This window comes from Thermobia domestica, chromosome 18, assembly GCF_964235325.1.
Source record: "Thermobia domestica chromosome 18, izTheDome1.hap1.1, whole genome shotgun sequence".
NCBI lineage: Eukaryota > Metazoa > Arthropoda > Insecta > Zygentoma > Lepismatidae > Thermobia > Thermobia domestica.
The window spans coordinates 180700854-180962496 of record NC_137471.1 but is presented as its reverse complement, the minus strand read 5'-3'; the positions used below and the strand labels follow the sequence as shown (position 1 = coordinate 180962496).

The following is a 261643-nucleotide window of genomic DNA, read 5'->3' as shown; positions in this document are numbered from 1 at the left end:
TGCATGCGGGCGTGGAGTAAGCAAGGGGGGGGGGTTACTGAGATAGGGTAACCAGACGTCCCGGTTTTCAGTGAAAAATAACTGTCCCAAAAAGGCTTTCGGGACGCCTGTTTGTCCTGGTCTTCGCTCTTGAGGTTAAAAAAAAGTCAACCTGTAAGAACTAGCGTATCTCATCTAAAAACAGAAGTTTTGTGTAGGCAATTAATTTTACTAAAGAAACAACATGGAGTTTGAAAATCACATCTATTCTTTCATCCTATGGGTTGTTTAGCATCCAGAGGGGAAAACAAGGATTTAAAAAAAAATTTCAAAATGGAGCATGTCATGATATCACTTTCAATGGAAAAGAAAGTTTTTTCTCGGTGATGGGCTTTAACTGCTAGTTATTTTATGCTTCAATCGGCAGCGCAGGAGTGCTACATTGCTGGAACTTTAATAAACAATGGATATACTGCTCTTAGTCGCTGAATGTTAACCACATTTAACTATTTCGTCCTGTCTCTCGTCTTCTGAGGCACAATATTTTACAATCAAGCGTTTTATCCAATCCAGTGGATATACTATACGTAACTTTGCAAGTGAAATGAACTGAATTTCTTAGCCAGTGTATTGTGAAATCAACGTTCTTGTTTCACATTGCTAATGTCTGGTGTATAAAGTGTTTCCACCATGCCTAAGCGCAAGTGTTCTTTTCGACAGAAATATTCAGTGGAGTGGTCATTTATAAAATGAGGAAGAAATGACCGTGAAGTGGAGTGAAAAATGTATAAGTGTTACGTTAATATAGTATTTTTCTTGCAAAATGATTAATTTGTATTTCTTTTAGAGTAGTGTTTCCGACTCAAGTTACGACGTAACAAAGTAAAAAGTATCTCTTCAATCATAAACGGGAGAGTGTGCCGTAATTGGCTCAAAATTTAGGACCTGTTAAACACAACAAATCTGAATTCGGAATAATGTATGCCAGGCAACTCTTCTTACGTTACCTTTTCACATTCTTCTATCAATCTGTTGTGGGGCTTCATTTGTGTTAACTTTGTACAGAATAAACTGGAAGATTGTGAGTGTTTACCTTGAAAGGCAGGTAATTAATTGATTCTGACCAAATGACTAGGAACCCTGGCCCTATATATAGGCTGAGATTGGTGTCCTGGTTTTTCGCTTACAAAATCTGGCAACCCTATACTGAAACATGTAAAAATAGCTCAAAATGACCGATATTAGTTTCAAATCTATAGTTTTCACGGTCGCTGGAATGAATGGTGATACTCCTACAGGCGTTGACTTCCAAGTACAGCCCCCATGCGACGAATGGGTATATTCAACTAGTTAGTAATATAGAGATTTACGAACATACAATATATCACATTACAAATAGGGTACCACATTGTACAAATATTTAATATAATATTCGAAATTACATTATAATACGCAACCATAGCACAATATTATAGCCACAGCATATTATGAAGAAGAAATTAAATATTCATAGTATACCAGTAACAAAAAAAAAAAAAAAAAATAGGATTAAGATAAAGCGAAGCAAAGCAAAAATATACATACATGAAAAAATCTTTCAAGGCAACATAAATTTAATATTTCAAAACAAATTACAAAATTTCTAAATTTAGTAATTTTAGGCGCTATTTACAATTACAAGTATTATAATTTTTGTTTTTAAAATTCTCCCTTAAATTCACCATAAATACTTTAATCTTCATTGCAAAATTGATTTCATGTCGGAATCGAGTTTTGATCGTACACTGAATTTGTTTCTTACAGTAGAATAGTTGCCGATTCCGTAACGCATTCATTTTAACATTGAAGTTTAATAGTTGTAAACACTCACTGCATTCCAGAAGACCATTTACAATTTTATATAAAAATAAATGATCTGTTAACTATCTCCTTAATTTAATTGTATCACAAGTAAATTAAATCTGAGGATGCAATAGGGTGTATAATTATTGTAAACTGAATTTAGAACCATGCAGCAGATTACATTCTGTGTCTTCAAGGGCCGCGTTGGCTCAGTGGTAGAGTGTTCACCTCTGGTGCTTGGGGTCCCGGGTTCGAACCCAGCCCCCGCCAAGTGGACTTTGTGGTGGACAAACACCGTGTGCGTGGGTTTTCTCGGGGTTCTCCCGTTTCCTCCCACTTTCTTCATTCCATCATTTCATTCATTTCTCATCATCACTGTCTCCTTTAGCCTAACCGGCATAACCATGGGACGTTAAACTCAAAGATTTCATTTTTTCTGTGTCTTCAATGCAGTTCCTTTCCCATAGTATGAAATATACTGATTTTTTTTGCTTAAATGATGAGGCGCCTGCTTAGCGAATGCTTTTTTTTTTTTCACAAGGATTTATGTAGAAATAAAGTAACATAATGAAGACGAATTGAACCGTGAGCATACAGCATTGCCTCTTTAACGTAAGTTTAATATTATTTTTGTATTTTCTTTGAACATAGGTTACTTCTTCATTAACGTTTTCAATTAAGACACGAGAAGTTTAGTTAACAAATGGGCAACACTTGAAAATATACCATTAATGTGAAAATAGGAACCTAATGTTAAATTAGCACAGGAGATGTTTAGGTAAGAAATGGGACAATTTAAGTATTTACCATTAACTTGAAATACGAATCCAATATTAAATTAAGACAGGAGAAACTTAGATAAGAAACAGGACAACACTTGTGAATCTAGTTTTGATTTTACATAAATAAGATTTTTATTTGAAAGCTTAATATAACAGGTAGAAAGGCACAAGTTAATCTAAATATGAAATACTTTGCATAGTACATACGGAGAATTCTAATTAAGATTGAGGTAACATGTAGAAAACGAATATTAAATTTTGATAGCGAAAAACATTACATAAGGATTCACAAAGTAGATACGAATACAATGATTAATTCGCAAAGGGGAAGTTTTCATAAGAATTGGGACAAGATTTGAGAATGTGTCATTCACTTGAAATAGGAATTTAATGTTAAATAAACTCGGTCGAAAAAGTGTAAAACGCTTTTTCAGGCCAGCTACCTTGAATGAGGTTTTCCTGGGTTTTGCTTATTCACACCAGGTAGTACCTAACTCATGGGTCCCAAGCCACTGCCTTCCTTCCAAAATCCTTTCTTCCTTTCCTTTCCCCGGATCATGTGGTCGCCCAGGGACGACATCCCTCAAATGTGACGGGCTAAATGGCCATAGATGCCGACAGTGGCGAATCCAGGGATGGCGATCGGTGCGATTGCCTTCCCCAGAAGAGGAAACTTTCTTGTTTTATATAAATAAAACCCATCCCAGAGTTTGCGACAACCCACAGTCCCCCCCGCCCCCAGAAGTCGGTCCTGATCCTCCCCTGGATGCCGAAAGCCTAGAAATCTAAATCGTAAACTCTAAATCAATGTTAAATAAGACATTTTGGACCTTATGCAGAGTCGTTCTGACGCGTCATTAGTGCTATACTAAAGAGTTTGACTAACATATGTTTCCTGCAGCAGTCAGACCTTTAGTACGCCAATCACATGTCAAAACGACTCTGCATAAGGCGGTTTAAGTTTTAATGATTATTGATAGACATCCAAGATTAAATTTACACAGGGTGATGATCACTGAGCCATCGTCCAGTGGCGTTTTGTTAGTGTTACCGCGTTTACCGGCGGTAAACAAATAATCGGAGCAAAATTTATTGTTTTAATTTTGGCTTACTCCAAGCACAAATAAAAATGTCCCGTGGCTTTGACTACATGTTTTCACTGCGCTTCATTACGAGATTGATACACCAGCACCTCCTAGCTCATACAAGAATCCGTTGAGTTTACCGGAGGGAGGAGCGAGCAACAACGTTGACATACATCCGACTAAGCAGCATGAGAAGCAACACCCAGACGCATGGGGCTGCGCCTGGGATCCGTGGCGAAGTTTGCCGCCGAAACTTGCGAGAAACTAAGGTTTCAGCTACAATCCTTGCGGAGGGGGAATCTGTTTTAGTGGTTGTCACATCATGTCATGACAGGGGTGTAGCCAGCAGGTTTGTATAGGGGGGGCCCGTCGTTTTTGAGGGGGGGCCAGCTACAATGTACAAAGCCAAAAAATGTATTCCTGCTAGTCTGCAAAACTAAAAACACTATTTTAGCTTATTATTATTATTATTATCCATAAATTATATTCAAGATAGTTTTTATTATGCTTAATCCAGAACTACTGCCCGGGACCAAACGCTATACTTTTGTGCATAACTATAAAGGTAACCAAGAAAGTTCTGTCACTTTTCGTGGAGGTCTGTGTTCGATTGGACCTCACATCGTGAGTTGAATGCGAGTGGAGATAAGGCGAAAGTCAGTTGTTGTTGTAGGTATATCCAACATACTACCTGGTTGTGGCAATTCAAACACAGCGTGAACTTGCATAAAGACAGAGGGAATATGGGACTTCCACAGAGCGCCATAGGAGCATGTATGCTGAACGAGTTCAAATGAAGGTCAAACACCACTGTAGCGGGACAGAAGGCCTTTGGTGAGGGTGTCGTGATGACGCAGACATTGCAGCAATGGTTTAACAAGTTTCAGGACGATGACGAAACACCCGAAAACACCACGTGCCAGAAGACCAACGCATGTACAAAGAGGAACTGGGACTACAATTCAGTGTGTGGAGAAACCATTCGGCAGCACATCCATCAACTTGTGAAGCACTACAAGTTGGGTCGATGGGTCTCTCATATTTTGACTCCGGGTCAGAAGGCAACGCGGCAGTCGCCTGTGTTTATTTACTGTTTCGGAGCCATTTCTGGACAGGGCGTTAACATGTGATAAAAAGTGTGTCCTATACGAAGCTCCACGGCGTCGTCATCATTGGTTAGTGTCCCATGAACCGATTTCAAAACAACCGAAACCAGCACTGTACCAGAAGAAGATCTTTCTGTGTGTTTGGTGCATCGTGCATCGGGAACTGCTACCAGCTGGTCAGAGTATCAATGCAACTGTGCAATGTCAGCAGTTGATTGTGCTCAACAAACACTCAAAACTCTGGAGCCATCACTTCTGAATTGCAAATGGGTCCTCGTTTACGGGACAACGCTAAGCCCCACGTGGCTAGGATGACTCAGGACACCATTTTTCGCCTTGGATGGGAAACAATATTGCAACCACTATATTCCCAGCGTATTGCACCGTCCGATTATCATCTGTTCCATTCTTTGGACAATCACATTAGAGGACGCCATTTCAAATCCCTAGTAAAAGTCCAAAATGCACCTCATACTTTCTTCGTTTCACGGCCCACCACGTTCTACCGCGATGGATTCCATGGCCTTCCAGAACGTTTTCAGAAGGTCGTCGATGCTGATGGGGACTATTTTTCATCTTCCAGGTTAGGTGACATATCGATGTTCGAAGGCGGTGGGTGAAAAAGCAACAACACGTTTCTTGGTTACCTTTATATTTAAATTTAAGACATTGTATACAGAACCTATCTACACAAGATTGATTTTCTTTGAAATTTCACTTAATTTCTTTACGGTTTCCTGACAAATATACTTATTTATTATTCGTGACTAAAAAAACATAATTATTTTATTACACTGACGAGGAAACGGTCTTAAGTGTAAACAACCGATTTGGCTGGGGTCCGGATATGTGTTACGGGAGACCAAAGTAGCAGACACGTATTTTGGCGTTTGGGCCCATACGCAGAAATTTCCGAAATTCGGGACCCAAAGTGGCTCTACATGCTATAACTAGGAAGCGAATGACGTTACTTGTGCACAACCGATTTGGCTGGGGTCCGGATATGTATTACAGGAGACCAAGGTAGGAGGCACGTATTTTGGCGTTTGGGCCCATACGCAGAAATTTCTGAAATACGGGGCCCTAAAGTGGCCCTACATGCTATAACTAGGAAGCGAATGACGTTACTTGTACACAACCGATTTGGCTGTGGTCCAGATATGTGTTTCGGAAGACCAAAGTAGGAGACACGTATTTTGGCGTTTGGGCCCATACATGAAATTTCCAAAATACGGGGCCCCAAAGTGGCCCTACATGCTATAACTAGGAAGCGAATGACGTTACTTGTACACAACCGATTTGGCTGGGGTCCGGATATGTGTTACGGAAGACCAAAGTAGGAGACACGTATTTTGGCTTTTCGGCCCATACGCAGAAATTTCCGAAATACGGGACCCCAAAGTGGCCCTACATGCTATAACTAGGAAGTGAATGACGTTACTTGTACACAACCGATTTGGCTGGGGTCTGGATGTGTGTTACGGGAGACCAAGGTAGGAGACACGTAATTTGGCGTTTGGGCCCATATGCAGAAATTTCCGAAATACGGGGCCCCAAAGTGGCCCTACATGCCATAACTAGGAAGCGAATGACGTTACTGGTACAGAATGTTGCCTTGGGTTGGAATGTTATAATATATCCAAAAGTATGAGACTTGTGTTTGTTGTTAGGTCCCACAAAAAGAAATGTCGAATGTACAGGGTCCGATATTGCTAGATTTTCAATAAGGCCATGAAGTTGGCATATGTGGTACCCATGCAATTCTCAACAGATGTTCAGCTGGCACGAGCCGTCGAGGGGGATCTGCTGACCACGAGGGTGTCAACGGAGCGAAAGAATGTTTGCGTTTTTCGCTTGTATTTCTAACTTCATGGCCTTATTGAAAATCTAGCAATATCGGACCCTGTACATTCGACATTCCTTTTTGTGGGACCTAACAAGAAACACAAGTCCCATACCTTTGGATATATTATAACATATTCCAACCCAAGCCAACATTCTGTACCAGTAACGTCATTCGCTTCCTAGTTATGGAATGTAGGGCCGCTTTGCGGCCCCGTATTTCGGAAATTTCTGCGTATGGGCCCAAACGCCAAAATGCGTGTCTCCTACTTTGGTCTCCCGTAACACATATCCCGACCCCAGCCAAATCGGTTGTTTACATTTAAGACCGTTTCATCGTGAGTAGAAATAAAAGAGAGAGCGAACGAAACCCAAATTGAATAAAAGCATTGTTTCTCACCAAATTTTCCATCCTTTCTGTCTTTTAAAACACTTGTTAAAGCATATAAAAATACACTGTACTTACAAATCAGTTTAGTACTTTGTTTTATGCCTGTATTTATAGTACCTTGTTAAAACGTTTGTCTTCAAACTGTCAAATATAAATCGCAGTAAATTGTGTAATCTGCTGTCACAAAAAAGTATCCTATTTTTCGATCGGTATAAGGAAGAGATACTATACTATTTTTCGATCGGTATGGAAAAACAATATTTCTCCATACTATTTTACCATAAATTATTAATTGTCCATAAACTTTGTTATTTTTAAATGAATGAAGCGAGATAATTTTACTATTATGTTTTAAAAGTTGGTCATTTGGGGGGGCCAGGAAACCATTTGGGGGGGCCCGGCCCCGATGGGCCCCCCCTTGGCTACACCCCTGTGTCATGAACACATTTGTACTCAATAGCAGACAGCAGAAACCTGCTCTTTCACTCCTCTACACAAAGTAAATAATTATACGAATATTTAGCACATTTTATTGTATGAATTGAAATTTTTCTGTACGTATTTTCAATACTGCAAAATTCAAAACTAACACTTAAAATAAATAAAATAAAGCAATAAGAAAAGCACGACAACCAAATTGTTTTTCATACTAGAAGTCACTCGTGTTTTGTTTGTGGCCTCCTTAGACATTGGCCTCTTCTAAAAAAAGAACAGGTGGGAGCGGAACGCTCAAGGTGTGAAACGAAAACTACAGTAAAGTAACATTTGTGATTGTAAGCTTCAGTGTTGGTTGCGCGGTGAGGTAGTGAGCGTTTTTTTTTTTTTTTAATCTTTGGTTTGTTTTCACTGTGTGAAAGCAGTAATGTTGAATTTAAGTAGGCCTGTTTGTCCTGAAGATAAGTGTGGATCTTCGTAGTACATCGTAGATTGTAATTGTGATTCACAATAACCTCGGTAAGAGCATTCCTTCTCCTCCTTAAAAGGAATCAAGACTTATTGTCGGTCCACAAGGGCAGGAAAGAGTCAACTCTTCAGCTCTGATTTCCATCGAAAAACAAATGCTGTGTGAAATGAGACAAAACGTACGCTTCGAATTTTATGATGTTGTTATTCATAACTTTACAATAGGAGACCCGGGTTCGATTCCTGGCGGGAGCTCATGTGGATCGGATCCGAGGTAAGTTGTAGGTCCACGTCTCATATAGCCTCGCTGTTGAAAGGGAGACTAAACTCAAAATCAAATAAAATCGAACGAACTTTACGTAAAAGACCAGGAGATTGGAGTTTGAATTCAAATAATTACAAACGATTACAGGAAAGTGAGAGAAAACTGACTTCACAGTTTATGATAATTTATTAACTATTTTATTGTGTCTATCAGTAAAAACACAGTTTTCCATTTTATTCATTTATTCTTGTGTTTAATGTCCAACGACTATGCACCAAGGTTAAAGGAGATGGTGAAGCTGTTGATAAACTAAATGATGGAATGAAGAAAGAGAGGAAACGAGAAAATCCTGAAAAAAAAATATACACACAGTGCTGGTACAGCATAAATACCACTTAGAGGGGCGGGATCGAACCATGAACTCAAACACCAGAAGAGAGCGTTCTACCACTTAGCCACCATGGCCCTTTATCTATTTGTGACTGGACCTAACATAAACTAAGTTATAATTAGCATATATATTGCGAATACAGTTGTTGTGTAAGTACCCAGTTAAGATGCTCAGAAATATAGAGAAACATGATCTTGTACAGTTAAGATATCATCCTATATAACCTACGGTAAACAATAAATTTTCAGGATACGCCACTGATAGTATAGCCAGGGACGTGTAGTGCATATTACCGCTGTTACCGGCGGTAACGGTAAAAATATTACAGTTTTTCGTTGTTTTCATATATCTTCAAATTTCATTATCGACATGGGAAGATGTTTACATTTTCCTTTTTCTTTTCTTTCTTTCTTTCTTTTTTTTTTAAAAAAAAAAGTTTGGATGGCCTATGCTTCATTTACATTGTGAACGAATGCAACATGCCAACACCAAATAGGAGCATACTGTTGTTGATACCGCAGATTTCAGAGGTAACGCGAACCCCGATAGCGTTCGTTCACTCCAGAAGCACCTTTTAGCGTGCCAGCCAGAAGCATCCTGCGAGCTCGTATTTGGATTTTTGAAATAGTCCTTATGTTACCGTTCGGCTGAGTGGAACAGGAAAAAATAGGAACGTTCCCTGTCAAAACAAGGAGAATCTAGAATATCATCAACATGTATATTCTACTCACCACGCGCTTAGGAGTCTATTCGCTCTCCTCTCGCTGTAGAGGATCGAACGGGCGGTAACTCTACTATACTGTTTCGTTTGCTTCCCCATTCTAAGGATAGAAACTGGAATGCAATTTCAGTATTCATAAGGTTATTTCATTGTCTTAACAGCATACAATTTCGGACAAATATAAGTAGCAGGTTTTTCATAGTAATAGCGTTTAACACGTGTTACTGTGAGACTGATGTTCCAGTGCATTATTTATATGCTAATCTATCATTTTTACACGACGTTTGTATGCTAATACGTTATCTTTAAATTTGAATAATACAGCAACAGTGAACAAGAAGAATATATTCCTAGGATATTCTAACAAAAATTTAATATAGGTTTACTTTGGTTCAAAATAAAGTTTCTCATTGAATGTTAATTTGAGCTTACGGGCATTATTTTTTTTAAATGAGATTTTATTTCTGTTTAAACGGTATATATAAATTTAGATGGTTATCTCATGCCTGAAGGAGCAAAGATATTGTCAGTCCCTGAAGTGTCATTAAATATATAGAAATGCGTATCGATGAAACACGCTGTGCTATATGGGAACCGTTTCAAGAGCAAGGGGGAATAGTAATAATTAGAGCGAAGCAGAGATGTTACCCGCGCTCCTTCCAATTGGAGTAATTATTATTATTTAGGATTTATGCTAATTAAGTTGAAAATATTTTATTTTTAATTTAGTATGGAAAACTTTCGATGTAACAAATTTCCAACTCTAGCCGCTAGCCTATTAGTTGAATTTGCACTTTGATGCAGTTTGATGTGTTGTAAAAGAACTGTGCAATCGTCTTCATCGTGCCGCAGTTTGACTGACTAATTTTCAATACGGAAAACTTGTTGCTCAAACATACGATGAAACTCCAGTTATGGTTGGTGAGATAGGGAACTGCAGCCTCTTGTTAATTACATTTTCATTCTTATGCCCATAGACTTAATTTAGTTTTAGAAAAGTCCGTTGATTATACAAAAGGGCACAAGCGTAAATAGCGCCCCCGCATCCCTCGTGGCGGAGGGGGGGACGCACGAGCTCCAGGATCGCAAAATATATCGAAACTAGGGGCGCATAACTAGGTTGCGGGGGCACTGGAGCTTCAAGTTACGCTACTGGAAAAGGGTATAAGTTTTTTTTTTTTTAAATTGTGTTGGGACTTGCTTCTTCTTCCTCGAAGTATTCAAAAAGAACAAATGCTCTGGATTATTTAGTCAACAAAAGTATACCAACAGTCTGAAACACAGGGTATGGAACTATAGAAGTAGGGTAAATGATGTGTTGTATGTCTCTAAAGATGAACTGTTAGGAGTCTTTAAATCCATGATGGATAAAACGGACGAATAGGATTCTCAAACCAGAGTTAGTGTAGCAAAATTCTATCAAACATTTCAAAGTTTTGACTTCAATTTTTTACTTGAACTGTTTTCTGTTATAGCATCAAGATAAGAAATCTTGTCCAATATCTTACAAAAGAAAGTTCATGATGTAGGTTACTGCAGAAAGAAAACAGTTGAGTTTGAAGAATGTCTAAGATCATTGAGAGACAGTTTCAATAATATTTAGTAAATAATAATAATAATAATAATAAAAGAACCTGAAGAGTCACATTGTTCAAAAAGGTCAAGAGTAAATGAAGTGGGATTTGACCCCTTTGCTAATGCCTATAGTTTGAAATGGTTGATACTCTGAAAGAAAAAGTGAGTACTAGATTTTCTGTTATTGAGAAACAAGAGTTACTTATAGTATCAGCAACCGGTAACAATCGTCAAAGTGTCACGCCACGTCACTGTAGTATACAATGTAATGCTGATTTAGTGTTCATTAAACAAGTTACTAGTGAAGAACAATTAACAGCAGCAGCCAATCGAGCTAGCGATTTAAATCAAGAACAGCAGCACTATTATTAGATTTATTATTTCTATATAAAGAAGTTTTTACTAATTATCCCGGCAAATGTGTGGGATTTCAGTCTGAAATGGAAATTGACACCACTAAACTTCTTATTAGAAAACAGTATCAAATAGCTTATAAATTGTTATCATTTGTACGAGGTGAGATAAAAAATTAATTACAACTTTTTATAACAGGGTGTCTACTGATACCGGAAATACTGAAATTATACTGGAATCTAATTTTTATACCGGCAATACTTGAAATATACTGAAATTTTCATCTACATATTGGAAAAATTATAAAATATACAAGTATTATCATTTATAATCTACCCTGGATTTTCGCAGGGTAATAACAATCTTGCATTATAACTAGAATAGAATAACCCTTTGGGGATCCCGGCTTTTGTGGTATTTTTTAGACTTTCAGTCAAGCAGCTACTGCATCGTCACTATTTATTCTAGGATCATGGTTCATACCTCATTCTCTTCAGAATGGAACCGCCTTTCAAATGGTGTCACTTGTATGCTCATATCATATACCAGGAGAGGGAAAATGATATCAAAGAGAAAATTTCGGAGGGATTTTTTTTCACACTTTGGGCCCGTCTGGAACGGCCCTGTGTGAACGTAGTGATCTAAAAAAATCTGATAAATAGTACTTGGTATACTGAATGTGTGTGCCAAATTTCAAGTTTTTATCTTGAATACTAAGGGCGGGAGAAATTTTATCAAGAATTCCCACAATGCCCCAAATTACCGCAAAACACCATGATCTCAGGTAAAAAAAATCCTGAGACATCTCTATTTACCCTAGGACTATAATTCGCCAATCATTCTCTTCAGAACAGAACTGCCTTTCAGGCGGTACCATTCACATGTCTCCATCATGTATCTAAGGCGGGAAATTCCCGAAAGAAGGGAATTTTTGGTCTAAAAATCCCTTTTTTCAAATTTTAGCCTCTCTGGACCCTCCTGTTTTAACGCAGAAATCTAAAAAAAAAAATGTTAAATACTACTTGGTGGACTGAATGTTTGTGCAGAATTTCAATCTTCTAGGTGCAAAAATAAGCCCGCCAAAAATATATATACCGACAATGTCCCATATTCCCCTATACAGAAGGATATTTTGTAAAAATTCCCTGAGACATCCCTAATTACCGTAGGGTCATGTTTCGCCCATCATTGTCTTCAGAATAAAACTGTATTTTAGACGGTATGACTCACGTGTCTCCATCAAGTATTTAAGGCGGGAAAATCCCGAAAAAAGGGATTTTTTGGGTAAAAATATCCCCTTTTTTCAACGCTTTGCCCCTCTGGATCCCCCCTGTTTAAACTCAGAAATCTGAAAAAATCTGGTAAATACTACTCGGTGGACTGAATGTTTGTGCAAAATTTCAATCTTCTACGTGCAAAAATAAGCCCGGCAAAAAATAATGAACATAGACTTAATAAATGAAAGTATATATATTTTAGAATTATGACGTCATCACCTCCTATGTCTGGACGCAGGAAGGTGTGAAACCATACGTAACGTGTTCTACAATGCCTCGACTTGAAAAAAAAAACCGGACGAGAAAGCTCAAATAGGAGAGTTATAACTCAATGTACCATGAAACATCCGTATGGTACAAATTGTACCATAGGCTGCCGAAAGGGATAATATACAATTATTTATACAAGTTATAAGTTAATACTACATTTAGATAATACAAATAATGCTGTTGGTTTGCGAGCCTGCGAGCAGAGTGTCTACGGGCCATGAAAGTCATGAATTGGGGTTGTCGGTCAAAGGATCATGAAAGTACTGAAGTTGAGTTACAGGTCATGAAAAAAGTGACTTTACAGGACATGATCATGACATGACTAGGATCATAATTTTATAGGACAACAATACTTATATGTGTGTACAGTACTGAAATAATAAATTGTGATTTTCCCCAACGATCCGGTGTTAAGGCGTGGCGCCATTCCCCTTTCTCTACTAATATTCTTTCCAGTTTCTTTTTTCAATACTTCACATGTAATAACTGTAGATGCATTATATTACATGAAATAATTCAAGTACAGTATATAGGGCTGCAAACTAGTCAGTAAAAGTATTCCCAATGAGAAAATAAAAACAGTCAATCCTAATGACTGCGAGACGTCAAAATTACATATACAATTTTAACAGTTTTAAACCACTTCATTACATTTTCCTCGCCTTCACCGACATTTCACTGGGTTTATATACTTATCTCTCTGGGACCCATAACCAATGTTATAATTTGTGTAATGACACGCAAGAATTAAACCACAGAACCTTTATTGATAACCATAATTTTGTGCAAGTCAGGTGCAAATACAATATCGATCACGGAATACAAAATTCTTCTATTCACAACACTCTTGCCATAACGTGTATTTTGAAAAACCCAACTTACACTACCAACATTTTATTCACAATGAACATTACTTTTGTGAAAACTAACCTGTTTGATTATTGTTGAATTCTTGTTTTAGTAATTTTTAAGCTCCATATCTGACAATACTAGACTTTTGTTGAGATTGCGCTGTTGCAATAACATTAATCTTATTGCTATCTCGGCCTAATTCTAGTGTTGTCAATTTGTGGGAAAACTCACGAAGACTAGGAAATTCGAGTATGCTAAGATTACAACAAAATTTAGTTTTGAAGAGTTTTTTCTTGAGAGTTTGAAGTGGTGGTTTGTCTACTTATTACAAATCTAGCGATCTTTATGTTGCAAGCATCCTTTAATAATATTCTATTAGTTCGAAACGGTTGTTTATTTGATCAACGCAAAGGACCTCTAGTTTTCAAGTATACATGATCAGCAGTGGCGACGCCAGATTTAGTTTCTTGGGCGAGAAATAATGGAAAGCGGAGAGGTAATTAAATTTTAGAGGTACAACTATTTTTGTATACCATAGAGGATAGTTGTATTTTATCTGAAACAACATTCTAGGGACAGTGTCAAGAGAGGTCAGGCTTAGCTACCAGGGAACACTCCCTCTAAAATGAAGTGAAATCTTTAAGTTTTTCGTCCCACTGTTATGCCGGTTAGGCTAAAGGAGACGGTGATGAGAGATGAGTGAAATGGTGGAATGAAGGGAGTGAGAGGAAACGGGAGAACTCCGAGAAAACCCACGAACACGGTGTAATGTTCCCTCTAGCTGTTGAGTTGATTTTGAGTTTAACGTCCCGTTCAGCAGCGAGGCTATATGAGACGTGGACTTACTGACTAACGTGGAATACGAACCACATGAAGTCCCGCCGGGAGTCGAACTCGGGTCTTTCACGCCAAAGGTGCGTACTCTAACTGCTTAACCACGGAGGAGCTCTTGACCCCTCTGGCGTCGTCACTGTTACACTTTTACAATACCGCTTGTGTTGCTTATAATAATATATTGTTGCTAATAACTTTCGAATTTTTGAACATCATTTAACGCGAGTACTTCATGGCTAATTGTACGAGGTAGACTGACTATAAAATCCACGCTAAATTGGGAAATTAAAATGTTGAATAAAAAGTCCTGATTTTACTTTGGAACTGGACTTCCGCAGTGAATACTAGAGAGCCCGTTGTTCACTGAGCAGTGTTAGGTGCGTAGGCCACATTTTTACATTAAACCGCACTTTTGCGATTTTGGCACTTTGCACAGATTTTATTTTCAGTATACAATTGTACCGAATATATTATATCTGCTATTATTAGCTATTTATCTTCGAAAATTGCAGTCATTTTATCTTTTGTTTAGAGAAATATGTTTACATAAAGAATTTAGCAAATGAGTTACAGAAATAAGAAATAACAGTAAAAAGCATACTGTAAACGTTGTAAAGTTAAGTTCAGAACACACAAAACCGACTTAAGTAAACATGTGTCCTTAGAAATCAGAGGTGTCGCCCTACAGTTCATTTCAATTCTACTGTTTCTGACGTAGTATGGGGCATAGAAGAAGGATATCTATAAGAGGTTTCAGCTGGATTTGTAAGGTAAAATTAGATCACGTGACTAGAGGGGAAACAGGGAGGGTAGTTAGACTACAGCACCACCTATAATAGCAGTTCGCCAGCTTTAACTACTGAAAACATGAATAAATCAATTCATTCATTGCACGTGGATTTGAACAAAGAGCGCGAGCAGTGGCTAGTATACATATAGCAAGCGTCTTTGTTCAAGTGAAAACCTGTAACGGTGTTGAGGTGACGAATTAAGTATAGGTGTGTGAATGTATTTCTTTTGTGTGCCGCTTCTCGATGCAGAAAACAGTCATTTAGAAATCCTTTTCTGGTGCTGCTATACTAGAAAATTCAGCGTCTTCGAGGTTTCTTTGCTGTAATTTGTTTCTTTTGTTGTTCAATTAAAGAACAAAGCTTAGGAACTTTAAGGTCAGGTTGATGCTATGAAGGATTTTTTATTATTATTATTATTATTATTATTATTATTGATTTTATATTGATATTGATTTTATATTTTATATAGTGTATAGATATTTTGTTATGCTAATGGGACACAGTGGTTCAAAGGAACGATAAGTTACTGGTTCAATCCCGGCCTATGTTCCAAGAACCACAAGAATTTGAAGATTTCATTTCTTGTGTTTGCTAAAGACGAGGCCAATTTTATTTGAGCTTACTGTGCTGATAGGGAAAACTGGATTACGCTGCGTAGATGACTGTAATATGTATATGGTACATTGTAAAATTATTTAAAACTGGGTAGACAACCGAAAATTATTTGAGTTCCCAAATGCTGTATGTATAACCGCTCATTATATGCTTGATAGTAGCCACATTCAAACTAATAATAAACTTTTATAAACAAGATTAAAATTCATTTTATGTCCCAATATAACATATACATTCGCTACTATTAGCTAGCATCAAACGGCATGGTATCGTACCGGTGTACTGCCAGAAGCAGATGACGATCCAATTAGTTATGACTTCAACCATCAGAATCCATGGTATCAACTTTCGTTGCATTCTGGGATGTATTTGAATTTTCATTAGATAAATAGGGAGTGGTGTACAGGGTGATAAGTACTATGAAGTTTACCCTTACACAGGACAGCAAACAGTCCGTAACATCGGTTCCTGTCCATCTGTCCATTCCAACCCATATATCAGAGGCAGGGGCGGACTAAGGCTCTTAAGGCCCTGGAGCCGACTATTACAAGGGAGCCCTATGTTACGAATAATTCCAACTCATACATTTTCTTTGCTGCCTTCCATAGCCCCATAGAATTATCGAAACACCGAGAACTGTGTTGTAATATTTTAATGTGCTCCAAGTTTACAATAATTAGTTTAATTACATTCATTATTAACACTTTAATGCTTATCTACTGCAGTTTAACACACAAATGCCAAATACCAGCCAAATGGTCAACAGTCCCTGTGAAAGCACTAAAAGGGTAAAAGAAGAAAAATCATAGACAAATAGATAAATATGTACAAGGCTACATTGTTAAAAAAAAGGTTTCTTCCTACATTTTTGCTCTGCAAAGGATTCTGTCACTAAACGATAACTCTCTGGCCAGACAGGATTCAATAGATAACAGGGCATTAGCTTCTGCTGCGTAATGTTAGACTTCACTGGACGTTTTAACCGTTTAAGTTTAGTAAAGGATCTTTCGCCAGTACCATTTGTAACAAATTTGATTTTCTTATAGATGCATGCCGTTATAAATAAACCCACGCGATTAGGAAAAACAGCTTTAGATCAGTTTATAATTATGAAAAATCAATCAATAAATGTATCACGTGTTTACAATCCTGGTTTTTCAGATCATGACGCTATATACGAACAATTACCATTGATAGATAAATTAGTTTAAAATAAAAACTATACAGCCTTAAAGAGATCCTTTTCAGAGACGAATATTCAATATGTGTGTTATTTAATAAGTCAAGAAATATGAGAGGAGATATATATAGTTCCATGGATGAAAAGTTTAAAGCTTTTATGGACACATTTTTATATTATTTTAATATTGCTTTTCTCTTAAAAAGTCGCTCTATTTCGAAACGCATTGATAAAAGTTGGATTACAAATGGAATTAGAAAACCCAGTACCAATTTGATAAGATTTAATAAGATTTTTAAATCTGGTAACTTTAAATCTGATGATTTAAATAAATATATTCAACTGTGTAGGAAAACCTGTAAGAAGGTCATAAGGGCAGCAAAATTAATGCGAAACAATAACTTGATTTTAAATGCCCGAAATAAGACTAAAGCAATGTGGCAAATAATCAATAAAACTCTTGGTACAAGCAGGCCTAAGAGTGTAGAATATCTTAAACTAAATGATAAAATTATAAACAATCCACAGCAAATTGCAGATATATTTTTACGATCATTTTGTGAATTCAGCTGATATAATACTGATCACCCAAAGGAATAATACTGATCACCCAAAGGAATAATACTGATCACTCAAAAATAATGCAGAAACTCCCAAGTCAAGGAGAAATAAACACAAAGTCTATGTTCTCATATCCAGTTTTTGTAGATGAGATAATAGGAATAATTAAATCCTTATCAAACAGCAGTTCTTCAGGTATGGATAAAGTCCCTTCCATTGTAATTAAAAAATGTGCGAAACATATCACACATCAACTTTGTTATCTTATAAATTTCTCGTTAGAAAACGGTATATTTCCCACACTACTTAAAAATGTTAAGATTCTTCTAACTTTTAAAAAGGGTGATGAAGATGTCATGACAAATTATCGACCTATTTCAGTGTTATCGATATTTTCAAAAATATTTGAGTCAGTCATGGCAAAACGTCTTAGCAAATTTTTAATAAATCATAATATTATCTCGACTTTTCAGCACGGATTTCAGAAGAATAAAGGTATTGATACCGCTTTATTTGATTTTCTTACAGATGTCCTGAAATCACTCGATAATAAGAATTATGTTATAGGTTTGTTCATCGATCTGTCAAAGGCATTTGACAAAATTGATCATAATATTATGCTAAATAAATTGTCTCAATATGGCATACGTGGCGTAGCAAACCAGTGGTTTTCATTCTACCTAACAAATAGATGCCAAACTGTTCAAATAACAAAAGTTGAATCAAATCGATCCTGCATTTTCTTCTCAAAAGAAACAAAAATTGCCAGAGGTATCCCTCAGCGCTCTATTTCAGGCCCTACTCTATTCATAATTTACATAAATGATCAGATAAAAACTTTACACCCCGCAAAATGCATGTTATATGCTGATGATATAAATATAGTTATTACTGAACAAGACCCAAATTTAGTATTGGTAAAGACAGAAAAGGTTATAAGCAAAATAGTTACTTGGTTGAATGCAAATAACCTTCTCCTAAATACAGATAAAACAGTCGCAATAAATTTTCGTTTTCCAGGGAATAATCTATCATTCCCTTCGCTAAGCATTAATGGAAAACAAATTGAGTATTCTAATGCAACAAAATTACTTGGTGTTTACATCGATGATGATTTGTCTTGGCAAACCCATGTTAAAACATTAAATAAAAAATTGACTACTTTGTGTTTTGCGTTCTTTAGGTTACGTGATACAGTTTCACGAAATAGCTTATTAGCGATATACTATGCAAAGGTTCAATCACTCCTCAGTTTTGTAATTATTTTTGGGGGATCAGCCGCATGCAGTCAAGAAACATTTCGGATACAAAAGAAAGTACTACGAATAATATTCAGACTAAATAAAAGAACATCATGTAAACAAATATTTAGATAAAAAAAATAACCCTTCCAAGCCTATACATATATAACTCTATACATTTCGTGAAACAAAACGAACAGATGTTTGTACGAACAAGATATATTCATGCATACAATACGCGGCAATTAACGACATTTACGTAGTACAACAAAATTACTCCAAGTACCAAAAAAAAAGGTTTATTTAAATTGTACGAGACTTTATAATATGTTATCATCACATTATAAAGAGGTAAATTTTAATACTCAAAACAAAATTCGTACTCTGTTACTTTCTAAAGCATATTATTCAGTTCACGAATTTGCAAATGACAACGATATATGAATATGATGTAATGATGTAACAAATTTAACGTGTTTGTTATAATTTTGTACTTCAAATGGTGTACTAAGCTGTAATTACAATTTGCATTTATATACTTGACAACTGCAGAACTTATAGGAGATACTCTCCATATAAGCCAAACAGGCAAAATAAATAGTTAGATATGGTTACTTCTGGCGCATTTCCCCTCCACCCCCTAACTGCCAAAAAATTATGAAGCCGCCACTGACCATTACACTTTAACACAAAAGGATAGCATAAAGCGAGGTTGAGTCGGGCGCACTGCGCATAGGCTTTTATGGCATTTAAAATCATAAAAACTTACATCTAAAATATTACAATGGAATCCTACACAACATATATTTATTGCATCTTAATCTCTAGTTTATAAGCTTTCATTTGACACTTGAATCATGAAAATCCGTTGATAATTAGCTTTAAAAACTTAATGAGAAGGAATACAAACAACTCTGGAACAGGTGATCTGTCACTGATTCATTTTGAACGATTCCAGTACTAACATTGGAACACCACAACACGAGATCATAAGAAATATGTTTAAAAAATCAGAGTTTATTTCAGCAAAACTGCCGTCGCAGAAATCCTAGGATCCATCTGAGAGGTCAGCGCTGATGTTGTTGTTGTTGTTTTCCCCCCAGATAGATCCTAGGATTTTTTGTTCAATTTCTATGTGCCTTTCTTCTTTCTTTCCTTCCTTCCTTTGAGGTCTGTAAGCGAACTTGTGGCTTTCCACCCAGCCTCAGTATAGCTACCTATCTGAATACGAGTCAAAACATTCACCCACACAGCTCACAATCTTATTGCATCCATCCCGTCCCATCCCTGGCGCCAGGTTCCCCTTCCCTCCCTTCCCTTTTTGCTGTCCCAAGTAACAGAGACGCCCAGCCATATCCCACACATGAGTCAGAGGTGAGGACACTGTAGCCATCTGTAATGAAAGACAGCAGTATAGCTCAGTTCACTTTACAGTTCCTTGAGAAATTACAAATTTATACCCCGGCCGTAGATATAAATTTGCAATTCCATGGCGAGGATTCGAACCTACGTTATCAGTTTACGAACCACAAGCTTTATGGAACTCCGCGCTAACCAACTGAGCTACGGGTTAACGCTGTATATAGGAGAGAAAGTCAGTCCTTATATATGAACAAATACTTCTACAAGCAACGCCATCTATTAGCAAAGTGATAAACTACACGATATACAGCACTATCTACTGAGTAAGTGAGTAACTTCTTAAAATGCCTACCAAGCTAGCAAATATAGCTAAAACATCAATGTTCAAAAAAAGAAAAAAATGTCAGTGTTGCCAACTCACTTGCCCAATATTATAGTGTTTACCCAAAATATTTTTAATAGGGTAGTTTTACGTCCCCATAGTTATAATGTGCTAACTCATCAAATAAAAAGTTGGCAAATTTCAGAAAAAAATTATGAGTTAGTATACACTGCAAAAAATAAAATTCATAAATTTGAAAAATAAAAAATACTAGCATAATCTACATAAAATTCTAAGACTTTTTAAAGAATAACATTTTCCCGAAAACTCAAAAATAAACCCGTAAAAAATTCCCGAAATTTTGAATTGGCTATAACCGTCAAATATTAACCGATTTTCAAAATTCAAACGGCAATCAATAGAGAAATAAATTTAAATTTTTTGAATGTATTGTAGGTTGCATAACTTTAAGGATATTATTTAAAAACTCAAATAAATCTCTTATTTATGTACGGATATTTAAAATTCGAATGACATTCAAAAGTACTGCTTCTCCTTATGCATTGTGTATGTTTAAAAGATCTCAGTTTTATGGCTTTATAACCATAAAACACTTAGAACATACTTAGAATTACAAGTTCGGATACTGATAATGGAATCTTCTGTTAACCTCGTTCTCTATAGGAAACAATGACTTCTTAAACTCTGTCCACTGATCGTAATTCAAGCTGAATAGACAGCCGTTAATATCAAAAACTACTTGAACTTCGGTTTGCACATTTTTCACAATTACATTGAAATTATTAGTAAGAATAAACTTCTTTTGGGGATCCATTCTAATCACTCCATTTTTTACTTCTGACGACATATTTTTGTTCATTTTTGTTATTTTTTTTGGATTCGCAAAACCGATCCTCATTTGAAATTTACAACTTAAAGACAGACAAATATAAGCCAAGGGAGGAGGCTACTTCGTTGGTTATAACAACTTTACACGAAACGCATCCAAGATCATATAGACAAAGAAGATAAGAAAAAATTTCAGAAGATAAGGGCGGCAATTCACCGCCCTTACCAAAAACACATCCAGATACAATCTTCATCTACATACAGAACTCAACAGTTGGATAGTTATCTTTTAAACCAGTGTATTTGATTTTTATTCCATCTTTAACGATCTCATCAATCATTTTATCTGTTAAGTGTTTTGTAAATCTAGGTGGAAGAAATACCTTAAACTCCTCACACTCAACTAAAATGCTCTTTCCATACTTAGTTTTAATCTTTTCCATTTTCACAATCTTATATTCTGTATTTAATTCTAATTCTCTTAATCCAATAACCTGTTTTTGTTCAAGACTTCCAAGCTTGTTTAAAAAATCAACGTGTTTTGCCATCGTATTTATTATATAGAAAATCAATGAACACTCTTCAATTTTTATCTTCACCAAAAATATTTAATCATTTTTGTCAATTTCGTTTATGGAAAACTTCCATAAACATTACAAACATACATTTAAATAGGCCAGATTCGTTGATGAAGCAAAAAACAGAGTCAGTGTCGCTGTCGTCTTTCTTATTCAACTTGCAAACTAGCTCTGAGAGGTCTTCTAATGTCATGTAAGTTTTGATGTGGTTACCTTGTGTTGTGATGCCCGGTTGCTCCTTAAGACGGTTAAACAAATTGATAGAGTTAGGATCATACATCTGCAAAACAACTCTCATCTTCTGGTATCTTTCTTTAAGGTCGGCAAGGCGCTGGTCTAAGTTGCACTGTTGGAATCTTAACGCATAGTAATCAAAGCTGTCATCTGTAACGTTCTTTTCTAGTAGTACAAACATATTCCTCTTAGACTCGTCTTTGGTCTGAGGTACTACGTTTGGCTTTAATTCTTCTATGGTCTTTTTCTTGTCTTGAACTGTTTCTGCTAACGCGACTATGGTTTTAACTTGCTTATCGAGCTGTTTCTCTTTTTGAGCAATTGTTTTGTCCTTTTCCGAAATCTGCTTCTCTTTAAGTGTTAGTTGATTCTGGAAGCCGGTGATTATTTCGAAGAGCTCGTTGGGCGGTGTTAGTTCGTACTTACCTGTTTGTCTAATCTTTGGTAACACTTCCTCGAACACCCAATCTTGAAACGGTTCTGCTTTAGGCTTTTTTGATATTAGTAAGAATGAGTAGAGACCGGGCTCGCTGATGAAAACGGTTTGAGGATGCAAGTGTATCTTTTCGATACCCCTTAAAGTCGAATACTGTTTTTGATATTTTTCTCTTACATGGTCGCCTATGGCTTGATTGGTGTTCTCATACTCTAAAATTTTAGCAACGTCCTTACCTTTGAAACATATTGCTCCGCCATCATCGATCACAGTTAGAAGCTCTTGGTCTTGAAATTTAAACACGCTCATGATAACTGGTTGTCGTATGGTTGTTTAAGGCTCAAGTGGTTCATTTTCGTTAGTGTGTTGAAGTTTGATTAAGCGCTTGATAGACTAAGTCTATAAAGCAAGGTTAGGGGTTAAGGACAGTGAAAATTACTATCTAAAACTCTTCTACCACTTTCTCATTCTTGGGATCATATGTAAAGTTCTTTCGTCCAATTAAAATCGCATAACATATAGTATCAGCAGCCACAGCTTCTGCAAAGTCTACTAAAATCTTTATGTTTGTTCTCTCATTTACCGATACATTCTTCCTTTTACTACAATTAATGACATACATTGGTCTGTTATCTATAAACTCTTTAGGGTCATAGTACATTTCGGTATTGCCACATGTTATTCTCTTAAATGCAGTATAATCTTCGTACATCTTAAAATAATCTTTGTTAGCAATATCTAAGTTTCTTGATTCTTTTGGAAATACCTCATTCCTCCCATTCTTAAGATGGATATTCTTTACCTTACAATGATCAAACTTACTTGCATCCGCAGTTTGTTTGCCACTTCTATCAGTTTGGAACATTACAACTACGAAATCAGGCATATCAAATTGTCTAGAATTAAATTGAGTAGTAACATCAAACTCCAAGAAAGAACCTGCAACAGTCTTTTGAACACATTGATAAGTATGGAATGAAAACATGATTTTTGGTTCTTTAAGAATATTCATCTTTAACTTGTTTTCATAATTAGATTCGTATTCAACAATAGGCATTCTTATCTCCATACTTTTTATTGTTATTTTTCCATCATGAGGAGCTGCTCCTGATCCAGCCCATTTGTACAAAACATCGTTATTGTTGTTAGCTTTTGTAAATGTTATTCTCAATCCACCTTTCCACATAACCTTTTTATAATCACTTAAGAAGCCTGGAATTAATCTTAATGGATACAAAACGCTAAAGTCCTTTCTTAGACCAAGCTTATCATCAGTTTCAAATCCTGCCTGTTTTAAATATTCAACTTCTGGCTTGGAAATCTTTAATGTTCCGACAGCTGTAGATGTTATTCCTGGTAGTTCAATCTTATCTATAACAACTCCATGCTTTCTAACCTCAATTTGAGAAAAGAAGAATGGGAAGAAGTTATCTACAAGTTTTATAGTATCATTTGCACCAAATGTTCCTCCAACTGATGCAACAACAACTTCAAAAGTCATGTGACAATCTGCTTTGTGTGGATGTATGAACCTATCGCCCACATTGAAATCGAACTCAATATCTTTGTTAGCCTCATTCAAATTATTAAATGTTCTTGTGTTAGCTTTAAAACTCTGTAACTCGTAACTCTCAACACTATCCATTTATTATAAAGAAAATCTTGAAACAATGCTTTATGGTAAACATCATCAAGTTTTGGGACCTTCACATGTGATGGGCCTGAAAGTCTTGTAAACGTTTCAACTGTTTCCTTCGCATCTTGTAATCTTTAGAATTAATAGAAAACACGAGACTTCATACGTCGCTTCTTTGAAGTGGTCTATATCTAGACCGCTTATCTTTTTATTGTAAAATTTTACTAATTCTTTAGAGTTCTTAGTTTGATTAAAAACAACACTTATGGGGCGTATCCATAAAAGACTCATACATAATAACAATTAAAAACTTATAATCCCCATCCCAACTTAACCTTAGCATTCATAGCAGTACCAAACCCAAAAGCAGCTAATCGTTCACCTATTGGCGCATCACTACTAAATGCTCTTTTCCATGGTTTAGTTTCTAGTTCCTTATCTGCAATATGTCTTGACTCTGTATCTTTATTGTCTCTGTAGTATATATCGTGTTCTTTACAAGCCTCATCTAATGGGTTAATACCTTCATCACCTCTTTCTAACCTTTCTTGAAGCTTCGTAAAAGGCCCGCAAAATCTGAAGCCTGGTATATGTAACTCCGGTATTCCCTTCATGTTTAAAATCGTATTCATTAGTCCTTTTCCAAGCTTCTCATCATTCCAGAATCGTGGTGGTAACGTATTTAAGATCTTAATCAAATAACCTATACCTTTTGGATCATTAGGAACAAATTGTGAAAGCTTATTATTAATCATACTCACTATACCTACTTTCTCATTGTAAAAGTTATGATTACCAGCCCTTTCTTCTCCATCTATAACTATTAACCGATCAATTAACTTTCTCACATCATCCATCCATATATATTCTTTAGGTAATTCGCTGTATATTTTTATTCCTTCCCCAGACTTCGGTGTTTTCTTTCTTGGTGGTGTTGGAGGTAAAGATGATTTAATATAATTATCCCAAATAGGCTTGATAATATTAATGTACTTAGAACCTCTACTAGATGCTACCTTTTTATCTCGATTATATTTTTGGAAGGCAGCATCTGACTCTATTATTTCCTTGTACTGTTCAAAATCATCATCATCATAATCTTCAATGGTTTTATTAGTATTCGTCGTTAACAATTCCCATAGACCTTCTGTCCCTTTATAAGTTTTACCATTAATTATCAAATCATCGCCATTCACTTTAACTTCCAAATTTCCTATCTTATTTATTATTTTTCCATCTTCTTCTACAGTTCTTATTCCAAACAGTATCATTTCTTTTACTATAATATTTCGTTGCAATCTTATCAAATGACTGCGCTGTTGTTAAAGGTTCTACTCCTTCCACTTTGTCTTTAATTTGTTTTCTCATTTGTTTTATTTCTCCCGTTATAGGCGTATCACTACTACTTGGAGAACTATCATAAGTTATATTTTTACGTGTTTCTAGTAGACTGGGATCTATTGAAGCCGTCCTATGTGCAACTGGAACAAGTTCAGTTATTAGATTTTTATTTTGTTCTACTTCTTTGATCTCACTTCCCAAGTTTTGAATAGCATCAATTATACAGGTTGCTCTTGTGTTTTAAATTTATCATATATACCTGCTCTTTCTTTCTTCCAAGATTTGAAGCCATTTATCAAGAACTCCTTTAACTTGATATTCTTATTAATTTCTTTCTCATCCATTTATTATATAGCAAACGAACAAACGTCAATAAACGTCAAAGAACGTCAATAAACGTGAAAAAACGTCAATAAACGTCAAAGAACGTCAAACGTTAAAACGTCAAACATCAAAAAACGTCAAACGTTTAAGAAGTGTTTTATCTTGTTCCTATACTTACCATTGTTTACCTTCCTTGTCATATCAATTACTATAAAACCATAATCTTCTTGCCAACATTTTGAACACATCTCTTTAAATTTATCATAAGACATATCTCCTCCAACAAACTCATTATACACATGTTTAAGATTAGTATCATCTTGTCTGAATATGCATAGGAAGTTAACGTTATCTCTTATAAGCTGTTTAGGTACTTTTGAATATGTTTGTGCAAGATAGAAACAGTCTAAATGTCTATGCCTACCTCTTGTAAAGTAATTTCTAACAGTATCTTGATTCTCCAAAATGTAATCGTCAAACACAACAACAGAGTATTTTTCACATTCATCAATAGGTACAATAGAATCATTACCGCTTAAGAACGTTGCTATTTGCTTCTTAAACTTTAGTTCTGCCTTTTCAAATCGATCTTTTAACTGCTCATACTTTGGCTGATTCATGCTTTTAGAATATATGTAGAAGTAATTATTGTTTAACCAACCTGGCTGTAATAAGAAGTTAAATAACAAAAAAGTTTTACCACACGCCGACGGACCCACGATAAGACAACGAATATCATCAGGTATAAGTTCTCCATTTCTTTTCTTAGCTGTTGTTTCTTTTATCATCTCTTTTACATCCCAATGAATAGTTTTCTTACTCATTTATTATAGAGAAAATCATCTCTTTTATGATCTTAAATCTTTAAGTTGTTCTCTGATCTTAAGCAACGTATCCTTTATATATTCGCTATCCATTTCACCATTTAATGTTATTATCATCTCTAACTGTTCTTTAAATGAGTTAATACAAGTCACAATGGTTTTATATTCGTCTTTTCTTTTGCTGATGTTTAACTTAGAAGACAAACTTGTTATTATAGCACTTGCAGTTGCAAGAGACGTTGTTATTATTGAGTAAATTGTTACAGGTATAAAAATGTTAATAAACCCAGTTGTTGCAGAAAGAATAACCGAGAACGTGATCAAAGTGTAGTATGCATATTTAACAATTCGTAGTTTTCTCTTTTTCTTCTTTAAACTGTATTCTAACTTTTGAATGACATCTTCTATTAACTTGATTACTTTCTCTCTTGGAATATCTCTAGGTAAATCAAACTCATTCATTTATTATATAATAAATGGCTAAGGTATTTAAGCTAACGAGTGATACTTCTGTTTTAAAGAAGAAACTCCATTACGAATTAGACAACAGGAGCAACTATTTAAGTGTAGGACTAGTTGGGTTTTACAATACATATCTAACTCCAAACATAACAACAGAAGAAAACAGTTTCTCATATGGTGATAGACAAGTTTTTATACCAGAAGGGCAATACAGCTTAAACAGTCTTAATGAATATTTAAAATCTCAATCCATCAACATAACATTATCAGAAGATCATTTAAGAAATAGAGTTAAAATTGAAACTGATAGTAATGATGTTACAATTGGGAGTATAGGCACTGTCCTCGGGTTTAATGTTTTTGAAGTTTTAGAAAAGAACAAAACACATATTGGAAGTAAGTTGCCAAAGTTTCATCCGTTTGATACTATAAATGTTCACTGTAATATAGCAGATGGCATGTTTGTTAAAGATACAGAATACACACATAGAGAAACAGGAATTTTAGCATCATTTAAAACAGATGCTGAGTTCAAACATAGTATTATTTACGAGCCTACTTATCCATTATTTTTCCCTATATCCAAAGACAAGGTTGATAATTTTGAGATAAGGATAACACATGAGAATGATTCCTTAATTGATTTTGGTGGAGCAACAACAACTGTACTTTTACAAACCAAGATTTTCTCTTAAATAAATAGGAAGATGTGTTCTATTAAAGGTTGTATGTTTAGTGTTCCTTACAGTGAACTAAAGGATTTAAATATTGATCATGTATTAACAAAGAAGCAACTTAACGATAAAGCCAAGAAAATTAAAGAAGGTAAAGGAATGGATTTAACTTTAACTACTGCGCAAATGAAAAAGATTAAGAAAGAGCATATGGGCGGTTTTATCTTTACAATTCCAGCCATTCTTGCAGCTTTAGGAGCAGTTGGCTCATTAGCAGGTGGTGCAGCAGCGATTACTAAAACTGTACTGGACGCTAAGAAGAATAAACAAGAACTTGAAGAACAAAAAAGACACAATATGGCTATGGAAGAAAAGCAAGGGGCAGGTAAACCAAAGAAATCAAAAAACTAAAACCATTGACCAACTTCGATATAGAGAGGTTGGCTAAAGAATTAAAGATAAAACGATTTAGAGGTGTATTTATGAGTGATGAACTTCCACAAAAACCTTATGTAAATGAGTGTGGTGTAGTTAACCTTGATAAATCAGAAAACATTGGTACTCATTGGATATGCTATTGGAAAGATAACAACATAAAGTACGTGTTCGATTCTTATGGTGGTGTTCCTCCTAAACAACTGGTACAATATCTTGGTACCGAAAACTTATTCTACAATGACGAACGAATACGACTTTAATTCAGTTATATGTGGTCATCTTTGTGTTAAGGTTTTAAATCTTCTAAATCAAGGGCATTCTTTTAGTGACTTTATGTATATGATTAAAAATGATTAAGTGCTTTTATGGTTTGTATCCATAAAAGTTTTTCTTTAAGATAAATATGGAAGCTATACACAATAGATTTTTAGATTATTTTGAGAAGCATGTGGATGAACTAGATGCACTAGATAGATATAATTTTTATCAGTATTTTCAGGATGTTAGCGAGATAGACTTAAAAGATAGAAACAACGTATATAATGTTATTGCTTTATGGAAAATGCTAATACCAAAATTTTTGTACACGGAAGAAGAGTTGGAAAAGTTACGTCCAATAATTACCTTAAAGGACTTGTTGTCGAATTATAGCTCTAGACCATTAGAATGCAGTAATTGTGGTAGTAAGTCATTAGCAAAAGGTATGAGTAGATACATTTGTGATGATTATTCTGTAGTGAGTGGTTGGGTTTACAGTACTTGTGAAGAAATGAAAGCTGCTTGCGTAAGAAAACCATGGTTTGATACTATAAAAAGATTTAAGTTACAGTTATCTCGTTTGCAAGCTTTACAGGATAGAATTATTCCCGAAGAGGTACTCAAGGTGTTAAATGATGAACTTAGAGATATACCAAGAGATTTAATATCAACAAAAGATGTTTTAGAAGTACTAAAGAAAAACAAATACACAAAATATTATGATGATGTCTATTTAATACACTATCACCTTACCGATCAAAAACCATTAAAATTACAACATATGGAGGAAACACTTATAAATGAGTTCGAAAACTTACACGAGGTCTTTAGGGAGCTGTATCCGGAAAGAGCATTGTTTATTAACCTAAAATGTGTATTGTACTATCTGTTGAAAAAGCATGATGTTCATGTTGATATTGATTTTAAACACTCACCTAGACAAATAGAGATGTTAAAGAAATATTTTGAAAAATTAGGATGGGCAGAAAAATTTTTCAGAAGTCAGGGGGCATTGAATCAATCCCCGCGTTAGAGATGTTAAAGAAATGTTTTGAAATATTAGAATGGGCATTTTCTGTATAATAAATGAGTATGGATATATTTTGTAATGTTAAAGATAGAAAAGGTGATGTTGATATTAGTGAAGAAAAATTAAAATTGTTGGAGAATTTAAATTATGTTGTTAGCGTAAGTCAACTTAGGTCAATAGAAGCTCAATTAGAGAACGATAGAAAACGATTTGAAAATGCATTAGAAACGTTACAAGATACATACATAAAGAAAGAAGATATTGAAAAGGTTAGGATGGATACAACTAAACTGATTATGCAAAAAGAAACCATGCCTCTACTATATCGATTAAGAGCTAAAAACGTTAGGGAGCCAATCTTTAGAATATTTAATCTCTCTAACGGTTACAAATTTCTCTATAATGGGAAAATAATGCACATGGACTTAAGTTTGGATAAATACTTTCTAGATATATATTTGGGTGATACTTTGATTAAAGAGATACCTTTTGACTTTAAGAAGAACGATATAATTACGATTAAACCAAATAAAAATTCTGCTATGGAAGAAGGACAATTATTGTTTGTTGCAATGTACATAGAAAGAGAGCTTTCCTAAAGACGTTTGCTATATAATAAATATGGATATCTTTGGTAATGTTAAAATGAGAACAGAGTTAGATAATACAGTTGTGAGAAAAGATATTGCTATGTTAAAAGAAGAGCTTAACTTCATCAAACGGAGTTATGTTATAGAGCTTCCAAGTCGATTGATATAAGAAAATGTTGAAACTCCGTTCTTTTAGTACATAATCTATCTACCGCATACAAATTTCTTTATAAAGGTAGGATAATGCATATAGAATCATCTTACAATACGTATTTTATAGATATATATTTAAATGGTTCTCTAGTTGAAACTTTTCCATTACACTTTAATATAAATGATCTATTAGCAGTTAGACCATCTAAAGATTCTGATCTGAAACATGGTAAATTACTATTGCTTCTTATGCATGTAGAAAGAGAAGACGAAGATAGTGATGATGATGGTGAGAATGTTGATAGCATAATATTAAACAACGATAGTTATTGATTTTCTATATAATAAACAGGATGTTTTGTGTTAAGTGTAAGAAATCGACAGATACGAAGAAAGATACCATTAGAATTGAACAAAAAAGAATGGAAGATATTTAAAGAAAGGTATTTGTTCTGTATGTGGTGTTACTAAAACTCAATTCGTTAAAAAGCCTGATTGACTAGAAGAAGGTAAAGGTGTTAGAGAAGACATTATAGAAGAAATTCACAAACCATCTAGAAAAAACTTTGACAGATTAAGTGTAGTTATAAAAGGTATCGATGATCTTTGGCAGGCTGATCTTGTAGAAATGGATAGTGGGGTATTAAAAGGTGTTTCCAAATTAAATAAAGGTTATAAGTATCTGCTAACGATTATAGATGTGTTCTCGAAATATGCGTTTGCTGTTCCTGTTAAAGATAAAAGTAGTAATAATGTTACAGAAGCATTCGAATCCATATTAAGAACGAGAAAGCCTAGCAACTTACAAACAGATCAAGGTAAAGAGTTTTACAATAAAGAGTTTAAGAAGTTGATGGGGGAAAATAAGATTAATCACTACTCAACCTATAGTGGTAAGAAAGCTTCTGTTGTTGAGAGATTTAATCGAACACTTAAACAGAACATGTGGAAAAGGTTCACAACACAAGGGAATTACAAATGGATAGAGCTATTACCAACACTAGTTAAAGGGTATAATCATCAAATTCATAGAACAATTGGTTTAAAGCCTATAGAAGTTAATAAGAAGAATGAGCAAACAATATTGGAGAAAGTGTATCAAAAAGAATATAAGCGTGTTAAGCCCAAATACAAATTAGGTGATCATGTTCGTATAAGTAAGTCGAAAGGGTTATTTGAGAAGGGATATACACCTAATTGGTCGACAGAAGTATTTGTTATTAGTGAAGTTATTCTATCTAATCCACCTACCTATAGAATTAAAGATTTAGAAGAAGAGGATGTGCAAGGTAGATTTTACGAACCAGAAGTATTAAAGACGAAACACAAAGATGAATACTTGGTAGAAAAGATGTTGAGAAAGAAAGGTGATAAAGTATATGTCAAATGGCTAGGGTTTGATGATTCGCATAATAGTTGGATAGATAAGAGTAATGTAGTGTAAATATAGATGTTTGTCTTTTATGGAATAATAGCCATAAAAGGATAGTTTGAATGAGATAGGGGTATCGAAAAGCTGCCCCTCAGAGCATATATTTCCAGGGCCGGAATTCCGGCTGTGGAAATTATCAAAAAATAAGCGACTCCTCATATGTATACGAGGGGTCGCTCCAAGACAAAGTTACATACAAACAAATATGAGTCCTCGAAACGGGGACCCACGTTAATCCACAACAACATACAATCTTCATCAACGAGTCTGGTCTGTATTCCTTAGTGTAGTGTAAATATAAATGTTTGTCTTTTATGGAATAATAGCCATAAAAGGATAGTTTAAATGAGATAGGGGTAACGAAACGATACCCCCCATAACATATATTTCCAGCGTTCGAATACGAGCCGATTAAATTATCAAAAAATAAGCGACTCCTCACATACGAGGGGTCGCTCCAAGACAAAGTTAATAACAAACTAAGTGGACCGAATTCGGGCTACTTTGAAAATTCATCTTACACAGTAATGAAACGTTACTCTCATAACATATATTTCCAGGGTCGGTATTCCGGCTGTGGAAATTATCAAAAATAAGCAACACAACAAACTTCGAAGTTCCCGGGATTCCGGCCACTTCAGAAACTCATCTTACGCAGTAAAACTAGCTGGATAACGAAATAAACAATCTAAAGAGTTAATTTCTTATATAAAGCCATCGCACTGAATACACGCGTTTAACGAAGAAACACAAACAAACTCCCGAACGGAAGATTTTCCGGTTGCAAAATATACCATCATGACACAAAACAAAACATCAGAAGACAAGCTCATTTCAGAAAAGATAAGCGGTCTAGATATAGACCACTTCGAAATTCCTCCGAAGCTAGGAACTTCAGAAACTCATCTTAGACAGTAAAAACTAGCTGGTAACGAAAATGAAGTTGAAAATAAAAATTTTCTATATAATAAATATGGGTACTATGGATAGTCCTCTTAGTTTAAATGATATTTGCTATGAACAGATCAAAGATAACTATTGGTATGGTATCTTTGGTGATTTCAAGTTGATTATAGATAAGAGTACAGGATACTTCAATGCTACTAAGTTGTGTCAAAGTGGTGGTAAGAGGTTTGACAACTGGCTGTAAAATAAAGATTCTAAAGAATTATTGGAATACTACAATGAAAAATTAGCTTCCTATAATTGTAGGAGGCTAAATTTAACGTATTATATAGAACCAAAAGGCACAAACGAGAAAGATTTATTAATTTCTGGCACATATGTATACAAAAGAATTTTCCTAGCTATTGCTTTTTGGACATCACATGACTTTTATGAAAAATGTTCTGTAATCATCGAAGACTATTTCGTTTTTAATTTTAAACAGATTCAAGAAGACCAAGAAGAGTTACAATCAAGAGTAGAAGAGATAGAACAACAAATGGTGCAATTACGATTGTACAATCAAGAACTAGAAAGCAAAGTTGGTTATCTTAAAACAGTTGCAGCACCATATACAGAAGATCCAGGAAAGATACATAGGCTATTCATTATCAAGAAAAACCTTACTAAAGAACAACTTGAAAATATACTCCTTTACTATGACGAAGAAGAACGAGATCAAAAAGAAAGAATGGAACGATATAAGTATTGGGTTGGAAGAGTACAAACATGCAATTACGAAAGTAGGATTAAACAACTCAAACTTAAGTATCCAAGTATGAGTATTCTGCTTAACGTCGACGATCCAAACTCTGTCAACTTATACAACAGAGCTAAAGAAAGATATGATGATAGAATAACTTGTCACGGTTCGCATATGAACACAGATTTAAGTGATATAGATCTTGTTGACAGGTTTATTCAGTTAAGAGACATTTAAGTATAAAAAATACGAGAAACTAAATATACCATTGCTTTTATGGGTTAACCCAATCCACAAAATATTTATATGCATATATAAACTCTATAGATAGATCTTGATAAGTTGAAATGTTAGTCCAATGAACTCTACCTTCGAACTCTGCAATAAATTCTTCTGTTAAATTTTGAGACATTGAAATCATTTCCCAATCTACTTTGTCAGCGTAATCTCTTATAAGGTTTTCTGATAATTGTTTAGTTCCAGATATGTATCACCAATTAACTCTATCTGCATGTTCTCGTATAAAGGCTTCAGAGAGTTCGTTTTTGTAAGATATAGCATCAAAATCAACTTTATCTATAAACTCATTAATAAATTCTTCAGATAGCTTTTGATTATACGATACTTCTTTCCAATCAACTCTATCTGCAAATTCTCTTATAAAGTCTTCTGATAAGTCTTGACTTCCTGAAATAATCTCCCAATCAACTTTATCAGCTAGTTCTCTTATAAACTCTTTCGATAACTTTTTCCATAAACATATTTCACTCAAATTAACTTTCTGGAGATATTTACGTATGAAGTCTTTTGTAATGTGATCATAGTTATATTCCCCCTCATAATCATCATAGCCTATAGATAGCCATTGTTCATCAGTCAGTGAATCTAATATTTCATCAGACAAGTTCATAACGTTCGCATAGAGAATGTTTTGTGTAAGAAATGAGTTGTTTTCTTTAGTGGCTTTCTTGAACAAATGATCTAACATACCTAAGGATACGCTAAAATTTATTTTGTCTTCATCATTATAACCACCAATATCTAAATATTTACATACACAATCAAATATAGGTTTGTAAGATAATATTTCCTTAGCACTAGTCATATTCACCTATTCGTTTTTATTCTTAGATTTTTTAAAATTATTTCATTTTTGTTGGTATATTTTTGGTAGCACCGATCGGAGCTCCCTATCTGTTAAGTATTTTCTCGCATCTAAAGGTATCATAGTTCACATTGCAGCTTGGATTTCAAACGAGTTTACCTTCAAGGTTTCTAAGATCGTCAACAACTACATAGTAGTGATGATTATGATGATGATAATGAGTAAGTTTACAAAAATGATTTAATTTTAATATGTGTATATGTGACTTTGATGGGGTATTCTCATCAAAGCCGTGTTCTAATACAACGCGTAATATGTAGACAATGGCAGGAGTGTACAATGTTGAGCGTTGTATTAGGGCAAATGAAAATGAACTGAAATAACCCGGTGAAGATAAAAATTGAAGAGTAATAAAGATTTTCTATATAATAAATAAGATGAGTAATTATAGTAAATTTACTGTAGTAGAGTTAAGACGACAATGTAAAGAGAGGGGAATCAGAAGTTATTCCCGATTAAGAAAAGCAGAACTGATAGACCTTCTTAAACAATATGACGATGAACAAAGCAGGAGACAGATTAGAAATATATTCCCCTTTAAACAAGAAGTATTTGAAGAACCAAGAATCGAAGTTGAATCAGTACCAATCGATGTAAAACGTCAGAACATTGCATTAAAATCAAGATTAGAAACATGGAGATTTACAGCAGATTACAAACCACAAGATCCACTTGAACAATAAGTTACTGCAACATCTAAAGCAATATCAAACAGATTACAAATTAGCTTAAGTAAACATAGTTCATTAAAAGCTAATCTTTATATAAGTTGTACATATAAGAAAGGTGAAGAAACTCAAAACTTCTATTTTAACACTGAAAACCAAGAAATATATCGATCAAGTAATTTAAAAGAAGAAATAACTAAGATGAAACAAAGATTAAGAACAAGAATGGATGAGTTCCAAGCTAAAGGTTCTGGTTGGGCTCTTATAAACATTAACTTTTTACAACTAGCAATCGTCAAATATACACAATATAGAGGATCAACATACATAGAATTACCTAAACAAATTCAAAACAAAAAGGCAGTAATCAATGTAAAGAATGAAGATGAAAAATGTTTCTTATATTCAATTTGTTCTGCATTATACCCAGTTAATAAAGATCCACAACGACCTTCCAAGTACAAGCAAGCTGTCAAATACTTACAAGAAAAATTAAAAAAATTCCATTTTCCTGTAAAACTATGCGTTATTCCAAGAGCTGAAAAATTACTTAATATTTCTATAAATGTTTATGCATATGATAAAGACTATTCAATCTATATACTACATCACACACAAAACAAGCAAGAAAATCATGTCAATTTATTATATATAAAAGAACAAAATGAAGACCAAGTTAAAACACACTATTGTTGGATTAAGGATTTAAGCAGACTTGTATGTACACAATTAACTAAAAAGAGAGCTCGAAAATATTTATGTGACAGATGTTTGTTATACTTTTACTCTCAAAACGCTTTAAATAAACATGAGCAAGATTGTTCGTTAAATGAGCCAGTAAAAATAATAATGCCTGAAGAAGGTAAATGTGTTGAATTTAAAAAGTACCAATACATAATGAAAATGCCATTTGTGATTTATGCTGATTTTGAATGTTTGCTACATAAAGTTATGGGTTGTGAAGAATGTTATCCAGATAACGAGCCATATACAAAAAAATATCAACAACATAAGCCATCTGGATTTTGTTATTATGTAGTAAAGAGAGATGGAAGTAAAACCAATCCTGTTGTGTATAGAGGTAAAGATGCAGCTAAGAAGTTCATAAGAATGTTAAAGAAAGAAGCCAAACAAATATCAAACATATATAGTCAAAATAATGAACTACCATTAACACGTAAACAGATAAAAGAGTTCAACCAATCCGAATCCTGTTCTTACTGTAAAGTAAAATATACACCAGAAAACCACAAAGTTAAACATCACGATCATATAACAGGAGAGTTTGTAGCACCTCTATGTAATAACTGCAATTTAAAAGTTAAAGTACCAAAGTTTGTACCACTGATCATACATAACTTGACAGGATATGACTCTCACTTGTTTATAAAAGAGCTTGGATGTAATAAAGAAGAAATAGATGTAATACCCAATAACGAGGAAAGATACATATCATTCAGTAAAAAGGTTGGAACTACTAAATTGAAATTTGTAGATTCATTTAGATTTATGGCTTCTAGTTTAGACTTGTTAGCAGATGTGTTTGAGAACTTTAGAGAAACATGTCTTAAAGCTTATGATCTTGATCCAGCTTGGTATATGACAGCACCAGGTTTAGCTTGGGATGCAATGTTAAAGATGACAAATATAAAATTAGAGTTACTAACTGATTAAATTCACTATCGAAACCTAAAACAATGTCTTTCACTTGGATTAAAACTTAACAAGATACATCGAGTAATAGAGTTCGAACAATCAGATTGGTTAAAGAAATATATTGATTTAAACACACAGATGAGAACTAAAGCAACAAATGATTTTGAAAAAGACTTTTATAAGCTCATGAATAATTTAGTACTTGGGAAGACTATTGAAAATATTAGAAAGAGAGTTAATATCAAACTTGTAAGTGATGAGAAAAAATACGAGAAGCTTGTAGCAAAACCAAATTATAAGAGTACTACAGTTTTTACGGAAAATTTAGTAGCAGTTCACATGAACAAGGTTAAAGTGCAATTTAACAAACCGATTTATGTTGGTATGTCAATTCTAGATTTGTCAAAATATTTAATGTACGATTTCCATTATAATGTGATGAAACCAAAATATCAAGACAAAGTAGAAGTATGTTATACAGATACTGATAGTTATATATACCATATCCAAACAGAAGATGTGTACGAGAACATGAAAAATTATATTGATTACTTCGACACGAGTGATTACTCTAAAGATAACAGATATAAGATACCACAGGTCAATAAAAAAATACTTGGTAAGATGAAAGATGAACTTAAAGGAACAATCATAGAAGAATTTGTTGGTTTAAGATCAAATATGTATTCAATCAGGTTCGAAAAAGATAAATGTTGTAAGAAAGCAAAAGGAGTTAAGGAAAATGTTGTAAGTAAAGAACTGTCATTTAACGATTATAAAGACTGCTTGTTCAACCAAAAAGAATATTATAAGAAGATGAATTTGATTAGAAGTTATAAGCACGATTTGTACAGTATAGAAGTAAATAAGCTAGCTTTAAGTTGTGTGGATGATAAGAGATGTGTTTTAAAGAATGGGATAGATACTCTACCATGGGGGCACTATAAGATAGAAGAGAAATAGTTTTAGAGTGTAAGTTTTTAGTTGTAAGTTTTTAGATGTAAGTTTTTATGATTTAAATGTCATAAAAGCATATGCGATCTCACTTTAACATTGTAGTTATGGGGATACTTTGTGCCGTGTAACTTTGTATAATTAGTTGGTTCCTTCTGCGGTAGTTAAAATTTCTATGTCTAAATAATCTGGTCACAAAAAATGGTCCAAATTGCGCCAGAAGTAACCACCCCTAACTACTAAAATAAATAAATAAATAAATAAGAGTTTGTATATACAATAAAAAACAACGAAATTCTTTGCAAAAATCCGAGTCCAGGTCACCATTGTACTTTACAATAAAATCACTGATAGCTCGGGTTATATTCTCTTCGTTCATGGAGTTAATTTCTTTTAAGAAACCCGAAAGTCTCGTAAAGATTTTTGTACTGAGCTGTTCTTCGCTCTAGCTCTGAAGTGAGTTTATATATGATCGGAAACAATGTTTGCACACGAAATTTATCACTCCCCAATAACACCTCTTTTTCTGTGCCACTTTCGTGAAATTGTTCCTTTCTACAGATACTTCTTTTCATATCACGACTGTACTTCTGCACTCCACTCTCTGATTTCACATTTGTTTCCATTTCAGCAAACTTTTTCCTAAGGGGAGGAACGTAGCTGATCAAGGATTCAAGTACATTGACCGCAGTTCCTAGCTGCATGTTTTCACTTTGGAGATATTCACTAGTTTTATCCATTCTGCTTAAAATAACATTTCACAATGTTGACATGAAAAGGTTTCAATAGTAGTCAACTTCTGCAAAATGCTTTTCGCATCCTGAATTGTTTGAGTGTTTTCCATTGGATCTTCTGTGATGGATGCTAGCAAAATATTTCCTAACAAAACGTGCTGCAGTGCTCTTAGCAGACCTCCCTGTTCGAGACAAAATTTTGAAAGTTTCCAGCGCTTTTTTTGTTTCGTTAGTTCGTTCCTCTAGCAAATGACATCGGTGTGTTAACGAGCTAAAGAAATTTTATATCTGCTGCAGAAGACTGAAATAATTGACTGCAATTTTGCATGACTCAAAATCAACTTTTCCAACAAGATTTAACTCTACGGATTAGTGAGCAGCTATCTGATGAAAACAATACTAACAATAGTAACAAAAAACAATGGTAAAAAAACAGACAGAATTTTCAAGGAAAGGGGATTAATTTTTATAGAAAAAATAGAGGAAATCAGAATCAGAATCAAAGATTGAGTTTTAGAAATTTTAAATGTCAGACGAGGAACTAATTTTATCCTAGAAGAAATTTTCATAATTGTCAGTTTCAAACACCTATGTATCGAAACATTTATCGATTTCCGAATCAGGCACAAACACATCCCTTTTACTTTTTTTCGTGGTCATGGTTTTCACACAGAATATGCGTATTTTTTTGTGTAAACAGTCTTTAAATGCTTAGGGGTTTATGCAGAGTCGTTCTGACGCGCGATTAGTGTCATACTAAAGGGTTTGAGTAACATGTTTCCTGCAGTAGTCAGAACATTAGTATGACGCTAATGATACTTCAAAACGACTCTACAAAAGGCCGTAAAGACTCTTCATCCCGGCGAAATTAAAATATCGCTAATTTTACAGTAATTATGTGATATCTTCAAATAGATAAAAGATAATTGAAATATGGAATAAGAGCGCCCTAGACCATATTATTTTGCGTGAGGTACCGTTATCACAAGTCATTTGGGGCTTTCCGTTTTCAGCTGTTTAGAAACGCAAAAATAAATGCCGATTTTCAAAATGGCTCGAAATCGAAAGCGGATAAGTGAGTCGTGATAACGGTTTCCGATGTAAAATAATATTGTCTAGGGCGCTCTTTTTCCACATTTTGATTATCTTTTATCTATTTGAAGATATCACATAATTTCTGTAAAATTAGCGGTATTTTAATTTCGCTGGGATGAAGACTCTTAATGTCTGTCCATGTGGGAAGTGCATTTACAGATAACACAAAATAATATAGGTATTAGGAAATAATGGTCATGTTGGAAAATCCTCCATTACTGCACGAAATAATATGCTCTTAATGCCATTATTGATTGAAGATAAGAATGCTGATGCAGTATTAGGCTCTGCTTCACGGATAATAATAATTATGGAGGATCTAGTTTCACCTAAGGCTAAGATATTGAATATCGCCACACAAATAAAAGGAATTGCCCAGAATTCTCTTTTGATAAACAAGATAGCAATTGTACCATTCAAAATTCATGGGAGAACATTTTATCATGCTTTTCACGTGTTAAGTATTTTTTCCCAAGACATGTTGTTAGGAAATGAGTTTTTAGTATCTCAAAGATCCCAAATTGATTTGAATAGGAACGTTTTATTGTTAAGGAGATTTGAAAAAGCAACAACCTAGATTTGTTCTAAGTAATGACAGAGATATTTCAAAGAAATTGTCACCACAAGCTTATAATTTGGTTTGTAATAGAGGCACAACATAGCTCACTCCCTCACAAAATAAGTATCGTGAAGATGCTGCTGTAAGAAGACTTAACTCTCGGGATACGGCGAGCGCAAAAAAAAAAAAAAAAAGCATGGGTCTGAAGCCTATAATATAATAAGTTGATTGCTATATTAAAGAGAGGGATTTTTCTTGGCTCCCCCTGAGCCTGGGCTCCATTCGCTCCGTCCTTAATCCACTTCTGATCTGAGATATCCCCAATTCCATATATATGCATGTATGTGATTAGTAAAAGCAGTGGCGGCCAGTGAATTGTGTTTCGGATGTTGCAGTACGAACGATAAGAGACAGAAGATATAAGGTTGACTCATTGACTAATCAGCATAACCTTAGATGGAAATGCTATGTGACATGTTAAATTAAATAAAATTATGTTTTTAAAAAATAAAAAATGCAGAACATTTTCTCCGATTAATCACCTTAATTAATTAGTAAGTTCATTCTCCTCTCTTTGATTGAAGCAAATATGTCTAATACATGCTGGTTGAACTCTGGTATTCTTATTGACAGGTCTTTTTTGATGAAAAGTATAACCAATGGTGATAACCTTTCTTGGGACATTCAATTCCTTGAAAGTGTCGATTCTTTCTCATGTGGAAAAAAACTTTTCGTCTTTTGCTGACACCATAGGTACAGTTAATATTAATTTCAGAAGCTTTTTAGATTCACTAAATATTTTTCTAGATTATTGCGAATGATTCATTCTAGCAAACTCAGTCCCTGACAGTGATTCGAATTCCTCTTCAGTGTAGACTGAAGAGAGTTCGTAGCAGAGATTAATGTTATAAAAAATGTACATTGAACACGCTTTATTCACAATTTATTTAGGAAAATTAAAAAAAAAAATGTGGAAATGTATCTATTACATTACTGCCATAAGATGTCCTGTAAATTTAAACCGTTTTTTTTGAACACTCTCCTGAATTGCACTTTGCTTGTTTTGTCTAAGCCTTAATTGTAAGTTTTTCCTCAGCTGAAAGATGGTCAATGTTTTTTGTAAGTTATTTACAGAAGTCATGGTATACAATTCATTTAGAATTTGTAGGTTATTTACAGAATTAAAGCACACACAATAAAATTAAACCTAATAATTAAAAACCATAACAACTGATACAAAAGAGGTACTGGTATATGAATTCCGAATGTCACATATTCATACATCAACACACACACATGTGTGTAAAAGAAAAAAGCTACATTCCAAATCATCCGTCTTGGTTGTTACGCAATGCACGATGAACACAATATACTTCCACATGAAGCGAAACAATGCTTACCAATGTGATATGTTCTGGAAAGGAAACCTCGAAACCCGCCAGATGAAGTATCAGTATGTAAGAGAACCCAAAAATCAAAGAGCATCAAAACAAACAGCACTGCCAGTTCTACACTTAGAAATGTTAACTTGGAGGGGTCCAAAGTATTTGAGGGAGGTCCAATACGTCTATGTAATATCGAACCTGTCTTATACTGCACTCGAAAAGACGATAAGTAGGCTAATTCTTACTTACTGTCACCTATATTTTTAGAAAAAAATGATAGAACGATTATTTTTATAAGAAAAGAAAGAGTACATGATGAGGCGTAAAATAAAATATTCAGCCTACGTCAATCGTTTCTCTGTTAAACAAGCATAGTTCGTTAAGAAAGTCTACAAATGTTAGTCAAGTTTCGAAATTTTTGGAAGATCCGTACCCGGTGCCCCCCACGGCTACGCCCCTGAGCATTGCTAACTAGACCCAAATTAAATGTGGTGTTCTGCATCATACAGTTTTATATGGATATTATCAGGAGTATAAAATATACTTATTTTAGAAAAGAAGTATGTGTATACTAAAATACTATCCACAGAGGGGAGGGGGGAGCGATTCTACATACTGACTTATTAATACTTGATTCACAAATTACTGTAGAAGCTTTCATTATCAATTTAAACCAAGAATTATCGGGTCTACTTTCATTTGTTTTCTCCTCTACTATATATTTTCTTTCTTATTTTGTAATTTTGCAATCACTTTTTTAATTGTCATTATATTGATTTACTTCAGTATGGTCCGGTAATTTATAAATATGAATGCATAAAAACTAATTCCATTTGTTAATTGCTAGTGAAAGAAAATTCAGAAATCTTATTTAGCACGAAAAACCTTCTCGTTCGCTGGAAGCGTTCTGTGTTGCAGAAGCACTGCAACGACCAGTCCCTTTAACTTCTGAGATAGGTGAAAGGAGACTTAACATTTGCTCCAATTGCCGCGCTGAAGGAATCTGGTCGTTGTATGCTGGCTGCAACATAATATAAATTAGAGACTCTGTGACGGATTATTTTTCGCTTTTTAAAACGGATTAACGGAACGGACAGTTACAGAAGTAAAAAAATATGTTATTTAAAGTGTATATATGTGAGTATTAAAAAGTATTTTTTCTGTTCTTTACTACTATTGATAATATATATTTTTTTAAATACTTTGGTCGTTGCGCAACGCTGCAACCCTAACATTAACCGCCACTGAGTAAAAGTGAATAGCTACTTAATAATTCATTTTTATGTTTGTGCTATATATTGTTCAAAGCCACTGATTAAATCTTCACATATGGCAACCCTATAACCATATTATTCCCTGACTATACTTGCCGCGACCTTATCCTGATAGCCGAGATACGCAGCTTCAATTCAGGCGATTCCGCGCACATTGCATAGTTCCTCCCGTTACACAAGTAAAACATTACTTAAGAGATCAATTCAAAGAGCTAATTGAGTTCAAGTATATAAAAATGTCAATACAGAAACAATATTTAAAATAAATGATACTACATTTATTACTAAAGGGTTATGAAAATGACGTCACGACTCAGAATCGGAAAGAGAGAAGGAAAGAAAGGAGTGAAAAGCCGGCAGCTAAGATGCGAGTCTCTTGAAAGTGTTGCAAGATTATAAACTTGAAAAATCTTATAACAAAAGCAGAGGACCAGTAAAATTACTTAATTGGTCAATGTTAGAAACCGTCCACACTGGATAGGAAATGGCTTAATATTTTTATATGATAGAGTAACTACCCCGTAAGAAACTTCATTGCCTGCTGATAAATGAAACCAAAGAAATAACGGAACTCACATGTAACTTCTGCAATTTTTGTGCAGAGAGTAACACTGCTCTGCCAAATATCGTCTTCGCGCGTGCGTTAGAGTGGGTACGTGGGTGTACTGAAACTGAAACCATGAAGAGTGTTAAGCGCGAAGTTGAAAATATGAATGAATCCGAATTATCATCTTCTCACTATTATCGCAAACACGAGGAAGGGAAACCTCTTTAAAGTCAAGCAAAGTAAATTGTCAACAATTTGTACGCTCGACTAAGAGAAAAATATGCAGACAAAAGTATTGAAGAAATTGTTAATATCATTGTTGCCGGTTCGCTGTGGTTTACTCAATGCCAATGTAAAAAATCGTATTTTTAATTTAGTGTGTGGGAGGGTGGCTGCTTGTATGTTTCTGTTTATGATTGACCTTTTCCAGGTAGATATATGAGAATAACTTCATTTCTTATCCTTTCTTACCTTAATCAATTGAAATGAATAAGCAAAATAGTTTTCATGCTCTCGGGTTTTAATTGTGAGGATTGCAAATACATGACGTGCGAATTTCCAATACATTTATTACTATTGTCGTGTCTTCATGAATTATTAAAACAAATAGACCAAGAAACATATTTTTCGTAAGCGGCAGGAAAAGGACGAGAAATCATCGCTCCGGGCATATCAGCTGAAACTCAGAACAGCGCCAGTTGAAACCCTGGCGATTGAGAGCCAAACCAAAACACACGCACACACATACAAAGACTTCCCTGTGAAAAGGTTCGCGCGCCGACATGTATTAATGCGCTTGTGATGCGGCTCTCAAGTTAACATTGCGTTTAGTATAGTAATGGGCAGTGGGAATATTACCGGTGGGAAGGAATTTAAAAATGGGAATATTCCCGGGTTTTTTCCCTGGCCTATAAATTCCCGGGAAGGAATTTATTTCCATTTCTTTACTTTATCTTCCAAATTATAAGAACAATATGACCAATTACTTTATTTTAATATATTATGATTTAATTCTAGGTTTTAAAGAATTTGGAGGTTAAAAAATTTAAAACTCTTTGACTGTACATTATATAACTAACAATATATTTTTGTTCCATTTTCATTTGTACTAAAAAGTAAGGTAATTGTTTAGAATTGGGGGGCCAAAACTAGCAAAAATTAGGATGATTTACGGAAGAAATGAATTTATAGTGATGTCCAAGTAGTCAAGAAAGTATCAAACACATGTTTTTAGGGCAGTAGTGAATTTATACAAAACGGAAAGGTAAGTCCCAGATAGCAAAAATGGCTTGCAACAAACCTGCAGCAGATTTGCAATTCAAGTCTGGCAAACTTGCAGCAGACTTGTGATGCAAGTCTGCAAGTTTGATGCAAGTTTAATGCAAACTTCCTAGTTGACGCTCTTCGAACTTGCAGCACGCCTGCAGTGCAAGTGTATGGTAATGTTGCAAAGCAAGTTTCTGCAAGGGGTTTACTTGCACAGCAAGCCTGCTGCAAGTTTCCACTTGCACTGCAAGTGCACAGCAAGTTAGTGCAGATTTGACGCAAGTCTTTGCAAGGATACCACTTGCACTGCAAGTCTACAGCAAGTTTGTAGTAAGTCTTCTGCGAGTATATACTTGCATTGCAAGTCTACAGCAGTTCTTCAGCAAGTGAATGTAGTAAGTCTTCTGCAGGTATATACTTGCATTGCATTACATGCCTTTTACAAACCGAACATTTACTGTATACGAACAATCACACAGTATATTTTTCTCAACAACTTTGTCAAACAATACACGTTTAAAATATAAATTATCTCTACATACTGGATACTTACGTAATTATCTTAATTATCCACTTGTTTTAATGCTTCACACACTTCGCACCTACTACAAATGGCGGCCTGGCGGGTAGATTTCTAAGATTTGACTTTTGTGCCACCTGTTGGTAGAAACTAGAACTGACACACTTGCTACAAAGTTGCAGCAAACCTCCGAGATAAGTAAAATCTAGCAAGTGAAAATCAAATTGCGACATTTGCGGTAACTCTTTCAAAACGCCTGCAGCAGGTGTACAGTGCACGGAAAGTCTAGTAAATTAAAATCAAATGTAGTGAAAGACTTGTTGCAAACCAACATGCTATTAGGGGTGGAAGTGATTTATGTGAGAAAAGAAAATGAATTGTTGGTAACGAAGATAGAAAACAACGTGCCATGCGGGGCTCTAACCCACCTTCATTCGGTAACGCTCGCTCTGCAACGCTGTCTGAATTTAATGTTGGTAAGGTAATTTAACGTATGAAACCATAAAGCAAACGCATCGGAATAGGATATCGCAAAAAAGTAGGTGCAAATCTGGCCCGCAATGCTAAAGAACAGCCAAAATTAGCAAAGTACTAATTTACAAATGATGAAAAGGAACCATTTTGTAAAGTAATTTAGAATTATGTAGAAATAGAGATGAAGTACTATTAATAAACCCTGTTCCACCATTAGTAATAGACGTCGGTCTGTCTCCTCACTCTGACTCCAATTTCTGAAAAAGTACTCGGACTTCTTTTACACATGAATTAACGTATGGAATTTCCAGAAATAGGTAGAATGAAAGGTCGTGTATGGCAATGTTAAGTGCTAAAATATAAGGATAAGTATGTAAGTATCTTGCAAATTTTGTGAACATAAATATGTATGCGCAAATGTTGATAAATTGGTAGGACATGTATCTTCTAGCATTTACCCAATCTATTAGTTTATAATATTTATAAATTTAATGTGTTTATAATATCAGCAATAGAGTCAAGTTGACTAAATCCACTTACATATAAATTTAAACTGTTACTATATAATTTTTTCACACATATTTAATTGATAGAACATATTATAAATAAACATACATTTATTCGTACTTTCTAAATATAATAAAATGTTAATAAAGTAACATGGTACCGTTCAGAATATACACTCTAAAGAATCCTCTGTGGACAACAGTAATAACATGCTGTGATATAAAAATTAATTCAACTTTGAAATCATAATATAGTAATAGAATGCAATTTTCTTTTTGATTGAACATAAATTCCCGGATAAATTCCCATTTTGGGAATCTTCCCGGGAATATTCTCAGGGAATATTCCCGAAAAATATCTTCCCGGGAATTTACCCATCACTATCCCTGACTAGAGCAGCCAGTGTTGCCAATTTAGCTACTTTGTCGCTTGAACTAACGACTTTTGGAAGAGTCTAACGACAAAATTTTTTATTTAGCGCCTAGCGACAAACGTAGCGACATTTAGGAATTCAAATATTTTGTTCTATATTTATATTAAAGTTTCCAAAGTTTTGCTGTTTGTAATACTAATAATTACTTTTACACACTCGGTTGCACTACTGCTATGAGCGACTTACTTCGTTGTATTCATCGCTGCTATGAGGATTATGCCCTTCTTCACTGAGGTTCGGAAATCCAGGAATTTCCCGTATCTAGTTGCGTAAGAGCTGATAACCTCTTGCATTGCACAGTGCGTACAGTGACAGTGACGCTGGAGAACATTATGCTTTTCTGGTTCAGTGTAGTGCGTGTGATTTATATATATTAATTCAACTGCGGTTGTTCTTAATATAAATTTTACAGAAATTTCGTGGGGTGAGTTGGGTGAGGTGTTCCAATACGAAAGCAACATGATTCCCTTCCCCAAAATAATCATACTCTATTAGAGGGAATGGGGAAAAGTGAGCCAAAATTTTAAGTATTTGCAAACTTTTAATGCTATATTTATTACTTTTATATTCTTCAAAGCACATAGTGTAGTGTTTTTGTAAAGATGGTAATTTTTGAAAAGAAAAAAAAAATACTCGAGTCTTCCATTGTACATGAAAAATATTTAAATTATTTTAATTCCTTTGTAAAATTATATAGTGACTTTTCTAGCGACTTGGCAAGAGGCGTTTAGCGACTTCTAGCAACTTTAGAGTTTTAAACGCGACATTTCACACTGGCAAGTTGGCAACAGTGAGAGCAGCCATTTCCACATTTGTTTTTGAATGGTTCCGTTCGTTAGGATAGTACTAACTAAGAAAGTTTTGGTTTACTACGCCAATCTGCTTGTCATAATCAAATCAGTTTAGTACTTCATGTTAATACATATATTAGGAAGCTGCTAAACAGAAGTTATGAAAATGATTCTGAAGATATTAGAAATCAAGTAAAATCTACTTAAATTCAATCTTACAGATAGTGTGTTCTGTAACGCAGAATTCATAGCAATGATACATACATTTTTTTCTATGTTAATTCCCCAACGTTTTCAGCATCTGTATAAGTATATTCATTGAGCATTAATCTGTCTTCCTTTGTGGATTAAACTGTATTTACCCGTTACTATTGCTATTACTGACTCCTTTCGGGTGAACTGTACAATACACTCTCCAGCTGCGCATCGGTAAGTAGGATCACTTTTGAAAGATGTAGTTGAGTAGGATAGAGCAGAATAGAGTAAAGTGGGGATAGGTAGGTTCGGGTTAACTTACGGAACTTTGGATCCATTTTATTGAAATTAAAAGAGTGTAATTTGTCATCCATGCGTAAGAATACCTACCGGTGCCAGCAATGTAAAATTTCAATTTTGTTTCCCTTTTAAAGTATAGGCCTAATTACAACATTTCTCTCATTTTCGTATAAATCTAATTTTGAGCAGTGTATTTTCAGAATACCGATTACGGAAGTAGAGCTGGTCCATGCTATTTTACACCGCGAGAAACAAGTGGTGATGGGCATATTCCCGGGAAAATGTTTTTCGCGGATATTCCCGGTAAGGTTTCCCAAAAATGGGAATATTCCACGAATTTATGTACAGACACAAGAAAATTGGCGAAAGTTCTAGAACATAGGTCCCCCTTCCCATTTAGCTGTAATGAAGACACAAAACAACTCCCTAACGCTCGCTCGGCAATACCATGTGAATTAAATATTAAAGTTTGGTATAGAAAAGAACCAACCTAGCTATAAACCTATATGGGGAAACCTGTGTTCTAGAACCTTCCCGAAAATTGCATTCCATTACTACATTATGATTTTAAAGTTAAATTCGTTTCTATTCATCAAAGTATATTTATTAATATAGTCTCTAGAGAATTCTTTAAAATGTATATTCTGAACGGTATTATGTTATTTTATTATATGTAGAGAATACTCACAAATGTATGTTAACTGACAATATGTTTCATGCGAGTAAATATGTTGAAAAAAAGAAAGAAAACATTTGACACAGAAAGTCAGATACTTTTACACCTCTGAACAGTTCTACACCCCTGAACAGTTTAAATTTATGTGTATGTTGATATTCTAAATGTCTAAACTTGATCCTATTACTAATGTTATAAACATATCAAATTTTTAAACGTTATAAGTAAATTAGGTTGGGTAGCTGCCAGAAAACACACGTCTCACAATTTTATCAACATTTGAGCATTTCTATTTACCTCCACAATAATTGCAAGGTAGAGACTTCTCTTTATAAGTTTACACGTAACATTCCCACACATGACTTTTCTTCCTACCCTTTCTCGAAATATGCGTTAATTCATATGCAAAAGAAGTCCTAGTACCTGTGAAGAGATTTGAGTCAGAAAGATCTCACAGAACAACGTCTATTACTAACTGTGGTTTGGGGTCTATTAATAGGGGCACAGACAATATCAAGGTAATATCTGGAGAGGCGGAAAAAATTCAAGGAACAGTATCTTGTGCGTAGCTGTGGTATGTACCTGGGAACCCCCTAATTAAATTGTATATTTGTTTTTTCCTTCAATTGTCATGTATTCTGAAGTTTTATCTGTAATTCTTCAATTTATTTACTTAATATTTCGTTTACTTTAAAGAATTGAAAATCTAGTTAAACACGTAAGATTGTCCCCGTAAGAGTGCATATATGCTTTAATTTCTTACCATATTCATATGAAAATTTGTGTTTTAATTGTCTTTGTGAAACGTCAGTTACACTTGTCAAAATATCCAATATATACACTTTCATTTAGTTTGTGTACCAATGAGGATGAAAAGTCTTTCACATTGTTCCCAGTATACAATAATCTCTCGAGTTTGCTGAGTTTACATTAAAACCAAGCAGCCAATGGAATTTTTAGTTTGCCCCTCATGAGCCAGTAACCCTTCATTTTTTTACATCAAAAATTTGAACTTTCACTTTCTACAAAATGAAGTGAAATTTTGTGATTTGCTGCAGTTTTGTAAATGTGGCTGATGACGTCAAACATTAGTGATTCTAGATTGTGCTTGAACAATTATAAATATACACACAAACGGTGGTGTCTCAAAGAATACTATTCGCTGGAGCTCTGTGAAGAGAAAAACTACCAAAACTTTCAAAAATAACGAACAAATCACCGAAACTTAGGTAAAATGACAAAAGAATAATCTAAAATAAGTAAGGTGTAAACTTCCTAAATTCCCTATCAACGAATTTCCTAATACTAGCTATTACTATCCACTTACAATTCTATTATTATTTAGTGACAATGAACAACAAACATTAAAAATAGACTGTATTCAACCTACCTCTTTATCAGTCGTAACAGCTCCTTTGCATGTGTTTGTTTTCCTCTTCACATACTTCAGCGGATAGTACGACACACAGTATTTCGACACACTTCAACTGCAGCAGTTAAAATCAACATCTTTGAGAGGTAATACAGTGTCTTTCCAAATATGGTTTAATTTTCCCCTCTAACAATGGAGGTACGTCTTGCACTGACCATAAAACGTGTCAGGAAATGTTCACTCATGCCCTTATACAGAAGACTCCATTCTCCGGATTAGCTTTCTGTATTCCAGTTAAAAATTGGATTTTCTGAAGATTTCAGGAGTTTTAGCCCCTTCTCTCCCCCTGTATATGACAATGGCATGGAAGGAAACACGTAAAATTCCAAAATTTTAGCTCTGAGGATCAAAATAAGTTCCTCCTCCTGAGAATTCATATCGCTATATTTGTTTTTCTTTTGGAGGTGACTATTTCTTTAAAAATAACATTTTGAACGAGTGTTTGTCCATGCTATTTTCAACTACAAGTTTTACACCTCACGTATTATAAATACTTGACGTTCAGAATCGCAGACGATAACCAATATTGGCACTTACAACTAGTGATGGGTAAATTCCCGGAAAGATATTTTTCGGGAAGATTTCCAAAATGGGAATTTATCCGGGATTTCTTCAATCAGAAAGAACATTGCATTCTATTACTATATTATGATTTCAAAGTTGAATTAATTTTATATCACAGCATATGATTACTGTTGTCCACAGAGCATTCTTTAAAATGTATATTCTGAACGGTACTATATTACTTTATTAACACGTTATTATATTTAGAGAGTACACATAAATGTATATTTATTTATATTTTTGTTCTACCAATTAAATATGTGTGAAAAACATATATAGTAACAGTTTAAATTTATATATAAGTGGATTTGCTCAACTTGACTCTATTACTGATATTATAAACACATTAAATTTATAAATGTTATAAACCAATTAGATTGGGTAAATGCTAGAAGATACATGTCCTACCAATTTATCAACATTTGCGCATACATATTTATGTTCACAAAATTTGCAAGATACTTACTTATCTTTATATTTTAGCACGTAACATTGCCATACACGATCTTTTATTCTACCTATTTCTCGAAATTACATACGTTAATTCACATGTAAAAGAAGTCCGAGTACCTCTTCAGAAATTCGAGTCAGAGTGAGGAGACAGACCGATGTCTATTACTAATGGTGCTTCAGGGTTTATTATTAGCACTTCATCTCTACTTCTACATAATTCTAAATTACTTTACAAAATGGTTCCTTTTCATCATTTGTAAATTAGTACTTTGCTAATTTTGGCTGTTCTTTAGCATTGGGGGCCAGCTTTTGCACGTACTTTTTGCGATATTCTATTTCGATGCGGTTGTTTTATGGTTTCATATGTTAAAATACGTTACCAACATTAAATTCAGGCGTTACCGAATGAAGGTGGGTTAGAGCCCCTCATGGCACGTTGTTTTCTATCTTCGTTACCAACAATTTACTTACTTTTCTCACATAAATCACATCCAGTTACCTTTCCGTTTTGTATAAATCTCCTACTGCCATAAAAAAAAAAGTGTGTTCGATAGTTTGTTGACTACTTGAACATTACTATCAACTCATTTCTTCCATAGAGCTCCTCCGTGGTTAAACGGTTAGCGTACGCGCCTTTGGCGTGTGAGATCGGGGTTCGATTCCCGGCGGGAGCTCATGTGGTTCGGATTCCACGTTAATCAGTACGTCCACGTCTCATATAGCCTCGCTGCTGAACGGGACGTTAAACTCAAAATCACCTCATCATCTCATTTCTTCCATAAATCATCCTACTTTTTGCTAGTTTTGGCCCCCCAATTGTAAACAATTACCTTACTTTTTAGTGCAAATGGAAATGGAACTTAAAAAAAAAACATATTATAAGTTACATGTAATACCGTCAAATAATTTTAAATTTTTTAACCTCCAAATTTTTTAAAATCTAGAAATAAACCATAATATATAAAAATAATTAGTCATATGGTTCTTATAATTTGGAAGATAAAGTAAAGAAATGGAAATAAATTCCTTCCCGGGAATTTATAGGCCAGGGAAAAAACCCGAGAATATTACCATTTTTTAAATTATCTCCCACCGGGAATCTTCCCACTGCCCATCAGTACTTACAACCATAGAAACTCCCTGGTAATGCAGCCATACTCTCATTCAAAAATATCTTTCTTGTCATTCTGAAAGAAAAAATAAAAATACAAAAATCTTTCATTTTCATTAAAAAATACTTAAAACAGCATTTGCAGTAGGTTAATTTTTTGAAATCATCTTGTAAAGCACCCCCGGTATTCGCACTTAGGCCTGGAAAGTATTCTATACCCCCAAGATAACCAGGTTCTGAATGTGAATTAATGCATCCCTATTGATTTCCAACACACCACTATTCATAATCTAATACCAGCCATCCTTCATTTAATAATTACTTAATTTTGATTAACACTAACTTGTCCAAGTAGGGTTGCTTATAACACGGAAATTGAAATATCTTAAAAAGTTTATACGAAGAGTGTATTTGTTTCTGTCGGGAAAGGTCATTTTTGTCTCTATCTCGCCAAAAAAAAAAAAAAAATTCTCTTGTTCGTCTCATGGGCAACCGAAGTAAGGCCTTAATTTTTTTATACTGGAAGGGGGGGGGGATGTACCCGTATCGTTCTCGATTTTGAAGTCTCACGAAGTATACACCACTTTCCATAAGAATCTAATATTTTTTCAGAATATATCGTTGATTACACAGTGTGTCCGTAAATTTGCGCAAACCAAAGCTTGATGGCGTATATCTTTTGAACCAATTACGATAAAGACCTGAGACTTGAAATAAATGAAACGGGTTCTATGTAGATATTTTCGAAATCATGACTGATGTTAGAATTTGTAACGTTTTTTGTAGTAATGAAAAAAAATGTCGAAAGTGTAAAATAAAAAAAATGTACAAAATAAAATCTATACTGAGTTGTAGAAAGCATTTCCTGCGGGTGAATCGCTATGTATATGTGCAGTATGCGTCAACATTTATCCATTGGTGCGAAAATGTGACAAAATTGATGCAGTGTTGGTATGTAAAAAGTTTATTTAATGCAAGTCCGTAAAATTAGTGTATTTTGACAGAAACACGGTCCCTGTCGTTGTATTACGGCAACAGGTGTAGGTTAATTAATGATAAGCAGTGATAATTTGGGGTTAGTTCATAATTTGAGGTTTCACTCAAAAATTTGCCTCAGAAAAATTACTTACTTTCTGTTGGCTACCTGGTATCCACTTGCAAAGAGAAGGGCACTATACAGCAAATTCTCGAAGTGGCTGCCGCTTTCTTGTAAACACAAATTTACACGCTTCAATATGTTTCTTGACATCTTTTTATGAGTGTTCCTGGTGATTGAATTTCTGTTTTAATGTTCGTCTTCAGATCCTTATTAGCCTTGGGGTAACTCTTTGTACACTACATATTTTAGGTAACCCGATAAGAAAAAGTCTGATGATACGTTCGGAGAACGAGAGGGCCACAAATTTTGGAGATCGTGTGGTCACCAAAAAATTCTAACATTTGCTGTAAAGCGCCCATCTCTTTCTACAAGGATTCCAGGATTAGCAGTTGTAGTAATTATTTTATCGCCAATTTTTGCATAAAAACTTAGGCTATCAGTTATGCGAAAATTTTCATTGCTTATCATTAATTAACCTAAGACATATATCTTGCAATAATTTTACAACAGTGTTCGCAGGGTCGCGTTTTTGCGAAAAAAAAAATTACGGACTTTTTATACATAGCCTTTTTACATGGTCACACTGCATCAACTTTGTCACGTTTTCGCACCAATATATAAATGTTGATGCATACTGCACATATACACGGATTCACCCACTGCATATTAGTTTTCTGTAACTCAATATTGATTTTCTTCATTTTGTACATTTATTTTACACATTTGGTAATTTCTTTCGGTACTACACGAAAACGTTACAAATTCCAACATCTGCCATGATATCGAAAATAACTAGATAGAACATGCTTACATTTGTTTCAAGTCGCAGGTCTTTATCGTTCTTGGTTCAAAAGATACACACAATCAAACTTTGGTTTGCGCAACTTTACGGACACACCGTAGTTTTATATTTGGAGGTAATAAACCACATCACATTAGAGTGCTAAATTCACCGCTTATTCTTGACTGGTTTTAATCCTAAGCACAATGGAATCCGAAAAAGAGTGAACGAAAACATGTAAAGTGTTTTCTTTTAGAGCCGGAGAAGATTAAACTGGCGACGCTGTTAACTTTGACAGCTGTTATTACAGCTGTTCTGGAATGTTTCGAAAGTAGTTTGGTTTGGCAATTTATCATGAATAGAGTCACGCCGGAGCAACATTTGCAAATTGTGCAAATTTATTTTGAACTCATGGTGTAATTAGACAAATTCATCGGGCATTACGTGCATTTTTCGGTCTTCATTATCGTACATTAGAACGACTAATTCGAGGCATTATGGATCGCTTATGAATACTTTCACACTAAACTATAATACGCATCCAGTGGAATCATTAATTTATATCCCTTTGAAATTATGCTGGTCAGAACGGTTCAGTCAATGGTTAGCCGTACAGAGATATGACTAAGGTGAGTCGGTTAGTGGCAGGAGGGGGGCAACTGCTCTCCCCAAGAGTTTGAGAAATACATATACTTTAATCGAGTGTTTACTAATATACTAGTAAAAAACATGAAATTCTCATATTTATGATGCTCTAACTCCTGTCAAATCAAGACTTAAATGACGCTCGTGATATGACTAACTTTTTCGTGCGTCAATTGACAGACATTAATGTTGCAGACATGTGGTTTCAGCACGACGGTGCCACATGCCACTCAGCGCGCGGCACAACTATTTTAGTGAAAGAAACATTTGAAGAACGAGTAATTTCACGAAGTGGACCTGTTTACTGGCCACATCGTTCTTGCGATTTCAGGCCATTAGTTTATTTTCTCTGGGAATATGTAAAGTGGGATGTCTACGACGAGAAACAAGAAACAATTGAGCACTTGGAAGCAAACATTCGACGCCTTATTGCCGGAAAACAACCTGTTTTATTGCGAAGAGTGTGAAAATTAGACTTCAAGATTACGCAATGTACGCAGCAGCTGCGGTGGCCACATGCCCGAAATCATATTCAAATATTAATGCCATAAAATGATCTATCAAATAAAGTCAATTTAATGGAAAAATATGAACCAGTTTAAAATAATAATTATATACCAATTTATGTGCGTATTTCGATTTTAGATTAGTCAAATTATTTAATGTATGACCCCGATTATAGTGTGATGAAACCAAAACAGCGAGACAAAATAGAAATATGCTATTTAAATTCTGATAAGTATATTTATGATATTTAAACGAAATATATGTTTAAACATACGAAAAGTTTTACATATCACTTCAAAAGATATGATTACCCTACAAATGATAGATGCAAAATACCCGAAATAATGAGAAAACGAACTTTGAACATAAACTTCATTAGAAAAATGTAAGAAAGAAAAAAAGAGCTGTTAAGAAGGATTTTGTATATAAAAAGGTCACTTTTAATGAATGCAATGGCTGTTTATGCAATTAAGACGAATATCATAAGAGAAATCAAATTAAAAGGTTAAGGACGAGTTATATATTATAGAAGTAAATAAAGTATAAACAAAGTTGCGTTGATGATACGAGATGTGATTTTAAAAATTTTTAAACACCTGGTCATGTAATCATCATAAAATACAAGGATAAATGTAACCAAGAAATTTCTGTCGCTTTTTCTCCCATCACCTTTGAACGTCGATACGTCACATAAGTCATAGCTGGAAGACCGAAAGTAATTCTCATCAGCCTAGACGATCTTCTGCCAACGTTCTGAAACTCCATGGAGAGGTTATAAAGTGCATTTTGCACTTCTATTAGCGATTTGACCTGACTTACTGTAAGGTTTTTGTCCAAGGAATTGAACAGGTGATAGTGAGACGGTACAATGTCCGGGAAGTATGACGGATGCAACAGTGTTTCCCATCGAAAGCATAGAATGATGTCCCGGGTCCTTCTAGCCACGTGGGACTTAGCGTTGTCCTGTAAGAGGAGGACCCTTTCGCGGTTCAGAAGTACTGGCTCCGGTGTTTTGAGTTTTGAACATGGCTCAACTGCTAACAGTACACATTTGCATTGTTGCTCTGACCAGCTAATAGCAGTTCCCGATGCACGATCCTGCGAGCAGTCCACCAAACACACAGGAGGACTTTCTTCTGGTGCAGTGCAGGTTTCGGCTATTTTGGAACTGGTTCATGGAATGCTACGCAATGAGAACGGCACAGTGGAAATTCTTACCGGTTTGACTTCTCATCACATGTCAACACCCTGTCCATAAATGGCTCCTTTCTCAGACGATACAGCAAAGAATCACACGTGTTTGCTCTCATTGACTTCTGGCTGGAGTCAAATCATGTGAGATCATCGACCCAACTTGTAGTGCTTCCCAAGTTGATGGAGGTGCTGCCGAATTGTTTCTCCACTCACACTGAATTGTAGACCCTGTTCCTCACATGTGTAGCCAATGTTCTCCTCAATTGCTTCCTGGAAATCTTCACTTTTTTCATATATTGGTCTTCTGGCGTCTTCGAGTACTTCGTCACCGTCCCTAAATTTGTTGAACCACCGCGGCACTGTCCGCGTAGTCATGGCACCCTCACTAGAGACCTGCCATATCTTCCGCCCCGCTGCAGCGGCGTTTGACTTCAGTTTGAACTCGTACAGCATACATGCCCTTATGACGCTCTTTGATTTTGCTCACATTATCGCCTAAAATTGAATTTTTGTTTTTACGTGTAAATTTTATCGCTTGTAATATCGTGCTTTTGGGCTTTGTTAAACCATAAACGTGCCATTAGTTTTTCATGTTCTTTACTGGAGAAGCACATCGGGTAAAAACACAGGATAGTGTGATCAGTGGAGTTTTTCCAGCAACATGCAAACTGAATGACCTACATTTGGCAAGTTATTCAGAAATGATGCGGTGCTACAACTAGTTGCGAGATGGCATAGATAAAAATAGTCTTCTTCAATGGGTAGTTGATATTGTTACGCTTTTCGGTGAAAAGGCTATTGAAGTCTAGATAAGATCCATACTTATAGTCTATTCGGATTATAAATGGATAGATCTACAACAATGGATCAAATTGACTACTACAAGTATCGATCAGTGGAGAAGTCACTTAAGCATGCAGACGTAAAAAAGAAGGTAACTCGCTAAGAGTTTGTACGGAAATACGGAATGTTTTCGACGTTGTAGCTTGTAGAGACATGGATGAAAAAAGACATGTAAAACATACTTTTCACACTACAGCGTGTCTTTACTCAGCAATGGCCCTTACACTAGCTATCTCTACAGTTATGTTTATACCAATTTATACAAACATGTAATGGAACGTTTGTTGTTTAACAACACATAAGATAATTGTATCGTATGATGTAAAGTTTCCCGTTCACACCTAGCAAATGCCGCTTTCTAATTGACACAGAGCAGAGAAAAAAATACCCCATCCGAGAAGTTCCATCCAAAAACACCACTCTAGCTCGTTCCACAATTTCCTCCATTTCTGAACTTTTACCTAAGGTGCACTACGCGATGTCATCTAAAACTATGACACATCTATGTATTTAAGAAAACATAAAATGATAGAAAACATTGGCTATTTATATACGATAAATATGAGCTAATTTAGAAGAAACATAGCACTTGAATAGTACCTGTCCAAAGCTTATTTAGACAGTTTTACACTAAATATACATGTACATGTACATACACCAATAATAAGCGTTTAACGATACCTCAGGACATTTTTTTGAAATCAAGGTGTTGTCCAAAATTCGTTAGATTTTCTGTGTGAAGTTAGCGCCAAAAATGGCACCTTTTCTATATTTCCAATTATCAAAGATCAAAAGAAGTCCAGCCCACCCTAACGCGCGTGTTCTAAACTCAGAAATCCTAAATAATAAGCGCAGAAGTGTAAACTACAGAAGATGAGGTTTTAGAACTTCTGCCGATATTTCTAGGACTTAAGAACGTTATCCGACTTGCGTAGCGTTGCTGCAGAAAATAATGCTAATCTTAAAATCCGACCATGCAAATCTCGTTTGAGGAACATTAAAGCAAGAAAGTTATTTATTACAATTTAAAATTCGCCAGATTTTAGATTAAGATAATATAACTATGCCATTATAAATAAACTGATAAACTTCATGATTGCATATGGTAGTGAAATAAAGATCTTGTAATTATAATTCACGAAATTGTTAATTGATAGGCATATGAGTTGTTGATTCTATTAACTAGCCAAGACATGTTGAACTTTCATGTAGGTTTTCATATGTATCGTATTGAATCATCCAAACTGGATTTTGCAAAACAATATGTGTATTATTCTACACGAATCAAGAAAGGTGTTGTTAGGTGAGCTTAGAACCAATTGAAAGATCACGAAAGCAAGAGGGAAAGGGGAGAATGTACGTGAACGAATATGTGATGTTGAACGTTTCGTATTTCAATGTTGATGAGGTGTTGCAGATAAGAATATATCTTTATTTGTTTGTATGTATAAATTTGTTTCATGACACCACAATTTGCTGCACTCTTGCACAACAACCCAATTCAGTCATTATTAGAATGCAAAATTAAAAAGAAATATTCTTTTTGAATGCTGTTGAAAATTGTTATAGATATGTTAACTAGACTGGTGTACAATAATTTAGGATGTGATGCATAAAGTGACAGAATATTGCGTATTCGATGGAAACGATTGAGTCATGCATAATGCTTCTAGAGGTCTCTCGCAGTTTCACAGCGATCTTGACCTTGCATAGCGTGACGTAGCGGCGAATATTTCTACTATGGTACACCAAGCATTGAATATAAGGAACAAGAATGTACGTCTTGTGCTTATGTTACAATAGCATAAACCTACACAACATTTGGGTGAGTTCGCGCAAGACGAATCGTCGGGTAATTGGGAGTTCGAAGAGTGACGTGTTTGGTTTAGTAGTTTTATATTGCGCTCAGCGTGTTTCACATCCATGAGAACCGCTCCGGATCTGAAGCAATGTTGTGAAGGACAGTTGGTGATCCCACAGTCAACTATAGCAGCGGACAACCGTTCCGTTGTGGAATAAGCAAGAAGTTACTGACGTTAAACAGCGGTGTGATAGCAACCATTTTTAACAGGAGTGTGTTCCACGGTGGCAATCAGTTGTATTCTGTTGAGTAATGGTTATGGACACACTTGTTTGGCAAGAAGTGGGCAAACGCAATAAACTCAGGAACATTGTCGAACATGATCATTTGGGTTTCCATGTTTCTGTATAACAAGGTATAATGTTGCTTGGACATCCCGATCTCCTGTTGTTAGAACACGGTACGCTCACCGGTTAAATTTTGTGACATTTGTCATTATTTATATGCGTCCTTTAAGAATAGTCGGCCCCAACTTCTTCATTATGGATGATAATGCGGGACCACATCGGATAGTATAGGTGGCTGAGCTTTTGGAGCGAGAGAATATTCGGCGAATTGTCTTGCTTGTCTTCCCCTACTTGGCTTCTATCGAGCATATTTGAGGTACTAAAAGGAGAGGTCTTCAAGTATCGAGATGGAAGAAGGTCTGTGTAGCAGATAACCGCAGTGTTGGGGAAATAATGGTATTCTATGTTGCAACTCATTAATAATCCCGTGAACAACATGGGAGTATGTTGCAGAGCATGCATCACCGTGTGCGATTCTCACACATTCTTTTAAATACTACTTAATTTTTTGTAGTCTCAGGGCAAACATAATGAGCTACAATGTATTTTGTGTAAGGTACAGCCTCTGTATAAATGTGTCATATGTTTATTCTAATCGCATGTTTCTTTATGCTGTTCCCTTTATCATAATGTTGCATTACTTTCTAGTTAGAATTTAAATTTTTTGCCATTAATGCCACTTTCGATGGCACACTATGAAATGCTTACTTTCATCCTTATGCTTTGCACACCAGTTTATAAAACAAAAGAAAGTGAAGATTTTTAAGGGAATCGTATAATTTTGGTATAAACTAATGTCCATGCTTTACTGTAAGTAAACTGTTTATTTCAAGCAGTTTTTTAGTGTCGTATTATTTGCTTCAGTAACAAGATTTTAGTATCTCAGTTAGCAGCGACACTTATACCTTGGTATTGTAATTTTGTAAGTTATCAAAAGTTTTTTTGTTAGCTAAAGTAATTTAGATTTTATGTTTTAAGTCTTACTTGTTTGAATAGAACGGTGTATAATTAGGAATAACACTCTTGATGTATTTTCAGAATTAATGATTTTCTTATCAAAACGAGAGCACTAAGATTTCAAGCCTACAACGTAAACACTTGCTACTTAAAATGGATTTCAGTTATCTTAACATTCCTTCAGTTAAAGCTGAAATGAAAGCAGAAAATGAATCCTTTGAATATTGCCATTATGAACTATATTATAAGAACACTAATGACACTGAAGATAAAGATCCTCTTCAACCATGTTCTATGAAATATTTGGAAAGTAGGGAAGAAGATGATCATGAAACGAAGGTAGATAATAACATTAAACTGTCCACGGCAAGTGAAACTTTGGTTCCTAGTGTTACGTCTGATTTTCTCGAAAATGGTCAACTTTCTCACAATGAGAAATTTTTCGGTCGAAATACTTGTGATTTTATACGAAGTGCTGAGTGCTCAAGCAATAACATGTCAGGTATTATTGGAAATCAGACAGACAAGAGCGATGAAGAAAATAGTTCCCGAGGAATAGATGCGAATTCTCAGGAATTCAGGTACTGTTACATTATTTTTTCATTTAAATTCATTTTGTATATAAATTGTTTCCAGACACTTTGAATACAGAAGGTTGTCCACCATAAATATAGTCAAATTTGAATCACTTACGAGGCTAGTAAATCACCTTTCTTCACTACCAATTGTGGCCGATGTGATAGTTAAGATCTCAAACGAGCGCCCAACAGCATAGTTCCTAGAGTAGTGAACTACTGCGTAAAGGGAAAGGGAATATCTAGCCATACCGCTCTGGCAACATTCCGGAAACACGGCAAGGTATTTGGATGGTCTGAAGGCCTATTTTAGTTGTCCGGGTGATTTGATAGGGAATACTTAAATGGGATCAGTCGAATCCCTTTCTCTTCATCTCTTGGTTACCTAGAACGCATAGAATGATCAAATGGTATGAAGAGAATTTTCATGTCGTTCCTTTGGTATTAAGGTGCATTGGCTTTGGTTTTGGAATTCAGTTCGATGAGTTGCAGCATTCCTCGACTGTAATAACCCGCCGTGAGCAGAAATTCTTTGAAAAACTTCTTTTTATATACTGTAACACAAAGTCAAATCTACATTTAGTGTGTGTTTGATGGTAGTAACTGGTCAAACTCTATAACTTCGAGTATATAGAGCCAACTCTCGTACAGTGTACGCATCTGCTTCCCACCTTTCCTGTGCACTGTATGTTTCATATAGTTCTCTGACGTTTGTACACGTTTGTGCTTGATGTGGCAATTTGTGAAGCGATGTCCGCGTGTTTTGTGACGCTTTCCAGTAAGAGGTTCTTCCTGATGATGTTGAAAACTGTGCTTTTTGAAATATGGTCAAATGTTTCTTCTTGGTTGATTGACTTTTGTCACCTCTCTTCGAATGACTTGCAGTATATTGAGGTTTGAATGAACTGAAACAGTGTTCTTTTACAATATCCAGGCAACCTCGTACCGCAAAGACATATTTGGCATATTGCCTGATAGATCTGCACCAGCTCTGCTGATACTTCATATTTCTGTGTGGATCATTTTATTATTGCTGACTGGCTATGATGGTAGGCGGCGGGAAATCCACTAATAAACTTCACGGTAAAGTTTTCATTATACCTTCGTCATTCAACGGATTGTAACCAGCCATATATCTGTGCATAACAGGAATTTAATATTTGTTTTTTAACGGCGAAGAAGAGCCGAGTTCTTATGTCGTTGGCAATCTTCTGTACTTTGTTTTCTTTTGCTTTTGAACTTGAGTAATGAAACCGCACACAATTAGATATACAAGCGAAGGATACATCCGAATTGTTTGCAAGAAATAGGACTAATTGGCACTGAAATAAGAGTTGAAATGTATTGGTATCTTATTATTTACTTCTTATAGCAACCCTCGGATGTTAGAATTGACCCGACATATTGCTACGAAATGTTAGAAAGTGAGTTTTCTTGTAAGTAGGTGCTCATTACTAGAGGGGTCGCTTAGCAATACTACGAGTAAAATTTGGAAAGGCACTATTATATCAGAAGTATTTAAAGAAATGCCCTGAATCACTACTACAATAGGCAAAATGTTTTGTTGAAAGTAAATTAGATAATAAATTTGTTATTATATAGGAGTAGAAATTTAATTGTCAAATATACAGTTACCTGTCCGTTTTATTGTTTCCTATATTATAAATCAACGTGAATGAAATTCTAAAGATAATCTTTGCACGGCGTAATGAAGCCGTTCATATTCTCTTAAGTTTACGATTTTGTTGAGGATTTCTGTGCATTTTATTATTGTTGCTCACGAATAGAGATGCAAAGATGAAGAAAACTGCGTTTAGGATAATATTTACAATATTTTTTCCACGTTTTCTTTTCACTGAAATCTTTTCAAGTTTTTAATCATTTTTATTTTATTGAAGTAAAATATAAAATTATCTTGGTCCTTGTTTTTCTAATTATATCAAGGGAAAGATTATCACAATAAGTCGAAGAGAAACAGCATTAAAAGTGAAACATCAAAGATGATATATGTTTGAAAGGAAGGAAAAAGAGCTAATAGCTTTTCTCGTTCCAACAAACTGTTTGCATATATATATATATATATATATATATATATATATATATATATATATTGTAAAACTTTGTGTAATTTCGTCTCATATAAGGAAGAGGTAGAGCTGTTAATAAGAAGAGTGTCCGGAATCGAATCCCACTACCAGTTTTATTATAAAATCCACTATAAGAGTATTTGTACAAAAATACTATACAATCTGATCTCTATTTCAAAAGGTAAGTAAAAGGTAGTGTTTGACCGAGTGGTCGTAGACAGGATCTCCAATAGAGCCCCGTAGCAGGCTAAGAGGAGTGGAGTTAAGGAACCAATGCTCCGTAGCAAGCAGAGGCAGGTTAAGTTGCCAACAGAGCCCCGTAGCAGGCTAAGCGACTGAGGTTGGGATTCCCAGACAGAGCCCCGTAGCAGGCTAAGCCAGGAGATGGGATAGGCGTAGTCCCGTAGCAGACTAAAGGCCTGGGGTTAGGTTACTCCAAGAGTCCCGTAGCAGACTAAAGGAGGGTCAGCAGAGAACTGGTCCTGAACTGGATTCTTCTATTCAATTTATAGCGCCCCTTGGGTGGCGGTGGCGCTGCTGCTTCAATTTCGTCTTCTGCTCCGTGGGAGGGACTAAACGTCGTCTGCAGGTGATAGCAGGTCTCCCTGGTGGTTCCTCTTGATGAAGCACGTGGTGGTGTTTATAAACACTTGATGCGTGTATTTGTTTGTAAACAACTTCACATGGGATATTACACCCCCCTGGCTTGTTTAAAAATTAGCCGAAGTGTTATTTTTGTTTATGCGATAGTTGGCAACACTGAGGAATCACTCACAAAAAAAATCACTAAGCACTAAACACTTCTGGCACTGAAATAAATGAAAATCACTTTTCGGAGCAGTAATGTGCTAGAGGAATAGAGCAACAAACAGGTGGTCCCTATATACAGGCAGTATCCGTACATGGTACATGATACTTCATTTCCCTCGAGATAGGGCTGTTTTTGGTTTGACGTCAATAAATATATACTAATTCACTTATTGTAAGTGGAGTTGGAGTCTGTCTTAGTGGTTGCTCTTTAGTTGTATTATCGGTATTAAATGTTTCCAGTGGAATAGGAGATGAAATTTCTATGTGGGTCGTTCGAGATTTGTTTGGTAACGAGCGAAGACTACGATATAATATGTATAAAATATTAAGACTTAGGAATACTAAAAAAGTTGCAATTAATACGGTTGCATAAAGATGCTGCATACTCGAAGGAGAAAAAAAAATTATTACGATTGATAATCAGTGGAGATCTTGTACAATGTAAAATGTCTATGAGGCATTGTTATTAATAATGCGTTTATAAATAAAATGTAAGAATATGCCAAGACCAATCAATAATATGATAATAAGAGTGGCTATAGCAATTATAGTCCACGGGAATGCAGTGGAAAGATGTAGTTGCGGCATCTTATCCCACAAAGAATTTTGTTCGTTCTGTAGTAAGGAGTACATCGAAGTTATGGTGCGTTGTAAATTTTGAAGGTTATGAGTAATATTCAAATTTTAATTTTTTGCAAATTTCTATATATTAACGTGAAGTTAGCTGAAGTCCTAGTAGGAAGATTCAAAGTATCGGTAATTATGCGTGGAAATTCATCATACTTAAAAAAGTAAGTTGATGAGCGATTAACTGCATCAGTGGCTAACATGTGGTTTCTTTGGAGTGCTATTTTAACAGATTTACGCGTAGTAAGATGAAGTCCCATGGGCGTATATAGATAAAATTCCTCTGTTCGTGACAAAGTAGGTTTCAGATGGCAGCTGTCGGTTGTATTTCGAAAAACTAAATTAAATAGACAGCCTGTTTGTTGAGAGCGAGGTTGTGCCTGTAATTTACATATAGAGAACATATTATGTGATTGGCATAGTGATAAGTCTAACTCAGATTCCTTGGTCCGTCCAAATTGCATATTCAGGTGTCTGAATACGTATATGAACTGTCTTAGTTAGAAACCATTGTTATAAATTTTATATAAAATGTGATAATCATTAGTGTGGACAATTGGTGTTTGTATTATAATGTGCTAAATTGGCAGATTGTGGGTCAAATGAGATCAAAAATGCCTTTGAACATTGATAAAATAATCCAAGATCTCTTTCCATTAATGTTCCTTTTAAGTTTATATTCCTTCTAATCATTTCTTTAGCTAAAGCAGGTTTTATGAAAACGTCGTTAACTTTATTTTGAAGAATGCTTTGTATTATAGTATCAAAGTGTTGTTCTACATTTTGAAAATTAAGAAGGGCGATCAGGTAGCGTTCATTTATAGCCGTTGTACATATCAATTTCAAAATACTATGATGAGTTTCGCTTATCAATTTTTCTACAGCTACTGAAAAGTTCGTCACCAAATGTGAGTTCAAACTTACTTTTCTTAATTTCCTGTATTTGAAAATTTAGATATTCATTCTGTGCATGCATTTGATTAATAGCTGATTTTAATTTATTAACCTCATATAGACTATATCCACTAAGTCCAAAATTTGTGAGTCCAACTAATAGGTTGAAGATCATTCGTCTCGGTCTTTGGAACACCCTGTTTTAAAATCGCAGGGTATGATATCTTTAATTTTATTAATAAATTGACGCTCTTTATCGTGCATAAGTGATACTATTTGTTCATATCCAGTACAAGAATCATTCGGAAGGTGTACTGCCGAAAAGTCTAAATGGAGCCTATAAGGTAGGAATTCTATATTGTCGTAACTGATTATGGGCTTGAACTTAGCTATAGAATTCCCATCTTGTGCGAATACAAGTTCATTGCCACTTACGCCGTCTATAAGCAGTACTAGGAAGTGCTAAATGAAAAGGATCAGCATTCTGCTACTGAATATGCGTACTTCCTACAAAAGAAAAAAAATGCTAAGTAGTAAATTTAATATCAAATAGCAGTCAAGTAATAATTATTATTCAGTTGAACAGCATGCATATTACTAGCAAGGTGCTTCAGGAGATCAACGTAGTTTTGAAAGAGAAGGGTGTTTTAGGGAAGGATAGGAGGAAGGTGATTAAAGCATATCGATATTTACATCGTGTAAAAGAGGAAAAGTTGTAGAGACAGGTGCGGGGGATAGCCGAAGCATATTCGGAAGTCCTCCAAAGGAACGGGGAGGTCGTTGTCCGATTTGAGAAGTGGGTGAACGAAAAGGGGAAAAGGAAACTTAAGTTCAACGTTTATTAGGTGAGTATTATGCATGCTTATTAATTATATTGTATTGCATTTTTTTCCACATTTAATAGTTACTTTAATTTAGAATTAGAAAGTTAATAATACTTTATGAAAAATACTAGCAGTAAACATATGTGTTTCAAAAAATAATCCAATTTTAAATGTCAATGACGACAATAGTGATGGTCCTGAATTCCTGATCATCCTGTATAATGTAGAAGTGGTCATAACTTTTGGAACATGCTGTACAATATGTATGTTGCATAATGTCGGTGACAATATGTATTTCACAGAGGAAAAGAAAAAAATATCGATGAAAATGTAGAATTATGTTAGCTGTCCTTGTAAAAGATCAGTTGCCATTTAAATGCGGAAATGCAAATCTCAGCATTCTTTCAGTCTGCCGTAAAATAAATGAATCAGCTTTTTGTAAAGTTAAGAGGAAATGAATGTTTCTGACGTTATAAAGAGTGTTTTTATCTGCTGAAGTCGTGTCTCTGTTTTTCTTTCTCCCTAGTACTGCATTTTTTTTCGCTCGTGTAGAAAATAAAAAGAAGTTATTTATTCTTGTTCTATATAATCTCTGTCTTCATAGAATGGTTTAATTCGTTCTATTGAGATTTCTGGTATTTTCTGCCGAAAAGAATTTGGAAATTCTATCTTATAAAGGTTAGGATTCAGTCTATCCAGGATTTGAACGGGTCCCACGTAGGAAGCAGAAAAGCTCTCCGGTACTCCTATTTGCCGATTAGGAAAGTAGACCAGTACTTTTTGTCCCTTTTCAAATTGAGTTTGTTTGTCTGCTGTCGAAATACTTTTTCTGCTTATTATAGCTAGCGATCAAGTTGTTCTGTACACTCTCGCGTATTTTATTCAAATGTTCCTTGTTGACACATAATGTTTGAGTTGACGCTAACGCAATATCAGAGATGGTCTTAGATTCATATCCGTACATGAGGAAAAATGCAGAATATTTACTTCCGGCTTGCACAAATGTATTAATAGCGAATGTAATATATGGTATCAGCTTCGGCCAAAGATTTTGGTTTTCTTGCACGAAAAATTTAAGTGCGTTTTGTATTGTCTTGTGGAATGTTTCCACTATGCCTAGGTTTTTATGGTCGTATGCAGGGCAAAATTTAAATTCAAAGTTATAGCATTTTGCCAAGTTTTACAGCCTCTTAGCGCTATGTACTGAATGTCTATCCAGATAAATATGAAAAAGGTCCAAATTTGAGTATGATGTCATATATAATAAAATTGTTCAATTTCTTCCGCTGTTATGTTGTCCACCACCTTGGTCACACAATATCTTGTGGACATTTCTATGGCCACTAATATGTGATTAAATTGTCCATTTCCCACTGTTATTTTCCCATAGAATCGTATTGCCAAGCTGTTGCGATCGGCTTAGGTGGGTGATGGAGTAATTGACCCGCTGGTTTAACTGGTAATTTCTCGAGTTTCTGACAGAAAATGCATGTCTTAATTCTGTTGGCAATGTACTCTTTCATGTTAGGAAAGTAGTATTTCCTAACCGCAGAATGATATGTTTTGGAATATCCAAAGTTTGGTGCCATGGGGTTATTGTGTAAGGCGTCAAACCACTTAATAAAGATTTCGGCACAGAAAGTAAGTATAGCAGTCCTAATTGGGGATGCTTCTGTGTTCTGTATAATATCCCGTCTTTTAGAGAAAAATATTTTGCGGCCCGAAAAGTAGATAACTTATTAGGTTCCTTATTTTCCAAAACAGTGATAATGTCAGAGAATGAAGGATCTTTCCTTTGTTCTTCTGCTAAATTTGGTAGGATTATAGGTTGTTCAATTTGGAGAATAGTGTCTAAAGAATGGGATGCAAATACTTTAGCATCTTCCCTGTCCGAGAAATTGTCAATTTCTTGTTTTTCTCCCTGTTTAATCTCCTCTTTATCTTCTAAACGACTAAAGATGTCCGCTGGGTGTAATTGACTTTTAATGTGTTATATTTCGAAATTGTAGTCTGCTAAGAATATTCGGTAGCGACTAAATTTTCCAACTTTGTCCGCCTGTGTTTGAGAGATGTCAAGCATTTGGCGTCTATAAATAATTTAAATCTTCTATTTAGCAGGAAGTATCTAAATTTTCTCAAAACATAAATTAAGGCGTACAGCTCTTTTTGCCAAGTGGATGCTTTCCTTTCACTTAGTGTAAAACGTCTACTAGTATAGGCAACAAGACGTTCTTGTTTCGTTTTATGGTTATAACATGCTAATAAGTCTCCTGCAAAGATAGAGGAAGCGTCAGTATACACGCGTATTTCCAGTGAGGGATCGAACTGAAACAAAGATGACGCGTGTATGTCCGTCTTAAGTTTCTCAAATAATTCGTCATTCTGAGAGGTCCATTTAAATTTTGAATTCTTGTCCAAAAGGCACTGAAATGGTTCTATTTTTTCCGAGAAATTTTTGATATGTGCTCTTAAATAAGAACATAATCCTAAAAAAATTTTCAGAGTTCTTTTAGTAGTTGGTTTCTTAAAATTTCGAATCTTGTTAGCGATTTTGGGTGAAATCCTGATTTCTTTCCCACTTAACTGTGAAGCCTAAAACGTCCAATTCTGTGTATAATAAGTGGGTCTTCTTTGGACTGGCACGAAAATCATGCTTTCTTAATCTTTTAAAAAGTAATTCTAAATCCGATAACTGTTGTTTCCAATTTTCGCTTCCTATGACCAAATCATCAACAAAGGCAGTTATACGGGGTGGTAGGCCCTCTAAAAGCATGCGTACAGCTATACTGAGTCCGGGGGGGGGGGGGGAATAGAGTGACCCATGGTACACCTCTGGAATTTATATGCCTTTCTAGTATGGTTGACCTCAAAAGTCATGTATTTTTGGCTTTCGGGATGCAACAATAGCTGAAAATACGAGGATTTTATGTTAATGGTGGATATACAGGCTTTTCCTCTTAAAACGTGTAGAATATCCTCCGTATTTTGAAACGGAATACTTAAGTAATGTAAGAACTTATTGCAAGCTTGGAGGTTCAAAACTAGCCGGAATTCCGAAGTCCCGGGCTTTTCCACAATGAGCAATGGCGATGAAAACGAACTATCGCTAGTTTCCTTGATAATATTAGCGTCTAAGAGTTGCTTAATTTGTAAGTCAATTTGAGGTCTTACTGCTAATGGAACCGGAGGAGATCTTTGATGAAAGGATGCTCCCTTTGTCTATCCTTATTTTATGTATATAACCTCGGAAATATCCAATATCTGTTGGTGTGTAGGAAAAAACATCTCTGTATTTAAAGACTAAATCTTGTACGGCTTTCTTTTTTTCTTCTGATAAATCCGGGTTTATGTCAAACAAATTAATATCAAAAAATGTTTTTGTTTCTTCTAATCGATCCTGAATTTCTTTTTCTGATCTATAAAAAGTTTCGTCGGCATGGTCACTATCCTGACAATTACCCTGTAAATCTATTTCTTGAAGGTTCTCTTCCACGTATGCTTCAGGTGTGTTCTTTGCTAGTTTGTAGGATTCGATATTAATAGAGTGAGGTTATTTTTAGGTACATTGGTAGGCAATGTTTGCAGACCATGCCTGTCTAATAAATTCTCTAATGGAGAAAAGAAAAAATGTTCGCGTTTTTTCTGCTGATTTTTAATACTAATAGGTAAAACGAAATGTGTCCTGGCAGGTATAGTGATTTTTCTGGTTGTGAAAACATCTGCCGACTTGCATTGCCAAATCGTATTCATATCACTAGCCGATAGTTTTTCCTGAGTATTAATCTCCTTTGGATACTGTGGAGGTCTAGGTTTTTTATACACTGACAGTGTATGATTTTGCAAATCGATCTTTGCTTGCAATCGGTTTAAAATATCCTCGCCAAATACAGGTAGAAAGTCTCAATGTTGTAAGATTGTGAAGTAATGTGAGAATTTCGTTGAGCCCAATCTGAATTTAATTAAAGCTATGTACCGCAGATTTATAATAGAATTCTCAATTCCTCTGAAATTCGTGTTAAAAGGGATTAATTTTGTATTAGGAGGAATGGCTAATCTAGGCCAGAGAGACAACGAACTTCTTGTATCAATAATTACAGGATATTTTTCTCTATTGACCGATACATTAACTAATAATTTATGGTCTTAATTTAACACTTTAACATTTTCTCTTCTTTCCGACAAAAGAGCCACTGCACATAGCGATGTGTTTCCTATCATCTGATGTTCATTTTGATCTGTTTTCGGCTCCCAGAACATTTTCGGCGCAGTTTAAAATAGGCAGAATAAAATTGGTAATTTTACATGAAAAATGAGTAAGGGCATATGTGAGAATACTGTATTAGATATTAAGTTCCGATGGCTGGGTATTTCTGCACACTGCAGTACAGCTGTATTCCATCACTACATGTATAGTCTTAGTAGTCTGCAACTATAACAATTGGGATGAGAGTTACAATGAGTGCGGGCATGTAAAAGAGTATTGTATTCTCAGCCGGGAAATATTTTTCACAGCGTAAAGAAACTATATTTAATGATTACATGTGCAGCATTACAAATGCTGTAGGAATTCGTATCCCACATTAAGATAGTTTTAAATAGGAAATACTAATTCACTCTAACGTACTCTATCCAGGGTGGAAAAAAATCATGATTTTTTTAAAAAAAATCATTTTTGTTGATTTTTTTGATTTAAATGGATTTTTTGATTTAAATCAAATCTTCCTCGTATAATGCAAGTCGCGAACTGAAGAAAAAGCATTAGGAATTAGTATTAAATGCTAATTATGCCATTTAAGTGAAAGTATTGGGGTTGAATTTTGAATTATCCTCAATCGTTAACCTATATCAATCCCAAACAATGTTTCTTAACCCTTTTAAATTATGTCTCTTTTTAAACGTAATTATAGACTTTCAGTCAAGCAGCTACAGCATCATCCTTATTTATCCTAGGATCATGGTGCATACATCACTCTCTTTAGAATAGGACAGCTTTTAAAACGGTAACATTCATATTTCCCTATCATGTCCCTGAAGCGGGAAATTTTGAGAGTAATCGGCATTTTTTTTTTACTTTTTTTTAAAAAAATTTGATCCCCTCTGGATTCCCCTATGTTAACGCACAGATCTCAAAATCAACTGGAAAATACTAAGGTGTGTACTAAATGTGTACAAAATTTCAAGCTTCTATCTTGAGCAGTAAGGCTGAGGAAGTTGTTTAACAATGAGTTAAGAACATTCCCACGATGATCCGGTTGTAATATAAAAATTTCCTCAGACATCCCTATTTATTCTAGGATCGTGGTTTGTACATTATTCTCTTCAGAATAAAACAAATTTTCTAACGGGTCCCTTCAAATGTCTCCATCATGTATCTGGGGCGGGTAAATCACGAAAAAAGGAATTTTCTGTTAATTTTTTTTTTGAAAAAGTACCTCTGTGTACCTCTCCCCCTGTTTTAAGGCAGAGATCTGAAAAATACTGAGGGGTGCACTGGGTAAATGTTCAAAATTTTAATCTTGTAGGTGCAAAAGTAAGCCCGCGAAAAATAATATTCCCCAAATACCCCAGATTCCCGTATAAAACAGGATCTCAGATAATAGTTTCCTAAGACATCCCTATTTATCCTAGGAGCATAGTACGATCATCATTTTCTTCAGAATAGAACAGCCTTTAAAACGGTACCATTCATATGTCTCCATCTGAGGCGGGAAAATCACGAAAAAAGCTATGTTTTTGTTAAAAATATTCTTTTTTTTAAACATTTTTTCCTCTCTGGACCCTGTTGTTTCCACACAGAGATCTGAACACATCTGAAAATTTTTAAGGGGTGCACTGAACGAGTGTGCAAAATTTAAGTCTTCTGAATGCAATATATAACCCGCCAATAAAAATAATAATACGCATAACAAAAATATCACCTTTTTAAATTTATGACGTCATCATACACTATGCCTCAACGCAGAAAGGCGCGAAAGCATATGTAACCTGTTCTAGAATGCCTCCAGTCTTGACGAAGTAAAGAGAACAAAGTAAAAACCTTATTGGTACTTTTTAAATCGAATAATGAATGTTCTACCCTATCACCTAAAAATATAATATAATTTAAATATAATAATTTAATTATATAATTAAAAGGTTAAGCATTAAGGAAAAAGTACAGCAACGTTTATCAAAATGAAACTTTTTTTCTCACAAAAGTTACTTATATTTGGCAGGGGCTTATTTTTAAAAACTCAGAACTAGCTTGCGGTATGAAATACATAAATTTCTCCTAAAGTTGTAAAGCAAAAAACGAAAATGGAGAGGGGATAGGACCTCTCTAAATACACCCTATTATCTAGGAACAAACAGACACGCACAAAAAGAATTTTTGTGGATAGTGATTTCCCCGTTGGAATAGTTAAAGTACTTAAAACTCAAACCGAATGTTACGAAAAGAAGAAAGCAGGATTGCTCCGTTACCTGTTCAAAACGGGATTTTCCCTAATCATCCTCTGCAAGACATTTGTTTTCATATTATACTGTACATTTGAGTCTCATTGTATTATGATTATTAATTTCCATAATCGAAATAACAAGAGAGAAACGAGATTTTACTTATTTTCATTTTAAATTAATTTATTTCCGAATTCGAATTAAATCAACGATTTTTATTAAAATAATCAAGTGATTTTAAATCAATCCACCCTGTCTCTATCGTAATCTAGAGAAACGTTTGGAAGAAAAGATTAATAGACTAGTACTGTTTTCTGAATAAAAGACATTTTATGTCACATCCATTTGCATTGATGTTGTTAATCTGCACAAAATTACCTGGGATATGTCAGAGAAATTCACAGTATCCGGAAAGTCACGGAAGTGGGAACGTTGAAGCAGAAACACAAGAGTGAGGACAATGGTACTACCACCGAAAGAAGCCCTGCCTTAGTGAATATATTATAGATATAAACCATCTAGAGGGGCTTGACATTTGTCCTCAGGAATGCGAGAAGCTTATGGTGATATTTTTTCTCCATGAAACGTGGATAATCATGAAATGTATGCAATTGCGGTTTAGTTTGTGCATAAGTTTGAATGTGAAGTGATAGGCTGGGTAGGAATGTATCATTCTGATACATGAACGACACAGCATTAACACGAAGTGCAGACATGCCATGACTGTGATAACCACGTGTCTTAAAAGAACACGCGTTTTCTGGCGTTATGGCGTAATATAAGCAATTACTAAAACATTCTTCACTCAGACAGTGTGTCTAAAAGTCGCGCAATCCCACATTTGGAGCATAAGAACGGTTGAGCCATATCTTCAAATCAATGAATGTGCTGAAGTCTTCTTATATAATTTTAAATATGTACTAGAGATAGAGACTTGAAATTCGTCCTAACGTGTACTAGCAACAAACAAAACTATGAAACTATTTTCAAGAAACGTGAAAAATGGGCTGGGGCCGAGGAAGTTTCTCGCAAGACTCACCTAAAACCCTGCAGGTGCTCTGGAGGCTGCCTTCAGTAAAAGAGGCACCGTGCAAAACACCTTTCTCCTTCATATTGATCGCTTAGAAGGACAGACTTAATTAAGTTGTTCTTTGTAAATTCAAAAATACTTTTATTTAAATTTTGTTATAAAATTGGTCAAGGGGAAACACCCGGACCGTTATTGATTCTGCCACAAAAACATTACAATAAATATAAAATATTGATGTAACGAACAGACATTATATGTATAAAATCTTAGTTTTAAATAATACATAGAGAAGTCACATGTGCAATATATTCTAATTAGAAATCGTTAGAACTTTCCAGCACAAATATTCTTCGTTATAGGTCATATTATGCCTGGCATGTAATGGATTATTATTATTATTATTATTATTATTATTATTATTATTATTATTATTATTATTATTATTATTATTATTATTATTATTATTTTGTTTGCTCGTCGAGGTGCTGTATTCTCTAGACGTCAACTTGGTATTTCCTTTGAAAGTTTGCTTTTCAATAAAAAAACATGATGATTCTATTTTTGTTTTTGCTTTGAAAAAGTTTTATTCCAGTTTAAAGTTAGTTTTGCTTAAAGAAACACATATTTGATAGGTTCCGAATATTTTCGTTTCACTCCACCAGCTCATTTAGCGTACATGCTATAATATTATGCAAAATTAAAGCATCGATTTATGTGAACTGGTTGTTACAAGTATTCACGGTTATGGTAAATCTGATGTAGATGCAAATGTAAAAGAAACACTTTTTCGTTTTAAACTTAGTTTTCTGGGTCATCACGTAAACAGTAGCCTATTAGTAAATTGGAACTAATAATACTATAAGTTGAGTTTGATGTAGGGGGATAAGATTGCAGATGAAATCGTCGATCACCAAGTCCATATCATAATACGTTCTTGGCATAGTTTATTTCCTCTAAAAATTAAACAGAAGATGTAACTGATTTTAAATCATACAAATTTCTTTCCAATTACGAAGTGAATGATATACAAAAATTTATTAAAATGCCCGACTAGACTACTAACCAACTACAGTGTAATGTCTGACAATCTATCTAGAGAATGGAAAAATTTTTGTTTAACTAAGGAATGTACTTGGTAGCATAATAGCTAACGCATCGGCATAATAACCGTTAACTTGGATCATGTCTGTATCTGGCTGTGCAATTTTAGTCTTTTCACTGAATTCGTTACTAAAAGGGAATACGTCAAGCAAAAAAAAAAAAAAAAAAAACTTAATTTGTCCTTTAATATAATTTAGATGGTTTGTAATTTTAATCTGACCGCTTCTTGCTATATTAATGTGTGATGCTTCCAGTATGGTGTGCATGCCCACTTTAGAATGGAACTTTTATTTTAATGAGTAACAAAATGGTAAAAACATAAACATTATATTTCCAGTAAGCGGCAGATATCTTCGACCTTTTCCAATGAAATCAACAATTTCAAAATCATTCATCCATTTCTCTCTGAAGGTATATATTTGGAAGTACAAGGTAAGAAACGATCTTGGTCATACCCAAAAATATCGGTGTTCCCACATGAGTTTAAATCCGCTACAACGACAATACAGTCTTTACATACTACTTTAGTTATTGAGAATAAAGCAGATGTGGTTTAATACCTTTTTGCACTATTACCATATCCATTATTTCAACGCAATCATTATCTTTATTAATGTCAAAATCCTGTTTCTATTCTGGTCAACGTTTAACTAAACCACTTCACTGTTCAGGACATTATTGAGTTTGAACCTCTTCGACCATCGCGTTTTGTAGACATATATTTAGTTTCTCGTCGACCTCTGCCCATTCTCATATGTCTTCAAAGTCTACGTTGATATCTGGAATATTCTACTTCCTTAAGAGAAGTGTACAATTTCATCAGATCTTGTCAATTTCCGTGGCCTTTTGCCAATTATATCTGTCCTCGACTGTATCGTCAGCAAGCGTAGATACTTGTTAGTGTCTCCTCGCTATTGTTAAATAATCTAAGAATCTAACTGTGATGACAAATATAGGGCCTAGAGCATAGCTGTTCCTATCTTAATGCAATGTACTGAAGAAAATATATATATACTATAAAAATTTTTTTACGAATACGAACAATATATATATATATATATATATATATATATGCCGAAACGAATGGAAGTCGTAAAATTTTAATTTTTCAAATCTGTGTCGTAAATTAAAGCCGAATATCCATGGAATGGCCATCAAAAAATTCTAACTGTAAGCATATATTAATAGTGAGGAGTTTCCGCACTAATTTGACCAATACTTTTCTTCTTGTAACAATACTTATACAGGGATTTAGCAATAAATTAAAAATATACATATTCTATGGCTTTTCTACAAAGGTTGTAAGATAGAAGATATATTCACTAGTAGGTAGCTGTTTTCCATTTACTATCTTATTTATAGAATACCTGAACAAATAATCCATTTACATTTCGTAGTAGGGGTGTGTTAATGAATTATTCGAAATTTGAATAGTAGTTGGATACGAGGAACAAGTTGAAATGTCTGTATATGAATATGCGCAAATAGCAACAAGCGGATGAGCCTTTTGTAAGTAGTATATATGATTTCTAGGAAGTTTTATATATCGATTTTATGGAGAATTCTCAATTGGTAATTTTGAGAAAAGTCACTTTGCAGATTGGATTTTGTCGACGTAAATTCATAAAAAAAACCTTGCTATCTCCGTTTCGCAAGATTTAATCGAAAATGATATCTTGGAAGTGGTATTTTAACTCATACAGCTGAGAAGTTTCATAGCTGTCAGAAGCGTGAGAAACGATTCGACCGAAAAGTTCATTTAAGAATTCAAATATTGAATCATAAAACAGATGTATCTTTCAGGTGCGAAGAATGTGAAATGGATTTCTCTCAAATTGGAGAGTTCAAAACACACACATTAACTCATAAAAGCAGCAGGAAACATGTTTGTCCACAGTGTGGAAAAGGGTTCAGTCGGAGAAGAAGTATGAAGGCTCACATGTTAATCCATTCAATTGTCAAACCTTATAATTGTGCCAATTGTGACAAGGGATTTACTTTAAAGTCAAGTCTTGAAGAACACGTATTTACACATACAGGAGAAAATCTTCATGCATGCGATGAATGTGGAAAAGTTTTCGCGGGGAAATCAAATTTAAAAAGGCACATGGTAATACATACGGGCGTAAAACCGTATATTTGTCCGCAGTGTGGCAGCGGGTTCACTCAAGAAAGTAGTCGAAGAATGCACCAATTAAAGCACACAGGTGTAAAACCTCATACATGCAATGAATGTAAAAGGCGTTTCTGGAGCAAAAATAAATTGAAAATCCACATGTTGATACATACTGGTGAAAAACCTTATATCTGTGGGGACTGTGGAAGGGGATTCAGACTTAAATCAGCTCTACGTAGTCATGTGTTAACACATGTAGGAGAGGAACCTTATAGCTGTGAGGATTGTGAAATGAGATTCATTAAAATTTCTTCTTTGAAAAGACACACGTTGAGGCACAGGGGTTAAAGGTTGCATCCTTGTCCGGAATGTGGAGAACAATTAACTGATAAGCTAGCTTTAAAGCGACACATGATAGCACATAAAAAATTACATACCTGTTCATTGTGTGGAAAGGGGTTTATTGTAAAATCACTTTTAGCAAGGCACCTATTTACACACACAGGTGAAAAATCTCACGGCTGCAATGAATGTGGCATAAGATTGTCGGGTAGATCTTCATTAAGAGCACACATGCTTATACATTTAGGTGTCAAACCTCATACGTGTGCGGAATGTGGTAAAAGTTTCAGTAAAGCTTCAGATTTAATGAAACATAGATTTTTTCATACAGGAGAAAAACCTCATGGTTGCCGTGAATGTGGAAAATGTTTTTCGGATATTTCACTTTTAAATAAGCATACGTTAATACATACAGGTGTTAAACCTTATAGCTGTGACTATTGCGAAAAGAGATTTAGTAATAAGTCAGGTATAAGAAGGCACGTATTGATACACACAGGTGAGAGAAAATATACTAGCCGTCAATGTGGAAAGAGTTTTACCGACAATTCATCGTTGAGAACACACATAACAACACATTCAAGTGTGAAACCTTATAAATGTGGAGATTGCGATATGAGCTTCAGCAGAAAGTCAAGTTTGAGACACCACATTTTGGGACACACAGGGGAAAAATCTCATGTATGTCCACAATGTGGAAAAGGATTCAGTACATATAGTTTTTTAAGAAACCACAGTTTTACTCATATAGGTGAGAAACCTCATACTTGCCATTATTGTGGAAAGAGTTTTTCATTACGATCATCATTAAGAAAACACATGTTAATACACGGAAGTGAGAAACGTCATACATGCCTTAAGTGTGGAAAGCGTTTCTTCTTATCGTCGTCATTGAAAAATCATATGTTGATTCATTCAAGTGTTAAATGTTATAATTGTGCAGACTGTGGTTTGAGCTTCAATCAGAAAAGTGGATTAAGACAGCACATGTTAAAACATACGTGTGAGAAACCTCACATCTGTCCGCATTGTCAAAAGGAGTTTATTCTCAAATCATCCCTAAACAGACATTTGTTAACTCATACAGGTGAGAAGTCCCATGTGTGTCCCGAATGTAGTAAGAGGTTTTCTGAAAAGGGAAATCTAAAAAGGCACTTGTTATCGCATACTAGCAGGAAGTCCGAGAATTATTCGTAATGCTGTAAGGGTTTTTTAAGGACGTGAATAATTCATATGTGAACAAAAATAAAAAAAGTACTGCTTTGTGAATTATGATATATATTGTGGAAAAAAATGATAATGTTTTACGGTATAACTTATTAACGCATGCATGTAAGAAACATTTATAAACTGGAATACAAAATATAATTCAGTAGGGAATCGAGCTAACCTCGCACTTGTTCACATGGTAGGTTAAAATCTTGATTTTTAACGCTAACGTTGAAAACGGTTCTCATAAAATACAGTTTAGCGTCCTAAAATAATATGTTACGCTGCCGTAGATTTTAAAATTTTATTAAATTGTTATTCACATTTCATAGTATAAATCGTTATTTTCAAATACTATCCACATCTTCTGAGACTTATTTTGTGTGCAATTCTGTTCGCATTTTTTATTTTGTAGGGTGTCCAGCATTTCTTCTTTTAGCAATTTGAGGGTATTGTTAGCAAAACCTGAAAAACATAATTTGATCGAAGAGAACAATTTTTGGTTTTCTGTGTTAAATATATGATTACCTGAAGTTAATTTTTATTACAATGGTAAATTTATTGCTATTATTGTAGTTTCAGTTAATTGTCTGTTAATATGTCTGATAATTTTTATGAGAAGCTTATATTCGAGTTTTACGTCTCTAGCTTGAAGAACGGGTTTATTATATGCTAAATTACTCGCATAAATTATAATCTTCCTCCATTTAGAATATGCGTTTTATTTAAAACAACATAATAAAAAATAAGTTCGAGGTAGGTTATAAATAGATAAAAGAGAAGAAAACATTTTAAATTGCCACTCGGTCGTTTTGTTGTAATATGATTAACAAAAATAATATATTCATTTCTTCCAATAGACTACAAGAAAGAATTTTACATATAATACGGCAAGCGGTGTTTCATCGAGTTTGCTTAATTTCTGGAGGAATAGTTAAGGAATTATTGATCTAGGAAGACGACCACATTTATCATTTGCATGTTTCTCCTATATCATCAACATTTGAGGGAATTCTAGAGTTTTGAGTGAGGGAATTTTCCTACTAAAATATATGAATAAAACACTAAGCAAGTAAGATAAATGTGTACGATAACACCTTAGGTGAAACAGCTATGAATTCATATTGAAGTTATCCTCCCAAGTTGACCAAGCAAAACCATAAGCATAATTTTTGTTATGTACACTGAATCACAAAAATATATCCCCTCTAAGTGCTCTAATTCCATTACTTGGTTTCAGGTCATTTGCAGTTGTGAGAACGCCTGGACAGATACCATCCAACTTACAAGTAACTTTTCTCGATGCTGACAGCAGTTGGTAACACTCAGTCAGGTCTCTCTGCAAGTAAAATTGTTAGTATATGACGCACGAAACATTTCTCCATTCTGAGATCAATCTCTCTGGTTCAGAGCGTGTTGCCCAATGAACATTATATGTTAATCTCAATAATACTGTGTATGTAACATATTATATCATTATTGTGGCAGTACCCGAATTTTATTAGAATTTTATGTATAAGAATTTCATTTTAATGATCAGTTTTATTTATTTTATGGATATTGGGTTTTTATGAAATATTAGAAATCATGAGGTGAAGGTAAACAACTATTAAAAATCGAGGTTAACGCAAGCTGGTAGAATTATATCATTTAATTGTCAGCAAGATCTAGTAAACAAAAATTCACAATGGATAGTCTGCGAATGCGGGAAGAAAATGTATGTAATGCGTTAACTCCGACATTAATGACATTCTGAAAATCATGAAGCGTAATTGTAATATGTTTGTGAACATTTCACACATTCACGGATATGAGGAAATTGCCTAGAATCGAGAAATCGGAGCATGTCGAGTGTTGCAGTTTTTGAGTCTTGACATGAGGAAAGGATTTGTTTTCCGAATGAAAGGAGGTCACACGTGCCTGGCAGCAGACGACGCCGCAGAATTCCAGAACTGAAGATTTGAACAAAACCGAGAGACAGGTGTTGGGGACAGAAAACGGAGACGGACAGAGACAGAGGATAGAGAGACAGATAGATAGATGGAGAACGAGTTGTTCGATAGAAGTCATTGCGATCTTGATGGAAGCTTCAGCTCTTAGAGAAGCTCCAGTCTTCTGTTAAAAAGTTCTACGATTTATCAAAGTAGTTTTAATTTTCGTTATTCACCCTATGAATTTAGTCACGACATCGAAGGAAGACTAACAGCCATCTTTAATTTATCCAGAGCATTGAGAGTGAGACCGGATTCAATGCTAAGCAGCAATTGAAAAGCGACGCCTGTCCATTGAAGTATCAACCTGGCGATACTGGAATCAACACTTCAACACCGAGGTCATCAGAGAACATCGTTTGAAGAAAACTGAAAGGTATGTGTTTCTCCTATTCAGGATTCAATCGCTCAATGCCCGATACGCGATACTCGTCTGGCAAAGTTTCCAAGTATCCGTTCTAAATTTACAACATTCACACTTATTACATTTTATTGAATAAGAAATACGGTTGTTATCTTATCATTGAAATCGATGTGTTATCATTCAAACTCAATCCCCAATTGTTATGTGTTGAACTATAAACCTCTCGCATATGAATCAGTGAACTTGCCCACTCATTCTAGATGGTGAGTGGAAGGCGCTCAGCTCAATTCAATTTTGCATCCCCAAATTTAGGCGCGAATTGAGCGGGTTGTCATGGTAGGAGATGCTGTGGGTTTCGATCGTAGTGTATAGAATTAACTAAGTCCCTCCCTTCCCACCCTGTCATGGTGGCGATTGCTGGTTTTGGTAATAATCCTAGGTTATTATACCATTTTGTAACGATCTCAGTCGAACGCGAGAAAAGCATGTGGAGTGATAAAATAAGTAAAACTAATTCCCACCCAGCCCACCCATGCTAAAATTATGTTTACTGAATATTTTATTACGGTGTAATAATAGTGATTGTGATAATAAGAAATCCCACCCGGCTACCCTAACAAGTGTTATGGGAAAATAAGTGTTAACAAGTACGAGTACAGTCCCAAGTTCGATCCCTGGCGGAAGTATAGTTATGTGGAACAAGCAATAATATTTTAATTTTGCGATATTTTAATCTTTTAGAGGTTATAAACCTTAGTAATTAATTTCTGGTGAGGATATTATAGGATTTATGGTAGTAGGGAATATTTATTATTATTGGAATTTAGTTATAATAGTAATAAAACACAGAAACATTGAGGACAATAAAAATCACAAACACTATTCGCGCGTTCTTCTGTTGCCATAAGTAAAACAATAAAATATGATGAACATGCAAATTTTGGTCCTCCATCTACTTTGTGTTATCAATTCCAGAGTTGGAGTGGGTCTGTGGGCCAAGTGGATCGAGTTTTCTAAGTGGATCAGTGGGTCGTAGGCCACCCAATCTGACCCACCGACCTACTCTGCTCACTGCATTGTAGACAGCATCTTCTGAACATCATATTTTTTCACTCTTGACTCTAGTTATAGAAACTTAAACACGTGTCTGGTTGGTGGCAGCTTGCGATTATCCAAATCTGGTGTATTATAGTAGTAAAAGAAAAAAATTGTCACTTTGTTGGATTTGAAGAAGCAGTTGAGATTAAATTTATATGATGGCAGTCAAGGTGGAACAAAGCGAGCTTCTAACCCGTTCCTACTACTACTACTACTACCCCTACTACTACTTATACTGTGGATTCGTATAGCAGAACTGCACACGTAACCTAATCTCTTTTTCGAGTATTATTTTCATCTTATTTTAATGAAAAAAGTGTTTTGAAAATTAAAAAAACAAAATATAAAAATAGAAAAAAATCCTTTGCCCGGGTTTGAACCCATACCAAAAGTAATTATAATTACTAACCCATTGCGCTACTAGGCTCAGCCACGAAGTCCGCAAGTAACAGACACTTGATTTTTGCTATATGTATGCTACGTGGCGAGAAACGTATAACTCCAACTAATCAGAACGACGTATTTAGCTCCTATGAGTAGGGTCGAGCGTGATGTTTCTGAACACTGCTCAATTCGTCTACGTTTTATTTCAAGGCATCCATTTCGCTTTTTCATTTGTTTGTTTACTTACCTGAGATGAGTATCTCTATGTGAAAAAAGAACTTGAGTCATTTTTGGATATTGATATTTGTAATTGTAATAATAGCAATAGGACGTATACTAATACTTGGCTTTCGAGACGCACACCTTGTGAGTTTTAGAGGAGCTAACTAGTGGAATAATACATTTTTGAATCACTGTAATGTATAAATGATTATATGAGAAAATTCAATGTAACTTTTTGTCCCTAGTCATCACAGCCGAATTACAGTCAAATAAAGCGACTTTTGGTATATAATTACGACTTAATTCAAACAGGGATGTTGTCATATTTCTTTCATTATAATTATATTCTAAGGGACAATGGGGGTCCGAATTTTTGCGAAAGAATTGAATATCTCACAAACCCTTAAACTTACGCAGCTGAAATTCAGTATATTAACTCTTTACTGAAAATGAACTGAACGTCTCCTAGCATTTTTTAAAAACTTCTCCGTTATGGGGAGGGGCGGACATTCTATATATGGTAAATTGGTAGTGGGATACTTTGTAACAATAATCGAAAATGATCGATATTAGTTGAGAAACAAATTGAGAAACAAAAATTACTGTGCGTAGCATCACATATCCATATATGCTTACTATGCGCTTTCTACTATAATAAGTGCTGAAGCTTGTTTATTATATAGAGCGCCTAGAACACAGGGCAAAATTTGTAATGTAAACTTCTGTACGTTGGTCTACTTACCTTGATTAAAATTTTATCCGTTTTGTCACTTAATAGTACCGATAATTCAACAAGGGAATAATTAGACCATGATAATTTAATTGAAATTCATCGTAATTTTGCCCATGACAAACACTATCATTTTATATCGTAAAGGTCAGATACACCGTTATTGTAACAGCAGTGCTTGTGCGATTGGCTGTAGAAATTCAAGCTCCGATTAGTTAGAATTTCACAACCTGGTTTTATCACTCTTTAGTCGGCAGAGAAGAGGCCATGGATCATGTGTCAAAGTTGATGACGATGTGTTTTTTGGGTAAGTGGTTCATGGTGGGTGGTGGGTCAGTGGGTCGTGTGTCAAGTTTTCATTGACCCACGTCATCTCTGGTCAAATCTAAAAAAAAACAAAGAGCAATATTAATACACAAAACGCTCAACATAACTATTGCATGATCCGAATAACTACTATAACCACAGATCATCATTTGTCACATTTTACCGAAATACGACATGACTTTTCCGACAACCTGATACTTTAAATGTTAATACGCAAAGTTCATTGATCTAATCACTTACTCACTTACTCTCTTATGATCATCAAAACTTATAGGCCACTTGTAGTAGATATTGAAAGGTGAAATGTAGTATCCAGGCTTCGTGTAGCGTGCAAGTAAACAAATAAAAAGGAAGAGGATGATATTTCCCTTCCCCAAACCCCTTCAATGGAGTGTGTTGATTATTTAACAAAAAGACTTGGAATGAAATCAGAAAATTCATAAAATATAAAATATGTAGCCAAATCTCGATTTTGCATTAATAATAATAATAATAATAATAATAATAATAATAATAATAATAATAATAATAATAATAATAAAGGAATAACAGAACTACAATATGAATTACGTAAATAATACCTCCCAATAAAGAAAAAAACAATAATTGGCAAGTCGGGATTCAAACCCGGGCCTCTGTAATGGCAGTTCTCTACTATTACACTTTGCTATTAATTCCTCATACAAACAAGAAAATAAACTAGAAGTTATGTTAGACAAACATAGCACACATTATTTCTACACGCGTTGATATAGTTCAAAGAATGTGAAATTAATTCCTACCGTCCTTTGTTTTTTGGAAACCAGAAGGTAAAAAGACTTGTACTGCAAATCGGGACAATCGCTGAAAAAGATGACCGTAGCCTTAACTTGAAGAACGTTTCGTGATATGTTTCTCATTGAGGAACGTCTCTGTAACTTGTTTTTGCGTTAAAGAATGAAATCTCGAGTAAGCCATTGTGACACTCATAAGGAACGTCTCCATATAAGAGCATTAGCATTTTGTATAGTCTTACATGCAACGATTATAACTAGCTAATAGTTTAGATGAAAGATGAAGTGACGCGGTAGGTAAGTGGTTAGGGTATTCAGCTTCTATTCAACGGAGCCGGGTTCGAATTCTGGCCAGGTGAAAACTTTTTCAAATGTTTCAATTTCAATACATACTCAGTGTGACAAGCAAGATCTTGTCTCCTCCAGAAAGAAAAAAGATCTTGGAATGAGGAGAATTGGAGAAGGTTTCACAATGGAGGCAATCACTTACAAACTTATTTCCAGCAGTTGTCCTAGATTTGATATTTTAAGCTACTTTCAATCATTTAGTGATACATGCGTGGTTAGTATTTTTATTTCTCTAAACATACAGTGTATAAATAAATAATACATTACATACACAAATATATAGAGATTAATATATGGTGTTCTTTGGAAAACACGAACAGAACCATAGAGATTCATCTTAGAATGGAGAAGTGTTTCGTTAGTCACCTACTTTGCAATTTTACCTCAGTGCTAGCAACTGCTGACAGTGCCGGGAAAAGTTACGTGTAAGTTGGGTTGCATCTTTCTAGGCGTTCTCACAACTGCCAATAACCTGGACCCCAAGTAATGGATTTGGAGCAGTTAGGGGGAGGTACTTTTGTGGTTCAGTGTACCAACTTCTCACAGTGGGTAATTTTTGGCATCAGTTTCAAGAGAAATAGGATACTCAAGAGCGAGTATCTAACTTACATTTTTCATAACAAATTTAAACTTCAAACACTGAGATTAGTTATGTAATCATATTCTTATAATCCTTGTTACAACAGGGTTTCAACTTGAATATAACCGTGATGGCATGGTCACTGTTATTATTGATGTATACTTTTTGAGTTACATTACTGTATTCACATGTTCAATTCTTGACTATTCCATATGGAAATAGTACATCTTGAATATTAAAAAAGAATTACATGTTTATTCCCCCTTTTCCGTTGTGAAAAAGAGAAAATAAGGTGGTTTTTAACACATTATAAAGAAAATTTAACACTATAATGTTTAAGTCCAGCAGTATCACTCATATGCTGTGCGATATTTTTACTTTATTTATTAATAGTTCTAGAATTACACTCTCATAAAATTTGAAATTGCTCATTACAGAAACTTTTTATTTTCTGTAGTTTTCATCTGTTTATATTGTCAGTCCTTGTAGTTATCTTTCAGTGTAGTACTTAGAGACATGCATTCACACATATAAAAACGAAAAGAGAAGAGAATGATACTCACTAGGATCAGCTTAGCAGACTTTTATCAGCTTATCTTTTATCTGATTACACTTCGTGGTTTTAGCCCAGTAATGGATCAAATTGCCAGGTTACTCAAGTCACTACTTTTTCATAGGAGACTTAGGTGTTGGTCTCATTTTTCAGACTCGGTGATAAGAAGCAGCCGAAGTATCAGCTCTGTAGCATTACTGCAGAATTTATATTGAATTAGTGATGTCCTATACTCGACATCAAATATTCACTCGTTCACTCTCAATGTGCCATTTCCTAATTAAGTTTCCATATTCTGGTTATTTCAAAGATAATTTCATGGTTATTAGTGTTTGCATAGTTAAAAGCAATGCAGCGCTTTTGCACACGGAGTATAGAAAAAATTAACAAAGGACTGTTTGGCCTTCTGGTACTTCATACATTTTACAAAAGTTTTGGATGCTCGTTCAGTTATATTTTAACAATTATTAAAAATATATGTATGTTTCTTTTCTCTGATTCTCATGCATAAATATATTCGGATTCTCCTTATAATTGTCTTTCAGTGCAATGCTTCAAACATACATGCACACACAAGAGTGAAAGGAAAAAAAAATATTGATATAATAAGAAGGTAGAGAGAGATGATAAAGTTTGTTATAAATGCATTAGTAGTCTCAAACATACTCTCCATGTTTAGACAATGTTTCCTTTTTTCCATTTCATTAACTTGTTGATCACGGTCCTGACTGCTTCCGAGTCACAGCTAATGAAATTCCTTCAGTCAAATTGCGAGCTGAAGAATTAATAATTATTTTATGTGCTGTTGTTTTGGCACAATTCCAGTCTATGTTTTATTTCTTTTCTGAGTTTAGGTTGCCTAGAAATTAGAATCAGAACTCCAACCGCCGATCACGAAACAACATTTTTATCACTAGACATCAAACATTCTTTGTGCAGCAGTTGTGACTTGATCTAACATTTGTGCTGCTGGGAACCTTGCTTAGAGGCCTAGTCCAAACCTACGCATCACTATACCCTCTAAAGTCTAATAATGATTTCTTTGGTCCATCTTTTGAAGTTCTGTGAAGAAGGGTTTAGGATCACTTCTTACACTTTAAGAATTACCAAAACTAAAAAGAATGGTATGGTAGTACACGTACAAGGTATGTACTGTGTGAAAGAAGAAATTGCATATTTTTAACTGGATAATATCGCCTACCCCTTGCTGGTATTTGTGGCATAAAACTAAAATACCATACAGATTACCCAACAACATTTCGCATGAAGATTCCTGTTTTCTGATCAACTGAAACTGTATTTCTGGACACAGTAACGAAAAGGTAGTTGATTTTTCATATATTGTACAAAAACACATACTGAACACAATAGAAATGAAACAAGAAAAAGATCAGGTGTAATGTTCTTTGCCTTCCTCAAACAAATTACTCAATGTATTATTCACTGGATTGAAATTAGAGATAGCATTAAAATTTCAGCAAAAGAAAAATTGTGACACGCGGAAATACGTAGGAACAAACCATGGCTCGACCAGGAATGCATAAAACTAGCAGAGAAGAGAAAACAGGCAAAATTACGCTGGCTACCAAACCCCAATGAAATAACTACACAAAATTTCGCAGATATCAGGCAGGAAACTTCCAAAACTTTTAGAACAAAGAAAGGCAATTTTCTGAAAGCTAAAATTAAGGAACTTGAAGATAATAGTAAAAATAAAAACATCCGGGACATGTATAAGAAAATCAACGAATTTAAGAAAGGGTGTCAACCTCGTGCTTATATATTAAAGAAATCGGACGGTACAGTTCTCACTGACACGGATAGCATCCCAAATAGATGAAAAGATTTCTTTGACGATTTGCTTAACACACAACCAAAAATTAGTGTGCGTGGAGGAAAGGAGATACACACCGCAGAACCGAATATTCCAGAACCCAACCGAATAGAAGTAGAAACCGCTATTAAGAAATTAAAGAAACACAAATATCCGGGTGTAGATGAAATTCCGGCTGAGTTAATTTTAGCTGGAGGCGAAAAATTGTGGAACAAGATACACAAACTCATTCTCCTTATCTGGAACAAGGAAGAATTACCACAACAGTGGAAAGAATCAATCATTGTTCCAATTCACAAGAAAGGCGACAAAATGATTGTAATAATTATCGAGGGATTTCTCTTCTGTCAACATCCTATAAAATCCCTTCAAATATTTTATTAGCAAGACTGACCCCATACGCAGATGAAATTATTGGAGATTATCAGTGCGGATTCAGAAGAAATCGATCAACTATCGACCAAATATTTACCATTCGCCAAATACTCGAAAAGAAGTGGAAATACAATACCCCGGTACATCAACTATTTATTGATTTTAGAAAGGTGTACGACCCGGTTAGGAGAGAAACATTATACAACGTTCTTACAGAACTTGGAATACCGAGAAAGCTAATTTGATTAATTAAGATATGTTTAAATGAATCCCAAAGTAAAGTCCGGGTAGGAACATTTCTGTCCACGAGATTTCACGTCGAAAATGGCCTGAAGCAAGGAGATGCGTTGTCGCCATTATTATTTAACTTCGTTCTGGAGTATGCTATAAGGAAGATCAAAGATAGCAACCAGGGCCTAGAGTTGAACGGTATTCCCCAGGTTATGGCATATGCTGATGATGTAAATTTAAAAGGGGATGATAGGAGGACAATAGAAAGAAATGCAGAGATCTTATTAAACGCTTGCAGGGACATGGGTTCAGAAGTAAATGCAGAGAAAACTAAATACATGGAAGTGCGCCGGGACCGGAATACAGCAAATTATGGATGAGTTAATATATGAAATAATACTTTTGATAAAGTGGATAGTTTCAAATATCTAGGATCAATATTAACAGACGAAAATCATATTCACGGAGAAATTAAATGTCGACTAAAAAAAGGAAATTCTTTTTACTATTCGGTTCAAAATCTCTTGTCGTCGCGAATTCTGTTGAGGAATTTGAAGCTTAAAATATATAAAACGATAATCATACCTGTTGTTCTGTATGGCTGCGAAACATGGTCACTTACTCTGAGGGAAGAACATAGACCGAAAGGATTTGAGAACAAGATCCTGAGACGAATATTCGGACCCGAGGAACGGGAATGGGGAATGGTGGAAACTTTATAACGAGGAACTACATAATTTATATGGTTCACCCAACATAGTTAGGGTCGTCAAGTCTAGCAGGCTCAGGTGGGCGGGTTATGTAGCTAGAATGCAAAAAAGTAGAAACACTCTCAAAGTCTTGACTGGAAGACCAATCGGAAAACGACCATTAGGAAGACCTAGGTGCAGATGGGAGGACAATATTAAGATGGATCTCGCAGAGATTGGAATACAAAGTAGAAACTGGATGCAGTTAGCTAAGGATGGAAGTCAGTGGAGAGCTTTAGTGAACCCGGCATTGAACCTCCGGGTTCCATAGGCCATAGAGTTAGTTAGTTAATTAGTTATTATTCACATTCTAAGCAGCGTTTTCTTGTTGTAGTAGGTAACGTGGACTGATGATCATATGGTCCTCAGATCAATTCCCGATGAAGCCATATGTTTTATTTCCTCTACTGTCGAAGTCACTGGCCACCAGCAGCGTCAGTGGAACGGGATGTAGATCTTATTACCAAGGTGTAGTTGCGTCATCACTCCATTTTCATTAATAAAGGAGTAGTATATGAATGTTCACACTAAGCAATTAGATCACAATTCGAGTCTTTGGAATCAACTATACATATTTTGCAAAGAAATCTATTCTAGCAGAAGAGCTCAAGGCAAGCGTCTAGAATGCGCTCAATTGCCTATGAATACTCCTCAATCATATTGGGACTTATCCATCTGGACCGGCGAAAAGGACCACATTCCGTTCCGACCAACATAAATGCACAATATTATACTGAACATGTAAGAACACGGTATCAGCTGGTGCATTTGGTTTGAACTTAGCACCTTGGCGGAGTATCAGTTACTTTTGGTGTTATATGACAACTACAGAACCTGGCGAGCCTGTGCATGTTTCTGGGAGGATGACCAGTGGTGGAATCTATATATAATTACTAAAGAACACGCTACTTCGATTCCTTTAAAGACATTTCCCGGAAGAAGATAAATTAATTTCTATGCACTACAATAGTGCTGTTCATTCATAAAGACAAATGATGGAGTGGCTCGATGATCACGCTGAACCAACTGCATAGATTGGATTCAAAACCTCCTGACCTTAACAGCATAGAATATATTTGGGCTTCCATAAATCAATAGTGAAAAATACGTAAACAGGATTGGGACAAGGAGCTTCTTCAGACTCGTATCGTGGATCTCTGTAATCATTTCGCACTGCATCTGGCAATATGTTCCAATTGGGTAGCCAACATGAAACGTCTGTCTGATATTATTGACGCAAATAGTGAGTACACCGATTTTTAGGGTCTCCATACGAAACACATGCCCGTGTTTTTGGATAGTCGTTTGGGTCACAGTGATTAAATAGTAGAGGGCTGATCTCTGACTCCAAAGGTCACGTCATGTGAGTTTGTGATGAAAAATATCGTGCCCGTAGGTTTTATCGGAAATCTCCCCTTTATTTTTACATTACATAGCTTACCAATTCATTCATAACTTATTTTAATCATCTTTCATTGCCTCTTCTACCCAAGCCGGCACAAATGTGAAGAGCTTAAAGTAAAGTTTCATTTAATTTCTTTGCTAACTGTAGTCGTAGGCTATGTGTAAATCTTATTTCTTTTTTAATTTTTCTTCTTTAACCGAACATTTTGTTTCCTTCAAAACTCTCAGGCAAATGAAATTTTTTGTTATGGTTATCACTATTATTTCGACTAGAAATTCTGGTAAGTATTTAGTTATGTCTTTTGCTTACATAGAAAGTATTTTTATGTGTTCCCTATTCATGTGTTCGATCCCAGCCTCCGCCAATTGAACTTTGTGGTGGACAAACACCGTGATCGTGGGTTTTCTCGGGGTTCTCCCGTTTCCCCCCACTTTCTTCATTCCACCATTTCACTCATCTCTTATCATCACCGTCTCCTTTAGCCTAACCGGCATAACCGTGGGACGTAAAACTTAAAGATTTCATTTCATTTTCCTATTCAGGGGTTATTATGATATTTCAATAATTAGGTAACTATTAGCTGAATATCTTAAACAGAAAAAAATATACTTAATTCCATAATTTTGTTTTGATCTCTGTCTAAACGTGAGAGAAGACTTACCTCTCATGCTCATGCAGAGTAAAAAATGAGCCCAATTTTCTTGCCTTACAACATAACATAGCTGTACTAGCTCCTTTCATTTATTCTCGCATTTCTATACAGAGATAACACACGATTCCACTATTGTATTGTTTCTTTAAAAGCAAATGACGTAATTGCCCTTAACTTTAGTTCAGTCATAGCTACACATTTGATGGGCATTGAAAGAGTTACCTATTCTACTTGTGATTAAGGAATAGAAAAAGTCCGGCATGAGCGAGAATCGATCCGCGCGCCACAAGATATTAACACTACCTTGCAATCCAATATTCCACAAGAGACGATAGTTAGAAGTGGAAAATTGAATGATTTGTTACTAGACACACATGCACATTACTCCAGACACGGTGGTCCGATCTCTCTCTGTCTTATGTGAGAATTTAGGGGAAAAGGAGGTACAGTGAAACACTGGGGTATAGTGAGACAAATTGTTTTTTTTGAAAAAATTATAGGAAGAAGGTTGCAACAATAAGCTACAAATAATGTGCACAGCATTCGTTCCTTGTTATGTTAGTTGCGTCGTAGATGCTGAAGACAGTTTGTGAGCAACTACGTTTCATCAGTTTTCAGGTAAGAAAAGTAAATTACTTGTTTTCATACACAGCATATAAAATGTAGTATTTTGGTGAACTAAACTTTAAACCATAACATTATTTTACATTGGAGAATAATTTTTTTATTGCCCACGTTACTTCGAAAATCTTCCTTTCCGTAAGCATTGGATTAAGAAAAATAACCTCAGGTTGCTGTAAGGGTACAATGAAACAAATTGAAGAGGGGGTACAGTGAGACATGTCTCACTGTACCCCAATTAATGCAGTTCATTCTTACCTAGTTAATTGGCGTTTTCTTTCTAATAACGAAACTTTCGCTTCTATTTTGGAATCTATATTTACTCTAAAAGTAAATAAAACTTACATCTCTAATTTGTAGTTAAATTGCCATTACGTAATTTAGGTCCTACATCGTTTAGTTCGATAAGAAAATACATCCCCGAATATTTTACTTTTATTTCTTTATTATACTTGCTGGCTGCAGTATTTGTTGCTTGGGTCACCGAAAATATATGTCATCCAAAAAAAAAAAAAAGTCGATCTAAATAAAAAGGAAATAAAATGTTACGTTCACTTACAATAAAATGAATGTTTTAGAAAAATTAACGCATTAACGCTATAAAATAATTTTATTGTAATTATTTTTCGTGTTGCATTTCAGAATGCCTCGACATCAGCGAAGAAAAACAAACATTGGTTCCTTTACGAAAAAGCAAAAGTCGGAAGCTGTTAACCTTGTATTGAATGATAATATCAGCATTCGTCAAGCAGCAGCAAAGGAACAGCTTTCCAGACATTCTTAAGGTAACTTACATTTATACATTTGTTTCCTTAATTATCTGTATTCTGGGATTAATGCAGGTGGATTGCAATAAGTTAAAAATATTTCTATGTTATGGTTTTCCACTAGTCTGCTAGAGCCACAAAGGATAGGTAGATATTTAAAATTTCAAATAGTCACCATTTTATAGACTTTTCGTTGAATTATGTTGATATTCAAACTCAAGTAAGCTATTGTAGATATCAAGTTTATATCAAGTTTGGTTTCGATTGGTTCATAATTGTACACATTATTTATTTTGAAATTTGTTGACGGATCGTTCTGATTTTCACATTCAACCAACACATTGTATTGCAAATAGCCACTTTTGGTCGAAATTTCATTCCGATTCGTACATAATCGCAGAAGTCATTACTTTTAGTGAGGCAGAACAGCAGATAATTTTAATAACAAATGAAGTTTTAAATTATGAAACTCAACTTTAGTGGCATATGTATATCAAAAAGCTTATTCTAATGGAAAACGTATTTTTCGTATAATTACAGGTATGCCCAAAAGAAGCGTCAACATCCTACATCAGAGATTGTAATGTGACCTCACTCCGACGTGTGAGGGTTGTTCACAGATGAGGAACAACGTGTTCTATAGCGCGTCTTACTCTTAGATTGCAGTACAGAGTAAATGGAGCGCGCTGTTGCCACATTTCTTCCGCCGTATGTTTTTTTTCTGAAGAAACAACAAGAAAGACGGAAAGACTGCCTGGCTCAGTGAATAAAGCCTTTAGGAGGAAGGAAAGTCTGTTTTGTACAACCTTGAATAAAGAGTTTAGAAAAAAGACTCATAAAATGTTTCGTTTGTACTGTAAGGGTCAGAAACATAATCATTACACAAAAAAATTATTGAAAGCAACTGGAAGCTTTCGCAATGTGAGTGTGGAGGAGAATGGAGAGAACGAAAAACGAATAAGAGAGTATTAGAAATGGTGGGGTCAAAAGAACAATTTTAGATATAATTAAGAAAAGGAAGAAAAACTGATTGGGACATTGGCTAAGAGTGAACTGTATCATGATGGACGTGCCAGATGGTATGGTGGCAGGAAAAAGAGGGAGGGGCAAAGGAAACTACAATTACTGGACGATGTCAAAATAGGAAAAGCACACGTCAAGACGAAGAGTTTAACGTAAGACCGTGATCACGGAAGCTTCTCAGTGGCAGCAAGTGACCTGCCAGAAATGGCAGAACACCTATGATGATGATGAAGAAGAAGAAGAAGATGATGATGATGGTAAAATGTAATGGTGAACAGACACTGAACCTCCCTGGTTTCTATACTCACTTCTGACACCTCAGACACACAATGTCAGTCTGGAAACAGAAGAAGGATGAAAAGAAACCCTATTATATATGTTCTTAATAAACGCACAAGTTGTCTTTTTAATCACGTATAGTGACAGCCAAGAAGGTACAGATCGTTGGACGAGGAAACAAAACCAATAGAATTATCAAACCCTCCGAAAATTCATTTTGTTTCTTTCATGCTTACTAAAGAAACATCGGGGAAAAGAACAAAGAGCCTTTTCATTCTGCTTTGCGAGCTCATCAAGTTATTTGTTGTTAATGTTTTTCTCATCTTCATCTGCGTATTCAAGGTAAATAAGAGAAGTGGAATTACCAACTTTTATTGTCAAAATTGTCAGCATTCGAAACAACATTAGGACCACGTGCGAACTGTAAATAATCCAATTACAAAAAGCAAATAACTTTTTATCACCAGGGCTGAGGAGTTTTATTATTAACAGATATTATTAACTGGTCTGCTTTTTCCCCTTGCATAGATATTGATCTTCTGAAGAAACAGTTTGTTTTGTTTGAGTACCAACTGCATTTTTGTGATTTATATTATTGTTAACTGAACTACTATCTTGATTCAAGTGTTTACTGTACTTACTATTGATCCGCGGTTGAAATTTGTCTTTCTTGGAAAACAGAAAATACGAACTATACGCTACCGATGTCTCAATGTGAGTCTCAATGTTTCTCGTAGGTGTAGTTCAGGATTCGATTTTGCGATCATGCTTCCGTTAAGCAGTAGATTCTTGCTCGCATAGCATAAAGTGTGAATATTCATCGGTATAGCACAACACTTTACATCAATAACTTTAAAACAAACATTATAAGGAAAATAGCATTGACAAGATTTGTGGCTGCCTTTCTTCTGGACAGATGCGCGCGCTTCGGAAAGTTGACTCATGACACTAAACGTCATAAAACCTAAATAAAGAAAGATATCGCCCTGCAATTTGTTTTAAAAATAACTTCAATTCTTTCTCACCAATTTTTCTTGCTTTGCACCCCCATCTAAGCTAAAAAATAAAAAAAGTTTCTCACTACTCAACTTTTTAGATATTGCAATTCAATAGTATATGCACTTTCTTTTATATTTTATTTTAAAATTCAAGAAGCTTTTTTGAATGCCAACTTTTCCAACATTGGCACCATATATGTTGTTAATAGCTGTATAAGTTTCAACGTTGTATTTCTTATGGTTCCGAACTTATGACGTGATATGTTTAACACGACGTTACAATTTACCATTAGCAAGATATCACTACTTCAATTTATTTCAATACTTAGGGGCCGCGATGGCTCAGTGGTAGAGCGTTCACCTCTGGTGCATGAGGTCCCGGGTTCGATCCCAGCCCCCGCCAAGTGAGCCTTGTGGTGGACAAACACCGTGTGCATGGGTTCTCCCGTTTCCTCCCACTTTCTTCATTCCACCATTTCATTCGTTACTCATGATCACCGTCTCCTTTAGCCTAGCCGGCATAACCGTGGGACGTAAAACTGAAAGATTTCATTTTTCATTTATTTCAATACTTGAAAATTCTTCTTGATATGAGAAAAATACATTATTTGATAGAGAATACAATGTTCTACAAAAATCTATCCATATCTAGTAAATAAAACTATGTCTAAAATTCAAGCTACGTTTGGCAACGATGGACATAAGGCAAAGCATTGCTATTTACTCCTGCACTGCAATCTAAGGGTGAGACGCTCTATAGTTGATTACATTGTTATCTGGTCGAAAATGGACTTTCAACGATTCAATATAGATCGTTGATATTTCAAATGGCTGTTAGAAGTAATGTAAAAGTACCTTCCATCTGGACTGAACGAAAGAAGGCAGAAAGAGATTGGTTACAGGGATTTGTCAAACGGCACAAGAATTTAAGTCTGCGATCACCTGAAGGTTGTAGCTTATCGCGAGCGTCATCTTTTAATCAAGAAACTGTTGGTACTTTTTTTTATAATTTAGAAGAGATCTATAAAAGTCATCTTAATTTCTCCGATGGCACTAGGATATTCAACCTCGATGAAACAGCAACAAGTATTGTTCCGAAACACCAAAAAATGATAACCGAGAAAGGCATCAAACAGGTTAACCTAGTGGAAAGTTCAGAGAAAGGAACATCGGTTACAACTTGCTGTAAGTGCGAGTGGAAAAAGTCTGCCTCCGGTAATGGTATTTCCAAGAGTTCATTTTCAAGAACATATGATTCATGGTTCTCCTACAGGAACACTTGGTTTAGTAAGCGAAAAGTGGTTGGATGAACACTGAACGGTTTGTGCAGGTGATTGAACACGTTGTTAAACATTCCGGTAGTTCTCCCGAAAACCCTCTTCTTCTAATTATGACAATCATGAAAGCCATTTATCAGTTGAAGCCCTAGATATAGCAAAACGATCTGGGGTTACTATTTTCACAATCCCTCCTCACACTTCTGACCGTCTCCAGCCTTTAGACATCGGTGTTTTCAAACCTTTTCATTCCTATTATATTGATGCTGTCGAGAGCTGGATGATGTGTCATCCAGGCAATACTCTGAAAATCTATCAAGGTGCATCATGTGTTAGAAGTACTTTCAAGAGAGCTATGTCTATCTCAAACATTACCTCTGCATTTCCACAGGCATGTTTTCACTAACGAAGATTTTCTTCCTAGTTAAGTAATGAATTCATCACGTTCAGCTTCTACTGAAAGAGCAAATATAATATTACTAACAGAAGATGATCCACACAGAAACTCAAGAGAAGACACTGTAGAAACGGTCTCTAAGTTATCCTCTGGAAAATCGGGTAATCCATCTAAAATTGTAAGACCTCAAGAATTTCTTGAGTATCCAAGACAACAATCAGAATTGAAAACAGTGGATAGCTCAAAATGAAAAAAAAAAGAAAGTATCATAGAAACTGACACACCGAAGAAGCAAATCCTGGAGCTTAGGAGAAGCAAAAGTGGGAACAAAATAATTTCTGATAAACCCAACAGGCGTCTATTTGATGTGCCCACTGAACAAGCAGATGATGATGATGTGGATTTACTTTAGCCTGACGAAGATATAGCAATTTATCGATCCAGACTGTTTTCCATATATTGACCATATTAGTGATAATAGTTTCGTGCTTGTCGAATTTAGTGGAAGAAAGAGAGTTTATTATGTTGGAAAAGTCCTACAAAGTACCGAAGAAAAGACTTACGAAGTTTCTTTCTTAAGAAAAAGTGAAAAGATAGCTGGTAAGTTTGTTTTTGCAAGTGTCCCTGACATAGCGAGTGTAATTGAAGAAGCACTTCCTGAGTCCAGCATGCATACGCAAACAAAAAGACAACAGTCGTACTTAAATTTTAATGTGGACTTCAGTTTGTTAGATGTACGATAGATTAAAGTGTCATTGGTGATATTCACTACATGTGAGGTGTCTCATTGTTTCCCAGGGTTGGGGCAGTGTGGGACAAAACATTTTGCCAGGCTTTTGTGACACTCACTCACTTACATATACTTGTATCGAACCATATGTAGTTTTAATGTATACTAGAAATTCCCAAAAAAGTTCAAACTCTTTTTCTTTTTGGAAAATCTGTGAATAAATATTAAGCAGGTTACAACGATTTAAATTTTTTGTCTCATTGTACCCCATTTTCCCTTACACAGCTGATTAAATCTTAGAAATTTACTAATTATTTAGTGAATAAATTATTATAAACTTTAATGCTTCATACAAGTTCATAAAGGATTAAATGAATTGACACAAATTACAAACGTTTTTCGAAATTTAAACTCTTATCGTCGCAGTTACAGGAACTACTGAATTCAAGATGTCACCTCATCTTCCTACCTTGAAAAATCCATTTCTTGTTTTCAGAAAATAATAGTTCTATTTGAACGCGTAAGCTCATAAACGTAACAATATTATTACGTTCATGTGTAAACGTTAGAAGCATCTGACATGCATTTTTTCTATTTCTATCAATAGCTTCGGCTATAGGATATTTTCTATCCTCCTTTCGTCACTTTTATACCGTCTTAGAATTTTATGAACATGCTTAACCTAGAAACTTATAGTTGTATGAATCAATAGCAAGCTATTTATTTTATTATTACATGACTAGTTGTTATTATTTATGTATTATTATAATCAAATATCTTCAATACATGTGTACTAAATACTAAACGAAGATAATATGTGCTAAAAAACTAGAGATTCTCGCTCTATGAATAAAACCATGCAGATGAATAGATAAGTTGTCGTTCCTAGGTATATCTATGTATAACTATGTATCATGTTGTAAGACTAATATGATTTATAAGAAACTATTGTAGCATTTTAGTATATAGAGCTTAATAGGATTTCACATTTCTATACCGCATGTACACATGTGGTCTCCTGAGCGCAAAATAATTAAATAAATACATAAATAAACAGAAGACTGTTTTCGTCGGAAACCCAACTTGTGACAGCAGTGGTTCTCAAACTTTCCGATAACATGGATCGGCTGTTCATTCGGAAAGTGATCTGCGGAACCCCTTGAAATGTTATCTGAAATTTCACATCGTATTAAAAATATACTAAATAGAATGACCACTGACAAGAAAAAGATCAAGAAAAATAATGCAATAAGTAATTTGATGTAAAGATACATGGTTGTTTTCCTAGTGAACGAAATTTCAATTCAAAATACATTAACTTTCAAGACTGAAAATCAGTCGTTTGCCTTTTAAGAAAATTCACTTGATTAACAATGTTCTCAAATATGGAGTCACTTATGTGAAGAATGATTTTTTTCATAATTGTATTGAAATCTGGAATAAGTTTTGTAAGCATCAATCTTAGGTCCGATTCTACATTAAGACGATTTCGCTTTAAAGTTTTAATGCTACAAAGAGAAGAAAAGGTTTGCTGACATAAGTAAGTGGTAGGGAAACGCATCAGATGTTGGAGTGCCTTTCTAGACAACTCTTCATACTCACACCGCACACGCTATCGAAAGCTACAAAGTTAATTTTCTTTGAAAACATTTTTACATGAAGTATCGCAAGATAGTTCCAATAGCTGTTCTTGTTGTGTGTTAGAGATTCATACTTTGTGTGTCATGAATTTCTACATTAGTGGAAGTATTTTCAATTCAACCATTATCAGGTTATGGGAAGGGAAATATTCTCGAGAACTTGCAGCTTATACTTTAAAGCAGGGATGCAAATAACAAGTCGCCTAGTCGCCCGGGGTGAGTGGTCCATCGGTGCGGGCGAGTACTTAATATTATATCAAAGGTAAGTAAATGATTTCTATTGTGAGATGTGGGCTAGTAGTTTTTTTTTCTTGAGCGAGTAAAATTTTGTTGCGTATTTGCATTCCTGCTTTAAAGTATCCTAAAACTGTTTTGAGGATTTCAGCAGTTTTTCACCTGAAGAATTAATGAAACCCTTGAGAACTGGACATGATGAATAGTTACCGGTACTGTTTTATACTCGTAATCTTAAAAAATATTTCTTACATAACAGCTGTGAGTCCCATTTTCTTACAACGCATTTCAATTTCTAGGTGTCGCAGATCCCCGGGGTGCGCAGACCCCACTTTGAGAACTACTAGTGTAGAGCGTTGACGACGACAACACACTGGGACACTATTTATGAAAGACCGAAAAACACTATTCATTACCCCACTGTCCACTGTTTGAACTGCAAAAAAATGAAAATATTTCTGTGAAAGTGAAATGTGCCTGTCAAAGTGAAATGTGTTCTTACACAAATTGCATTTCTCATATGACTGGATAACTAAAAATAACTTCTATTGTGGTAAAAAAATATTGCTTTAGGGCAAATCGATATGAGGAACCCATGATCTCCAATTCACGCTCTTTTCTACTACAACATGGAGGCTTTGCTTAGAATGGCAATGATATATTGAGTGACTTCTTCGAGAGAGGCAAAGGACTTTACATCGAATATTTTTCACTGTTTCGTTTCTATTGTGTTGACTCTGTTTTCCGTACAATGCATAAAAAAATCCTTTTCCGCTACGGTGTTCTGGAATACCGTTTTAACTTATCAGAAAATATGAAACTGCAAGCAAAGTGATATGGGGCAATGTGTGGTATTTTATTTTCATACCATTAATAGCAGTAAGGCGTATATAATACAATTCCAAAAAAAAGAAGCTATATTTACCTCTTTGACGCCGCGTTTACACGTAGTAAACTCTATCTAAAAAAAATGAGCCCAATGATTATGGCTGTTGTGAGTCCAACCTCAGGCATCTTCGGGAACAGTAAACCAAATATATCAGATCTAAAAAAGAATGAGCCCAATGATTATGGCTGTTGTGAGTCCAACCTCAGGCATCTTTGGGAACAGTAAACCAAATATATCAGATCTAAAAAAGAATGAGCCCAATGATTATGGCTGTTGTGAGTCCAACCTCAGGCATCTTTGGGAACAGTAAACCAAATATATCAGATCTAAAAAAAATGAGCCCAATGATTATGGCTGTTGTGAGTCCAACCTCAGGCATCTTCGGGAACAGTAAACCAAATATATCAGATCTAAAAAAGAATGAGCCCAATGATTATGGCTTTTGTGAGTCCAACCTCAGGCATCTTTGGGAACAGTAAACCAAATATACCTGATCTAAAAAAGAATGAGCCCAATGATTATGGCTGTTGTGAGTCCAACCTCAGGCATCTTTGGGAACAGTAAACCAAATATATCAGATCTAAAAAAGAATGAGCCCAATGATTATGGCTGTTGTGAGTCCAACCTCAGGCATCTTTAAGAACAGTAAACCAAATATATCAGATCTAAAAAAAGAATGAGCCCAATGATTATGGCTGTTGTGAGTCCAACCTCAGGCATCTTTGGGAACAGTAAACCAAATATATCAGGTTGGATCCCCCATACCAGTATTTGCAGTCAGGAAAAATGTGCAGATATGTTTAATTTCTTATTTTAAGTATAATAAAACATACTGAAATGATATTATTTGTATAAGATAGTAACATTGTTTGAAATACTTAATGATACAGTATTTTGATAGTTTGAAACTATATCAGTACGTGCTGGTTTTGTCACCAAAGTTTACATACATAAAATAATCTTTCCAGTGAAATGAAAGAAAATAGATTTAGTTCTCGTATTTATAGTAGAAGGAAGCATAATATGCAACAGATATGAATGCTATTAAGTTATGTTTGTTCAGGAGCCCGTCACAGGGGTTCATGTTACCTCAGTAGTATAGCGCGGGCAGGGGCGGATCCAGGGGCGATCGCGCTATCACCCCCAGAAGAGGAAATTTTATTTTATATATAAATAAAACCCATTCCAGACTTTGGAGCTCTTAAAAAGTAGCTCTAAATAGCAGTATTACAACACACAGGCCCTCAGAACTCCGTCCTGGGCCCGCCCCTGAGCGTGGGACTTCTCATCGTAAGGTAGTGAGTTCCATTCTCGTTTGACTCAAAATTTTGATACGTAAAGCTATTTTTCTCGATGCATGGATATTTATATCAAATAACTACATTAAAATAAACGTGGTATATATATATATATATATATATATATATATATATATATATATATATATATATATATATATATATATATATATGTTTGTGTGTATGTGTGTGTGTGTGTATTATATTGCGCTCTCCCTGCTGGTCTAGTGATTATACCCATTTCTCTTTATAACGTTTTTCTATCTGCAAAATGTTTCGGTGGAAACACTTACCTTGTTCATTGCTTATAGCAGCTAATTTTTCAAAGAAATAACTCAAATGGAAATGCAGACATTAAATGAATTTCAAATTACATATTTCACCCTTGTGCCTCGCAGTTTTTCAAGATGATTCTGTACCAGTATTTCATAATTTTCTTGTCTTACAAGTAAACCTATCGATGTAGAAATCTAGTTTCTCGACATTGATTCATTGCTTAGACGCGCCTCTTCGGTTTCGGCACCTGAAGATTTTAACCGAAACGGGCTATCCTCATTGCAATCTTCTCTTCCTTCTTTATTTCATCATTTCTTTTCTTTTCTTTTTTTTTTGAGCGGGGACAAGGACAAGAACTAGGACGAAGGTTGGGTTACGAAAACACAACACATTGAACAATAAAAAAAACAATCAAACAAAACAAAATAAAACTTAAAGAAAGAAAAAAACAGCAAATCCTAACTACTAACTACTATTCTCTAATGATTATTTAAGTCTTCTTTATCTAATCAAACTAATCTACTCTTGTTTCTAACTCAAGTCGAACTTAACATTGATCCTATCATAAATGTCATCATTCATTGCTTTTAGTCTATATTTAGCTCATCCATGTAGTATTCCCTTCTTCTTCTTTGTTTCATTTCGTTCAGGTTTTCCCTGTATGATTTGGTTTTTCACCTTTGTATATAATTTGATTCTATCCTGTATGTTTTTTTTATTAATTTACCATATTCTCCTACAAAATCACTAAACACACACTTCACTTATTACTATTAAGCACTATCCACACTGGTATTTATAATATTACACTTATACACTATCACACTCCTGTGTGTGAAACACAGTTTAACGTCTAATTCCACTACACACACTACACTGGTTCCGTTCCTTTCGTGCATTCTTTGTTAAATCTTGTCTATCTCATGTGAGATGATTTTGTTTTTGATATGTTCCTCGGTTGTTTTACGTATGTCCAAGGCCTCCAATACAACGGTTTGAGGTCCAGGACCCACTCGGAGCACTTAGTGCAGGCCCTGGTCAGTTATGTCCCACCACCGTGTGCACCGGAACCGAAAGCGACGCGTACGCAACAAGATCGCGGACGATCACTGTTTTCTTTTTTTACCCGAGTTCATTTGTCTCGTTTCTTAATTCTATGAGATATTAATGTGCTGAATGTTAGAATGCACGATGACCCACCACCGAAACACAAAATTCACTCCGGCCCGATGCATCCGGAGTTCCAATCCGGTCTGTCCGGGGATCTGTCGAGCTCACTTTCACTCCCGCGCTTCCTTCCGGGGCATGCGGAATACCAGCAATCTTGGAGGAGACCTCCGGTCCGAAAGAAACGCCCCATGTACACGTTCACATATTCAATCTAATTCATGTATCTGTTAATTTCTTATTGGTTTCTGTTTGCTAAATTCCTTTCTTCATATTGTTTTTTGCTCCGTTCGGAAAATTCAGCCTTAATTCTATTCAGCACTTTAAAGTCTTCCTCTTCAGTAATAATATCCTCTAATCTTCATGTTCTTATATTGTTTCTCTCGTTCATTCGGTCTTCTAGTAGGGGATACCACATTACATAGTGTTCCGGAGTTCCAAACTCACCACAACCACAGTTCCCTTCTTCTTCTAAGCCAAGCCTTTGAAAATATTGGCCATATGGCCCATGTCCCGCGAGGAAGTGGACAAGGCCTGCAGATGGTTCAAAATGGTTCCATTTTAGTCTTTCACGTATGTTTGAGATTAATTTATGTGTTCTTTTTGACTTCTCTGAGTTATTCCAGTCTTGTTGACACTTTTCTAATACGTATTACTTGCTCTATGTCTTGTATGTTATCTATTTCTTTGCTTATTAGGTCCTGTACCCTACTTTTGTTTCCTTTTTTAAATCAATACATTGCCTCCTGTTGGACTATTAATAAATGCACAGGTTTTAACCCCAACAATACAGCTAGTGCATTGTGGGGAGTAGTACCAAATGCCCCGCTTATTCTGATCATTATATTTCTTTGAGGTCTTTCTATTTTCAGTTTTAGTGCATTGTTTTCTAACAACCTGTGAGCCCAAACGCTGGCAGCATAATTCATAGCTGCCCCTAAAATTGAGGCGTGGTATATTTTTATTATTTTTCGTGGAAGCTTATATTTATTACTTGCTATATTTGTTAGTTTATTGGTAACTTTCTGTCCTTATCACTAATGTAATTTATGTGATGTCCAAAATTTAGTTTATCATCTACCTGAATGCTAAAATATTTGAATTCGCTTACTGTTTTTATTTTTTCTTCTCCAATTTTGATGATTGGGTCCCTTGCCAGTTTAGTTCCGAAAATCATATATTTGGTTTTTTTCTTGGATAATTTTAGTTTACTTTTTGAACTCCAATCTTGCAATATTCTTATTATTTCTTTTGAATTTTCTTCTATTTCCCTTCTTGTGTTTGATGATGTTATTACTGCTAGGTCACCTGCAAAGGCTATTACTCTATCTACGCATTTATTTTTGTTTAATGCTTCCAAGCATGGCTGGAATTCAATGTCCCACATCAATGGGCCTAGAATAGATCCCTGTGGGCATCCTTTTTGTGTATTAATGCTTATATCTCTATTCTCTTCTTTTATTATTATTTTTCTGTCTTCAAAATAATCTTTTACTGTGTTCACTAGGTATTCTGGTATTTTTAGCTCTTTTAGTCTTCGTACCAGCGAGGGGAACCACAGATTGTCGAAAGTCCCTTCTATATCTACAAACAAGGTTAATACGTAGTTTTTTGCGCTCCTGCGATCCAAAATGTTCTTCACAAAAGCATTTAGAGCGTCGTCGGTTGATTTGCCCCTCCTAAAGCCGTATTGCAAGTTATCTCCTTCAATATTCCTATATTTGTGTAATCTGGAAGCTATTGTTTTTTCATAAATTTTGGAAATATTCCGGAGGAGGCATATTGGTCTGTAGGATCTTACATCAGTTTGGTCTCTATCTTCACTTTTCATTAATATTATTAATTTTGATTCCTTCCAAGGAATCGGAATTTTCCTCTTCCTTAGTAGAGTATTGCATAATTTAGTTAGATAAGGTATCCATATTTCTTTTTTCTTTTTATAAATTTCATTTTTTATTCCGTCTAGTCCAGGGGCTTTTCCTGATTTCAATTTCTTTATTATTTGTTCGATTTCCTCATTTGTTACTAGGTCTATTTGGCCTGCATGTTCTTTTCTGATAATTTGCTTATAGTCTTCTCAGTTTTCGTTGTTGATCTGTTTCTTCATTTACGTCATCTCTTGGAAAGAATTTATTTGACAGTTTAAGCATAGTTTCTTCTCTTGTTTTCGTATATGAATTATCATTATTCTTTAGTGTAGTTAGCGTTATGTTGTTAATTTTCTGCATGATTAGTTTGTAGGGAAAAAATGAAATCTTTAGTTTTACGTCCCACGGTTATGCCGATTAGGCTAAAGGAGACGGTGATGATGAGAGATGAATGAAATGGTGGAATGAAGGAAGTGGAAGGAAACGGGAGAACCCCGAGAAAACCCACGAGCACGGTGTTGTAGTTTGTAGGGAAGCCCCCATTGATCCAGTTCTATATTTTTTTTTTAGAAATTGTTCCCAACTGTTCTTTTTAGCAGCTAATAGTTCCTCTGTATATTTATGTTTCGCTAGCCTATAATTTTCTATTCTTCTTTCTTTAAGTATAGGAATTATTGTAGATTGGTAGCTTTTTCTTTTTGCTTTTGCTATCTTCTTTAGTATTTCTAGTTTTGGGGACTGAAAGTCATTATATTTTTTGTTTGTCTTGTCTTCTGAAATTGATTCCTCTATAGATTTCTTTGTTTTATTTTCTATATCTGTTACCAATTTATCTAGGTCGTCGTAGTCATCAATTTGTGGTAAGCACAGTTTTTTCTCGAAGAGTTCCCAATCTATTTTTCGTATGTTATAATTCTCACCTTTTGTTCCAAGGGTAGTATCTTCTATGTTAAATGTTATTACTTCATGATTGCTTGTTGTTACATTGTCTTGAACTGTCCAGTTCACTATTTGTTCCTCTAATTGAATAGTACTTATAGTAACATCAATGAAGGACTTCCCTCTCGGGCCTGCGAATGTTGGTCTGTTACCTTTATTTATAACCCTTAAACCATTTTGTAGAACTCAATCTTCCAGGATTTCACCTTTGTCATCTGTTATCGGTGAGCCCCACATACTTGATTTTGCGTTTGCATCTACTGTAATAATAAAATTAGTCCTTTGATTTTTGCCAAATTATTGTTTGTATTTTCTGTATGAAATCCTGTATATTTAAACTGTATTGAAAGTAAGAATTTATCAGCCAAAAGGATTTGTTACCGAAGGTTACCTCCGTGCATACTGTCCATTCGTCACAATATTGCGCAATTTTAGTACTTCAATATTTTTATTCATGATTACCGTTATTGCTTTCGGATCGTTTCCTTCCTTTATTATTCTTGCTCTCGGCGGAAATGCTGTTAATTTGCGCTTGACAGTGTATGGTTCCTGTATGTTTACTATGTCTATTTCATTGATTTAACAAATCTTCTTAATTTCATTGTGGCAATTTTTTATCTTTGGGCGTTGTTTTGCACTATTTTTAAATTTGTAAATTTATTATGCATATTTAGTATGGACCAATGCCTCCTTGCCGGACTTGCTGAAGTCGAAATATATTCGCTCATATATTTAACGAGTTGTTTGTACACATTTTTCAAATTTCAATAAATTCCCCGTCGTTCAAATGCTTCGTCGATTAAATCTACTAATTCCCATCCGTTCGCCGGTAAGTCATAAGTTCGTAATTCCATCCTGTCTACTTCCTCCAGAACGGGATATGTTATAGATCTACCCTTCTCATGAAGATCCCTTGTTATTTGCCTAAACGCCACTGTTAGTGTTTGCTTATCCTCCAACTTGGCAAGCTTATATTGTCTTTCCATTTTTTCATAAAGTGGCATTGGTTCTTTAAATATTGGAGATATTTCTGAAATATCTATGGATGTTGTAATTGTTGAGTCTTGGATTTTCTCTTCTTTGGTGGAAATAAGTATTTCTCTTCGCCATGTGTGAACGAATTTTCCAATTTGGGTATTTCCAATTTTTCTTCCGAGGTATGTTTCTTCTTTTGGTTTTATCTTCCGATTCTCCAATAATCTTGTAAATTTGCTCTGTATTTGTTTCATTGTATCTGGATCTTCTGTTTGTATAAAAATGAAATGAAATCTTTGAGTTTTACGTCCCACGGTTATGCCGGTTAGGCTAAAGGAGACGGTGATGATGAGAGATGAATGAAATGGTGGAATGAAGAAAGTGGGAGAACCCCGAGAAAACCCACGCACACGGTGTTTGTCCACCACAAAGTTCACTTGGCGGGAGCAGGGTTTGAACCCGAGACCCCAAGCACCAGAGGTAAACGCTGTACCACTGAGCCACCGCGGCCCCTGGATCTTCTGTTTGTACATATTTGTTCTTTGTTGTTATATTCTCTTTTCTCTCCCTTTCTAAGAATGCTTCCAGTCTTATTCTGTCTCTTTTAACTTTGCTCGGGGGTTTGTTTTTCTTATTTTTATCTTTTTGTTGGATATCTTTGCCCATAGTTTATTTTACTAATTATCCTCTCTCGGGCTACTCTATAGGATACACATTCCTCCGTATTTGGGGTTTGACATGTTACGTGTCTCAGTTTGCAAGGAACGTAAATGTTTTTATCTTTTTCATCACACTCTTCACTTTTGTGTCTCAGTGCACCGCAGTATCTGCATCTTGTTTTGTTTGTTATCACAGTATTTTGTGATGTGCCCGAACTCTTGACAGATGTAACACTTCAGCACCACTAGGAAATCTTTAACCTTGTGTGATTCGTAATCGATATAAACCTTGTCCTTATTTGTTAAGTACTTTCTAATATTAGGTGTAACTTCAATTACCAGGTGGCACCTCTTTTGGTTCTTTTTCCCTGCACGAAATCTAGCCTTAATTTGCTCTTTTACTTCCGGTAAGTTGTCTTCCAAGTTCTGTTTGATCATTGTTTCCAGAATTTCTTCATCTTTCAGATCGGATGGAACACCATATATGATCATTAGTGGATTCCTTTTTCTGTTTTCTTCAAAGTTGAAGTTACTTTTAATTTCTTCTTTCGATTTTATTCTATTTATATCTTCCTTGGTGGCTGTTTCCAGTACGACAATGTCCTTCGTGGTTCTCATTCCAGTTATTTTTAATTTTTCTTTCCTTGGATCAATGACTTTGACCAGTCATTGTGCCGTTTGTTTGGTGGTTTCTCCCTGTTTTGGTCTAAAGATTAGTGCCGGTTTTGTCTTAGCCGATACCTCCGTAATTTTTTTCTCCTCTGTAATCTCTTTTCCCTGTCTCACTACTTCTGACCATGATATAGACGCTTCATCTGTTTCCATTTTGTCTGATTTTAGGTTGTCGATTTTTTTTTTGCTATTTCCCTTAGTTCCTCGTTTAGATTTGTTTCTCCCATTTTTCTTTTAGGACAAAAATTTCTCTTAATGAGTTCATTTCCCTGCTCTTCACCATGAAACCTTGTTCCTTTACCTCTTCTTTCAGTTTTTTATTTTCCTTTTCCAGTTGGTTTCCTTTGTCTTCTGATTTCCTCAGCTGTGACGTTTTTTCTTTAAGTTCGCTCTCTATTTTTTGTATTTGTATGTCCCTTTCCTGTCTTATTTCTTGTTTGTCCTTCCTCAGTTCTTCTATTTCCTTTCTCTGGTCTTTTATGATCTCCTGAAGGTTCTCGATTCTGTGTTTATCCCCGTCTTGAACCCTTGTGTCCGCTCATAATTTCCATTTCAATTATTAATTTTTCCTTCTGGAGATCCTCGTATCTACTCTGGAGTTCCTAATTTATTTTCTCCATTTGTTGGAGTTTCCCTTCTAAAAGTGTTCTATCTTTAACCCATACGACCATTCTTTTCTTTAGTTTGTCAAGATGACCCTTCCCTACGTTTTTCCAATCTAGAAAGCTATCTAAGTAGCTGAGTTTGCTTTCATATTGATCAATTGTGTCGAAGCTGTAGGATGTCATAGTTGTGTGTTTCTTTTGTAGGTTGTGTCTCTGGTGATACTTCCTCTCTTGTTCTTTTACACGCCTCCTCTTCTTCCATTCTTGTAGGTGTCGCTTGAGCGTTGGAATGACTAACTGGTGAGTCTTCTCTTGTTTGTTTTTGTTTTCTCAACGATGGTGGTGTCCTTTGCATAGTGCCCCTTAAAAAGTATGGACAACCCACAGCACACTAACGTATGGAGGGTTGTCTATACTACACTCGCGTTGATGCTTCTCCAACTTAAGATGACTGTTGAGAATCTTCAAGTTCTTGGGGTTACGCCTTATTAGTTATGTAACCTGTCATGTCAGGCTGCCACGAGGGTTATGTAACAACCACAAATGACAAAATTAAAAATCACTCACCTCAACCATTATAGTCCAACAGATGATACGACAGCAACACAGGAAATGATGATTCATAAGTTTTTACTTTTTAAAGAGTTCTTCTCTTTAAAATAATATGTGTATTGGTTTATAATGGTGATTTATACAAAATATTATTATTGTTTTTTGCTTGTTATTTTTGAACCACTTGACCAAATTTTATCCTGATTTCATTGTTGTGTTCACTAAAAATTCACACACACAAGGAACGCACACACTCCTCACGAAACACACTACTTCACACGAAACTGGGCTCCTTTTCAGGAGCACAACGAATACACTTCTCCACGTTTTTAAAGCCCGTACTCAAGTCCCAGTTTCTTGACAAAACTTGGCAAGGAAGTGTGGAATATCAAGAAACAAGCGTAAGCAAAATTGAAAGTGCTTCAGTCCATAAAGACGGCCGCAGTGGCCAAAAACCTGATTGAACAGAATAAGCCATAACAATGTATTTCAAGTTAGAAAATTTCACTTTATTTGTAAAGCAGGTAAAGGGATAAATAAAAAAAACATTAACCTACATCGGGTGGAAGTACACATCTATTTGAGGGTATGTACCATGACCGTAATCTTGAAGTCAGTTATCTTGTATCTCGCTCGACTCTTTTAAATAGGAAGGGGTTCATGTAATGTATCAAATTGGGCTAGAATTTTACGAGAAATACAATGGTAAAGTCTATGTTTCCATAAGTTTATATTTGTAAGACATAATGAAATGCACATTGATATGAATTTGTTGGTTCAAAGATTTCTTAACAGCTGTATCTGTTTGAAAAGAATTGAAGTCAGGAAAACCTAAGGTACGCTAGTGAAAACATCGAGGTAGCTACTTGTGAAAGGTACGATGTGGCACACGAAAAACGGGCCCGGCACGGTACGAGCATATACAAAAATATATACAAAGCACAAAGTTTTGGTTAATGAAATGCATTTACTGTACTTACTTACTTTATTTATTGAAGTGATCTTGTCTTTTTCAGTAGATGTTGAGAATGACCGCCTTGTGTTTCAATGCATTTTTGTGCGCATACTAACATGTTAGTATACACTTTACCCAACTCTGCCGCATTAATTGCCAAAATCTCGTTACGAATATTTTCCTTCAAGTCCTCTAATGTTTTTGAATTATTTGCATTCACTTTTACCTTTAGATTACCCAACAGATAAAAGTCACAAGTAATGTGCGGAAAACGGGGAGGCTCCAATCCTTTGCTGACAGTAATTTCTTCTGCGAATCTTTCATGAATTCGTAATAGTGACTCGCGTGATGTGTGACAGGTCGCCTCATCTTGTTGAAAGAAGGCACAGTACTGGGTCCAACATTCCATTATGAACCATTTCGAGTAACCGCGTGCAGTAATTCACACGTTTTTGCTTATCTTCCTCCTCCAGTTCTTGGAAACATGCCACTTTGTACGGTTTCATCCGTAGATCTTTTAAGGCACGTTGACAAGACCTACGCGAAATGTTCGCTTGTTGCGACAATTTCCGTGTCGACTTCATTTCATTTCATTTCATTTTATTTATCTTCCATTCTGTACAAACTTGGAAATAATTTTCCGATAGTACATGGGATTCGTCATGGTTAATTGATGCAGTACATATATATTAGACACATTTGTTAAACATAATTCATACTTTTATACATTACAGTAATTTGAAATATCATTATACCAATACTACAGCATACCTTATACATAAATGAACCTATCTTGTTACTTTGCTACTACTATTTACATTGTGACTATTTAATTGATTATATTCATCTGTTGTATAGAAGCAATGTGACAATAGATATTCTTTTAATTTTCTTTTGAATGTAACATTAGACTTGATTACCTTTAATTTGTTTGGTAACTTATTGTATAGCATAATAACAGCATATTTTACTCCCTTTTCGTACATTGCTGTTCTATGGTTTGGTGGATGAAAATGAGTCTTATTTCTTGTGATGTATCCATGCACGTCACCGTTTGTTGTGTACTCATTTATGTTGGATCTTACAAATTCTATTAAGCAATATATATACAAACACGGTAAAGGGAGTATAGCTAGTTCTTTAAAATATTTCCTACAGGACTCTCGGGGTCCTACACCAGCTAGGATTCGTACAACTCTTTTTTGAAGAACAAAAATATATCTACTTTTTACAGTATTTCCCCAAAATATTAATCCATATCTTAATATAGATTCAAATGAGCAGTAATATAATATTTTTGCTGCATTTCGGTTTATAGTATTTTTGATGGTTTGTACGGCAAAACATATTTTTCTTAATCTATTCGCAATTGTTTCTATATGATAATCCCATTTTAAATCTGCTGATATATGTACACCTAAAAATTTTACAGAACTAACTTGTTTTATTTCGTTTTCTCCTATTTTTATACTTCCTTTCTCTAGATTGTTGTTTGTTAATTTAAAACTTATTGACAAGGTTTTTTCTAAATTTACTATTAACTTATTATGATCAAACCAGTTCGTTAGCTGCTTTACGGTGTTTTCTATGTTAGTATTTAATCGTTGTTAATTTTCGCCTGTTATTGCTACACTTGTGTCATCCGCGAATAATGTGGCTTTTGCAAAGTTTAAATTATCCGGGAGATCGTTTATATATATCAAAAACAGTAATGGCCCAAGAATTGATCCTTGTGGTACGGCGCATTTTATTTTATTCATTGTAGATGTGAAAGTAGTTAATTTTGAATTTCTCCCATATACTCTAGTTATTTCTACCACCTGCATTCTATCTGTCAAATATGAACGAAACCAGTTTCTTATTACTCCTCTTATTCCACATTTCTCTATTTTATATAAAAGTTCTCTATGAGGCACTAAGTCAAAAGCTTTTGTAAAGTCTAAAAACAATCCTATGCACTTATTTCTTTTATCTAGTAGTTCGCTTACCTAATTCAGATATTGATAAATAGCGGTTTCCGTTGATTTTCCTTGAATAAATCCATGTTGATCTTTTGAAATTGTTCCAGTACTTTGTAAATACAGTGTAACCTGTTTGTTCATTGCTAATTCTAATATTTTCGCAAATGTTGTAATAAGAGAAATTGGTCTATAGTTACTGATATCCATTTTATCTCCCTTTTTATAAATTGTTTTGACTTTGGTAACTTTTAATTTATCAGGAAATACTCCTGTTTGGAAAGAAAGGTTTATTAAATAGCATAAAGCTTCAGCTAGAGAACTGTTTACAACTTTTTTGATAAGCGCAAGAGGTACTTCATCAATGCCTGCTGACCATTTATTTTTCATTTGATTGATAATTTTTATTACGTCGGTCACATTTACAGGATATATATACATTGAATTTAGATTATTTCTTATGTTAACTTTCCCAAATTGGTTGCCATTTTTGTGTTTGTCATATATTCTACTTAAATTTGTGTAATAAGAATTGAATGTGTTTGAAATCATTTGTGGGTTCTTCTTTGGACTCTGGATCATTCATGCTTGAATATCCGCAATCACAGCAGGTGCACGAAAAGACGGAGCTAGATTTTTTTTTGGTTCCGCGCTGCACCTGTAGTACGCCACTTCTTCACCAAATCCTATATACTGCTCTTTGCCAGTACAGAAATGTCAGAAAACTTCCTTGCAAAAATATTCTGCCTTTCCTTAAACGAATTGGTAGACACGTACGCCTCCACTATTGTATAACATATCGTTGTTGCGCTTCTTTCTTGTAGGGAATACGTCTCGCTGAGATTTATCTCATACGTCTTAACAAAGTCTTCACGGCCTTCGTACTGAAAACTGACAACACACTACACAAACGTTGTCGCAACAATAGACGATAATGCGGAATCTGGCTGTCTGTGGCGAACCGGTGTTTCGTGCGCCACCCGGTATATCAACTTGAAATCGTTATCGACTGCAAACAAAATGAAATTGTCATGAGACAATCATAAACCTTAAGAAACTGATGGAAGATGAATGACATATATTCCATTGGATTATTCAAGTTAGGAGAAAAAACTTCATAAGCAGCCACCTATCCAGTATGCACTAGTACACTTCCGGTTTTCCTGACTTGATTAAAAAAGAACACATCCACGGAATTTTTCGTATGAGAGGACTATGTTTGTCCTTTGGTTTTGTGCTTTTAATGTAGCTATAATAAGAGAAAGGATATGCAAAAAAAAAAAAAAAAAGTCGCACTGAGGCTTATTTATTTAATACCATTTCAGTATTCAAGGGAGTATCACATGCCATAAACAGTAAGAACGCCAGAAACTTTTACTTACGTTAGTGGAGTGTTCAAAATAAAAGAGGGTGTGTACCCAGAATAATTATATACATTTTTACACAAACTCAAAGAAAAGAATACTGTTACGCCCAGCGGTGTGTGTAAGGAAATTTGGGGACTATTAGGGGTGTTGGGAGCGTGCAGAATACTCCGTAGATATATTGTATATTTTTACAACAGAAGTTGTAAGCGTAAAAGAAAAATTAAGAAACTGCTACAGCATTAAATTCAGAAAATATTTGCTTATGCCCGGAAACTTAATACAAACTACTCATTTACTTGCTAGGGAGAGACCATAGTCTCCCTTGTGTACTCCATGGATGCACCTGTATTGCCATATGTTGTTGTATGTACTTGACAACCGAGAGTAACAGACCCATTTTAATGGTCTCATAGCCACTTGGCCGGGGGCCCCGCAAACATTGGGGGCCTCACGATCACAATGGTATGTATTAATTAGACACATTAGGAGCAAATTATAGTCATAGGGACCACAACTCACCTGTTTGCTCTGGGGTCTAATAACTGTTCAAATGGTACTGTTTAGTAGTTTAGACTGGACAATAGAGTAGACGGCACAAGCGCGGGGCCCGATTGGGAGAAATCGGTCCATCGGCTTAAGGCCGGCCCTGCATCGGAATAGAATATCGCAAAACAGTAGGTGCAAAAGCTGACCCCCACTAAAAGCTAAACAATAGCCAAAAGCAACAAAGTACTAATTTACAAATGATGAAATGGAACTATTTTGTAAGTAATGTAGAATTACGTAGAAATAGAGACGAAGTACTATTAATAAACCATGAACCACCGTTAGTAATAGACATCGTCCTTTCTCCTGTCTCTGACTCGAATTTCTGAAGAGGTACTCGGTCTTCTCTTACATGTGAATTAACGCATGAAATTTCTAGAAATGGGCAGGAAGAAAGGTCGTGTGTGGCAATACTACATACAAAATTATAAAGATAGGAAAGTATCTTGCAAATATTGTGAACATACATATTTATGAGCAAATGTTGACATAATGGTGGGACATGTGTCTTCTGGCAGTTACCCAACCTAATTTGTTTATAACATTATAAATGTAATATGTTTATATCAGTAGTAGAGTCAAGTTTAGAAAATCTTGTAAATTTACACTTTTTAGCAGTTTAAAAGTATGTGGACTTACTATGCCATTTTTGAAACATATTTACTTTCATAGAACATATTGTAAATAAATATCCATTTATGCGTATTCTCTAAATATAATAAAATATTAATAAAATAACATAACATCGTTCATAATATACATTTTAAAGACTCCTCTGGGGACAACAGTAATAATATACTGTGAGATAAAAACGAATTTAACTTTGATATCATAATATAGTAATAGAATGCAATTTTATTTCTCATTGTACATAAATTCCCGGAAAATTCCCATTTTTGGGAATCTTCCCAGGGAATATTCCCGAAAAATATCTTCCCGGGAATTTACCCATCACTAAGGAAACCACACGATCAGATGAACGGTCTATTACGCATATGATCCATGAACAGAAAATTCGGTACTTACCCAATTCTAAACAAGTTTAAGGAACAGTCATTGCATGATAGAATTCGGAATTTTGCCGATTTTGCAGATCCGAAGCGCCTGATAGCTAGTAACAGATTATTAAGTATGTGTTCAATGAATGAAAAAAATGTCCGAAATATCAATACAATGTATATGAAAGTTAAAACTTAAAAGTTTGAAAAATGTGCGGAAAAACCTGAAACCAAGCTCTTGATGTGCAGCTTTTAAGATTATCTTATAAATGTATTTCTCTCATGTTCTATTTTATTTTGTTTCAAAAAGAGGGTGTGTGATATTTAGAAGTAAAAATACTAGGCCTAAATAGCCTACAATTTTGCTAGTAATTTGTGTATATTTTTTAAAAAAATAAAAGTACTTATTTTTGTGTATAAGAAGTTAAAAAAAAAATTATTACATCTATTGGTTAATCCTTAGGAACTAATAATGTAAATATGTTAAGAATTTAAAAAAAAAGAACTTTTCGAAATTCATGGTTTGTTTTAGGTTTTATAACCTATTACCTACATCAACCACTAATTAAATGAGTTTTTGTGCTGTAGAGAAGCGAAACAAGATCTACCTTTTCATTTTACAGCAAAATTTTGAAAAAAGTCCTAAATTTCCCAAGCTAAAAAGCGAAGCAGAAAAAACCGAGTTTTTTTTTCAAAAAAGCCGTTTTTTCCGAGCCCTTGCATCTCTACTTGCAGGTGATTACGACACGTTTGTTTTCCAAACAGAAGAACGAAACTAGGACAGTGATAAACAATTCTTTTTAGAGGAGGGCTAACAAAAAATTTAAAAGATCTTAGGTGGGCCAATATAATTTTTGAAAATAAGAACGGCACATTTGATATCATCCTTGAAATAATAAACCCTAATGATTGAAGTATTTTATAATGTGGTTCAAATTGGAATGCAGTGATTCCCAGAAGTGAATCTAAATGCTCATCTGCCGGTCTGTCTTTAATACAACTCTCTCGAAGAAACCCAATTTTTCTCATTCTTCAGATTAATCTCATGTTGTGGCTTAGATAGACCCTTTTAGGTTGCTACATTTGGCCCGTGCGCCGTTATTTGTCCATCACCAAATGAGTTTTACTGTATCGAGTTGCAGTGTGCGCTTTGTATTGCGTGGTTCTGTGACTGATAAATTAAAGTGACTAAAGGTGTGATGTATATGCGTTTTATTTCTCCTTAGAAGTGCGTGTAAAAAAAATAATTGAAACTGATGAACTTCAGGAGGAGGTGAAGTATGTCGTAGGAAACAGTGTGTATGTGCGAATATTCCGTCATTTAACGCTTTTATTCTTTCTATGGATTATGTCGCAAATAGAAGAAGAAGAAAACAGAACTTTTAGTCTTCAATATAAGAAATTCCTGTTTTACCGACAGAAGCAAATTTGTTCTTCATTTTTCTGTCATAATCAGGTAGGCTATGTACTACATGTTACATAAACAAACTGCCGAGCAGAAGTTACTAAAACTATTCTTTAAATGTTACAAATCCACCGAAATACCTTTCATAATAATAAAACGTAAGTTTAAATGGTAATAGTATACATGAGAACCCCCTGATCTGCGCTTCTTGTGTGTTCTGTCACCACTTCTACATGAAATACCATAAATTTTCTACGTAGTGCAATAGTAAGAAGTATCCATGTGCATAAGACATGCGATATGCGTTAAATTCCTCCCCCCCATACACACATAGTCATAGATAAGGTACAAGGGCACTACACATGCAGATATAAAGTACAAGTACGTTCTTTTTTTCAGTCGATAAGTAAATAAAAGTCTCTTTGTTATCCCCTTTGTAAGTTCGTACATATTCAATGAATAATCCCTAAAAGTATGAGCGTCCTTCGGGAACTGATGCAGCTTCATGTATACTATATGCGTTAAAATTTTATTTGTGTTAATATTTCTCTGACATATTCTGCATCTACACACGCACACACACACACACACACACTCACACACACATATATATATATACATATATATATATATATATATATATATATATATATATATATATATATATATACCGGTATATATATATATATATATTCCTTGAACATTTGTCTCTCTTGCTTTGTGAATTAAACTGATTTTACTCCTTCTATTATTGCTATGACTAACTATTTGCAGTTTCATCTTCCCTTGAAAATAAAATTACCACAATATTCTCATCAGGGAAAAAATTTTATTTTGATAAGTTTATTTGTGGATACCAACTATGGAAGTTTAGGTGCTACTTCCATCCTGTTTATACCACGGAGAGAAACATCGAATGCAAGAGTGTGGAACAGTTAAATATCGCAGTTGAAAAAAAAAAAAAAAAAGAACTGCTAGTTAAAATTATTTAAAGCAGTTTGAAGGCCACTGTCTAACAGTAAAGTTTAGGTTTAATTTGTAGGCTTGTGTGATGTACGATTTAGTTCGTCTTTGTGAGCAGCGAGATATTAGGATAATTTACAAGTGTTTTACAATAAATGAAGTAGTCAGGTTTGATGCATTTCGAAACGGTATTTATTGAGGCTTTACAAGAAGTCAAGTATATTACTATACAAAAGTAGGAGAAAACCCGAATTAGGTTCCCAGGTAGCAGGGGTCATATAATTTCAACATTTTCAAATACTGTTTAATGTGTGTCTCTAAATTATACAGAACGTTAAAAGTATCTGCTTACCGAAAAGTGTCATTTGGTACGCTTCATGGCTATCGAAATATGTGGAAATAAATCGCAACACGATAGAGATGTGTTGTTTGCGTACATGGTGGTAGTCCTGATCATGGAACAATAGCCAGCCCAAGTCCAAAAGATGGCTGTGTCTCTCAAATGTTCAGAATGTTAAATGTATCTGTTTATCGAAAAATGTAATTCGGTACGCCTCACTGTTACCGAAATCGCAACACCATAGAGAAGTGTTGTTTGCGTACATGGTAGTATAGTCCTGATCATGGAAACATAGGCTCTTCGTAAGAGGACTAAGTCGGAAAGACAAATGTAGACCCTTACAGATTCTCTTTACGTCTGGCTCATTTTCCTTGGATTTCTGTTGCAGATAGGCGAGGAAATTAAACGATAATTATACTGAACGCATAATGTAATTTTGTTTCCTTTACGAGTAGTTCAAAAATATCCCCCACACCGGAAAATAGTCACTTTTAAGTCGTAAATTTAATATAGTATTTATATTTTCAACTTAGAACTATTCAAAAAACCGAGATAGAAATAGAAGCAACATCAGAAATAAAATAGACTGCACTCAATTATTTTGTTTTCACGTAATTTGCTCTTTGTTCCGCTGCCAATTGAAGTTTCCATAAAGGTTGACCTTTTCTGATTAGCGTCATCAAAGCCAAACTAATGAAAACTTTATGAAAAATGTCTCATGAATATTTGAAACATTTGTGATCTTGCCTGGTAACATGTAATTCAGCCTCTTGAAAGACGCACGGAGGAATTTATTTCGGAGTGGATCGAATTTATTCCGGTGGGACCAAATTCAATACGAGGAAGAATTGTATTAACATTTCTAAAAATGCTCTTATAATTAGGCAAAATTTGGAAAAATGTCGTGATTTCGGGCACCTTGTACTCAAGGATCTATTCCGTGCGTATGTACCTCTCGAGTGATTGTCTTTTATGTAACAAGAGAAACACCGCGGGACCTACAGCAAAATTTCTTTAATGGCCGCATATATCTCATTAAACCTCCATTTCTATCATATGTTGCTACTTTTAGAAAAAGGCGTGAGTGGACCTTGTTGAGTGTTTCGGAATGAAAAATGGGACGAAATCCTTATTAATGTTTTTCTGGAAACTTTAGAATAAAATTATTTTTATATATTTTAATTTGGATTTTATTTGCGACCCATACTGAAAGTTCAATGTAAGTTCCATGGGATTTTCCGGGCATTTAATTGTTTCAAACATGTATTTTTTATATTTTATGAATTTCGTGGTGTTAATAATTTTCGATCCTGCACTCACATATTAAGAGAACGACAGTTTAATATTTGATGAACTCTTAATCCTTCCTTTTCTTTCATAAACTAATACGCAATGTTTGCAGAATCTGAATAGCTCCGTTTCAACATAGGTGTGCATACATATAAAATAAAGAAAGAAAACATGAGCCGTAGTTTAACGGGCTGCAAGCTTTGCTCACAGTCTATCTGCTTTAGTGTCAACAGAACGATATTAAGTGAAAAGAAATAGTCCACTGTTGAAATGCAGGAAATTAAGAAATTAAAACTTGTAAGTCGAAAGTAGAATCCACTTTAAAGAGTAAGTATTTTTTTTTCTGGAGTGAAATTATGAAATATGAGAAAATATACTCATAATTAGTTTATGATTCACACAGGTCAGAAAAGAAAACATTTTGCAATGACGTAATTTACGCCAAAACACATGCTTTATGCCAAAAAATCGCCTACTTTGCAGACAAGCAAATGCTGAGCAGTGTCTCTTGGTTTAAATGTTGAGCCAAGGATAATCATAAAACGCATGAAAAATAGTGCATTTTGTTGCTGACGGGCGAAAAATGTGCTAAATCGTAGTTTTATCACAGGTGTGAGAAGTAGGTACTGTAATTTCTTTTAACAAATTGATTATTTTACATTCTAGTTTTAAACTTTACAATTCTATTTTCTTAATAGGTACTTTCCTTTTTACAATCTTTGGTCTGAAAAAGTATTATGAAGATTGGGATCTATAATGGAAGAAAATCATTTTGTTCTATAAAAGTAATGATGGGGAAGAATAAAACTTTAAACGAATGAATTCTACTATAATTTAAAATTTACGTATAGATTTATAAGATTGTCTCCGACACTATATAAGAGTCTTAGTGAACGTATATCATTTTTTGACAATCCCAATGTTAAGGCGTTGTCCTATGTACACCTCCCAAATGTTCAGAATTTAGTGTCAAGGTACACTTGTCCTGTATATGAGCATGGACACCTGTATTATATCATCATATCATATGTTAAACTCTCATTAAAGAACATAAATTAGGTCATTAAGTGACCACGTGACAACACTAATACTTGACATTTTTTACCCATTAAAAGAATAAACAGGACCACACAAATGTACAGTGATAAATCCTAGAGAACATTTACCAAATCTTATATTTTAATAATTCCCAAATATGAAGAGTGGTCCTTTCCCAAAAAATAGAAGACATCAACAAATAAAAAGATGAAATCCTATACTCACAGTGTATACAGATAAGTTAGTAACTGTACATATTAATAAGGTTATCTAGTAAGTCAATTTGTGTGGATGTATAGGTTTTAAATTTCTTAAAATATTTAATGTACGACTTGCATTATAACGTGATAAAATCAAAACACCAAAACAAAAGAGAAATATGCTTTAAAATACTGATAGTTATTTTATCTTATTTAAACGATTGATATATAGGAACATATGAAAAGCTTGATTTACTACTTCAATGGGAATGATTACCGGACAGATAATATATACGACATACCCGAAATAAGGAACAAAATACTTGTAAATTGAAGGATGGAGCTAAGGAGAGAATTATAAAAGAATGAGTTGGGTTAAGTAAAATTGCACTTAAAGCACCACGAATTGATCTAAAAGATAAAGACTTCAAATACAAATCCGATTAAGAAAAATCAAAAGGCGAAGAAGCTAATAAGAAGAATGTTGTACATAAAGAACTTCTTCTAATGAACATAATTACTATATATGTAATAGAGGAGAATATTATAAGATAAATTGAAATTGAAGGTTTAGTCACGAGTTATGTAGTAAATAAACTGACATTAAGTTATGTATATAACAGACTGTTTTTAAAAATGGCATAAACACGTTTTCATGGGATGATTATATGTAAATATAGCATATGTGTAGTTTTAGTGTTAGTTTCCGATGTAACTTCTGTATAATTTTGTCATAAAGCTTCGTGGGGTGTTTAGTATAAGTATCCCTGTTATATGATCTGGAATAATAACATCATCTGCTCAAAGTAAGGAAACTAGGAATTTCATATAGAAAAAATTTAATTGAGAAGTATGTACAATTTTCAGAATTAAAATAATCTGATTTCATAGTTATATATTTTACGTAGTTTTCTTTGAAATGTACTTACTCGTATACGTGAAATGCTTAAAAAAGTGAGTGCCTCAGATCTCATAAATCATCTGTGCTCACTTTAGTTTTAACAAAATCCTTGCTTCTCTAGAGTACGTAAATTATCATCTCCGCCAAGTCTCAAAAAACTTAAAAATCCTTGTAGTGATCTTACCTTTCTGTCAACAAATACATTTAAAAATGGATTGTTATGCATAACTTAAAATTGTGTTAGCATTATGTTCAATTTCACTATTTTCAAAGACAATGCTTTCCCACACATTAAATTAAATTGAATGAAATTTTTGCTTATACTTAAAAATTTTATCCCTTGTGATATCGTAATTTTGTGTGGTTTAAACGATAAACGTGGAATTATTTTTATTCTTGTTTGCTGAAATCCACGAGATATGGTGAAAAGCAGTGTTTTGAGGGCATTTGTGAGTTGAAAGTATTACAATTTGCAAGTTATGCTGATGTCATGCGCCCTTACCGCTGATTGAGACTTGACATATGTAAAAAATCTTCGATTCTGTTTTTAATCAGTCTTCTTAAGATGATGAGAGAAACAGAAAAGGCTCATTCCATGTCAAATGAACCCTATATCAGATTTTATGGTTGCCCTTACATCACGGATTTTCTTCATATTTTGTCTGTGAGTAGATACCTATAAGAAATGACCACAGGAATATTTACAGATTTTTATCTCCTAAACGGACCTCAGGAAAAATGAATGAAAATCTGGCATTTTCCGAGACTTCTGCCGCGGAAAAATCGACATGTAATGTTAAAAATTCTGTAACTCTCTTATTTTTCGGCCAATTGAAGTGTTTCTGGTGTCAAATTAACGCTAATAGTCTCCACTGTGCAGAACTACTGTTGAATCAGAAAAAGTGGTTGATAGAAAACAGATACAATCTTTGAAACACAATTTGTATGATTTATATGTGATTTTTGTAAAAAAATCATATTTGCTAAGTCACTGAAAACACAACCGCCACATTTTTACCTCAGATTCACCTAAATATGTATGTTCAATAGTGCAAAAATGAAAAGGGTATTTTTTGTGGTTTGTCAGTAAGAAATTATAATGCAGGGACACGACTTATGGCACGTTATTAACATTTAACATTAACGTGTTATTAACTATAGAAATGTTGCATTTTGTTGGAATGTTTACTACATTGGTTACATTTGGCTTGGTTGAGATGAACGCATAATGTGCAAAAATTAATATATTAGAAACATTATTTTATGAATATGGATGGATATCATAAATATTGAAGGAAGTCAATTGCAATGACATTCTCGCTCACTCACTCCCCATCACACATACCCACATTACTATTACTAGCGGGTCTAATGACCAGGTGCCTCACGTGAATTTCGAAAATTGCGCCGTATAGAGTGTATGGCCGCCATTTTGAAACTGTACATTGGATCACTTGATTGGTAGATACACTAAATTTTATATGTTTTTGCTTCTATTCTCAAAATTTCAAGTCAAAATACTGAAAATTACGCCCTGGAGTGTAGATGGCCGCCATTTTGAAAATTGACATTGCTCCACTTTAATGGTACCCACAGTAAATTGTATGTCGCATGCTTCTATTCATAAAATTTCAAGTCAAAAACCCGAAAACCGCCCTATAGCGTGGATGGCCACCATTTTGAAAATCTGGCTGCCATTTTAAAGTTTTTCTTTTGTTCACTACCAAAATCTATAAAGCAAATTTCGAGTGTCTCACGGTCCTTACCTCAAAATTTCGTGTTAAAAGACTGGAAATTGCGCCGTAAAGAGTGGGCGGCCGCCATTTTGAAATTTTACTTTTGATCACCGCCAAAATGTATACAGCAAGTTTAGGGTATCTCGTAATCCTATCCTAAAAATTTCGTATTAAAATACCGAAAATTGCGCCCTGTAGCGTGGTACAGACAGACTGGAAAATCCAAATGCAGATCGAGTCCAAGTAGGAGCCTCACTGACGTTCGGCAATTAGTTCAGGAGACTTGTCCAGTATGAAACTTATAAAAGCTGTGTCTGGTGAAGAATGAGTCACCTAAGAAGCATATGTTCTGTGCTGGATCTAACGGGTTTGGACGTGTTTGAGCCTGTTCAAACAGCCACTTGCTTGTGTCAAAGTGGCAGCTCTTGCTCAGTTGGCCTTCAGAGCTTGTGGTATATACATGTTGTACTGTTGAAAAGGTGTTACTAAGTGACTGTTATTTGGTATTTTGAAGTTACTTTAACAATGTTACAAATGGAACCAGGTGACCAGTGTTCGGTTTGCAGGCAGTATGAGGAATGTGAGGAAGTTCCAGACAGGAAAGTAACTTCCGTGTGTGATATGAAAGCAAGCTATGTGCAACTTAGAGCCAAATGATCAGACTTAGAGCCAAATGCTCTGACTTGAAATTTATTTGTGATTTCCATTTAAAGCAGTATTTATCTCTTTATGAAGACAGGCAGAGAACATGCATTGATTCTTTTCAAAAGCACAAGAAAAGGGTAGTGAAAAGTTTAAAATCTGTTTCGCTGGCATTTTCCAGGAGATTTGCAGATATTGTACTAATTCCTGGCACAAAATTGTGTATATCTCGCAGGAAAGCAGTGACAGCAAGCAACAGCAAATCGGACAGTGAAATCAACTTTGATTCTGATGACGCTTACGAACCAGATGAATCTGTCTTAGAAAAACTTAATCAAGCATGTGAATTACTTAACTCTTCACCACTGAAAGCTACCAAAAGAAAAGTGGACACAAGAGGCACATACTTAACACATAAGGCTAGTCGTCTTGCTGCCAGTTTCACAGGGTTAGCAGCAAACGCTTTTGGTACTGAATGGTCCCAGGCCTGTAAGAATGAGGTGAACGAAGACAAAAAATGCAAGGATTGTGAAAGTCTGATGGTTAGACTTCACGCAAAGTTTTCTGCCAGCAGTGTTGATGAAAAAGTCCAAATATTAACTCTTGTCCCTGAATCGTGGAGTATCCAAGACATAGTGTCTTATTTCAATGCCATTGTATATTTAGCAAAAAAAGCAAGGAAAATATTACAAAATGAGGGGATTCTAGGCAAACCTAGTCAAAGAAAGGACATACTCTCTCACATAATGTAGTAAAGAACATTGAACTTCACTACTATGATGATGATATTAATCGGATATCATCAAACACTAGATATGTCATATCTGTACCAATGGAGAGGGGGAACAGGGTATTGAAAGTTAAACGATTGATCCTCCACAACCTCAAAGATGTGTTTCTTGCCTTCAAAGAAAAACATCCCCATGATAAGGTTGGATTTTCTAAAATCTGCGAACTCGACCTAAAGAATGTGTCACGGTCACCAGTCGGGGAATAGATTCCATTTGTGTCTGCACCTACCATCAAAATGTGAAATTAATGCTGCAGAGTATTCACATTCCTGTGCCCTACCAGGAATTATTGAGGAAAATAGTGTGTAATATAGAATCAGAAGAGTGCATACATCACCGTTGCCCCAACTGTCCAGGTACAACTCCCCTTCATGACTATTTAATGCAACTGGAGGTATTAGAAAAAAGAGATGATGTTACTTTCAAGCAGTGGCTCCAAACAGATCGTTCTCTGCTTGAAACATTAGTTAAATCTGTTGATGAATTCATCGATACTCTAGTTAATAAACTGGACACTTTGACAAAACATCATTTCATTGCCAAGTCTCAGAGTGCTTACCTGAAAGAAGTGAAAACCAAATTAGCAATTAATGAATGTCTTATATTGGTAGATTTCAGTGAACATTACACCTGCATTGTGCAAGATGCTACTCAAGGCTTCCATTTGCACAATATCCAAGTTACAATACACCCTGTTGTTGTTTACACGAAGAAAGATACGGATCTTACATCATTGTGAATGTGTTTCATTAGTAACTGTCTAAAACAAGATATCTGCACGTTTTTTACATTTCAAAAGAAATTCATACAGTACATATTAACTGAAAATTCGAACCTCACACATGCAATTTACTTCAGGGACGGAGCCGGGGCACAGTACAAAAACTATAAAAACTTTATTAACCTTTGTCACCATCATCAAGACTATGGCTCAACGGCTGAGTGGAATTTTTTTGCCACAAGCCATGGGAAAAATGCATGTGATGGAATAGGTGGTACCATTAAGGGACTTGTTACTAGAGCAAGTCTCCAGAAAACTACAGATGGTAACATTTGAGGTGCAGAAGATGTGTACAAATTTGCTGCCGAAAATGTAAAAGGAATAACATCATTCTATGTTGATGAAGAAGAAATAGAAGAAAGCACACAGTTTTTTTTTTTAAAAAAAAAAACGTTTTGAAACTGCCAACACAGTACCAGGAACAAGAGAAAACCATTTCTTCCAGCCTCTGCATGGATCAACCCTCTTTGCGAAGAAAACATCATCATCAAAGACATCATTTCAAGCTGTGCTTGGATGTAAGGAAAGGTATACTTTCATCAGTGTCACAAGAGAAGTTTTACGCTGTTCAGTATGACAGGAAGTGGTGGATAGGAAAAGTCATTGAAATCTCCTACTTTGAGAGGGATGCAGAAGTTCAATTTATGCACCCGTCTGGACTTTCGAATACATTTTTTTTTTTTTGGCGAGAAACAGAAGACTATTGTTGGGTGCCATTTGAAAATATTATCAAAGATGTTCCAGTGCCAAGCTTGAAATCACTTTCAGGAAGAAACTACTTCATTGCAGACAGTGTTCAAACATCAGTTGCTGAGGCCATTCATGCTTCAACGTACCAGCTGATGCAAAAGAAGGGGACGTTTTAAACTTTTATTTATTCAGTTATTTATTTGTAGTAGTATTTGCCTGCATATGTGTAGCTAATATGTTGTAACTCCTACATTTTACCCAAATATTATTTGTATATCTCTGTGAACATAAAAAACCAACAGTGTGCCAGTGAATTGATGTACAATATTCAACGCATGTTAATAACCTGCCATATGTCGTGTCCCTGCATTATAATTTCTTACTGACGAACACAGAACACACCCTTTTCATTTTTGCAGTATTGAACATACATATTTAGGTGAATCTGAGGTAAAAATGTGGCGGTTGTGTTTTCAGTGATTTACAGATATGTTTTTTTTTTTTTTTTTTTTTTACAAAAATCACATATAAATCATACAAATTGGGTTTCTGTTGTTTGTATGTTGTTTGTTGTTTGTAAGAGTTTGTACCTGTTTTCTATGAACCACTTTTTCTGATTCAACAGTAGCTCTGGACAGTAGGGACTATTAGCTTTAATTTGACACTAGAAACACTTCAATTGGCCGAAAAATAACAGAGTTACAGAATTTTTAAAATTACATGTCGATTTTTCCGCAGCAGAAGTCTCGGAAAATGCAAGATTTTCATCTATTTTTTATGAGGTCCGTTTAGGATATAAAAATCAGCAAATATTCCTGTGGTCATTTCTCATGGGTATCTACCCAAAGAAAAAATATGAAGAAAATCCATGACATAAGGGCAAATGGTATTGGTTCATTTGATATGGAATGAGCCTAAATGAAATCTGGAAAACTGCATCCACATTCGTAGTCTATTCGGACTAATAATGTAAAAATCTACTAGAAGCAGGAATCAAATTGACTACTACAAGTGTCTATCAATGCATAAGTTACTTAAATATATAGACGTAAAACAGAAAACAATTCTCTGAGAATTCGTCCGAAATACGGGAACCCCTATCTTCAACACTGCATCTTGTCGAGACATGGATGTGCGAACATGCTTTTCACACTACTATATGTCTTTACACGGCAATGACCTTTGCATTAACTATTCAGCAAATTGTCCTAGCAGCAATGTATAAAGAAGATGAGGACACGTTTATTGTTTGACAAATTAGAAAAAGATTGTATCACCCAATATAAAGTTTTACTTTCACGTTGAGCAAATGTTCCAATCTAATTATGTCGGAGTAAAAAAAAAGTACCTGACCGTTCCTTATTTCCTTCACTCCTGCATTTTTAAATAAGGTACATTACACGTGACATCCAAAAATAAAATAATACGTACCCAACAAAGCAAAAGCTATAAGCCATTTCAAACAACGTAAGGAACGTAGTTTGAAGGAGACAAAAAAAAATAAAAAATAAAAAATAAATAAATAAATAAAAAAAATACTGCCGGAAAGAGAAATCAAACTTTCAATGTTTGGCTTTTTATACGCTCTAAAGTCAAGTAATTTAGTTGGAACATAGCACATAAATAATACTTGCTCAGTGCTTATTTAGGCAGTTTTAGTACTAAACATGTTTATGCATATACATACATCATTAAAAATAAAATTTATTATTGTTAAATTTTTTTGAGAAATTAGTTTTTTGGCCAAACATGGTGACATTTTGTTCAGGTCAACGAGCTGTCCTAAAAACTTCGATCTTTTTATGTTAACTTCCAAAACCGACACCTTTTCTGCAGTTCCCATTATTAAAGAGAGAAAAAGATACAGCCGACCCTATCACAGAAGTTTTAAACGGTGAAAACCTTATATACTAAACGCACAAGCATAAACTAAAGAAACGAGGATTTAGGACTTTTGCCGATATGTTTAGGAATTACGAACATTACCCGTCTCATACAGCATTGTTGCAGAAAAGGGAGCAAAATTCAAAATTTAACCATGCAAATCTCGTTTGAACAACCAATATAGCAGATTTTTTTAATGACATTTAATATGCCTGAAATTTCACATTGATATATGACTATAAAATCATAAATAAAATGTTCAACCTCATGATTAGTTATGGTAGTGAAATAAGTAACTTGTAATTGTAACACACGTAATTGTTAATTACTTAGCATATGAGGTTTTGATTCTTTTAAATAACTAAGATATATAAAACTTTCATTTAGTTTTTCATTTAGATGCTATTAGAAAGTCCAACACAGAATTTGCAAAGCAACTCTGGAATTTGTTGTGCATGAATCAAGAAATATGTTGTAAATTATGCTTGGTACTGTTCAATTCAAAGATTCACGATGGTGAAACGGAAAGTGAAGCATGTACACCTTATCTCATAAAGGTTGCCCGCACTGTTTAATTCTCTTTTGAGGCAAAAAGTTTCTAAGTGCAAGTTCGGTACCTTCGGAAAAAAGTAAACCAGGTTCAGACTTTCAAGCCAACCTTTGCAATAGGAAAAAAATTTTGCAGATGTGTTTTTCTTGTTCTAAATATAATGAGACTTCTTACCAAGTGTCTTAATAAAGCAACATTGATTGAAATATTTAATGATAGAATATTTCGGAACCTTGCATTACTGTCAGCACATGCTTCTTTGTCATTTAGCTCCATTCGTAAAAGAACATTTAGATGCGTAAAGGAATCTTTCCATATGTAAAAGTATGCTCAAAGTTAAGACACAGACCATCATTCTCACCTGAGTACTAAGATAAAAGTCAAAGTAGAACAAAAACAGCGTTTGCAGTACATATGAATATTATTGTCTTCAGAGCCCTTTTCTATTCATCGTTAGAAGAATGATACGAAGCGTACTTGTGTTAGCTAAGTGGTAAACAGTTGGATTTGAAATTGTATTGAGTTCGATTCCCTTCTGGGTCAATGTTTTTTTTAATGAATTTTAGATAATCTGCAATGCATGAAAAACTATATAAAATAATTTGATTAAAATACATCATTTATATACAGGGGTATGACAAAAATCTAAAACGTTTGCAAAAGTGTAAGAATCATACCTAGTATGGTGTGGGGCCAGCTCGTCCAAAACAGCTTGGATTTGACGTGGAATGGACGTATACAGCTCCTGAATCGCGTGGAATTTTATACCATTGTTCCTCCAAAACATGCTCCAGTTCCTTAAAGGATGTTGGTGGAGGGTAGTGAGTCCGAACACGCCTTTCTAATTCAACCGCAATGCCTCAATGATGTACAGATCTGGTAATTGTGGTACTCAGGGGAGGCGTGATAGCTCTTGGTCATGCTTCTCAAGCCATGACTTCACCGTTTTTCAGCGTGACAGGGTGCCAAATCATGTTGGTAGATGCCGTCACCATCAGGGAACAATAGTTGGGCCATGGATAGAACCTGGTCTCCCACAATGGCCTCATACGCCTTAGCATTCATCATTCCATGCAGAGCTATGTTGGGATCTGCTCATAATAATAAAACAAAGCTTCGCAGTGCATTTTACATTCACTTAGAGCACACTCGTAGCTAAGCGTTTAGCATAAGAGCCTTTGGCGTGGGATTTTCGGGTTCGATTCCCGGTGGGAGGTCATGTGGTTCGGATCCCGCAGTAGGTCCACGTCTTACATAGGATTGGTGCTGAAAGGGGCGTTAAATTGAAATCAAATCAAATCAAATCAAATTTACATTGAATTATTTTACTTTCTTGTTTTTTTGAAACTTCACCTGTACAGAACTACATTGAATTATTATAGGTTATTTTCAAATTTACACTGTTCTACGCTTCGTCGTAGCTTATTTCGTCCTTTCCTGCTCTGACAACATTCGGGGAATCGCTGGTCATTTCTGGGTTTAAGATCTTCCGAATCGTTCGCAGACTCCTCACTTTATCTTTCGTGTTCACTCAATTGTACATTTTTTTTTGTGTGTGTGTGATCTTCCTCAGACAAAGCTTCCACGAGATCATCTCGGCTGATTTATCCGAATAGTCCATTCCTAACATTTCCCTCCGATCTTTTAAGCTGTTCATTTCCAATTTCCTCGTTTTTAATACTTGTATCAGTTTGTTAACTCTGTCAACCTCTCTTCCGTCCATTAAAATAATATTTATGTTTATAAAGCTTAAAACATCTCCAAACCAAAGGTCACATGCAGGGCGAAACACTGAGAAAAAACATTACACGGTTAGTCGCGCGCGGTGGAAATCACCGCAGTCACTAAACAATCAGTAGTAGTTAAACTAACAGAGTGATTGAGCAGGAATATTCGGGAAGGTGTGGGGGAAGATTAGCTGGACGTTGGAGTCTGTCTGACAAACAGGGTGGACACACAATAAAAAATAATTTCCCTGCGGTGCTTCTGACCGCGGCGCGACTACTCGAAGGTTAATCAGTTTGGCATATTGCATATGGTTTTATACGTGTAAAGTCAGTTTGACAATTCATTCTTTAAACAGCTTTTCGTATTTATTAATATTCTTTTATGAAAAATGATTTTAATATTGTTATTACATTTCTCACACCATTTTAAGATTTTTTTCGTGAGTCGTTGTCCAAGTCGTTACCTACACTGGCGTGTCGTGCAAGTAACCAATCACATGTTAGGTACTAGCTTTTACCTATTGCTTCCTGCTCACAGCTCAAAGCATTGGTAACTATGGATAGACGCACAGCAGTAATTACTTTATGGAGTTGGAAAGCTATTCTGCAACTGTAGCAAGCAGGTGAGTAGGTATTCCGGCTTTTACAAGAAGGCGATGGATTCGGCATTATGGTGCTACAGGTCAGAATGGTAATGTACGATCTCCTGGTCGTCTTCATGCGTCTACCAAATCGGAAGATGCAAGATTAGTAAACGAAGCCCTGTTAGACTCACTAATGACGTCTATACAGCTAAGGAAAGCTTCTCACTTTCCTGGTAGTAAGCAGCCAGCTCTGCGAAGGCTTCGTCATGCTGGATTAAGTGGCTGTGTTGCTGCCTTGAAGGAACAACTCTCAGACGAACACAAAATTTACCGTCTCGCGTTTGCAGATGCAAATGTGGGTCGCAACTGGGAGAACATATTCTTCTCAGATAAATACATATTCACAACATCAAATGAGGGACGCCGTTTTGTGTATAGTCCGAGTGGCACCCTATACGACCCTGCATATGTGGCTGCTTGCAATCGCAGTGACCGTGTATCTATTTTATGTGTTGGTTGGATTTCCAGTCGCGGAGCAGATCAGCTTCACTGAATTGAGAGACATCTAGACACTGCTAAGTACTTAGACATTATGAATAATATCATGGTGCCATCTGTGCGAGTATTTCAGCCTGATGGTGTAATTCAGTTCCAGCAAGACCAGTCGCCAATACATACTTCTCGAGTGGTTTAGGAATGGTTTGCAGGGCAATCTCAGATTGATTAAATGACTGATTTAATTGACTGCAGCAGATTTCAATCCCATGGAAAGTATGAGGGCAGAGGTGAAGCGTGCTGGAAGGAACAGCTGGCCTGAGGCAGATCCACCAAGAACTCGGGATGGCCTGTGGTATCTTATTTCCGAGACATGGCTGGAGGTAGCGAAGGAAGATAAATTTGTCACCCATTTAATAGATTCCATGCCCAAAAGAATGGAGCATGTAATAAACTCAAAAGGATTTTGGACATAATATTAATGTCCCCACCTTAACTCACGAAAACAACACTTTTCAAGGCTACCGAAACGTTTCTGAAAATATATCTAGGAATAAACCACTCCTTGTATCTGATTTTAGTGCAATTCTACTAACAAAAAAATCGGTGCACACTTTGAAATCAGTACCTCATCATTGGCAAGCCCGTGCTCTACCAGTGAGCTAACATGAACATACAAATGCCATGTGAAAAACACGACTTTCGATATCCGGTGTTCGATGATAATGATGAGTTTATATGTTGCAAATGTATTCAACTTGAGATATTCTGCAACATTCACACACACACATTCACACATACACAAAGCGAGAGGGAGAGATGAATATAGAAAAGCATATCATCGTATTGGAATAAAATTATGTAACGACTTTCCCCTCTAAAGAGAATTTCTGTTTCTTCTCGTTACGTTAAGGGGATCGCGAAAAGTTGTGTGTCTTTAACTAGAATCCGACTTTGGGTGCTCCGTTTGTACATTTTCTATATCCGTAGAAATATACTGCATTTCAAGAATGGAAATTACATGATGTAATGAGAATATTGAGAGTAACCTCTTTATGAGAAATAGCACGAAATAAATAAACTACATAAATTATTTATCACTATTAAATTATTTTCTTAATTTGTATTCAACATTCTCATTATCAATACTGACGAACTTTGAACACGTATCGCAGTTGTTATATTTTAAACAGTATATGTACATATGTTCTGCAATGATATATATATATATATATATATATATATATATATATATATATATATATATATATATTATGTAACTAATGTAATTTAATGTAATTATTTTATAAAAAATTTCATGCATTGCGGAAAATTGAATTTCGTAAAAAAGGATTGACCCATGTGGGAATCGAACTTATAACCGTAAGATTTGATATCCAACGGCTTACCACTGAGTTAACACAAGCACTCTTCGTAATATGCTTCAAGCGATGTATAACGAACGGGCTCTCAAGACAATGACAGTCATATGCACTTCAAGCGCTCTTTTTGTTCTACTTTGACTTTTAGCACTCAGGTGAGAATTATGTTCTATGTGAGAATTTTTTCACATATGGCAAGATTCCTTTACATATGGAGAGCCAAATGACAAACAAGAATGTGCTGTCATAACACAGAGTTTCATAATATAGTATCATTAAGTTTTCAATCAATATTACTTTTTTTCTACACTTGGTAACAAAACTTATCATATGTAAAAGAAGAAAAATATATATCTGCATAATGTTTCCCGTTTGCAAAGGTTGGCTTGGAGATAAGAACTTGGTTTACGACTTTGAAAGTTTTTGCCTCAAGACAGCAGTAAACAGTGCGGCCAAGCTTTAGGAGACAAGTTGTACGTAATAAATATGAGATATCGAACTTTTATTAGCTCAATGTTGATCACATGTAGTGAATAAGAATATATATATATATATATATATATATATATATATATATATAATATTAATTTGTATGCAATGTTTTGTTTCATTACATCACAAGTTACTTCACTGTTCTGCATCAACCAAATTCAATCATTATCAGAATCAAATTAACAAAAACTCTCTTTGTGAATGCCTTTTGCAATTGGTTTAGATATGGAACAGTTCGGACGAGATAGACAAAGTAGCAGAATATTGCGTATTCGATGGAAAATATTGAAAGTCATACAGCATAATTCCAGAGGTCTCTCATTTTTAACACAGACCTTGATCTTATATGGTTGGCGTAGCGACGAACGAATCTACTATCCGTCACGAAGCAATTGAATGAAAGAGATAACACTGCATCAGTAAGGCAGTGTGATGGTGGATTGTGCTCATGTGACAAAACATAACTCACCGACAGAAGATGAATAGTCCGTAAATTGAGAGGATAAGATGTGTTGTCTGTGGTTGAGAAGTTTAATATTACCGTGAGCTCGTTTTACGTGCTGTGGCCCCGCGTAGCGTAGTCGCTAACGCTCTCGCCTTCGGTGCGAGCGGTCCCGGGTTCAATTCCCGGTGGGGTCACTCAGTCGCAAAGGTGTAACAGTTTTCTCAGGCCAGCCACCCTGAATGAGGTTTTCCTCATTCGCACCAGGCAAATGCCGGGGTGGTACCTAACTTATAGGTCCCAGGCCGCTTGCTTCCTTCCCCAATCCTTTCTTCCTTCCCTTTCCCCGGATTGTGTGCTCGCAAAGGGAAGTCATCCCTCACATCGTGAAGGGCTAAATGGCCTTAGATGACGAAAGACCCAAAATTCCAAATCCTAAATCGTTTTACGTACATGAGCAGCACTAGGAACCACAGGCAATGGCGTGAAGCACACTTGGTGGTCGACCGCAGCCTACTGTAGCAGCGGACCACCGCTTCTTTGTGAATCAAGCAAGAAGTTATTGACATGAAACAGAGGTGTGATAGTGCACATCTGGACAGGAGTGTAAGACTCTTCGCAGTATCAATAGGTTGCATTCTGTTGAGTTCTAATTATAAATGTATATGTGAAAAGGAGAAGGAAGACCCTTTAAACCCAGCATTATTATCGAGTATAATCTTTCGGGTTCCAGTGCAGTTGTGTTTCGAAGTATAATATTGCTTGGATACGTCGACCTCTCGTTGCTTAAAACGATACACTTGCAGGGCAACTTGACTGTGAAACTTCTCTTTTTCCATGTGCGTTCTTTCAGAAGTTCGTTCGGCTCCAACTTCTTCATTATTGCTCATAATGCGCAACCGCATCGAATATTGCAAATGGCCATGCTCTTGGAATAAGAGAATTTTCGGCGAATGGACTAACCCGTCTTCCCCTACTTGGCTCCTGCCGAAAATATTTGGAATGATGTGAGGAGACGCCTTGCAAACGTCGAGATGCACCATAGTCTATCCAGCAGTTGACAACAGTGTTGATGAAGTAATAGAACTCTGTACAACTACAATCCGTTAACAATTTTACGAGCAGCATGGGAGCACATTGCATCACTGCGTAGCATTATCACACACTCTATTAAAGACTTCTTAACTCGTTTTGTAATTTGAAGGCAAGTATGAGTCGCAGTGCACTTAGTGTATGTTATAACTTCTACATGTGCCATATTTTTATTCTAATCACATATTCCTTTATGTTTTATCATACTGTTACATTACTTTCTACAATTCAAATTTTACCATTGTATGCTACAGGGGAGTCACACAGCATGCAATACTTAGTTTCATACTTAAGGTTCGCACAACAGTTTATACAGTAAAATAAATTAACGATTATTAATTGTATCATATATTTCTATTTCAAGCGAGTGTACGTACTTCATTACAAGTAAACTACTTCTTTCTAGCAGCCTTTTCTAGTGTGTTATTATTTATTTCAGTAATATGTTTGTAGTGTGCCTTTTAGCACCGATATTTGTAACTTGATTTTGTAATATTCTAAATTATCAAAATATTTTTAAATATCTAAATTTTGTTTTCTAAGACTTATTTCTTTGAATAGAGCAGTATATGATTATGAAAATTATTTTTTTGTTTATTTTCAGAACTATTTATTTTCTTATCAAAACGTGAGTACTGAAGATTTTAACCCTAGAACTCAAGATCTCAATATTTCTTCAATTAAGTTGAAATGATAGCAGAAAATGAATCTATTGAACATTACAATTATAAATTGTATGATAAGAACACTAATAATTTTGAAGAAGAATATCTTCTTCAGGCAAGTTCTATGGATTTGGAAAGTATAGAAGAAGAAAATATCGAAATAAAAGATGATATTAAAGTGTCTACGTTAAGTGAAACTTTGATTCCGAATGATACGTCTGATTTTCTTGAAAATGACCAACTTTCTCATAGCGTAACATATTTGGATCCAAATTCAAGTGATTTGGTACGATGTGCTGAGCCCTCAAACAATTACATAACGGGCATTATTGGAGATCAGACAGGAAGTAACTATCAAGAATGTAATTCCCGAGAGATAGATTACAATGCTCAGGAATCCAGGTACAGTTACATATCCATTTGTTTTAACTCACTTTGTACATAAATATTTATTTCCAGACACTTGCAGTGCAGAAGGTTGTCCACGATAAATATTGTCGAGTTTGAGTAATGTACTAGGCTATTAAATCATTTTACTCCACTACTAATTGTGGCCTATGTGATAGCTAAGAAATCGCCCAGAGCCATAATTTCACCGTAGGAATCACCTCATTTAATGGGGTCGGGAATATCTCGCCATACCGATTTTGCAACTTTTCTCAAAGTGCAAGATACAGGGGTGGCGCCGAAGAAGTACCTATTTAAAATATCAGGTTATTTTGTAGGAAGGGCGAGAACGTGTCCCTTCGAATCCCATCTTTTTGTTTCTACTTACGTAGAACGTATAATGTGATAGAGCGGTATATTTCGCGGCTTTGTTTATGTAGATTTATACATTAGTGTTCAAGTCATCGTATTGTTAAAGATTGCATATGTACTATAGAGGTTCCATGACTTTCTCTATAATGTAAATTGCGTTAACTTGGGGCTTGAGAGGAATTTTGATATATGGCAGCATTCTTCGATTCTAATATCCCACTATCACCATAAGCCAGGCGGAAAACTTTTCTTTATACCGCAACACAAAATCAGAACGCCATTTATTTTGTTTGATAACAGTATATGCATATAACTCCTTGGACCTCATCTATGTAAATCCCAACTCTCATGCAATGTACACATTCGTTTCCGCTTCCCTTGTCCGTGGTATGTTTGATACAGTTCTCTGGTGCTTGTGGACCTGTTCTGGATGTGCCAGTCTGTGAGGCGGTATCCGCACGCTTGTTGACGCCTTCCAATACGTGTTTTTTCTGATGATTTTGGAAACTGCGCACTTTGGGATATGATATCGCATGGCCAAACGTATGTTTAACGTGGGATTGTCCGTTATCACTGCTGTCCTATCGGTGTGCAGTATATTGGGTTTTTTAACGGACTGAAGTGGTGTTTCTCACAATTTCAAATCGACCATGTACCCCATGGACGTCGTAGGCAAGTCGTCATTTAGATAAATATACACCAGCTTTACTTATACTTAATTCATTTTGTGTGCACCGCATTATTATTGCTGAACAATAATATTAATTGCATAAGTAAACTTCGTTTATAAAGTTTTTACTTTTATCTTCATTGCTTTACGGATCGTAACCAGCCACGTGTCTGTGCATATCAGCAGTTTAGTATTCATTTTGCGGCTTGTAAAAGTGTAGTCTTTTGTTGTTGGCAATCTTCTTTACTTTTTCTCTCTTGCGTTTGAGCTTCGGTAATGGAATCGCAAATAACTGAGTAAGAAAGTTGGAACGCATCAGTAAGTTGTGATTAATTTCTTATTACAGTGGCTCTCGATTGTTAGGATTCACTTGGCACACTACTAAAAAATGCCAGGAAGTGAATTTTCTTGTTATGAGTAAAATTTTGAAAGTCACTGTTATATCAGTAGTATTTAAAGAATTGCTTTGAATCACTACTCAGTAGGCAAATGTTTTGTATTGAAATAAAATTCGAAAATAAATTTGATATTACACTTGAGTAGAAATTAATTTGTCAACTATACAGGGACCTGTCCATTTTTTCTCTTTGACTGTAAAGCAATGTGAATGGAGTACTAAATATAAGCTCAGTATGACGTATTAAGCCGTTAATATTAACCTGAGTTTATGAGTTTGTTTAGGGTTGCATTCCGGTTATGTTGCTCACGAGTAGAGACTGCAAGGGTCGAATAAAACTTCATTTGTAGTAACAATAACGTAATTCTTTTTCACGTTTTTTTATTGAAATATTTTGACGACTTTATTCATTTTTATTTTCTTCAAGATAGAGAAATGCCTTGCTCTTTACTTTTCTCATTATATGTGTAGAAAAATGATCAGACGACTTTGAAGAGAACAAACATTAACAGTGAACGTCAGAGAAGTTATATACAGGAATGGAAGTAAAAAGAGCCACTTGGTTTTCTTTTCTGAACAACTGTTTTCAGAACTATTAGAATACTATTCATCGTTACATTTTTTCTTCGGGTAAAGATTAAATAGTTGAAGCTGTAAATGTTATGATAAATTGTATATTTAGAATCCATAGAAAGAAATTTTCACTTCCTATTCATGAATAAAGTAAAACAGTTACGTATTAAATGTAAAATATTTCATATAGGAGGAAATGTAAAACACGAAGTTGGTGAAATTAATGTTAAAATTATGTGGGGGAAAAGCAAACAGAGCTATGTACAGAATTCTTGCTTCAAACTTACTGACCCAAAATAGTCAGAAAGGAAACATTTTGTGAACTTTCATATTATGTTAAACTAACTTCATAGACAAAATGCATATTTGTGGCTTTAATTCCATAAGCTTATATTAGGCTATGATGTACTTTACAATAAACTTTATTCAAATTGGTAATTATATGGTAAAATGAGTAACTGTATTTGGAAAGGACTAGAATCGATATTAGTTTCCGGTGATGGAGTATTTCTGCGCACTTAAGTACAGCTATTCCATTATTACGTGGATAGTGTTACTAGTTTGAAACCATTACAGTTAAGATAAAAGAGCCCAAATGAATGAGCGCATATCAAATACTACTGTATCAGATATTGTTCTCAGCCGTGGAGTTTTTCTGCGTAGCATAAAGTAGTTATATTAAAAAGTTAGAAGTAGAGCATTACAAATGTTGCAGGAATTGGTATCCCATATAAAGAAAATTGTGAATAGATAATGCGAAGCCTAATCTATTCTAACGTACTCTACGAAAACCTGAATGAATGTTTGAGAGAAAAAAACGTACAAGCTGATACTTGTTTCCGAATAAAAGATATTTTATGCCACATCCAAAAGGTATGGTAAGGTATGGCAGTATTAACCTGCACCAAATTATTTTGGCTTGTGCCACAGAAATACTGGTCATTCGGAAAGTCACACAACAGGAAACATTGGTGCAAAAACAAGTGCGAACTAAATGAAACTGCCACAGAGGGCAGCCGTTTCTTTGTAAACATATTTAGGATATGTTTCAAGAAGAAGTTCGTAATTCATTCTCTCCAATGCTAGAAACATACGAAGGTGATGCATTATTTACTAAACGTGGATAATTATGAATTAGAGACAGTAGTAGCATAGTTCTTAGGAATATTGGAATTTTAAAGGGAAGACTTGGTAAAAACGGATAGTCCAAATACATAAACAACACAATCTGGACACTAAATTTTAATATCCTATATGATAATCGCATGTCGCAAAAGCAAACATTTCTTTTCTGGCCTTATGGCGTAATATGGCAACATTGACTGTTCTAGACCGTATCATCAGATGTACATAACCACCATCCATCTCACAAAGAGACGGTTACAAGCAAACAAGAAATTTGCATATCATTCAGGAAAACGTGGCCAGTGGTTCATACACTACTCTGTACGGGTAAGATTTGCAAGTTCTGTTTTTATTTGTAGCAGCTAATTTGTATGATTGTTTGTTATCATCTACATGTATTGACTCTGTGGTACCGTCAATGTTGCCTTGTTACGCAATAATATTGGGCTAAGCAGTTAGCGTACGCGCCATTCCCGTGGGAGATCCTGGTTCGATTCCAGGCTAGAGCTCATGTTGTCCATGTTCCATGTTAATCAGTAAGTCCCATCTCATATAGCCTCGCTTCTGAAAGAGATGTTAAACTTAAAATGAACTTAAGTCAATATTAGCGCTTGTTGCGACTGTGTATCTTTCAAAAAATTATGCATTCTTACCCAACCTGTATATTGGCGTTATTATTCTTCGACAAACAAGCACACAACTGTCTTTAACTCATAATTTTTAACATTTCATGAAGACTTTCATCACTTTGTTTGTTCCTTTATGCGTAAGAAAACTATTATATCCCCACCTCGTATTTCATATTTAAAACTATGTATACGCAGAGAGACTATAGATGGGTAACAGGTCCGTTTCAGTCGAACTTATAGTTCAAAAGTTTTTATGAAGTAAGTGTGAGGTTGCGCAATTTTTAGACACACTGTATGAATAGAGAATTTCTTACATATTTGTTTAAAGTAGAAAAGAAGAAATTTTTCTTTAATGAACGGCCTGTTTTAAAAGTGCACGTAGATTTCAATACAGTGTCAGAAACTAGAGACGTTCTTTTTTTTTACTCATTTTTTCGTAAAGAGACTCAAGAAATTTTTCGTTCTTTAATCTGCTACATATAACGAAATGCTGTTCTTGACGAAGAACATCGTAATAAGGATAAAAGTGAATATTTCCGTCACTTGAACACAAATCCTGATTTTCATGAAGTATATCTTTGTAAGAGAAAAAAAATTCTTGCACTTCTTTAAAATGTATTTGCTAGCATAAGCTACAGTTTAATTTATAGAGGTATTTCGACACATCGCGGACCTAGTTTGCATAGTGATTCCTTATAATAAACATGCTCCCTTCCTACGCTATAACTAGGCAATTTTTTCCGAAAAACACGAGGACAAGACAATCTACAACGAAATTTCGGAAAAAGCGATGAAAAAAAGTAATATACATTACTTATAATCTTATGAGTAGATTCGGTGGATCTCTAATTGATATGCTGAAGGGTTAGTGGAAGGCTAACCCCGAATAGGTGGGAACATTCCTTGTGTTATGTACTAAAGTTCTACATGCCTAATATGAATATGCCATTTAAATGTGACGTGTCAAACTCGCTGAAGTCACTCAAATTTGAAGAAAAGGCAGAAATTTAGTTTTGAAACACCCTGAAAATTGGACATGCCGAACATCATTCAAATTTATTTGTTACATGTGCATTAAATTTCACATATCAATGTTTAAGGAAATTTTATATTTCCAAAATGTACCAAATTTAAAGGACGTAAGCTGATTTTTTTCCACATGCCTAAATTAAAGCGACTTTAACACGTTAAATTTAGGTAAGGTGAAACATTTGGAAATTAGTTTATGCAAGAAATAAACTGTAGTAAGTAATATATGAAGGAAGGTAGTCAATATCAATAATGGGTAGTAAGGCTGGTTGAATGGTGTGTCTATAAATTCGCTTGTAATTGTTTAAATCAATTTGCCATGGTAATTTAAATCATTTTGGAACGATTGCCTTATTCACGCTAGAAATCCACCCTTCTGTTCCGTTATATGCAATATATATCCTGATCTATGTTGCATAGATAGCTTTAGCATTTTGCGTAAGATACGTCCTAAATTTCGCAAAAGGCTGTAATTTTTGTATTAAAGCATTTTAATTTCAAAAACTAACTTTGACAAAATTTGACTAGAATTTCAGGGGTCACATTTGATATACGATATGTAATGCTAATAATAGACGAATGCTAGAATGTAATTGCTATAGAGTTGAAGAGAACATAATTGGGAGTTAGCCTTGTTCCCGCTGCTCCAACCTCTTCACATATAGGGTAGAAAAGAATTAAAGATAAAGAGAATACTTATTGTTTTTTTATTCATCGTGTTGATACTCAGAAAGAGAAATGTAAATTATTATGCACAAGCATTTATCACGTGAGGACAAAGTGGTTTAAGTGATAACATAATTGAACATACACTTTATAAATTTAATATATTAGTATATAATATAATCATCTTAACATTGTTTAAATAATTCGTGAAGAAATTACATGTGCAACACTTTTTAGTTCTTTGTGTAGACGTCTTCAGCTCATAAATATTTTCCATTATGTAGTATACTCAACCACATCAAATAGTGGATTTTTTTATTGGTTGGTCGTTGATGACGCTAAATTTTCTATCCATCCGTTCGGTATCTCGGTTGAAAATTGGCTTTATAATGAAGAAGTATGCAGACAGTTATGTCAAGTTAAAGTTAGTTACGTGTACGCATATTTTCAGAGGCTTTGTATATTTCCGTTTAATTCCACCACATATATGCTTGTTTAGCTTATATGTCATAACGGCACGCACGACCTAACTATCGCGCTGTGCAAACCGCTTATTACAGGTATTCACGTTTATGGCAAATCTGATGTAGTGCACTAAAACGTTATAAAATCAAAATAATTTAGTTTCATTGGATGTCAGTTAAGTAGTCGTTAAGCAGTAGACCGGAAATAGGAGACATATCACTTTAGATTGAAATGAAGGAATAAGATTGTAAATGAAGTCTTCGATCACCGAATTCATATCATAGCAGTTTCTGGATACAATTTACTTTCTCTCTAAGAAAAATCTAACAGAAGTTTAAGCGATACTTTTTCACACAAATTACTTTTATTTGCTAGCCAATGATAAAGAAAAAATAGTAAGGTCCGTGACTGGACACTGAGATGCACAGGGACACCTCTGATGATTTAATTCAAATTCAGCACTGCAACTGGGGTGAGGGTTATAAAAATATGATCGAAAATGACCGATATCAGTATCGAATTCATGGCTATTAGTGTTGCTGAGATGATCAGTGACATTTACAGTTCTGTTTACATCTAAATTCTGCTCCTCATATTAGGGAGTGGGAAAGAAAAGTATATAAAACTGGTCAAAAATTTCCCATATCGGTATCAAATCCATAGTTCTCGGAGTCGGTGACGGGAACAGTGATACTTTCGATGCCGTTTACTTCCAAATTCAGTCCCGCCATTTAAAGTACGGAGACATACATGCAAAAATGATGAAAAATGACTAATATTGATGTCGAATCCACATTTTTCGGAGTCGCTGAGATGAACAGTGATCTTTTCGATGCCGTTTTATCAGTGCCACTAAAGGAATGAAGACAAAATATTTCACGGTTGCAAACAAATGAGATACGGAGTTGTGCGTTTAAATTTTCATTTTAATCCAGGCTAGTGGGTAATTAATACTAGTACAGTATAAGAATTTCTCTCTCTCTCTCTCTCTATATATATATATATATATATATATATATATATGCAATAATACTATAACTTATGCACCTCTTACAACCTTAATGCTCCAAACCTGTACCGTTTTCTATACCCAGTATGAGTAAAATGGGTGCGACATAATACTGATTTAGAGCATAATTTGTTAATGCGCAATTTCTATATGAGTTTATCTATTTTCCTTTTGCGCCTCCTAAGAGACTTATTGTAACCATTCAACGACAAATTACTCATATACGAAAAACAATAAGATTTTTCTAAAGTAAGATATAAGGTATGATACGGGAAACATTCACGGATTTTTTCTTACTACTTCTTTTATTCAATACGTAAAGTTCTACTTCTTTTAGATATACCTATATATGCTCATTAATGATTTCTTTTCAAGATCGAATAGGAAATGGATCAGAGTAACATGTTGAAATGTTCTTATTTCAATATCCATACACTGCGCCAAGTGGTTGAGTCTTTTATATGTAGTTGCTACGAATGCCTGTATGTTTTGTATTTAAGTTTCAGGGAGACTTCCCAAATGATCATCTGGAATACAGCCACGTTACTCAATGGAACTATTTGCCATAAATTAGAAGAAGTATCTAGTTGCCATTCGGGTGGCAAAATATTAGATCAAGAAAGAAGTTTAAGGAATGATATTGTAGCCAACATAGATAAAAAATCTAAAATATGCCAGGAATGTGGAAAGGCATTCTCTAAAGTCGGAGATTTAAAAAGACACTTGTTAATACATAGTGGTGAGAAACCTTTTATTTGCCCGCAATGTGGAAAAGGTTTTAATGTGAAAAAGAATCTAAGGCAGCATGTATTAATACATTCAGCAGTAAGACCTCACAATTGCTATGACTGTGGAAAAGGTTTTTTGTTTAAGTCTATTTTAAAGAAGCATATTTTAACTCATACCGGTGAGAAACCGTACACATGCACTGAATGTGGAAAGTGTTTTTCGCAAAAATCAGCATTAACAAGACATATGTTAACACATACAGGAAACAAACCTCATTCTTGTCCACAGTGTAATAGTAGCTTCACAAGCAAATGTAGCCTGGAATTACACATGTTAAAACATTCAGGAGGAAAACCACATACATGTGATGAATGCGGAAAATGTTTCCGACATAAGTTAAGTTTAAAAATGCACGTGTTAAAACATACTGGTGAAAAACCTTATAACTGTACTCAATGTACCAAAGTGTTCAGTCGAAAAAGATGTCTGACAGTACATATTTCAACGCATTCAGGTGTAAAAGCTCATAGTTGCAATGAATGTGGAAAGTGCTTTTCACAAATATCTAACTTAAGAAAGCACAAGTTAATACATACAGTTGAGAAACCTCATAAATGCAATATCTGTGGAAAGTCTTTTACTGAAAAGTCAAACTTGACAAGACACAAACTAATACATACGGGTGCAAAGCCTCATGTATGTGATGAATGTGGAAAACAATTTTCGGAGAGATCATCACTAAAAAATCACATTCTAATACATTCCGGTGTTAAACCCTATGCCTGTGCGGATTGTGGAATGAGCTTCAGGGTAAAGTCAGAATTGAAAGAACATTCCTTAAGGCACACAGGCACTAAACCTCATACTTGTGAGGAGTGTGGAAAAAATTTCAGTTTACTTGGTTCCTTCAGAAGCCACTTATTAAGACATGGGCGTGAGAAATCTCAGATATGTGTAGAATGTGGGAAGGCGTTTTTGAAACAGTATGATCTAAAAATGCATTTGCTAACACATACAAGTGAAAGACCTCATGTCTGTACGGAATGTGGTAAGGGCTTTGCTTTAAAGGGAAATCTAAGAAAACACTTGCTAATACATACAGGTGAGAAACCGCATATTTGCCGTGTGTGTGGAAAGGGGTTTACTCAAAAAGGACATTTAAAAAAGCACTTGCTGAAGCATACTGGTGACAAACCTCAAGTCACTGGGTAATGTAAAATAGGTCTGCTCCGAAGTGGAGTTTAGGAAATGCACATTTTAGCGCAAATGTTGTGTAGAGGATCCACTGTGAAAACATGTATGGTATTTTCTGGAGAATCGTTAAAATAGACATAGTGAGTGCTGATATTTTAATCCATTATGTTTCCCAATAACGCTGTAGGGCTTATACAGAAGGTTGATCCGCGTATGTGTGTCCACTTTTATACCCGTACCTCTGACCACAGAAGCGACCGGACAAAGTGGTTAAGCCCGTGTGCTATACCTGGAGGTCTATTCTATCGTCTGCCGATCAAAACTGTATCGTGTGCATCATGGCTCCAAAGGTGAACCGTTTTTGGAAGGGCTACGTAATTGGACTTGTCCACGCCAAATATTCGGTTTCTAAAATTCAAAAGCAGTGCAAAGATAATGGTTGTGCATTGGGTTCGAAGACTATCAAGAACATAATCAACCAGTAAAAAAATGAAGACATACCAGTTAAGCATTCACCCACTAAGTGGTCGAGGAAGCGACGTGTACCACAGTGACTCCACAAGTAGCTCAGAAGTTGAAGCGAATGGCCTTACAAGAAAATCCCCCTGCGCAACGTGTGATGGCAGCTCGACTCCACATACCACAGTCAACTGTTATCCGCGCCCTGTGTGGGAAATTAAACCTCCGGAGGGTCTTTAAAAGTCATGGACATTGCCTAAGTGCGGCCCATCGCCGTGAGAGAAAGACCAACAGAAGGCGCCTCTATGAACGCCATCTATCTGGAGAAAAGTGGAAGTTTGTGGCCACATTGGATGAAGCATGGGTGTATCTATCAGATTGTGGCAAAATTCGCTCGGTAACTTACACTTCGCGAGATGCAAAAAGCCGTCCTACGTTCATCCGTCATTACAAAGCAACTTTCTCGAAAGGATTTATGGTTGTCGCCCGTTACTCTTATGAGGGCAAGTTAACAATTCGTCAGGTCCCTAAAAACTGTAAAATCATTTCTACTTTCTTTCAGCAACATATAATGAACGCAATTTATACAGGAGATCTGCCTCCTTTGTATGGGCATGCCATAAAACAAGTGTTTGTGCATATGGACAAAGCCTCCTCACATACATCTCGTTCTAACCAGAACTTTCTGAAATAGATGGAGACAGACACCGGTATGCATGCAATTCCAATTCATGATATACCTCTGAAATCAACAGATGCCAGTCCCATGGATTTCTGCGGGTTTGGTCTACTGAAAATGGCATTTCCTTCTCGTCGTGTCACTACTCTCGGGGGCATGTGGGGAAGAAGATTCCACTTCCTGTACTTCATCGTAGTCTTCTACAGTGCAAGTTACGGTGCAGTGCTATTGCCAGAACACATGGCCATCACATTGAGGTAGCGCCATTTCAAAATTGGACACATATATTCGGATCGACCTTCTGTATTCTTGCTTTCTGCAGTATTTCAGGTGTAAAAAGTTTATCCATGTCAAAACGTTTCCTGTAACTTATGTAGTATGCTGCAGATCCTATATTTTTGTTCCTTAGGAGTCATCGGTTTTGAAAAACAAGATCCGGAAGACTAAACTAGTGTTTCGGAGAAGATACTTGATTGTAAACTCTGTCGTAGGGTTGTAGGGATAAAAGTTAGGTAGTTTCTAGGAAATGAGTTTAAAATTAGAAAAGCAGAGTGAGTAGTTGAAATGATAAGTTTACAATTAATATTGCCGTGGAAATGGATAGCTGATATTTCGGCGGTGTCTGTGTCACCTTATCTGAAAAGCAAAAAATAAATCTAAGAAAAAAGAAGCATAGATGATTGTGGTGCTACTTCAAGACCCACGCGTCAATAAGCAAGACCCACGCGTCAATAAGCAAGACCCAAAGTAGGACCCGGTAAAGTTTGTTCACTACAAATTGCGAAGCAATTCTTCAGTTGTGATTTTTGGTTTTTTTCTGGATCAGTAGGTGTAAGAAACCAGATTCATGTGGAAAAGCAAACCCATTATTTCACTATAAATTCTGCAGTAAAGTCACTGATTTCATATTTCGGCTGCCTAAGAGTGACAGGGTCTGTAAATGGAGACCCACATCAAGTGCAACGATAATTATTTCATTAGAAATTCTACAGGAAATCTGGGAAATTGATATCTCGTCTACTTGTGTATCTTCAGATAAGAAAAGGGAGATGCAAAGTCAAAACTTCAATGCGAATTCTTCTTTGATGTTGCATTGTTCGTATTTTTGATACTCCTGGGTGAACGAGTCTGAATAGGAAACGCGTCGATAATTAAATATCATTATTTGACTAAATTATTTGGCAGTCTGCTGACTTCATACTCGGGGAAATACTGAGTCACAGGAGTACAAAATTTAGTTACAGGTCGAGTAGTGTACATCATTGCATCACTATAAATTTCACAATAACACTGCAGACTTAATATCTCGGCTGCTTCTAGGTCACAAGTTGTGGAAACCGGGACCCAATTACAGATGAGTGCATCATAAATTTTACTGTAATATCCCGCAGCTGATATTTTGGGTACTTCTGAAGAATTGGGTCTGAAGAGCGAGAAACAGTTAGAATATAACGTACTAATTCACCAAAAACTTTGCAGTAATACTGAGAAGCTTATAGTTTCCTTCCTTCCGAGTCACCGTTTTAAAAGCGAGACCGAGAAATATAAGTTATCACCATTAATCCAATATAACTTCTGTAGCAGTGCCACAGGGCTGATATTTCAGCTGCTTCACGGAGATTGGATCTGAAAATTGAGAGACATTTTAATTATTTGGCTGAAATAATCCACCTTAAACTCTGCATTAATAATGAGCAGCTGATATCTCGCCTGCCTCACTGACATCTGGTCTGAAAATTAGACCAATGTGGAGTAGTGAACATCATTACTTCACTATAAATTATCAATTAACATAGTTGGTCTTTAAGTTCCTTGGGAACAATGGGAATAAAATTATAGACTAAAATTCAATAGATGACAAAATTAGAAAAAAAAAAAAAATTAAACACTCGCGTGGTCTGATATTTCAGCTGTTTCTTGGTCATTACGTTGAAAACCGTGGTGCAGATCAGATCGAGAATTATTAAAAATTCTGAAGTAGTGCTGCACAAATAAGACTTAACATGCTTCTGGATCATTGGTTGTGAAAACCGAAAAGCGATGGATATTAAGCACCATTGATTCACTATAAATTCTGCAGTAATACGGTATAGCTGATATTTATATTGTTTGTGTGTCAATGGTTGTTCAAATAGACGCGCTTATTGGATAACGGGCACCATTAATCCAGTATAAATTTTGTAATAACTTTGCGTAGGATGTAAGTTAGCTGATTCTAGGTCACAAGGTGTGAAAAGCGAGACGTAGGTTGAGAAGTGTATATCATTAGTTTGCTATAAACTTAAGGTAATGTAGAACTGATTCTTTTCATACTTCTTAGTAATGGTATCTAAAATGTGAGACTCAGGTCGAGTTTGGTCATTATTAATTTCTATAAATTCTGTAGTAGTGTTGCAGAGCTGATATTTCGGCTGGATCTGAAGCTCTGATTGTGAAAAGCGAAAATGCGATAGATTCATGTGCACCTTAATTTCTCCATAGTTTCTACAATAATCCTTGCAGCTATATTTCAGTTGCTTCTGGATGAGTGTGTAAAAGCAAAATTGCATCTTTCGCAGTAGCCTGATAAATTTGCTATTGGTTCTGCGGTTATACCTTAAAATTTATATTTCGGCTGCATTTGGGACATTGGATTTTAAAACAAGACAAATCATCTAGTGGAAACCATTAATTTATTATAAATTCTCAAGTAATACTGCAAGACTGCTACTTCCATTGCTTCTGAGACGCTAAGCGTTAGGCACAAGGATGAAATAATATCATCAATTGACTATAAATTCAGCAGTAGTAATGCAGACCTGATATTCCGGTTCATCTGGGTCACCTAGTCTGAAAAGCAGGACAAAATTAAGTAGTTAGCAAGATTAGTTCACCAGAAGTTCTGTTGTAAGTTTGCAAAGGTGATACTTGTGCTCCCTCTGTGTCTCCATATCTGAAAAGCAAGACCCAGAACGAAAAATGCACACAGTTGGTATGTTAAGTAGTCTGCTGTAACGCTGCTGAGATGATTTTCACATTGCTTTTGTGTCACTCGGTATGAAAAGTGAGAACACGTCCAAAAGCGATCCCACTAATTCAATATAAATTCTGCAGCAACGCTGGATACCTTTATCTCGGCTGCTTCTAGGTAACCAGGTGTAAAAAGCTTTACCCATTTTCAGCTATGTACGTCAATAATTCAATACAAGTTCTTCAGGAATGGTTCAGAGCTGATATTTTGGATACATCGATTCCCAGGATATAGTAATGGATATCACTAATTCACTATAAATTTTGCAGTAATGCTGTGGAGATCATTGTTGGCCTCTGTCGAGGACATCGAGTCTTTAAGCAAGAACCATCGAATAGTGGGCACAATTTTCTCACTTTAAATTCTCCAGTAACGCTTCGTAGTACATATCTCGGCCGCTTCTGCGTCACCTGTGTAAAAATATTTTTAATTTTTCCTACAGTATTAAAAGTTTTATAATTTACTAAAAATTTAAAACTATATATTCAATCTTTCCAAGCTTTCATTTACATCAATTAGTTATGTCTTGTTTCAAATAATGTGTATGTTTGTGTGCGGATACTCCTAATGATAAATTTGTGACTGACTTTAATTGATATATTTATAAAAATCCTTCTAAATTACATAAATTTGTATCACTTAAATTTTGTTTCTTTCTAAATGTTAAAGTTATTTTATTGAGATAAATATCTTCAAAATTATTTACTGAGAAAATTTGATGATTATGAAAATATTTGAATTATATTCTTTGTCTTATGTATATTTATATTTCCGTATGTTTTAATGGAAATTTGTCATGGAAACAGACGTGTGAAGCCCCGATTTCATGACCGTCGTGTCGCAATTAAGAAGTTGATGGTGAAGCAAATTGAAGTCAGTCGTGCTTAATGTCTGTTCCGCAATATATTTAGCAAATTCGTTAAATTTGTCAGAAATCTGTTAAATTTGACAACTGAAGCGTAAGTAGTGAAGCTTGAAAAGGATTCGTTGACTGAATTTGTATAAGAAAAATGTTAAATGAAGCAATTTGGAAGAATATCTTAAGGAAAAAAGTACATATGCTTTCATCCGTAATTTAACTTGTTTAATATGCTTGCTTATTATTAAATCTTTAGCTTTACAGGAAACTGTATCGTGTGTCACATTGAGGATTCTTCAAAAATAAGCCAAAACTCAATATAACGATTTGCAGGTTTTAATATTGTAGTAGAAAGCGTATTAGTAATATCTAGGACCAATATTAACAGGCGAAAATCATATTCGCGAAGAAATTAAGTGTCGACTAAAAGCAGGGAATTCGTGTTATTATTAAGGTCAAAATCTCTTGTCATCGCGAATTCTGTCGAGGAATTTGAAGCTTAAAATATATAAAACGTTAGTCGTGCCTGTTGTTCTGTATGGTTTGCAAAACATGGTCGCCTACTCTGAGGAAAGAATATATACTGAAATTATTTTAGAACAAGATCCTGAATCGAATATTTGGACCCAAGCGGAGCGAAAGAGGGAATGGCGTATACTTCATAACGAGGAACTACGTAATTTATACGGTTTACGAAACATTGTTAGGGTCGTCAAGTCGAGGAGGTTTAGGTGGGCAGATCAAGTAGCTATGATGCAAGAAAGTAGAAGCGCTTTAAAAGTCCTGACTGGAAGACCAATCGCAGAACGACCATTAGGTAGACAGCCGCACACGGGAGGACAATATTAAGATGGATCTCACAGAAATAGGTACACAAAGTAGAAACTAGATCCAGTTGGCTAACGAGAGAAGTCAGTGGAGAGCTTTTGCGAACGCAGCATTGCACCTCCGGGTTCCATAGGCCATAGAGTTAGTACAAATTGCATTTACTTGCAGAAGTTGAATTTTGAAAATGTGACAAATCCAATGAACATTGTTCATTTCAAGTTTTGTTTTAGTCCCTTCCAGAGTGTAAAGTGATTGTATTTCCGATCACTGCACAATATTAATCTAAATTAATAATATCTTGCCAAAAGGAAAGATTTTTGGTGAATAAAGATGTAATTTTGAATTTCGATTCAATGTCTCCAAAATTACAATATTTACGAAATTTTTCATACTAGTTTTTTTTTTTACCTAGAATATTACATATTATCTACGTAGAATCACATCAAATTAATATTAATATCAAGTACAGTTTAACGAGTACTATAATTTCACTTAAAATAACACTTTGCTAGTGATTTACATAATGACTCCGACAAATATTTAAATTTGATTAGCAACCTATTAAGGTTCTGATAGAGGTGAAATTTTACTAACCCAGAAAAGAAGGGCAAAACAATAGCTTCACATTAAGAAACTACTACAATGTTTCTTTGTGCAGCAAATAGTTTTTGTTTAATTATATTCAAAGCAAAGCTTCTACTTATGGAAGATATTAAAGTAAAGATGGATAAATTGTGTTTTGATAATATCCGTGTTTAGTTACAAGTAGTGAAAATGTGAATTTTAGAACATAAATATTCCCCAAAATTTTATTTATGTACTGACCAATATTAGAGTAAGGTACTAATGTATGTTGAAATATGTACAGAAAGCAGGGGAAAGCTACTATCATGATTTTGATTTGATATGTATCTTGACATTGCATGTATACAAAATAACGATATAGTATTTTATAAATATTGCGTGCAAATACCTAAGTAAAAACTTCTAGGAAAATGTAAAATTTCTTTAATTTAAAATTTGAAAATTGCATGACTATTGAAACTCTAAGCGAAAATTCTTAAGAGAGTTGTGAATTAAATCAGGTCAGTAATTAGTAAATTTTCATTAGATTTTTCCTTTCTTTTCTTAAATGCCCCTGTAAATTTTGATGTGAATAAAATTTAACCTAATTACTGTACAATTTCTATTCCTAATTTACCCTGATATTTTTTTTTTTTTTTTTTGCATTTAAATTTGTTTCAGAAGAATTCTTCAGTATATATTAAATCGGAGATTTTCTGTTATTGTTACAAGCACTAATAGGGTTCAAGTTTTTTTCTGATATGTTAATGGTAAATCAGATTGCAACTGCGAAAGAATTATAAATATTAATTTTTATTGAAGTAAAATTTTGTTTCTAGCATTTATAGAGAGATTTTCTAACAGCTGCTAAGTTACCTGCCTAAATTATATAAAAATTTATACAATATTATGATTACATGAAAAAATTGAGTATTAACCAAACTACCCAGTTTGGAAAACAGAAACGAAATGGAATGATTGATTCTGTAAACATTCAGCAGTAACTCTGTGGAGTTTATGTTTTTGCTGCTACTGGCTCATTAAGTCAGAAAAGCAAACGCCAAGTCAAGTAGTGGACATGATTATCTCACAAATAATGTTGCAAAGCTGATATTTTGACCGTCATTTGGTCATCGCCATTGAGATATGCAGGTAGAGTAGGAATTTTGTGCCATTAATCCAACATAAATCCTGAGTAATAATGCAGATTTGGTATTTCAGTTTCTTTTCGGTCACAAGATATGAAAAGCGTGATACAATAAAGTTTCTGTCAACATAAATCCACTTTGAATTCTGAATTAATGCTGCGTAACTTACATATTAGATGTTAATGTGTCTCCTAGTCTGAAAAATAAAACGGTACCATTAGTTCACCATAAATTATGCGTTGGGTCTTAAGAGTTCATAGGTAGGTTGCTTGTTGGTCAGTGTGCGAGATAATAGAGACAGATTAACCCTTATCATACCAAGGCGTGGTCCCTTAGGGACACCAGACTATGTTTTTTAAGCGGTAAATGAAAAGTATGGCAGACATGTCCCTCGCGATTTTTCTATGTGTTCATTTTTCAGAGCAAGATATATAAACGTAAAAAGAAACAAAAGCGTTAAGCAGTTAGATTTTAAAAATATGAATAACTGATCTGGGGTCCTCCGAGGACCCCTCATGGTATTTTATGTTCTTTCTCAATATGCTGATGATTCAAATGTCTCCGCTAGTATACACCACGTTCTGTTTGTCCTATGTGATTTTGAACAATAGAATATATTTTAAATACACACCTAACTAGTTCTCAGATATTTCTGTTAATTTATTACCAAGTAAGACTGGTAATTTGCATAAAATGTGTTGGTTGTGGCATAAGTTTTACTGTGTGTTCTCACAAACTTGCAGATACTCGGAAGCAAAAGCGGTCCAAATTTCCTATATCATCTTATTACTCCAGTTTGTGGATAAACGTTCGACAGCTGTGTAAGAGCAATATGGCAAAGGGAACATTTCTGAAAGATGATGTAATTTCTGACCTGTTAGATAACCTTGAAGTTAGTGGTGCAGAGGATACTTTGAGTGATTCAGATGATGAATTTATACCTTATAGACAGAATGACTCAGAACCTGAGGACAATTTAGAAGTAAATACAAAAGAAGATAATAATGTGGGTGGTGACAAGACAATTCCAGATAATGATGAGAAATTTGTAGCAAAATCTAGGAGAGTTTGGAAATCTTCAGCTCCACCTGTGACCCGTCGTCGAAGATGTAATATTATGAAAGAGACCCCAGGGCCTAAGAGAGTCACTTGGAATACAAGTAACATTATTGATATGTCAATCTCTTCGTTGACGATGAAATGATAGATAGCATTTGTAAGTACACGAATGAGGAAGCTGTCCGAGAAATCAACGAATTTAACAAAATGTGTATTCCAGGGAAAGCTAAAGTTTGGAAAAATGTAGATCCAGTTGAACTTCGAGCTTTCTTTGGTGTTTTAGTGACAGCAGGAGCTCTGTGCAATGTGGAGCACAGACGAAAGCATTCGACGTGAAGCTTTCACAGCAACCATGTCAAGGACTAGATTTGCTCATATCAGTCAATTTATACGATTTGATGATAAAACAACACGTGCTCATCGAAAAATAAGTGAGAAGCTTGCAGCTATAAGGGAGGTATGGGACCACTTCGTTGAAAATTGCACGAAATGCTATGAACCTTTCGATACGTTGACAGTAGATGAACAACTTTTGGCGTTTCATGGACGTTGTTCCTTCAAACAGTACATGAAGTCAAAGCCAGAGAAGTATGGCATCAAAATCTTGGCTGCAGCTGATGTAAAGACATCGTATCTATACAATTTGCAAGTGTATACAGGGAAACTTCAAGGAAATGTTCCAGAGAAAAATTTGCCACATCGCGTAGTATGTGACATGATGCAACATTTGTACGGGACCGGAAGAGGTGTCACAACAGACAATTTTTTACGTCTGTACCAACTACAGAATTTCTGTTGACAAAGGATGTTACTATTACTGGGACACTCAGGGCAAAAAAGCGAGACACACCACCGATCATGGACACTCCAAAGGACAGGGGGATTTTATCATCAATATTTCTCTTATCTGATGATATGCCCATGGCCAGCTACGTCCCCAAGAAAAATCAAGTTGTTCGTGTGCTATCAATACAAATCATTGATGATTCTTTGTCCGATGAAGAAAATCGAAAGCCTATGATGATTCTTCATTACAATCAAACTAAAGGAGAAGTCGACAACGCTGACGAATTTATTCGAATATATTCATGCTCTAGACGCACTTCCAGGTGGCCTTTTAGACTCTTTACGAATATAATTGACATTGCAGCACTAAATTCATTCGTCATTTGGCTCTAGAAAAACCCAGACTGGAAGAAGAAAGAGCATAATAAAAAATGCCACTTCTTGTTACAGTTGGGAAAAGAACTAATAAATCCAAACATAGCACGAAGAGCTGCCGATCCCATTGGGTTACATACTGATATGTTGAAGGCCATAGAAGCAACAGGAGTACAAGTATCCCAAATTCGCGTCGCAACTAAACCAAAAGTACAGAAGCAGAAGAAAAGAGGACCATGCTACCTGTGCCCACGAAATTCAGATCGGAAGGTAAATACAAAGTGTGATCATTGCAATTGATTTATGTGCAAAAATCACAAAGTTCAAACTTGCAGTGTTTGCTCGGAAGGTTGTTGCAACTCGTAAAATGCAAAATTCACGTTTGTATAAGCTTTTTTTCTGTAGAGTAGAAATTACTAAATATGTCCCATTATTGTAAAATGTAGTTTTTTATAGAATTTGATTTACAAACCATGTAACAATCTATTGTATAGATAGAACAGTAAAGGATACATTATATAAGAATGTAGCACAAATTATCATTCTTTGTATAAGAAACGCTAAATAAAGAAACTGTGAAAAATGATCAAAATTTATAAAGTAGGTTTTAAGCTGCAGATGTGTTTCTTGAGATACGTTTTGACACACCCCGTATATACGTACTTATCCACTATTTACGTATCTTCAAAGTAACAGGCTAAACTAAGTGTTGAAGTAGAACAATTTACAAACGGTGATCGATATTGATGCAGTAGTATTGACGTTCTTGTTTAATTATTAGGGATACAATTTTTTGACACACACTGTATATATGTATATATACATTTTTTCTAGAATTATAAAACTGAAGATTTTAAGAAGCCTAAGATTGAAAGATGTTAGAAAAAGCATCAAAATAACACCGATGAAACAAATGTAGAGTGAAAATATCATGGGGTCCCTTGGGGACCCCCCCTGGTTAAGAACGTTGATCAACTTAGCTCGGTATGATAAGGGTTAAGTAATGCATTAAATTAATTCAGTATAAATTCTGCATAATGCTACATATCTAATATTTCGATTGCTTGCGAGTGACCTGATCAGAACATCGAGGCCTAGGTCTAGAGTTTACACTAATGCAGCCGCAGACCTGACATCTTGATTGCTTCTGGGTAACAGATCCTCAAAATAGTGACCTCGATCAAAATGTGTTCACTAGTAAATTGTGCACTATAAGTAAAACAGTAATGCTGTGGAGAATTTTAATTCGGCTGTTTCGAAATGACTAGGTCGGAAAAGTAATATCCAGTTCATAGAGTGATGACAATTAATCTAATATAATTTCTGAGGTAATACTTCAAGAGAGATTTCCCAGCTGCTTCTTGTTCACTTGGTGTGAAAGTGGAGATGTTGCGTGACTAGTGAACGTCAATAATTCTCCATAATTTCCGCACTAACGGTGCCGAGCTGACTTTTCAGTTCCTTCTGAGTTATTGGGACTTAAAAGTGAAAGCCAAATCGAGAATCGGATCCATTAATCCACTATAAATTCTGCAGTAATGCTAGAGAGTTGAAATTTCGATTGCTTCTTGGAAACAGGGCCTGAAAAGAAAGACAAAAATCAAGTTATGGATACTACTAATCCACTAACTAACTAACTAACTAACTAACTCTATGGCCTATGGAACCCGGAGGTTCAATGCCGAGTTCACAAAAGCTCTCCACAGACTTCTATCTTTAGCTAACTGCATCCAGTTTCTACTTTGTATTCCTATCTCTGCGAGATCCATCTTAATATTGTCCTCCCATCTGCGTCTAGGTCTTCCTAATGGCCGTTTTCCGATTGGTCTTCCTGTCAAGACTTTGAAAGCGTTTCTACTTTTTTCCATTCTAGCTGCATGACCCGTCCACCTAAGCATCCTACACTTCACGACCCTGACAATGTTGGGTAAACCATATAAATTATGTAGTTCCTCGTTATGAAGTTTCCGCCATTCCCCATTCCCATTCCTCTTGGGTCCGAATATTCGTCTCAGGATCTTGTTCTCAAATACTTTCAGTCTATGCTCTTCCCTCAGAGTAAGTGTCCATGTTTCGCAGCCATACAAAACAACAGGCATGATTACCGTTTTGTATATTTTAAGCTTCAAATTCCTCGACAGGATTCGCGACGACAAGAGATTTTGAACCGAATAGTAACACGAATTCCCTGCTTTTAGTCGACATTTAATTTCTTCGTGAATGTGATTATCCTCTGTTAATATTGATCCTAGATATTTGAAACTATCCACTTTATCAAAAGTATTATTTAATTTTTTAACGCATCCATAATTTGCTGTATTCCGATCCCGACGCACTTCCATGTATTTAGTTTTCTCTGCCACTGTAAGTTCAATAGTAGTTCTATGGAGTTGATATTTCGGCAGGTACTGCCTTACTAGGTAGGAAGTGCGAGACTGAGGTCGAGTATTGGAAGCCACTACCGTATTAAATATGAATTCTCCAGTAATGGAGCAAGGCTGATTTTTCGGTTACCTCTGAGTAACTGGGTATGAAAATACAGAGGAAGCTTGTATAGCGGACATTAATTCCTTATAATTTCTGCAGTAATACTGTAGAGGTGATAGTCCGCCTACTTCTAAATCACTGATTGTGAAAAGCGAGAATCAAGTCAAATAGTAGACATTACTAATTTAGTGTAAATTCCGCAGTAGTGCTACACAGCTGATATTTGGTTTGCTTCTGGGTCACGGCGTGAAAATAAACAAGCCCATTTAATAGTTGTCAACATTAATTCACTATAAATTCTGCAGTAATGCTACAGAGCTTATATTTTGTCTGATCGTCTTTTACTGGGTCTAAAACGTAAGACGCAATTCGAGTAGTGGGCATGAATAATTCACTATAAATTCTGGTATAATATTGCAGAATTAATTTTCTCTTACTTTAGATTCACTGGGATTAAAATAGGCACGCAGATTGAGTACTGGGCACGACCAATTCACTTTAGGTTGCAGTGTGAAACTGTAGAATTGATGTCTCCTTTATTTCTGGGTCACCTGGTCAGAAAACCAAGACCGAAGTCGAGTAGTGGACATAATGAGTTCACTACAGATTCATTACTAATGTTCCAAAGTTGAATATCAGGTTGCTTCTTAGTTCCTAGGTATGAAAATAGAGACTTCGATTTCTTATTTGACTTTGTTAATTCACTATAAATTATACGTACTGTAATGCTCTGGAGCTTGTATTCCGGCTGTTTCTTTGTCAGTAGTTCTAAAGGTCATGACTCGGGTCGAATAGTTGATACAGTAAACCTTCTATAAAATTTACAGTAAAGCTACAGATTTGATATTTTAGCTCCTTCCAGGTCACAAGGTGTTAAAAGCAAGACCTAGCTCGGAAAGTGAACCACATTAATTCACTACAAACACTAAAGCATTGGTGACAAGCTGACATTTTACTACTTCTGTGTTATCGGTCTGAAAATCGAAACCTACATCAATTAGAGGATATGATCAATTCGCTATAGATTCTGCATTAACGGGGTAGAGTTGATACCTTGCGTGCTTCACGACACCCAGTTCTGAACAGTGGTACCTAGTTTCAGATCTGTATATTACTAACCTATATTATAAAATTGAAAATAGCTATGTCTGTGACTCTAAATCTAAAACTACTCGACCTATCTGGATGAAATTTTTCACATTCACTAGGTTCGACCCTGTGAATGTTTTTATCTATTCACTTTCTCGGTGTAACTTAGGAGAAGAGGGGGAGATATAAAATAATAAACAAAACATAATAACCCTTGAACAAAATGACCAATATAGATAAAATTTTCAACATAGATGAGGTTCGTGTGTTGGATGATTTTGTTTATCATTTCGCTTTGACGGAGCAACGCGAGGGAGAGGGGGGAGAAGGAGATATACAAAAATTAATAAACATAAAAATAAAAGTGACTATTTTTTTCAGTTAATAACTCTTGAATCACCAGACCAATCTCTATCATATTTTTATCCTGGATGACCCTAGAACCTGGGAATCTGTTTAACATTTAACGTTGGTAGTAGAATTTAGGGGAAGGGAAATACATAAAATTGAGTACAACTTAATAACTCTTGAAACATCCGACCCATTTCGATGAAATTTTCAACATAGATAAGGTTTGGGCCTGAGATATTTTCGTCATTTCACTTTGACGGTGCAACGTAGGAGAGGGTCAGGAGGATATACATATAAAAACGAAAATGAAACTGACTGTTTTATGACTTCGTCATTTAAACCACCCGACCAATCTCGGGCAAAATTTCCACATAAATGAGTTTCTGACCAGGTACGAATTTTATCATATCAGTTTGATGGTACAACTTAGGGGCGGGGAGATATTTTAAAAAATCCAGAATGACATATATTAGTATCGCATCTTTAGTTTTCGTGGTCCCTGGAAAGAACAGTAACATATTCAATTATGTTTAAATCCAAATTTAGCCCCGCAACTTGACAAGAAAAACCTTATATATATATATATATATATATATATATATATATATATATATATATATATATATATATATATATATATATACTGATCAAAAATTACAAATATTACTGTAGAATCCGTAATTTTCGGAGTCGCTTAGATGAACAATGAATTTCCAATCCCGTTTAATTCCAAATTCAGCCCAGCAACTTGCAGAAGGAGATATATAAAAATGATCGAAAATGACCAATATCAGCGTTAAATCCATAGTTTCCGGTGTCGCTAAGATGAATAGCGACACTTCCGATGACATGCCCGGCAGCACGGGGGATATATAAAATCATCGAAAATCGCCGATGTTAGTGCCGATAATTCTAGGGTCAATAAGATGAACAGTGACACTTCTCATATTGGTTAAATCAAAAATCAGCTATGCGATCTGGCGGAGGGGGAGATATATAAAATGATCAAAAACGACCAACACCAGTTTTGAAAACATAGTTTTCCATGTAACGGAGATGAACAGCGACACTGCCAATGCCATGCCGTGCAACATGTCTGAGGGTTGATTTATATTATCATTACATATATATATACAGGGAGTCCCAAAATTATTGACGAAAAATGAAACCACATTCCTGACACCAAAAGTAGAAAAAAATACATGACAGTCTGGAAGATGACAGGGGCGGAGATGGTCAGCCTCGAATGTGCAGGAAAGGTACTTCACATTTAGGGAAAGGAACTTGCCGATTAAAAACCGTTTTGAAGTATTGTGTGAACAGTTACACAACACATCGAGAGTGATGGAATCCATTCGAAACTCAGGATTAGCATATTACATAGATGTGGGAGGACAGCACTTTGGACCAGGAGCGTCATTTGAGACTTCACTTGTGGGGAGCAAGAGCACCCCCGACATAGGACTTCACTTTTTGTACTAGTATATTAGTAGACAATATATTAAAGTATATGCATTCCTCAAAATCTTGGCAATTGCCACCTTCTGGGCCCCCTAAATGATGCCCCTGCTTTGGACATCTATAGGTACGTTTATAGTTAGCACTGTACGACCTAGTTGTTTGTAGTGCTACTCTGTGTAAAATAGCACGTTACAAATACAGCATGTCGTTGTGGATTCTGGCTATTATTTCATCACAGGGCACAATTAGTTACACTTGTCATTATTTCTACCCTCTCTCTGACTACCATTGTACATACGCGCGCAATCGTGCCAGGGATAACAACTTTTTTTCTGTATGGTTTCCGTCTTTACTGCACCATTTCATTACATTTGCCGTATATACATTCGGTGAATCCTTAAATGACAGATGGAGAATCTCTGGTGAAGTTATGTAACATGCGTTTAACATGTCAAGCCGAAATGATTTTTGTTTTTCTGAATCCCCTTCCTAGCTCCTATCATTATAACCGCTGGCAGGTGTTAAGTTCCTTTCACCCACATTCGAAGCTGTCTAGTTCCGCCCCTGTCCATTTTTGGACTACATGTCATATAAATATTTTTTCTTGTTTTCGCGCCAGGAACCATGGTTTCATTTTCCCATTAGGTTTGGGACACCCTATATACATACAATATATATATATATATATATATATATATATATATATATATTGTTACACAGTTGTGCCTCGAAGTCCTAAGCCGGACTCAAATTACGGGGCGAGACGCCCGCGCTTTTCAAATTGTGTGTGCAGTAAGGAAAAGAGAGATAGGGAGAACGGAGTCAGTTGAGGTACAGATTGAATTAGCAACCTAATGCCTCATTGACACCAATCCACACGCATGTAATAGTGGTGTGACCCTGGCTCTGATTTACTCAGATCACAGTGCCGGGTCCTAGATGCAATATTTAGGGAATACTACGCAAGCAATAAATACATGAAATCTAATATGCAGTTAGAGCTAGGTGTGAAATGAAAACTGTAAAAATAAATGTAAAATAGGAATTTCAATCCCGGCGTGATAGAGAAAAATCATAGAAAAACTAGAAGTCTTAACCACTATTGAGCATGCGCGTGAAGAAGTCGCTCCCAAGCTCGATGAGGCTCGTGACGTCGCCTTCGAGCAACGTCAGAACTGGCAGAAATGCGTGGGACGAAACGCCTTTATAAGCGAGGCCTGTTCGCCGCTCCGGTTGATTCTGCAGTATACCGACGACGAGTGTGTGTGCTCCCTAGTCACGGCCGCTTTGTATAACATCAGGTATGAGATTATTTTTTCTAAGTTCCCCCTTCAACTCGGGATGAGCACTTGGAGATTTGTAGTCGCACTTTGAGAATGTTTAGTGACGAATATGAAGTTCTTATAACTCGAGACCAAATTCCCTCTTCAAGAATTAACACTTTTCCCTTTGGGCCAATGCAAGTTGCGATGTACGAAGTTCACAGTTCATTATTTTCAATAAATCGCGGTCTAGCATAAAAACCTTCTAGCACCCATTAGGTATTATAGGGGTTGTGCTCTCACTTAAGTGATGTAGTAAAACTTCCAAGTTGTAATTCCAAGTAACCGATTTTGTTAAATTCATCTGTATCCTTATTTTTATTTTTTCAATAAAAAGTAAAGTGGAATGGTCTCTTTAATTTAGTCAAGCTAACCCTCCAAGCTAGATTCAGCTCACAGTCTTCATATGTTACCTGGGTTTCGATCTCCAGTACAAGCTCTACCACTGAAATACGAGTCTCCCCCCACTTTGAGACTTATAGTGCACTTTCTCATCATCTTCGAACCAGTAGGCCAAAGACGTTTTCAATACCGAGGCTAAAAGAGAGTTGGACTCCGAACCAACTTTGTAATACTGGGTGGAGAGTGAAGAAGTGATCTCAATTACGATTTCACAAAAGAAAGTGTACACAATTGCTACGCCAATCTCAGAACAAAACATCATATAACAGTTTTATGGTGGAGGCGCCGGGTAACCAACTGTGTGTTCTTGAATCTCTAAACAAATCTCTGGTGCTCATTCACTTTATAGGGGAACCAACTCTCTCAGTTGTCCTAAAACGCGATTTTTGCAAATCGGGAGTGATTTTTTTTTACCGAAGAGCTTTCAATAGATAAAAGTGAAAAGTGTACGCGAAGGTTTTCTTTTGACTAGTCAAGTGGTGTATCGGTACTATGTAAAGTCAGTAAAGTTCAGTGTCGTACTTGGCCTAGGCGGTGTTCAGCCTATGACTCTGATATACAAATATAATTTTTTCTGCTCTAAATAGTGCGTTTCACAAGTAGTGAAGTGGCGACGAAAAAATTTTTTGTTCTCAACTTCTCTCGCTTTAAGTTGTTATAAGTCAGCGGAATAGTTGCTAGGTTCCGCAGAGCAAGACTCAATTCACCTCACGACGTTTTTTTGTGTAGTAATGGAAATGAAATATCGGGACGCGAGTGTTAAGACAGAATTCAGCTTTTGTCTCATGTACTTGCAAAACCCTAATTCTGCTTATGCTTCTGCTCGCTTTGGTAGGGTCACAGTCAGTTTTATCTTTGGGCAACAGAACCTCCCGTTTTACGGGATGAAAATTCGACTAGTTTGTCCGACGATAAGTGGCTAATACCCTTACCACTTATTTGGGAAGGATCACAGGCAGTTTTATCTCTAGACAGGAGAACCGCCCGTTTTACGGGATGAAAGTTCGACTAGTCTGTCCGGCGATAAATGTCTAAAATCCTTTCCCATGCAACGCTTGGGGGTCACAGGTATCTTATTCGTTAGGTCCAGCAGGGCCCCTCTGTACTAGGGGTGCATGCCCGACGGCTGCCTGGGAATAACTGCCTAAAACTCACCTTTATGCAAATGCAATACCAAAAATCAAAATGCAGGTACATGAACTAATGGTTGGATGATTGAAGTCCCCTTTGTGAATTTAAAAGCAAAATAGTTTAAAAATAAAATTGAAGTTTTTTTTAAAAAAAAGAAAAAGAAAACAAGTTAAAGCATAGAAGTAAAAAGTAAAATCGTCATATGTGAGCAAATAAGCATTAGCTGTTATAAACAGCTGTCTAGTCACTTTCCGTTTCCCGTTCTAAAAAGTGAAGCAAATTTTTTTTAAAGAAAGGGAAGTTGAGTATTTCAAGTTCAAAGGAAGTTAAATGAAGATATTAAAATAATAATAAGTCTCATAATACGTAAAAATTTGACGTAGTATTTCCGAAGGAAGTAGCTATCAGTGATTAAATTCTTACTATATCAGAGGAAATAGGTTGATTACCCACTGCCCTGGTTTAAGAGGCCACTGACTTGAAAAACAGATTCATTTACCAAAAATGAGTTTCGCGCAGAAAATAAAAGAAAAGCTATTAGATTTAGGGCAATCTCATTGTCCTAAGACACCCACGGGCAAACACCGTTATATTTTAGATCGGTGGAATAATTATTATTGTATTGAATGCAATAAAATAAAAGTCCACGGGCATTCTCCTCCTGAATTTGGCCGTTGGAAAAAGAATCCATTACCGAGATACTTGGATACCTGGAGTCAGCCCAGATATCGTGAACCAACGACCGTTAGCCCGCAAACTCCAGACGCTCCGGCGAGTGGCTGCGATCTAACGCCGCTGGCCGCGTCTAGCCCTATTCCGACTAGAAATGATACAGAAATACAAAGTGCTGGTTCAAGTGAAAAACCAACGCCAGCTCCTAGGACGATATATGTAAATTCAGATACTGACGAGACCCCACCGGGGATAGATCCAAAAACTCTAGTGAATGAAGTAAACTTAAAAGATGAACTAGAGATAGCCGAACTAATAACTGCAGGTCAGGGATGCCCTCAGGCAACAATTGAGATAGAAACAACAACAGGTGTAATACCTGATGTCCCCTCAAACCAAAGTCCCTTAGATAATAATAAGTTAGCTGGTAAGGAAAATAGATTAAGTAATCTAGTGTTAAGTGCAGAAAATACAGATGTTGGTGTATCAAAAGGACCAGATAGCCCAGTAGCGCTATATTTTCCTATAAAATACGAACCGTCAGATCATACAACGCCGTTAGCAATGCAAAGACCGACCTTTCAATCTTTTTATGCTGGTAGTAGTGATGAAACTGTTTATGCTGAGATCGGTCCTAGAACTATGTATGCTAACTTAGATACTGAATCACGAATTTCAGCGAGTAAAGAGCCAATTTACGAAAATATTGGTCTCGAACCCAAGACTTCAACGAATAAAGAGCCAATTTATGCAAATATAGGAACCGAACCAAGGGAAACGAAAATTGAGAACCCTGACGAGGATAATGAAAATGAATCGCGCTCTTTGTCACAATCTAACGATGAAGAGTTATTAGACCAGATTAGGCATTCATTACAAACAGAACTGTCCCCGGCAGTAGGAAACTTAATTCGACCCTTAACTAGACAACTTCGGAACAAGAAAGTACAGGTCACAGTTGTTCGTCGCCAAGGCGACGACGAAGAGAAATTAGGTATTTTATTTCAAGCTGACCCCTCAGCCCCCTTTGAAGAGTTATTACCTGAGGAAAATGTAGTTGGAAAGTTTGATATGGAAATACAGACCGACGTTTTTCAAAAGAAAGATGTTAGCGTTCAAACCGAATATAAATTTCCTAAAATGATCCGGATTGACACAGACCGTGAACTTAAGGTTCTTCGGACAACAGCTACCCAAACCAATCCTGTCATGTTTGAAGATAGCCTTACCCTCCAAGAGAAACTGCAATATTTGGACAGTATAGATAACATACTCAGTGTAGTTAGTAAAGTTAGGTGGTCAAACGGAGATATTAGTAGTACAGATTCAGATGGGGGTGAATCGTTGAAAGACGATTGGTTAGGTTACGAACTACAGAAATTACAAAACGAAGAAATAGAGCAATTACCAGACGACAACCGGGAGTCTCCTCCTGCGTCATCCCTGGAGGATGAGTCAAAACCTTCGTGGAACCCCGAAGAAGAACTCCGATATGACCATTGGGATCCTCCCACGGTTTCTACTCCCCGCGCAGCGAACCAAGAACCTCCCACAGAGTACGCTGATCAGAGAAATGACCTCGTCGCCTCTGCTCCAATTGAGAGGAGGTTAGGCGAAGAGAAGAAAAGTAATGATGCTTTTCCCTCAGTTTGCTCCGACCACCAGAAGCAAATTCACAAAGAAGAAGAAGACAACGATTCCTGGTCTGAGAGTAGAATAAACGAAAACATTGGTAAAATCTTTGATTACGCGGAATTTGGTGCGTCAATAATTTGTTTAGATGAGGTAGAAAATAGAGACGATCCCTCATCCTCTCCAACCCAAAGTGAATCTAACAAACAAATTGATAGCGTTAAGAATATTGGTTTACAACCTTCAGCTAGTGCTAGTTCTAAATTTAGTTCCTATAATGAAACTGGTGAATCACCTGCGACCAAAGAAATGAAAAAATACCAACAAGAGGAAAAGTTAGATCCCTTACAGATAGTGTTTGTTTCGCCACCTAGTAGCGTAATTACACCCACGACCCCAGTGGAGAAATTAGAGTTTAGCGAAGGGGAAAAGACAGAAAAATCAGTATTTAGCGAACAAGATAGATCTTATACATCAGAATTCAGTTCAGAACAAACCTCCGAGTTAGAAAATAGAAGCGTAACTGATACCGACTATAGGTCCGTCTCTGAAAATTTCAACACCTCGGCTTCTTTAGACAGGTCCTTAGATCTGAAAGATGAGCCCGTTTCACATTCATCAAGTGAAGATAAGACCTCTGATAAGCAAAAATCAAATTTTTCGTCCTTTTTAAAAGTAGATCCTGAGGATAAGCCTCACATAAATTTAAAACCTGAGCAAGAAATTAAAACTAGTCAGGTTACCGAGCCATCAATACCATATAGTTTTGAGAAACCTAAATTTACGGATACAGTAGTAACAGGCAAAGTTAGCAATCCTCCTCCCGAGGGTGACAATCAAAATTCTACTATTGGTGCTAAACCACAAGCATTCAAGATTTATCCAAATGTTGAAATTCCCTCCTTCTCTGGTAATAGACATGAGTGTGTGGAACTTTTCCTGCAAGAATATGAATTAGTGGCTAGCATATACGAATGGTCAACCCTAGAAATAGTAAATTATCTTCCTTACTGTCTAAAAGGGGAAGCTTTCTCCTTCTATTTAGTAGACCTAGCAAACATTTTACCTTTAAACTATAGCGAGATGAAGGAAAAACTTAAAAAGGCTTTCCCTAGTATTGAGTATACTGCAAGATTAGAATATGACGTTGATACAAGAAAACAACAACCCAATGAAAGTACCTTAGCGTTTATTTATAAGTTAATAAAGGATTTGAAATTCTTACGAGGTTGGGTTAATGAAAGTGAATTGATGAGTAAACTTAGAATGAGTTTGTTACCTGACATCCTAAATAAGCTGATGCTTGAGGTGGATGATTGCGATAATCTCGAACAGTGCCTACAATATCTTAGAAAATTTCACACAGCGCAAAGATTAGTTAGTCAGAGAATTAGCCATGACGTAATATGGGAAAATGACCGCTTGGACTGGTCAAGCATTAAAGAACAACACCAACCTGGATTTGTACAGATTAGTTCTTGTTACTCAGACGAAGTAGTAGCAGAACCGGGTTACAAAATGTATAGGAACTGTCACCAAAATACCTATGGCCTTGGCCATGGGCAGGCGCAGCTTTGTACAGTCAAGATAAAAATAGGAGACCGCTGGGCGCAAGCTCTTATAGACACTGGCTCTGAAATTTCGCTGGCTTCTAAAACCCTCTTACCCCCAAGATTTCCACTAACGGAAAGACTGAAGGGTTATGTTAAGCTTCGTGGCGTAGGTGGTCAGCCCACAGATTACATTCCTGTGGTGAGAATAGCGTGTTGTTTCAAGGATTACTTGAAAACAACCAAACGAAGATTTCTAGACGTAGCTATAGTTGACCCACAGTTTTGCGCCTATGACGTTATTTTGGGGATAGATTTTTTGCACAAGTATGTCACAACCATTCATTCCAAATATATGGAACTAGCAGATAAAGACGGGAATCATGTCGAAGATCTATGGTTTACAATCCCAAAAAGTACATATGGGTATCGTCAAGGTGTGATTCATACCTTAGATTTAAAGCATGTTGAACGATACCCACCATCAGTAGGAAAAAGATCGTTTAGCGATTTCCAATCAAGACGGAACGATAATGCTAGACAAACGGCTTCCTCTGTCCTCCCTCATAGAAACAAACCAATTTATAGGAAACGGAACCTCCCATACAAGAGGAAGGATCTGTCTCCAAAATTGGTCACCGGCAATCACATAAATCCCGTTGTTAGCGTACCTGATAAGAGACAAAAACTCCCTGTTAAGGAAATTACTTCTCGTGTATTCGTGTGTTCCAGGGAAACTACAAAATTTCCCTCGGAGCCTACGAATAGAACGAATGGGAAAGTCAATAGACGTAAAAAGGCAAGACGTAAACGAACTAAGGAAAGCAAGGTATCTTCCAGTGCTCCTGAGCTGGAACTTACCAAATCGCCTGACTTAGGGTGAGAGGAAAAGAATCTATGCAGTTTTGACCCTCAACCAGGCCCTAGTGGAACTTTGGCAGTTAGTTCTACAGACAGTTCGGATACAGAGATTATTCCGAGAAAGAAAAAGAATGCGCCTTATGCGACTAGATATAACAAAAAGAACCAACACTCTGTAAAGCCACCCCTGGCCTCCCAGGCGCCTTATGAGCCTGTGGAGGACCAATCAAATAAAGGACAGTTGGAAACATTAGAAAAACCTTTGACAACGCAAGGAAGTGTAAATGATCCAGCAACTTTCCCTGATCTAGAGAGTTCTGCTCAGGATCATAGTAAGAAAAAGGTCGTGCCCGACCCATTGGAATTAAGCGACGAAATTTTTGATATCTATCCGGAAACTACCTACAAAGTACACCTTCCAGCAAATGTCCGCGTGCCGTCGAAGGCTCCATATGACATAGAAATTACCGCACCAACCGGGAACGTGCATATTTGGGAATTCTTACCGTCCAAAGGAATTCGATATTGGCACTCCTGTTTGATCCCAAGAGGTCCAGTTTTTACTGACAATGGAAATATTATTCTGACTATTTTTAATAGTTCAGATCGAACCAGATCCTTGTCTAAAAACCTTTATTTAGGGAAACTTGTTCCCCAGGTCGAGTCCTTACATGACAAGACGGATAATAACGTACAGGCCGTTAATCAGATCATACACCTTACTAACAAAGATGAAACAGAGGACGTGGAAGTCCCTGAACAACCCCAGAAAGTCCCCCAAACAAAGGAAGAATTAGCTGAAGCACTAAATATTGGCCCAAACTTAAACCCAGAAGAAAGAAACCAATTACTGGACTTATTGATGGAATTTAGGGATGTTGTAGCCTGGGACAAGTCTCGTCTGACTGCGGCTACCGATAAATTTATGTGCCCCTTAGAGGTCATTACAGATATACCTGTTTCTCACCCCCATATAGAGAAACCCCAAAACAGAGAGAGATAGTCGCGGCAGAGATCCAGAGAATGTTAGATAGCAATATTATCCGAGAAAGTCAAAGCCCATATTCTGCACCAATTGTGATAGTACCTAAAAAGGATGGCCCCCCGCGCATATTTACAGATTTTGCGGGTTTAAATAAGATATTAAGGCCCAACTATACGCCAGTGCCGCGTATAGATGAGATACTAGCATTTCTGAATGGTACCAAGTACATAAATACCTTGGACATGCAAAGTGGTTATAATCAATTATTAATCCGTCCGTGTGATATAGAGAAGACTGCATTCATCTGCAGCCGTGGAAAATTCGAATTTTTGAGACTACCATTCGGCCTAAGCACGGCCCCGGCCCTTTTTCAAAATATGATGAACGTTATCTTTGGCGACATTATGTGGAAATATGTAATCTGTTATTTAGACGATTTGGTTTGTCCTAGTCGTTCTTTCCCAGATTTAATAGAAACAACGAGAATTATTTTATCTCGACTCAGGGAGGCCAACTTAAAACTCAACCCTAAGAAATGTTACTTTGGTTACGAAGAAGCCTCTGTGCTTGGTCACATCGTCGGTAGACGAGGAATTTGTGTAGATCCCGCAAAAACGGAAGCTATATCAAAGGTGCCATACCCTACAACAGTTAAAGAAATACGCAGTTTTATTGGACTTTGTTCATTTTACAGAGCTTTTGTACAAGGATTTTCTTCTATTGCAAAACCACTCATTTCGTTGACTAAAAAGAACGCCAAATTCGAATTTGGAGAAACTGAAAAACAAGCATGGGATACTTTGAAATCTTGTCTTATATCTGCTTCCGTCCTTGCACACTTTGATCCAAATCAGGACGCCATAGTCTATTCGGATGCCTGTCGAGACGGAATAGGTGGATATGTCGCACAAATTAAAGAAGATAACAAAGAACACCCAATAGCCTATTTTTCTAAATCTTTGTCCCCAGCGGAGCTCAACTACTCTACGGTCGAGCTCGAAGCGCTAGGAGTTACTAAGACAATTTTGCATTTCCACTTTCTATTGGCAGACCGTCCCTTTATTGTGCGGACCGATGCTCACGGCATATGTTACCTCAGAAATAATAAGATGCTAAATTCTCGTTTCATGCGTTGGGCAATTCGTTTGCAACCCTATCAATTTACAATCGAACACGTCAAAAGCCGCAATAACGTGACCGCCGATTTTTTGTCAAGATGTCCGCTAAAGGATGAATTACCCTCAAAATTTGGTCAAGAAGATTGTGCAGACGTGTGCAACTTAGTGTTATGTCCCAAAATAGATATCAAAACAATGCAAAAAGAGGACGATAAAATTAGAGACCTAATACAAAAGAAGAAAGATAACCCCACTGATCGTGCTTTAAAACCCTACATTGTAATTGACGATGTGTTATATCGAGTAATGAACAAAGATAAGAAACTAGTGATACCGGAAAAGGCTATCCCCGACATATTACAAGAGGCCCATTCGTCTCCGCTATGTGGAGGCCATACGGGATTTTCTCGCACTTACTCTAAAGTAAACGAACGTTACTACTTTCCGAACATGGGGAGAATAGTTAAGGAATACGTGCGCTCTTGTGACGAATGTCGGAGGGTGAACATCCCTCGAGAAAAGAAACAAGGTTTTCTTCATCCCTTACCTTTAAAAGAGGAATTGTTTTCCCGCTGGAGTTTAGATATTTTTGGCCCGCTACATAGTAGCGCAGGCTACAGTTATATCCTGGTTATGATAGAATATCTTAGCCATTTCGCAATACTTGTACCGCTACGAAACATGAAAGCTCCGAGAGTGGCTAGAGCCATGTTGGATGAGTTAATCACGCGTTTTGGCCCCCCAAAAGAGGTACTGACGGATAGAGGAACAAATTTTCTCTCGGCGATAATGGCCGAACTAAATGACTTATTTGACATTAAACACGTTCGAACTGCAGCATTTAAACCGTCAACGAACGGACTGTGTGAGCAATTCAACTCTGTCATTGCGAATTTCCTAACTAAGTACACGGCTAAACAGCCTACTAAGTGGGCGGAATATGTCCGCTTGTGTGCATATGCCTATAATATATCAACCTCCCCTATTAGGAAATACTCTCCATATGAGATTGTCTTTGGTCAAAAGGCAAGATTTCCCACTCAGTTGGACACCCAGTATCAATTCACGAAAATACAGGAACATCAAAAACAACTAAAGTTAATCCGTAAGTTAGCCCAGCAGGCTATGACGCATGCACAGCAGCAGACTAAGTTACGAGTTGATCGTACTAGACAACCTATTAACCCTTAAGTACTATGGACGAAAATAATCACGTAACTACTATGGAACGGTCTGTCAGACCGCATTGTTGTTTCACATTTCTTGAGTAGTAGTTTCATTGCATGTTTTTAAAAAAGATATCCTATATATCTTAGTTGCTTATAGGAAAATTAAAACATAGTAATTTTACGATGTAAAAAAGCTTTATATTTTTAAGACAATGAGAAGAGAACATAGTCAAAATTTGCAACAATTCTTTCATTGTTATTCTAAATTTGTAATTGTTGAAATATTCAATTTTTCCTCCGTTTCTATCTAGTCAAATAACACTAATTTAAAATACACTGTTCTTATAGATGCACTGAGAATAAAAAATACAGTAAAAACGGAGAAAAAACATTGAATTTTAGCTTTTTTAAACTTACAGGAAGGTACTGTTATAGTTGTACTCTTACTTTTTTTGTACTTTAAAGGTAATGAATAAAACCTATTTTTAGTTCTAATATGATGGAGAAAGTAAAGAAAGTACGTTTTGACGGTAAAGAAAGTACCGCACTAACTTTTCTGACAGCATGCACTTTCTTCAGGTAGGCACTTATATCTTCTTTTTCTGCACTGCAAGGAAATCGGTACCCCACACCGCTGACACGAATGAGTATCTTTGCTTTGCGCTTTCAACTCAATTGACAGAAGACTATGTCTTCCTTTTGAACTCCTTATGCGCGATGGTGGGAAACTCACTTTCAAGCTCTTGATTCAAAAACTCAGCTCTCGTGGCAGATGTCCTATGAAAAATCTACGTTCTATGTGAGGCCTAACAAGTCCTTTTGCCAACGTTTTCATGAAGTCATCACTGCGGACTTAGCGTAGACTCGATGCAAGACATACGCATTGACACCACGCGCAACATTACCAGCATATAGAAAATTGTAAATGGCTATCGTCTTGTTCGACGACTTGATGTGTAATCTGTACATTTTTTGTTTAGAGTATCCACTTCGCCTTTACTCATGTTATAAAATGTGATTATTTCAGGTTTTCCACTCTCTAAGTCATTATTTGATGTGTGGTGCAAGACGTGCCACGCGGTACGACACAAAACTGCTAATAATCAGTAGATAACGAAAGACAACTGATCAGCAAAATACTCACGTAACTACTATAGTACGTCTCTGAGACCGCTCGACCCCTCCAGCGCCGCGCACAGGGGATCAATTATAACACGAACTTCACAATATGTAACAATTTGCTAGACAGGAAGGTAGACGAAAAGATCCACTTGTAGTAGTGAGACTGTGGAAAATATAATGATACGAAAAGTCGCAGCGGTCTGAGAGACGGTCCATAGTACTTACGGGTTAAGCTAAAAGTTGGTGACTTAGTATTGTGTAGAGATTATCTACCTAAGAAGGATATTTCTCCTAAATTGACACCCAAGTTTATGGGTCCGTATTACTTAAGGAGTATTTCTCCCACAAATGCTTGTAAAATTGAATTAGTAGCGAACCCTAACCACACTCAGATTGTAACTATTGAAAGGTTAAAAAAGTATTTCCCCCGAGATAACTCACGCTTGCTGGAAGATTGTAGCGATAGTGAGGACGAGGAATGTTAAGCGTAACATATAGGTCGCTCATGAGACCTAGTCGCATCAACTTAGACAAATTAAAAAAGGAGAAAACAAAAAATTGGCGTATATTCATTAGTGAGTGTGTCGAATCTCTCATACATCACATAGACCTAAAAAAGAGCGGAGTACACGTAGTCAAACATGACCTCTGGCATATCGGAACACTTGCATACAGGGCTATAGATAGAGCCAATCTACATTGTGAAATTGTAAAAAAAAAACGTTATAATATACTCTTCAACAGTCAGAAACAAAAGGGTATAGTAGCCTCACTCTATAGGTAGCCACTTGCTTACTAAGGGAAGCCGCCCTCGTGTGCGGTTTCTTTTCATACTGTCCTGTTTGGTTTTCCTCTTCCTTGAAAACTGACTGACGGGCAATAAACTCAACCCAAACTGTTGCCAAATTTTTGTCAATGATCCTTTTTCTTTCCTTCTTTCTGTTAAAAGGAAAGCAGTTTGAGATAGATACGCTCTCGAGTTGAATGCTTAAACACACACACTGGAGGGAAAGGGAGGGAGAGAGAAAAGGGGGCGAGGGAAAGGAAGGTACTACGTATGGCAACGTTTAGCTTTTTCTTCTTCCAAAGGGACCACAAACTTTATGACGACTTCTTTGTGCTAAATTCAAAGTCTCCCGACTGGCTATCGACTGGACGCGCTTTCTATACTTCCTGGGATCCATCCCCCCTCTCCCTTTGATACTGTAAAAGGCTTTAGACACCCATGGCCTACTATGGATAATAGGCACTCATATTAGTCAGCGGCGCTCAAAATTAATTTGAGGAGCAAATAAGTCATCTTTAGAATCAGGGAAAAGGTTAGACGCGTCACAGAAAAAGTTATATCGAATTGATCCGAAATGAATGTTTTGCCACCATATTGGGATAAGTATTTTTTTTGCTCTTTGTGTGAATGTGGCCGGCCACGAATGAGTTATTCTTCTTCTTCTCCTATAGGACTCCCAATATGCTGCCAAACACAGCGAACATATACGGAAAATAAGTATTGACATAGCTGAAAAGAAAAATATTATTAGTAGCTACTAACATTAATACGTACAGGTGTAATTTCTTGTATACCTAACTCCGACTTTAAGTATACGTCATTGCCGCTGCAGTCTCCTCATTCACAATATAGGATTCCATCCGTTGCCGCCGCCTGATTATTCCATTTCTCTCTTTCGAGAAACCCGCCGCTCTCCCTCTTCGTGTCTAGGAAAGCATTAACCTAGAAAATAAAGCAAAGTCAATATTACCTGTTCTGGGTTGTTCCGCTACAAACTTATGCCTACTTATGAAACACGCGTGCTTACGGGTCGCTTTCTTGTGACCCTGGTTATCTACCTGTTTAAACAAAACAAAACAGAAAAGGGAAGCTGGATTCCCCCCACCAGATATTTACATAGGTTACTCCACACAATGCTACACCATTTGTTTTCCTTGAGAAATAGTTATTTTTATTTTATTTTTTTTTCCCGCGTAGTTCGGGCGGGAAGCAAATTGGTTAATTTAAAAAAAATATAATAAACTAAAATAAATTAAAGTAGAAAACGAAATAAGGAGAAATACGCCTTAGTCTCCAACATGTTGTTCTCTGCTGCTGCTGCTGCTGCTGATCCATAGATATAGGTGAAATTTTCCTGCGACCCCTTCTGGGTGAACACAAGTGACCTTATGCAGTTGTAAAAAAAATGACCAATCTCTTAGCGATGGCCAATCTATTGGCAAACTACGGCAATGTACTAGCATACTGCGCATATTGTACATAATGCATTTACAATTATATATGTATCGGCTATTCATTTTCTTAAAAGAATGTAAATAACTACTTGTGTACTATACTTTGCTACATTTAGTCAGTAAGATTACATTACCTTTAAGTTATGTTCAGTTCATGTTGAATTATGATCAAGTATTAACAGTGATGCTCATTCTAGAATAATTATAATAACGTTAATGATGTTTATCAAAATACTAGATAGTATCATATCGTATCATTATTTCATTATGGCAAGATAAACTTAGGTTAGTGTTAAGGCTACCATATGTATTTCGTAAGAATATTGGGGGTAGATCGAGCCCCCTCCATTTTTTTTCTGTCCTCCCATCATTGGGTAATGGGGTCGAACCCGCTTATTGTAACTAACTTGATTATATTACTATCGACATGTTAAGTAAAATAAACAAATGACAAAATATAACATCGTGGTGCGCTATAGTGCCCTCCCAGATGTTGTCCTACCACTACACCACTATACTCGTGTTTCTCAATCATCCCTGTGTAACTGCCTTCATACAAGTTAAAATCTTCGCTTGGTTCGATTAAAAGATACATAACGCTGAGAATACAACGCAGAGTAGTATTAAATCACGCTATCACTTGTGGATTAAAATAATAATAATAATAATAATAATAATAATAATAATAATAATAATAATAATAATAATAATAATAAAACATTGGAAGAAAATCATTACTTGTACATCAGGTCGTAATGAAAATCAACACTCGAATAATAGAATCCTTCATACTTTTCATGTCACATATTAAGGACACTCGAGCTCTGTCAACTTGTTTTTAATGAATCTAGTATAAAATTCAACTTGTTTTTAATGAATCTAGTATAAAATAACTTGATTCCGTTCAGAATTACACTTATGATTATGCCCGCCAAAAGACTTAAAACTACAAATCAGGAGACTTTCAAAATTAAGGGGCCCCCTCAATAAGCGGCCCTGTTTAATAGGTGGAAAAACGCTGCTTCACAACAGCGCATGGCACACACGAACTTTAGAATATAACTATAGGAACGTGACAGTATTTAAAATTTTAAGTGAAATAAAATGTAAAAATAAACAAACAAAAGTAGTACTCTTTAACAATTAAAGGTTAATTGAATAGCATTTTGTTTGATGCAACTTCTTAAAATGTTCACGGAAACTTCCTCAACACTCGTCTTTCATTCTGCATTAAAACTAAAACCAAAGCACCTCTTATCGGGTGACGGAAGTGAATCCAGCTGCTACCAAGGTTTCAGGATGTTGTTGCGTGTAGCTTCTATACACACCAACATTTATAACGGGAAAATAGATAAAGAAAAAAGATAGGGAAATGACATCACAACGAAATGAATAATAATAATAATGTTGCCCCATAAATCATCACGATTGGGATACCCCATAGTCTCAGATAAGCAATTGATTCTTAGCAACCTCTGGTTCGATCCCCCGATGGATCATTTCTTTCATCCTATATCTAAATTATCGCTCATCACGAGCGCAAGTTTGTATTTGAATTGGTTATGTGAAAGTAGGTTAGAATCAAATACTTTTAATAGACACTTAGTTTACCACATATCATCACTAACTACACTAGAGGTCCCGAGTTCGGGACCCGGAATAGTCCTGTCAAAATTAATATCGTTGTAAAACTGTCTCCATTATCAGTGATTATTGGCAGTTACGTAATGGTATCCAACTTTGAAAGGAAACGGATAAGTCGGAGATCGAGTCCCGACTCACGCAATTTTTGTATGGGTAACACACACTAAACAACGTTTTTGTTTTTCCTTAGGGAAACACTTACTAAAATCACAGGTAATGCAAAACGCACTTCTTATAATCACTGTTACACTGTAACTTTGATCACTCTCTTTCATTGTGGCTTTCACTTAATTCAGTAATAATACAAAATCGGTATGGGATACTCCCAGGATACGAACTGCGATTTCGTTGCACTCGAGTTCAGCATTAAACTATGATAACACTCACTAGTAAAACGAATTGGTAATTTGACGTGAAGAAATTGAAAACGCATGTTTCAAAAATAATACACTAACAATTCAGGGAGATAGTACTTACCCCGTAACAGGTAACCTCCCCTCATTGTCTTTGGAGACGTAAGTCTTTCTTTCTCTTTCCTGTGCGTTCTTCGAGCAAAGGATGATACGTATACCCCAACAAGCTGAAAAATATGAACCACAAAGTTCTTATTTAAACTCGTTAGTTATCATATTTAATAATTAGCACAGTGCAATAATTAGCGTCATACTTAATAGTTAGAAATTAGATAAATCTAACTACTATTTAAATCCAGTCACGCCTTAACTACCAAGTTCGTTAATTTTCGGCTAGTAAATATTCAGAACACTACATTCAACTTCAGGTCCCCGCGTCCAACCTATAATGCTATGTGTGTGTGTGAGCATTTTTCGTTTCAGGTTCTTCCTTTCAGAAGCCTAAAAGCCGAACCTGCCCAGGTAAAAGCAGTGAAAGGACCTACGCCTTGGAGATAACTGAGTATTCGTTTTCCTTTTTATACTTCTGTTAAAAGTTATAAGTTTTTAATCACTTGAATATCAGTTTACTTATAAAAAAAGGGGGAATTTGACATTTTTCTTTGTTATTCTTACTAAGCTACCTACAAAGGGTTGCAAATATAATGAACAAATCACATTGTGCGCAAGATAAGACTGCCTCCTCTGAGGGTCTCATTTGTATTGATTAACTTTATAGAGCTCAAAACCCTACAATATTAATTGAAGAAATTTGCAACAATTGAGATAACATATTGCCATGGATTTAATGAGACACTATTTGTAAAAAAATGCACGTTAACTGAGAATTTCTCAAGTGCTGGATTGCCCTATTGTGAGATACGTCTTATCTTGAACACTATGGGTACACAAGGTGTAATAAGGTGTATAAAAATAGAAATGACTACCAATTAGGAAATAATACACGATTCAAATTCATATTAGTCTGATTGATATAATTGAAAGTTTTTAATAAAGTGTAAAAAGTGTAATAAAGTGTATAACTAGCCATGAATTTCCATTATGAAACAATTATAAAAATTTATACTCGTTTGCTTGAGTTTGTGTTAAAGTTTTAGTGAAATTTGATTGATATAAAAATTTTGAAGAGAATTTGGAACTAATTATTTTAACTGGCATATTTGTAAAAGTATAATTAGATTTAATTAAATCTTGTTGAATCTTAACTCTGTTTAATAGTTCTGTGGTTTACGAAGTAACCTAAATTCAAATCTCACAATCTTTGTTAAAGTTTAATTAAAAAAAAGGGTAGATAATATTAACATTTCAAGGTATAAAAGATTGTATACAATAGACTTCTTGTACCCATGCATAGAAATCCGAACGACTGACCACTTCTTATCCTCTAATTTAGGAAAACAATGCAAAAATACTTATCTGACAATGTTAAGATGTCCATGGTCGGAAGCCGGCGTCTGTAACAGTATACTAGATGAATTCTCTCAGTTGCGATGCAAAACCCCCTTTTCCCCTCTCTCTCCGAACATTCGTCAGCTGAGCTGATAATTTACAAGCCACATATCATTATACCAAGCTGTATAATTAGTTCATTTCCGCCACGCTGGCTAAATTCAAACTTCCTTTTAACACTCTAGTCCTCAACCTGACTACATCTGAAAACAAAATATACGGCAAATGTATGTCAATATGGCAATTACGTCCTGACGTTTTCATAACAAACCAGGTATTGCCCATCTTGTAAAGTACCTTGGATTTACTCACCATATGATTCATCACCCATTAATCATTATAGTAAATGAAAAGAATATTTAATAATTCAGTTTCCTCCATCATTATCATTCCACTCACAAAGAAACAAACCGAGTTAGGTACATCAATCAATTTGAGAAGAACTTGTCTTACCGTGACGTTGTTTTGATCTTCATCCACAGTCACGGCTTGAACACAAGATTCATCCTAACAATAATGTGTGGTCAGCGCACATACACTTAATTCTAGGTTTCCGGTTTAGTTGTTCATGGTACAAAATTGATTCTTGTGATATTACTACAATAACATACATTAATTAAACAAGTTTCTATACTTAGACTTTGACGATGTGTGGACAGCACCCCCAAGACATCTGAATGAAAAACATTTTGTATTCAATTCTCATTTACGAATAGCCTCATTTTTGGGTAACCCTTGCAGGTTCCATCGATCACTATACCCTTCTTAGAATTGATGTGTGGTCAACCCCGTTAAAATATATATATATATAATGAACAATTACAAGAAGGATTCAGTGGACTACTTATATAAACAAATACTTCGAATAAGCCAAGGTTATTATGTAACGTAGTAATGATTATGTAGTCTAATAGTCTCTTTGATTGCAGATCGCTATCCATTGCCTTCCCAGTGTGATGTCTAGAGTAAGGAACCCCCCTACCGCCCTGGTATCTGGAGGTATCCAAGGATCCAGAGGGATGATATGGTAATCGATTACTGTTATTGATCGATCCATCACTGTTTAGTAATGGACAACAGTGATCTAAAATCTGAACTTCCATCCGGACACAAAACTTTCTCTGTGCCACAAAATATATAAACTCCTGCCGTGACAAGGAAATCTCGTTTATCTACGGACAGACTCCTATTTACCTATATCAGTTCATTGCTTACAGGTGAAAAACTCTTCTCGTACCAGGACAAACACAGAAATCTGAACAAGTGATAATACTCAATGTAAAAGCAATAAAAACTTTTTCAAATCAGCGCGGTGACGACTCATAAGAACATTGTAATAAAAACTCCTTTCAAATCAGCGTTGTGACAAATCATAAGAAGATTGTAAACAACGTCAAGAGACTTTAAAACCGTCTCAATATATGAAATAGTTTCAAGCCATGGTAGTAAGCATGATCTAATGTACCAAAAGCCATGGAAAGTTATTGTCTGAATATAGAAATTAAAATCCTATTGTTTGGTCAAGTAAAAGCACAAGTTTTGTTTCAGACATTTTGAAGAAGCCTATATGTGAGTATGGAAATCGACTTCCCACATTCTCATTCCACCATGTTAAAGACCGTAAGTTTTGGAACCCTCTGTATAGCTATCTTTTGGCAAATACCGAAGCGAAAAAATCAAGGAAGTAATTTATTAAATTATCCATTGCATTGTATTTAACTGTTGCTCAACAACAAGGTCACCGTGACGTCTTCATATAGAATTATTCTCCGCATAACTAAATCACTTACACTATGTATTTAAGAATTAAAAAACAGAAAAGCACCACAACGGAAATCGAGGCCTGTTATCAGTCAAGGCTAGTAGACTTAAAAAGAAAGAACGGGACATACTTCCGGTGTGTTTTAAAAAAAACATATCAACCGTAGCTTATGTTGTGGTTAACTTTTGCGTTTAAAATCTATCTTATAAATCAACAAAATCCACTAACATGATGCAACATAATGTAACTTGACTTCGTAAAATTTCCTTTGTAACCGCAAAAGAAATCCCTCTCGATTTCGGTGTGTATTAAAAAAAAGACATAAAATACGTTAATACTATTATTAATAATAATAAGAATAGGAATACTAATAATACTAACCTATAAACCCCCCCTAACATTCCCCCTAATTATAAAGAAACGTTATGTAGTCCCCTGTAAGAAACATGTACTCTGGTACAGCAAATGTAACTGCAGTCCTGATTATTAGACTTTGTATCTGTTATTACCATAGGCCATTAGGGCATAAGCTAACACACTAACCCTAGGGTCAGTATTTTAACCATTCAGTCTCCCTCTTGATAACAGAACCACTCATGGAAAAAGAAATCTAAAGTAATGGTATATAAATCCCTAGGTGCGCTAAAATGCACTAATCAGTTGGTAATGTCTGTATATTGCCAATATACGTAAATGTCAACGTGTCTAGCGTAATGTATACCACACAGGATGAGAGAAACCAAATCGAGGTCGCAATAGCAATCCGGCTGAGTAGAAGTTTAGAAAAACACATGTACATACTATGATTACCCTGTATAGGACAGAGCTATACAGTAAGTTTGTAATATATTACATTTATTGCATTATCAATGTAGAAAGCAATAGCTAATAATGTGAGATTCATTCTTCGATAACATTAAGATGAGTTTAATATAAAATGCGTATAGACGCACTTAAAACATTTATTAAGCAATCAGCCACTGTTTTAATCGCCAGTTGTTAATTATTCAAGTTGTTTTACCTATGCGATTTAATCATTTAGTATGCAATCGCTTCTATGTTACAAATAAATATATTACCAGATATGTAATGGAGTACTCAAAATACTTTCAAAGTTAGATTTTCCTTACAAGTCATAAAATATTCACTTGATTTTGAAAAGTAGAGTATAGCCTATGATTTATGAAGTATAACTGGTATATTGAAACAACATAAGAAATTTTGTTCACAAACTGTAAGGCACAACCCCGCAATAATTTAAAAAAAATTTAAGGTAACACAATCGAGTGTACTAGTCTAGATCATTGCATGTTTTTCCCATTTGGCTTATACTATAAACAATGAGAACTACGCTTGTAATTTTATCGTTCATCACAGTCAAACTTTAAAGGCGCTTCACGCTATTTTTTGTTTGAGTGTAGTTAATGTTGAATTTCTTTCATTTATAGTTGAATAAAATTAGTAGCCTGAGACAAGCACATTTAACACGCATAACTATAATTGTACTCAGTACAGTAAATACAATTGTAATTAGCAAATCAGTGGACTCACAAAATCTTAATTTTCTTTATAATACTAGAAGTTGTACTCATAATCGGCTCGAAGTCATGCTTAATAATATGGTTAGGAATTGGTTCAAAAAAAATACTATTGTGAGTTCACACGAAACCTTTAGATAGTTATAAGCTAGAAGGATTCCATGATTGTAAGGTTTCATCCTACATATTTTTAATCTACTAGTTTGTTAATGGAATTGAGTAACATTTAAACGTACTATAGTTAGTTAAGACACATGAAATCTTACAATCCCGCTCTCTTGCAGTTTATTCGTGCATAATCTCCAAATTCCTCTGGAAAGTTTTGTTTTTAGGTTCCTAGCGCCTTATGTAAGGCCAGTTCTATATTAACCCTTTAACTCCCAGCAACTTGCCTTGGACAACCGTTTCTGTAATTGAATATAAATGCCAGAAAGATAACTTTCGACATTTTTTTGTTTATTTTTTTATCGAGGTCGGCGTATAACTGTTACACAGTTGTGCCTCGAAGTCCTAAGCCGGACTCAAATTACGGGGCGAGACGCCCGCGCTTTTCAAATTGTGTGTGCAGTAAGGAAAAGAGAGATAGGGAGAACGGAGTCAGTTGAGGTACAGATTGAATTAGCAACCTAATGCCTCATTGACACCAATCTACACGCATGTAATAGTGGTATGACCCTGGCTCTGATTTACTCAGATCACAGTGCCGGGTCCTAGATGCAATATTTAGGGAATACTACGCAAGCAATAAATACATGAAATCTAATATGTAGTTAGAGCTAGGTGTGAAATAAAAACTGTAAAAATAAATGTAAAATAGGAATTTCAATCCCGGCGTGATAGAGAAAAATCATAGAAAAACTAGAAGTCTTAACCACTATTGAGCATGCGCGTGAAGAAGTCGCTCCCAAGCTCGATGAGGCTCGTGACGTCGCCTTCGAGCAACGTCAGAACTGGCAGAAATGCGTGGGACGAAACGCCTTTATAAGCGAGGCCTGTTCGCCGCTCCGGTTGATTCTGCAGTATACCGACGACGAGTGTGTGTGCTCCCTAGTCACGGCCGCTTTGTATAACATCAGGTATGAGATTATTTTTTCTAAGTTCCCCCTTCAACTCGGGATGAGCACTTGGAGATTTGTAGTCGCACTTTGAGAATGTTTAGTGACGAATATGAAGTTCTTATAACTCGAGACCAAATTCCCTCTTCAAGAATTAACACTTTTCCCTTTGGGCCAATGTAAGTTGCGATGTACGAAGTTCACAGTTCATTATTTTCAATAAATCGCGGTCTAGCATAAAAACCTTCTAGCACCCATTAGGTATTATAGGGGTTGTGCTCTCACTTAAGTGATGTAGTAAAACTTCCAAGTTGTAATTCCAAGTAACCGATTTTGTTAAATTCATCTGTATCCTTATTTTTATTTTTTAATAAAATGTAAAGTGGAATGGTCTCTTTAATTTAGTCAAGCTAACCCTCCAAGCTAGATTCAGCTCACAGTCTTCATATGTTACCTGGGTTTCGATCTCCAGTACAAGCTCTACCACTGAAATACGAGTCTCCCCCCCACTTTGAGACTTAGTTGGACTCCGAACCAACTTTGTAATACTGGGTGGAGAGTGAAGAAGTGATCTCAATTACGATTTCACAAAAGAAAGTGTACACAATTGCTACGCCAATCTCAGAACAAAACATCATATAACAATATATATATATATATATATATATATATATATATATATATATATATATATATATATATATATATATATATATATATATATATATATATATATATATATATATATATATATATATATATATATATATATATATATATATATATATATATATATATATACTATAATATACAACACAGAATATTAATATTTGCACGGAAATATCTCGAGAACGGTTGAACATAAATAAGCTGAACAAAAACTCAAATAAGGAATGCCTGGAGCACATCGAATGGTATTGTCGTGGTACCCACCAGAGTCGGTGTGCATGGGGGCCCAACTTCAGAAGTTTAAATAGAAACATGGGGCGAGTTATACCTCGTTCAATAGATCTTTAAAAACGAAAAGAAGTTGTAGCAAAATATTTTTCATATCGGTCACCGTATTCCCAATGGCCGCCAAGACATGTTGCCTATATCAGAGTAATAATTATAATGGTAATCAAAATTCCAATTTCCAAGGTAACTAACGACATTTTCCGTATGTAAAGGTAATAAACAAAGGTACCAGGATCAGCGTGTGAACAATATGAGAATTGACAGGAATCAGAACCGAGGTCATACACGACATGATAATAGTAGAAACAGTAGGAATCGACCCTCGCGATCACGTAATCAGAGCGATAATGAGGAGCGAAACAGGGATCGTAACTCGCGCGATAATTCTAACACTAGACCTGAACAAAAGAACAATAATTCTAGGAATCGGCGAAACAATAGTAGCAATAATGAAAGGAGGAATAATAACAGTAGAAATAGTAACCATAGGAAAAGAAAAAAAGTAACCAAGAATTTATGTTGATAGAAATTTTTCTTACAGGGAAGCGACGTATTTCTTTTAATCTTTGTTTTCCTTTCAGTTTCGATGACTCACGGGAAAAGAATGAAAAGAGAACTACGTATTGTTTTTAAAGTTCTTTTCACTTCTAGCTTGTAACTGTTCAGCGAAGGGCAGCTATTATGTTTTCCTTTCTTCTCCGTTTTGATAAGACAGCCGCTGGATTCTCGACCACAGTTTATGCCCATGGACAGCTGATTGATTCTTTTTCTATTTTCTATCTTTACTCAGTGTCGTATTTCATACATTCAACTACATACTAATGTTGCAAACTTTATTAATAATTTACTTTTACTTTAATATCATTAATTTTGAATTTAGGATTTTTAGTAAAACACATTAAAATACGCAGGGAAATTGCATTTATCGAAAAGCAATTTTGAACTAGTAGTGCAGTCCCGTACCTCAGCCAGAGGGAAGATATTTTGGCGTTATAATATATTTTTATTGTGTTTTAAAAATTTTAAAATTCTTTTTGGAATACCATCCTACTTTCTAAATTCTTAAACATGTTATCATACGTATGAGTCGCAATTATATTTGATTTTCTTTTTAGAATTTAAAAAGGAAAATATATCGGGATGCTCAGGATGAGAAAATTTTTTAGTTGTTAATTATTTATACACATTTGCATATTTGTAATTGAAATTCAGTATGTAATCTCATGCGTAGAATATGAAACTTCAATATAGTTTTTCATTTCTTTTCTTCCTTTATAGTAACCCGTAACTAAACATGTGTATTCTTAGGTTAGATTTTTTCAGTATATTTTGATGTCTAGATATATCTCTGTAAATATTTTCATTTATTTATTTATTTATTGTCCTTCAACGGAGAATAGAATCTCCAATTACAGAAGGTACATAATATAGATAGTTCATATAATATTATACATAATAGTAAATATAATGATACTGACAAAATTCCTGTAGATATCTGACAGCGACAATAATAACTATCGTAAGAGTATAAACTGTTAAACGTGAAGAGTATTACAAATAAAGAAACCATTAACAGTCAAATAATTGCTTTACACATGTATATGCAAACACTTGTATTCACATTCTGATACAATGTATTTTTCAACTTCTTTGTGTACAGAGACAAAGGTAATGCTAAATCTAGATCTTTGTTTAATACTGATAGCTATTAAACCTACTGCACATTCTATATAATGGTGAGGCTTTATACATTTCAGTTCTTGGAACATCTACAGTCAACAGATGTCGCTTACGTGTGTCGACCAGGGTAAAATCCATGCTGTGAATGTAATGTTTATGAATTGTAATTATATGATGTGTATTGATATAGTAATACGTTGTAATGTTTTTCATATTAATTTTGAGAAAATTTTACTTTAGTTACAGTATGTCCTAGAAACTATTTGAATTCGTTACAGATTCGGAAAAATGAACTTATTTTCTTTCTTTCCAACAGCATGAAGCCATAACGATTTATCAAAATTACTTTCTGTCCATTATTTCATATGCTCGATGACTGAATTTTAATGCGTTAATAATACCAGTTTGAATATTTTGCAGCGAATATGCCTAAGAAATTTTAATTGTCGTGGAATGACATAGCTGTCTTGTAGGGAATTTATTTTCGATGTTTCAGGCCGACCAGAAAGTTGTAATATGGTTGACTATATTTTCATGTTTGTATCTCATGTTTTTCTTCTAATAGGTCTCAGGTATTTTGTGTTACAGAGACATATCTTTACGATGCTACGGGAGCATTTTTGTGTGTTTACACATCTTTTCTAGGTGAAAGACGTACATTATGTTCCAGGGAACATATGTGTATTTTACTGACTATTCAAGTGTTGATATTTCAGTTTTGTATAGAAATATTTGTAAGTGCCTATGGTTGTAGGCCTCTTCACGTTTCTAGTTTTGCATCGCAGGTGTCGATGGCATATTTTGTGTAAATACGTGTAGTATTACACATTTTTACCACCTATAGTTTTGGTCAATTCATGACGTGATGACCGTTTATTTTCAGGAATGTTTGGACTAGTGAGTCAACTTCCTTGATTCAGACCGAAAAATTTGGATCGACACTGTATAGTTTTCAACGCTTTATTAATATTTTTTTGCAGATAATACCCACATGTTCTGGTAACCCTACAATGTTTACGTTTTTGGACGTGAATAACAATTAATATTCTAGGCCTTAGTTAATAATAACTTTGTTTCAGAATGAATCATTTGTTATATTGAGCATTATTGAATTAAAGTCTCGAATTTCACATGGCGAGCAGATGTCATTTTGATCTTGTGACGTACCGAATTTTCTTCATACATGTCAACAAAATCACGATCTTTTTCTTGATATAAAGAATCATGCTTGTTTCTTGTAATTACTATGAACGTCATTTTTGACACTGAAGTTTATTTTTTATTTTTGAAAACCGATTTTTCGTTCTTTTCCGCTAAACAACACAATGCACTATTAAAAAAGGGGACATACAGGTGAAAACCTTATTTTGTTTGCATATTATCAGTTTATCATGTGTTTACATTTTCTTTCATTTTACTTTTTCAATGATTTTCATATTTTTCAAATGTAGTAATATCGAAACTTTGACAACAATTTTAATATTTTAATACCTTTAACATGTTTGCTATTTGCATATTCATTGAACTTAATATTTTAAATACAGATTTCAGTATATTTTAAAAGAAGACTTTACTAACTTTGATTGCAATATTTGATAATTCTTTAAGTCGATATTTTCATGAATAGTTATTGAGTGTATATAGTTACTTCGTATAATATCAAATAAAGTGATCGAAACGAAACAATTAAAACATTTTACGAAAAGTATTTATGTGTTTAAGAAAAAGTAAGAATTTAAATAGCCCTATAAACGCTTTCTGCGCACTTTCAGTAAAAAAAGAAGTTATCATACAGGTGTTTAAACCATACCTCTTTTCTCACACCAGTGTATTAAAAGAATCTCTCCTTCTCCCGTCATCAACTCATCGTTGGGGAACCATGGAGAATATTCAACACAGGAAGGTAGCATGGTTTCCACAGTCATTATTATTTTCGATATATACTTTATTCTGCGACGCAAATAAGTTCTCTCTTCGGTGGGAATTGCTTCCTTCCCACGTAACTGGACAAAGAAGTCTCATTGTTTTTCATATGTATATATTTAAAACTGCTTTTTGGTGAGAACATTTCAGTGAGCGATGAATCTTTTCAGTGTTTCTCACTGACTTATTAATATGCACAGTATATATTCTGCAGTTATTTGGAATTGAGTTGAGCGCTTTCTTTAATCATTTATGGAAATACTAGCTGACCAGATGTTCGAGTGACCAGGGTGATGCTAGTGACACTGCTTTTGCAGTTCCTTATCTGTACTTTCTCACGCCCGAGTTATCGCAATGTCTCGTGCATCGTGGCCAGTGGACTAAAATTAACATAAATTCTTTTCCGTATTCTGTTTGTATGTGCATACAGGTGAGTTAACTGAGTGGTTTTTGGAATGAACTGCAAAACTCTTCAGTCAACCACTGCAGCTCGTATCCAGAACTTTCGCTCTTGAGGAGTTTAACTCCGGAATTGTGTGAAGCCACCACGTACGTTGCGTCGGGAATTGTCTGATTTTGTGTTAAGAGGCAGAAGCTACTAGCCGGCGAAGGACGTTTTCTTTCGGCTAGCCCGAAACTAGTAGAGTAACAGGTTCACATACCTTGTGCGTACCTGTCAGTTATAAACGCGCCCTTCAACATTAGCATTCTACTTTGGAGACTTTTTTCATTTGCTGACGACTCACCTTAACGCTTCAGGATTGTTTGGTGCAGAAACTGGATTTCTACGTGGGATTATCCCGGCAACTTTTCCCCCAGTGCTAAATCCCCCAAGTGCGTCAATGGTGTGAGAAAAGCATTTATAGTGAAATTTCAGACAAAATCTCCTATATATTAAAGGCCACAGTGCATTAAAAGGCAAAGTGTGATTTTAATAATGAAGATTATTAAATATATTCTGTGTTAAGTGTTGTGATCATTTATCTTCCTTATTTTTATTTCTTTTTTCTTAATAGTATTCTAATAAGTAAGTATAGTGTTATTTAATCCAGTGCGTTTTCGTTGAGTGTGTGCGTTATGGTCTGGATGACCGTCTGATCGTCCGTGAGGTTTTCGAGACGAGACATCCGAAACTCTCGGCGCCTAATGCTCGTCTTATCATTGAGACCGACGAGCGATTTGGAAACAATTTGCAATCCCTTCTTGGAGAGGTCCTTCAACGTCCTGCTCAAGTAAGTACAGGTCTTAGGAAAATGCTTATTGGTAGGACAACGAACCACGAAAAGCGACCAAATGACAAGGTTGGTTAGAAATAAATTGCCGCCCGAACAGAGACATCGAATTGGTTATATGATAAACTATCAGTCGTGCGCAGCTAATGTGTCAGTGCAGTAGTATATAAGAAGATTCTATACTGAATCTTTTAATCTTACCGAAACAACGTAATGCTTAACTAAATTTCCTTTCAATAAATATTAGTGTTTCGAAAATGGTGTTTCCGACCCTCTTTACAAACCAACTCACTCCTAATTCTACATATATAGAAAGTGCCCCCCCATAAAGAAGAATTTAAAAAAAAATACTAGGATGTTTATTTTCAAAGACTTAATACACTGAATTTCAGCTCCGTAAGTTTAACGGATTACGAGATTGTCATTTTTTTCCGCAAAAATTCGGATTCTCACTATCTCCTTAGGATATTATGCACTATAATGAAAGCGATATAACATCCCAGTTAGGATTAAGGCCTAACTATATACCAAAAGTAATTTAATTTGACTTTGCAATTTGACCGTGGTGATCAGGCACACATAGTTACGTTCATTTTCTTTTAATAATTTATATATTACAGTGATTCAAAAATGTATTTTTTCTAGTAGTTAGCTCCTCTAAGAACTCACAGGTCTCAAAAGCCAAGTAGTAGTATAAGTCCTACTGCTATTATTACAATTAAAATTGTCAATATCCAAAAGTGCCTGAAGTTCTTTTTTCACTTGGTTAGATTTACTCACCTCAGGTAAGTAGACAGAAACAAATGAAAAAGAAAGGGAAATGAAGGTTTTGAAAGTAAAACGAAGGCAGATTTACCCGTCTTCAGAAGATACTGTCTACAATGCAGTGAGCAGAGTGGGTCGGTAAATCATACGTAGCCGGTGGGTCGCAGTAGGTCACAGTGGGTGGTGGGTCACAGTGGGTCACATGCTGTTGACCCATGACCCACTGAACCACTCAGAAAACTTGACCCACCGATCCACTCCATCTCTGACCAGGCGTCGTAGGGTTTTGTAGGTGAAGTTACTCTTTTTGACCAGAGCTCCTCCGTGGCTAAGCGGTTAGGGTACGCGCCTTTGGCGTGGGAGACCCGGGTTCGATTCCCGACGGGAGCTCATGTGGTTCGGATTCCACGTTAATCAGTAGGTCCACGTCTCATATAGCCTCGCTGCTGAACGGGACGTTAAACTCAAACACAACAATCTTTTTGACCAGACGTCGTGAGAGGGAATGAGAGTTTCTGTGATTAGGTGTCTCTCGGTGACTGGGTGTCGTGAGAGAAAAAGGGAACACAATGACCAAGTGTCGTAGGATTTTTAGAAAAGGTACCTCTCAATTGACCAAGCATCGTGAGAGGAAAAGGTGTTCCCAATGGCCAGGCGCCTTAGGACTTTTGGTGGTTTGATCAACCTGGAGAGATTGATGATTCTTGAGGTGTGCTGCTGTCTTTTATCCTAAAATGTCTGCTACCTTCGTTGATCTCCGTCTTGCCGGCTGTTGGCGATGGTGGGTGACTCCTCTTCGGTACTGTCGTCTGCGCTGTACTCATTTACTGCAAACACGTGTAATGAACATATGCCTACAGCCTGGTGTGAAGACATGCGGAACCTTACAATATTAATACCTGCCATAACATCGTACTGCCTAGCGATGTCCAATTCACATAAGGAGTCAACGTGCTATGTTTTCAATTCATAAACTGTATGTATGATTCACGATGGTGGATTTCAAGATTGCGGCTCTCGTTGTTCTGTGTCTTGCCCAATCTCTCCTCACCTTTATTACTCCCCTACATTGTTCCTTTCGTTATATTTAGCAGTATTTGATATTTATGTGAGGGGTTTCCCCACTTTTGGATCACCCTGTATATGTAACTACACGTATAGCAGCAGGGGTTCTTCAGATCACATTCGCAGCAGGTGCAATCGATTTAGAAAGGACAATTACGTATAGAACGATAGACGGACGTCCATCAACTTCCATCGTTTGGGAATAAATTATTTTTGTCCGCTTTTTCCAAATTTCCGACCACTGTGCGGAGGTTCACTGGTAGAGCGATCTCTGCTTTGATCCGAGCTCAGCCAAGTGGGCCTTATAGTGAACAAATACCATGCGAGTGGGTTTTCTCGAGGTATCCTGTTTTCTCCTATTTCCATCATTATCATTGATTTTATCTTCACGTCTCCCTTAGCCTCGGTGCATAAACATATTACGTTAAACTAAAAAGAATGAAATAGTGATTCTTCTTTACTGCATTCTCAATCGAAGCACATAGTATATAGCTAGTACCCTATGTTAAGTTATGCTTTCGTGTGTCATATAGCTTCAGGATTAGAGATGCGCACGAGACAAGATTTGAGGCTGTCTCGTCTCGAAAATGTGCTGTAAAAGCGATGTCTCGACTCGAAAAGTGTATATTTCTCTATTGGAAGAGCTTTGTATCGACTCGAATTTTGTGAGAAACATTCTGTCTCGACTCGTCTCGTGCGCACCCCTATTCAGGATTAAGGGACATGTTAAACCTGAATTAGTCAACTCAGCTTTGCACTTTCATTTAGCTTCTAACAATATTTTGAGCTAAACTCTATATTTAGGATAAAGTTTGATTTTCTTTCTTTCAAAGAGGAAGTGTCAGTTATTATATGGAAATGACAAAAAGAAGCACTGGAAATTTAATAACATTGCATTTTAATTTAGTTTAATATTTAGTCTATAGCGTATAGTGTGGAGAAGAATGTCCGTATTTATTTTATTTATTTTTATACGATAAAACCTAGTTTTATTTAAATAATTGGGTTTGTTGCAATGTTCAAAAGTTTGTTGTAGTCATAGTTACGAGTTACCATCGAGGCAGAAACCTAGAATCCAGTCCCAATAGCTATCGCCTATATTATTTAATTGTAAATTGCATCCTTCCATTAGCTGGTAATTCATAGATGTAGATTTATATGAATAATTCATGCACATAATAGCTATAAATCAATTTTAAAAAATTACTTATGAAACTGTATCGTGATAAACACACAACACAATGCATGTAGACTTATAGGCCACAGTAAATCGAATATAGCTACAGAAAACTATTAAAAAATTTAATTATTTTGTGCTCATAGTGAAGCGTGGCCATGGTTAAAAATAAATTCAATAGCCTCTGTGCCATGTCGTCTTCGTGCGGAATGAGGCCGACGAATATGGACACGTCACAAGAGTAATCAAATTAATAAAGGAAAAAAGCACTGTGAAATAGATTGAGAAAATCTTAATATGTTGTAAAAGTCACTATAGAATATGTTAGAATCATTTGTTCGGTTTGATATGTCTTCTTTTTAAAGAAAAGAAAAAGTTAAAAAAATAGAATGAAAAAATCATAAAAATAAGTGGAATACTAAGGTAACAACAGTTGGAAAGACTGTTAGGGGAAATGATTGCAGTCGCGATAGGGGGCGTGGTCATCGTATCCGACTCTACAAGCTAAAGTAGGTTCCGCTCCTACCTTACTTGTATTCGTATTGTTTAGCCGGAAGATTGTCCAGCCGAAGGATTGTACTTTCGTTTCGACAGGGTTTCTCTTTATTGGAGAATGGTTCACTGTTGTTATTCTTGTTAGTGTGATTTGTGTAATATCGACGTGAATCGATAAGGTCATATTGGTGATATGTCTGTTATATATTACAAAGTGGTCAGTGGAAAAAGGAGTGTTTTATTCCTTGATTTCTCAATTCTCGCAAGCTAACTTAGTAGCAAGTCAAACGGGCTCTTTTTCTTTCCTCTTTTTGTGGCTACTAAGTAATGATAGTGAAACAGAGTGTGAAAGCTTTCTTTGAAAGCGAGTTAAATGCTTGTGAATTGATAGCACAAATGGTTATTTGTTTTATAATCTTTTGTTCTCAATTTCTTTCAATTCTGTGCAGAGAAATAGTGCATTTAAAGGGCAGTGATGTGACTGGCCTTTTGTGCCAAGTGAAAGCTCGATTAGATCACGTTAATAGTAGTTCCTATTGGGCATTAGGTGGTTTAGTTTGCTTGAAAACCAATAATAAATCTTTCATGCTTTATAATTTTGTGAGGAAACTAAGGCATGGAAAGGTTTTTGTGAGGAATTACGTTACATAAGAAAACTAACGTTTTTCTACCAATTTGATTTTATTCGATAACCAGAAAAGCTCAGACTCAAGCCATATTACCTAAAAAGAGAGAGGTTAACTCATTGAAGGTAAATCCGTATTTGAAACAAGTAAAGGTGAGTGAAATTTCTAACTATTCCAAGTAGTCACTGTGGCTTGTTTAAATTTATGTTTGTACGGTTGTCTAGCTTGTGATCCACTCCAGGTCGTATTGCTAATGCAATTCCAACGTAGTTTCACCCTTGCGTTAATTCCCAGATTTTTCTACAATTTTGGTCTTCGCGGAGTGCTAAGTAGTAATGGGGGACAAACATCACCTTTTTTGGTCAAATCACTATAATTCCAATATTTCCAGATTAAATTGGTTCTTTTTCAGTTTACAGTTTATATTGGTTAAATATTGAATTTTCAGAGTATTTTTATCGTAAAAAACAGACTGCAAATTATTTTTCCTCTAGCATTCTCATTCCACGTTTATCAAATAGTTTAAAGAGTGATAAGAATATTATTGAGTGAGAGTTGTCCGAAATGTTGATTAAGATATATTTAATTGAGAATTGAAGTTTTCAACATTTTCATTCTACTGTTCTAGATTTATGACTGAGAATTTAAATGAATGTAAAGTTATTTAATTACAGATTAATAGATTTTATATATACTTATTTGCTTGAAATTGAATTTGGATATTTATCTCATTATCTTGGATCTTGTTAGTCATCGTAAAGTGAAGAAATTAGAAGCGCGCTAATAAATTGTTAAATGTTCACTTTACTTTGTGAATTCAGATTTGAAGTAACGTTGACAGTATATTATACTGAGAATAATATTTGAAATTAAGAAGAAATTAGATTTAATTGCTTAGGTAATATTTGCTCAACAAATAGAATTTTCTTTTGAGGAATAAAATTGAATTTATCATTCTATTTAGAATTCAAGAAGATTAAAAAAAATTAATTGCATATTAGAATTATTTTCATTTTTCATTAGTATTTTTTATATTAATATTTTTTCTTGTTTTGTTATCTCGTTAGTGTATCTACATTATTTTAACGCAATAGGGTAAATGCACAACCCTAGTTTTGTTAATAAACTTGTTATATAAAATTGAATTTCTTTTGTGGTTATTTATTTGATATATAATATTTATTCCTATATATGTTTGATTTTTCTGTGGTATTTGGAAATATTGGAAATATAATTTAAATCTACACTGACGAGTTGTACGATGGAGAACTAAATCTTCCGGCCCAAGTCCCATCGACTAGCTGTTATCAGATTGCATTCGGACTGACGATTATTATTATTCTTGTCATTATTTATTATTATTATTATTATTATTATTATTATTATTATTATTATTATTATTATTATTATTATTACTTTGAATGGTAATAGTTGTCGGACTGAAAGCTTTCTGTGGATGCTAGGTGGAAGGGGCGCTACACCTCCGACGGAAAGTGGTAAGATAATGCATGTAAGTACTACTCCCGGTGATCAAACATGTTCAGGAGATGAAACAAAACTATCTTCTGTCAGTTAACGAAATGAGAGCGCAACTTTACCGCCTAAAGCTTTAGTAAAGACTAAGAGAAAGTTGAATTTAGTATTGAAAAAAAACATCACTTTCCAGTGCCGATACCGTATGATGTGAACTTAAAGTTTAAGGTGGCTCTAAAGAAATTCAAATTAGCGTAATGCGTTCAATGTTCACCCATAGGAAATTGAACCCATAACCAAGCTCATCAAAGGCGAGTGAACTAACCACTAGACGAGCGAGGAGGTAATATTGATATTTTTGTATCTCATTGTTCATCTTGAAACAATTGTGCAGTTTCTAAGTAGGGACTTGTACAGTATTTACAGTACATTAGATATGGAACAGTAGTGTAGTATTGACTGATATGGCATGCTAGATAGTATATCTATTTTCATTCACCCATAATTGATTTTGTATCAATGAGAAAAATCTTTTCGGGTGAATGCCAGAACGACATTCTTTTTCAGGCAAAAAAAATCACAAAGAGGGAATAAACACGGAACCAAAGGGATAAATTAAGAATTATAATAAGTGATACCTCGTATGCTGTTAATCAGTACCTAAGGCTTTGTTGTCCAGGTATTCTGCTATACACACAATTAAGGTGGATCACTAGGCATTCTCGGAGCTATGCTAAACGTTGCTTGAATAGTGCAGCGTTGCCAAATGGTATCGATTGTTTACTCATGCAAGATAAAAAAGGAAGTAATCATGGAATTCTGCTTAGATACTTACTGGAGAAATTAGTTTTCCACCTTATCGCAACTCACAGCTAAGTTCCGTTTCTCGAATTGCAACGTTAGAATCCAGGATGTTTGTTATTGTGAGTACCATAGTAAACGTACAAATTTGGCAACAACGCATTATGGCGTTCTGCGCAAGTTTCGTCTAAAAATCTATTTCCTTAAATGTAAATTAATATTTAAATAAAATGTGAAACATAACACGAAAAACGGTCAAACGATATATCTATTTCGTAATAAGATCGTTACTTTAAAATACTTTACACATACAAATAAACATTTCATAAAACTGAGCAGTTCTAGTAAGATCTAATAGCAAGTGACATCTTGTGTGCTTATTGTAAAACGAATCATAGGTTGTATCCTTTTACGATATCAGAAGACACAACCAAATGAATCAGTGTCTTGTATTGTAGCTGAAACATAACTCTATCTTATAGTACAATATTTATAATATTTAACGTTTCATTGCGCAGTAGTTAAGGGAATGAGCTAAAATATGTACTGACTTCCGGGTGGTGAGCCACCTTAATATTTTTAATATACATAACAGGTCCTAAAGAAAGACTGTAAATAATAAGTAAAACAAGAAAAAATAAACAAAAATGAAATGTGAATAATACTGTATTTTTGAATTGACAATGTTGGAGCTATTAATGCCTTAAAATTTCACGACCTATGATACATCCATATTGGCATAGATGTGTGGGTATATATAGGGTGGGCCATTTTAATCAATCCACGGAAATATCTTAAAAATGATAAAACATAGAAGAAATGTTCGAAGTACATGTAATATATTGCTAAGGGGGAAAACCAATTCCGCCAAAAGTACCAATCCCCATCCTCCGTAAATGGGGGTAACGGGGGTAACTTTGAAATGTAAAATTGCCATAATGTATAAAGAGAAATCCAAGTCCTGCAAAGTAATCTCTTCTTGCGCTCTGTATGTGAGTGGGGTGGAAAGTAACTGTGAAAGGTACATTTCCCATTTGACATTTCAAAGTTACCCCCGTTACCGCCATTTACAAGGGATGGGGAGGGGTCTTTTTGGCGAAATTGGTTTTCCCCCTTAGCAATATATAACGTGTACTTCAAACATTTCTTCTGTTTTATCATTTTTAAGATATTTCCGTGGATTGATTAAAATGGCCCACCCTATATATATATATATATATATATATATATATATATATATATATATATATATATATATATATATATCCAATTGTTTCACTTAGAGGGTGCGCTGGCTCAGTGGTAGAGCGTTGCTTGGGTTCCTTGGTTCGATTCCGGCTCACACCGTATAGACTTTGTGGTTGACAAACTTCGTGCTCGTGGGTTTTCTCGAGGCTCTCCCGTTTCCTCCCACTTTCTTCATTCCACCATTTCACTCATTTCTCATATTTACCGTCTCCTTTAGCATGCTGGCATAACTGTGGGACGTAAAACTCAAATATTCCATTTTTTCAACTGTTTCACGATGCTAGGGCCAACTACTTGGCTAGAGGCCATTATATGACACTTTGTTGCTAATTATATTATTCCTTTTCAATTATCCGTAAGTCTATTATGGTTAAAAATTACCAGTCTTTTCGTAGAGTTGACTCCTGTAAGAACGATTCCCACATTCTTAATGTAAACATTTTTCTTTTTTTCTTTTTTGATATTTTCATGTTGTCAGCCATTATAAGCAGTGTGCGAGGTAATAATTCTCTGCAGAAAGGATGAATTTAATCTGTATACACATCTAGCCATCAAACACACACACAATGACTATAGGATTTACTTCTTCTTATTATTATTATTCTTATTCTTATTCTTATTCTTCTTATTATTATTATTGTTATTGTCAGTATCATTACAAATATACAGACGCTTTCTAGGTGAAACTAGGTCATCGTGCGTTTGAGTGAATATTGTGATAGATACGGCATACACTTTTTGTTAAAGGAATTGGAGATTTAAACATTTGGTGACCTTTCCACCTCCCACAACTACGGTTGCTCAGTGGTAAAGCGTTCACCTGTGGTGCATGCGGCCCTTGATTCAATTCCACAAAAGTGCCAGTGATGAAGAGAACTGCATATCTTCTGAAACTATATCGAGAACGAGAACCAGAGAGACTACGAACACCAATTGAGACCGACGAAAAGGAAGATGCTAGAAATTAATGAGCTCTTTGTGGATGTACATATATATTTTATTGTACTAATATAGAGTTGATATGTATTTTGTTCATTGCTCGTAAGTGAAGTCTAATATTATTTGATTTGTGGTAATTTATGATAATTAGGTATTATGTAAGAACTATTAATTTCTTTTTCTTTTTATTTTGTTTATATATAATCATCTTGAAGTTACAATCATGTAAATCAGCGCAGTTTATTTCTAACATTGTATATCTATGATTTCGATAAGATTAGAGGGAAATGCTTCTCATTCTCTCTGTAACATATCGAAAAGAGGGAAATTGTATACAATTGGTGCTGTATTAATTTACATTTTGAAATGCAAATTTTAATTTTATTCCTATAAAATTATTTGCCTATCAAAATGGTAATTTTTATTGTTTATTATTATGTATTAGGGTAATTATTATATAATTCATTATATATATTCATCGAATATGATAATTCAGCGTATCAGAAACACATAATTTACAAAATATTAAAAAGAAAAATATCTCAGTTGATAGGATAGGTATATTGGAGTCTCTACAGCTAACTTTTTTTTCTGAACGTCTTTGTGTTGGCTGAGTCCACACAAGACACAGACAGTATTTCTGGACATCTGAGTTTGAACTTTCGAATGTTGCTAACTGGAACTTGAACTTGACTCCAGAAATGTTTCACCACGAACTATGAAGCAATGGCTAAATAGTACTACTCTCCAACCTAGTACAATAGTCTAGAGTCAGACCCATTGCAACTGAAGACCTGCTGTCGGGAGTGAATTCTATTATATTCCATCTACCATTCAAGTGCGACAACTACGATACAATGAGATGTCAAACCTTTTAGAGTTTACCGATTCTAAAACTTAACTCCCCGCCTCCAATGCTTCCTATGGGAACGGACCTAACTGGAGATGCCCTTCCGTTTTTGCGGAGGAATACAAATCTCAAATGGTAAGCTGAGCAAATGTTTAATTAAAGTGTATTTAAATTACATAACGAAACTTACTTTTACTATTTGTAAATCGTGTTGTCATGTTCTAGTATGTCAAAGTATCCCTACATTGCACCACAACCATGTACTAATTCCAGGAAGACTCCATCGCCGGAAGCCATTACTGTCTGGTACTCAGGTAAACAGTGGGAAAACAACTGATTATGTATGTTGTCACACTATATGTCACATCTCCAATTGTTTTTATATATGTAAAGCAAAGGTTTGTGTATTTATTTACAATGTACAATATGATAAATGTGTTCTTAAAATTCTTTTCATAAAATACTGACATATTTCGTCTGCATTGAAACAATCGAAGGGTTGCAAACTTTCATCTACAGGTGCCTATACCTATCACGGGGTGTGTACGAAAGGGGGAAAGTCAGCAAAAGAAGCAGAATTCCATTTTTTTTGTAATATTATATGTTAATAAGTTATTCTAGATAGAATGTGTTATATGCTTCGAATGGTAGGAACTTGTAGCTTTCTGCTAATCATATTTAAAAAGTGAAACACCAAACTGTATAAACAGTAATTATGAATTTTCCAATGACCTATCAAAAACAGTACTTGGATGGGTCACCATTGACGGTTGGCCATAAGCGAGCATACAGCCAGAAGGAAAGTTTCAGGAAATAGTCCCTATGGACGAGGGTATTATCTATGAAGGCTGGGAGGTCGTGGCTTATGGGTCACTTCGGGTCTTGTCAAAGGAGAGTTGACGTCGTCTCTACGTCAACTCTTATCGGCAGGAAAATAACATTAGGAAAACATACAAGTTGTGCTAGTAATTATTTTACTTTCTGCGGGAACTGGAATTGTTTAGTTCATTGACTTATAAAAAAAACTCTCTACCTATTAGCAAGGAATAAATTGTTATAAATTGCAGTGCGTGAGAATATCTGCAAGTGATTAGAACTACAAACATGGCACAGTCGGTTTTTCTGGTTAAACAGTGTTAGTGAATTGATCAAAACAGTGTCAGAATGTAATTGTCCATTATCAAACAATTCAATGTGGAGGTATTAACATTACGTATTACAAGCTCTCACTTGTTAGATAACAGCGACTTCAACGTATATAATGAACATGAAAGAAGACTACCTAAGAACTCTTTGGTAATAACTTTTGCCTATGGTCAAACTAGTTTACTAGTACAACTACTGTGATATGAAACTGCCAGCAGCACGTCAGTAGAGACCAACTACAACAGAATAGCAGCAGCAGGGAAGAGCTCCGGATATCGAACTCAGGTTCTCTCTTAGATGAAGAATGAGAGGGGAAGATTCAAGTCAGCCAGAAGAGAATGCGCGCCACCGTAAAATAAAATATTGCAATAAACATTTGAAAGACAGAAAAACTTAACAAGAGTTATATATTCTATTTTTTTCTCTCTCGTAGTCACCATCCTATTAGTGTAGTGTGTGTCTGCAGTGGAAAAGTTCTTAGGTATTAAATAAAATCATTTATCAATGGAAAGTTTGTGCTGAAACTTTTCTACAAGTTCAATTCCGACTTCAAGGATACTGTAACTGGATAGTGGTAAGTACACTAAAATACCTAATGCATTTTTGTGTATGTAAATTCTTTGCAGGTGGTTGGTGGCATGCGGCGACGGTGCAGCGTCCTGTAATTGGTATAGACCCTGTAATATTTTGTGATCTGATGGTTAACTTACTCGTTTCCATAGTTACAGGGAACAGGGTATCATTATGGTAACTAATGATTAAGTTGTTGCATTCTCACAAGGCAGGTAACACAAGAAGGAAGGCCGATGCAGATCTACAAATCGGGCGTGTTTGTTGTATTTTGGTTATTACTCAGATCTGCATACGGAAATGAATGGGTTTATTATGTAACCATTAGAAACTGAAATTCAAGAGTCTCAAAGCTTATATATATATATATATATTTTTAAGTCTCTACCGAAGTTAGCTCATTAAATTATCTTCCTTTTGTGGACCCAGAAGATAATGATCCTTTGATTGATAATCAGAAGGCCTTTATCACGACAATTTTCAGTACTGATCTGTCAGTGCTTACTCAGGCTCCCATCCTTACACAAATAACCTTGCATCAGAAGGAGTCACCCATATATTATTTACAATTTATATCTGCCCTGACTGGGTCTATCTACAAAAAAGTAGCACACACGCTCAGGGTAGTTCACACAATCTCGATCAAATTTTCAACACATATGAGGGTCTGGCCTTCAGTGTTTTTTATCGTTTCACTTGGACGTACCAACCTAGGGGAAGGGGAGATATATAAGTAAAGAAATTAAATAAAAATGACTGCCTTTGTGACTTCATCACTCTTGAACCACCCGACTGATCTCAATCAAATTTCAACATACATGAGTTAAGAGACAGGGATTACTTTAGGCTATTCATTTTTATGATGGAACATAGGAGAAGGGAAGGGGAGAGAGAAATTTAAAAATGATCAAAAATGACCGATATTAGTGTTGAATCCATAGTTTTCGGGTCGATGAGAGAAACAGTGAGATTTCTGATGCTATTTCAACCCAAGTTCAGGCCTGATAGTTGAGGAGGGTAAGGTACAACGTAGGAGAGGGTATAAACATTTTAAAATGATCGAAATTAACTAATATTAGTGTCGAATCCATAGTTTTAGGAGTAGCTGAGATTAACAGTGACAATTCTGATGCTGAGTACCGCAGCACGGAGGAGGGGGAGCTATATATATTAATGATCGAAAATGACCAATATTATATATACACATATGATCGAAAATGGGCACTATGAGTGTCGAATTTATAGTTTTCTGGGTCCCTTAGATGAACAGTGATACTTTCGATCCCGTTAAAATCCAAATTGAAACCCGCAACTTGGGGGAGGAAGAGATATTTAAAATTCATCGAAAATGACCGATATCAGTGTTGAATCCGCATTTTTTTGGTGTCGCTGAGATGAACGGTGACATAAAAAGATGTGCATTTAAATTTTTTATTTCAACCCAGCGAAGCGGGTAATATATGCTAGTTTCTGATAATATTTATCTGTAAAAATTTTCACTAATTTTGAAACAGAAATTTGAAAAATGAAATTTTCCAGTTTAAAGTCTCACGTTATGTCTATTAAGTTAAAGGAACGGATTGATTAATGAAAGAATTGATGGAATGGGAATGCGGGGCGAAACGGAAGTACCCTGCGAAAATTCACGAACACAATGTTGTCCATCAGAAACTTACTTGGTGGAGGTTTGAACTAGGGAACCCCACGCACTAATGGTAAACGTGTGAATTATATATTATTATTCATGCCACCGTGTACCTAAGAGAAGGTTCAATTATATTATTATTATTATTATTATTATTATTATTATTATACAATTTTTGACCTAAGGTTTCTATTGAATGATAAATAAACATTTATTATTAATTTTTAATATTAATACTTAAGAATTCGTTGAAATTAAATTTTTGTCCAGATCTTATAATAGTGTTTCCAAATAACAATAAAATTTATGCTGATAACTAAAGAATATCAATAAAGAGCTAAACGTGTAACGTTAAAAAATGCTGTCATTAAAGACAATCCACTATTGTGAGCGAAAGTCATCTATTGCTATGGAGCTCATAATCTCGTGATTCTAAAGGTCTACATTTGCTATGAAACATATATAGGAAAGCAGTGTCTGGTAATAATTGTATTTTGAAATTACGTAAATTTTCGAAATAAAAGGTTGAAATATTAATATACGTATAATCAGGAATAAAAGTAGGGGGATGCATGACGTCACACCGTCCCCGAGTGTCTATCTTCAGTGGCGGCGCTAGGCTCGTAATAGTAAGGGGCAAGACAAGAGGCAAGAAAAATTTTGGGGAGGCGAGGCAACCACACTGTTTTCCTTTGATTATTATTATTATTATTATTATTATTATTATTATTATTATTATAATTCTGAGCTTCTACAAATCCAATTTATTTCGGATTGCATAGTTCTTATGGGTAGTAAATGAACATCAGCACGTTTCTGGACACACTTTAATGTAAGCACAACACAGGAACATAAACTTACAAATATTGAAAGAAGCGTATCATACACATACAGTAAATGAATTGTAAATGTTAGAAGCACGTATGCCCATAGCGTAATTGCTGTAAAAATGCACAATCATGTCCAAAATGATTGTCGCATGTCTATAAATATGTTGTACGAATATAATTTGATAACGATTTCTCCCTGTATTTCTTACAATGTTAGTATGTATATAAACCTAATCGGCAAAGATATGTATGTGATAAATTTCATGTCCAAAGAGCAGTAAATAATAACAATATAACGCAAAAATCCTTCTTGTTCATTTAGCAACATTTTGTTTTATTCATTCTAATTTTCATATTTACAATTCTTTTCCTATGAAATTTTCCACAAAATACATTTTCTAATTATACACATAGTAACAGTATTAATTTTTTAACACACATGTGGCTGCAATTCATCAATAGTTATCAATAGACGGAAGTACAAAGAGATTGTAAAATATTCAACGTATAACACGGAAACCTGGAAATACTCACAAGAGCTTAATTATTGATCAGAATCTGCAATGAATGAAGGTAGCTTCTATATCTGTAAATGTGTCAATGAACAACAAAGATTTCAATGTCACATAGATTTCAGTAGCAAATTCTACAGCAGTAGTTTGTGATCATGAGTTCAGCGGTTCTACGTAGAAAAATTGAGGGGGTGGGGGGCGAAGGAGGAGCGAGAAAAAAATATTGGTATGGTGGTCGCACCTCCTCACCGACTGTAAAGCCGCCACTGTCAATTTTTGCCGATTGTGTTTTTACATATTTTTTTTTTCGAAGAGAGGTAACGGCGACCCCCCATTCCCCCACTTTTACCCCTGCTTATAATGTAATTATTTTGATAAAGTTTCTAGTAGGTGACATATCAACACTTAATTTAGATATCCGGTAAGTATTTACACTTGCACTTGTGTATCGCAGGGTAGTAGATATTAATGTAGAACAAGTGACCTTCTCATGTCGACTATTTATGATTATATGAATAATTTTATTCAGATGTTTTTTTTAATTATATTGAACTGGAGTCACGCAGTAGCGTCATTTCAAATTTTGCTTGGGGGGGGAGCAAGATCCTTTGATATAAGTAAAATTTCGCGTTTTTCACTGATTTACTACTATTCTTCTGATAAAATCTATATACATCTCAAACTCGGGGGGCAATTGCCCCTCCTAAATGACGCCCCAGGAGTCACGCCGAGCAAGGGCGCCTATTTCTCTGTAACTTTGGAGCGGAGGATCATTCTTATGTGTGTTTGGTTGCAGACAAGGTTCTAAGATATATGAGGTTTCAATGACAAATTGAATTCAAAGTATGTAAAATATTGTACAAATACATAAAAATACATATTCATAAAAACAGATGGGGCTCACATGAGCATTGGAGAGTACAGGCCACTCAGAATCGGTGTACTTAACGGCGATTCATGTTGCATTTTGATGCTAGCGACATAAAACGGCTTGATTTGGTTCTTAATGAAGCATTATTATTAAATTGCATTAAGTGATGCTTTAACACTAACTGGAAACAAGTATAACGAGTTTGAATTTGTTATTATTAACTTTAGTATTATTACTTAATTGATGGGTTTCCCGATAGTCATAAGAAATATTCATAATTACTAAAGACCATGCACCTTGTGCAGAGTCGTTCTGACCCGTAATTAGTGCAATACTAAAGCGCTCGGCTATCATATGTTGCCTGCAGTAGTCAGACTTTTAGTATGACGCTTATAACGTTTCAAAACGACAATGTATAAGGCACTATCAGGTTAAAAAGATAATCGTGTGACACTAATGAATGCTGAGACGCATCCCGTACCAGTCTTCAAAAAATTCTGCGTTCACTGACGCAACGTACACAAAAAAGCAAAATGCCATTGTAACTACTATGCCGATTATCTCAAGTTTAGATTTGCCTTTACGCAAACCGTAACTGAATGTGTCCTCTGTCTTTAGAAAAAAATGTCTATTGACACCAAAAATTTATGCAGAGAAATTGAAGCTTAAATAGAGCATGGTGTTGATGAAAACATGCTTTTACCCTACGCGACGTAAATGTTATTATAACTATTATGCATATTATCGTAAGATTAGCATTGGCTCCACGCAAACCATTACTGAAGGTCCCCACTCTTTTCAGATAATTTACTATTGGCACCGAAAAATGTATACGGTGAAATAGAAGTTTAAATACAGGATGTTATTGATGAAAACATGTTTTTATTTTAGGCGGTGTAAATGGTATTATAACTATTATGCAGATTATAGCAAGATTAGCGTTGCCTTGACGCATACCATTACTGGAAAATCCCACTATCTTTGCTGTCTTCTATTGGAACCAAATAATTTACATGGTACTGGCACTCTGCGTCTAGAAGACCATATCCCAGTGACCTTGTTGAAACTTCTCCCATGTAACGTTTTTCCAAAATCTTTACTCGCATAAAACATATTGTAAGCAAATATGCATTTAGGATATGCGTACTCTCTAAATATAGTATAACATAATACCGTTCAGAATATACATTTTAAAGAATCTTCTGGAGACGAGAGTAATAAATGTACTCTGATAAAAAAAAAGTATTTTATTTTGAAATCATAATAGCCTATAGTAATGGAATGCAATTTTCTTTGCGTTTGTACATAAATTCCAGGAATATTCCCATTTTGGGGAATTTTCTCGGGAAGATTCCCGAAAAATATATTCCCCGGAATTTACCCATCACTACCTCGTGGATAATTACACCATTCTGCTCATTTTTCTTACTAACCAGATTAGTAGTTTATGTTGATAATACGTTTATAAGTAAACTGCCAAACAGGAGTAGGCCTATTCGTAATAATTCTAAAATATTACAACTCTCGCGAAGTGTCTGCTTAAACACTATCTTACAGACAGTGCATTCCCCAGTAATGTACAACTGATGGTAATGAATCATAGCACAGAGAAAATAACAAGAATCTGTGGTGTTGAATCTGTAGAAAATAATGGATTTGGGTAATGATAGTTTTCAGTACTCAATTTTTATTGAAGAAAGAATTCATATTGTACATCTTTTGTATTGTACATCTCTAAGTATAAGCTATCTTTTAAACATAAGCTAAGGTGAAAGGAATACTGAATGAAGGGTCGTGAAAAAGCGTGGACGGTATTAAGAAAAATGAAGGATATTTAGAAATCAGGTGAATCTACAATGATCGTTTGCATGGGGATCTATTTCTCGGAACTCCTGGTCTGTTAATAGCAGTTTTGAAACTTTTCCAAACTAAACATTTTACAGTTGCATATTTCATAAAATTATGACAAACGACTTGTAAAAAATATATTTATAGAGTAGTAGTTCGAGAAATAGGCCCCTGGATAATGAGTTATATTGGGAGACGGAATAGGCCTACAAGTTTAAATATTTAAATGAAATTTCAACAAATAAACGCCAGATTTGTTGTGTTTTTGTTACTACGAGTATTACTGCAAAAATAGTGGCAACTATATTTCTTCTTTAAGAACGTGGGAACGAAACAAGAAATCTGAAATATACAAAAAGAAGATTAGTACATATGTAGAACACTATGCAGAGAACTGCATGAACATATCCCAAAAAGTAGCCCGAAAAATGTGTATATAACGAATTTTCATTTCATACGTGTTTTGCCTCGAAATTCAAAATTACAAACCATAAAACACGGAGCCTCTATATAAATCCCTATTAACCCTTTAATAAAGTTTGCAAGAAAATCACACTATATGGCAGAACAATGACAAACATAGATCCTACAGTATACGTTTCAGAAATATGCACCAAGGCTAAGGGAAACTGTGATAATGAGATATATAAAAATAGTGAAGGATTAAACGGGAGAACCTTGAAAAACCAAAGCATATTAGATGAGTGGGCAAATCATCTCAAAGCCCACTTGGTGGAGGCTGGAATTGAACAACAGATTACCCGCACCAGAGGTAGAGATGGGCAGTGGGAATATTCCCGGTGGGAAGGAATTTAAAAATGGGAATATTCCCGGGTTTTTTCCCTGACCTATAAATTCCCGGGAAGGAATTTATTTCCAACTGTTTACTTTATCTTCCAAATTATAAGAACCATATGACTAATTACTTTATTTTAATATATTATGATTTACTTCTAGGTTTTAAAGAATTTGGAGGTTAAAAAATTTAAAATTCTTTGACTGTACTTTATATAACGAATGATATGATTTTTTAACTTCCATTTCCATTTCCACTAAAAAGTAAGGTAATTGCTTAGTATTTGAGGGCCAAAACTAACAAAAAGTAGGATGATTTACGAAAGAAATGAGTTGATAGTGATGTTCAAGTAGTCAAGAAATTATCGAACACAATTTTTTTAGGGCAGTAGGGGATTTGTACAAACCGTAAAGGTAAGTGGAAGTGATTTATTTGAGAAAAGAAAGTGAATTGTTGGTAACGAAGATATAAAACATCGTTCCATGCGGGGTTCTAACCCGCCTTTACTCGCTCTGTAGACCTAATGCTGTCTGAATTTCATGTTGGTAATGTAATTTAACGTATGAAACTATAAAACAACCGCATCGGAATAGAATATCGCAAAAAAGTACTTTCACACATATTTAATTGATAGATCATATTCAGGGACATAGTGTCCATTAAGGCTATAAGTCATAGCCTATCCATTTATTTATACATCAGCCTGAAATGTTGCTTTTGGATATTGATACAATTAATTTTTTTAAAATGGATTTCTTTTATAATACGCTGTTTAAACATCAAGCGAGTTGAAGCGAAGCTTTTGCAAGAACACATTGAAGCAGGCTATCGGCGACTAGCCTTCCGCTTCTCTCATGGAATTAGGAGAATGGGGCGGTACCAATCGCTTTCCCGCCACCCTCAGCAGACGAAAACTTCTTGAGCTATACACAAATTCAACATGATGCAACGAAAGTGGACGAATGTTGACGAAGGCTAGCCTTTCGGGCGTTTGGGGAAACAAAGCGACAGGATGCGGTCTTGGAAGAAAGTATAAAACAGAGAGATTATGAAAAATTTAGAAGCTCACATTCAGTAACGAGTTTTGACCAAGGAAAAAAAAAAGAGAGAGCCAGAGAGAATAAAAATGTTATGTTATTATGAATAGTATTAATTCATCAGGGACCTTATTGCGTACTGGTTTGCGTTATCACAGCGTAAAATTTACATTTTAGTTGTCGATAATTGACATAGCAGTTATGTTTTATTTTTTGCGTTGCGTTGCTATCCGCAAGTTTTTCGAAGATCGATACTGAAGACCTCAGATGATTTATAGTTTCCCATTTTCATACTTTCAATCTAAAAATAGCTTTTTCTGTAAAAATCATCAATTGACTGTGAGCTACTGCTGCACTGTTTTCCATTAGTATGCTGATATGTGTTGTTGTGGGTGAAGTGCTTAATTTTGTCTATGATTTGGGGAAGTTACACTTAAGATCGTCCTATAACATTAGCTATCCATTTTTACTTGTTTCTTCGAAACAGTAATACAGTGTATGTGTGATATACGAGTATTGCATATGTAAGGAAACCGTATGTGTAAGGGAAATATGAAGCAGAACCACTCATACTTTTTCTTGCATTGTATGAAAAATATATTGCATGAATTAGCATTTTTCTATCAAGCATTACAGCGTAGTCAGAACACTAAGACGTGATCGTTTAAATAAGGGTGGGATAGTTTTTTTTTTTGAGGGATAACTTAAATTCACTTTACACTCATATATACATACAACAAAAATTTCAAGTTTCAGGGGATTGCCCCCCCCCTAGCCACCCTCTAGCTACGAATCTATTTTCAGCCCCCCTCTACCCATTTCAAAACTTCACGCTACGTTACTGAACATATTGTAAATAAATATACATTTATGCATACTTTCTAAATATAATAAAGTGTTAATAAAGTAACATGGTACCGTTCAGAATATACATTTTAAAGACTCCTCTGTGGACAACAGTAATAATATGCTGTGACATAAAAATTAATTCAACTTTGGAATCATAATATAGTAGGCCTAATAGAATGCAATTTTCTTTCTGATTGAACATAAATTCCCGGATAAATTCCCATTTTGGGAATCTTCCCGGGAATTTACCCACCACTACGCTCTACTACTGTGTCTGCGCGGCTCCAAGATTCTAAAGACTGTATCTCCCGACTCACTCTCGGAGAACGGAATAATATTTTCCCATTAAGCACGTCTGATGACACTCTCGCCGATTAAGCGGCGTCTTCTATAGCGTCCACAGGGCATTAAAGCTAGTGATGGGTAAATTCCCGGAAAGATATTTTTCGGCAATACTCCTGGAAATATTCCCGGGAAGATTCCCAAAAATGGGAAATTTCCGGGAATGTATGTACAATCACAAGGAAAATTGCATTCTATTACTATTTTATAGTTTCAAAGTTAAATTCGTTTTTATATCACAGTATATTATTACTGTTGTCCCCAGAGGAGTCTTTAAAATGTATATTCTGAACGATGTTATGTTATTTTATTAATATTTTATTGTATTTAGAGAGTACGCATTATATTACAATATGTTCTATGAAAGTAAATATGTTTCGAAAATGTATAGTACGTTCACATACTTTTAAACCGCTAAACAGTTTAAATTTACATGTAAGTGGATTTTCTAAACTTGACTCTACTACTGATATAAATATATTACATTTTTAAATGTTATAAACAAATTAGGTGGGGTAACTTCCAGAAGTCCTACCATTTTGTCAACATTTGCGCATAAATACGTATGTTCACAATATTTGCAAGACACTTCCTTTCTTCATAATCTTATATATAAAAGAGAACGCACAAATCCTTTGTTCCCTCATCACGCTAATACGGCTGAACCAATTTCTTTCATTTTTGGGGGGTTATTAGGATTTGGACCCTAGATGGTTTTTATCATATCACTTTAATTTTTAATTACCAGTGTCTTGAGATAATTGACCATTCAAGTGTCCATAACGTACAAATCCTTTGTTAGTTCATCATAGGTAAAAATAAACGTATTTATATGCAACCCGCATGACCGTGTCACTCGGCGGGTTAACATAAATGACAGGCGATATAATGTTAACATTTACTGCAATCTACTATGGTTTTTATCATATCACTTGAAAGCGAAAAAGTAAAAATTATCTAAGTAACAACGTTTATTGCGTTCCGGGGTGACCGCAGCGAAGCGGGGCGGGTTAACATAAATGACAGGCGATATAATGTTAACATTTACTGCAATCTTCTATGGTTTTTATCATATCACTTGAAAGCGAAAAAGTAAAAATTATCTAAGTAACAAAGTTTATTGCGTTCCGGGGTGACCGCAGCGAAGCGGGGTGAACGCTGCTAGTCTTGCATATAACATTGCACCACATGATCTTTCTTCAAGTCAATTTCTCGAAATTCCATGCGTTAATTGACATGTAAAAGAAGTTCGAGTACTTCTTCAGAAATTCGAGTCAGAGGGAGGAGACAGACCGACGTCTTTTACTAACGGTGGTCCAGGGTTTATTATTAGTAGTTCATCAATATTTCTACATAATTCTACATTACTTTACAAAATGGATCCTTTTCGTCATTTGTAAATTAGTACTTTGCTAATTTCGGCTATTGTTTACCTTTGAGGGGCCATATTTTGCACCTACTCTTTTGCGATATTCTATTCCGATGCGGCTGTTTTATGGCTTCATACGATAAATTACGTTACCAACATTAAATTCAGACAGCATTGTCGAGCGAGCGTAAGCGAGTGAATGCGGGATAGGGCACCGCTGGGCACGTTCTTTCTATCTTCGTTACCAACAATTCAGTTTCTCTTCTCACATAAATCACTTCCACTTACTTTACGGTTTGTTCAAATTCCCTAGTGCCCTAAAAAAATGTGTTCGATACTTTCTTGACTACTTGAGCACCACTATCAACTCAATTCTTCCGTAAATCCTAATTAGCATTCTTCTGTAAATCCTAGTAGCATTCTTCCGTAATTGCTACTTTTTGCTAATTTTGGCCCCCCAATACTAAACAATTGCCCTAGTTTTTAGTGTGAATAAAAATGGAAATTAAATAATCATATTATTAGTTAAATAAACTACAGTCAAATAATTATAAAAACTTTTTACCCTCCAAATTTCTTAGAACCTAGAAGTAAAACATAATATATTAAAATAAGGTAATTAGTCATATTGTTCTCATAATTTGGAAGATAAAGTAAAGAAACGGAAATAAATTCCTTCCCGGGAATTTGTAGGCCAGGGAAAAAATCGGGAATATTCCCATTTTTTAAAATCCTTCCCACCGGGAATATTCCCACTGCCCATCACTAATTAAAGCAGTATTAGTTGTGTAATGTTAACCCTTTCCGGATCCTGGCATTTTGGGCTATTTTTTTAGACTTTCAGTCAAGCAGCTACTGCATCGTCACTATTTATCCTAGGATCATGGTTCATACCTCATTGTCTTCAGAATAGAGCAGGCCTTCAAACGGTATCATTTGCATGCCTATACAATATACCAGGAGAGGGAAAATTGATGTCAAAGGGAACATTTTGATGGTGAATTTTTTTTGTCCAACTTTGGACTCCCCTGCTCCCCCCTGTGTGAACGTAGAGACCTCCAAAAATCTCATGAATAGTACTTGGTAAACTAAATGTGTGTACAAAATTTCAAGTTTCTATTTTGAATAGTAAGGGCGGGAGAAATTTTATCAGGAATTCCCACCATGCCCAAAACTACCGCAAAACACCATGATCTTCGGGAAAAAAATTCCTGAAACATCCCTAATTACCCTAGGGTCATGTTTCGCCCATCATTCTCTTCAGAACAGAACTGCCTTTCAGACGGTATGACTCACGTGTCTCTATCATGTATGTAAAGGGGGAAAATCCCGAAGAAAGGAATTTTTTGGGTCTAAAAATCCCTTTTTTCTACTTTTGCCCCTCTGGACACCCCTGTTTTTACGCAGAAATAAAAAAAAAACTTCTGATAAATACTACTCGGTGGACTGAATGCTTGTGCAAAATTTCAATCTTCTACGTGAAAAAATAGGCCCGCCAGAAAAATTTCCCCACTTTTGCCCTATATAGAAGTATATTTAGATAAAAATTCACTGAGACGGCCCTAATTACCGTAGAATAATAATTCGACCGTCGATCTCTTCAGAATGGAACTGTCTTTCAGACGGTATGACTCTCGTGTCCCCATCGTGTATGTGAGGCGGGAAAATGACGAAAAAGGGATTTTTGGGGTAAAAATATCCCTTTTTTAACCTTTTGCCCCTCTGGTTCCCCCCTGTTTTAACACTGACATCGGAACAAAAAATCTGGTAAATACTACTCGGTGGACTGAATGTTTGTGCAAAATTTCAATCTTCTACGTTCAAAAAAAGCCCGCCAAAAAATAATGAACATAGGCTTAAAATAGGAAAAAATACATTTTAAAGGACGCAGGACGGTCTGAAATCATATGTAATGTCTTCTACAATGTCTCTGGACTTGAAAAACAAACAAAAAAAAAAAACGGGAGAAAAAGCTGAAATAGAAGAGAAATAACGCAATGTACCATGAAAGATGCGTATGGGTCAAATTGTACCAAGGATCCCGAAAGGGTTAATATGGTTCTCAAGGTTCTAACACAATTAAATTTAGTAAATTCAACATAATTCTAAGTTTTAGGATTATTTGTATAACTGGAGTGTGGAGTGATTGTAAGTATTGTTGCGTTTTGATGTGTTCCAAGAAAGTGAAAACTGCACGTAATGGCAAGGAACATGTTTCGGCATGCTGCAAAAGTAACTATTTCTTTAACTGTCGTAGCATATACGTGTAGTATTTACTGTCCTTCTAAGAGTATTAATATACATTTAATAGCATGTGTGGAATTAAAAATATAAATTGTTCATTAATCCCCAATTTTGCGAAACAAGCCTCATTATTTATTACTATGATTAATACTATTCTTCTTATTTATTTGTTTTGCAAACTTGTTGTAAATTAATCTGATCACACAATTTTCCAGACAGATCTTTAAAATGTGCTTAAGCAAGAAATCAAATCTCTTATACTTTCGTTGTTTAAGAGTACAAAGGGGTAATACCTACTTGCATTGCTGTTGTCAGTTTACTTAATAAATAATTATGAAATACGATATACGGTATTTTAAGTAAAAAAGATAGCATCCTATTAGTCATACAACTTTTCGTCAAAATGTTAAAAACAACCAGGAGAAATAACACTGATATACAAATATTCAGATCATGTCTTCCCCCCCACACACACTTTTAACTTACAATGCCGCCACTGTAAAACTATAAGTTGGGTGGTGTTAATGTGGTTCTATAAGTCGCAAACCAAATACTGAGCTCAGAAGGGAAAAAAGCTCTTGGGGAGAGAGCGTCGCTCCCGTGAATATGATAGTGATTTAGGATTAAAAAAAAAAACTATTTTGATGTCAAAAATGTGTGTTTCGTATTCTCCGGGATAAAATGCTTCGTTTCTTATGGGTTTTCACAAAGACCACCGCGATTTGGGACCACTTCTCAGACAACAAACCTTGACAAGCTCCCCTTCGATTTAGTGGCCATCAGCTAACTACACCGCAACATCTATTTGCATTGGTTTCCTTCCTAATGAGTAGAAGAAAGAAAAAAGAGTGATGGGAACTGCTACACAAGACGAACTTCGGAGAGCATTCTCAACTCACTTGTGAATGCGCTCGATCACAGAATCTTCTTGGGATTCCACCAACGAGAAAACAAGCAGCAAGCCCTGCGAATGAGCGCCGAAACCAAAATTTCTGGAATAGTGCTTCGTTGCAAAAAGAGACAGTGAGAACCATCTGCTGCCCGAAGACTGCGAAGAGAAATTTCTGTCGCTAAAATGTTTAGAGATTCAGCCCATTAAGTTCCGACTCTGTCTTGTTATTTTCTCTGTGATCATAGATAGGCTATATATTTCCCGTGCGGTTTTATTATACGGATCCATAGTACGTATAAGTAGTAGCAGGAACCGCTTAGAAGCCTTGCAGGTTTTGGTTGGGTTCTGTTCTCGACATGAAATAGCAAATTAAAGAGAAGTACAATTTTTCATATACATACGTGAATATCTCGCTAATATCCTCATCACCTACGGTACATAAGTATATATTTATTCTTTTATCATTGTTCTGTTTTCCTTTGTGGATTAAACTACCATTACCCCTGTTAGTATTGCTATTATTAAGTGCTTTAATTTTTATTTTCTTTTTAAAACATAATTACTCTATTATTATCATTAACGTGTCTTTTCAACTTTGGTTAATTAATTCGTGGATACCAATTACGGGGGTTGAACTACTTCTTCCATATGCCTCGTGAATACAGTTTTATGCAGGCTACAGGTAGGACAGTTGAGGAAAACATTCAAATTATTGGCGAATTTGAACAGTTTTAAGGTGATCTGGTACCCCTAGCAACTTTTAAAGTTAGCCATTTAAAAAGCATAGCAAAGTTTTTCACTATTTTCTTCTTTATTACTAAAGTTACAAACGTCAAAATTTGAGCAAATACTAGAGGAGACACATATCTATGCACCGCCTGTTTTAGATTTTGAAAAAACATAGTAAAAAACCTTCCATGTTTGACTTTTAAAAGTTGGCAACGCATCTGCAACCCTCCAACTCAAATTTTGAACTGGTGCCTGCTTTTGTTGAAATGTCTATTGACTCCTCTGTGAACCTCTCTGTCCGCGTCTAGCGGTCGTCTTTCTGTCTGTCCTTTGAGTCGTGGTTGCTTGAAATGTGAATGTCAACGGATAATCACTTTGTGAGTGACAGCAGGACACATAGCAGCAGAAATATGTGTGCCGTGAAAAGACAACGGAAAGCAAGATATTCCTGCCGACCGTGGAAAAAAAAGACTTTCGGTTTAAGAAACATAAGAAAAAAGAAGAAATAAGCGCTATTGTGTTTCATATTTCCGTAGTTATTTCTTGTGTTCTATGTAGCTTTATTTCTGTGCAGTATTTGAATGTTGAATGAAAGATGATAAATTGAACGGTTGTTAAATAGATAGACGTAACACACACACACACACACACACATATATATATATATATATATATATATATATATATATATATATATATATATATATATATATATATATGGAAATATGCGACGAGTCGAACTGGAGTGTGAAAGAACATGATCTGGGTTTGTTGTGTGTACCATTACCACTTTTACATGATATAGAATCATTTCTGTAGGTAGTGCAACAGTAAGAAGTATCCACGTGCACATTAGATGAGAAATTGGTCTTCTAAACTATTACCAGATAGATAGATAGATAGAGAGGCATATAAATGCAGAAAAATTCCAAAAATGATTACAAATTTAAAATATATAAATAGCTAGAAAAGAGATATAGGACCTAACACATCAAACTGAAGTTCTTGAAAAGAATGGAGACCCGGACAAATTCGCCAAATGACCAATCTGCCAATTACCAAATCTACCAAACGCGAAAATGACCAAATGCGCCAATCGCGAGAATGGACAAATCTGCCAATTCACAAATCCGCCAATTACCAAACCTGCCAATTACCAAACCTGCCAATTACCAAATCTGCCAAACGCGAAAATGACCAAATGCGGCAATCGTAAGAATGGACAAATCATCCAATTACCAAATCCGCCAATTACCAAATCTGCCAAACGGAAAACACCCAACTCTGTTTGTATTATCATCAAATAACTGGATAATCTAGTAAAAAGCATACAGCAAGAAAGTATTTATGAATATCAAGCAAGAAACTAAGAGTAATTAATAGAAATTAATCCAATCATCGCCCAAATATTTGAGAATTTGAACGAGGTAATCATTTACAATAACATTAACGTTTACTTAGTGGGGGAGATCGGGGCTGGTTGGCAGTAGGGGCTGGCTAACGAACTGCATATAACTTCTTCCTCAATTTACATAATGAGCTGTTGCTGCTATCATAAAAGAGCGACCTATGGATGCAGCTGCCACCTTCATATGAAATTTGTAACTTGCGGATTATGGAGAGTGTTTGTGCAATCTGAAATTTTTCTTTCAGTTCTCCGTCACAACTTCACAGAATCGTCACTACTTGGAGTACAGAGGTAGGTAATATAGCATTAGTTAGATCTGAACTTTGTTTTATGGATATTCAAAGAATAAAACATAAATGCCAAACAATTGCTGAGTAATTACGACTTTGTTACACAACATGGGCTTGGGTTTAGTTGGCTTATAGCATTTAGGGTTGGTTGGAAAATACGCTAAACAACCTCATGTGAAATTTTATTTCATTTTACTTTTATTGTTACATTTTTAGTTTTATTGTTATGTTGTTTACAGTTCTACCAATCTTTTTCTTCAATGTTATAGAATAGCATGCACGTATTGGATTACTGTCAAAATTTAGACTGTATGCTGGACTCAGAATTTCCTGAATAGGCCTAATTCTCAGGATCAAGAATATTTTGTATGTGCTCTTTTGTTACAAAAATAGAGGCCTAGCTATTGATTTTTCTTTCTTTGTGGAAAGTAGGAAATGAACTGCATTTCTCGATAATTCAGCTTAAACATATCTTAGTTTCTCTTAGCTACTTTGTGAACAACGTGAAATAAACTACCTTTCTTGATAGTTCAGTTATTTTAATTACATTTTGAAATAATATGATGAATTAACCTACACTAAATCATATTAAAACTGATGTGGTTTGATAATCTTGTAGCTTTCAATGTCATCACAACCAAGCTAGAATGAAAGAAAGTTTTCATATTTCATAATGCGCATTCTTTTAAATGTTGTGAATAAAAGCCATTTCAAACTTCAAATAGCCTACTTCATTGCAATATATATATAATTGAATTTAGAAAAAATAACGTTTATTTCTAATAAATCCATTTTGTGTGTGTGTATTTTGCTATATTTAAAAAGTATACCAACCAGCCCCTTAGTAGGGGTCGGTTGGCATACTCCGTTTTAAAAGAAATAAAAAAAATATTTCCCGAAAACTGTAAGCTACAAAAAAAAAAAAAAATGAATTTATTAGAGGAAACATTGGTCTGTCCGTACACATCCATTACATCGCAATACAGTGCACAATCTGCTCATAAAAAATAAAGAATGAAAAGTTCGCCAACCAGCCCCGATCTCTCCTTTATGTTTAGAAAGTTGGTTATTTTGTGAAGACCGGAGAGACATATGATGTAAAAGTTCAATAAATCGTACATGCTCTAACGCAATGAGAGATAATTCGCTTGTAATTATGTGTTAATTTTGATGAATTTATAACTGTTAAAAATGAATGTTCTTGTTATTTGCTGAAGTGATTGCTCCCTTTCTGCACTGAGGTTATATTTTGGGGACTCCCGACCTGTTGGACATTACCATATAAACATGTTACAGTTGGCAATACTTCTTAAAATGACGTAGTTGCGAGAAATTTTTGCGAGAAATTTCACGACTTTTAGCAGTATTGCCAACTTTGACATTCATTATCACATCTCCTAAACGGTGTAAAATATCAAATTGCTGTAAACGGCATTATGATCATTATATCTTTTGAAAATAATCTACGTAATTAGATGTGATACTTATCTCAGCTCTTTTTTTGAAATAAAGCTCTTTACAAGAAGTCAAGTTTTGAATTCCTTGTAGCTTTTTTCTTCTGTTTGATAGAAATACATCATATGCTGACCATAGTATTCGACACTGAGGTGTTTTCGATGTGCGATGCACCATCCGTCTCACTTGCGTGATTACTGTTGTAGATACCTCCAAAATTGGGAAGTTTCTGGATTTTTGTGATATTATAGCATAATTAGTTTCCAACACTGAACAATAAAAGTGGTATTGTTTGTTTTCGATCTGTATGTAGACTTAAAATTTGTAATAACTTAACGTAGTGCTATTCAAAAAATATAACTTTGTGTTGAGTTGGCAAAACTTTTCATCCCGTGATATTAACCAATACGACCCCCCTTCCTACAGTTGCTTCATGCAAGGTTTCGCTTCCCTCTTTCTTTTAGCTTTTCTGTTATCACGGTTGGACATTATAAATGACGCACCCTGTATATGTACATCTGCGAAATGATGTCTAGTAGTAAACCAGAAGGAGACCCGCAAGCTGAGAATTAGTCGTCGACGTATGGAACCGGCCGGGCTAGCCACTTATGTCCTACCCGTACCTCCTAGCGGTGCAGACCGGTAACTTTCTGTCCACAATGAAACTTACAGGTTTCCGTAATGATAGAAAGGCGAACAGGGAGAACTATCACCAACATGCATGGCCGGCACGGTGCTTTTTGCTAAATACCTCCAACTTGTTTAAACAATCATGATAGGACACAATAAGCCAAGACCCTCATTCTCCGGAAGCCGAACTGTGTCTGGGCAAGGCAACGTTCAGAATCACATGCAGGCAGAGGGTGCTAAGAATCCCCGAAGTTACGGACTAGGTTGCAATGTAAAACTGACCATGGCTACATATAATGCAAGATCCCTGGCTTCAGAAGCAAGATTCCAGGAGCTGGAAGAAGAGCTGCAGAAAGTCAACTGGGACATCGTCGGATTGAGCGAGGTAAGAAGAAAAGGGGAAGAATTAATCGAATTGAAGAACGGACACTTATTCTACTACAGAGGATCAGAATGTGACAAGACCGTCGGAGTGGGATTTCTTATCAACAAAAAATTGAAAAACAAGGTCCCAGAGATATACACTACAAGTGATTCAAGTGTATGCACCTACCACAAGCCATTCAGAAGAGAAAGTGGAAGTGGAAATGGAAGATAGGTTTTTGTGGAAAAGAGTTGGAAAGACCTTCTTCCAGTAGTGTATTGACAATGGTCGACTATGATTATATATATATATATATATATATACAGTGAAACTTGTAGAAACCGGAACTTAAATAAAACGGAAATCTGTCTATAACGGATGCTCCTTAGAGTCATTATCACTGTTATTCCTTCGAGTAAAATTCGGAACCATCGTCTTCCGTTTTATACAAGTTCCACTATATATATATATATATATACTAGCTAAAATGCTAGTTCTTCGCACAGTATGACGAAGTTTGTGAAAACTACTCGAATCCCCCAACTCCCCATATAATGCTCATTTCAACGATTGATTACCCGGTTTATCTCGACTGAATTTATTCTTTGTTCATGTCGTACTCACTGTGACTTCTTATTTTTAACTCCCTTCACTTCCCATACCAGTGGGGGCTATATTTTCCGGTAATGGCATTGGGAGTCACCATTCATCTCCGTGTCCCCGAACACCGTGTGCGCGGGTTTCCTCGGGGTTCTCCCGTTTCCTTCCACTTTATTCATTCCACCATTTCATTCATCACTCATCATCACCGTCTCCTTTAGCCTTACCGCCATAACCGTAGGACGTAAAACTCAAAGATGCTTTACGCAGACAATTTTCGGGGAGAGTGGATAGTATTTCGTCGGCCTCCTCCTCCTCCTTCTCCTTAGTACCAACACTAGTTGATGTTGTTGCAGTAGGTTTTTACACAATGTGTAAATATTTTTGTAACACCTCTTTATAGCGTATCCATTTTTCCTCAACACTCATATTTTTTTCATCTCATCATCTAAATTAGATATAGTTTGATATTGGTGCAATTTTTCTGGTGCAATTAAAACAAGCTTTTGTGCATGCTGCATAATTATTTAATTAAACTAGATAGTATACCTCCTATAATAGGTGCAAGCAAAGCAGTAAGAAACCCACCTTTTTGTACAATTATTCGTTTTTTCTTTTGTTAATGACCTTTTTCACTAAATACCTCAATTACTTTCTATATCTTTTTAATCTATTTTTCTCTTTTTTATTTAACGGAACATTTCCTTGTAATACGTTATAGGAACATTCACAAATAGAGCGAATTAATTCGAGATCAGCATTTTGTAAAATTGCTTGGCGTACTTTAGGTTTTGCCTTTGCTAAAAGTTTTAGTAAATGTGCATTCTCTTTGCTAATCATTTTTTGTACCTATTATACAAAATTGAGTATTAAAATATAAAAGTTATTGAGATTATTTTTTTACTGGTACATAAACCTAATTTTAAGAATCTGAGAAGAAATTTTTGTTCGAACTCGATGTCCGTTGAGAGTGCCCTGTTTTAAGTCAAAAAAAAAATAACTATGAGGATCTCGTGTTGCGTCCTGATAGGCCTCCTGCACAAATTTTGTGTTATCAGGATATAATTGGCGTGCTAGATAATTAATTTGAGCCTGGTCCCTGGGGTTTTTAAAACATATTATATAATGGCAATTTAATGATTTTTCTCGCATACCTTTAGCTTGATGAAACATATTTTGTGTTATAAAAATAACACTTAAATTTCGGTGGTGGCTACCTTTAGTAAAAAAGTCAACAATTCGTGTACCACATTCACGCATTAAATCATCAATAATTACAAGATGTGGGCCAGCTTGTGCTGAAAAATCATCTATTTTGGGGAGGCCTTCTTTAAATGTACAACCTGAGGATAGAGTTTCATACAGAGGTTGCCACTCACCATAACACCACACTATATTTTTCCATTTTTCGGCATAATGTTTTAAAAACTCTTTTACAAAATATGATTTACCACACCCAGTAGGGCCTGCAATAATGCAAGTGAAAGGATGGCGAAACTCCATTTTTTTCTCTATTTTATATTTCTTCAAAAATAAAATATTTATCAATCACCCAATAACATAGAAACTAATTCTAATTGAATACGATTTGCTGCGACAGTATCTTCAACAAAAGTAACTTTAGAAAATTTACCCTTCACAACACATTCATATAGATATTTACTTATTAGAGGAGCAAGTGTAGAACATAAAGAAATTGCTTCATCAATACATGGGAAATAGTAACATATTTTTTCCATGTAGAAAAATCTATTTCAACTCTACTATTATCATCATTTGCACAAATATACATTAAATTAACATCGTCATTATTAGCGTCAAGTATTACTTTCGTTTTCTCACTTAGTGCGTATTCACTTGCATTATCACCTTCTCTAAAATAATCATTTATATACATGGAATATGATAAAAACCTGGACCATTCATTAATTGATAACACAATACATTCATTAACAACGCGTAATTTTACAAACACATAAAATTTATAATCACTACTATATTTCAAATATACACAAAGATCTGTGAAATTATCGTTGAAGTACAAAGAACTTAAAAGTTGTTTTTTATTTATAATGTATAATTATCTATTTACACAACTTATTCTTTTTTACAATAATCTATTTCTCTTAAAACCATAAGGCACTGTATCATAACTTCCTTCAACTCTTTTGCGTTTTGTATGTACCAATTGATAGGTTTTCGTTTCCACTTTGCTGACAATGATGATGTCTTTTGTACGAGCAATTTTGCAAGGGTTTGACATAGTTACAGGAGGGACATCATTAAGAAACATATTTTTAATTTGTTCAAAATTAACAATTTTCATTGTTTCACTATTTAGAGTAATTCCTCGTACCTTACAGCATGTTTTTGTTGTACCTCCACTGAAGACCTCGTAAGCATAATTTTTTGTCCCGCCACTGCAAAATTCTCTAATATATGCATCGAGACCTACATTATCTATTTCATTTTTGAACTCGCCAAAATAATCACCAAGAGGTAATTTTACACCTCCAGCTCTTACTATATAAATAAGACTATCGGTATCCATGCATATCACATCTTTATCTACCTTCTCTAAATAGTTGTATAATTCTAATCGACCATGCATGGTGGTATTGCCGCAATAATTACATTAGTATTTTTCAATGGACCAATTGCGTCATCCAATATCTGGTAATTTAATAATAACGCATCCTCATCGATTGGAATTACCTGGGTTACCTCAGCATTACTGTCTGTTAATTTATCATAGAATATGGCAGGTTCTCGAATAATTTCAGTGTGACTCATGTTCTCATTTTGAGCAAACTTGCCCCATAAACAATTTAATGCCAATTTACATATACTTTTTCTTGCTTTGTTTTTCTTTCCAATTTTAGTACTGTCTATCTGTACTCCCTCTCTTTCATAATAATGCTTAATATATTTACTTTTCTGTTCCTCACTTTACACCATTTAGGCCAACCATGAGCTTCTGTTTTCAATTTCATGAACATATTTATGTATTCTGTAAAAATGCCACCTTCTTTTTTAACAGGATCATATTGCACTACTTTATATTCCCATATCTCATGCATTTCTAATATTTTATAACCTTTCTCTTGGGCTTTACGTACTTTGTCCACCACCCACGTCCCAGTGAAGGAACTCTCCTCATCACTATGCTCACATTCCTCTGTATTTAGAGTTTCCGCGCATCTGCCATTTGACACAGAGGGAACAAAAGTTTATCTTAGATAAGATAGATAAGATAAGATATGCTTTATTGCCATTAAACAACATTTGTTGTAATAGACATTGTCAAATATAACATATATATATATTTACAAGTTTTATCACACTATCAGGCAAGTTTTATCTAGTTCTTGCTTTCAACTCTTGATAACAAATTTTTTCAAATTCAGAGATACTATATACAGAATTGCTTATAAGGAAGGATTTACAAAAGTTTTTGAAGTTGTCGTGAGGCATTGTGCGTATATTTTGTGGTAATACATTAAATAATTTCATACCTGTATACTTATAACTCTTTTGAGTAGTGGTTAACCTAACTTGTGACATGTTAAGGTCGCCTTTATGCCTAGTATTGTAGGAATGAACATCACTTCGGTGATTAAAATTATCTAAATTTTCTTTTATATACATGAGACATCGATAAATAAATAAAGAAGACACTGTCATAATTTGAATTTCCTTAAACACTTCCTTGCATGATGCTGTTTTAGGCAATCCCTTAATTATTCTTACTGCTTTCTTTTGCCATTTGAAGACATTTTGTGCACTAGAAGAATTACCCCAGAATATTATTCCATACTCCAAATGTGAATGAAAAAAGGCATTGTACGATGTTATAAGAGATTTCTCACTAATTACAGTTTTTAATTTACGCAATGAAAACAATACTCTGGATAACTTTCTACATAAATTTTCTGTATGTTCATTCCAATTTAACTTTGAATCGACGTACATTCCTAACAGTTTTACAGATTTACGTGTATCTGAATGACTCGTAGAATTAATAAGATTAATGTACATAGTTTCTGTTTTATCCTGATTTACTGTAAGTCCGTTACATTTAAACCATATAGAAGACAACTCTAACATTTCGCTATTCCTACTTTGAATATCAATTATATTTTTGTCTGAATTTACAACAGTAATATCGTCAGCATATAAAACACAAGTATTGGGCAAAAAACTTGGAAAATCGTTTATATATACAAGAAAAAGAAAGGGGCCCAATACACTACCTTGTGGAACACCATTTCTTATACACATGAAACTTGACTTTTCATTTCCAATGCGAACAGCTTGTTTTCTATTGCTAAGATACGATGCAATTAAAGATAATTGCAAGCCAGTAATACCATAATAGTGTAACTTGGCAATTAATATATTATGTGACACGGTATCGAATGCCTTACTCAAATCTAATAATGTAACCCCAACATGAAGATTGTTCTCTAAATTATCTAACACTTCTGATACTATATTTTCCACGGCTTTAGTCGTGGAACACCCAGGTCTAAATCCAAATTGCATATTATGAAATAATTTGTTTTCCTCAAAGTATCTTGACAATTGATTCTTAATACATTGCTCAAAAACCTTAGATATTATTGGTACCAAAGATATTGGGCGATAGTTATTAAGCTCCGTTTTATCATTTTTCTTGTAAATCGGAACTGTAACCGTGAATTTAAGGCACTCTGGAAATTCATCTTCGAGAAGTACGCAATTGAATAAATAGGTCAAAGGTTCAACTATTATGTCTATTATCTTCTTTAGCATGTTGTTAGAAAACCCATATATATCCTCACTATTCGAACCTTTTGATTTGTTGACCACTGACAGTACAGTTCTAATATTTATAGGGGTCCATAGAAAATGAGTACTATGTTGATTAATATTTGTCTGTGTCAATAAGCAAGCGAAATCTACTTGTGAACTAATGCCATTTTTGTGCCTACCAGTTAGTTTGTTAGCACTATTTACAAAATATTCATTGAATTTATTTGGGGAAATCTTTATCGAGTCTTCAATAACCTGTTTCCCTAGCTCCTTGTTAATAATAGACCAGGCCGCAGAGCACTGGTATAGTAAAACGGGGTGATATAAATGAAGTACTGTACATTTCACGATACCCTCAAATTTTTCGATTGGTGGGCATTCAGCACCCACATAGATTTTTGGGTGCCCTATGGGATATTTTTTTACCTTGCAGCAGTATAGTGAAATGACGTCTACGTAGTGCACCTCCTCCCCGGGGGCAGTCTTATAATAATATTTAACAGCGGAACACCGCCCCCAATATAGAGCATCTCTAGGTTTAATAGGATCTTTTCTACACAGGGGGTGATGTGCCACAAATTCTGCAATTTGGGGATTTTAAAGCAAGTTCATTCTTCCATTCACACCCCAACATTTCATGTACTACGTAGCCCAAGTTTTTTAAATGATTAATTTTTCTAAGGGTGTTTTTATAGCGTATTTCAAGAGTGGTATATGGATCATTATATATAGGATTATTACGACCTGTTTTAAAACATTTAACACATCCGTGATAAAAACAACCTTCATATTCCCATACATGGATCTGATCATCTATACGTGCGTAACCATCTACTTTAAAAACACCCATTAGAACCATTTCCATTCCATTTGCTGCGTGCTTGATTGTAATACCTAGTCTTTCTTGTTCGAAAACCAACCATTGAATCGCTTCGATGGACTGTTGATCTGACCAACATCAGTTATTTGTTGGAATCCTACTACGAATTTAACACATGCCTTCCGTAGAAGGTTAACATCCATGCGACAATAACGAATTAATTCTTCTTTAAAATTAAATGTCTGATTTGAGGATTTTTCATACCATTCTATAAACTGTTTTTGTTCTTTTTCCTTCATATACTGGAAACCATAGAATTTAGGGTCGGGCATAGGCCCTTCATAACTTTGATTATCTTTCGTATTAAAATAGTGCGGGAAATAATCTTTTGTTTCTTCTATGCCAAATGCATCAGATAATTTTGATAGAGCCATCGGAAAGAAATTAATACTATCGATAAATTTCAGATATTTACAATCAATAGTCATTATTTTACACCCCTTCATTATGACGCTTGGAGTCCATCATTTCGCTGATATCATTGCACGCAGAATAAAATGTGCATCATATCCTTTATTAATATTATAATATTATATCCAATATTATAACTTTATTAATATTGGATGGTTTACTACATAAATACTCCAGAAAATCAGTAACACACTCTTCACCATAAAAAATGTTTTCCTTTCTGCTGCAAATAGTACATGAATTACCCTCCCTATTCTTAAAACAATGATAACATACTTGCTGTGTGATTAGCAAATTAGGCACATGTTCACGGAATATTTTATCTTGCCTACACTCAATGTCATAGAATATCATCATCCATTTTCCTACGTTTGAATATTTTCGTGATTGCATGTAACATAAATGACGGGTGCATCATATTGTCACAGTTTATACAGAAGGTCTCCCCACACTGGTGAGGATTTCTATTTTTCTTGATTGCATATGCTTTAAGGCATATTTTACATACTTTTAGCTGTGAGCACAAACCTGATTTTATATGATACGCCATACATTCGTTACCGTAAAAACATCTGTTACAATTATTACAATTTAATACTTCATCTGTCTTCTTACATGGAGGATTTTTTGACATTTATTGCATAATGCCTTACAGTGCCCTATATGCCTTTCTTTCTGGTTATATCTCTTATGGCATGTTTCACAAAAGTACACACAACTAAATGCAGCACATAGATTGGTAATTACATTATAATGATTATTTATCAGGAGTAAATTAATTTTCTTCTCACCACCGATGCCCTCGAAAAATGTTTTCTCCCCCGTCAAATCGTCGTACACTGTAATCGTATAGTTAGTTAAATATGTTTGAATTAGTTTTAATTCAGGTATGCCACCACCATGCATCAAATTAACGCCAGAACTCTTACACAATAATTAAGCTTCTAAAGACATAAAGTTCTTTTTTTGATTTTAATAGGGTTGAGATGCATTTTTATCCCCTTTGTTATCTATGAGCTTTTTAGCAACTACAAGGGCGTGAGCAAGGCAACTACTATCTTTATTTTTAATAATGACTATACTATTGCATTTTTTTATATATTCTTCATCAGAGGTAAAATTTTGACTTTTCCTCCCTTCCCCTATAGGTAAAGCCACATGACGAAAATCAATAACAAAACCATCTTGTTCCATAAATTTTGCATTAGACTGTATGACTCGATTCAGGGCCTCCCAAACGAAGTCTTCACCAACATTCGCTGCTTCTCGAAATGAAAACCAAAACGATCTATCTGGATTATTCTGATTGCATAATGTCAGCCCTACCTGATGGTGGGAATCTACATCTACCATCAACAAATTCAATAGTTGAGCAATTCCATTTCGCAACCAGGTAATTGGGTTTTCCCCTTCAGGGGTTCTCGCTAATTGTGCAGTTATCATTGTACCATTCATTCGGAATGTTTGTACTTTCTAGTTATTTTGTTAATAGATGTAATTTTACTAGAACTTTCCATTTTTTAAAAACACTATTATTGCTTAGAGTACTATAGTATATAAATCACGTGGTTGTAACAAAAAAGTAACTTTATTATTGTACAACTAACAATTATTATTAGTAGTAAATGAAGTAGTTTTTTTTACAAAAACTATATCTCACGTATTTCCGCTGTTTGATGTTTTTACTGTAATTGGGGCTGTTCTCACTACAGAACACCAAGAAGTGTTTTTCCAATAACGTATTCTTCCTAACGTTTATGTGATATTTTCTAAACCTGAAAATGGAAAAAAGCAAATTATTACATTTCTTACATTTCAAAATCATCCAAAAATCGCATATTAGGCGTATCCCACATAAACTATTACCTCTGGGTGAAAAAAAGAGGCAGAATATTCGTTACCTGCATGATCGAAAACTTCGTATATTTCACCAAACAGACAACTATACGGCAAGTTATGAGGAACACTTAAAAATTACCACCGAAAATTTTGACAAAGTTCAAAAATACTTAAATTTTTAAAAATCATTTTTCTACTTATTTTTTTACCACAACGAGCTCTGGTTTTGATGAACGTATTCAACACAACTTATATTTAAAAAAATAACCAGTCTTAGGTGAGGTTATGCGGAACACTAACAAATTACCAGCCGAAATTTTGACAAGTTCAAGAATACTTAATTTTTAAAAATCATTATTTCACTTATTTTTGACTACAACGAGCTCTGGTTTTCACGAACGTATTTAACACAACGTATATTTAAAAAATAATCAGGCTTGGGTGAGATTATGAGGAACACTTACAAATCACCAGCCGAAATTTTGACAGTTCAAAAATACTTAATTTTTAAAAATCATTATTTCACTTATTTTTGACCGCTGTGACCTCTGGTTTTCATGAACGTATTCAACACAACGAATATTTCAAAAAAATAATCAGTCACGGGTGAGGTTGTGAGGAACACTTAAAAATCACCACCCGAAATTTTGACAAAGTTCAAGATACTTACCCTTAATTCACACTTAAAATTCACTTCAATGTTCTCTCACTCTGCACACGATGTTGTCTTTCTGCAATCCAACGAATAACTGATTGAGAATTGCTTCGAACCTCAGCCCTTATATAGTTGTTCTGCTTTCCTCTGATTGGCTAAAAGAAAACTCCTTTTCATTGGAGCAAAATCTGCAAGTCAAGTATCTCATTGGCTAAAATAAAACTATTTACTATTGGCTCCAAACAAAAACGGCTAAGATATGTGCTAAATATTTTCTAAGTTCATTTTGAGTGTCCAAAATTCATAAAATGGCCCATATTCAAAAAACGGTCTAAAATTTCAAAAAAATAATCGAAAAAATCTCCCCTTTATAATACCCCTTGCCGTTTTTACACATGAAGAACCCATAGAACTATGTTTCAATCTTGTACGATAAGGGTGGGCCAAGTTGCCAAAAAAATTCGGATCGTCATATCTCGAAAACGGTGAGAGATAGAAATAAACTTTTAACGGCATTCGATTTAGGATCATCAAAAGTATAATCTACCCAAGTTTGGTAAGCATCGCCCAACTTTCAACTTTTTCGAAAATCGAAATTTTTGCCTTTAGACCGTCATATCTTGAAAGCGGTAAGAAATAGAGCAAACATAAACACATTTTTGACCGGTCTTTCCAGTGGAGTACACATATACAGAGTTTCAAAAACTCAGAAAACAGATGGGTCGGTTAGTAAAATTTTGAAAAAAATCGAATCGTTATATCTGGAAAACGGTGAGAGATAGAAACAAAATTTTAACAGCATTCGATTTAAGATCATCAAGCGTATCATCTACCCGAGTTTGATAAAGATCGTGCAACTTTCAACTTTTTCGAAATCAAAATTTTTGACTGCTTTGTTCATACAAAAGAACAAGTTTTCAATGTGTTAGATTGTCCATCACTTTCTGTTCTCATCTGAGCCCTGCTATGTTATATTAAAATAGTGGTTGAGTGAATACACTCCCTTATTATCTGTTATGTTAAAATATTGGTTGCAAAAATATGCCATACTCTTTTATTACCTCTGCTATGTATAAATAGGGGTTGAACAAGTACACCCCTCTATTATGTTTATACTCTTTACTATGTTACATAGGTATTCATTGTCTATGTTGAAAAAATGCTGATAAAAGGGAATGAATCTTATGTATTATCTGCTATGTTCAAATAGGGGTTGGAACGAGTACACCCCTGCTATGTTTCGTAGTCTCAGTGTAATTTCTGCTATGTTAAAATAGGGGTCGGAAAATATGCCCTACTCTTTTATTACCTCTGCTATGTATAAATAGGGGTTGAACGAGTGCACCCCTCTATTATGTTGGTACTCTTTGCTATGTTACATAGGTGTTTGTCTGCTAGGGGTTAAAAAAATAAGCCATACTCTTTTATTAGCTCTGCTATGTAATCTGTGCTATGTTCGTAATCTCCATGTATTCTCTGCTATGTTTAAATAAGGGTTGGAGAATGTGTTCGTAGTCTCTGCTATGTTAAAATAGGGGTTGAAAAAAGTGGCCATAAAGAGAACGAATATACCCCTAAAAGTGCTCATAAAAGGGAATGAATCTTATGTATTACCTGCTCTGCTGTGTGTTCGTAGTCTCTGCTATGGGGTTGAAAAAAGTAATCATAAAAGGGAATGAGTCTTATGTATTATCTGCTATGCTATATGTTTCGTAGTCTTATGTATTATCTGCTATGCTATAGGTTCGTAAACTTATGTATTATCTGCTATGTTAAAATAGGGGTGGAAAAAGTGGCCATAAAAGAGAACGAGTACACCTCTTAAAAGTGCTCATAAAAGAGAATGAATACACCCCTAAAATGGAGGTCGTAAAAGATCTTGGGTGGACAGTGCGTGGGTCATAGCGTATCGTGAGACACTGGAAAATTGAGTCCTTGCTCTCAGGAGACCCTGGAAAAAAGGCTATTTTTCAGCTACCGGGTGTCAGGTGTCGCCCACCTACTGTCGGAACAACAGACCGCCTGCTGTTTAAAAGATTTCAAAAGGAAGGACAAAAAGGAAAGACGTGTTGCCAGGCAAGGGGATTGTAGCAAGAAACAGCTGCTTGCAAGACGCTTTGTGCAGAGATTGGAACTCTGCTATTATAAAGTATGTGTGTGTATAACAAAAGAAAATTCACAAAAATGGAAGGAAATTCCGAAAAATTAGCTAATCACAGAAAAATCTATGTAACACGGTGAATTCTCGTGATACACTTGATTGACAGTTAGCTGGTGCCATGGTAATCTATAAGCAAAATATTTGCCTTTAGGCAAAAGATGAAACAACGAAATAACTTGAATTTGAGCCCCTATCTCCGAAGCTCGAACTCCACTCCCAAACAAATAACCACAAGTGTAATTACAAAGAGAAATTTTCACTTGTGTTTGAAAACGTGTCCTGTGTACATCTCCAATCATGGTTAGTGTGTTTAACACAGAGGCGTTTATAATCGAAATACAAAATAGGCCATGCCTATATGATTTCAGAGATCCAAACTACATGAATTGTGACTTAAAAATAAAAATGTGGAGAGAAGTGGCTGCGATATTTGTTCCAGACTGGGAGAGAATGGAACGAAATTCTCAGAATGAAGAAGGTAAGAATATTCTTATTTTATGATTTCATTTAATACTGTTAAGTGGAACTACATCGAGCCAAATTGTATGTTCACTATGAATAATAATAATAATAATAATAATAATAATAATAATAATAATAATAATAATAATAATAATAATACTTCGTTACAGTTGTGCCAACTTCCAATATACCTAATATATACCAAACCTTAAGGCGCAACAGCCCGAAAGGGCCAGGGCCGGCTATGCGGCATTTTATGGGGTGGATATGTTAGATGATGGAACAATTGCCCTTAGATAGTCTAAGCCATAGGTGTGTGCACAAGAGAAAGGCAGAAAATGCCACCTCTAATAGTTTGGTATTTAGGCATATCGAAAATGTTTTAAACAGCAAAGACCATAATTTTTAATTGGGATTCAATACATCTTATTCTCTTTCCAGTGTTTGAAATGACCGAAAAACTACGTTGCCAAATTATTTCGAAACTTAGTTTTGTAAAACAAACCCATAATGTTTCAGTTTCCAGACATTTCTTTCCATGCAGCTTAGAAATATTCCTGGGAAAGATATGTTTATTTTATTTTATTTTGTTTATTTTAACTGCAACTGCTCGTGTTTTATCAACTTTGTTCTGAAACTGAAAATAAGGTGCTAAAATTGGTAGAGAGTAGGAATTTCAGAATAAGCCAGAATCATGAGAAGAAAAAAATTAAAAGATTAAACCAGAGAATTGGTTAAAAATATCATGATATAAATTTTATACTTGGTGGCTTGGAATTTAGCGGTCCTTTCAGCACCGAAGCTATAGAAGATGTGAACCTACAGTTTAAGGTGGAATCTAAACAACCTTTATGCGCTGGAACTTTTCAATGATCTCCCACAGGATTCGAATCCGGAACCTTATTCTCCAAAGTCACGTGCATAGCTAGTAAAGTATAAAGTAGTGTAAATGTTGGAATTTATTGATTGGGGTCTAATATTTGTCTTCGATACAGATGATATCTTAAAAAATGCCTCTTGCTCCGTCTCTTTCGACTATATCAGCGAGGCTACATCAGACGTGAACTACAGCTCAACGTGGAACCATAACCACATAACCTAATGCCTAGAATCGAATCCAGGTCTACCACGCTAAAGACACGTACGCTTACCGCTTAGTCACGAAGGAGCTCCATATATTGATGGAAACGAGACCGAGACTAATACGATGTTTTTCGACTCGAGACGAGACCGAAAGTGTGTTGAGTTTCATCTTGTCTCTATACCATTCCTAACATACATACACATCCTTTTTATACAGATACACAGATTAATATGGATGTAGGAATAAATTAAAAAAGCAACAATCTAACACCAAATGAATTGTTTTCGAAGTTTGATTAAGATAAAGTAAGCTGTTTTGGTCGTTTACTTTGTCTGTACCTAGTTTCCTCTGCGTCTTTTTTTCTTTACATAAGAAGAAACTGCAGCTACCACCAATACTTCTTCGATAACCTTCTATCTTCTCACAAGAAACCAACTGAAGCAGGTCATTCTCATTCTACACTTCTGGCGCGGGAAATGAAAAGAAAAGACCTGGGAACCCTGACTGGATCATAGTATGATTTACAACTCTGGTGAAACTAAAATTACCGTATAGCCACCTAGGCCGCGTTCGCTGTGGGGGGTAACGCTTTCTCGACTAGCCTAGTACTTAATCTAACATAAATACGATAAACATTCCAGAAGTCCAAGAGTTTTTGGAGATTCATTCTTTCTTTGAAGACAGGAAGACTTGGTGATTCATTCTGGTGGCATTGAAAGGAAGAACTAAACTAAAAATACACTGATGACGAATTCCATTAGACATACAGAGGTAAAGGTTCCTTACATTGTACCTTCCCGTCCCATCCTAACTGTTTGCGCTAACAAAGATAATGAATGAGAGTAGTACAGCCAATGGGAAAAATTGAACGTAACTCTGTTGTTAAGCCAAGCTCGTTGTTTGAAACTAGATTTTGTCTGTGTCAGTATAGCAGTAAATCTATTTTGTAGCATGCATATAATAATAATAATAATAATAATAATAATAATAATAATAATAATAATAATAATAATAATAATAATAATAATAATAATAATAATAATAATAATAATAATAATAATAATAATAATAATAATAATAATAATAATAATAATAATAATAATAATAATAGGTTGTTGAATCAAACCACTCAGACACAATTGCTTTTAATAGACCCAGTGAATAGGCCTATAGGTATTGTGCCAACTTAAGTAACCTGGATTGCAATCAGGAGCGGATTAAAGGCCGAGCTAATGGAGCCCAGGCTCAGGGGGTCCGCAAAAATCCCCCTCTTTAATACTAAAATACATCAATTAATTTATTATATTATAGGCTTCAGATCCATGCAAATTTCTGTTCCCGCTCGCTAGGCTTGCGGTATCGCTAGAGTTAAGTCTTCTTCCACCAGCTTGGGCTCGTGCCTGCAAACATCAGACTTCGTGGCACCGCCGGGTGTGGATAAATAAACTGATTGATGTGATGAATAAACAAATAAATTCAAACATCATTCACACAGAAGACCTTCAAATTCGGAACTTTTCTCACAGGGTAACCTTGTACAGGTTTACTACTTTTATTTGATTTTTCTCCTTTTACTCCATTACTGTTTTTACAGGGACTGTTGACCATTTGGCTCGTATTTGGCATTTATGTGTTACACTGAAGTATTTAGGTATTTAACTGTTAATAATGAATGTAACTAAACTAATTATTGTAAACTTGGAGCACAGCATACTCCTCGGTGTTTCGATAAGCTTATGAGGCTTTGGAAGACAGCAAACATAAGTTATGCGCTGGAATTATTCGTAACATAGGGCCCTTTGAAAAAGTCGGCTCCAGGGTCCCAAAAGGTTTAACCCGCTGTGAGTGCTATGCGCAGAGACGCACGCAAGAATTTATTTCGGGAGGAGTCCAAAGCGATTCGGGAAGGGGGGAATCCAAACACAATTTCAGGCTAAACTATACTAAACTTTGTACTTAAAATTAGACTAAATTGACAAAAAAGTCCGTATTTCGAGGGGGGTTCGGAACTCAAGAACCCACCGCGTGGGTACGTACTTGGCTATGCGCACAAAATATCAATTTTTTTTAGAAATAAAGGGGACCGAGGTGGCTCAGTGGTAGAGCGTTCACCTCTGGTGCGTGGGGTCCCTGGTTCGATTCCAGCTCGTGCCAATGAGCTTTGTGGTGAACAAACACCGTCTGCGTGGGTTTTCTCGGGGTTCTCCCGTTCCCTCCCACTTTGTTCATTGCAGAGTTTCATTCATTTATCATCATCATCGTCTCCCTTAGCTTTGGCGCATAATCGTGGGACGTTAAACTAGATATATCATTTTATTTCATTTCATTTCTTTAGAAATAAAGCTTGACTTTTCGTGCCTTTCTTTCAGTATCTCTGATTTACAATTGGTAAAGAACATAGATTAAAAAATCTAAAATAATGGTTGCCAAATGCTTGTTGATATTCAACTTTTGGTGAAAAGAACTTAGGAGATGCAGAAAGAAGATATTGAAGTTATGACTTTATATAACACCATATTTATAAATGAAGGACGGAACATACTTCGGATACAAGCAACTTTAAGGACGAATGAAGGCAATTACTCTTCATCACGAAATTCATTCTCAAACTCATAATTTCAGGGAAGCCCCATGGGTATGGGCGTGATCTGTGCGATCATTGACTATTTGCACCCAACAAGTAGTGGCGTAACTAGGATTTTTTAAAAGGGGACTGAAAAACCATTTTGGGGCCCAGGTACCCAACACTCCAAAATTCCATTGTTTCGGTATTTTAGGTATATCTTTAATCAAGAACATAACACAATTTGTGAGCATTTGGGGCAAAAGAATTGTGGTTACTATTTCAGTCTTGCACATTTTTAGCAACATAGTCATGTTTGTTTTATTCTCTATTAAATTAAAACTAGTGTTTCTCAAAATAACTCGACAAGATTCAAGACGAGACAGGGTTCTTCCAACAGAAAAAGATACATTTTTTGAGACATCACTTTACACAACATATTTTCGAGGCGAGACAACCTCTAATCTTGTCTCGTGCGCATCCCTATTTGCACGTAATAATATTAGAATACAGTAAAAAAAATATTAATTACCTTATAAAGTAATCAAACCTTAAAAGTCACCTATTTAAAAATTGCCTTTGAAATAGTTCATATTTTAAGGGGGCTATCGTATAGTAACAGAATATTAATAATCAACGATCAATTACTCTGTGAAGATGCTGAATTTTAAGGTGTGTGTGCACCTTCTGTTGTATTTGGGTGCAAATTCGGTAGATTTTCTTAGTATCCTCTTTTCTAAAAGTATGTAACATAGTGAAATTTAGGTGAGCTTGTAAGAAATTGGGGAGCCTTGAACACCCCAAATTAGACCTAGTGACGCCACTGAAAACAAGCCACCAGTCACGAAAGACAAAGGGAAATATTTAATTTAATAATAATAAAAAAGTTGAACTGTGTAAATTTAGGACTATAATTGTATATGAAAATCATTATAAATACAATTAGGTTTTATATTTAATTGAGCTATTCTCCCTATCGCGGAACTTATGTCCGGCACGGAATCGAACACGGATAACCCAAGGATCTCTGCTTCAGATAATCGCTGGTTAGAAATGTTCTTCTTCAAATAAAATGAAATGAGATATTCAGTTTAACGTCCCGCGATTATGCTCCGAGGCTAAGAGAGACGATGATGATGAGAAATGAATCAAATGGAGAAATGAAGAAAGTGGGAGGGAACGGAAGAACCCCGAGAAAACCACCGCATACGGTGTTTGTCCACCACAAAGTTCACTTGGTGAGTAGGATATTCTTGATCGATCTGGGCCATATGAGGCCAACTCACAAGCCACTGGGAAAATGACCACCGTGCACCGTGAGCCCACGGTCTTTTACGACCTCCATTTTAGGGGTGAATTTATTCCCTTTTATGACCACTTTTTAGGGGGTGTATTCGTTCTCTTTTACGACCTCCATTTTAGGGGGTGAACTTGTTTCCTTTTACGAGCATATTTTTCAACCCCTATTTTAACATAGCAGAAATTACATAGCACAGCTAATAAAAGAACATGGTTTGTTTCCTAACATAGCAGAAATTACACTGAGACTATGAACACATAGCAGAGCAGATAATAAACACAACATCCTCCATTTTAAGGGGTGAACTCGTTCCCTTTTATGAGCATATTTTTCAACCCCTATGTTAATTACGAACAGATAGAAGAGCCCATAAAACTACGTAACGTACAGCAGAGCAGATAACACATAAGAGTACGTAACACACAGCAGAACAGATAACAGATAAGAATATGAAACATAGAAGGGGTGTATTCGTTCTCTTTTATGAGCATATTTTCCAACCCCTACGAACACAGCAGATAACACATAACACTACGTAACACATAGAATACCAGATAACATATAAGAGTATTCCAACCCCTATTTTAACATAGCATAGAATACATGAAGACTATGAACATACAGCAGAGCAGATAACAAACACAACCACCTCCATTTTAGGGGTGTATTCATTCCCTTTTATGAGCATATTTTTCAACCCCTATTTTAACATAGCAGAAATAACACTGAGACTATGAACACACAGCAGAACAGATAATACATAGCACAGCTAATAAAAGAACATGGCTTATTTTCCAACCCCTATTTTAACATAGCAGAAATTACACTGAGAGTACGACACAAAAACCTCCATTTTAGGGGTGGACTCGTTCTCTTTTATAATTACTTTTCCAACCCCTATTTTACCATAGCAGATTTTTCAACCCCTATTTTAAGACAATGAATACCTATGTAACATAGCGATTCGATACGCTCTTTGAACCGATTTGGATGAAACTCGGCATATGGGGGTTTTCGACCATGCTGAGTACAAATATCATACTTATTTTCACCTGGGTCTTATAGTTTATGTGGCATACGCCCTTTCTATGACAATTTTAACCAATTTGGGTGAAACTCGGTATATGGGGGTTTTCGAACATGCTGATTACAAATATCATACTTATTTTTACCTGGGTCTTATAGTTTATGTGGCATAGGCCCTTTCTATGACAATTTTAACCAATTTGGGTGAAACTCGGTATATGAGGGTATTCGGACATGCTGATTACGAATATCATACTTATTTTTACCTGGGTATTATAGTTTATGTAGGATACGCCCTTTGTATGACACTTAAAACCTAATAACTCGAAAATGGAGCCACATTTGAGATGCTGTTTCCACATATAGTAATTGGTCATCAACTACTACAAGTTCCAAAATAGTGTCCATCAAGGTCAAAGGTCAACATACTTAAAACCAAATAACTCTTAAATGGATCCACATATTGAGGTGCTGTTTCCAAATCTAGTAACTGGCTATTAACTACTACAAGTTCCAAAATAATGATCATCGAGATCAAAGGTCAACATACTTAAAACCTAATAACACGAAAACTGAGCCACATATTGAGGTGCTGTTTCCAAATCTAGTAACTGGTCATCAACTACTACAAGTTCCAAAATAATGATCATCGAGGTCAAAGGTCAAAGTACTTAAAACCTAATTACTCGAAAATGGAGCCACATATTGAGATGGTGTTTCCAAATTTAGTAATTAGTCATCAATTACTACAAGTTCCAAAAATAATGAAAGCTCAATGAACCAACGAATGCAAATAACTCTTAAACAGAGCAACGTATTGAGGTGCTGTTTTCAAATCTAGTAATACGTCATCAACTACTACATGTTCTGAAAACACTGACCATCGAGGTCAAAGGTAAAATATTTAAGCCTTAATAACATGTAAACAGCGCGTCGGATAAAAAACTTGTGTGCCCTATTCAGTTTTGTACCAAGCAGAAAAAGTGAAGAATGAATCAATTTGAGTGGTTTATTTGCTATTTTACTAACGAGGAATGCCATTTTGTACTACTCAAACCAACGAAGGAATAAATTTGTATTAACCTAAGAAAAGCGAAAAATGCTCATTTTAATTAAACGAATTAATAAATTTATACTAACTAGGAAAAAAAAGCGAAGAAGGACTATTTTGTACTACTCCAATAAACGAAGAAGTATTCAGTTTTGTACCAACTAGAAAAACAGACCGAAGGAGGACCATGTTAACTATTTAAATAAACATAGGAATAAATTTGTACACCGAGGAAAAGCAAAGAACCAACCAACCAACTGGAAAAGTGAAGAAGAGCCACTTCAACAATCTTAGAATTTTATATCATTAGGTACTGTTTAAACAAACGAGAAATGACAATTTTAACTAGCTCAGAATTTATGTAACAAAAGAACAAATTTGAATGTTGTGTTTTTGTATCAAACCAGAAAAAACCTAAGAAGGATCATTTTAACAAGTTCATAATTTCTGTACTTTTTCGTGCTATTCAAGTGAAAGAAAGAAATAATTTGTGTCCTCAAAAATGAAAGTTCAATTTAGCTAGCTGAGTATTTTATATCATCTTGTAGTATTTAAATATACGAAGAAAGCGAACATGGATCATTTTACTCAAATTTGGATGGAGTATTTATATTTGTATGATCCAGAAAAAAAAATGAAGAAGGTCCGTTTTGACTAGTTCAATATTTCTGTACAATTTTGTACTACCCAAATAATCACAAGAAAATCAAAGAAGGATCATTTTAACTAGATCAGCATTTTATACCTTTTTGTGCTATTCAAATAATAGAGGGAACAAATTTCAGTGGTCTATTTTATTTTTGTACCAATCAGAAGAAAAGCAAAGATATGCCATTCTCAGACTTTTATACCATTTTACTACTCAAACAAACAATGAAGTATTTAGTTTTGTACGAACCAGAAAAATTTGATTGGATTATTTCCTTAGGTACCAACTGGAAAAAGTGAAGGGCCATTATTCAAATAAACGAAGGAATACCAGAAAAAAAATAAGTGAAGAATGAATAAAATTTAGGTGGACTATTTTCTTTTGTACCAACTGGAAAAGAGAAGAAGAGCTACTTTAACTAGCTCATTATGTACTGTTTAAGGAAACGAAAATTGACTATTTAACTAGCTCAGAATTTATGTAAGAATAATTTCGATGTTCTACTTTTTATACCAACGAGAAAAAATGAACTAGCTGAATATTTAAATATACGAAAGAATAAATTTAAGTGACCTATTCAATTTTGTACCAATGAGAAATGGCATTTTAACTGGCTCAGCAAAAGGCGAAGAAGGACTATTTTATGTAATTTTACTACTCAAATAAACAATGAAGTATTTAGTTTTGCACCATTTTGGAGTATTCAAATAAACAAAGGAATTATAATTTGTGTCAACTCTAAAATCAATTAAACGAAGTAATGCATTTGAGTGAGCTATTTAATTTGAAAAACCGAAGTTGAGTATTTTATACCATTTTGTATTATTTCAACAAACAAAGGAATAAGCAAAAAAGTATCATTTTAAACTAGTCTAATAAACGAAGGCATAAATATGAGTGAGCTATTTAATTTTGTAGCTGAGTATTTTAACGAAAGAACAAAATTGTACTAACTGAGAATTTCTGTACCTTTTTGTACTATTTAAACAAACGATGGGATAAATTTGAGTGACCTGTTTTTTGTACTAACCAGAAAAATCGAAGAAGGTACCTTTATACTAGCTCAATGAACGAAAGAACAAATTTAGGTGTTCTACTTTTTTATTTTAACTTGCTGAGTATTTTATACCATTTTGTACTACTCAAATAAACGAAAGAAAAAGCGAAAAAAGACCTTTTTAACTAGCGCAGAATTTCTGTAACGCAAAAATTAATTTGGATGGAGTAACAAGAAAGAAAGCAAAGATATGCCATATTAACTATTTAAATAAACGAAGGGATAAATTTAAGTGATCTATTCCATTTTGTACCAAGGAGAAATGTCATTTTTATCTAGCTTAGAATTTCTAGTGCATGTTGTATTATGTAAACAAAACGAAGGGCTAAATTTGAGAAAGCGAACATGAACCATTTTACTCAAATTTGGATGGAGTATTTAGCTTTGTATGAACCAGAAAAAAAGTGAAGAGGGACCATTTTAACTAGTTCAATATTTCTGTATAATTTTGTACTACCCAAATAAACGAAATTTTATTTTTGTACCAATCAGAAGAAAATCAAAGAAGGGTCATTTTAAATAGCCTAGCAGAAAAAAGGAAAGAATTAACACTTTGTACTAATCAAGTAACCGAAGGTATAAATTTATTGAGGTGTCCTATTTCTTTTTTACCAACGAGAACCATTTTTAACTGGCTTAGAATTTTATACCTTTTTGAAAAATTTGTATCAAATCGAAAAAAGCAAGGAAATACCATTTTAAATATCTCAGCATGTTATAGCTTTTTGTGTTTTTGGTCTACCCAATTTCTTGACCAAGTTGTACTATTTATACAAACAAAGGAATAAATTTGTGTGACCTATTCACTTTTATAGCAAGCAGAAAAAGCACGAAAAAAGGGAAGGAAGTTCATTATAACAAGCTCGGTATTTTTATACCATTTTCTATTACGGGTGGTCTATTTCATTTGTGTAACAATAAGAAGAAAAGCTCAGAATGGTACACCTTTGTGATGCTACATTTTGTATTATTTTTGTGTCATCCAGAGAACAATTTAAATTGTCTCTCCCGTCACTAAGTAAGGCTTATAAAATATTTCAACGTAAGATTTAACAAACCAGAATTGCTTCATAATTGTGTAGAACAGACTCCATAGTAATTTGCGTAACATCATGCATGGCCATTTTTGATCACAGCAGAAGAAGAGATCATATCAAAGTAAGAAAAGCAGATATTTAAACAACGTTATGAATGCGTTACCTAACAGGGGTGTTGCCTATTGCTCAAAGATTCAATTATTTTTTTAAATTTTCTTTCCTCGTCTAAGTCCAAAAAGACAAATATATATTTTTACATTTATGTATTTTATTATAATGGAATATAAGTTTATGGAGTATATTTGGAAATAATAGAACATACATCATGATGTTTTGTATTGCTTGAAACATATTATTTAAGACGGAGAATGCATAGAATGCTTGTATTGTAGATATATAAAGTTATTTATAAGATTTGTTTTTGATGAAGAGCAGAAAAATGACTAGCATGGAGATTGTTTATGTTTCACCTAGAGAAAAAGAAATTCAGCGTGAAAACGAGAAACCTATACTGTTAATCCAGCCGTCTGACCCCGATTTGCCAGATGAATTACGTGATAAAGTGAGAATCATATATCCAACACAAGAACTAGAATAACTGTATTATTTTAGACGCTATAATAGATATAATGATAAAATACTCCCGGAAAGTGATGATGACAGTGATTCAAATATTACCTGTTTTGAACTGGAAGATAATGAGTGCGAGTGTACTAGTGAAAGTATTAGTCATACATGTGTTATACAATTATTTAATGAGTATACACCAAATTCAGTATTATTATGTGAAGCATGTTCTAAACATAATGAGAATGAAAAAGATCACAACTGTTTGCTGCAGCATGATTAATAATTATTGCAAAAGGTGTGGACGATCTTAATTAAACGCGAAATGAGAGAAAAAAATCTATAAACTTTATATAAAGAAGCATTTTAAAAGTTGTAATATTAAGAACACTTATACTTTGGAGAAAAAAATTTAATCTGGTATATGAATACATTACAGAGTGTGATTATTATATCAACAAAATAGTAGAAATGTTTTTAGAGAAAGATAAACAATTATTTAATTCTGTAAATGAACACTGAGCCCACTGTAGCATATACATTTGATTGTGAATGAATAGAAGAACTTGAACTGATAAATGGATCAATTTGTAGTATTGTAATATTAAGAATTTAATAGATTACAAACATTGGACTCTGGCAACTGAATTGTCAGGGAGAGTCAATTTAAATTGTTCTCTGGATGACACAAAAATATACAAAATGTAACACCACAAAGGTATAAAATTCTAATCTTTTCTTCTTATTGTTACACAAATGAAATAGACCACCCGTAATAGAAAATGGTATAAAAATACCGAGCTTGTTATAATGAACTTTCTTCCCTTTTTTTCGTGCTTTTTCTGCTTGCTATAAAAGTGAATAGGTCACACAAATTTATTCCTTTGTTTGTTTAAATAGTACAACTTGGTCAAGAAATTGGGTAGACCAAAAACACAAAAAGCTATAACATGCTGAGATATTTAAAATGGTATTTCCTTGCTTTTTTCGATTTGATACAAATTTTTCAAAAAGGTATAAAATTCTAAGCCAGTTAAAAATGGTTCTCGTTGGTAAAAAAGAAATAGGACACCTCAATAAATTTATACCTTCGGTTACTTGATTAGTACAAAGTGTTAATTCTTTCCTTTTTTCTGCTTGGCTGTTTAAAATGACCCTTTTTTGATTTTCTTCTGATTGGTACAAAAATAAAATTTCGTTTATTTGGGTAGTACAAAATTATACAGAAATATTGAACTAGTTAAAATGGTCCTTCTTCACTTTTTTTCTGGTTCATACAAAGCTAAATACTCCATCCAAATTTGAGTAAAATGGTTCATGTTCGCTTTCTCAAATTTAGCCCTTCGTTTTGTTTACATAATACAACATGCACTAGAAATTCTAAGCTAGATAAAAATGATATTTCTCCTTGGTACAAAATGGAATAGATCACTTAAATTTATCCCTTCGTTTATTTAAATAGTTAATATGGCATATCTTTGCTTTCTTTCTTGTTACTCCATCCAAATTAATTTTTGCGTTACAGAAATTCTGCGCTAGTTAAAAAGGTCTTTTTTCGCTTTTTCTTTCGTTTATTTGAGTAGTACAAAATGGTATAAAATACTCAGCAAGTTAAAATAAAAAAGTAGAACACCTAAATTTGTTCTTTCGTTCATTGAGCTAGTATAAAGGTACCTTCTTCGATTTTTCTGGTTAGTACAAAAAACAGGTCACTCAAATTTATCCCATCGTTTGTTTAAATAGTACAAAAAGGTACAGAAATTCTCAGTTAGTACAATTTTGTTCTTTCGTTAAAATACTCAGCTACAAAATTAAATAGCTCACTCATATTTATGCCTTCGTTTATTAGACTAGTTTAAAATGATACTTTTTTGCTTATTCCTTTGTTTGTTGAAATAATACAAAATGGTATAAAATACTCAACTTCGGTTTTTCAAATTAAATAGCTCACTCAAATGCATTACTTCGTTTAATTGATTTTAGAGTTGACACAAATTATAATTCCTTTGTTTATTTGAATACTCCAAAATGGTGCAAAACTAAATACTTCATTGTTTATTTGAGTAGTAAAATTACATAAAATAGTCCTTCTTCGCCTTTTGCTGAGCCAGTTAAAATGCCATTTCTCATTGGTACAAAATTGAATAGGTCACTTAAATTTATTCTTTCGTATATTTAAATATTCAGCTAGTTCATTTTTTCTCGTTGGTATAAAAAGTAGAACATCGAAATTATTCTTACATAAATTCTGAGCTAGTTAAATAGTCAATTTTCGTTTCCTTAAACAGTACATAATGAGCTAGTTAAAGTAGCTCTTCTTCTCTTTTCCAGTTGGTACAAAAGAAAATAGTCCACCTAAATTTTATTCATTCTTCACTTATTTTTTTTCTGGTATTCCTTCGTTTATTTGAATAATGGCCCTTCACTTTTTCCAGTTGGTACCTAAGGAAATAATCCAATCAAATTTTTCTGGTTCGTACAAAACTAAATACTTCATTGTTTGTTTGAGTAGTAAAATGGTATAAAAGTCTGAGAATGGCATATCTTTGCTTTTCTTCTGATTGGTACAAAAATAAAATAGACCACTGAAATTTGTTCCCTCTATTATTTGAATAGCACAAAAAGGTATAAAATGCTGATCTAGTTAAAATGATCCTTCTTTGATTTTCTTGTGATTATTTGGGTAGTACAAAATTGTACAGAAATATTGAACTAGTCAAAACGGACCTTCTTCATTTTTTTTTCTGGATCATACAAATATAAATACTCCATCCAAATTTGAGTAAAATGATCCATGTTCGCTTTCTTCGTATATTTAAATACTACAAGATGATATAAAATACTCAGCTAGCTAAATTGAACTTTCATTTTTGAGGACACAAATTATTTCTTTCTTTCACTTGAATAGCACGAAAAAGTACAGAAATTATGAACTTGTTAAAATGATCCTTCTTAGGTTTTTTCTGGTTTGATACAAAAACACAACATTCAAATTTGTTCTTTTGTTACATAAATTCTGAGCTAGTTAAAATTGTCATTTCTCGTTTGTTTAAACAGTACCTAATGATATAAAATTCTAAGATTGTTGAAGTGGCTCTTCTTCACTTTTCCAGTTGGTTGGTTGGTTCTTTGCTTTTCCTCGGTGTACAAATTTATTCCTATGTTTATTTAAATAGTTAACATGGTCCTCCTTCGGTCTGTTTTTCTAGTTGGTACAAAACTGAATACTTCTTCGTTTATTGGAGTAGTACAAAATAGTCCTTCCTCGCTTTTTTTCCCTAGTTAGTATAAATTTATTAATTCGTTTAATTAAAATGAGCATTTTTCGCTTTTCTTAGGTTAATACAAATTTATTCCTTCGTTGGTTTGAGTACTACAAAATGGCATTCCTCGTTAGTAAAATAGCAAATAAACCACTCAAATTGTTTCATTCTTCACTTTTTCTGCTTGGTACAAAACTGAATAGGGCACACAAGTTTTTTATCCGACGCGCTGTTTACATGTTATTAAGGCTTAAATATTTTACCTTTAACCTCCATGGTCAGTGTTTTCAGAACATGTAGTAGTTGATGACGTATTACTAGATTTGGAAACAGCACCTCAATACGTTGCTCTGTTTAAGAGTTATTTGCGTTCATTGGTTCATTGGGCTTTCATTATTTTTGGAACTTGTAGTAGTTGATGACCAATTACTAAATTTGGAAACACCATCTCAATATGTGGCTCCATTTTCGAGTAATTAGGTTTTAAGTACTTTGACCTTTGACCTAGATGATCATTATTTTGGAACTTGTAGTAGTTGATGACCAGTTACTAGATTTGGAAACAGCACCTCAATATGTGGCTCAGTTTTCGTGTTATTAGGTTTTAAGTATGTTGACCTTTGACCTCGATGATCATTATTTTGGAACTTGTAGTAGTTAATAGCCAGTTACTAGATTTGGAAACAGCACCTCAATATGTGGATCCATTTAAGAGTTATTTGGTTTTAAGTATGTTGACCTTTGACCTCGATGGACACTATTTTGGAACTTGTAGTAGTTGATGAGCTCTTGCTAAATGTGGAAACACCACCTCAGTATGTGGATCCATTTTCGAGTAATTAGGTTTTAAGTATGTTGACCTTTGACCTCGATGGTCATTATTTTGGAACTTGTAGTAGTTGATGACCAAGTGGAAACAGCGTCTCAATATGTGGCTCCATTTTCGAGTTATTAGGTTTTAAGTATTTTGACCTTTGACCTCGATGACCATTATTTTTGAAACTTTTAGTAGTTGATGACAAGTTACTATATGTGGAAACCGCACTTGAATATGTGGCTTCGTTTTTGAGTTATTAGGTTTTAAGTGTCATACAAAGGGCGTATCCCACATAAACTATAATACCCAGGTAAAAATAAGTATGATATTCGTAATCAACATGTCCGAAAACCCTCATATACAGAGTTTCACCCAAATTGGTTAAAATTGTCATAGAAAGGGCCTATGCCACATAAACTATAAGACCCAGGTAAAAATAAGTATGGTATTTGTAATCAGCATGTTCGAAAACCCCCATATACCGAGTTTCACCCAAATTGGTTAAAATTGTCATAGAAAGGGCGTATGCCACATAAACTATAAGACCCAGGTAAAAATAAGTATGATATTCGTACTCAGCATGGTCGAAAACCCTCATATGCCTAGTTTCATCCAAATCGGTTCAAAGAGCGTATCGAATCGCTATGTTACATAGGTATTCATTGTCTTAAAATAGGGGTTGAAAAATCTGCTATGGTAAAATAGGGGTTGGAAAAGTAATTATAAAAGAGAACGAGTCCACCCCTAAAATGGAGGTTTTTGTGTGTTACGTACTCTCAGTGTAATTTCTGCTATGTTCAATTAGGGGTGGAGAAAATGAATACACCCCCTGTGCTATGTCCGCCATGTTTCGTAGTCTCTGTCATGTTGAAATAGGGGTTGGAAAATATGCTCATAAAAGAGAATGAATACACCCTTGTGTGTTACGTACTCTCAGTGTAATTTCTGCTATGTTAAAATAGGGGTTGGAAAATAAGCCATGTTCTTTTATTAGCTGTGCTATGTATTATCTGTTCTGCTGTGTGTTCATAGTCTCAGTGTTATTTCTGCTGTGTTAAAATAGGGGTTGAAGAATATGCTCATAAAAGGGAATGAATACACCCCTAAAATGGAGGTGGTTGTGTTTATTATCTGCTCTGCTGTATGTTCATAGTCTTCATGTATTCTATGCTATGTTAAAATAGGGGTTGGAATACTCTTATGTGTTATCTGCTCTTCTATGTGTTATCTGCTGTGTTCGTAGGGGTTGGAAAATATGCTCATAAAAGAGAACGAATACACCCCTTCTATGTTTCATATTCTTATCTGTTATCTGTTCTGCTGTGTGTTACGTACTCTTATGTGTTATCTGCTCTGCTGTACGTTACGTAGTTTTATGGGCTCTTCTATCTGTTCGTAATTAACATAGGGATTGAAAAATATGCTCATAAAAGGGAACGAGTTCACCCCTTAAAATGGAGGATGTTGTGTTTATTATCTGCTCTGCTATGTGTTCATAGTCTCAGTGTAATTTCTGCTATGTTAGGAAATAAACCATGTTCTTTTATTAGCTGTGCTATGTAATTTCTGCTATGTTAAAATAGGGGTTGAAAAATATGCTCGTAAAAGGAAACAAGTTCACCCCCTAAAATGGAGGTCGTAAAAGAGAACGAATACACCCCCTAAAAGTGGTCATAAAAGGGAATAAATTCACCCCTAAAATGGAGGTCGTAAAAGACCGTGGGCTCACGGTGCACGGTGGTCATTTTCCCAGTGGCTTGTGAGTTGGCCTCATATGGCCCAGATCGATCAAGAATATCCTACTTTGGTGCTCCTTCAAATAAAGTTCAGCTACAAATAAAACATTTTCTACCCTAGAAGAAATAATCTCCTTTACATTGTTCCGTCCATTAAATATACATATTAACAATTACTCTACTGAAACCATCCCTGCAACTAGTGATGTGAAGTGGAAAATTTTCCGCTTAAAACTTCCCATTTCTGAAAATTTTTCATTCTAAACAAATATTCACTATTAACTCCACATTAAGCCATTATATTGATTGAATCCATGAATAGAAATATGACATTACAGCAAATTATAATCTTCCAACTTTCTAGGTCCTATAATGGGAAAATATATAAGTATTATTGAGTATCTGGTAATAAACCTAGTATTTGATAACACAAGAATTATATGATAGAACAAGAGAGTATCGTTCCACAGTATGAAACTACGGTAAACTTCCAAACTATTAAAACTGGAAATAATTGAAACCGTAAGTAGTTTATTTCTACCACTTACGGTTTAAATATTAGGTTGTCGAAGGAGATGGCACCTATTATTGGAACGACGAATCGTTTCCCAAAAACCGTTTCTCAATAGCTCTTACCGTTTTTTGAGTTATGACCAATATTGTTAAAACCAGAAGTGGTTCAACATAGCTCCTGGTTTAACTCGAAGATGGGTGAAAGAGATTGAAACTATTCTTGGGATGTTGAATCGATTCCCGAAAACCGCTTGTCGATAGCACTTACCGTTTTAGGTCTAGGAAAATTAATATTGTAACCAGAAGTAGTAGTGAATTTATACCACTTCCGATTTTAGTGGAAATACAGGAGTACAGGTGGTTTGTCCCCTTACGACCTTCAATCGATTTTTGAAAACTCTTTATCGCTAGCTATGTTTTATATTCGTTTATGAGTTATGAATATGTTTGTTGAAACCTGATATGGTCGACTTCTACCACTTCCCGTTTAAGTAAGATTATTGAAAAAGATGGCACCTATTCTGGCAAAGCAGAATTGATTCCCGAAAACCGTTTGTCGATAGCTCTTACCCTTTTATGTTTATGAAAATGAATATTGAAACCTGAAGTAGTAGTGGATCCTACCACTTCCATTTTTAGTAGAAATGCAGGAGTTAAGGTGGTTCCTTCATATCCACCTATTTCCGAATACCGTTTGCCGATCGCTATTACCGTTTTTTACTCGTGGTCTTTAATATGAAAGCGGAAATTTCCGATTTCTACCACTTCCGGTTTAACAGATTGACTGCCAAGGTGATTTTTTTGATAATTAAATATAAAGTTATTTATTGCGGCTTGCAGATTTGTACTTTTCTTATATACATTTTTCTCTTACTTAGAAGAAGAAACAAAACTTTTCTTAGTTACAATTTCAGAATGAACGAATATATGAATATTTATTAGTTTCTCTTCTGAACAAATATATGAAAAAAATAACCTACGAAACAAACTCGAAAGATTTGGTTAGATTTAGCTGTAAAAAAGTTCTGAAAAGTGTCATGAAGTAATTTCAAGTGAGTTTAAAAATACAGATTTAGAAAGTAGTGTTGAAACTGTTCTTTGCAATGCATTAACCACAGTACTTGTATGTTTGTCTCGAAAGGTTCAGTGAAGAAGTAATGACAAATAGGATAAACGAAATTCTAGAAAAATTATTAAATGTTAATAAATATTTGAATTTTCTGTACTGTAAAAATCTATGTTCATCCGATGTATTGGAATTTGCGTTCGTAAATTTACAAAATCATTATGTGTTATTGAATGAGCGAGTTCAAGGAATGTAAAAAGGTTGTTTGATATGATGTAAGCAGGCATCTGTGACCACCGATGCGACTTCCAGATGGCCATTGATATTTTCTTTTCCAAAGTAATGGAAAAACCAGTAAAGATATATGCCAAGTCATTGAGATGAGGTTCCCCCCATGTATTTTGGGTAATACAATATTTCTTTAGATCTCTGAGTAAGCAATTTTGGTAAGTCCCATTCTTTATTATTTTAGGTTTTAACCTTATGTTCTATCTTCCGGCCTCATCTCGGGAGAGGAAAATGAGTGATTTATTGTGGGTAGGTATCTTCAAAATTTAGCAAGGCAGGCCCTGTCGAGTAGTCAGAGAGAAGCACAATTGAATTATTATATTGTAAAAATTTAGCTGTGAATCTTGAATGTGCCGATAAACTTTATTAAATCTTGACAAAAGTATATTATTCAATGCTATGTTGAAAATAAAGTATGTAATGTGTTTTCAAAATTTATTTACTAATAAGAAAATTTATTTCGTATTTTCAAGTTACTGTATTATTGCATTATATTTGAAGTTAACTACTAAGTTGATATTATGTCGTTTAAATGCTTTATTTTAAACATTTGAATAACGAAAATAACATTTCATTGAAGGTTATTTTTAAAGTTAGCTATGGGTAAGTGCATAGGCACATAAAAATACTTAGTTTGTATGTTATATTTCATTTTCTTTAAAATGTTAAAAATTAAATATATTTAGTGTAATATAATAAAAATATTTAGTTTAAGATATAATAACACGCATCAGACATGCATATACAAAAAAAGGAAGGGTGAAATTTTATGATTTACATAATGGTGTACGAGCTATATAGATCATTTAATATGAATAAATATAATATGAAAATCATATATAGGTTATATAAAATGAAAATATAATATATAATAAAATGTTATTCAATTTGTCAAAACATTGTGTTATGAACAAAGATATTATCTTGTACTTGTATAAAAAAGCCCATTTAAAATGAATAGCTCATAAAAATAAATAGCCTATCTACATTTGTGTAAAGTGTTAGTGAGCCATAACATACCAAGAGTTAATATTGCAAAAAAAGGAGGAATCATCATTAGAAAATTGTTTTAGGAAGAGGAATATCTGAAGATTCCAGGATTCTGATAATCTTCGAAGAAGATCATCGTCCCTCCCGCGCTCCATTTGTGAGCGTGTGTCCTCCCTCACCCCCATTCCATTTGTTTAAATCCCTAGTCAGACCCATCTGAAGTGGAATAAGGCTCTTTGCACAATACGTTAACGGAAACCTTATATTATGGTGCTGTCTTTTTCGACCTGTTGGCAACGCTTTGCCGTGGTGACTTGCATTACGTGCTCAGAAGACAATGGGCTGTGAAGTGGCCGTGATTCTTTGAAAAACTAGTTCATTAATACTAGACGTCATCGACGTTCGTTTCTATTGTTTTTGATATTTTAATTGCTTTATTTAAATGGAAAACACATATAAACACAGTGTGTATATTACATATAAAGGCATACTTTCCCTCAATATTTTGGTGTTGTTCTTCGTGATTAATAGGCGTAGGAAGACAGACGTTTTGTCCTAAAAGCGCGAAGATTAGCATTCACGCGGCGCCATGAAGAAAATTAGGAAGCGTTTGGGACGATACTGAAGACAATCCGTAAAAAATTGATAATCCTTGACGTTGTGGCGAAATGTATTGAATAAATAATCTTTTGAGTTAGTGTAGCTTATGGAATTAGTATTTTAGTGAGAACTTATGTATGTATGGGAAATAATACAATTTAGTTCGAAACCACAAGAACGCTCATCGTGAATATCAATTGTAGTGGCAGCATATAATGAGTCGAGTGTGAACAATATATGTGATTATACATTCTGAATGTTCATTATGTACCAATACGGTCAATTAACATAACTAATCTCATTAGTAAATAACTTTAATATTAATGAAAGTATAGTAAAACATTCGCAGAAACACAAGCATATTGGAGTAAATCTCAATTTGTTGGATTACAAATAATTTCACAGTAAATCCTGCAAAGAGGAAGCGTGAGACAACATAATCCGCATGGAGGGGTGAATTCGTAATCGCCGAATTAAGAAGAGAAAACTGCTAGAAATTCTTCTAAAAAGAATTACTCCAAGTTCCCCCTGAATCCCCTGTAATTGAAGTTTAGTGCAGTGATGTATTCACTGAACCAACGTGTGCTAAATGGTAGTATATCACCAATCTTAAAATATGCCAGCAATGATATATAGCCAGATATAATATATTATAGCATTTTCAATTATTAATCTTTCATCATTTTTATATATTTTTACTATACATATATCAATATGGGCTAAAAGGTTTTAAAAATAAATCGAAGCAAGTTTATCAATAGAAATATATTTAAAAGGGGTGCATATAGTATGTGAATTATTTTTGATCAAATAAAATTTATCTTATGTATTTGTTGTTTCCAGTTATCTTTTCCGAGTCTCTTGCATGAAATATTACAGGAATTGTTGGTATTATGTAAAGGTATTTGTGTACACTCTGTAAGTATAAAGATTGGCGTGCCAAGGATGGTGTGTACGCGCGAGCGCAACCTCAGCTTGAATTTGTTTTGGTTTGTTATTTAATCAGGAGGCTTGCATGATTTTTACTCTAACTACTACCACTTGCAGAGTGAAGTACTTGTTTGTTCTAACCACTAAGACCGCTTCAAGACGTAAAATTTACACCCCGAACATGGTAAACCGAACCCAGCCGGTCATAAGAATGGCTTGCCGGAAAGAAACGGACGAAAATCGAACCCAGTCGGGTTATAATGTAATCCAGTTGGTGTGCATTACTGAGCAAAATGTGTACGCACCAGCTGTAGACAGCGAACTCAAAACATGTTAGTAAGTATTCAGGTACTCTAAAAATATCGAGGCTTTGTAGGGTAGAATTGAGTGTATGTTAGTTGTGATTAGAAATAATTATGAACCATATTTGCACCAGTTTAGTCAATGACTTATGTCATTTCTTCGGCAACGCCATAATCCCGTTGCTAGAGACCTTCTGTAGTTTCTGTTCAAAAATTGTGACATACGGTTTCAACAAATTTCTTTTTAAATCTTAAGTTACACTGCTCAAGGAGTTTTCCAGACATCGAAACAAACAATAGTCTAACAGTGCCATGTCCGTGCTATACGGCAGCAAGATAGCTTTCGGCCATTTGGTGCGTGTGTGGCTTTAGGTTTTCTACGCTTGCTATATTACAACACGTGCTTTCATACAATTTGCCTTTTGTTGTACTTGCATGCAATATTTTAAAGGATTCGCAGAGTGTCATAGCGTCACTGGTAGTTCATTGGCTTATTGGCTTGCTGCCAGCGTAAAACTCTTGAGTCAAGCTTGAGTGGAAAAGTGACTGCAAGGTTGCACTTTCCAACCAAGCCGGATGCAAGCTTACCGATTTCCAATGCAAGCTTACAGTATGCAGTTTGCAAGTTGTCTCTACTCGTAAGGTCATCTATTCTGAACCGAGTTCTCTCAGTTTCTGACAGGCCAAGTATGTAAGCGTACTAATGATGTTAGCCTGGTTTACCACAGTCTTGCTGTTGATAACTTCCAGCCGTTTAATTTGAATTCCTAGGCACACTCGCATTAAGTGTCGACAATTCAGGGTGGAGTCTGTCGTTCTGCCAGACATCATCAGTTCGTGGGGCAAGATACTCTTCCAATTCCACCAAACGCACAGCTTAATCTACTGTGGTGATGTGTAAGCTTTGTCAGAGATTGTAGAACTTCTGGTCACTTCGACTTCACTCTTTCCCGTATATTGATGTTGTAGGTTATCTGCTTTTCATAACTTGTGATCAACTGTATCAGAAATGGCTCGAACTCGTTACATTTCATTAAGATTTTCAGATAAAATTTAATCGTGTATAATTCTTTGAGTCAGCTCATATGCCACTAAAGTGTCGTGCTCTTTTTCCTACCTACCTTTATCCAAATGACTTATTACTATTTGATTATGGATATTAGGTCATTGGTAATGTCATTAGTGGCGATCATATTTCTGGACTTTTCTCAGAATATCATCCACTTTTTCTGTGGTTGGTCGCTCACACCGAGTTTCATTCTGGACATCAAAATTTCTGGAACGAAAGCGACTGAATTGTTTTTTTGCTGTTTTTTAACGTATCGTGTTCATAAACAACATTAATTTCTTTGCAGGCCTTCGCAGGATTTACATCTTTATCGCAATAAATTTGTAAGATGTAATGCAGCTTTGCAGAAAGCACACATATTTTCACGACATATCTTACGTCTGAATGCGAGAATTTCGATACATTTTCCATATACCTGCTTCAACCGTCGGCTAACGAAGGATGGTAAGCCTCACTCGCTGAGACTTATATACCCTGAGATTTGGGATACTCACACCATCTTTTGTGCAAAAGGCTCACTACTTTTGAACTACCTGATAGTGAAAAAATGCCTCTGTTGCATGTTAGGACTTGAGATTCATAACAGCCAATTATTTTAAGTCTTTCCTTGGCCCTTTATCAATGCATTTTCTACTACTATGCCGCTCACTAGAACGTTTCTATAGGAGGAAATGGGAGTACCCCGAGAAAATCCACGGGCACGATGTTCTCCACGACAAGGTTACTTGGTCGGGGATGGAACCAAGGATCCTATGCACCAGAGGTAAGAGCTCTCCTGCTGTGTTTTCCTTCCGCACATATCCATGTTCTAGTGATCAATGTAGTAGTAGAATAAACATTGATATGTGGCTCCAGGAGTGCCTGAAGTACATTGCTTAATAAATCTCAAGTGATGTAATGCAAAGTAGATTCAATTTTCTAATACTTAACTTTTTGAAAATATGAAATTCTATGTATCATATTATTTTTGTACTCAAAATGTGAATTATATTTTTTTCATTCTTTTCAGGGAGTGAGGAATTACGGAATGGATACCATGGACAGTATTGCATGTATCTTAATAACATGCGTGACAGCAGTTTTCCAAAAGAGTACTTTAAAAGAAAGTTGGAAGAAGATTTGATGCGGTGTCCTCTACTCTGTGACTATGAGTATGCGTGTAGAACACTCACGCCCATCGTTAAGTCTGAGAGAGAGAGGCTTAGTGGAGATATAAATAATTATTCACAAGAGGACAACGTAGCTGTGTGATTATTTGGAAAGTGAAAAGTAAATCTTCGTGTTTTAAGAAGGAGTTGTCTGTATTAGTAGAAACAGTAATTGTAAAGTTTTACATTGTACTAACTTTATAGACTGAAATTGATTTAAACTAGTCGCAGAGTAAATAATACGCTTATTGAAACAATATTAACGTGTAACAGATTCCCACTCTTGGCTTCATACCAAAATATATTATTGTACATTAATTACAATTTGGTAGTGGTGATGATAATGATGAGGCCATAGAAATTGAACGTTTTACGTGAAACATGTTTGGATTGTAAAATAAAAAAAGAATTAAAAAATTAGTCTATCGAAATGTATGTAAATGTTATTTTGAATCTTCGAAGTTTGACCTTTTAAATGGCATTATTTTATTTGATTGTATTGCATTTTTAGTATTCTTCCTCTATGATAGTAAGTAAGACGATGAGAAAAAAACATAATGTGAAATAAATGGCATGATATGCATATTCTATTCTGCAGTTGCTTTAGCTGGCTTTAACATGTTAGACGGCTTTATTTTATTCACACTTCTCTTAGGAGAGTGAAATTCTAAATATGTATCACAGGCTATTATTAACTACATACAGAACTCTCTGGAATTGTCCATATAGATATCAATATAGGTTTTTTCATATAAATATTTTGAGTTTTTGTTGTATGTCATATATGGTGCATTAAGAACACAAAAGAATCAAGTACTTTGGTTTTTGTTCCTTTTAGATGCAATTCATGTTTGAGATATTTAATTGAAGTTCCTTTCATTGTTTATATATTCATATGAAGATATTGCAAGTAACATTTGAATAAAAAAGTTTTGGTTCTAACCATGTACACCTTGTCTCAAAAAGGTTGAGCGCATTCTTTATTGGTGTTTTGAGGCAAAAATTTTCAAAGTCCAACTTCGGGTATCTTCGGGAAATAGTAAACCAGGTTCGAACCTCCAAGCCAGCCTTTGCAATCGGGAAAAAGTTTGCAGATGTGTTTTTCTTCTTTGAAATATAATAAAACTTGTTACCAAGTGTAGAAAAAAAGCAACATTGATTGAAATATTTAATGATACAATATTTTGAAACTTTGTATTAATGTCAGCAAATGTTTGTTTGTCATTTAGCTCTCCATACGTGATGGAACATTTAGATACGTAAACGAATCTTTCCATATGTAAAAGAATGCTCAAAGTTAATACATAGAATATAATTATCACCTGAGTACTAAAATAAAAGTGAAAGTAGAACAGAAACAGCATTTGTAGTGGATATGAATGTCATAATTTTCTTGAGAACCGTTATACATTGCTAAAAGTACCTTAGCAGATGTCCTTGTGTTAGCTCACTGGTAAGCTGTTGGATTTCAAATCATAAGGTTGTGAGTTCGAATCTTCTCTGGGTCAATGCCTTTTTTAAAAATTATATTTTCCGCAATGCATGAAAAATTATATAAAATAATTACATTAAAATATATCAGTTGTATATATATATATATATATATATATATATATATATATATATATATATATATATATATATATATATATATAACATAATCATTGCAGAATGTAGTAATTATTATGTTTAAAATATAAAATCTGAGATAATTTTCACAGTAGGTCGGTATTATATATGAGAATGTTAAATGCAAGTTAGGAAAATCGTTTAATAGCAATAAATAAAGTATGTAGTGTATTTATTTGCAGCTATTTGTCATACAGATGTAACTTCTCAATATTCTCAATACAGCATGTCATTTACATTCGTGAAATACAGTATATTCCTACGAGTATAGAAAGTGTGTAAACAGAGTATCCAAAGTCGGATCCTGCTTCAAGACACATAACTTTTCCCGATCCCCTTAACGTCACGGGAAGAAACACAAATTCTCTTTAGAACGGAATATCGTTACTTAGAGTCTCATTCGAATACGTTGAATATGCTTTTGTATATTCATTTCTCTCTCTCTCTCTCTTTCGCTTTGTTTATGTGTTGCGGAATATCCCAAGTTGAATACAACATTTGCAAAGTATATGACCATCAGTGTAATGGAATACCGGAAATTGAAAGTCGTGTTTCTTCAGGTTGGATTTGCGTGTTCATGTTAGCTCACTGGTGGAGTACGGGCTTGTTAATGAGGTCGTCTTGAGTTCAAAGCTTGCAGAGAATTATCTTTTTTTTTTTTGTTACTAGAATTGCACAGAAATCGGATTCAAGGAGTGGTTTACTTCTAGAAATATTTTCAGAAGCGTTTAGGTAGCCCTGAAAAGGACTGTTTTCAGGAGTTAAGGCGGGGACATTCTGTCCAATACTTATTTTATTTATTTAAATCCGCTGACTCCAACAAGAGAGTTCCCAATTACAGGAGTCTTACATAAAATATTACATCTATGTTATCAATTTAAAACAAACACTAGAATAAAAAAAATCACCCTTCTGAATTTATTACACGCCCTATTCTTCTGGGCATGGAATCTATTAAATGGGTGACAAATTTATCTCCTTCCCCTACCTCCAGCTATGCTTCGGAAACAAGATGCCACAGGTCATCTTGGGTTCTGGTGGATCTGCCTCAGGCCAACTATCCCTTAGAGTACTCTTCACTTCTGCCCACATATTTTCCATGAGATTGAGGTCTGCTCCACGAGGCGGCCAGTCAATTAAATCAATCTCAGGCTGCCCTGCGAACCATTCCTAAACCACACGGGAAGTATGTATTGGTGACTGGTCTTGTTGGAACTCAATTACACCATCAGGCTGAAATACTCGTACAGATGGCACCATGATATTACTCATAATATCTAAGTACTGAGTACTGTCAGGTGTCCTTCAATTCTGTGAAGCTGTTCTGCTCCGCGCCTGAAAATCCAACCCCAACATGAAATAGATACATGGCAACTGCGATTTCAAGCAGCAACACATCCAGGGACATATCGGGTGCCTCTCGGGCGATACACAAAACGGCGTCCCTCATTTAATGTTGTGAATATGGATTCATCTGAGAAAACCACGTTTTCCCAATTGCGACCCACATTCGCCTGTGCAAACGCGAGACGGTAAATTTTGTGGTCGTCTGAGAGTTTTTCCTTCACGGCAGCAATACAGCCACGTAACCCGGCATGACGAATCCTTGGCAGAGCTGTATGCTTACTACCAGGAAAAAGAGATGCTTCCCTTAGCTGTCTAGACGTCCTTAGTGGGTCTAGCCGGGCTGCATATTTTTTTTTTACGCCCGAGAATCCACATTACTCTATTCTGATTGGTTGAGTGTTCTGACGTCACAAATCACTCTTGGTTTTGATTCCGTGATTTCAATTCGACTCACAGAAGTTCTGTGACAGAACTAGATCACCGGAATATTAAACAAAAAACGAGCACTGAGCGTACTATGAATTCTCTAATTAAATAAGCGTGTTTATGGTTTACTAGAGTATAGTATTGTGCTATATGCAAAGTATAATAGAGAATTCTTAATACATACATAGCATAATTGCTTGTAATAAGCACAATTCTCTCTGCACAAGTAGAATAATAGAAATACATTGCGTTTTCGTAGTGCAGTAACCTTTAGTAGCTTTTAGTTTATTAAACAGTTTTCACTGCGTCATTTAAACAAAAATAACTTCGAAAATTATGCAGTATAACAAAAACTACATGCACATTTACAACACGCAAATTAAAATAAATATCTCTTATTTTTCTTGACATAATTTGCAGAGTACATTATTTGAACAGACAGTTCTACCAAAGTGGGGCCACGGTGGCTCAGTGGTAGAGCGTTCACCTCTGGTGCATGGGATCCCGGGTTCAAACCCTGCTCCCACCAAGTGAACTTTGTGATGGACAAACACCGTGTGCGTGGGTTTTCTCGGGGTTCTCCCGTTTCCTCCCACTTCCTTCATTCCACCATTTCATTCATTTCTCATAATCACCGTCTCCTTTAGCCTAACCGGCATAAGCGTGGGACGTAAAACTAAAAGATTTCATTTCATTTGATTTCAAAGTTCTACCAAATTTTGACACATATCTTACATTTTCAGGTCTGGTTAGAACTTTGGGCAAGTCTTTACTTTAGGCAAGGCAGTGAATAAGCAATGAATCTGAACCGGTTCCCGCAGTTATAGTTACAGTTCCCAAGAAGGAAAGGCAGAAAACAACGTGCCCTGCGGAACTCTAACCCGCCTTCACTCGCTGATGCTCGATCGGCAATAATATGTATTGATAGTATATCACTGTCTTGCCCAAAGTAAATAGTTACCGAACTTTGTATTTCTATTAGCAGAGCATGCATTAAATGAAGAGCTCCATTAGCAGAACTTGCAGATTGACTTAAGGAGGGCTCAGTATAGATACTTTTTGCTAGGTAGCCTCTAAAAAGCAAAAATGCTATCAAACCGAATCAGGACTGGAGCACAGCAGGGAGGCCCATGCTAGGCGAGGCGGTCGTCCATAGTGAGCAGGCGCGTCATCGACAGGAGGTATATGCAGAAACGTGGATACGGGAAGAGCACAATACATCCACTATCACTCAAAACTCATTTCGGCCTATGTTTAGCAGAAGGGGTCCAGCTATTTTTTCTAAAAAATGTTACAAGTTTGGTAATTTCTGTTCACATTCGCTTAGTTTAGGGTAGGTTATGTTAGTTTATGTTATATTAGTGTAGGGGTCCCGCATAATTTTCCAAAAAAATGATAGTATTTCGCTTATTTCTACCAATATTAGGTTAGTTTAGTTACGTTATGTTACGTCTAAGTACTTGCATCATTCATTTCTCCTGTAAATTTTGTGTTTTTACGTGCTTCTGGACCCTTGTACTAAACATACTCCCTCATTTCAACATGCTGTGTGCTGACAGTAATTACATTTACACTCTCATTCTTTGAGGAAAAATGTTTCATATCGTATTTTACCTATAAATTTCCATTTGCTAGAATTGTGTGCTTGAGTGAACTCGCAGAGAGTTTGCTGTCTCATTTTACAGCCTCATGCCTAAATTACCACGTACAGATTGAAAATATGGGTGCTACTGATGTAACATCGAGGTGTGACCTATTTTAAGAAGGCCACATTAAAAAAGTACGAAAGAAATGATGTAGCCTAAAATAATTTTGAAAGGCTTGAGTTCAGTTGAGTTGATTTTGAGTTTAACGTTCCTTTCAGCACAGAGGCTATATGAGACGGGATCTACTAATTAACGTGGAATCCGAGCAACATGAATTCTCGCCAGGAATCGTACCCAGCTCTCCCACGCCAATTTGAAAAGCTTATTGTACTAGTAGCCTCAATATGTGGGCGGAGTCACCAAATCCACACTATCCCATTTTAGGACTGCAAACTTAAATTAATGATTAGAATGACTTACTTTAATTCTTTTAGCACCAATTGCCTTAGAAAGTGTTTCTGAAGGGTAAAAAGTGGATTACATACCCTAAACTTTTTTTTTTTTTAGGGTTGCACACTCAAATTCGTGAAATATTAACTTTTTACTGCCAAGTACATTACATAGGCAATAACCAACTTACTCACCATTTTCATATCTACCTATTGTAAATCTGCACCAAAACGATTTTGCCGAGCGAATATATACAGGGTGTTAATCATAAGCGGAGTTAGAAATTCTCTGCTGGGGGACAGACCTTCAGAACAACCGTGGAATTTTTATTATCTTATACGTAGCATTTTTTATTTTTTGGCAAAAAGTTGGGGCAATGCTCCTCCATAGCTCCGCCCCTGGTGTTATTGAACTATGTCGACAAAGTGAAAGAGGTGATTCTTCACATCAAAATAAAGAAAAGTTCATGTTTGTTAAAGAGCATAATTTGAACCCATTTTAACGTCCTGGCCGTCTTCCATAATTCTGCTAGGAGTATGACTGAAATTTTGTCCTTAGGGAATCTTCTATGCATATATTGCACATTGAAGAAATCTGTATTTTTTTTTTACACCAAGCTCCGTATGTTCAAAATAGCGTGTGTTGATTTTTGCATTTTGGACAATCCTAGCTCTAAAACTATGTACACTCGTTTGAGATAATACAAAGACTCTTATAATATAATCTCGATGTGTACATTGTACTTTTCCCAATGCCTATATGAACTACTTTTTCTTAAGGAATGGCGTAATACATTCAAATGTCTGGACTCTTACCCCACGAATCGAACCAGAGACACCGTACACCAAAGGCATGCTTGTCATTGAACCAGCAAGAAGATCGAAGATTATATTCGTGTTATCAACGAACTTGTAAAACGGGAGACTTTACACCGAGAAACCACTTAGGGCAATCACTAAGAGGAAATAGGCACAGTTGGAAGTACCAGTACTGCGTGTTTTTTTCTTTAAAGCAAACTCATGGAATGTTGTTCGTGAATGTCTTTCAGTTTCTCTTTAAGAACTAAGATACAGTCTTCAATTTAAGTACAGTGAAGTCCGGTATTCCGAACAAGTCCGGGAGGAAAATTTTTATTTATTTATTTATTGTGGCAAAAATACGCAATTTTAGGAAGTTAATAACAAAGAGGATGAAAATGGATGCATGTTTTCGTAAAAAAACAAAATAAACTTTCGTTCAACACAGTTTTATTTTTCATTGATACTTGTATTTTTTAAATATTGTTCAAGCTTTGCACGTTTTTTTTTTTTTTCACTCAAATTGTAGCTTTGCCAACATTTAACTCTATGGCCAATTTAGTCACACTTTAATCATTATCTAAACGCTTTACAGCGTCTAGCTTATCTTGTTTACGCTTACTCGCCATAACAATCGACTCTCGCACTGTAATACGCAAATGCTCAAAAAGAGGAAACAATGTTCGCACTGAGACAACAGCTGACAAAGTGCCGACCGCTGCAGAGTGAACAACACAAAGATAATACACCCATAATGGAAAGATTTGTAACTACGGTACGTGGAAAAATAAAGGCAACATATTTTCCCAACATTTATAACTTATCCAGTACAGTACATATAGTGTTCTCAGAAAACGTGTTTTGAAATATTATATGCTATATATTGCAACACAATAGATCCGATTACCCGCTTCAAACCACGATTTTATTGTTAATCCGGGTAATCTGAACAGGGTTCGGTCCCAATTAGTTCAGATTAGCAGGACCCCACTGTATCGTTACAAAGAAGTCCACCTCTAAACGTTTGGTATATCTTTACACCTAGTATGACCATGATAAATAGATGTCTTAGTATTGAAGTATCTTACTCAATAGGGCATGCACTGTATCCAAGAAGTACAAAAAGATATGCTATGGCGTGAAAAACGCCAAAGCATTTGTTGCTTTACTTTTTTTTTTTTTTAATAATAATAATAATAATAATAATAATGAGAAATTGCCATTATGTGCTTCCGTCTAAAGCAGGCCTAAGTCTTTAATTCTCTGGTGGACAACACAGAAATAAATTTATGATCTTTCAACGTGTTCTCTAGACTATCAATATTAACATCTTAAGGACGAAGAACCTTTAACGAGGGGAAAAAGTTCTAGTTGTATGTAAAACTTAGTGAAGCTTTTCCGCGTACTTTGAGTGGAGCTAAGTATTTGGGTAGCCCAAGTTGTGACACATAAATCTGTCTACCCAAGAAAATACTAACAAATAATTTACTTTGTGTATGTAAATCCGTTCGAGACACACACTCATTGTATGAAATTAAAACTACTGGAACTTACACTTGAAAAATACATCGACAGTATTTTTCTTCATCTCAAGGAGTTCGGTAATTAGATTTATGCAAAATTTGTGTCACTGGAAGCCTAAAAGGAAGACAGTACGTATCTCAGTACTGCTTTTAAATTTTTGTACAAAATAAATTCTGATTGTAAAAATAAATAAATAAAATAGGAGTATATTTATTCACATTTTTTAAAAATTTTATTAACTATATTTTTTACAGTGAGTTCCATTATGACGATTCTCTACTTTCTCTTGTAGTAGCAAGCTTACGGAAAGAATTTACTACACTTACTATACCAAAAATAAACAATAGAAACATCAAATGAACGCCAATTACTTCAATGTGCCACAAACGAATGTGTTACATTAATGAGATTAACACTAAAACATTAAGAAGTTATTTTTAACATTTAAAAATAAGTAACCAATCCAACATAAATAGCTTAGATAAATTCAATACAATACAACATTACCAAACATCTACTCACCTCGTTCGGTGGTCCTCTGGATGATTTAATGCTTGAAGAATCTAATAATTTCAAGTGCATTTTTCTTCTTCATAAATACACTTTTTGGACTTTAATGTCTACATTTCTAGTCCTTCGATGAACTGAAAGATCTACATTGCACTTAGACTTATTGTATTTCCTTTGCATTAATATCTGCATTAATTAGTTCGTAGATGAACTGTGAAATAAATTCTACACTGCACTTTGTTAAACTATAGAAGACTAAACACTATCCCTGTGGTTATGTACGTGTGTGTGTGTCTATATCAATGATCAAGGAAAAAGGACTTGTAGCAAAGCTATACAACAAACATAATTATTTATAGACTAACATAACCACACGGATAGGGGTGCAGTCCTTGTCTACAGCTTTACAGTGGACAGTGTAGGATTTGTTTTACAGTTCCTCTATCAACTAAGTAATGTAGATAACAGTGCAAAGGAAATACAATATCTTTGACTCAGTACAATGTAGATTTTTCAGTATATTTAAGGGCTAGGAATGTAGACCAGAAAGCGCAAAAAAAATATTTAACGGCTCTGACGAAGAAGAAAGAAGCCTTCAAAATTATCAGATTGTTCAAAAATTAAATGAACAAGAGGACCACAGTACAAGGTGACTAGAAGTTTTGTGTATCAATAAACCGAATAGCTTCCACCAGTATTCACAGTATTGCCAAGGTTAAGACCGATGATCGCTTTATTAGATTCAGCATAATTTTCGAAGTAACAAGTACAATCAGATGCTACTGGTAAAAAGACATGAATATCCGAGACTATCGATATATTACTGAAGGAATACGTCACATCTGGAAGCAAATTGAAGTTAGTGAAGTTTATTACGATGATAGCTCGTTTATACACTTGCGAAATACATAAAAAGTGATTAAATTAGGTTCTATTATACTGAACGTAAATTTCAGACGATTAAGTTTGAACACTTCTTTCGCATCTACCGTATTAAATGTAGTTAGGCACTTTCATTGTGATTAAATATAATAGTTATTTATTATTATTTCTCTCCGATTGTTAGTAACCGAACACTACCTAACAACTGATTCCATTTATCAAAAGGAAAAAGCAGATAAATCGTATAGTTACTATTTAATATGTCTGTCAAATATTGAGATAAACTACTAACACAATAAAAAAGATGTAAGGCAAATCATCTTCATATTAGCTACACACACTCATCACTAAATCATTTAGATTAGCACTAATAAATAGCATGTTATAGGCAGTTATAATTAGCCACAGGAGATAAATTTCAATTATCAAATATTGTTTCCCTTTCAACTATTGCAGTGCTGTCTGATATGCCACATTTGTGCAATCATTCCCTCCCCCATTTATGATTTAAGCTTAGTTAGTTTGGCCACCATTAGCACATATAATATGCTTAAATCTAACACAGAAAATTCTATCTTTACATATTCTCGCATTTATTTACAACTATGTTTTCAAACGAAGGTTATGGTGAAATCAAATTTACAAGTATTCGAAGTGAAAATAAAATTGAACCTTGAAATAAATTGACAAACATATTTTCTATAAATTGACAAACATATTTTCTATCTCTCACATTTACGAATTTGTAATACGTACTCTGATAACTGTTGCATACACTTATTATTTACCTGTTTCCTTTGCTTTAATATCAATACTATATTATACAAGTATATTATAAAACTTGTATATTATATACAAGTACTGGGTGTTCAATATACAATGCAACCCGGAGTTTGGGATAGTAGAACTTTTGAACCGGAAGCGGTACACTAATAATAGTTATACCAAAATGAAGCCTTGTTCATGCATATATTTTTAAACTAGGAAGCAACGATTGAAGTACACTAGGAACCACACAGTGTTGCCAGATGTAACCGAAGGTGTATTTTTTTTTTTTTTTTTTTTTTTTACAAGTCACGTAAATTGACTCATAACTCATACGTGTAGATGTTGTGTCGTTAATTTTCAGTTTGTAGAGTTGGAGTAGCTTTGAAACTATGGAATGGAAAAAAGAATTTTTAATTTCCACCGATAACTAATCGGATGAGGCCTCTGTAAGGGGGTTACTAAGGAAAACGTGGTTTTCATAAATTAACGTTCTGAATTGGCAACAGTGCTTATGT

General features: G+C 35.1%; 3 protein-coding genes across 7 annotated transcripts in view; 2 read left to right on the top strand and 1 right to left on the bottom strand.

The window, feature by feature from the left end:
• The first annotated feature begins 47482 nt into the window (after positions 1-47482).
• Positions 47483-151090, top strand: LOC145675566 (uncharacterized). 5 transcript variants are annotated; one of them, XM_081746080.1, is made up of 4 exons: positions 47483-47905; positions 60463-60962; positions 134767-135229; positions 142650-151090. In XM_081746080.1, the coding sequence occupies exons 3-4, from the start codon at positions 134853-134855 to the stop codon at positions 144088-144090; spliced, it is 1818 nt and encodes a 605-aa protein (XP_081602206.1). In that variant the 5' UTR covers positions 47483-47905; positions 60463-60962; positions 134767-134852; the 3' UTR covers positions 144091-151090. The 5 variants fall into 5 exon arrangements, with proteins under 5 accessions (XP_081602206.1, XP_081602208.1, XP_081602210.1 ...); XM_081746082.1 differs by lacking the exon at positions 60463-60962; XM_081746084.1 differs by lacking the exons at positions 134767-135229; positions 142650-151090 and adding an exon at positions 79672-80941.
• Positions 151091-216129: 65039 nt separating this feature from the next.
• LOC145675414 (protein CFDP2-like) lies at positions 216130-216585 on the top strand. The gene has a single exon (XM_081745821.1). The coding sequence runs from the start codon at positions 216130-216132 to the stop codon at positions 216583-216585; it is 456 nt and encodes a 151-aa protein (XP_081601947.1).
• Positions 216586-259177: 42592 nt separating this feature from the next.
• LOC145676110 (uncharacterized) overlaps positions 259178-261643 on the bottom strand; it is a 20716-nt gene continuing 18250 nt past the window's right edge. The window contains exon 3 of the mRNA XM_081746999.1: positions 259178-261643. This exon is cut by the window's right edge and continues 3391 nt beyond it. The gene's annotated coding sequence lies outside the window, so the exon portion shown is untranslated.

Excerpts from the sequence above, each read along its gene's own strand:
- LOC145675566 (XM_081746082.1), top strand. The coding sequence starts at position 134,853 with ATGATAGCAGAAAATGAATCTATTGAACATTACAATTATAAATTGTAT. Across the intron at positions 135,230-142,649 it reads TACAATGCTCAGGAATCCAG|TTTCAGGGAGACTTCCCAAA; the intron begins GTACAGTTACAT and ends TTTGTATTTAAG.
- LOC145675414 (XM_081745821.1), top strand. The coding sequence starts at position 216,130 with ATGATAGGACACAATAAGCCAAGACCCTCATTCTCCGGAAGCCGAACT.